Genomic DNA, 268518 nt, shown 5'->3' with positions numbered 1-268518 from the left:
AGTGTCCAGGTCAAGGGAAGTAATAGTCCTGTTCTATTCTGCCTTGGTAAGACCGCATCTAGCATACTGTGGTGTAGAGTTCTGGGGGATGCAATTTTAAAAGGATATTGACAAGCTGGATTGTGTACAGAGGAGGGCGACCAAGATGATCAAGAGTCTGGAAACCAAGCCTTATGAGGAACAGTTGAGAGAGTTGGGGATGTTTAGCCTGGAAAAGAGGAGAGTGAGAGGAGATAGGATAGCCATCTTCAAATATCTAAAGGGCTGTCATATGGAAGATGGAGTTAGCTTGTTTTCTTCTGCTCTGGAGGGTAGGGCCCAAACCAATGGCTTCAAGTTACAAGGAAGGAAATTTTGCCTAGCAGCGTCAGAAGTTTCTAATGGTAAGAGCTGTTCGTCCATGGAACGGACGTTCTTGGAAGGTGGTGGACTCTCCTTTGGACATTTTAAAGCTGTGTTTGGATGGCCACCTGTCATGGCTGCTTTAGTTGAAATTTCTACATTGCAGAGGGTTGGATTAGATGCCCCTCAGTCTCTTCCAACTCTACAATTCTGAGATTCTATGAAGCTCACTGCATTGTGTAGGAAAGAAAATGGCAGCACTGGCAGGTCTAGCTGCTCAGGCTCAACTTCTAGAACTGTTGCTGTTGGGGTTTTTTTTTGTGGCTCATTGCCAGACAGCCTATAAGGAGTATTGAAAGGAGCCCTAGGCCTGCATGGCTGGACTCTATACGTACAGCATTGCAGGAAAATAAAAATGTTAGTGCTACTGCCATACCAAAATAAAAAGAAAGGCGGGAGCACAAGGCAGGTTCTGTGTCAGTTACTCATACCTATTTTCCCATGGTAAATCATGTGCTAGCAATGAGCCTGTTATCTACAGTGGTTCCAGTTCTTAGAGTTCTTCATATATTACATCCCTGTTGTTGTTGTTGTTGTTGTTGTTGTTGTTGTTGTTGTTGTTGTTGTTGTTGTTGTTGTTGTAGTAACTTGTTAATGGTCAGGCAAAAACTTATATTTGTGTGACTTGGTCATTGAAAGGGAAGAGCACACTAATTGGCCACTGACTGTTTCTACATATTGGGACTGTGAACGGAAATCATTTTTTTATATAAAGAAGATTGGCTACATAAAAATGCAAAAGCTTAGTTTCTATGTTCCACACGCACAAAACTCAGCTTGAGATGTGGACATTAACACTTGCACTGTCTGTAACAGTGCCATAACTGTTCTTTCTGTTTGAAAAAAAAAAACTTCCAGGAGGGGGATGATAATGTGACAGTCAAGGGGAAGGGGGGCAGTGAGGGGCACTTCGCTTTCCTACCTCACCTCACCTTTCTCCGTTCGGAAAGTGGCTTCCATGCAAGTGGATTTCCCTCACAGCATTCCAAATGAAACCACATGTGATCATTTAGAGTGGATAAACAAAGCAGGGAAAGGGTTAAACGCCCTCTGCTCCCAATCACCTCATCTGAAGTGGCTATTCATGTGGGGGAAAGACTGTCAGGACAGTTTGACATGCTTGCTGTCAAACTGCTTCCAAATGTACCTATGTCACTCCTACCAGACATCACTTTAGGCTAGGAGATTCCTTTCCCCTGCTGCTACTGGTAGCACAGCTCCCCTGCGTGGAGTTGTCAGGTGGAGAGTACACTCTGCCACATTTCAGAACATAGGAAACTGCTACCTGGGTCAGGTGTAAGGAGCCTTTGGCCCTCCTGGTGTTGCTATAACTCCCATGCTTGCTGGGGTTGATGGGATTCAGCAGCACATGGAGAAGAACAAAGGTTCTCCACACCTGATCTAGCAGGTATTGCCTGCCTTCACTAGAAACAGTCTCTATTACATGTTCTCACAGGTTTGATCCAGGGTGGGTGGGGGGAAATATTCTCTACCACCCCCACCTGACTCTGGAAAGATATTCTCACTTTTGTCTGTCCCACTTGCAGTTCATGCTAAGCACAATTCCGCTCCTGTGCATATTTTCTTTGGTTGTGCAGTTCTAACCTACCAATAACTTTTTTGGGTAAAGTTATGACAGGAATTTGAACTACGGAGAGAAGCAGCAGAAAATTACTGCTTCATGTTTATTTTTTTAAAAAAAACCAACCCACAAAAACCCCAATCCATTCTCACATTTTATCATTTTCTTATGCCAGCAACCATTACTGATAGCCAAAAATACCCACCCTAATACCACTAGTTAATTGTGAAGCCCCTTTTCCTACTGTTGGGTTGTAAACTTCCACTATCTTGATCTGCTTTTATGTCTATTATTGTGAGAGAATATTAAAGTCCCTCTTTAATGTAATGCAAGTGATTGTTTGAATTACCACGACATCTTTCCTGGCTTTATATAAAAATGTTAGCCCTTGAGAATTTGATAACATTTCCCAATCCTTTTTAGAGTTTCCATCCCTTCAATTCACCAAGCAAGCATATTCTGTAGCCAAGGTAGTGTTTATCTTTCATTTAGCAAAGGCAGGACTTAAATGACCTAGTATGCCTGTTAATGAGAAGGTTGTTATAGTAACATGTATTCTGATATCAGTACATGGGTACTATTTATATAGAAGTAACATGATCTTAACCAAAACAAAGATCACACATGCATAGCAGCTAAGGAAAACTGAATTAGATGCTTGTGAAATAGCTGCAATGATACAGCACAAAAGAGAAGTCTTGGACTTTCTACTTTGGTTATGAAAGAATTGTACTTCTAGTCGGTGATTTTGTACAAATCGTTTCCCACCATGTTCAACAGAGTACACATGAAGGTAAATCCAGAATGTTTCCTAGTATTTGATTTTACTATTAATGTTGTGTCTTTCATAAATCTGAGTTTTCAAAGTCATAGTAGGAAATGTATTTTTTTAACTTGTTTCAGAATTGTAAATAAACTATACAGTTGAATCTTGCGACTAAAATGATCTAGGATTGCAATTCTTTAAACCAGAAAGTACTAAATGCATCTGAACTTTCAGGATTCTTTAGAGGTTTTAAATAAATAAAATCGTATCATACTTTTCCTTGGTTTTCAATTTCTCACCATGCAACACTGGAAATATTTTCCCCCCATAAAAGTACCTTAACTCAGCAAAAATTTGCTATCACCAGTATTCTGACGGCACCCAAAACTTTTACCTTTTACATTTAAATCCATGGAAACTGTTCAAGTTCTGAATGAAAGTCTGATTCAGTAACAGACTTGATGAGGGTAAACTGAAGCTTAAACCACACAGGACAGAATGCTCCTAGATAGCTGGGTTTTCAATCAGCCTTGGATAGGGCTGCACTCCTTTTGAAGATATAGTTTTAGGTGTACCTTTGCATTCAACCCCGAGCCTGGATGGGCTTTGACAGCATCCAGGAGTACTTTTGCACAGCTAATGCTAGTGCAAAAACTGTGCCTGTTCCTTGCAGTATCAGGCCATTGTTAGCACATAACTTACTTACATTTGGACTACAGTGAGACTGCCTTTGAAGAGTATTCAGAAGCTCAAGTTGGTTTTGCATGCTGCACCCAGTGAATGGGGCCAGCTATCAGAGCCATGCAGTTCCCACGCTTTCACAACTTCATAGGCTAGCAAGTCTGTTTCTAGGTAGAATCCAAAGTGCAAAATGTGTGGCCTGTGAAGTCCTAAATGACATGGGACTGTGTCATCTGAAAGTCTGCATTTTCCACCATATGAAGCGCATTTGATGGGAACTAAAAAAGAGAGAGGACCTTTTCACCTGCTGCTTGTGGTCTCTTGAATGCCTTGCCAAGGAAAAGGAAGATGCTAACCAGGCTTGATTACCTACCACCAGCAGGCAAGTACATTTTCATTTATACAGGCCTTAGACTCAACATCTGGCTTTTAAGTTATGTTAATATTTGTTTTAACTGGTTTTAGAGGTTGGAAACTGTTTCTCCTGGCTTGACTTTATTTTGTTGCTGTTCTATTGTACTGAGGCTATTGTTAGGCATCTTAAGACCCATTTACTGGAAAGGTGGGATAATAATGTAACAAGCAAAGGGGAAGCATCTATACAAAGGATTTCTTGTATTTGCTCATACCCATCATGACCTGGTCATTAGAGCTATCCTGTTTTCCTCCATCTCAATTTGAAACAGGTTTAGATTCTCATTTTGATTCTGTGTTAAGTTGGAAGCCTGGCTGTATTGATGTAGTTCGAAAATTTGCCTACAATAAGCAAGTTAACCAATGACTGCATCTCATTGTGTCCCTCTAGTCACAGAAGGCAGGAAAGCCATTTTTACTGCTCCTCCTTTCCCCATCTTCTCCCAAATGTACTAAGGAACTGCATGAAAGGTAACCTGGGAAGATTTGGCTTTTCATTCACAGAACTTCCTCTCTCCTCTGAGCGAAGAGCTTTCTGTAAGCAGAGGGGTAAAATGAGATACAAGGCAGAATTACCGCCTGCATGTGATTAAAACAACTCGGCTGTTTGGGCATATACATAGCTATGGCAACAGTCTGCATTAGTGAATGGTAGCACTCTCTGCACCTTGTCCACTGGCTCTGCAGTGAATGGTTTTGGCCAGTTGAGAATCGCTAATGTAATGACTAGTGTTAAGTTTGGATATAGGGCAATTATTTGTGAGTTGCCCATATTTGTGAGTGGCATGTCCATCTTTTTGCCACTTTATCCTATCTTGCATGACTGGCAGAAGGCAGCTTATATACCAAGCTCCCCAAATAAAGAGCACCATATAAGAAAATGTAAATAATGTCAAAATCTGTGTTGGAAAAAAATGGAGCTCCAAGTACTTCTCTACCACACCAAAGTGCTGAGAACTGTAAGGTTCTTCCAACACTGGTGGGGGAAAAATATCTTACTTAGGCAGAATTTTAGACTGCACATGTGAGAGGGCATCTTACATCTTAATGTATTTTTGTAGTTAGATCTGCATGCAAGCGATCTGTGAGGCCATGGAAAACTTGAAAGAAGTGACAGAAAAATGTCTTGCACTGAGGTTATGTATTTCAGCTTTACATGAAATATTTTATATATAAAACTCTGTTAAGTGATTTTTGTCCAATTTATAAATCTAAAGAATTCAAAAATAAGGCATTCAATATTTTGAAAAAAGTACAGATTTACAAAATATGTATATTCTGTCATGAAAACTTCACACCAACATTATACACTTTGAAAAAAATACAAACAGGATATATTACAAATTTATGTAGCAATAACTTAGGTCATAACATGCAATAGAAAGTACATTAATCAAGGTACACAAGCTTTTAGAGTTTTGAAACTGAAGGGCTTATTTTTGCAAACACATCTGTATGCAAGTCAAACGTGGCACTTGAGAAGTTCTGATAGCATTTCCTATCGTAAGTTAAATTGTACATGATGATTATGAGGATGTCGGTTAATGAAGTAGTTATTTCTTATGAATCATTCCAACTTTGTTCAACAATAGCCGAAACTCTTTTTTCATATTCACGCTTGTTTTCCTGATAAAGTTGTGCAGCCTGACTGTTGGCAGGACTATTTGGATTAGGTTCATCAAGCAGCGACTGGAAAGAGAAAAGGAAGCCAACATTGGGGGTGGAATATAAAGCAGCAGCCATCAAAATGAAGAGCTCTAATCAGAGTAGAATGCCATGTTTGAGGGTTACAACAAGCCCCGGCCCTGTTCTTGCAACGTTTACATTTAATATTACATCTAAACTGATACAGTAAAAGAAAAATAACAATCCTTTTGACAAGCACTTCAGACAAAATGACTTACTAAGTAGCCGTAAAGTTACTAGAAATAGTTCAAAATATTCACTGTAATAAATTGCTCAAGATAGAAAGGATTCAATCTTCATCAGCAATTTTCCCCATCAGCTTCTCAGATGAGTAGACTATGAAGAGCAGTATGTTATTTACTAAAATTACCTGAATTGAGGTTAAAATAGATGAGACATCATACGTAGGACTCCAGCGATTCTGAAGGATATCTAAACATATGCTACCATCTGCATATACTAAAATGAAAAGAAGGTTTTTAAAATTATACCACTGTTTATTACAGTTGAATGCTATGTGTGAACGGGTGATATATTTCTCCAGAAGTTCAGCATTTTAATTCATATTGAAATCTTCATAAACATGCATAGATCATGCCACAGAAAATATATCTGAGAAAAGCATATTGCACAATAACTTTTCAGCAATGAGGCAACCTGCAGTTAATCTTGCGTTGGCACAGGTTAGAAGTACTGGTCACTAGGCATTTTGGGTGGTAGCATCCATTTATTTATTGTTCACTTTTGGGCAGGAAGAAAATCAAAGTGAAATTCTTGTTCCCAAGAGAGGTTTTTCTGCAGTTGAATGTGCTGATAAGAGACTCATGAATCATAACACTCCTGATGCAAAATCTGAAGATAATTATATGAAAGGTGTTTGGTTTCCTTTGATTTGTAGCAATAGAAGAGGAAACTCTCACTTTATCTCTAACCTATCTCCTAACCAAGTTAAAATATCTGCGTCACAAATCAGAGTTCCTCTATGCGTATGTTAGTTACACACACTGAGCAGGGACATAAAAGTTCTTCTCCAAAAGGAAGATCAATCCTCCTTCACATTATTGTTCTGTAGGCTCGCTGTCTCTCTTTAAAACAAGTGTATATTGTCTAGCTACATTTGACATCTCAGTAATAACAATCCCTCATTCCTCCTCACTCTTCAGCTGATGAACAGCAAGTTGCTTAGGCTATAGGAAAAATGGGAGGAAAGATTTTAAAAATATAGTACACAGGGCCTCAATGTCTTGTCGAATGATTGACTCGGCGCTTGGACAGCATCAATACTGCTCCCTGTTAACAGAGCTCTCCTTGCCTGAAAGAGAAGCAGCCATATGCTATACACAGAAGATTCAGCAACAAATGTTGAGACAGAACGCTTGCAAAAAGGAGCACAGATATTAAGGAAGATTACAGCTCCAGCTGCAACATTCATTAAGGCTTTGGATTTTGCAGATGTAGAGGGTTGGATCCAACAGAGGCGGCCACTCATGCAATGGATCTTTCCCCGTTCCCCACTGTACCCTACAAAGTGCATCTCCAAAGCAATTCCCTTAATCAGGAAGTTCTTTATTGGTCTCTAATCTAATAGAACAAACTATTTCTAAACTTAATTAGTTTCCATTTATTTTTGTGATTGCCAGTATGACATGGCTGTTCAGATATTATTTTAATGAAAGTACTGGCTGCAGGCTGTGAAGAATTTCTGTGTTAAGTAGTTGCCATGGCAATTACCTTCAGCAATTGATATGGATATTAAAACTTTGTTGGAAGTCAGAGGGCACATGCTTCCACCTAAGGTTTTTACATATTATTCATGAAAACTTACCATTGGGATGAAACATTTTTGATAAAAACCGAACAGTTGGAGGCTTATTTGGATATTCTTCTGAAAATTCTATTACTAGTTTAAAGGTACCTGTAAAAAAAGAGAGAAAGGGGCAGAAAGGGGACGACAAACAAGAACAAATTATGTAGATGAATCTGCTTTTAAAAGCCTAAACATGACATTTTATTTAATACATTTGTATCTCATCTCATAAGGCAGTTTAGAGTTATATAACAAAGCTATTACAAACATCTTAAGATCACAAATATATAGCGGTAAAACTAATTCCTTCAAAAGCACTTATTGATTAACAAAAGGGCTACTACTCTTGAAATAAAAATAAACACTTAGTCTAACATTATTTTTAGAGTTAATAAAATGCTGCAGTACACAGCTATGAATAGAAATAACACCGGCATCCTGAGAGTATCTTAGCAGCCCACTCAAGAGAATATGGAGTAGAACCTAAAACACAATGTACATTATTCAGCTATAAACTATGTAGAAAAATATACAGATGAATCAGGTGTATTCCTTTTGAATTTCCACAGGTTGAGAATGCAACATTGGTTTGGTATTAAAAACCAAACACAAATGGAGTTAGATAAATGTCTGGCAAAGCTATTTAGCTCAGAAATTCATGAGTTACATAACAGGCATTTTAAGCTGGCGCTGATTAACTGTTCTAATGAACAGGTCTTCATACATTATACATTTACTACAATGAAAGTATTTCTGTGAAGAAAGTAGTATGAAATCCATGCTCAAGATCATCGTGTGGTATTTCTCTCTCTCACCCACATACATATATGTGACATACAGATACATTTCAAGGATCTGAACTAGCTCATGCATTTCACACTGTTTCTAAAATAAGAATGTGTTCTATGTGGGGACAGAAGCTGGATGTGTAAATTGGCCTGAAATTATCCAGCACAGTCAAACAAATCCTTGGAGAAAACGAAAAGGAAAAAAGCTGGGCAGTTGAGGACGAAGTGCTATAAAATAAACATGCATACACAAATGAGGAGTTGCACACCCATACGTGTAAAAATGTCAATGTTTCAAAAGAAAACTTGCTCCCAGGACAGTAAGTACAGATGTGCTTTTATTTCAAAAGAAAACTTTCTCTAGAAAGTTTTTCCCCCCTCTGGAGCAACTGGGTGCCCTCCAAACATTTTGGACTGCAACTCCTATTGACCTCAGCCATAATTTTAATTTGAAAGAAGTAAAATTATCTTAGAAATACACAAGGCTTCTAGTACCTACATTTTCAGCAGTAATTTGAAGCATGCCTCTTTTTTGATGCTTTTGTGTGTTTTTAATATTGAGAAAGGGACACTTAAAGAGAGAGAGAGAGAACTGCCAACATTCAGTTGACAGCTTTGAAGTCTACATTACATCCAACTGGGTATCAAAAGCTAACAGAATCTATGGGCTAGTCCAGAGACAAACAACTTACCATCAAATAGATTATCAGAAACATTTGCCATCATTTTTGTGATGACAGCCTCCATTTTCCCTGCACTAACAAGTTCCCCTGGGCTATACATGAGAGCCTCAGGTGTCTGGAGCTTGCAAGTAGCCATTTACTTTACTACAGGTGCTAAGCAAAAATTGTCTCAAACCTGGGAAGCTCTACAAAAAACTGCTTTGCCCCACCTTTTCAACTACAACTGACCGAATCAAGTTTAAAACACACACACAAAATAGAACAGGTTACAAAGTTGAACCTTCCACTGATTTTTTTGTAGGACACCCAAGAGTCATCCCCTTTACTAATGTGAACCAGAATAATCAGTACGAGCACACAACAGCTCCATGGTCATTAAGACTTACAAGTTCACAGGATACCTGTGGTATCTAAAGAAGTGTGCATGCACATAAAAGCTCATACCAATGACAAACTTAGTTCGTCTCTAAGGTGCTACTGGAAGGAATTTTTTAATTTTATTTTTATTAAGTTCACAGGAAACACTTATATACTAGTTCTAAATAAGACCAATACAGATCTTAAAAGAAACAAAAGGTGGTGGTGGTGGAACACCCACACAAAATTTTGGAACTTCCAACTTTTAAAAAAACCTGTTCTTCAAGACACAACACTAGAGAGTGATAAACAGGTGGCTTTAAGTCCGCTTCAACCACTGCAAGAACAGCCATATACTCTACTGTGGTTATTTTCACCAAGACAGTTTTATATAAAGATCAGTTCAAGGGAACGTGAAGTTGTTTTTATTTTCACTATCAAAAGAGGAATCAGGATCATGTGCTATGGGCAAAGCCAGGCATTACCAAAAAAGCATGAAAAATGTTGGAATGAACTAATGTGAACTTCTCCCCAAATCTTAGCAGGCTCTACTGAATACAAGCTCAAAATCATACTGAAGGTCTGGTTTTAGGTCCTGTCCTTGAGTGGGGCTATTTCTCTCTCCCCCCCCCTGTGGGCCCCCTTTTTCCAGCTGAATATCACATTTGGAAGACACCCAAGCTGTCCATCAACAATTATGTCTGACTGCTTTATTCTATGCCTAAGTGCCTTGTTGATGGAAACTGTGGCTAAAAGCCAAATAGCTACTTTAGCAATGCCCAAAGTCTTGGGCATGCTCAGTAATATTTTTTTGGGGGGGGGGCGGACAACAACAAAATTTCAAAATCTGTTTTCCATGTGTCATGTGGGAGTTCTATTCAAGAAATACAAGTCCAAAGCTCAATTGAACAAACAGAATTGGTCTTGGGGTTCTTTGGATCCATGTCTGTTACGTCAGTATTTCCATTCTGGCAAATATGCAATTGTCACTGGAGACAGGGATTTTGGAGCAGTCAGAGGGAGCTCCAGTAGAACCAACTGCAAATTCAAGCGTTAAAATATTTCCAAATTGTCAGTCATGGTTAATTTATAACACCTCCAGATGACCCAATTTTAGATTAGGGATGTGACAACCTACTTCATGAAACCATCAGACTGATTAGCACTTTGTGTACTCGGGCTGCAAATCTAAATGATAAAAGACCCTTTTAACTAAGTGGAATTTATTTATATTGTACAGTGCAATCCTAAACATGTCTACTGAAAAGTAAGTTTTGTTGATTTCAGTGTGACTTACTCCAAGGTGAGTGGGGTTAGGACTGTAGCCTTAGTATTGTTAGGGGCTTATGATCAAACAAGTCAATTTACATGATTTAAAGTACTAGGACTTCTTGCTGGTAGGTGCTGTAAGAATAATGGGCTTTACCTTTACCTACATGTATTAGTACTACAACTGGAATGTTATCCTCAGTATAACAATATCAGACAGTATAATATCAGACAACTGTTACAGGTAACATATGGCAACATAATGCAAGATTCCTGTGCTTAGATTCTAAATTTAGGAAAGCCACCAGAAGCAAAAAATGTTTTTAAAGCTTACCATCTTCAAAGGGAGTACCTTCTGGCCTGGAAAGAGAGATAATACGTTTTTAGAATTAATTATTCCTTAACTGTAAATGAACAAACAGAACTCAGAAGCTATTTCCTGCCATTTAGGTTCCCATAAAACTGTGGCCAGTAGCTTGGTATATAAATGTGTTACTGAAAAGATACTTGATTCCCAAACTCTAGATATTGCAGTGCCTCTGCAAAGAGTCTCACTTGCAAAGCTATAATTTGAGACAATACATTCACTGGAATTTTCAGCCAAAGTGCTCAGCTTGTTCCATTCTCAATTAAAAGTACCAAGCTTGTACAAATACATGCTACATCATAAGAAAGCTTAAAAGAGAATGATTTGAGAGGGATTCAATTTAGTGATAAACAGATTGCTCCATCAACACAAACATTTGTGCCCCTCCCCTTGCATGTTGTTCAGGGGGTTCTCCCACTCCCACTTTGACCCCACCCCCACTCCCACGTTGGGCATGTGTGTGTGTGCGCAAGGTAGGAGAGGGGGACGCCCCGCTGAGCTAGCAGAAGTCTTTGCATGGGCTTCCACTGGTGGGGCTTTTTAGTTGAATCCTACCCTTTATGTTCAATGTTGCCCTGTTAAACTGAATACTCTGGAGTGCAACACTGGACCCTTAACAATCTGTTTCTAACAATGTGCTCAATTTATTCAGTCGTCATTTAGCATTTGTGAAAGTGTCACAGAAAATAAATAACTTAGAATATATTCATTCATTCCCTTTATAATGAAGGAAAGGTTCACTTACCCAAAAATAACTGCATTCCATTGCATTATGTTGTTCTCAGATGGTGCACCACTGACCCCCACGGGTGGATCTTCCTGTAATCTTTAAACAAGAAAGCAGAATGCATGGAGACATTAAAATCCATAGTGTACACACGCTATTCCAGCCAGCCAGTCATGCCTTCCTTTATGATATTCCACCCATTCCTCCTCCCATCTGGTTTTCTGACTCCTCAATGATCAGCCAGCATTCTGTGCAACATAGGAAGCAGCCTTAAAGTGAGTCTTATCTAGTTCAGTATTGTCTGCACTAACTGATAATGGCTGTTCTGGGCTTCAGGCATGGGGCATTCCCAGCCCTATCTGGAGTTCTTGGGGGGCTGAACCTGAGAATGTTTATATGCAAAGCATATGCTCTGCCACCAAGGTTCAGTCCTTACCACAATCCTGGACTGAAGTTACTTGTTGCCAACCTAATCTTCTGCATTCCTTTTACATTTCAACACAGAAAACACTCATTTTATCTAATTTACTTTAACTGTATAGGTGTCTGTGATGATTATCCTCTATTCTACAGCTGTAAGAGGATAAGAATTGGGGATACTTGCACATCTTTTCTCAGGCTTAGCACTTCTGGTGCCTGATGTAAGCAAAGCTTGTCTGTTCACTTATGCCACCATGTAAGTAGTGTTGGTAGTCAACCTGAGATCTGCTTTGTGGTGGCTATTGCTGGGTATTGAGGCAGAGACTATCTGCACCCAAACAGATGCTCTACCAGCAAGCTGCATCCTTCTCATGAGCATTCAGACCATCACTTGGAGATAACTATACAGAAAATGAACTGTTATTTGTTTACATATTGGCAAGTATCTACTGAAGCCATAAATCATGTCTGTTTGAAACACAGAACATTACTGAAACATCATGCGAAATCAAGACCCTTGATGCAGCTGGTTTGTCAGCTGTGGGTTAGCTCCACTATGGTGGGTCATGCATTGGTGACCTTTAGGATAGACTAATGTAATGCGCTTTATGTTGGGCTACCCTTGAGGCTGGTATGAAAGCTGCAGCTGGTGCAGAATTCCACAGCCCTGTTGCTATTGGGTGTTGGCTACGAACAAACACGTAACACCTATGTTGAGGGAGCTGCACTGGCTATCACGTGCTGATTATCTTTCTTCAAGGTCTTACTATTAGTATATGAAGATCTAAACAACTTAAGGCCAGTGTACTTAAAATACTGCCCTATTCCATAGCCCCTGCTTGAACTTTGTATCCTGCCACATAAGACTTGTCAAATGGTGCCTGGCTATCCTCAACAAGAAATTGTGAATTTAGAGTGATGGCATGGGATTATGGAACTTGATACCTAATGAAAGCAAGAAGACATCATCTGTAATGAGTCTTAGGTGCCAACTTGTGTTATTATGTCATTATTTCAGCAAGCTTTCCCATGGAAATAATTTATAGTTTTCATAACCTTGCCAGGTGACCCAGACTCTACTTAAGCTTCCTAAATGTATTTTGCTTCAATTTTATTTATGTTGCTCTGGTTTTGAGATTCTGTACACTACAGAAATATATTTTATCTGGGTTTTCAGTAGAGAAATGATCATCATTAATAATATCTGTAGTGAGACAGTGCTGTTCTATTTTGGTTGGTGGAACAATTTGATTTCAGAGTGTGCTGTGCCAGCCCATTTCAACCCACCTCCATATGTTACTCCATTCCAAAAAAAAAAGTCCCAACATGGTCAAGATGCATCTTTTTTTAAAGTCATTCAGTTCCTCAAGCTGGATTATATACAGGGACATCTCTTAAAGAAAAGCTGAAGAGACAGAGTGAACTCCTTCCATGTGGCAAATATGACCTCCACACTCTTACTTTATGTAACACAAGAGCTTGCCTTGTTATACTAGTATTGTAAATGCACATTTTTACAGCAGAACTGCAATATTAGTGATAGTCTGTTAATCATGTTTAAGAGTGTGCAACATTTTGCAGAGGGAAATTAGAGATTTAAGACACTGAAATAATTCTTTCAGTAGCCATCACATCAAAACGTACATTTCCATTTATTGGGAAGGAAGGCTTGCAACGGAGTGGCATTAGGAATAACAGCAAATTAACAGCATGCTGCAATGTCAGTCTACATACAGTTCCTTGCCCTTAAAACTACCCTGCATTTATACAGCTCTCTTCTTGGAGCATGCTCAGTTCAATCAGTTTAATGTCAACAGCACAAGCTACCTAAAACCTTGGCTGGAGAGCAAAGGAACGTGACTTCTTGCTACATGATAGCCAGCTTGCATGCCAGTGTCTCAGCAAAAGCATTAAGCCCCATGTGCTTTGGTTCTTGAAGCTTCATGAACACCATGCTGTGAAAAGCCTTCAGCTATGAAGATTTTGCAGCCCTGACTGGGATTTCACATGCAAACAGAGTTACTGTAATTGAAGATTAGAGGAAGCAAGGATGCCATTTTAGTCAGCCTAAATGAAATAAGACTCAAGCAAAATATACATTCCTTAACTCAGATGGCTTGAGTGCCAAATACTCAACATTTATATAGTAAATGTTCAAAACACTTCACATACGTTATCCAAGAAGACTTAGAACAGCTGAGGTGAGCTATGAACTAAGTGTTTCCTGACATGAATCTCAGTTTCTATGTGAAACCAGCTATCTAGCATGCACTTTGAAACAAATGCATTCCATTTTGAGATTTCTAGTGCCAGATATTTTCCCATTCAGTAGTTAAAAGGTCTTCGTCAAGTGTTACACATGGAGTTGTTTAAGGAATGTCTAGGCTAGGGATCCCTTATAGTTAGTGCATTTTATGTCCTCTTTCAAAGGGACTGTCCTAGCTCACATAACACTGGATTTTATAATAAAAAAACCTAGCAAGTTAAGTGCAGTTTAAATTCTAATTATAATCTTTCTAACTTTTGTGTCAGTTTTCAAAACATTAGTGCCTTGGTGAAAATATTGCTTGGTTCTGGGGTCATAACAATTTTTTTCATGTTGTTCCAGATGCAACACAGGGTGTCTTAGGGCAGATTTTTAAATTTAAGTCAGTACTGTATAGTGAAATCAGTGAAACAATTATTAAAATAACCTGGAAGTATAAAGGCCTAGTTCCCATAGTGAAACTTAGCTTGACTGAGGAATGTATAAGTAAGTTCAGTTCCTGAAATTAATTTTGACACATTTATTTCAAAGTAAGCCTTGCTGATTTCAATGGAATGCATTCAAGGAAACTGTTCAGGATCACAGCTTTGTGCAATATACTGCATTGTTGGATACGGCCACCATGTCACAGCACCAACCCATTCTGTGGCATGGCATAACCACATTTGCCATACTGGGGAAATAAAACTATCTGCAGTCCTATGGCAATTCAGCAATAACTGAATCCCATCTTAAAATGTTCACCTGCTCATACAATTATTTTGTTTCTTTACTCCTGTATTAATTCCAAATTTAAGCCAAGTTGGAGACCATATAGCTGTCTGTACACTTAACAAGATCCATGCTGTAATAGTTCCTGTGTAATGTTATCTAAAGTACTGAATGTACATATTGTAATTTTATAGAATATGCACAGGTTTCCTTGTGGAATCCATTTGCAGTGCCAGGAAAAGCATATTTGGATAGGATGTCTTTCTTGGCAACCTGCTTGAGAAAATAAAATGGCCATTATTTTGCCAACTTCAGCATAACCTTCACAGATGCCTCCAGATGTCAGTAAAAGCTAAGAGGCAAAGAGCAATTATAGGAAGCAGCCCTAAACAAACACGGAAACACAAGCCTCCATTGTAATAGGCACAAACAACTTCAGTGTGAGAAAGTTAGCATTTTCTATATGCCATGACTAAAATCATTGCATTCACAGCTAGCATTCTCCCTACTTTTGAAGAACACTGCTGGTTACATAGCAAAATTTAAAAAATTCAATGTTTCTCTCCACTATTTCCCCTATCCCCCCCACCCAGAAAGCTATGGAATTCACAGGCCAGCCTTTTGAAGAGTTTACATTTCTGTGACAGAATTCATATACCAATTCTCTTTGCATAAGCCCAAGTCATAAGGGAACAGAGTAGAGTGAATACCAAATGCACTGAAACTCTACTCTGGAGCAGATCCTTGGGGATTAAAAGATTCAACATGGCTAAATAAAAGAGGGGGACACTGGACTGGAAGGAGTTTTATTTACAGCTCCACTGTTGGCTCACTGGGTAACCTGAGGCTGTGACAATGGCTTCTTTTATTTTTGAAGCATCACATTGGCAAGATGCTTTGGGATCAGTGGATGGAGAGCATAGAAAAACTCTATTAAACGGAAATAACAAAGCTTGCATTTAACACAGCTCTGTGGCCTACCAGTTTCCTTCCTTAAAAAGAAAAGAAAAGAAAACCGTTGGAAATCATTTCTTGGGCATACCATTTACTGTGGCTTTTATGTAACAAACCCATTTTCACACTTGCAAAGGCAAAGGCAGCTTGCATGCTGAGTACTTGGAGAGGTGGGGGTGGGTGCAGGATAGGAAAAAAATAGGTAAGAGGCGACTTCTTAAAACCAGTGACCTAATCACTATTTTGCATAAGGTCCCATGCTATAAACAAACTGGCCCCCTAGGTCATTCCCCTGAGCTAGAGGGGGGCCCCTTTATCTGTACTTGTGACGTGGTCAATCCAGTCTATTTCAAGGCAACTCCCTTATATCAACAAGACAAGTATTCTATAAAGGGGCGTCAAAGCCAAAGAAAAATGGGAATGGTCTCTCGAATCAGTTTGGCCTCTCTTTTCCTTTTTTTTGGGGGGGGGGGTGTTGAAGAAAGAAGAGGAAAAAACCCCAGCAAGCTTCTTAAGTCTTTTTGTCTAGCACAACCCTTGACTTTCTTCTTCTTAACAGAGGAGGAAGGGGAAGGAGAAGGAGGGTGGGGGGGGCAGTCTGGGTGCGGGGCAAGAGCAGATCTTCGAGGGGAGTAAGTGGAAACTCTTGAACTCTTTGTCCTCCCAGCAGGTTTTTTATTTTTGGGTAGAGAAGGGCAGGCGAAATCTAGAGGAGTTATTCTTCCCCTCCGCCCTAAACACAGAAAGCCGCCCCCCGCTCCTCTGGAAGGGCAAAAGGCAAAGGTGAGCAGTTAGGCTCTCACAAGGGGGTCTCCAAGAGCGGGGGGGGGACCTCCTTCCTCCTCCTCCTCCAGAGAAGGCGGGAGGGAGGAGGCGCATTCCGGCCCTGGGAAGCAGCCAGACCTCTTGGAGGAGGAAGGAAAGGGGAAGAGCGCTTACCTCTTGAAATCTCGCATTAGCCTCCGCCTAGCTGGGGTGGACATGATTTTCCCCGCTCCCCTCGGCTGCCAAATGAATCCTCGGGCCTCCCCCACCTCCAAAAAAAGGCTTCAGCACCGCTGGCAACGCCGACGTCTCCCTCCCCGGCGGCCGCCTGCTCTCGCTCTGCTGCTTCACAAACAACTCCGCAATGGCGTCTCCCTCCGCCGGTGGGGGAGGGAACCAGCCGCCCTTCGCGGCTGTACCACTGCGCCTGCTTGGGGAGGGGACCGAGAACGCCTTAGGGATGTACCACTGCGCCGGCTTGAAGGGGGGTGAGAAGGCTTTTTTCTCTCTCGCTCTCTGAGCGCGAGGGTGTCGTCCTCCGCTTGTGATTGGCTCTCCTGTCCTCCAGCAGGGCACGGGTTGCTGCGCGGATATATTTTGCAGATTTCGGCTACAGGAGCCTTCGAAGGCGGAGCAGCGGCTGCCGTGCGTGTGCTTCGGTGCGGGCAGGAGGCGTTGAGTTGTCAGAGAGTGTAGTGACGGTGGTTTTTTGGAATCATTGTTCCCTTTATTTCTTAGCTGTCACAGTATCGTTGTTTATTACTTAGCTAAGGCTCCCGCCCTGGCGCTACGTACCTTTTTGAATTTCTCCGAAGTAGAAATGGTTTGGGTTGCACTGTTAACCGACTACATCCTTATATAAAAGTCAAAGTGCAAAGGTAGCCTTGTTTATCTAAAATCCAAAGTTGAGGAAATGCCTTTATCGGAGCCAGCCAGCCAAATTGTAAAACAAAAATAAACCCATCTTGAGCTTGGTTCTTAAACTGACCGTATGCTGCAACATTTTAGCTTCCCATTTGTACTTTTTTGGTATTTTTATTTTTCGCCTCTCTGTCACAAATCTTACCTTGATGAAGTATTGTGAATAACTCGAAACACCTACCATAATTTTGTGGACTCATCCAACAAGATTTTTTTACACTGCTGTTTAGCAGAAATTCTCATTGCAAAATACAAAACCACAACATTAAAATACAGTATAGAGCAATAAAACTACTGCTAGTTTAAAAACAATCAAACTCTAAAACATATTCTAAACCCATTTAAAAAGTCAAGAGAAAACACGTTTAAAAAACCTGAGTAAATAGTATGGGATAGGTGCTCCTTATTACAGAAACCACCATATGATGGTCTACACTAGTCTAGATTCCATGCGTCTCCGAAAATAAGCCATGCCCCGAAAATAAGCCATAGTGATAGGCAGTTTAACCTTGTAGGTTAAACTTTTAAAAAAGACATCCCCTGAAAATAAGCCATTGTGGTTTTTTTTTATTTGAGGAAAAATAAATATAAGACGGTGTCTTATTTTTGGAGAAACACAGTAGTACTTGTTCCTGATTTCAAACACCATAACTTTACAGTATTCTTTATGGAGGAAAGGAATCTCTTCCATTCCTGGTTTAAGAACCTTGATCTACACATGACCTATAAATGTTTTCTGAATATAAGGTCCATTGAGTTCAGTGGATTGTGTTTCTCCTAAATAATGAGTGCAGAAGGTTGTAGATAATGGACTCCAGTCATCAGCACATTTTCTTAGAAATGGCCAATCAGTTCAGCAGGATTTACATCCTGGTAAGTATCCATAATATTGCAGCCTCAAAACCTTGACTTTATATAAATGGGCTCCTTCAGGATCACAGCCTAAAAATGCAAACCTATGCACATTTGAGAGTAGATGAAGGCTACGATCCCAGCTCCACTTATCTGGAAGTAATGCTGATTGAATTAATAGGACTTAGTATACATGGTTAGTATACATGGTTAGGCTTGTGCAATAGGATTGCAGCCTTAATATATTATTGCAGTTATTCACCCTTTTCACTTTAGTGAAACTATTTTCTATTTGTGATGTAATTCTCTATTCATCAATGTATAGTATGATTCATTTGGTAAGGTTTCAGATTGGATTACTGTATTGTTTTTTTACCAAGAATAAGAAGTCAAAACATAATTGACCTTGTTGATGCCAAAAAGCAACAACACCATGATCATACTAATTTAATTTTCTGGTTATGTAGGTTCTTTTACATAGTTGCCTCATAAGCTATTGCTTCCTCACTGAAGAAGTGATAGCATCTGATTTTGGTCCAGATTAATTCCAAAGTCTCAGATGTTGCCCAGTGAAATAAAAAAATCCCATTTGACTGGCTATTATCTTTTTCTAGTTTGTCCTGTAGCTACAAATCATCTTACATTGGAGTAGGGGTGAGAAGAATACTCGATATGGCATTTTATCTGTCCTGATTATTTTGATCCAGTACTTTTTGTATTTCTAAAGTCCCAGTATTTAATTAAAAATTAACTGATGTATAGTGCAATGCAATCCTTTGCATGTGTAAGGTAAAGGTAAAGGGACCCCTGACCATTAGGTCCAGTCGTGACCGACTCTGGGGTTGCAGCGCTCATCTTGCGTTATTGGCCGAGGGAGTCGCCGTACAGCTTCCAGGTCATGTGGCGGTACCTATTTATCTACTTGCACTTTGATGTGTAAATCCCAATTGGTATCCAATGCTTTAGACTGCAATCCTGTATCCATTTACATGGGAGCAAGCCCCTTTGTACTCAATTAGTCTTACTTCTGAGTAAGATTGAGCATAAGATTGCAAGCACTGATGTGAATGAAAGAGGCTGTGAATATTAGTTTATTTCAGTATTGGAATCTGGCATCTCTGTCTGAAGTGCATTTGAAAGTAATTCACGTAGGCTATGCTGCAGATCTATTTAACTCAGGATGGAGCTAACCTGTTGCTAGAAGAAGGCCAAGTGCTGTGTTTAGGAGCTCAAAGCAGGTGGGGGAGTGCTGGAAGTATAGCAGCTAGGTAGATTGTAAGGAAGTGGCGCCATTTAAAATGTAGTTCTCACAGTGATGGAAACCAATCCTAAATGCAATTACACCTCCATAAGTGGATTTGGGAGCATACTGTAAAAGTTTTATGATTGTTGTTGTCAGAAGCAATACCCATGAAATTGTAGAGGCAATTCAAAGGCAAGAATAACTGAGTTGTGAAGTCCCAATGGGTATGAAATAAATTGATATGCGGGAGCTGGCGGCTAGTGTAGAATAATCTCATACCAAGCCAGAGGGGCAGTGCATTGACAAAGTACCACTATGCAAGTCAAAAACTGTTTCCATGTAATGTTGCATTAAACCATAGTTCAAAATAAACTAAGCAGTGGTAGCTAACGGGGTATCCCCCAAGTGTTGGTGGACTACAATTCTCATCATCATTGACCATTGGCTTTTCTATGCTGTAATCACTTTTTGCAATTTTTATGTCTATCTAGCTGTATGGCAGAGCAACAGGGTTCCTGTTGAAGCAGCAGCAAGTATTGCTGCATACTGGACAAGTGCTGCTATTGAATATCTGTGACGGCAGGCCTCCTCCCAACCCTCGTGCCTTAGCTGTGCCCTTTGATGGCAGTGGCAGCAATGTTACAACTTATACAGGATTCTTGTCAGCTGTGAAAATGGCATTGTGTGGTGTGGAAGTGTGGGGGAAGGCGTTGAAATGTCCAGCTGCCACCATGAAATGAGGGAGGCATCTGCTTCTGGTGTCACTGGCAGCATCAGGGCCATTGGTGACGGGAACCCTGGGGATGGGTGGAGCAATATAATTGTTGGTGGTCAAAGACACGTTTTCCCTACATCTGTTATCATTAGTCACATTGGTCCTTCTGGTGAATACACACCCTCTAGAGAAGATTGGAGTGCACCACAAGTTAGAAATGAAGAGAGACCAGGCAAACAGGCTTTAGATACACAACTGGCAAACGGGAGAGGATTTTGAAGCCCAAAAAGAAAAAAAAAGGTATTTCTGAGGACTCAGATTGATCCATGGCTCAGCAATGAAATTCTTAAAGTAATGTTATAAGAAAAAACTGTTCCTTTTCCCTTATGGGGTACCCAAGAGCCCGTATAGTCCTTAAAGTGGGTTCCCTATCCGTAGGAGAAAATAACAGGCCAACCAGAGTATATTAAGAAGCAAAGTGCACACTAAGCCTGATACACATTTTAGTTCCCACTGTCTTGCCTGGCACACAGGAGGTGGATAGCTGATTTCTATTACAGTATATATAACTTTCCATTGCTTTTTCAAACAAGTTCACATGCTGTCTGTTATCATTAATGAGCGCACCTATGAAAGTTGGAATGTTTTGGATGAGGTAAAAATATCCAGCCGTGGGAAATAAAATACTATGACTGGTGCTGTCTGGCTGTTCCTTTGCAAGCAGTGTGTTAGATGGAAATATTAGAAAACGGTCTCCTGATAGATGGTTCCTAACTATCAGGCTTGGAGGAGGTGACACCCCCATCATTTGAAGCCAGTTAGGCCACAGAGCCTAGGGCTTGCTGATCAGAAGGTCGGCGGTTAGAATCCCTGTGATGGGGGGAGCTCCCGTTGCTCGGTCCCAGCTCCTGCCAAACTAGCAGTTCAAAAGCACGTCAAAAAGTGCAAGTAAATAGGTACTGCTCCGGTGGGAAGGTAAACGGTTTCTGTGTGCTGCTCTGGTTCGCCAGAAGCGGCTTAGTCATACTGGCCACATGACCTGGAAGCTGTACACCGGCTCCCTTGGCCAGTAAAGGTTGGGACCCTCATACCTATGGGACCGCCTCTCCTGGTATGCCCCGCGGAGGACCTTAAGGTCCACAAACAACAATATTATGGAGATCCCGAGCCATAAGGTGGCTAGATTGGCCTCTACTAGGGCCAGGACCTTTTCAGTATTGGCCCCAACTTGGTGGAATGCTCTTTCACAGGAGACCAGGGCCCTGCGCATAGCTGCCAAGTTATCCCTTTTTTAAAGGGATTTTCCCTTATGCTGAATAGGCTTCCTCGCGAGAAAAGGGAAAACTTGGCAGGCTATGGCCCTGCGGGATTTGTCATCTTTCCGCAGGGCCTGCAAGACAGAGCTGTTCCGCCTGGCCTTTGGGTTGGACTTAGTCTGACCCCTGTGTTTTCCTCCCTCACGGCTTGGATTTATGGACTACTTAAAATCAGGCTGCATTTTAAATTTTAATACTGTATTTTAATCAATTGCTTTTTATGTTTTATTGTAATTTTATTGGTGTGAGCCGCCCTGAGCCCGGTTTTGACTGGGGAGGGCGGGGTATAAATAAAAATTTATTATTATATTATTATTATAAAGCAAGATGAGCACCGCAACCCCAGAGTTGTCTGCGAGTGGACCTAATGGTCAGGGGTCTCTTTACAATTTACCTTTAGGCTTGCTTGTGTGGTTGGCAGTTTGGAGGATAACAGTGGGCACCTGAGTTTGTGCCTGAAACCTAGGGTACAGGGTGTTTTCTGTGGGATCTGCTCCCTTGCTGGCATACCTGTTTACCCACATAAAGCGAATTATCAAACGGCACTTCTGAACCCTTCCATCATCCGAAACCAACACAGTGCAATCTGTTCCCATGCTGACTCTGAGAAAAAGGCCCACTACATTCAGTGGTGCTTAAACGCCGTTCCGAATGGCAGTGAAACATAACAGGCAGCCTTTCGGATTGCGCTGCCCCGCGTCATCGGAACGCGTTACAATCTTGGGCAGATGGATTTGGGGCAGTCGACATTTCATGGTGCTTGCAAGGAAAACCCTAACGGCGGCCCGGCAACCTTGCGAAATGGTCGTTTTTCAGAAACCCCCGTTAGGTAAGAGGAGCGATTCCAGCCCCATCCTCAGGCATGTTGCGGGACAGGCTGACGTCACCCATCGGCCAAGGGCTCAGCCCTCGCCCCGCCTTTCGAACGTGTCGAACGCGATGAGGTCAGAGAGAAGCACCCCCCTCTCGCTCCCGGGTGACGTAGGCCGGCCGGCTGTTGATATAGCCGGCGGTTGCTATGGTAACAGGGCCGGTTTGCTTGGCTGGGCCTAGGAGGAGTCAACATGGGGAGCTCCCGAGAGCAGGTCAGAGGCAAGAGCACCTTTAATAGGAGCTGCTCCGTGGGTGGGTGCACTGGCGCTTCCCGGAACCAGGGTGGCTCCGGTAGGGGGCGGGACACGGGAGAGGCGGGGGAAAGAAGGGAAGCCGCAGGAGGGAGGGAAAAGCTTGCTCGGGGCGGGGACTGGGGAGCAGCAGGGAAAGTCGAAGGGCCGGTGGAGCGGGGTGGCACCGCCAAACAAGGTGGGAAGATGAGCAAGCTTCAGGAAGCTGGGACTCGCCCCCCCACCATCCTGCAAGGGCCGACGGAAGTTAAAAAAAGCAAAAAGCAAAATGTTTTCTTTTTAAAACATCTGTTGTCTGTACTGCCCTTTGGCCAAAAAGCCTCCCGGGGTGTCCTACCTTAAAAAAAGAAAAGAAAAGAAAAATCGAACAGACTCCTCATCCTTGGAGGTTTTTATGCAGAGGCTGGAAAGCCATCTGTCATGGATGCTTTAGCTGACATTCCTGCATTGCAGGGGGTTAGACTAGATGACCCTCAGGGTCCCTTCCAACTCTTCAATACTATGATTCTAACAAATGCATATCGGCCAGTGACTCCAAAGCAAATATTTAAACCCGAGAAAGCATCCAAACCCACAGAAGGGCTCGTGCGACCTGGCAGGGGTTGAACCCAAATGGTTCTGTACCAGTGCCCCAAATGTGGGTTGAAGTGTTTCTTGAGAGGCTGGCAAGGTTTCCTGTCAAAAAAACCAACAAGGCAGGGTGATTCTCAAGGGCTGGATCTGTGTAGGGAGGGGTAGGAAAGAGAGGCAGCTGAACTGTCATTAGGCAGTGTGAGGCAGTGATAAGTGGACCGCAATAAACCACAGACAGAGGGTGCAGATGCCAACACTCAAGGTGGGGGTGGAAGAGGTGAGATCACCCCTCCCTCCTCACTTGCAGGCAGCTATTTTGTGCAACTGCACTTCCCATGTACTGTACTTCGCAGTCAAGCTTTTTACAAGTGAATTGTTGCAGCAGTGGGTCGTGGGGTGTCTCCAATCAATGAATGAAGAGTGTTACTCCCCCCCCCCAATGAAAGCTGGAACTATTCCACATTGCCTCTTTAGTTATATTGTACTGCTATGATCAAAACTGTTTACAAGGTAATAATAATAATTTATTATTTATACCCTGCCCATCTGGCTGGGTTTCCCCAGGTTGTGGAGTGGGAACACCAGCAATAGCTACAGTGTAAGAAAAGTCTTGGGGATTGATTTGTTTATTTAAGACCATCCATGGCATGACACCTTACAAATAACAGGTGAGGCAGGTCCCTAGCACAATCTAAAAGAAACAGGTGCATGAGTAGGTGGGGAAGAATGTATGATTATTCAACTTATACACACTTTGCCCTACCGTAGTTACAATAATCTGGAGATAATTCAAAGTGGGGTGTCGGATGTCCCTTGCTCACTCAGGTACAGGCCACTCCTAGTTACCTAACTAGAGGTTTCAGTACACCAAGCCCCAAGTCATGTGCAAGCCCTGTTGAAGTAAAACAGATTTTGCCACAGCAGTGGTAGATTGCACAAAAAGAAATGACAGCTGGTCTTGATACTTACAGCTCTTCCTCCTTTCAGTGGGGAGAAATTTATGGTATTTTGTGTTACTGTCTTTAACAGCTACAGCGCTTATTAGGTGTGAAACTGGTTGAAAAAGTCTCTCTGTAGGAATAGCTCCTTTTAAATTTATTTGTGCAATTCATTTAAGAAGCAACAAAAAAGTTTAAGTACTTCAAAATAACATTTTTTTCCCCTTCTTTGAAGAGATTTCAGACTTGAGTATGGAGATGTATGAGATCCTCGGAAAAGTGGGAGAGGGAAGTTATGGAACAGTAATGAAATGTAAACACAAGGAAACAGGACATATAGTTGCCATTAAGATATTTTATGAGAAGCCTGAAAAGTCTGTCAACAAAATTGCAATGAGAGAGATAAAGTTCCTGAAGGTTTGCTTCTTTTGTTGCTGTTTTGAAAATCAATGCCTTGATATCCCCAGAGATCAAATATGCATAATTGTTACATATATCTTCTAATTATTGCCTACTGAACACATATCAGAAAAAGAGAAGGAATAGTGTTTGTGTCAGATTTATTTTGTTGCTATGCTTTAAAATTAGAATCAGGATGTCAGTTGATTTCTAAGTACACAGATATGCTCCGGTGAATTCAGTGGTATTTTAGTGCGAAGTGTTCCAATATGAGTTTCTTCCAAGATTTTCTTCACAACCATGAGGGCTGAAAAGTTGCTTTTTCATAAGTGATAACAGATTTTCTGATATTCAGATTAGAAACCTTAGATGTTAATGTTGAAAATATATAGAGTCTTGTGTAGGCAAACATTAGTGCTATTCCTTTTTTTTTTGTTAATAGTAAGACACATTGTGAAATTATTTTGTGTTACTACCAGTTAAAATAATTATGCCTCACATAAAGGAATAAAAACACAGTGGTAGAATGTTTAATAGACCTTAAATAAAGTAAACTATATGTTAATTATTTATAGAATTATTTTATAGCTATAGTTAAAGCTATTTTTCTTAATCTCTCCATAAATGATAAAACCAAGTTTATAAATATTCTATTTTCCCAATACAAGTACTGGGAATATGTTTGTTAAATCACTTCAAATTGTGTACTCTTAAATTAATTGCGAGAAAGTAGATGAATTGCAAAACTCTTACAAAGGGAAGAAGAACAGAAGTTTGTTTCCTCTTTTGTCAACAGCAATTTCGTCATGAAAATTTGGTCAATCTGATTGACGTCATTAAACAGAAAAAGAAAATCAACTTAGTCTTTGAATTTATTGACCATACAATTTTAGATGAGCTACAGCATTACTCTCATGGACTAGATAATAGAAGACTTAAAAGGTATCTCTACCAGATTCTTCGAGCAATTGACTATCTTCACAGCAACAATGTAAGTACCCTAACATGGAGAAAAATCAAAGGTTGAAGTGCAGGAGAAAAAAAATCCTCTTATTTGCCTGATGTATATGGTCATGAATGAAATGCTACATTATATGTTTTGTTTATGGACCAATCCGTTCATATTCTTCTTACTGCCTTACTCCCATTATGCTCTGTATAATTGCAAAATACCGTAGATACAATAGATAAAGTTTGATATTCTTCATTACTGAGAATACATGGTGAAACAAGGCTTTTCTAAAAACTAATGCAATTGTGAAAATACAAAACTATTGCACGATTTTTAAAGAAGAAAGATCATTAAGGTATAGGAGGCTGCAAAATTAGAAATCAAATAATGTCCATACTTTGGCAACTGCTATGGCACTGATTTACAGCATGTGCTGTCACAGGGTAGCACACTTATGAGTTCTGTTCAGTGCAAATGCCCTTATCCAACTGCATTGCAAACTTCAGAAACTAACACTGCATCAGAAAAATCCTGTGATAATAGTATAGCACATACCTATCTGATAGAAGTGTTGGGTATAGCTCTATACTTGCCTTTTAAGTAGGCCCAGTTTAATTCAGTGGGACCTACTTCTGAGTATATATGTATAGGCTTGAGCTGTCAAAACAATTTCATTTTTCTCACCAATAAATCTTTGGAATTACAGTTTTGTGAGGGAGGCAGGGATTTCTCATAGAGAATTCTCAGTACCCTCACCAAATGTCTGTTCCAAGAATTTGGGGGCAAAGGGACATGAGAAAAGCTTGATTTTAAATGTAGATATGACCATAGTCTTTAGTTTTGTTTTGTTCTAGACACACTTTTCCTCAAATCCAGATTTTTTATAACACCAGAATAATTATTTTCTTACTATTCTCTGAGTTCCATTTCTTCTTATAGCTTCTCTCCATATCTCAAGTTTGATGGGCAAAACTTGTCTGTTTATTTCATAACTTTGGGTAATCAATTAATTTTCCTCCTTCAAAATAAACTTCTTTGTTCCTCAACTGATTCTTAAACTTTTTTTGTTCAATTGATTTCGTTCTTAAGCTTTATTCTTATTTTGCCAGGTCATTCATCGTGATATCAAACCTGAGAATATTTTAGTTTCACAGACTGGAATTACTAAACTTTGTGATTTTGGATTTGCTCGGACATTAGCAGCCCCTGGTGACATTTATACTGATTATGTGGCCACACGGTGGTACAGAGCTCCAGAGTTGGTATTAAAAGATACTACATATGGGAAGTATGTATTTTTAAAATCCTGTTAATGAGCCTGCATTGGATAGCACTTTATCTTATATTTAGATATTCAAGAAGGTAACTGTTAAAGGATATTCACATGAAAGCACTGAAAAAACAAATTTATATAAACTTGGATGCTATGGGGCATAGCAGAGGGACATGAGATGGCACCCTTACACACATTTAAACAGCAACTCCTCTTTTGATGAAGGGTGAGATTGATAAAATATCCAATCTTAATAATTCACATAACATTGTTCATAAGCCTACACAACTGTACATACACCATTGGCTTCAGTGACATTAAAAAACATTTACCTTTAAATAAAACATGTCTACTAGTAAAGGTTTCTGCTATTTGCTATATTTTGAAGTTGAAGTAGTTGTGTTACATTGGGATTTCACCCTAGTCTTATTTTATGTTTACAAGTCTCATTGATTTCAGTGGAACATAGTTGCACATAATAGGCATGATACAATTAGGCTAACAATTTCCCCAGTGCCAACTGCAGTGTCAGTCCCAGATTTTGGAGAGCACAAGGGCAAAATGCCCTCTTTGCCACTGTCACCACAGACCATTTACTTGCCCCACCCTCCAAATAGCCAGTCTACCACTATCCAGAAGGAGAGGGCAGGTTGAATAGAGGCTGCTTCTCCTTCTCCTTCCTCTTGTCACTGCTATTAAGCCTGGAGAGGCAGGTAGCTGTAGCAGGAAGGAGAATGAGAAAGAACAGAGTCGGGGGGCTCTGGGTGTCAGCAATAGTCTATTTTTGTGGTGTAGGCATTGGCAGATGTCTTACAATATCACACATTGACCAACTGTGAAAGTCCCCTGTGGTGGATAGGTAAATTGAGTGAAGTCTGGAAGAGATTCTGATATCAGCCTTATATAAGATTTATCCCATTGAAATCACTGTGATGCATGCCAACACAGTGCATTAAGGGTTGGGGTGCTGCCATGCTGCAGGCCTCAAAGCACTTACTGGAAGTCAGCAGACTTCCATGGACAATAAAATTTGACTGTTATGCCCTTGGCTTTTGCTAATTGTCCATGTTTGTAGTTTCATTTTTTGGTACTCTTATAATCTTATAAACGTTTCAATTTTTTCTTTAAATTTCTTATTTAAAAGATTTAGCTGACTTTATTATAGCTCCAGTCTCTGTATTGTTGAGCACTTTGTTCATTTCCTGATCTTAGACCTGTGGACATCTGGGCTTTAGGTTGTATGATCATCGAGATGGCCACTGGCAACCCCTATCTACCCAGCAGCTCTGACCTAGACCTACTTCATAAAATTGTGACCAAAGTAGGTAGGTACTGCTGCAGATGATCTCTGCAGAAATCATTGTAGTAAAATATTGTTCAATGCTACTCTAACCACAATAATCAGCCATTGTACATCTCTACACAAGATTTGGGCTTTAAATCACCATTTGTTAATTAAGGGAAGTGGAGGAAATATATTATTCACCTTAAAAAAGAAATCATTTGTCACCAAAAGCTAAAGGCAGCATTCTAGAAGGAATATGCTCAACATAACCTTCTCTACAGTTCAGTAGAGTTCTGTGTTCTCATTTGATGCAAAGAGCAGCTTTGGGTGAGGGAGGGAACTTTTGGATCAGGAAACTGGCGTAGGAGAAAATGTTAACTCCCCTCTCACTCCCAGTGGTGTAGCTGTGATAAATTTTGCCCTCCTCTTCACCAGCCAAATTGCTTTTGCATTTTGAGAAAAGAAAATAGCTGAGGAGATGCAGGAGATTTTCAGCAGTCTTTTCTAGTTTGGTCCTCTTGAGCAGATTATCCCTCCATTTCTTCATAAGTAGATTTACTTTACTTTACTTTACTTTACTTTACTTTACTTTACTTGTCTATACCTCCATAATCCAAGGATCACAGGGTAGTTTAGAATATAAAAACACTAAAATATATAACATAGTAAGAAACAAAAACAATATTTTATTAAAGTTTTATTAAATTGGAACACTTAGACCATGCACTTTTAAACATGTTTGTCTGAATTACTTATTTCAGTGGATCTTACTTGTACATTGCTTAGAGACCCATGCAGTTAAGTGCTACATACATTACATCTTAAATAAATAATAATATAGTTTATATACTAGTGTTATGTTTAAGTGTTGAGTTATAACATATCCTGAGTTCTCTAGTGGCAGTGTAGGTGGGATGGCCATGGATACAGGGAGTGGCTTTTAACATATTGTCCCCTTTCTATTGGAATAATTTCGAGTGAAATTATTATGTGAGGTCTAGAGGCTGGTGTAAAGTTATACTGTTGACGCAGGAGTCTCCATAGATCAGAGGCATATGATACATTATAAGTGTGGTTCTCCCTCCTGCTGCCTTGTCCTACACATGACTGCGCTCCATTTTAGCCACCCCACCAGTTCATTGTTGTGACAGAACAGCCTTGAGGTGTTCCATGTAGCTGGTGTATCCTGTGTTCCATTGATACAGCAGAGCGCCTACTAAATCTTATACTTTCAGCTGGCATTACAGAAGTGTGCCCTTAGTATTCCAACTACTTTTTCCCTTTTGGAGCAAATATCTTGTTTTTGATGTTTGGGAATGCAGAAGGATTGAAGTTTGTATGTAGATTTGAGCTAAATCTGCTTTTTCCCTTTGTGTTCTCCTTTGCTTTCCATTTTCCTAATAAACATGAAATAATTTGACAAGATTAGGTCTGCATGCATAGTTGCTAACCTATTCTGGGTTTGTAGGAACTGGTTGGAGTATGTGCTTGCCTCACTTGAGCAAAGTGGAGGGACAAGAGGGCCGGGCTTTTCTACACAAGTGTTGTGTTGAATGAGTCTTAAGTACAATTACATTAAGATCTTCAATATTATTTTAGGTTACAATCCTAGATACATTTACCTTGAAGTAAGTCCTACTGAACTCTGTGGACCTTACTTCTGTATAGGATCGCACTGTTAGCATAATTAAATGTGTGTGAACGTTTTGTCAATTTCAGTCGTAAGAAGCATGCTCTGTTTTTCAAAGTGCCAGGAGTGCACCTGAATTTAAATTGATTTTTGTCAACAAAATGTACCTTTCATCAGACACATTAATGCTTATTGGGTTTCTTTCTTTCTTTCTTTCTTTCAGGTAACTTGACACCTCACCTTCAGAATATTTTTATAAGGAGTCCAGTTTTTTCAGGGATGGTCCTTCCTGAAGTTCAGCACCCTAAAAGTGCCAGGAAAAAGTATCCCAAGCTCAGTGCACTGCTTGCAGATATGGTTCATGTATGTCAGAAGAGGTCTGAGTATCAAGCTTACTGATGATCATTATTTGTAGCCTGGTATAGTTTGTGTTCTTTAATTGGCATATCGGTGTTTCTGTTACTTTGTGTATTTAGGATTGACCCACAGACATGCACTATGGTATACCGACTCCCCAGCCCCACACCCCTACTTTCTCACTGATTCCCCCACTACAGAGGATAAGTAGGCTGTGTGGATTACTTGAAATCTCTGTCCAGGCCTCCTTAATTATCGCTTTTATACATTTCAGAATCTCTTAGTAGGACCATGAGGTTTAATTTTTCTAATTTCTCTCCTGCTGCTGTTAAAGAAAAGTTTGTCCTAAAAGCTCCATTGCCAGAAGGTTAAGAAAGCCACACTTATTTACTGTATTTCACAGACAAAAATCTGTTTCATTTTAAACGATTGTTTTACCACACTGAACAACTATTTTGTGCCTTTGAGTTCATTTGGTATGGGCAGTGTGTGTGATGCTCTGCTTTTTAATGACTGAACCTACCATTCATTCTCTTATATTAGGAAATGAATACCATGTATAAGATGGCCCCATGTATAAGATGCCCCCTATTTTTGGGGACTACAAATTAAGAAAGCACCCCTCAGCACTACTCATATTTAAGACAAGTCCCAATTTTAAACCTAATTCTTGGGTAAAAAAACCCTAGTCATACACTTGAAAATATGGTAACTGGTGCAGTTTTTTTTTTAAAAAAACACACCTTCAAATCCATTTTAAATTATTTGGCAGAAGTTTAAGAACAAAATTTTAAGGCAACTTTTTGATAAGGTCTTTATCAAAGAGAATGTTAAATTTCCTAAAGTATAAGCTGCTTTTCCTTATGACAACAACTAATTCCATGACGCATGTTATTCTCTGGGTGTTATCCTAAATACATTATTTTCAAGTAGAATCTGTCCATTAGAATCTAAATTCAGGGAGATGGAATCTTTATGAGAGTTTTTATGGTTGAAATAGGAGACCTAAGAACTTCATTCAGCAGATTAATCCTCTGAAGGATTCTGTTGAATTTTAAATGGCTTATTACATGTATCTACATTGCTAATGTAGGCAACGCTACAATGGAATCAATTGGAGCTATGAGTATGCTTACAAATGTAACTTCAGTAACTAAGGGCTTGCCTACACTTCTGTTAGTGGCACAATTTCTAGGCACAGTCTGTGATTTGTAGGCACGGGTATGAGAGCATGGTTTCCCCGCCGCCGCCACCACCACCACTGACCCCGGGAAAACCCACTGTTTATTGCTGAATTAGAACAAACATCAATTGGGTTGATACACAACAGTACAGTACTGCACTGTACTTGATGAGCCTTCTAGACCCCAGGGTTATTTTGTCTGGCAGTGGCTATGAAACAACTGCCAAGGCTGCTGTGACTGGCCTGAAATGTTGCATCAGTTGTCCTATCCGAGCCTGGTCCTTGTCACCTGAAACATTGCTCAGAGCAATCATAGCAACTCTGGCTTTTGTTGCATGGTTACTGGGCCATACGGTATCCTGGCCATAGCTGCCAAGTTTTCCCTTTTCTCGCGAGGAAGCCTATTCAGCATAAGGGAAAATCCCTTTAAAAAAGGGATAACTTGGCAGCTATGATCCTGGCTCCAAAATAGGGTTTGCAATGGCTCAGCTGTGGTAAATTGTACTGGAAGATCTAGTTGAAATTTTGAAGCATACTATAATAGTCAAGCCCAATTCAATCAAAATGAAAACAACATCAGTGTAAATAAATCAGTCATCCTGTATTTTCTGGTGTCATCTTGAAAGATGTTCCATTAGGGTTCCTTGTAATATTTTAATTGCAAAATGCATTTTCCTATTCTTTTTCTCTGATGTGTTTCTGCAAACATGCTTCTAGGCAGTGTTTGTTTGTCAGATCTTAGCTTGAAGTCATTTTTAATAGAGAATTATGTAAATGTTGAAGAAGGTGCCATTACAAATGTAACAAATCATTCATGATAACAGCAATGCCAGGCACACTTGCAATAATGTGCATTGCACTGCTATTATTCATGCATGAACAAAAGTCTAAAGTATTCGATTCACAAACATAACAAGACCTGCCATAATAAAGTGCCCTTACCAGCAGTAACTTCTTTAGTACTGATAGGATTGGTTTCTAGGAAATGAAGGCTCTTATTTATTCTGTGAAAGGTTAATGAAGTCAAGGTTCTGTAAGTCACAGAATGATAGTATTCATGAACCAATAATGGCCCTGGCCAAACATGGAGATGCTATGGCATCTTCAGTTTGTTTGTTACACAGTTCTGTTGCATATTAAACAATGCTGGCGATACAAACAAAGTATTTTGTGCTAAGAAAGTGATAGTTATTTTGTTCATTGGATGCCTTTGTGTTAAACTTACAAAAGTATTGGACTGAGTCCATTAAGTTATATTTCTGCTCAAAAGCACAATAAAGATTAAAGAATAAAACTTTGATTTACCATAACATCATCCCAAAACAGCTACCCCCTGCCTGAACAGTGTGCTATGTGGGCCAATTATATAATGTTAGGCAACCTTTGCTCCTTGATAAATATGGAGCAGCTGGCTGATGGGCAGCATTGCTCCAGAAAAATAGGCTTGCATGTTCCTCACTTCTTTGAGGAATCAGAAGTTCCAAGGACAGTTTAATTTTCTTTGGAAGATTGCCCTGGAAACTTGCACTGTCCTTGTAATAGCTGTTGTATTTACAAAGGTGCAAGCTGAGCACATGGAAGAGGTATGTCACTCTCAATGATAGGCAGGAAGCCTGGTGTTCTTGCCTCACATCCCCAAAACAACATTATGCAAACTTGCTGTCTCCCAGGCTGCTTCCTTCCAGTCTAGCTAACTACAGAGTGCTCATCCTTCTCCCCCAACTCAAAACTGCAGATCCCTTTCCCACCAGGCTACCCCCCTGTTGAGCACTGACCATAGACCCCCTTCCTTGCAGGTAATTTGTCCACCGGGAGAGGGAACCCTCCTAATCATTACTTTTCATTGGGGATCTGCCCTCACCACTTGCAAGCAAACAGCTTAGCAAAGAATAAATACCCAGCAGGTATAAATATGAATTAGCTGCTCTGAGAGCTGCATACTTTTAGATATTAATTCATTCAGAGCAACGCCTTTGTAAACAGAGAGCTGGCACTTTTTTTTCGTTTTAATTTCTAGGGTCTTGGAACCAGATTGATTTTCCATTTTCCCTTAATTGTATTCTCTCTTCTTTTAAAAAGCTCAAAGTAGCTTTTGTGTGCATGAAGTATTATTCTGTCTTGGAAGAAGATGAGAAGCTTCTGCTAGTTTTTTTTTTTTTTAAAGCATGAGTCTTATTCAGTTCAAAGCATACCTCTATTTCAGGCATCCCCAAACTGCGGCCCTCCAGATGTTTTGGCCTACAACTCCCATGATCCTTAGCTAACAGGACCAGTGGTCGGGGAAGATGGGAATTGTAGTCCAAAACATCTGGAGGGCCGAAGTTTGGGGATGCCTGCTCTATTTCATTTTAATCGTGGTGGTACAGTTTTGCCTATACAAAGGCAATGGCATGATAGCCACTCCATCCTTCATAAATGGGAGAGCAGTTTTGCTCTGGAATTTGGAATGGCTGTGTCACTCCCATCCATTTGTCAGTGCTGGGTGATGTCAGGTGTACAGTGACTCATATACAGTAGAAGACTCAAGGAAAAGAGGGAGAAGCCTTAAGAGAACTCTCCACACTTTTTCTTGACATATTATGAGAAATAAATCACTAGGGAAGTTTGTCAGGTTTTTTTTAATGGTATTGGGGATTTTTTCATTGGGACGTCAGCACGTAAGGATGGGAGGTTTAATCCTTCCATCCCTAGCTATGATAGCGATAAAAATTAACTATTCCATACAGCTATTAGTCCTGAAAAAGCTCTAATTGGCACCAATCGGAGCTCCCGTTCCCCTGCACAATAGCATTGTGAGGGAGACGTTTTGGTAGCTCACCTTTCATACATATGGATACCATAGCATGATACATCATAAAATAAATCACACAACAAATTTATACACAAAAATAGCACTCAAAATCCCAGTGAAAGTACTATTGCATTTTTCTAGAAAGAACATATTGTGCATTGGGTCCTAGGGAAGTATCTCGCTTCCGTATACTCTGCGATCCTGATGAAATCTTCCTGCATTGCATCAACTATTAATTTGATATAAAGGCCAACATGCTTCCTTTTGCTGCAGTTGTCATAATAACTAATTCTTTGGCCTTTTGTTTTAACTTTCATGTAAGCCACATTCTTTACATGGTTATTATTCTGTTATATTGCCTTCACGGGCACTATCCAATAAATGCTCACAGCCCTTCCAAATAAAGTTCAGACAGCATTCCAAAACTCAGTGGTTCTGCTAGCTGGGGAAAACATTGCATTTCCCCAAAAATAACATGTTGTGTTGGGAAAATTCAAGTTATGTTTCCTGTAGGCAGAATGGTTGGATCTCATGTAATATAGTAAATGATCAGCAGTTATATAGTTCTTTTGCTATAAAAGGGGTCTGGGTACCTGAAGTACCACATTATTGGAAGAGGGGAGATTTCAAAGATCAGAAAAAATATATTTATCTTTTATTTTAAGTGCCATGAAACAAAATTTCTCAACTGGAATTTCAGCTCAATTTTCACAGTATTTAAGATAGATTTATTTGTTACAGTAATAAAATGGCAAAATGACTGCATGCAGAAAATATGCTAATACTCCTTAAAATTGTTAAATAACAATATCAATATGCTTTCATTTTTTGTTTATTTCACTTATTAATAAATAAATAATAAACAAACAAATAATAAATGTTATATAGTACATATTTTAATATATACATTTCTCCCCTGGATAATATTATATAAGCTTTTAGAAATGCTGCCTTCTAAAATAATTGTTCTATTATTTTTTAGGCTTGCTTACAAATGGATCCTGCAGATAGGATATCATCTGCTGATTTGTTACAGCATGACTATTTTACCAGAGATGGGTTTGTTGAAAAGTAAGTGACATGACCTCAGGCTTTGGATTTTTCTTTGATAGCCTTTCAAGATGATTGACATTCTTCATGACAAATACATGCTAATAATTTGTTAGGAGTGAGGGAAGAATCAAAACATCTCCACCTATAGTAATGCTTCTGTTGGTGAGATACTGTATATTCCCTATGCTCAAATTCTTAATTTTTGGGAACACCGATTTTCTTACTAGGTTTAAAATGCAAAATACTACTGTTTCAAATGTAACTACTGTGTGATTGTAACTGTTCAGATGTCTTAACACCATGTTGGCCAATGCTTGAGATGTGACTGATGGTTCCTGCATTAACCAGGAAAATTTGTGAATACAGTGGTACCTCATGTTACGTACCACCCCCCTTACAAATGCTGCGGATTACGCACTCTGCTAACCCGGAAGTAGATGCCCCTAGTTGCAGAAGTCGCACTCTGATGGCACGGCAGCAGCGGGAGGCGCCATTAGAGAAAGCTTGCCTCATGTTGCGAGCGGACCTTCGGAAAGGATTAAGTACATAACATGAGGTACCACTGTATACATAAAAAAACTCTTAACAACACTGTGACAATGTCCAGGAGTGCAAATAATTTTGCAAAACATAGGAGCTGATCTGATCCAATCTTCTAGGAGCCAGCTTGGAAGGAGGATGAGATTGATGTGTGAACGCACCAAGGAGAAGTCTTGCTCTGGTCTGTCCCTACCATCCTTTTTCCAGGCTATGCTTAATTGAGAGAGGTATCAGGGCTCAAACTCACCTGAAAATCACAGCCTCAGAATTGGAGGCCCTTCATTCAAAGAGTGACTCCTACTTCCATTTAGGAACCACGGCTGCAATCTTAATCCCATTTACCTGGGAATCCGTTGAATTCATTGGGATTTCTGCCTAGACATGGGTAGGATTGTGATGTAACAAAGTAGGAGAAGAAAGCCAACTCTCATACACATCAGCATACATGGGAGAAACTTGCTTCCTAAGCTCTTCAGTCAGCTGGGTGCCAGGAGCAATATTTAGGCACAGCAGCAGCTTGGGGGGGGGGGCTGTGTTTTTGCACATCGGATGCTGTGTAAATTAAACTTAAGTTTCTGAAAATTAACTACTGCTACAAAAAAAGCCCCCACTATATACTGCAGCTGTGTCTCTGAACAATCAAAGCTCATTAGAATCTCCATCATTAAAAGATAAATGGTCACAAGCATGGGCGTAGGCAGGGGGGGCAGGAGGGGGCAATTGCCCTACCTAGAAGCAGGGCCGCTGGTCAGCCTGCCCCGCTGCCCGCCCGGTGCCGTCTCCCTTCTCCCTGGCTGGCTGTGGGGCGGGCAGAGGGAAAGCCAGGCAACCGCTTTGCGTGGCTCTGGGGCTTTCCCTCCACCTGCCCCAGCGATTGCAGAGGGGAAGGAGGGGATCGGAGCAGCCCGATTTCGGGCTGATCCTGGCTCCCCCTCGCCCCTGCCGATCGCGGAGGGGGGGAAGGGTGTCGGAGCAGTCCGATTTCGGGCTGATCCTGGCTCCCCCTCGCCCCTGCCGATCGCGGAGGGGGAGGAGGGAGTCGGAGCAGCCCGATTTCGGGCTGATCCTGGCTCCCCCTCGCCCCTGCCGATTGCGGAGGGGGAGTCGGAGCAGCCCGATTTCGGGCTGATCCTGGCGCCCCCTCGCCCTTGCCGATCGTGGAGGGGAAGAAGGGAGTCGGAGCAGCCCGATTTCGGGCTGATCCTGGCTCCCCCTCGCCCCTGCCGATCGCTGAGGGGGAGGAGGGAGTCGGAGCAGCCCGATTTCAGGCTGATCCTGGCTCCCTCTCGCCCCTGCCGATCACGGAGGGGGCGGAGGGAGTCGGAGCAGCCCAATTTCGGGCTGATCCTGGCGCCCCCTCGCCCCTGCCGATCGCGGAGGGGGAGGAGGGAAAGCTGGCAAGGGAGAAGGGAGCTTTCCTTGCCCCGGTGTGGCCCCTCCCCCGCCCCTTGCCCCCGCCCTTCTCCCCCTGATTTTCATCCTGGCTACGCCCCTGGTCACAAGTGGGGTAGTGTAAATCACCTTTTGAGAAGGGCAACAGGATGCACAGATTTACTGTCACCCACCTCAACAAGTGGCTGACACTTAAAAGCCTGACATGGTGAGAATCTGTTCAGAGGTAGGGATGTTGTGCAGAACACATACATCCTGAGTGGTTGTATATTCTTGGCTCCAGGTGGCAATTTGTTTTGTTTTCAGGGTGGGGTGGGGTGGGGTGGAGCCAGAAGGACAATCTATGTGTAGAAGGCTGTTTCCAATTCATACATCTGACTCATGGATTGGACCTTAAGGTTGCAATTCTAAGGACACGTATTTTGAAATAAATTCCTTTCATATCAATAGGACTTTAGTAAATGTATTTTTAGATCATTCTGTGTTATGATTTTCAGCTAAATGGACAATCAGTCACTATGATACTGTTTTTGTTGACTTAATCGTCTTGTCAAGCGCTAGGCAAAAATGAACAAATTTGTTGCAAATCTTTCTAGGAATTTGTTCTGTTTTCTCAAACCTCAAAGGGGCTTTGTTAAAGTTTCATGTCAAGAAAGAATGCTTGATCTTTAGAATACAATAAATAGACCGGTGCATAATTTATGAAGGCTGAAATAGAACTTGAAAGTTGGAATATGGTTTGCAATGAGAAATAAACATTTGACATGGAACACAATGCACTTATAAGCAAGTGGTCTTTAAAGTATTTGCCTTTAGGGCCACAACTAAGATGTAGAACAGATGTGTTGTGGTTGGCATGTTTTCTAGTTCTGCTAAATATATTCCAGAAGGGCAGTTGTGTTAATCCGTTGCAGCAAAAGCAATGGAGTCTTTTGGGACCCTAAAGGCTAGCAAATGGATTACAAACCGGCATAAGCTTTTGTGGACCATAGCGAGCATGGTTGGCATTCTGTGTAGGATAAACAGGTTGGTTTCTTTGGAAGATAGTAAATAGGCAAACCAGATAACTAAAATGGGAATACTGTATAGAAAAGCCAGTGGAGGGATATTTCAGATGGTTCTTAAGGTAGCCATCATTGAACAAAGGAACTTCAAAGGAAGGCTGCAACATGAAACAACTGAATCATGATACGTCAAGCAATTCAGTGGTATCAGTTGTAGACTGAATCAGCATAACGGATTTTTATCACGTGTTAATTGGCTTCCCAATGCCTGGATGCCTGTGTTAGCAACTACTTTTTTGTGAATGGCTACTCAGAATATAAAGGTAAAGGTAAAGGGACCCCTGACCATTAAGTCCAGTCGTGACCGACTCTGGGGTTGCGCGCTCATCTCGCATTATTGGCCGAGGGAGCCGGCGTATAGCTTCCAGGTCATGTGGCCAGCATGACAAAGCCGCTTCTGGTGAACCAGAGCAGCACACGGAAACGCCGTTTACCTTCCCGCTGTAGCGGTTCCTATTTATCTACTTGCATTTTGACATGCTTTCGAACTGCTAGGTTGGCAGGAGCAGGGACTGAGCAACGGGAGCTCACCCCGTCACAGGGATTCGAACCGCCGACCTTCTGATCAGCAAGCCCTAGGCTCAGTGATTTAACCACAGCGCCTTACCATATAATCTGTACTTTTAAGTATTTCATTTCCTTCTCACCTGTTTACACTCCCTCCCCATTTGAATCAGACATATACCTGCTACCTGGGGTACAACTTCAGGCACCTGATGAAGTAGACTGTAGTCCAAAAAACCTTATGCCATAATAAATGTGTTGTTGTGAAGATGCCATAAGACTCTTTGTTGCTGTTCTTGCTACAGGAGACTAGCATGGCTACTCCTCTAGAAATTGTTTGTATATGCTTGTTGATGTAAATGCACTTTCCATTATCAGATTCTTACCAGAATTGAAATCCAAATTACTACAAGAAGCAAAGTTGAATTTTCTTTCAAAATTCAGAGACAATAATAAAGAGATGGATGAAAAAAGAACAGTTCACATTAACGTGTCTCAGAGTGGCCCAGTTATTGTGAAAGTAAGAATGATTACTTTTTTTAGCATGTTTATTATTATTTTACATGTAGCATGTTTATTATTATTTTACATGTATTTTGTTTACATGTGTAAACAAAATAAACTAGTGTAAACAGAATAAACCTGCCTAATGTACACAGCAGAATTTGATTTGACTTGAAAATTTTAGCTTACTCTGGGAATTCAATCATATTATCAAATGGAAGGTCAATGTGATACTGATTCATCAGAGCTTATTCACAACAGTTTCAGCCCATGCCAGTTGCATGGCAGTGGTGGACTTTGAGCTTCTCAAAGTAGTGCCCTGTGCAACACCAACATTTGGTGCCCTCATGCCTTCTGTTGTTCATTATTTTTGTGGTGCCCCTTGCAACACCCTCTCAGCTCAGCACCAAGTGTGGGCAAACTGGTTACACTCCCCTGAATCTGCCTCTGTTGCATTGTTTGTCAGCCACACCTGACTTTTAGCAGAGCGGCCATATGCTGAATGAGTTATATATTGGTCATGTGATGATTGTTGCCTTCATGATCGAGATGTTTTGAATTAAGATAGTGTCCCAAAGGGGGAAAAAGAAGACATGAGTCTTGTTATGGTAGCAAAGTCTGAGAAGCACTTATTGGTCTGTTTTATAATATTTGTATTTTCAGGGCTATGAACAGTGAGAGAAATTAAGGAAGAATGGTTTGCAATTTTAAGTAGGCCACAGAATTAATGACTGTTCTATTTTGTTGAAACTGTGGGGAATGGAGAAAATTCCACAATAGTGCAGCATTACTTTTAATACTAATTACTAATAATCAAATTCAAGATCATTTTTAGACTGTGTTCTAGTATTTCATAAGCATTTTACTGTTGGCTCACTCAGGATTTTTCTCTGTGTCCATGATCCACATGTCACTTCCAGGATTTGACCCAGAAAGTGAAACTGCTGTTCACTTTTGATTGCCTGACCATTTGCCTACCAAAGCTATTAATCCATAGTTGGTGGATTGGGAAATTATGTAGGGATCATACATCTTTTTCCTGTTGAATGTATCAAAGAAGAAATTCAAAGTGATTCAGACTCTGAAATGAATTGGACACTACTGTTTTTCTTTCAACTCCATGGATCTCAGCTCCCAACTTTTTCTGTCCGATCAGAATGTAGGTTAATAGAAGGAATGGTTTAATGTTTGTGTGTATTACCTGTTTTAGGAAATTGAAAAGGACAAAAAACCAAAGGAGATGAAGGTCAAAGGGATCAAAATGAAAGGGGTGAAATCTGAAATCTCAGAGCTGAAAAGGAATGAACAAGAAGATGCAGTTTTGCAGTGGGCTGCTCTGTCTCAGAATGCTCTAAACCTTCCTCATGAAAACAAACTGACAGGCAATGATGGCACTGGTCTGGCAGCTGGCACTGATGCTGGTGGGACAAAGGAGGATTCTCCACAGACGCCCACAATGACAATGCCACGCATCAACCCAAACTGCGGAAATCTTACTTCAAATTTCAATTCACACTTCCTGTGCCCTAATTCAAGGTATGTAATGCAAAAGTGAATGCAGGTGGGGAATTGGAATGCTTGTAAAAGATCAAATTTTGCTCAAAGTTTTAAAAAAGAAACAGTTTAACTGCTGAATTTAGATAAGCTACCGGTATGTGTGATTTCTTATTGAGGAGCTATCCCTGCCACACAGTATATGGGGTGGGTGGGGAGATATTAAATATGGAACATGCTTAATAAAAAATAAAAATCTAATGACATGAGTTCTTAGTTGAGAATGAATTTGTTACTTCATTTATCTTCTTGTTTATCAGATTACCTGAAAAAGCAAAGAAAAGACGAAGTCCTTGGCCACAAGTGTCACAAATAGGTCCAAATAACCGTCAAGAAGAAGGGACTATATCTCAAGTAAGTGTACAGTTTTAAAGATCAATTTGGTTAATCTGGTTATGTCTTTGAAGTATCTTTTTAAGCCAATGGGTGCAATCTAGAGAATGATTGACATGCCCAAGGGCCAAATTTGATGCAAGAACAGCAGACTCTTTCTTTAAATCCACTTGAGTCTGCCAGGTTGTATATAAAGCAGGGAGTGTTTCTTTTCTTTTTTCTTTTAATCAACAAGGGTTCAGACATGAAGTTGCTAAACAGGACCCCTGCATTAACACTTACCTCTCTGAAGTCTCTACTTATATGCCAGGGGTCCCCAGACTTTCTGCGCGGCGGGCTGGTGCCCGCCGCGCCGACCGCGCAGTGGGCCGGAGGGCAGGGGAGTGCGCGCGCAGCGGGCCGGAGGGCGGGGGAGTGCGCGCCCGTGCGCATGCGCACAGGCACACGGGCGGGAAAAAAATCGCCAAAAATCGCTTGTGCGCATGCGTATGGGCCTCCCCCGACCCGGAAGTGCACCAGAAATGACCTCTTCCGGGTCGGGAGAGGCCCATACGCATGCGCACAAAGGATTTTCGGCGATTTTTTGCCGATTTTTTAGATCGTCGCTGCGCCGCGCGCCGTGAGAGCGGGCGGCGGCAGCGGGCGGCGGGAGTCGTCGCGGGCCGGATTGGAAGGCCGATTGGGCCGCATCCGGCCCGGGGGCCGTAGTTTGGGGACCCCTGTTATATGCTTTTCTACTTGGCCCAGCTTTGGTATGAGAAATGAGTTTCCATTTCACCCATGAGTCCCTTTTGCACTCAGAATCAGTCTTCCACCTCTGCACACTTGCTGGTATTACTAGAAAAGCATTGGGCACTTGTTGAATAGGCAAAAAATAGCAACAACTAAACCACTATATGTGCAGGCTGACATTCATACCTTCCTAGCTTCTGGACCACTTAACCTTCAAGTGAATTGACTTTTCTCCCTTTACTCCCCCCCCCCCAATCCCAAGAGCTATGCATAGGTGAAAAGTGAAGGAAGAAGGAAGCTTTAGGCTGAGGCACACAAGTAGCAAGATTTTCTGAGAAGCGTGTCTGCATTTGACCAAAGATCACCCTCAGGGCAAAGGATCTCCTTGTCCAGTTAAAACAATTCACTCATGCTCATGTGTTTTTGGAACCTTCTTCTAAGCCAGGCATCCCCAAACTCTGGCCCTCCAGATGTTTTGGTCTACAATTCCCATCTTCCCCAACCACTGGTCCTGTTAGCTACGGATCATGGGAGTTGTAGGTCAAAACATCTGGAGGGCCGCAGTTTGGGGATGCCTGTTCTAAGCACTAGCTTTGCACAACTGTTCCTTCACTCTCCTTTTGTTTTGCTTTTTTTAGTGCTGCTTTTCTCTTCTGCTTTTGCTGTATTATTATTTTATTTATATGGCCACTTACACCTGAAGGTCTCAAGGTGACTTACATAGCAAAAAATACACCTTAAAAACATACAACGCTAACTGTTCACGCTAAACATCTCCTACCCCACAAGTTCACCATAAATTTATCACAAGTGAGCATTATAAAACAGAAAGCAGTGAAAAACCATCTATTGAGGAAGCAGAAGACAAATATCAACATTCAAACGCTTGAGTGTACAAAAAAAAAGCCTTAACCTGGCACTGAAAATGTGTTAGACCTCCCTGTAGAAAAAAGTGTTTTCTCATGTAACCCTTAGAAGGAATACTTGGAGGAGGATGTCCAAGGACAACCTGAGACTCCATGCAGGTTTAAAAAGAAAAAGGTGCTCTATAATGCAATCTGGTCTGGGGCTGTATAAACCTTTACAAGCTAAAATGAGCACTTTGAATTGGGCAAGCAACCTAGAAGTCAGTGCAGACAGACAAGCATGGGTATTATATACAGTGGTGCCTTGCTTAACAAATGCCCTGCTTAACGAAATTTCTGCTTAACGAAAGGATTTTTCGAGCGGAGGTTGCCTCACTAGACAAATTCGTTTTGTGAAAAATTCGTCTAGCGAATCGCGGTTTGCCATAGGAATGCATTGAAATTCAATTAATGCGTTCCTATGGGCAAAAAAAATCCAAAAAAATCAATGCATTCCTATGGGATTCGCTAGACGAATTTTTCGTTATAAGAAAAGACCCGTGGAATGAATTAAATTCGTCTAGCGAGGCACCACTGTACTTGAACCTCCTTGTCCCAATTGTAAGTCTAATTGTAAGTAACTGAATTCTGCATCAGCTGAAATTTCCAAGTTCTCAAAGGCAGATGTCAGTTCCTGATCACAAGCAGCTATGGCACTAATTGAACAGGGAGCAAAAAGATGCTCAGCTCCTAGTTCATTACAGCACCGACCGGTAAGCTGGCTTGGAAGTGTGCAAGGATGAGGCTAGTGACTACAGTCACTGATCTGCCTGGTCGGAAGTGGCAATGGATGCTGGAGGGGTGGGCATGCAAGGCATTAGCCCCAGAGATCTCTGCTGGGCTTCATGGGCCATAGCAAATGTCCCAGTATTCTGGGTACTGGGTCTGTTGTATAATGTCTCAGTGTTTACAAGGTGGTGTAGAATACAGTCCAGATAACTCTACTACTGTTGCTCAAAGGAGTCTTTAGCAGATAAGAGAGCTGTCATTCCTCCTCTGGTAGATGTTGTAAACTGAACAGGTGATTTAACTGTCCATGGAAATACAGTCATACCTCGTTTACAACCGCCTCGGTTTACAAACACCGCGGACCCACCTGGAACGGATTAATTCACTTTCCATTACTTTCAATGGGAAAGTTCGCTTCAGGTTAAGTACGCTTCAGTTTAAGTACAGACTTCCAGAACCAATTACACTCATACTTCGGGTTAAGTATGCTTCAGGTTGAGTACTCCACGGACCCGTCTGGAATGGATTAATCCACTTTCCATTACTTTCAATGGGAAAGTTCACATCAGGTTAAGTACGCTTCAGTTTAAGTACTCCGTGGACCGTCTGGAACGGATTAATCCACTTTCCATTACTTTCAATGGGAACGTTCGCTTCAGGTTAAGTACGCTTCAGGTTAAGTACAGACTTCCGGAACCAATTGTGGTTGTAAACCGAGGTACCACTGTAGACAAATATGTTTGTTGCTGGATGCTACCAGCTGCTAAGGAAAAAGACCTATTGATTTTGTCTGAAAGATGAAATTTCTAATAGTTCTTCTAGCCCATAATAGTGATTTATTCATGCCTGGTGATATAAGCTTCCTCGAAAGAGAGACTTTAAAGATTATTAGTACTTTGTGTCAAGGTCAGAATTAACTACATAAAGGCATAGTGAAGTTGAAACTGTAGCACAGATGTTATCTTGGATACATACTGATTCCATTTTTAGAACCAAATAGAGAAGGTCTCTCTGTATGAAAGAGCTGCTCAGATTGATCAAATGGTCACAATAAACAGAAAGAAACGCAATATTTCAAGATGTGAGAAGAAGGACATTCACTTCCCAGAGCTAACCACGGGGCAACAGAAAGAACTGAAAGGAATGGAAAGTATGCTTGCTATCTTCTATAGATTTTTTTTTCAGATAAATTGTAAGGCTCTGATGACTTAATCTGAAATGAAACTTAAATATCTATTAAGATTTGTGGAATATGATGCAAAATAGTCTGCTCGGTTTTTTTAAGGCTTTCTTTTGATGAGTCAGTTGGCACAGATTCCTTCCTTTTCAAATCAAAAGCTGCTTGCAAATAAAACTAAAAAACAGAAATCAGCTCAGGGCTAGAATGTATGTATGCATGCATGCATATCTGTATGGAAGTAATCTTCATGCTATATATTTGTTTGCTTATTTAGCCCTCAATGTTGTTTCAGGCAGGTTGACTCTTTCAAACATTGTTTAAATGCTGCTTGTACTTCTTCTGCAGCAAAAAGTACTGATTTTATTTATTTATTGGTATTAGAAAGGGCAGTGAATTAAAACATCCCCTCCCTAGTACTGCTGTTTCATAAAAAGAGACCCTTACTTGGAGCTGCTTTTAAGTAAATATTTTAAAAGTTGAAAAATACTGTCATGGATCTTCTGTATAGATTTTTCTTTGAATAACAGAACCCCTACCCCACATATCACAAACTGCTTTTGAACACAACACAACACACACAGACACACACAATTTCAAAATTTTGCTATGTAGCTTGAGGTGAGAGGGGGAATGACTTCCATTTCATAAAACTAAGGCTAAGGTTTCCTTGGGCCCACAGAACTAATTTCAGAGTTCCTTGAATTATGGCTGCTGTATTATGGTTCTGTATTTGAAGTGATTCAAAAGGTTGAGTGGTGGTGGCAAGTGTGCAGTTGAAGTGGTGGGTGGGCATGGCTGAATCTGGCCTCCAAGAATTGTGCTTGCAGCTACAGAAATTTATAAAAATGAAGCAAAAGTAACCTCTTTCCAACACCACTTCTTAAACTGAGGGGTGGGTACTCCATTGCCCTACAAACCTACCAGGTGTCACCATTAAGAGTTTTTTTCCCAATGTGGGATCCAGAGAAAGGCTGGGAAAATGAAACTGCAGCCGGTTTAGCTGTCTGGGGCTCAAAACATACAATCACAACAAAAACAGCACAGCACCAACACCCTCATTAAAAGCAGTCAGTTCCCCAAAGCCTGTTGCTAGCAGAAGGACAAGGAGGGAGCCCGTCTAACTTCTTTAGGGAGGGAGTTCTAGAGCCTGGGAGCAGCATGAGTGCCTGCCTGCCACTGTGAAACTGTGTTTTTGTAAAAAGCTGGGGTGCTTATGCCTGTCTCTGGTGGTCATTTGTGGGGCTCTTGGACTACAGGGCCCCAGAGGGTGTCCCAAAGTCAAGAACTAAAAGCACCACTGAATGAATGATCAGTGGCAGGGGGATTAGTGCTCAAATATTTTCCTATTAGCCAATGTTCAGCAGAAAAATGCCCCCTTCGGTTGCTTTTCCCCATGTGGGAGGTCACAGAATTGTGTTCACAAGAATCTGAATTAAAAAAATGAAGGCTTCCATGATATAATAAGCTCTAAAGCAAAAAATAACTAGTTGTCTTTCATTTAAAAAAAAAATCTTCAATTAAATCATGGTTTTCTTTGTTTCCTTAGCTTTGGATTGTACATTTTGGATAATTCAAACTAGAAAAGCATCCAAATCTAGAAATAATTAGGTATTTGTTTGTAAAAGTTAAACAGGTAAGAGTGCTGAAGAGGGAGTCAAAGAAATCTGAAGTATCTAAAATACCATCTTTACTAAATGTGGATCAGAATCGTGAAAAACTTGAGGTAAATTCTAATTTCTTAGCCAGCATAAAAACATGGATTCTGTAACTGAACAGTGAGTTAAGTGTGCCTATGCCAGTTTAAAATAATGGATTTAAAGATAGCTAACTCTCTGTTGAATTGTGGTAAAAGAGTTTGTCAATGTTTGGACAAGGTACAAATATTCTTGGACTTGGCTAAAATATCTAATTACTGAGTTGTTGAAAATTAGAGAATACATGTAATATTTGCATCCTTTCGTCAGTCATTTACAAGTAAATATAATGCATAATTGCATTCAGTGGGAACATTTCCTGGACGTTTGTTTAAAAGCTGCTGAACTCTTTTAGAAATATTGATTATATTTTTAAAAAATGCTTTGCTTTTTTATTTGGAGGGAGATATTTTTAATTTGACGAAAAAGTGAGTTTTCACTAATTGGCTTCTGTCAACTAACCATATTTTTTAATTTAATATTTAGAACACAGGAAATGCAGGAAATACACAAAATGAAAACTAGCCAAGTTTGCCCGTGAAACAGCATGCATCTTGGGAAGATGTACAATGTCTGGAGGAGTAAGACACTTGCTTTTCAAAAAAGCTTTTCATTAAAAAAGTTTCATGAATAACTCTGCATACCATGTGTAGATCCTCTAATAAAGTATTTTGAAATGTGATGGTCACAAAAACATTCATTTTTACAATATACTGTATAGTAAGTTTAAGGCAAGTGGGGGGGGTCACCAGTGTGGTGCCTATAGATGCAATGGGACCTTTGAGGTCTTCCACTGGTGCCCACGAGGCCTCTGCCCCTTGGTCATGAGACAATTGGGGTGGTTACCTTTTTATCCCTTGTACAGTGGTACCTCGTGTTATGTCCCGTCCCCCTTACGAATGCTACGGGTTACGCGCTCCGCTAACCCGGAAGTAGATGCCCCTTGTTGCGACCTTTGCCCCAGGATGCGAGCAGAAGTCATGCTCCGGCGGTGCAGCAGCAGGAGGAGGTGCCATTAGAGAAATGTCCATAAGCTTTAATTAGCTTGTGTTTAAGTAAACAAAGTTACCGGTCCAGTCACGCTTCCGGACGTAAATCTTCCCTTTCAGCAGAGCATTTTTAGCACAACGGCAAAGAGTAAGGTGAGTCAGCAAGAGTTAATTCAGGAACTCTGGAGCAGGTTGCAAACTCAAAAGGCTTTATTTACAAAAACGTAGCCAGGAGATAAGGCAGACATTCTTCATCTCTGGCCAAGTAAAAACTTAAACAAAACTGTGCCTCAGTGCACAAACTTGAGGCATCACTCCTACACACAGCAACCAAAACTAAGAGATAACACTACTGAGAGAAAAAACGCTCCTAAGAGAAAGAACACATCAAGGAACTGACTATTTATACAGGCTGTCTTACATTCCCGGATGCTTAATTAGGTTCAGCTGCTCAGTGTTTAGAGCGACTAGTGTAACTTAACCCTTTAATACCAACACCCCCTCTCGCTCGTGACACTGAGCTGTAACAAACTTAATTCAAATTCAGACCTGAACAGAAATCTTGATGTGATTGCAAACTCAACGCTTTTGTAAAACCATCTGCGAGATTATCTTTACTCGGGCAGTACTGTAGCTTAACCAAACCTTGTTTTACACTTTGATAAACGTTTTGATAACGGATGTCAAGATGTTTCGTATGTGCCTTGAATTGTCCTGATTCAGCTGATCTAATGCAAGGTTGATTATCTTCCCATATTCTGATGGGTAGAGGACATTCCCCAAACAATTCCTGAACCAGTTGTTTATAGAACTCAAGTTCTCTGCAAACATCAGATACTGCATTGAATTCCGATTCAGTCGAACTTAAAGCTAAGAGTGATTGCTTTCGCGATCTCCAACCAATTAATGCATCTCCAAATTTTATAGCCATTCCTGAAACTGATTTTCTATCTTGTCCAGCATCTGCCCAACTGCTATCAGCCCAGCATTCAAGTTCTGTGCTGCCCTCTGCTGACAGTTTTAGGCAAAGACTTTTGGTAGTTTGGAGATATCGCAACACTCTTTTTACTCCTTGCCAAGCATGAGTGGATGGTTTTTCAGCTTGTCTACATAACATATTCACAGCATACGTAATGTCAGGCCGAGTCCACTGTGCAATGTGGAGTAGACTGCCTATTGCTGACTGGTAAACCTCAGGATTATTGAACTCTGCTTGTTGCTCGGCTTGAGCATCTTTTACATAACTTAATTCCATTGGGGTTTTTACACCAGCACATTTATCCATTTTTAAATCTTTCTAGTAATTGTTGGATTTTAGCCTCTTGGCTGAGCCAATAACTTCCTTTTTCATCTTGCTGTATTTTAACTCCTAGATACACGGATACAGTGCCTAGAGATTTTAGCTTAAACCTTTTCCCAAGTGTTGTGGCAAACTTTTGTGCACATTTATCATCCTTTCCACAGTACAATAGATCATCAACAAATATCAGAACCGCTTCTTGCTTACAACCAGCACTTTTTAAGTACAGACATGCGTCTGCCATGCTCTTCTTGAACCCCATGCTCTCTAGAGCATCAGATAAACAGACATTCCAGTTGCGGGCAGATTGTTTCAGCCCATAGATGGATTTGTGTAGACGCCAGACCTGGTTTGGCTTGTCTCCCTCAAAACCTGGCGGTGGCATCATATACACTTCCTCCTGTAAATCTGCATTCAAATAAGCCACATTGACATCAAAATGAAATAGCTTGTTTCCCTTCTTAGCTGAAGAAGTTAAAAGCATTCTTAATGTCTCTGACCTCGCAGTAGGGGCATAGATTTGGGAATAGTGTATGCCTTTGCGCTGCGAAAACCCTTTGGCAACTAGTCGGGCTTTGTATTGCAGCTCACCAGTGGTTGTAGGCTTTATACGATATACCCATCGACATCCCACTGCTTGTTGGCCTTTAGGAAGTTCAGTGGATGTAAACACACCGAGAGACTTCATAGAAGCCATCTCTTTCTCCATCGCTTCCTGCCACTTTGCAGCTTCTGAGCTTGAAAGCTGTTGTACCTCTGTGTAGCTTTCTGGCTCACATTGGGCTAAATTCACATATACACTTGTCACTTTAAACCTCTCTGGTGGTTTGCCCTTTGTGGTGCGTTTGGACCTACGCAATTCCACCTCTTGTTCCCCCTCTGACTGTTGGCTGTCAGAACCTTTCTCAGACTTTAAATCTGGATGCGCCTCTAGGGATAAAGACCTTCGTTTAGATAATTCCCTTGGGCTTGGCGTTGTTGGCGACCTGCTGCGCTTTTTCTGCCTGCTAGGTCTACCTGTGGGCGATGTCGGAGCACTCCTAGACTCAGGCTTCTCTGCCTTAGGAGATGTTCCTTGTGCATGGTCAGAGTCTACATCTGAACCCTGTGCACCATCATCCTGTTCTGGTTCACCACCCTCTGGATTTTCCTCTCCAGTGTGAATTCCTAAATCATCCCTCAAAATATCGGGGTTACCATGCAAGCGAGTCCAACCGGACTGCTCACAAAATTCAGCGCTCCTGCTGATGACCACTTTGGTAGTATCCCCATCTGGATTCACGAACCTCCAAGCTTTAGTGCACGGTTCGTACCCACAGAAAATGAGTTTCTTTGCTCTTGGACCTCCCTTTCTCCTTAACGCTTTTGGAATGAGAACATAGGCTGGAGATCCAAACACCCTAAAGTAATTCACTTTGGGTTTCTTGCCATATAAAGCAAAATATGGCGTGGTGTCTATAACAGAATTATAAACGCGGTTCAAAACATGAGTGGCCGTCGTCCAAGCTTCCGCCCAATAACTCTGAGGTAGCTGCGCATCGTACAGCATAGAGTTTGCCAACTCTTGCAAAACTCTATTTTTGCGTTCGGCTACGCCCCCTTCTTGGGGTGAGTAAGGGGTGGACAGACGATGCTTAATTCCCTTTTTCTTAAAGAAATTTTGCAGCACAGACCCGGTGAATTCCGTACCGCGGTCCGACTGAAACGCAAGGACTCTAGTACCAAATTCAAGTTCTACTGCTTGAACCCAATTTTTAACTGTTTCAGCAGCATCCCCTTTTGTCTTAATTGGAAAACACCATGTGACCTTTGTCTTGTCATCTGAGAGACAAAGCGCAAACCTCGAACCTCCGAAGCTAGCGGTAGGCATCGGACCACATAAGTCCATATGCACAAGCTGAAACGCTTTGTCAGATTTCCTATCTGACCTGGGATAGCTGCACCTGTGAATTTTTGAACTTTTACAAGCAGTGCAATCCAAAAACTTTGTACATTTGTTTAGCTTACACCCTTCAGATAATTCAGGCTGTCTCTTAACGTATTGGAAGTTAATGTGTCCGAGACGCCTGTGCCAAAAATGAACGCAATAATCATGAGTGGGAGAGTTTATACAGCCAGCTTGGACCTGTTCAACTGCATCAGAATTAGTCTCAAAGCTGTATAGTCCATTCTTGCACTCCACCTGTAAAAGAGACACCCCATCCTTGGAAATAGTGCAAAACCCACTTTCAAACACAGTTTTAAACCCATCTCTGTCAAGTGTTGATACAGACAAAATACACCCTTTCATCCCCTCTAGCACATAGGCATCAATTTCTGTGTTCAAACAGGTCAGGAACACTGTGCCTACGGATCCTAGAGAACGTGTGGATGAATCAGCCATCTTGACAATTTTTGGAGTTTGAAGTTGCCTGCAATTTTTCAAACGAACACTAGATGGCGCCACCAGGTGATGGGATGCACCACTGTCAATAATCCACCGTTGATCACTCTTGCAGTCACGAGCTCCCCTTAAAGCCATAGCTGAAGCTATGTGCTGTGAGCTGTGGGCTTGGCCACGCCCTCCTCCTCGTCTCCGCCGTCCTCTGGAACTCCTTATCTGGTAACTAGGGGCAACGGCTTTGAAGTTGTCCTGGCCTGCATCACGTGGACAATTCCTAATTAAGTGGGAGGGAGAACCACAGCGGTAGCAGCGTCTAACTGCAAAGGCATTCACTGTGTTCTCAGGCTCTGCACCCCCACTCCTGGGCACAGCACAGCCTCCCCTTTCAGACAAGCCTTTTTCTCTTTGTCTCTTATCCTGTTCATCTGCAAGTCTAGATGAAATATATTCCAGCGTTAAGTCACTGGCTTTCATGCATTCCAGAGTCAGAGCAAGAGTCTGGTAACTTTTATCAAGAGAGGACAACAAAATATATGACTGCTGCTCCTGTGTAAAAGGAATGTTCAGTTGTCTTAATTGGTTAAAGACAGAGACCATCTTGGCAATGTGCTCTTTCACACATGCTCCCAGCTGCAGACGTAACTCAAACAGAGTCCTCGTGGCATGGATCCTGGCCCCAGCAGTGTTTCTGGAATTTAACCGCTCCAGGGTCGTCCAGACCTCATGCGTGGACTGTAACTCAGCTACATAAGGCATTTGTTCCTCGCCCACCGCTAACGTTAAAAGACCTTGAGCTTTACGATCACGTCTCTTTGCAGCTGCAGCTATCGCCCTGTCTGCTGCTGAAGCGTCTTCTGCAGCCTCCACAGGAGATGCCTGTGTACAGTCCCATAACTCTTTAGCTTGCAGCCAGACCCTCACCCTGGCCTTCCAGTCCTGCCAATTTTTCCCATTCAGCCTTGAAAAGGGGACTATAAAACTTTCCTGGGGCTGTGCCATCCTCCCTGGGGTTTAGGAAAAAATACTCACACACTTGTAGACTGCTTGCTTGCTTCCCAGCTAATGAGGTGGCTCCTGCAGGCGTCTTCCAGCGAGTTCAAAACTGCACAGTGCCTCTTTAAAACTTTCAGCACATTGCAGGACTCAAGCTGCTTTCTTTTGCTTTCCCCTTTGCTGGCAACCTCTTCTTGGCTTCGCTCCAGTCCTTTCATAAATCACTCTGGACTTCAAACCTTATCTCTTTTCACGCACTGACCATAACCTGTCCATAAGCTTTAATTAGCTTGTGTTTAAGTAAACAAAGTTACCGGTCCAGTCACGCTTCCGGACGTAAATCTTCCCTTTCAGCAGAGCATTTTTAGCACAACGGCAAAGAGTAAGGTGAGTCAGCAAGAGTTAATTCAGGAACTCTGGAGCAGGTTGCAAACTCAAAAGGCTTTATTTACAAAAACGTAGCCAGGAGATAAGGCAGACATTCTTCATCTCTGGCCAAGTAAAAACTTAAACAAAACTGTGCCTCAGTGCACAAACTTGAGGCATCACTCCTACACACAGCAACCAAAACTAAGAGATAACACTACTGAGAGAAAAAACGCTCCTAAGAGAAAGAACACATCAAGGAACTGACTATTTATACAGGCTGTCTTACATTCCCGGATGCTTAATTAGGTTCAGCTGCTCAGTGTTTAGAGCGACTAGTGTAACTTAACCCTTTAATACCAACAAGAAAGCTTGCCCTCATGTTACGAGCGGTTGCCTGTTACAAACGGACCTCCGGAACGGATTAAGTACGTAACACAAGGAATCACTGTAAAGCATATAGAACAGAAGGAGGAAGTTGGAAGGGTGACACTCTTTCCCATTTCCTCTTTCTACTGTATGCACTTCTGAAGGCTCAGAATAATTATACTGAATTGGACTTTTACCCAGTTCCCTTGGGAAAAATGTGTGTGCACTTTCTCTTTTATGAGTTGTTGGCAGAAGCAGATTTAGGGTAGTGTGACTGGGATCAGTGCCCAGTGCGGGGAAACAAGGGGGACGATGCAGCTACGACATAGTGTACATGCAGAATGGAAGGTCAGAGGTGGGGGTGTTGAATTTTGGCCTTGCAGAGGGCACTGCTGGAATTTGAAAGACCAAAGTCCGCCCCTGTGATGGGGCAGGTGCAGGGGAGAAAAGTAACGGGAAGCTTACTTGTGCCTATGGCACTTGCTCAAAAATCCAAAATATGCCCAAAGGCCTAAAAAAAAGGTTTCAGCCACTGCAGATAGGAGCTTCACTAATGAAAGATGGCTACCTATATACAGTACCAGCAAATTAGGCCTCCTGGGCATCTGACATAGAATGGAAGAAGTGAAAGGGAAGAAAGACCCATGCACTGTTAAGTGAGAAGAACCATTGTTCCACTTGCACAAAGCTAACCTTGCTATTATATTGGGATAAGGATATTGTTAGATCTGGCAAGCACTACTAAGGCCCAAAGAAAACTGTAAGAACAAGAATATGGCTTGTGGAATAGCTCTAGCTAGCTTTTGAGTCTACCTGGTTTGCTTTGAGTCCACCTGCTGGAAAAAAGCAGGATATCATCTTTTAAAAAATTAAGTATTAGCTGCTGCTAGCAGCAAGAGATGACTGTCAGGAGAAAACAAGTGGATAATTTCCTCAAACGATAGCTTACAGTTTTTTTGAGATAAATCATTGGGTGCTGGAGAAAGACAGCTTTCATTATAGGCTCCAAATTCTAGCTAGGCTCTTTCTTGTCCCTGATTGTGCCAAACTGAAGCAGAGCTCGCTCATTTGCTTGTAGCTTGCTGAAGTCTGATTTGGCTGGTATCACACAGGTATTTCTCTGCCAAAATGCTGATGTTTGTGCCCCTTTTCGGAAGTGCTACTCAGGAGAACTTCCTGCTTTCTGGAAACAACTTTGGGCCCTTGCTAACGTGTGTGAGTGTGGGTGTGTGCTGATGGTGGGGTAAATCCTTGAAACAACTTGATACAGCATTGTATTTTACAACTCATCAAGCAGCTCCAAATTACTGGGCGTCTCAGTGAAGCACTTAATAAGCTTTCTCCTGCAAATCAACGCACATACAAAACATAGATTTTAATAACATTTTCCCCTTCAGCACTGGCCCCATAGCCAAAACTCATAGTATTTTATGAGAAGCACAAACCTTGGTTAAGGCCTTGATGATCTGTTAACCTGTCTGATAATCTGGCCATGGTCAAAACAGTTGCAATTAAAATAAACAATGCAGCGCCAAGTAAAGTTAATGTTGACCATTTTGGTGGACCACCTGAATGGAGCTTGTGAATCACTAGTGGTCCACAAGTCACAATTGTGAAGGGTCTGATCTATGAGGACAGACACTATCTTGTCCTTTGCCTGTAGCGGCAAAGTGTTGGGATGGCTCTGGTCTTTTTTATATTGGGGGGGGGCAATATCCAGAAATTCCATCCTCTTCTGGCAATCTGAAATGGTATCGTAGTACACCATGTCACTTCAGGATTCTACATGGGTAGATCAGGCTTAACTGGGTGTTGAAAAGTGGAAAAGGTAGCCTAATTGAAACCAATTCTGCCAGAAAAGGGTAGCTGAAAGCAAATCGCAAAATTTGTTACTCATGTGGAAGGAAGCTGGAACAGGAGAAGGGACCAACAGAAGGCTGGGGAGCTGTCTGCCTGTCCCCATATTCTTTAATGGAAGTCTGGCAGTTTTACCTCCCCCTAGATGACATTATCAGGACCACTTTGGAACTCTATTCAGTACAGTGTCAGTGGGATTTCAATTGATTTGAACTACCCTGTTATTTTGAAAGGACGCACTTGCTATATTGCTAGATGTCTGGAAGCCATTGTGCCAAAGCAAGTGGGAGGAATAGTGTGAGCTGGAATTGTTTTTTTGAACAGCATGGTTATTAAAGACCAGCTGGCACACCAGGAATTATGAGGCACATTCGAAAAGCCCTAGTTTATTTTTTTCATATCAGTTAGTACATACTCTGCTAAACTGCTTGTATTTTCCAGGTCAGAAGCTTTCGGAAACATGTTAATCCAGCAAATAGTGAATTACTGTAATGCAGTCCCCCCCCTCCCTTTATGGTTTCTCACTGCTTATGTTTTGCATTCCCTCCCTCCTCAAACTATTGATAGAGAACAGTAAACACGAAGCAGTGAATTGTTCTATCCTTATATGTTGCAGTCTTTTAAAAGTCTGAGTGTATAAAGTAATTTTAGCTTAGCTCATTTAGATGTTTCAGAGCCTATCTTGACTGCACATATCATGGACATTAAACTGAATTTCTCTGGGTGTTCAATCAGGAACCTTTTTATAGGAGTAAGAGAGTATAGTCCCATTGTTGCTGTTCCGTAATGCATGGTGGATCAGCAACATAAAATCTAAAAAGAACACCCAAACCACACCACACTAATTATAGAAAGGCCATAAGCAGAGCATGAATGTATCAGCCCTCTCTGTCTTGTGCTCCTCAGCAACTGGTATTCAGAGGTATATTTTACACAAGTGATCTCCATTCCCTTGGTTTTACAATACTGTACTTCCTTACTGGTTACCTAGGCAGAGTTCTTTTTTTTTAAAAGAAAGCAGACATTGAAGTCTTACGAAATCTCCTGCACGTGAAGCACACAGGAATGGAAGAGCTTCAAAATTATGATAAAGAAAAAGCTGCAAAGTGGAACGGGCTCAATAATTCATGAAAACTTAACAAAGCAAGATGATACTTTGAATTACGTTCCACAGGAAGCCCAGAGCAACATCTTCCAGTGGTGAGGAAGTCTTGATGCCAAAGTCAAGTACTCTTTGAATGTAGTGAATTCAGAAAAGTGGTGTACAATTACTGTAGCTATCTACTGCAGCTAATTGAACACAATGACAATATGCATGGTAGAGTTATCAACAACAATAATAATAATAATAATAATTAATAATAATAAATTATTATTTATACCCTGTTCATCTGGCTGGGTTTCCCCAGCCACTCTGGGTGGCTTCCAACAAAATACTGTATTAAAATACAATGGTCTGCTAAACATTAAAAGCTTCCCGAAACAGGGCTGCCTTCAGATGTCTTCTAAAAGTCTGGTAGATGTTTTTCCACTTTGACATCTGGTGGGAGGGTGTTCCACAGGGTGGGTGCCACTACCGAGAAGGCCCTCTGCCTGGTTCCCTGTAACTTGGCTTCTCACAGTGAGGGAACCGCCAGAAGGCCCTTGGCAGAACGATGGGGGTGGAGACGCTCCTTCAGGTACACTGGACTGAGGCCGTTTAGGGCTTTAAAGGTCAGCACCAACACTTTGAATTGTGTTTGGAAACGTACTGGGAGCCAATGTAGATCTTTCAAGACCGGTGTTATGTGGTCTCGGCGGCCGCTCTCAGTCACCTGTCTAGCTGCCGCATTCTGGATTAGTTGTAGTTTCCGGGTCACCTTCAAAGGTAGCCCCACATAGAGCGCATTGCAGTAGTCCAAGCGAGAGATAACTAGAGCATGCACCACTCTGGAGAGACAGTCCGTGGGCAGGTAGGGTCTCAGCCTGCGTACCAGATGGAGCTGATAAACAGCTGCCCTGGACACAGATTTGACCTGTGCCTCCATGGACAGTTGTGAATCCAAAATGACTCCTAGGCTGTGCACCTGGTCCTTCAGGGGCACAGTTACCCCATTCAAGAACAGGGAGTCCTCCACACTTGCCCGCCTCCTGTCTCCCAAAAACAGTACTTCTGTCTTGTCAGGATTCAACCTCAATCTGTTAGCCGCCATCCATCCTCCAACCGTCATGTTTTTATTGAATCAGAAAGATAGCTACAGCAAAGCCCATTCGTTTTTATTGTCTTGTCCTGTGCTTTTGTGGCATGCAAGCATTTCTACTCCTTTGTTCAAATGTGCAGCAGGCATCAGCAAGACATACTGAGCTGGTGGACAAGTAGCAAGACTTTCTAAACTCTTAACAACATGTGAAAATAATATACACTATATATAACATACATGTACACTATCTAGAAAGTACATTTCTATTGTAGGTAACAATTGCTGAAGGGAAACCATCATGTTATGAATCACTCATACGCAACGGAATACAGAGGTAGAGATATTCTCTTTTCACAAATATGAGCCAGCCCTCCGGTAGGGATGCATGAATCTTAAATTTGGTTTACCACATTTCTGCAGCACTTTGTGAATTTTGCTTTTTAAAATCCCCATAAAAATTATTCGGCATTTTAGTATGACTTTCTCCCAATAAACATATTTTTGTACGCAGTTTTGACTAATGTACATGCTTTTGCAAGCAATTTCTCCTAATATAATGCATGCCTGTAATTTTTCACTGTCTTCTGTTTTACGCACATTTCCCCCTACCGGTAATACACACATTTTTGAAAACATTATTGGGTTGGAGAACTGCACAGCAAATTTCAAAGGATGGCTGGGTTTCGATTCCCAGATTGTTTCGGAAAGTCCAAATTCGATAAATTCATCATCTTAAACGCAAACTGATTCCAACCCCCAATGTCTAATTGAGGGAGAGTGAATTTACTGCGGCCTGCAGAAACAAATGGTCATCTCTTCCTTTCTCATTGATGACACAAATGTTTAACCCCAGCCAGTTATGTGGCAGCAGTGATGGAGGGAGCAGTGAGTCACTGAAAATAGTTGTTGACCAGCTTCTCAGAAGCAATCCAGATTCTGAGGCTACAATTGCAAGTCTTGTTCTGCTAGCGAGTCTTGTTTTTCAGACCTGAATTAGGAAATTAGGAGTAATTGGGGGGGAGTAATTTGGCTTTTTAAAGCCAAACCTTTGTTTCCTATGCATGGAAACTATACAAACTTATATAAGGCAAAATTACATCAGACATACAGCTATCCAGTTATATTTAACAGAATGTGGGGGACTCTTGAGTCACCAGTGTCCACCTGCTAATTAACACTGAGAATTCCTTCTTGTTGCAGTTTTAAAAGCTTTTGGGGTCACATGAGAAACTCCAGTTCAGAACAATGTGGTCATTCTTTACTGTATATGAATTTCTATGGGAATTTATCTGAAAACTATAGCAGACGAATCCTTCTACCCCAGTAGTTAAACCATAGTATTTGGAGCCTGGCAGACTGCTAAATCATACAAGCAGTGATTCAATTTGAAGCAACTTTTAGCATTTCTTAACCTTTCTGACTTGGCTGAAAATAATAATAACAATAACAATATGTTATTATTTATACCCCACCCATCTGACTCGATTGTCCCAGCCATTCTGAGCAGCTTCCCACATAAAAAAGAAACACAACTATACGCCAGGCATTAAAAACTTGACAGGGCTGCCTTCAGATGTCTTCGGAAAGACTTACAGTAGAACTTCCCTTGGTATCCAATGGATAATAATCATGAGTTACTTTAGCATGTTCTTTTGTGTTCCCCACATGAAGTCACAGGACAGAATCTGACATGAATGATTTATAGCCGTTTTGTGAAGTCACAAGAACTGCACCCATTTCTGCCCAAGGCCAGTCTGACTCATGAGAGTCTGTTGCCACATCTCTTGTTTCTATAGTAATAATTGCATTGACTAAATAAAAGCAAAATGCAGTTGCTTATTAACATCGAATTTATGACTTCCTAAATGTGCAGGTCTCTGGCATATCTCTGTGGCTTCCCACGATGGGAGCATTTTAAAAGCTCCACACAGCTGGGAATGTGGCTCAATGTGCTCTCTGAAGTAACAACAACCATTATGATTTGGCTTAGAGGGAATTTTAAAAGAACCCAATGCATAGAGGTACCATGAGGCTCTCAATATCATGGCAGAAGCTCCGATCACTTCTCCTACCTAGGCAGTTACCTTTCCACAAGAGCCAACATTGATGTCGAAATCCAGCATCGCCTGAGCTCTGTGAGTGCGGCTTTCTCCCGATTGAAATGCAGAGTGTTTGAGGACTGGGACATTTGCAGGGAAACCAAAATGCTTGTTTACAAAGCTATTGTACTACCAACCTTACTATATGCTTGTGAAACATGGACCACTTATAAACGCCATCTCCAACTGCTTGAAAGATGGTGTCTCCAGAATTTTTTACACATCACTTGGGAAGACAGGCGAACTAATATCAGTGAAGCAATGATTCTTCAACATCAACTTCGTTGGACTGGTCATGTTGTGTGGATGCCTGATGATTGTCTTCCAAAGCAACTACTCTATTCCGAACTTAAAAATGGAAAGCGTAATGCTGGTGGTCAACAAAAGAGGTTTAAAGACTGTCTCAAGGCAAATCTAAAAAAATGTACTATAAACATTGACAACTGGGAAACACTGGCCTGCGAGCGCTCCAGTTGGAGAACAGCCTTTACCAAAGGTGTCATGGGCTTTGAAGACACTCAAACTCAGGACACAAGGGAGAAACGTGCTAAGAGGAAATTAATCACGGTGTGGCAAATCCACACCATGATTAACTCCTGCCCGGAAACCAATGTCCCCACTGTGGAAGGATGTGTGGATCCAGAATTGGCCTCCACAGTCACTTATGGGCCTATTGTTAAAACCGTGTTTATGGAAATCAATCTTACTCGGATACGAGTGATCGCCAAAGAAAGAAAGAAAAAGATAGATCGGAATTTGAGTGACGCTGAGAATGGCATGGGCGCACACGTGAATTATGCACAGGGAAACACCCTAATTTTTCTCCTCTTAAGTACGTCACGTGATTGGAATTTGGCTGTGATTCAAAGCATGATGTAGTGAAACGCAGCAGGGTTTGTTTAACAGCAGTTTCCCTGTAGTAAATTATTTCCCAAGGTCTATATTCCTTTTAGATGCACTTCAGTGGAGTTAAAGGCCTGCCAGAGTAAATAAAAATAGATGTTGTTTTTGAGGAAGCCTTCACCATATATTCCAGCTTTTAATGACATATTTAAATAATAATAATAATAATAATAATAATAATAATAATAATAATAATAAATTTGCAATGGCATCATAAAATATAAATTAGGGAGCAATCTAGATGCACATGTACATATTCCATCCCTATCAAGTATTTTACTCTACCAAAGTCCCTTTTTCAATGCTATCAACCCACCTTTTCTTTGGTTGGTTAAAATTTCACTGTTGAATGTTCAGCCAGTCATAACGTTAGTTCTTGCATTGTGCATCTGGGATGGGCTATACTACGTGTTCTTGTCACTGCGACACTGCACAAAGCAGAAGTTGGACACTAAAGAGACACTTTATCTCGGGGAGCAGAAATGAGCATTCGATGGGAGGATCCTGCTGCCCATCATGCTTTTTGCTTTGTTGATATTGCTGATGACAGGCACTCTGAGTCTTACATGCCTGCACAATGACAAAGCAAACATTCCACAGGTGCAGCTTTTCTGTGGTGAGAAAAAAAGTGTTGCCTGTTGAATTTCTGCAGCTCATAAGAATCCGGGTAAGGATATGAAACCTCTCTGGTGAAGAGGTGGCAATCATACTTTGAGCACACCAGCCCCATGCCTCCACCTTCACCCCAGAACACACATGGCCCTAACCTTAGCTCTCATGAGAGAGCCAGTGTGGTGTAGTGGTTAAGAGTGGTGGACTTGTAATCTGGTGAACCAGGTTTGCGTCTCCGCTCCTCCACATGCAACTGCTGGGTGACCTTGGGCTAGTCACACTTCTCTGAAGTCTCTCAGCCTCACTCACCTCACAGAGTGTTTGTTGTGGGGGAGGAAGGGAAAGGAGATTGTTAGCCACTTTGAGACTCCTTAGGGTAGTGATAAAGCGGGATATCAAATCCAAACTCCTTCTCTTCTCTTCTTCATGAGCCCTGCCAATCCTCACTTTAATGGTGTCGCGACACCAATAAATTAGATGTGACATTTGCTTTTATCTCATTGTTATTGTTTTGAACGAAGATACTGTACTGTGATGGTGGTGGTGGAATTGTGGGTGAGGGATAGGCATCAATGGCAGCTTTCCACCTGTTGTGAATAGCTGGCTGGGGCACTGGTTTGGATCAGGACCGTGGCAGGAACAAGACGTTAAAGCCCTCCCCCCCCCCAGGCTGTGGTGCTGATCTGAAACATGGCTTCCTGACCAATATTGGCTATTTGTTTAATTAAAAAGAAAAAATTATACAAGGGGAAGCTTACTCTCACCTACTTGTTCTCCTTGCCCAAACTGCTCCTTTTTTCCTAGTTACTTCCACATATGGAACGGAGCACAGTGCATAGCTGTACTTCCTTAAGAGTCGAGCCTTAAGCACAGTTTTCTCTTTCTTCAGGATCCAAGTGGGTTTGAAGGTAACACCACAAATGGCCTTGCTTTTAAGCTTGTTGTTTTTAAGACCTCCAGGTATAGGATGGTATATAAATTCAATCAATCAATCAATCAATCAATCAATCAACCTCTGGGTATAGGGTAGTATATAAATTCAATAAATAAATAAAATAAAGTTTGTGTTTTCTCATTTTTATCTTGTTGAGGGCTTTGATGGCCTCAGGCTGTGAAGCGGTTTATACATCTGTAAAATAAATTAAACTGGTTTAAATTGTAGTCTAACAGCAATGTATGAAGGGCTACAGGTTCCCCACCCCTGAAATACAACATTCCGAAGAACATCAAGTCCTTGAGTGAACTGTCAAGTTAACACAAACGAAGCACTTGATACCCAACAAAACCTGTTTCGGGGTAAGTCAATCCAGCCTCTGGGTTACAGAAACTTACACGCCTTTTCTTTTGAAACACTTGCACATTTCCCTTTGCTCAATGCCACTTCTGTGTATTTAACCTTCCCTCATTCCATCTCCTTGTTCCTTATTTTGTTTTACAGGAGCTGTCATTCTTCAGAGTCCCAGGCCATTTGAAATCCCTGCCTCAAGCCTCTTTTTTAACATTGGCAGAGCATTTGCTTTTCTCTTCTCCCTGCCTGATCTGGCTGTCAATTTCTCATGCCACACTTCATAAAATTTGTCCTACAAGGGGTTGGTGTATGTGAGGGGGAGGCATGCTTCAACTTTCAGAATTATCCAGATGCAAACAGACATCATATGAGAATTCTGTGTTTTGCTTTATTCTTGAGGACCTTGAGAACATCTGTGGGAGGCCACACATTGGTTTGGGACAGCAGTGCCAAAGGGAAGGTTGCTTAACCCTTTATCTCATGTCATTTTTAATATTGAAATTGACCCCTGCTGCTAGCCTGAATAAGAGTGTGCATGTGGTGGCTGGAGGGGGGGAGAGATAAGTGTATACGTATTGTCTCCCCACCAAAAAGCAATATCAGGGGAGTGATTTCCATCTGAGATATGTGGGTAGAAAGAGTTATATAACCCTCTTTTAAGGCTACTATCCTGATCTAATTTAGGAGTTCATATGCCAGGTGGCGCTGTGGGTTAAACCACAGAGTCTAGGGATTGCTGATCAGAAGGTCGGCGGTTTGAATCCCTGCAATGGGGTGAGCTCCCGTTGCTCGGTCCCAGCTCCTGCCCACCTAGCAGTTCGAAAGCACATCAAAGTGCAAGTAGATAAATAGGGACTACTCCGGTGGGAAGGTAAACGGCATTTCCGTGTGCTGCTCTGGTTCACCAGAAGCAGCTTTGTCATGCTGGCCAAATGACCCGGAAGCTGTCTGCGGACAAATGCCGGCTCCCTCGGCCTATAGAGCAAGATGAGTGCCACAACCCCAGAGTCGGACACAACTGGACCTGATGGTCAGGGGCCCCTTTACCCTTTACCTATGCCTGCTACTAAAACACACACACACACACACACACACACACAAAATGATAGTGATGATGATGCTGTCAGGAGTGCTGCACATCAGTTTATTCCATGTTTTTGCAATACTGTATATTTTGTGGGCAGGCCTAACAAAATGGAATGTAATCACTGCTGAATTGAATGACACCGTGTAAACCAGGTATAGGCAAACTCGGCCCTCCTGATGTTTTGGGACTACAACTCCCATCATCCCTGACCACTGGTCCTCTTAGCTAGGGATGATGGGAGTTGTAGTCCCCAAACAGCTGGTGGGCTGAGTTTGCCTATGCCTGGTGTAAACAATGGATCCAGTTTGCTTTCTCCTTTGCTAGCTCTGCCATTTCTTGGGTTCAATAAAATATAGTGACTGATATATATGACCCTCATCAACTGGGGTTACTGCAGATCGGCACAACCTGTGATCTATCAAGCTGTAAGCAGCCTTCCTGTGATACATTGTTGCTTACTCAGCAAAACACCTGTATTTGCAACCTGCCCGGGTCAAAGAGCTATCAAGCAAATGCCAGATCATAGTACTGTACTGGGCAGTTGGTTTGGAAAGTCATGTAGTGCACACCTGGCAAAAGACACAAGTTTCAGTTATTCCCACTTTTTTGGGTCAAATTATGTCCAATAGTAGCAGATATAACTATCAACCAAGTAAGCAATTGCTCTTTAGGCTGCTTCTGAATTTCCTTCTTCATATTGGCTCCATTTTCAGAGGTATCTGATGTAGAACTTGATTGATTTTGCTCCTGAGAGCTGACAGAATGTCTTTGGCTGCTAAATCTTGGTTCTTGCTTTCCTTGATCCCTTTAGGTCTTATGCAGAATCCCTCACCACTAGAACATGCTCAGTAATAACTGAACACTTGGCAAAAACTCCAGGACTGTACAACATCCAGAGATCTGCACACATATGTATTCCAGTGCAGTAGGCACAACTCCCTATGCACAACCTACAGCAGGAAAGACCTGTTGCTGCTTTTCGATACAATCTAGTGGAGTGCAGCCTGTATTCTCAATACAGTATTGCCTTGCTTACCTTGCAACTGAGATATATAAGATTGCAATAATTGAACTAGATAGAAAAACAGGTCCAGAAATATCTGCCATTGTGGTGCAAGATTCTAACAACCAACCAAGTTTAGCTGAAATCTGCCATGTTTCTGGGCCTGCAGTTATTTGTTATTTGACTTGTTTCACACTTGAATTAATATGTTCCTGGTTCATAGCTTGTTCTGTTAGCCACTACATTTCATTGTAGTGGCTGAGAGTCCTCAGGAAGTTGCAGTCTCTTAGAAGCAACTCCCATCCTGCAACAGGGGAGTAATAATACTGACCTACCTTGCAGGATTGTTGTACAAGTTGCTGTAATATTTCCTGAGCACCTTGAACACTTAAAAGCTGTAAATACTAAATATTATCATTCAGGAATGCTGAGATGTCTTTTAAGTGGACAGGCATGACTGCTTTTATTTGATTACATAGGTACACACAATATTCCCCAGGTCATTCTAGGGCCCTGGATCTGTTCAGCTCTGGACTCAGGGACCAAGTTTCATGAAACTTGTCTGCAAATTGCTCCTACTAAACAGAGAAGGTAGATTCATGATCTAATCTATGGTAACAGTGATACATATATAATTTCAGGTTGCCACACCATTCTATTCCTCCCTCTTAATAGAGGCTCTGAGTTAGAACATTTTGTTATGTAAAGATGCAAACTATTTTCAGTACCACAATAATTATCCTAATTGCATCACCACCTATTTATAACACACCAAAGGCACCAGGCAATGAGGTTTGGCATCACTTGTCCAAAGGACAAAGAGGAATAAAGGGAAAATGTTTATCCAAATTGAAATATGATTCAACAATGGCTTTGAAAAGTGTGTCTTCATTATAATTATGCAGATGAAGAATGTGGTGTTACTTTACTGTATAAGCGCACAGAGTTCAAACAGTGTTACATTTATTAAAATCCTGAAAGGTCAGAAGCAGACACAGATTCCTTAGTGTGAATCTCAGTGTCAACGGGACAGCTTTCTGTCCCAAAGAGCCTAATCCATGGGTACGCAAACTAAGGCCCGGGGGCCGGATCCGGCCCAATCGCCTTCTAAATCTGGCCTGCAGACGGTCTGGGAATCAGTGTTTTTTTACATGAGTAGAATGTGTCCTTTTATTTAAAATGCATCTCTGGGTTATTTGTGGAGCATAGGAATTCACCTATGCCCCACCAAATATAGTCCGGCCCCCCACAAGGTCTGAGGGACAGTGGACCAGCCCCCTGCTGAAAAAGTTTGCTGACCCCTGGCCTAACCTAAGATTTCACATGGAGTACTTTGTGGGATAACCAACTTGGTAAAGTCTAATTAAAGCATTAAGGGGTTAGGACCATAGCGTAAGCTGTCCTGCTAGGTTTAGCTCACCTTGGGTGTGGTGGCATAATCAAGCCTCCCCCCCCCTCAATATCCCATTCCCTACCAGAGAAGCTCAACACGTGAAGAGGTTTTGAGCTGGGCTCAGACCACATGGATCTTACAAGCCATTATTGTGTTTCTATACCAATAATTTAGGAACTTTCATCACTGAAACCAAGCCATTTTTTCCTGCCAGTGCAACTTTTTCTGAATGCTGTATGAAAAAGCACATGAACTTGACCTTGGTCTTTTTTCTATGCTGGGAGGAGGGAAACTTTGGAAGGAAGTTAGAAGAGCAAATTCTAAAGGTCTAACGGCCTATATTTCCACACTTTACTTTGCTGCATTTAAAAAAACATTTTAAGTCTCTGTTGAGGTTCTCTCCCCAAGGAGTACTTGCCCCAAACCTGAATCTTGGCATCCAGGAATTCCATAAAGCAGTGTGCTCAAGAATAAAAGCCTGGTAGACCTTCATCTTGGTAATAGCTGTTAGCATCACATTCTCCCATACCCTTTGCCTTTGGGAGAGGTGAGGCATTGCTGTAGCTGCCTTGCCAATATCCTTGTCCCAGCTCAGTATTGCCAGTGGTCAGGGATGATGGCAGCTGTAGTCCAACAGCCATCTAGAGATCACTATGTTGGCTGCCTCTGTATTAGTCTATCACAGGCATCCCCAAACTTCGGCCCTCCAGATGTTTTAGACTACATTTCCCATCATCCTCGACCACTGGTCCTCTTAGCTAGGGATCATGGGAGTTGTAGGCCAGAACATCTGGAGGGCCGCAGTTTGGGGATGCCTGGTCTATCACTTACTGTGGGCCAAGTCACTTAGGTTCCATTTTGAACCTCATAGCCAAGCCCAGGGGGAAAAAATCTGTCTATGAAAGGTACAAGAAAGTTTCTCTCACTCTATCAGATGGCTTTATCTTATCGCCTTGGGTTCATTCATATGGGTAAGAACCCATGAGAGTTGTTTTTCCTGGGGTTTCAACTTCCTTCCCAGGTACTCATATCTCTAAGCCAGAATGTGCCAATCCCTTCTGTATGGGCATGAAGAGAAGAGACAGATTCTTTGTTTTTGTTTTAAGGGGATGGATTTTAAATCTCTTCAAGCCAATTGCCAAATGCATGCAATTGTAATGCAAAGCTGTAGCATCACATTATCTCCATGGCAACTGCCTCTTTATCCCTATGATCTATGCCATATTTACAGAGCTTCTGTAAGTGAGCAGGGAATAAGAAAATATTCATTCGTTATGTGGCATATCACTCTCGGAATGGTTGGAGCCAACAGACTTTTGATACAGATGATCAGTACTTCGTAGCATATTAATTTAAGCACTGTAAACTTTTGTTTTCCCAAGGCTCGCCACCCTGGCATCTCTTCACAATAGCAGCAATTAACCTGGGAATGTATGTCTATATTTAAAAACATGTTTATAATTACCCTCATCCTTTTTGTATTTCAGGGCAGCATAAAACCAATAAACAGAAGAACAATACAATAACAGATCAATAAATATAATCTGTAAAATTAACTTCCAACTGGTTCAAATACTTGAGTAAACAAAAGTACTTTTGCTTGGAACTGAAAATATTGCAATGTTGGCATCAGGTGAGCCTCTGCTGAAAAAGTCCTCTCCTGGAATACCATACCTCTGGATATATGAATTGAGAAAGGTTTTTAAATGAAGAAAAAAAAGAAAAAAAACTACACTCCACAGCAAGTTTACAGTGCATTTCCTTCACACTACTGATCAGGGATGAAAGGAAAGGCTTCTAAATCAGGTAGTGTCATTTCCCAGACTTGAGTTGTTTCCCCACTCCCCTGGAAATTAAGCACTGGTAATTGGCAAGCACATAACACCTGCTTGAAGACCTGCTTGATCTTAGAAGTCCAAGGACACATAGTCAGGACAACCAATTTCTGAGAGGGGAAGTATATTCAGGGTCTGAGTAGCAGTGTAAGTTTAGTGGGCGTCCACCCAGCCCAGCCCATTAAGCTACAAATGCTGATGGCTATTTGTTAGGGGGTTAGTGGCCCTATACATTTTTATCTGGATCACCTCTAGACTAACCATATTTTGCAGGAGAGATTCAAGTACAGAATGTAAATTTAAGTTTGCACAATCACAGTGGATTAAATACTCCATCCACATCCCCCTAGCTTAACAAATCATTTCTTAATAGCAAATCCAGACTTTTTCCAGTTAAGAAAATGACAGAGAAATGCACCAAAAGGTGTGGGATAAACAAATTATTAATGAGAAGGTTTATAAACACTGCACAAGCAAATTTGGATGAATGATCATTGCCATGTCAATATAATGTTGCATGCCACCCCAATCTGTGAGTGTTGCAAGATTGCAGGGGTTCCAGGCTCGATTTTCATGGTTTGGTTTCCTAGGAATGAGGGACAGTGAATACTGAAATGCCTTTATGATATATGGTTTATTTACACATATATACAACCTGAGCCTACAATGGAGACATTCCCAGTATTACACTCCAAGAGGGTCCCTTGCTTCTCCCACAGCCACAACTTTAGACTCAGCAGAAATGAGGCATGGCTGTGGCCACTGGTGGAGGAAGAGGAGTGCGGGGGGGGGCACCGCCCCTGGCAGCGCGATCCTGGTGGGGTGCCATTCCGGCTGCCCCTGCCCACGCTGGGTGCCATGCCCCTGCGGATGCGCACCACACGCCTGCGGACGGCGCATCACGCCCCCAGGATATGCACCGTGGCGCACTAGCCCTACCCCTGCCTGCTTTCTGCCCCCTAGTGCCGGAGCATGAAGCTCCGCCACTGCCTGTGGCTCTCAGCCGCCCATCTTGCAGCATAGCTGCCAAGTTTTCCCTTTTCTCGCGAGGAAGCCTATTCAGCATAATGGAAAATCCCTTTAAAAAAGGGATAACTTGGCAGCTATGTCTTGCAGCCTGCATCCAGCTTCTACCTCACACAACTCACCCTTGGCTTTTTTCTTTCTAGCTGGCAGTTGAGAGAGGGGGCCTCACCCACTTGTTGTCTGGCCCAGAACTACTTCTTTTGTTACCCATACTTAGGGGCCATCACCAAGAAACTTGTCTGGCTACTCCAGCAATTGGATCCTTCTTGGATCCAGGAATTAGGAGGGACTCAGGCATATACCGGTAGCCTACCCTCGCATCTGATGATGATGATGATATAATAAGAATAATATACAACCTGCCTGTGTACAAATCAGAATGAATGCTCAATAAAGACTGACCATGTAAGCTTTCTGCAAGAAAATCAGGACAAACGGGCTAGTTGGAGGAGACCCTGGTGCTCAGAGGCAGAATAAAAATGGGAAAAAGCTTTCACAGCCAATCTGGATGCTCTTTCCCAACCCAACCAACAGAGGCCCTCCTACAATGAAGTGACGTACAGCAGTTCCATAATAATTGGTTATATTTTTGAAGTTTTCTTGCTAATGTTTCGTTGGTGTTCTCAATACATTGTCGAGGTGGCGGCAGTGTTTCCTTTTACAAGAGAGAGGTGCCAGGAGGACTCAGGCCTGCGTGGGAGCTTTGCCATCTGCCCTGGAAGGAAGCATACGCTTCTTAACTCTAAAGCAAAGATCATGCATTTCCAAGTGCTTGGGAATCTTCTCTACCGGTAACTACAGTCAATGTGCATCTCCACCATTCACAGGTTATGCTTTTCCCACTTTCAATGTTACCCTGCCACACCATCCACTTTCCTAAACTGGAGGCTGCCCCCAAATGTGAACAGCTCTGTGCAACAACGGTCAATTAAGGATGTAAATATGTGCTTTAGAGGCGAAACTCCTGTTCACATATGACAGAGGGATACAGGGACATGCAGGAGGGCTTGAGTCCAGCTGCATAGCCTGGCCTAAAAGAATTGGGGAAGTGAAAACCAAGGAACTTAAAAGCACTTCTGCCCATAAAACAGTAAGTAAGCCCCATAGAGTTTGGCAGACCTTAATCCCAGGAATGTATGCATAGTGTGCAGAAGGGAACCTTTTTTCAGCTCAAGAGCTGCATTCTTTTGCCTTTGATGGTGGGTCAAAAGCAAAAGTGGGCAGGGCAACACACATATGACTCTGACCTTTTTACCGTTGTTTACATTCCAACCAGGCAAAAACCAGATGTTTCTACACCTCCATCCAAGCAAGCAAGATACATTATCACAATATCACAGTTCAAGGGCACATTCAAACTAGCAAAAGCACTTGAGGACCTGGAGCAGGGCTAGTTAAAAGAGGCTTGAGGAGAGGGGCATGGTCTGTGTAGAACAATCTCAAGGGCTGTGTTTGGCCTCTGGTCCCCTCACACTGCGTGTTTTAAGATCGGCGCCTGAAATTCCTGGATATAAGGATCCAAAAGGGCAAGTTAATTGCATGTCTTTCCCACACAGATTTAATTATATTGATTTGGAAAGGTGTGGTGCAGAGTTTAATAGGTTTTAAATTGTTGCTTTGGCAATCTCATGCCATTTCACAGCTATCTATCATGTCTGATTAGTATATAGAGAGAAAATAACTTCCACAGCTAAACTATCACATCAAACAAGACTTTCTCCTACAGAAGAATCTGTTCGAGAATTTACTAGACTCTGTGTCAATAGCTCATCCATTCTGCTTTGATCCTCCTCTTCAGCAGTGATTCATGTTGTGTAAGTTCATTCTTCACTGTATGAATCTGAATTAATTTGAATTAACTGTAATTAAATTTACTACCACCTGCCACTTGTAAGATAAAGATGTGGGAAAAGACTGATCAATTGAAGTCAATGGCAAGCATCCATCGGCTTCCATAAAGGCAATATTTTACTAGATTGCTTCGTAAAGGAGGATTCCATTAGATGCTCTATTGGCACAACAAATAATACTTTATTATTTATAGAGAATTCCTGCATTGCAGGGGGTTGGACTAGATGACCCTCTAGGTCCCTCCCAACACTAAAATTCTATGACAACTGGAATTTTGGGTTTGAGTGTGATCTGCACAAAGCTGTGAACAAGAATTTTCTAAACACTTCACCTACATGTTAAAAAGATTATGGGGGAGAATATATCAGAATCCCATTAGTTTAGGAGTAATATAGCCATTTTAATTGTCTAGAGACTTTTCACGGTAACAATACACATAATATACTACCTTTTATGTACACACGTGCATGGATTGTACACTTGTTGAATGTAATATGTGAACACCCCTCAAATATTGTGCCATAAAGTAAAACCAATGGTGTGGTGAGCAATAGCCATTGGTGATTATGCAACAAGTTGGATTCCTGTAGGAAGCATTTTTGCTATAGCAAATTCTGCAAGAATGTTACAGCAGGTAAAACAGGTATTTCAAGCACGTAGGGAAGGGACTAGTATTGATAGGTAATAATGCTTCTCAACAACTGCAATTATATAAAGAAAAGTTCTCTTTTGGCCTGATCAGTATATATATATTTTACAAACACCACCTGATATTCATAGAGCAGCCAGTACTTTTGCGGATTCTCATATCTAGGGCCTTAGACACATCATTTACATCAACATTGTTCAGACAAACAGATTTTACAGTCTGATGTTTCCAATGGAATCTTGCTTGACTTTTGAAGAACAAAACTATTGTGTTAAAAAAAGCTGGAAAACCAACAGGATAAGAGTCGTCTTCTACCCAAGAACTTTCCAACAGCAAGAGCTGTTTGACAGCGCAACGGACTCCCTCGGATGGTGGTGGACTCTCCTTTGTTGGAGGTTTGTAACCAGAGCTTGGATGGTCATCTGTCATGGATGCTTTAGTTGAGATGCCTGCATTGCAGGGGGCTGGACCAGAGGACCCTCGGAGTCTCTTTCAACTCTGCAATTCTATGAATGCAAAGAACAGAACTGAGTCCCTGACTGCCCTTCGTGAGGACGATGCGTGTCTGCTCCTAGACACCACCACCAATCCCTGGCCGCCCTGCCCACAATATGAGAAGAGGACGTCACTAGGCAGGAGTAGTACATAGGGGGTGCGCCAAACTTGCTAAGAAGTTGTCTTCTTAGCAATCCCCCATGGAGAATAAGAAGAAGAGTTTGGATTTGATATCCCGAAGGAGTCTCAGCCAGCGCTCAGCAAAAATAAAAAACAAACAAACCCTGCGTTTCTATGGTGACCCTATGGATTTAAATTTTTAGCTATTCCTCTCCTCCCCAAATCACCCTTCTTGTCAAATAAACTTCCCCCGCCCCGAGGAACGTGCAATCGGCGAAGATTAAAAGAACCCCAAAACACCGGCGCCTGGCGCTTCTGCGCCTGCTCCCAGCGGCGCGCGCAGGTTTCTCAAGGCGGCCCCACCCTCACTCGCTATTCTAGCCACCCGTAGAGAGGCCCCCTGACGCATGCGCAGCTCCTCTTCGGGCAGGCGCGAGGCTCTTTGCCTATTCCGAGGAGCAGGGGGAGGGTGGGAACCGTGGCTGGGTGACGTCAAGGCGCGGCAGCCATTACACGGAGGGGAGAGAATCAGCGAGCTTCCGAGTAGCCTCCGCCGCCTCCGCCACATTGCTGCTGCTATTGCTCCTCTCGCCGCGTCTGAGGGACGGATCCGGCCCTTCCTGCCTCTCTCTCTCCTTCCCTGCCCCTCCGCCTTTCGTTTCTTTCCCAGCGAGAGGCAGTGCAGTCTCCGTGCGGAGGGGGAGGAGGACGGCGGCGGGGGCTGGGCTGGGGCGGCGGGTGCCGGCGAGAGGCAGAAGAAGGGAGGAAGGGAGGAAGAGGAAGCGGGGCAAAGAGCGGCGGCGGCGGCGGCTGGGCGAGCAGCGAGGATGGAGGAGAAAGTCTTCACCAAGGAGCTCGACCAGTGGGTGGAGCAGCTGAACGAGTGCAAGCAGCTCTCCGAGGGCCAGGTGAAGAGCCTCTGCGAGAAGGTGAGTAGCCAGGGGCGCCTCCGAGGGGGACGGGGGGAGGGCGAAGGGGACCCTGCCGGGGGCGGCGGCAGAAGGGACGAGCGGAGGCGGGAAACCGAGGCCGCTGCCTGGAAAGGGAGGGAGGCCCTTGGGGTGCCGGGGGACCTTCACCCGGGAAGGGTGCTCAGGTGGCGGGAGGGAGGAGAGCGGGGGAGGCGGGTCCTACCGCGGAGGGAGAGTGGAGAGGCGAGGGAGGAAGGTCTGCTTAGGCGACCTCTGGGGGGGAGAAGCGAGGGAGGGGCAGGAGCCCCCCCCATCCCAGCGCAGGGGTTCCGCAATTGGCGCAAGAGGCACCGTCGCGGTGGAGGGGCCGAAGACGGATGGGGATGAGGATTGTGGGGAGGGGGGAGCCCCACGGTGGAAGAGTAGCCTAGAGCTGCTGCTAGTCGTGGGGACTCCGCTGAAGGGGGCAGGGAGGGCGGGTAGCGAGCGGGGTGTGTCCCTCGGGCAGGTGCAGTCTTTGGAGGGAAAGGCCGCCGCCAGCGCTACCTCCCCTCTCCAGCCTCCCACCCCCCTCCCGACCTGGAAGAGGGGGTATTTTACCCCATGGAGGAGCCGGTCTTGGCCGAGAGCATCGGTCCCCCCCCCCCCGGCAGCCCTGCGCCCCCTGTCGCATCGACCGCTTCTCTATCTAGTTCCTCCTCCTCCTCCTTTTTTCCGCTGACTCTTAAAATGGCGCCTTTCGCTGAAAATACAGTGCATTACAGTACTGTGCTGATTAAAAAACCCCTTGTGCTTAGCGGGCAAAGCTTTCTCTTTCTGTGGGGGGCGGCAGTAAGATCCTGGCGAAAAGAAAATCTTGACAAGACGTCAATGTAGTTTGCACAGGCATACTTTTTTTGTTTGGTTCTCTCTTACCACCAAGCCTTGTTCTGTTGCTTTGCGTTAGGGAAGGGGAGATATGGTCACTTGAACACTATCTGGGTAGTTAAGCATGAATGGGTAGCAGTTGGGAATAGTTAATAAAGAGAGAGGGGGAGAATAAGGGGGATAAAAGTGGCAAAGTATCCAATCTACGTGTAGGGTTGTTTTGTATTGTTGCATGCAGTTTTTGAATAATTATTGTCAAATTATTTCATCTAAGTACTTTTTTTTTTAAAAAAACCCACAATGCTATATTTATCTTAACTCTATTAATATAAAGAATTTTTTGTGGGGAAGGGATTGACAAACTTGTTTCAATGCAAGTATGCCAAATACTAAATGACATCACATTAATCTTGCATGTTAAGTTATGAAGGTTTGAATTTCCTGAATATTTCAGGTAAATTTTATTATTGGAAGTTTACATAGTCAGGGTAGTTATTAGTACATAGGACTGACAAGTTTTCATTAGAATTCTTAGAATTTATTTCTGCTTACTGTATTTTCTTGCGTGGCAGGTAGCCTGAGCACACTTAGTTGCAGGTTTCATTGGAATCTGTGTAAGGCACTTTTAAATGCCTCTGCTTGGGGTTGAGGTATAAAATTGCTTGTAAAAGTATTGCTAATTAGCAACATGTTGAGCATGTGCGGTGTTGGCCGAGTTAACTATTGGGGTGTTCTTGATTCTGTACAACTTAGCTGCTGTGGTAGCATATTACAGTTCCATATGAAGTCGGAATCAAGTTTAAAGTATTCCAGTGCTATCTATACAGAAAACAGAATTGTGGGAATTCACTGCTGTTCAGACTGTAATGATATGGGAAGCGGAATGTATCATACAGTTTGGCCTCATACTAATGTACAAAGACAAAAGTCCTGTGCTACTCTTCCTCTCCCCAGCTTCTGCCTGTTGAATTCAACCTTGTGCTGTCAGTTGCTGTTTACAGTGTGTGTCCATTTGTCCTGTGCCAAGTGCCCAGAAGAATCAGATGTCCATAGCTTCTGGTGTGCGTATTGTGAAATGCTAGTTTGTGGAGTCACTTATTTCTTTGTGATCTTAACTGGTTTGGTTTCTAAAATGGCAAGCAAACTCTTCCTCTACATTCCTGGAGCTACCCAGTTTCCTACTGTATGTATAGAACCTGGGGCAGTCTGAGGAGAGCAAGCTGTACTAGAAGTGGTAACTTGTGCTCGCAACATGCATTTAATTTGTAGATTGTATATCCCTTCACTTTTTGCAGCATTTTTCTGCTGCTGAGGTGGATGTGACTAGAGTTTGAGATAAAGACGTTCTTTCAACTATACAGTAGTGTATAAGCATGTCTTTACTATGCTGAAATACAAGAAAATTGATATGCATGGAAGTCTCATAGATCCTTCAAAGGACTGGTGCCAATGTGAAAAATATAAGTAATTGTTGAAAGAGTTGTCTTGGCATTTTTAGCTTTTCTTTTTATTATCCCTTGTTATCTGGAGTGTTTAAAGTTAGTATCAAGGGAAGTTTGTTAAATGTGGCACTAGAAACATACTTGAGTTTTTTGTTAACCATATTTCATGGTTGACAAGGCTTCTGGGGCAAAACTAGCTGTCAGCTTGTGAAAAGTACAGAAATAAAATCTTTTCCCTCTGGTTTACCCTAGTCCCCCCTTAAAAATAAGTCACTTTAATTTATCCCAAACAAATAAAGAATATGCATTCGTGAACCCATGTGAGAGCACTAATAAAATTTGAGTGTGTCCTCCAGCCACCAATTTCCTCCCTCCAAGCAGAGCATTGCATTCTGTCTTACGCATCTTTTCCTTTTCCAATTAGCATTTAATATTATGTGATGGCAGGTAGAGCATGCCCAGTGCTCATGGGGCTTTTTTTTTAGGTTGCCCCCTTAATTTTGGGGGGTATTTCTGAAAACCTCTGTGCCTGACTTTTCTGATACCTCCCTCTTGTGGTCCCATTTCTGTTATCCTGTTTGTGTAAGCCACCTGAGTTTGTTAATAGCGGGGAATGATTTCTCTGTTTAAGTGAAATGTGTATGGCCACACAGCTTCTAAGGAACATATTTTGGCACTTATAAATTGTCAAAAATTCAGTTGGTCTGGAAGGTAGGTGTCTCAATAAACAGGTTTGTTTGGTGGAAAACAAACATTTAGAGAGAAGTGCTTTATTATGATCATTTAGAAATACATTTCTTATTGATAGGTAAGAGTGTGCTTGAAACATTTTTTATTCTGCAGAGAGAAGAAAAGGGATCACTTTCAGTATAATCAGCATATATTGCAGTCAAGGCAAAGAATAACAGATGGGTGTAGGAGGAATCACCTTTAGTGTAAAGAACAGTCAGAAATCTAAGGCAAAGTGCTTAAGAGGTGAGTTTAGATAAGTAACTGGGGTGTTTTGAGGTTAGATTAAATTTTCCTTGTAATCTGGTTTTGCCTGTTGGACTCTTACAGAAATGACAGCAGGAAATATCACCCAGTGACACAGATACTGGAAATGTACAAAAATACTTCTTCTACATGCTGCTCCTTCCTTTTTGATGGGTTGATAGCAAAAGAAACCAACCCACCTTCCCCAAGCTTCTTGCTTTTCACCTATTTCCAAAGCTGTAGTTGGTCCTAATAGCCTTTTTAGTTCAAGTACTTCAGTAATACAAAAGCAATCAAGAACTGAACCTGAAACTCAGAATTAAATTGAATGCTAATAGGAACCTGCTGGAAAGGAGTTTATATTACAGTATTCTCATAAGAATTAATGAAGCTTTTTGATCATTGTTTTAAGCTAACAAGTTCCACTTCATTTGGTCTGCACAGACTATAAACATAAAATACAGCATAGGGTATCAATGCAACAGTGGCAGAGCAAAAAACAAAAAACAGCATGCATGCACACAAACTATTTTTTAAGAGAATATAACAAAATTTATTAACAATTGGAAATAGTTAAAAATGCGGACCTTTTGAATGCCTCTAATAATTTTGGGCTGGTTTTGATGGTTACAGCAGAGAACTTGGCTATGTTTTCTGTGATGTTGGGTTGGAGGCTGCCATTAAAATTGAAAGATTGACTTTATCTGAAAGAGAAAGTATTGGGGAGGTAAAGTTGGATCTTATTAGCCTGCATATTTTTTTAGGAACACAATCTGATTTGCTTTTGCAGGCACAAGCTCTCATCCAGCCTGGCAGAAGATAGGGTAGTGAATAGCCAGTGGTAAAAACTTCTTTATCTAACCAGTTTTAAGCAACAATCAAAACCTTTTCCTTGTGACCTCATTGTGAGAAGTGCAATAGGCTGCATCCTAAGAACTGTACTTATACGCTGAAATCCATGTTGACTCAGTTATATTACCCCAAGTCCATCCTACCGTAGTTAACAACCCAGTGGCTAAAATAGTTTTTGTTAGCGTTCGAAGGTAGCCCCATGCATAGCACTTTAACAATCTGAGCCCTTCCACCCAAGCATGGATAACTGTCTAGGGCAGTGGTTTTCAACCAGTGTGCTGTGGCATCCTGGGGTGCCTTGAATGATGGTCAGGGCCTCTGTCCCTCTTTCCTTCCCTTCCTCCTCTGATGCCCTCTGGCATCTCTGCTTCTCAAAGGCTTGTGGTGGCTACTTGTTGCAGCAGCCCTGGCTACAAGCTCCCTAGGTGAATGGTGCCCCTGGGGCTGGCCAAGGGGTGCTTCCAAGGTCCCTGTGGGGCAGTGTGAGGAGGCACATCTCTTTGAGGCAGGGTGGGCAGTACACAAGACCAGGAGTGGCAGCAGCGGCTGGCCAGAGGACTCCCAAGAAGAGGGGAGGGGAGGGGAGGCTGAGAGAACACTCTACAAGGGAGGGTGTTTGGAAAGGGGTGAGGGGCTGCCGGCTCTGGGCTACTGAGCTCCTCGGGTACGAGGAAAGAATGTAGTTGGTCAAGGGAGCTGTGGACCCAAAAAAGTTGAAAACCTCTGGTCTAGGCCAATCTAGGATTGGTCACAGCAGGCACATCAGCCTTGGCTTGCTGAAAAATGCTGTGTATCACAGAAGCTACTTGGGCCTCCAATGACAAAGCTGGACCTAAGAGTACTCCAGACAGAAAGCCTGATCCATAATGAGAGTGTAATGATGTCTAGAACTGATTAGACTCTGCTGAGCAGACAAGCTATGTACCCACAGCACCTCTATTTTGTTAGGATTAAGTTTCTATTAATGTGCACTCATCTAGCTATCACCATCTTACTGGTTCAACACTTCACCTAACAATGATAAAAATGAGAAGTAGAGTTGGATGTCATTGACATACTGGTGAACCCTTGGATGATTTCTCTCAGCATTTCATGTAAATGTTGAAAAGCATTGGAGATGTGATGGAATCTTGTATAAATTATATGATGGTAAGCAGCTGTCAAAGAGTAGATCAATTACAGCTTAAAAAGTATGGTCTGAAGATTCATGAGGCCACCATATTGCTGAAGCTAAGCAGGCCTGAGTCTTCTAGGGTGTACCCAGTACTAGAAACTGAGATATAAAAGCTAAGAGCTGAATGGCACCTTAAACCTAGGTTATGGACGCAGCAACAGAATGTCTAGGCATGCTTTTTTATAACAAGAATACAAAGCTGATGGATGTGGTTTAGAAAATGTATGTAGGGCCTCTCTTCCCTCTTCCCTCTCCTTTGGTTTTTAGACAAGTTAACATTAGAGATGAGACTACAGGAAGTGGCCGAAACAACATTTCTGATCTGATTGTGGAGCTCCAAGGCTTTTAATAAACATTACAAAAGGATAATTCATCAATCTTGGGAGTTCCATAGTTGTATGATAGCATAGAGATAGCTTTTGCTGGGCAACCAGTGTGAAATACTGATTTCTATACTCAACCAGGACAGATCCCCAAGTAATGTTTCATGTTGGGAAACACCAAAATGCAAGCTAAAGTTCCTAAAAGCACTCTGAATTATCAAGCATTGTCCCTCTGAGAACGAATGTGCTAAACTTCTGTTTAGCAGGAAAGTATGTCTGACTTTGAAGGAGTGTCTGCCTTCAAGAAGTTAAGTTCTTTTTCACTCTTCTTTTCAAGGTGACCAATATTAATATTTCCACTAATGCTAAAAGACACACACACTTGGTAGGCGATATGATTGGAGAACAGGGCCATACAGATTGTTGTTCAACCCCCAGCACAATCTCAGAAAATATTAATGTATTGACAGGGTTTTCCTCATTGTTCACCTTTCTTGAACCCATAAACCGTAAATGGTTCATGAGAGGTGTGTATGAGAAAATGGACAGAAGGGTGTAAGTGAAGTGTCCTCAGGGAGTAGAGAGACAGATTTGGTGGCTGCAGGACTGGTTTGCATCACAGGTGCAGTATTTAATTCAGTGAATATAGAGATCCTGATCAATAAGCACTTCAGAATATCCACCCAAGTTAAGGTCATGCAGGAGTCTACAGTTGAGTCACTAAGTGAATTGGCTCAAGGCCTTTGGACTGTAGCTAGGCTTTTCTTTTAAATGGAAGAAAATTATTCATGATTTCAGATCTTGTAATGGCCATGGCAGCTTTGGAAAAGAGTGTGTCCTGGGCTATTGCATGTAAAGGATTATTTAGAAATAGATTGATGCAGGTGGCTCAGTACCATATCTTCTGGGTCATTCCATATCAAGTGATCCAACTTTTTTACCTCATGTCATCCAATTTTCTTAATATTTTGTAAACTTGTTGAATGATCAAAACTAAGTTTAAATCTAAAATTTTAATTATTTATCTCATCCCGTTTGTGAGTTATAAGGGTTTGAAATTTCAAAAAAATTGACAATTTTGGCCTTGCCAGACTACACATAAACCTTAAACGCTCAGTCCAGAATTGAGATCCATCAAAACAGAAAACACCAATCTTTTCAGAACTTCATGGGTTTTAATACAATATATCACGATGGACTTACTTTACAATTTAAATTACAAAATTGAAAATTTTAAAAAATGAAAAAATGATTTGAAATTTCAAAAAAAAATATGTATTGGTTAATATTTCTAAGAGCTACCTGCAAAATTTCATCTTCGGATCTCAGTGGGATCACATAAAGCAATATACTGTACATTCACCTCTGCCTCTCTTAGCTGTTGGAAAAGATTTGAGACCTTCATGCAGCATTTAAAATTAATCTATTGTATATTAAATGTAAATCCCCTTGTAGCATGTTAAATTGGATCTCAGTTGATTCAGGGCAGAACAAGATTTTCTGGAAAAAATTCAATTCAGAATATTCTAGAAAACTCATCACTGAGTGGATTCGTCTAATGAGGTAGAGCCATTTTTACTGCATGAAACCTGGAATTTGAAAAATCAGGACTGGAGGAATTCCAGTCCATTACGGCAAATGAATCCTTTGCTTGAACACTTCTTCCTTTGTCCCAGCATTGTTCTTTTGGCCCAGGTGTAGCAGAAGATTGTAAAAATAATTGCGGTTTCATCTTTTTGTGACCCCGTCACCAGTAGTGGCACAGAAGTCGTAGACTATTCCCTTCAAAAAAATTGAGCCTGATTTGTGCCATGATGGTTATGGTGGTATAGGGAGATTTGGTGGTGGCACTTGTACAACTGGAAGAAAATAAATAGCGATTCTCTGGTGGATGAGCCTCAGTGTGGCTTGGAGCTTAGTGTGTCATCTAGTACCTTTGAGTACTGCTGCTCATGCTGCCTTTTGATCCAAAGCAATACAATGTTTAGAGAGAGAAGCCAAGCAAAACGAGCTCTGAATGTCTATTTCATTGATGGAGTTTCTTTTAACAAGGTGCTAGAAAGCATTTCTGTCAGCCTGAACAACTCTTACATTACAATTTTCTGGATAGCTTCTGGGCAGATAAATCATTGGACATTTACTGCATGCCCATTTTCACATGGTAAAAATGCTACAAGAAGGCAATACTTTCAGTGCCACTTCTTTTTTCGAAGTGGGAATATAGCACTAGGAACATAGGGAGCTTCCTTTTATACTGAATCAGACTGTTGGTTCATCTAGCACAGCATTGTCTTGAGTAATTATACACATGGGATTGAGCTCATCAGAAAAAGAAATTAGAAAACTGGATAATCTTAAGAAAACTAGGTAATATGAATTAAGTAATTAGATAGAACACTGGTGTTTATCTGCTGGTGCATGAAAGAACAAGTAGTTTGTCAACAAGTATTTTCAGTACAGTATAGGATTGTGGTAAGGTGTTTAACCACATTGTACTATTGGGCAGTCTGTTAGGGTCCTGGTTTCTATCAAAGTATGACTAATTATGAGGATCATTGAGGATGTTGTAACCTTATGTAACCTTTTGTGGTCGAATTGAGGCTTTTCTGTTACTTGAGGCCCAGAAAGTTAGGGTTCCCGGGTTCCCAGAAGATTGCTGCTTCGCCCTAACCCAGCAATCTATTCTGGGTACAGTGCATGCTTGGAGCTCCCCCATCTGGAATTGTTTCCTCATTTATTTCATTGGAGATTGCTGTCCTAAAAACAATTCCCTTATACATGGAACATGAGATCTGGTTGCAAGTTTATTCCTAGGTACACTGGGTGCATATGGTTTTTTAAGAATTGGATGAACCATTGTTACTGGAGTTCCCTTCTTGAACTCTTGTATCTTCTCAAAAGAAAAAAAAATCTATGTCAGCTATGACTTCATGATTTTAAAGTACAGTGGTACCTCGGGTTACAAACACTTCGGGTTACAAGCTCCGCTAACCTGGAAGTAGTACCTCAGGTTGAGAACGGAAATCGCGCGGCATGGCAGCAGTGGGAGGCCCCATTAGCAAAAGTACGCCTCTAGTAAAGAATGGTTTCGGGTTAAGAACGGACTTCCGGAATGAATTAAGTTCATAACCCGAGGTACCACTGTATTGCTTATATTCATTGTGCTGCAGTAGTGTGGTTGAGCAGGGTTTCCATTGTGGTGATCTAAGCACGAGATAGAAACAACTATACAAATGATCCAGCTGCAAGTGGAACTCTTCTTTGCATGCAGAAGAGTTTTCTTTCTGGATTTGGTTAAGAGAAACGCATTGCATTGCATTTTAGCACACTGATGAATATCTAAGACGGGGACTGCTACCCATAAAATTAACACATACTGTTTTAGAATACACATCAAATATCACTGATCTGGTGCTTGCAAACACCACCCACCCACATACACACCACACACACATGTCCTAGGCATGGATCCTTGTGGATCCATCTTTGATATGTACGTAGTATGACAGCAAAACCACTTACAAATCATATAATACTTCACTGTACACAGAGGCGTTGTAGTTTTTTTGGGGGGGTCCTTCTTTAAAATGAAGAATTCACAAGGGTCTGTATTGTGCCATGGAATGTCTGGAAAGCACCAGCTCCATTAAAAAAATGGTTTAGCCAATGGAAACAGGATTTGTGGTTTGGTGGTGAACATTTGATAAAAAAGGCAATTTCAAGAGGATCTGTTGCTAGATCCTACTTGTCTGTGTATTCTGTCCGGCACTCATTTTCTCTTCCCCCCCCTGTCTGCTCCATTTTCTCCTTTCTTGCAATCTCTCTGTTATGTCCCCCCCCCTTCTACTCCACTGCTCCACTTTCTATTAAACTGCCAGTCTGAGCCATGTGTGCCTGACACCTGTGGACCCAGATCTAAGAATTTCATTCCTGAAGTTGGGTGACTTAATTCAGGAGAAATTGCTTCCAGGAATGTGTGCCTCAAAACGTATTACCTGGCACTTATATTTGTAACTAAAGAAAGGTGAGCAGGTGAAATGCTTTAAAATAAATGAACAAGTATTATCTCTTCAAATTCATGTAAAGCTGGTTTTTTTTTCCTGCTGCAGGCTAAAGAAATCTTGACAAAAGAATCAAATGTGCAAGAAGTACGGTGTCCAGTCACAGTTTGTGGAGATGTCCATGGACAATTTCATGATCTCATGGAACTTTTCAGAATTGGAGGAAAATCACCAGACACAAATTACTTATTTATGGGGGATTACGTTGACAGGGGATATTACTCTGTTGAAACTGTAACACTTCTGGTAGCTCTCAAGGTAATATTTTAAAATGAATGTTGGTATTGAAATATATAATGCCTGTATAATCTGAATTACTGTAAGACTTATAGGACTAATGAACATTATAATGACTGAGTCATTGGGGTTGGAGGTTCTACACTAATGCAAAAATGATGTTGGAGGCAACACAATTGTATTGCCCAAAGAGACTACAGTGGTGCCTCGACTTACGAATTTAATCTGTTCCAAAGGCACCTTGGTAAGTCGAAAAATGCCATTGGAAACGCGATTTCCCATAGGAATGCATTGGAAACGGAAAAATTCGTAAGTCGAAGCAACCCTATCTAAAAATTCGTAAGTCGAAGCAACCCTATCTAAAAATTCGTAAGTCGAAAAATCCCTATCTAAAACCGCCGCGGTTTCCTTTTGGATGTCGAGACATTCGTAAGCGCGCGGCCATTAGCCCCATTCGTAAGTCAAAAAATTTGGTTGTTGAGTCGTTCGTAAGTCGAGGTACCACTGTACATATTAAATGGGTTGCTTTAGAGATCTGTTCGAACTTCCACTGTCCTTGGGTCTAGTTACAGGTAGGTAGCCGTGTTGGTCTGAGTCGAAGCAAAATAAAAAAATTTCCTTCCAGCGGCACCTTAAAGACCAACTAAGTTTATATTTTGGTATGAGCTTTCGTGTGCATGCACACTTCTTCAGATACACACTTACGAATTTTGTCCTTGGGTCTGTATTTCCATCAGACGTGGATAGAGAAATTCATTCCAGACGTGCAGAATCTTATCTCCAAGTTTAACTTTGGGATTTATCCTGCAAAAATATACTATACCACAGAAAATATACCACAAAATTAAATACCTTTTATTAAAATGTGATGTCTGTATTAAGATGTTTTTGAGTGGCTGGGGCAACCTATTTGGATGGGCAGGGTACAAATATAAGAATGATATTAATAATGATGATGATGATGATGATGATGATAATAATATATCTCCATAAGTTAAGGCTTACTTTTGCTCATAGAAATGCTGGAGAAGTACATATTTGGTTTAGTCACAGTAGCTATCTTGTTTTGTAGGTCCGTTATCGTGAACGCATCACTATTCTTCGAGGGAACCATGAAAGCAGACAGATCACACAAGTATATGGGTTCTATGATGAATGTTTAAGGAAATATGGAAATGCAAATGTCTGGAAATACTTCACAGACCTTTTTGACTATCTTCCTCTAACTGCCTTGGTGGACGGACAGGTATGTTGAAAATACTGATGTGTTCCTTATATTAGCAGAGAAGGAAGGCAGGGTGGAAGATCTGTTACCTTTTTACCAGATTTTCGTCTTAGAGACGAAACTGTAACTTTGAAAAACACTTGTAGCTATAGTATTTGGATCTAATTCATGTCCCAACAAATGAATTTATCTTTCAGATTTTCTGTCTACATGGAGGTCTTTCCCCATCTATAGATACACTTGATCACATCAGAGCACTTGATCGTCTGCAAGAAGTTCCACATGAGGTAACTATGTAATTTGTGTTAAAATTTCTGTGCTGTGTTAGTGTGCGAAATCATACTAATGCCCAATTCCTCTTTTGCGTTATAAGGAAGTCTGTGGTTAAAGTAAACCTTATTTTTTCCACATGACCTCTAACTCCAAAAGGTTTGCACTGCTTGTCCTGTTCCCTTATCCAAACAATAAAACTACAAACAGCACATAAATCTTAGTTAAAAGATGGAAATTTGTTTGCTAATTACAAATGACACATCTCCAAGTAGCTCATTCTTCAACTTAAGAGTAGGCAAACTAGGGGCCCACATAACTCTTAAAAGCTGGGAGGACCATGTTTTGCACCAAATAACATCTGCATCACCAATTCAGATGTTCAGATGCTGCAGAGTATAATCTTGTTTTTGCCTAGCACTGATTCTTTCTCCCACAGAGCTCAGTGCAGGTAGTTTGGGGAACAAATAAATTGGTACAAAGTGCCATGTTAATGTAGTCATTCAGCTACTGTTCAAACATTTTTTCTTAAAAATTTGGTACTTTATTAGCCCTCTTCAGTTTTTCTTTGGCTATGTAATGATGCTGAAATGTTTCCTAGGGTCCAATGTGTGATTTGCTGTGGTCAGACCCAGATGATCGTGGCGGTTGGGGCATTTCTCCCCGAGGTGCTGGTTATACTTTTGGACAAGATATTTCAGAAACCTTCAACCATGCTAATGGCCTTACACTGGTCTCAAGAGCTCATCAGTTGGTAATGGAGGTAAGCCCCAGACTTTTTATGTTGTTTCCTTTCTTGAGGTGAAAATCTCGCTGCATAACCAGATAGCTTTGGCATACAAATAAAGGCATGTTAAGCCTGTGGTGGCAAAGAAACTTGTATATCTTTTCATTTTGTTAAAAATTGAGCTTGCAAGATAGACTTGAAGGCATAATTATTGATATGAGAATGGCTTGTGTTTCTGATATTCCACTGTAAGTGACTCCTGTCACCTAGACCTGTATTTTACTGTGTCATTCCATGACAAATGACCGCAGTACAATTATTTAAACTCTGACACTAGGATTTTATATACTAAATATTTTTCAGGGGGTGGTGTGGGGTAAGAAGTTCTGCCATCTACTGACTGACATCTTTTATTCATATTCAACCCTAAGGGCTTTCTATTTCTACAAATGGACAGCTAAGGCTTACATTGATCAATTTTATTAGGAAGAAGTCATTGTTGATTGGTATTGCTGATTTATTGTATGTAGAAGCTTCCAGGTTTAATTCCTGTTAACTCTAGTTAAAAAGATATTTGATAGAATGATTGGGAATGCACTGCCTGAGATCCTGGTAATTTAGAGTAATAAATTGTTTATCTTACTCTGGTGCTCTGTCCACTATAGGTTACTACCCTCCCCATAGAGAGATATGTTACAATGATGTGCATCTGTGTGCTTTTTTTTTTCTTCCTCAGGGTTACAATTGGTGTCATGATCGGAATGTAGTAACCATTTTCAGTGCTCCAAATTATTGCTACCGGTGTGGTAACCAAGCTGCAATCATGGAACTTGATGATACTTTAAAATATTCATTGTAAGTGCTTAAAGATTTTTCCTATGAGAACTAACAAAACATGTCATTTATAATTCTAGTTAGAATGCTGTACATAAATTGCCTTATGGGTGGTTGTGGAATACTGTGTGTGGGCTTTTTTGGTTATAATTTGCTTTACTATATAACGGAAACTGCTAATTTGTAGTAATAATTTATAATAATTATTATTATTTATACCCCACCCATCCAGCTGGGTTTCTCCAGCCACTCTGGGTGACTCCCAGCAGATTAAAAACAGAATAAAACATCAAATATTAAAAATTTCCCTTCTGATAGAGTATAAAACTAACCTTATGGGTAGCAAATTGTAATACTGGGCATCTGATGCTGCTTCTATTATTATTATTATTATTGAATTATTACCACTTGCTCTTCACTGTAAAGTCCCAATGATTCGGAAAGTTGCTTTGGGAGTTTAGTAATAGCCTCTCTTGGTTGTCAGTTTTGGGGGAAGTAAAGCTGAATTCCTCTATTTAAAATGGTATTTGAAGAGATGTTTGCTTCTGTTCTTTGCAACAGTATGCATTCTCTAACTTATCCTTAAGATGTAGCAAGACTTTCTTTTGAGCAAAGGATCTATATTCTTATCACTTGTCACCTTCCTTTGCCCATAAGACAGTAGGGTGGCCTGCATACATTTTTAATTGAACTCCTAGCTGAATGGCAGGCTCTTCCTCTATAGTTTCATCTTTCTGCAGTCTCTATCAAGGTTTAGCTCTGGAAATTGCAGTCCTTCTGAAGTTTGTCTATTAAATTTATATCTTGCTGTTCCTCCCAAAGGAGCACAGTTAAATATTCAAGTGCTATTTCAGTTTTACACTGATCCTCCATTCATTTGTATTGATCTAAAGGAAGAGCTTGGTAGAATATAACTGTAAGTTAATACTGATGGATATTACATGCATTCTAGAGATGGCTGATGTCTTCTACATCTAGGAGTGTAAAGAAAAAACAGCCACAATCTTGATCGCAGGGTGAATCGGAACAATGTAGAGAATTTAAAAGCTATGGCTGATATCTAATGTTATCCCTGAGTAGTCAAACAGAATTCTGTGGATGTAAGTCTACTGATTTCAGTGGGTCTGCTGTGTTTTAGTTGGATATCACAAACCACATAAATACTGATTAAAAGTGTTGGGTTTTTTTCAGTTTGCAGTTTGATCCAGCACCACGCAGAGGTGAACCACATGTTACTCGTCGCACCCCAGACTACTTCCTGTAACAAGATTTTACACTTGTACAGCATTGCCATGAACCATGTGTTGACCTAAAGGATATGGGAAGAGCAACAGTAACTCCAAAATGTCAGAAAACATTTAACATTGAAACCTGTTTTCACATGGACCAAAAGATGTGCCATATTGAAATACAAAGCCTCTTGTCTGTCAGCGACTGTGACCACTTTAGAATGAACCAGTTCATTGCATGCTGAAGCAACACTGTTGGTCAAGAAACCAGTTTCTGGCATAGCTCTACTTGTAGTTACTTTTGCTTTCTCTGGGAGACTGCAAATATTAAGATGTAGACATTTAACACCTTGTGAAAACAATTAACTTTCCATTTAGCTATAGCTTTCCAGCATGACTGTAGATAAGGATAGCAAACTATCATTGAAGCTTAATGAACATTTTAAATAAGTACCAAGACCGATTTTCTTATTTGTGTTCTGATTTTTTTCCAGGGAAAACTGTTTAATTTAATTGTATGGTTGTTTTGTCTGCACTTGGTTCCCCCACATTCTTCCCTCACACTTCCCTCTATATAATGTCCCGTGTATTTGTCCATCATAGTGAGTTATTTTGAACAGAACAGGTTTTTTTTCTGTAAGATGTTGCTGCAGAAGAGTGTTGCAGCATTTTTTTCATAATAAACTTGTGAACTAATAATGGAAGATAGTTGACTTTTAAATATATTGCAGGTTCATACCATGTTGTGTTTAATAAAAAGTAGCTTTTATGTCTCTTTGAACCTATGCAGAATCCAGATTATGCTGAATGAAGTCAGTGGCAATGTACTGGGAGTCGATGTTCAGATAATTTTCTCGGAGAGCAAATGCATGTGAAAAGAGGTCCTACATTTTGATAGCAATATGGCTTTGAGTTGTTATTCACCTATTAGCATTTTCCCCACTTTATTTATTAAATTACGTTTATAAAATTGTCATTTTAACAGAGAGACTGTCTAATATTTCATTCTAGCCCTTTCAGTTGGAAGAAACGTCTAGGATTACTAACTTGCATTTAAGCCTTGTTTTGAACAGGCTGTAGATGATGTCCAACAAAGTCATATTTGGAGTGTAACCATTGAAATAAGTAGACTTAAGTTCATTGATTTCAATGAGTCTGCTCTATGACTAGTATTGGATATCGCACTACAGTCTTAAATGACCATAATATATTCTCAGTACTGATCTTGTTGAAATCTACTTTGTAAGCAAAAGAATAGCAGTAGCCTTGACTATGCCTACTGTTCAGCCAGTAAGAGGAAAAAGAGAAATTGAAACTTGTAGAATGAAGGCCAGGGTGTCATTCAGTATAGCCCTCAGTCACTTTTGTGTCTATGTAGCTGCACTTCATGCACTGTAGCAATTCTCCTTTCTTTGAGGGTGGAGGTGAGGAACAAGTTCATAATACTAAGGACTGAATACTGCACAATGTCAGTGGATTAAATTTACTTGCTGCTGATCTTACCATAGTCCAAGCACTTGGGTTTCAAAGGGGAAAATGTTTCCATTCTTTACTAAGATGGAAGTTTAATTCTTGCTAAAATGTTACTATTGCACATTAGTTGTGAGTAATGGTGGAACTTCCTGAGGCTATCCTAGTATAACATGGGGAGAGCAGCAACTCCAGTATAGTGGTACCTTGGTTCTTGAATGGCTTGGCTCCCGAACAAATTGGATCCTGAATGCCACAAACCCAGAAGTAAGTGTTCCGTTTTTTTGGAACCAGGACATCTGACGTGGTTTCCACTTGACTGCAGGATTTTCTAACGGACTCCCAGAACGGATTAAGTTTGATAACCAATATACCATTGTATTGCATTTGAAACACATCTAACTGGCTTATCCCACTGAAACTGCCCACAGTGATTTTGCAATCCTGTGACCTGAACAAAATGGTTGGGCAAGCTGTCAGCTGAAGGTCCTGTGTGTGGCGATTATGGGGTCAGGGCCTCATGTGAATCACAAACAAGAGTCTATTTGTTACTTTGTTCCTGTGCTGTATTTATCACGTCTTGAGTTTCCAGGTGGTTGTGGTTGTTGTTATTTATTAAGTTTCTATACCTTATTCTGAGGATCACAGTGCAGGTTACAATATACCGGTAAAAACACACACACATTTTTTAAATCACAAAAATAGATAATATACTAACAAATGCAATACCCCAGTATTAGAAATGCAGCTCAGATTCTCACGATTATATCAAGCAACAGCAAAAAACAAAACTACTGTAACTGCATGGTTAAGGAACAGAAGTCCACAAAAACAGTTGCAAAATATCAGTCCTGCAGGTTTATTATAAAAACATTTGGCTTGGTATTTAATAGCAACATACTTGGTTTATAATAATAAATCTCAGCATACTTGGATTGCTATAAAAGAGTATGAATTGTAACTTCAGCACACAAGAAAATATCTTGTATATATAAAAAGGTAACCAATTTGATAATTTTGCTGTAAAGCACTGAGCTGAGTTAACCAAAAGCAGATTGCTCCATTTTCTTAATTCCAAGCAGTGGAATTTCCTTGAAAAACAGCCCTTACTATTGTTAATTGCTTGCTTCAGCTAAAGCTGCTATATGGTTTGAACACAAAAGGGACTTGACAAGTTTTCAGGTATAGTTTATTACAATCATCTTTTTGTGTGTGTACATACAATAGACATGTTTTAAGGAGGACTGTGTGTATGGAATGTACTGCTGGTCACAAAAACAAGTTAGAAACAAGCAAAACTGTCTATGTGATACAGTACTCGGTTATGTGTGTATAAACTCCATGAGTATCCTGTATACGAACAGCAAATTCATTATCTTGTGGATCCTTATATAGACAAAATGATATAATGCAAGAGAGGAATTGGCAGCCTTGAGGGAACACCAAGGTTTTCAGAAGTGCAAACCCCACCCCCCAAATCCTGGAACAGCACACTGAAGACCATTTGCCCTGTGGCCATGGAATGCTGACTGATGGTAGTGGGGAATAGAATGGAATCCCTTGGAAGAGGCCATAGCTGGCTGGCTAGAAGCCTGAACAGGAGCATACCACATTGAAGTGTTTTGTTGCATTTTCCACTTGTATGCCTTGAAAATGAGACTTGGGGTAAGGTTGGGGCAGAGGCTTATTAATTTTAAATGTCCATACATAGATCTGTGTTTTTAATTCACCCTTAGCAGAGTTAAAATGTCCTTGTAGAAAACCCTATTTTAAAATACTCCGAAGACAAGCTTCAGGAGGCAATACTGCTTGTTCAGGACGTAATATTGACAGAAGGGAGTGGCATGTTTTTTCCTGGAAGTCAAATTAATAGAGCTTGTTCTCTCTTATGTGATTTTACTTTGGATTGCACAGCTGTATGTTTCCTGCTGGAAACTGGCCCTTCCCTGGCAACTATTTGCTCCATAGATGCTGTACTATATTGTAAACAGCATTTAGGGACCAAATAGCAGTAGAAGGAATTTTGGCAATAAACTGGCAGGAGTCCAAACTGGGGAATGTTAAGAACATTAGTACAGCCTGCTGGATCAGGCCAGTGTCTGATATAGTCCAGCATCCTGTCTGCACAGTGGTGGCGATACCTATAGAATGCCAGCAAACCGGACCTGAGCAAGAAACCTTACAGTGGTTTCCAGCAGCTGGTATCCAGAAGCATACAGACTTTAACTGTGGAGGCAGAACATAGCCTGATCCAGACCATAATGACAAGCCATGATAGCTGTTATGCTTTTTCTTTCAAACAAAAGTGAGCAGTTAACTTATTCACACATTTTAAAAGTATATGGTTAACACAGAGCTTGGCCTCGTGCTGCTGCTGCTGTTTTGGGATTCTAGAGCTATTACATTTTGAGATCCAGGACTGATGGTAAATGCATTTTATCCCAACCAGTGGAGTAGTTTTGTAACTTTTATTACTGTCCACACTGCTGGCCCAAAAGGAAATGGGATCACTCTTACGCACAAATGTGCCTTCGTTGTATACTATGCACCTAAATTTAGGGAGACTTGGCTTTTAAGTAAAACACAGCGCTGCGAGCCGGGTAATAGACTTCTTTACTTAGAAGCCCTGTTGAGTGTTCTTTATTGGGATTGCAGATTTTCAGTACAACCCTGTCTACTCAGAAGTATATCTTTTGGAGACATTGTTGCTGGGTTAAAACTCCCCATCAACCCGACCCTAACTATTGGCCATGCCGGCTAGGACTGACGAGGGTTTGAGTTCAAAAGACAGCTGGCCGGCCGGGCCGCAGGTTCGACTCATACTTGCTGAACGAGCACTTTGTATGCTCGAGGCGTTTTTCTACTTCTTTCTTACGAGTTCTCGGGACAATGTACGCGAGCGTGTGGCTACGGCATAGCGTCTGAACTTAAAAACAAACACCCAAGGTTGGGTCGAGGAGTTTTGCTGCCGGAGCATCCAGGGCAAGATGTCCGACGGTTCGGAGAACGCAATGCAGGGGAATAAGAATGATGAAATGGAAAACGCTCGAGGAGGGGAGTTGGCGGAGCTCATGCACCTCAAAATGCACCAGCCGACGGGAAAGCGGGAAGCGCGCGCAAGACGCAGCAATAGCTCGATGTACGTCCTAGCCGTCCTTCCGCTGACTACGCGCGCCGCCGCCGCCATTGTGAGGCGGCCGTTGCCATGAGATTGTTCCCTACGAAGGCAGCCTTAGCTTTTGCCTGAAGGACCCCCAGAGGCAGTAAACGTGTAACCATCTCCTTCCCCTCTTACATAGGAGTGGTAGTTTGTGCTCTTCTCTCTCTGCCTCTCTCGCTCTCCCAGTTGGAAGAGGAGACAGGCAGGCCTTGAGGGGGAAGGGCGACGTAATATATATATATATATAGAGAGAGAGAGAGAGAGAGAGATCTCCCTTTCTGTTTGCCGGTCTCCTTTAGTTCAGGCGCTGCAATACACAGCCCGTACTCTGCGAGGGTGGGGGCGGAGGCAGCTTCGAGGGGCCCTCGCGTCGAGTCGGCCCCGCCCCGCCTTATCCTTATAAGACGCGACGGCCGCGAGCCGCCTTTAGTAGTCTCGCTGGTTTCAATCGGGTGGCGTTGCAGAGGGAGGGGCCGAGAGCCGCTGCTGTTGCTGCCTCACGGTGAGTAAGGGTTAGGCCTGGCCTGCGTCTAGGCCTCGCTCCTTAGTTTGGGAGCGCTGGGGAGTTGAGGCAGGAAGCTGCGGAAGGAAAAAAAAGAGAGGGAGAGAAGTTAGGCAGGATTGGAAGGCCGCAGCGGAGGGAAGGGCTGAGGGACTTTATTTGCAGGTGGTTGCTAAGGGAGCGATCTCTTCCTTCTCCTCCTCGCTAAGGGGTGTCTCCGCCACCTGCTCCTCCAGCAGCGGGATTGGAGAGTGCTGTGGAGGAAGAAAAGGTAATCCGTAAATTGCCTGGGGACAAGCACCTCCCACGACACTTATTTATGCGTCCCACATCTCGGAAGCCAATAAAACAGGCTCTTTTTACCTCTTTTTTTCGCCTCTTCTCTCCTCCCCCCATTTTAATGTTCTTGAACAATAAAGCATTAACAAAATAAGTTAATAAGTGTGTTGTATTTCCGGAATAGTTCATGTTGGGGTATGAAATAATCTCTCCCCCCCTCCCCCCAATGTAGACTTGTAAGGGGCAGATTCCCCTCCGCTGTATGTGAGTATTCGAGAGAAGGGTGGAAATGGGATTTTTTTTATTGTGCCTGTTGTTGTATATGTAGAACTCGCTTCACCGTTTTGCTTGGTTACCTTACCAACGCGAAACGGCGTTATAAACAATATTCTCTCATACTCTGTTTTAAAATAAAAAGCCTTGAGATTGGGAGTTTAAAAATGATCAGTAACATAAATTGTGTTTCGGTAGACTGATCTGCTAGCTAGGATTAATCACTGTTTAGAACCGTTTAGATATAAAGCTCTCCACCCCCCCCCCCATTGCATTGAATATTCTGTTAAATGCAGGGCCAAACTGCTAGTCTGTAAAGAGAAGCTTGTAGAATTTTTGTTTGACAAAGTTAGCCTGTGGAAAAGGCCAGAGAGAGCACTTAGTGTGATAGTCTGAGCTCTGAGGCATTGCTCTCCACTTCTTCTGACCGTACTTTGTAGCAGACGCATACTAAAATATCCATATAAATTAGTTGTTTTCCAGCCCGTTGTATACACAAAGCCACACAAACCAGTTTTTGCATGGTTTCTCTATTGTAACTAGAATTATAGTTAAATAGCTGAAATGGAGAACTGGGAAGAATAACAAAGTTGAGAGTGGAGAGAATAATATGCAGTGTCTTTGGTAATCTTGCATTTTGGTAGAAATAAAGGAAAACAACTATTCAAAAATAATTATATATAATGTCTTCTGGCATAAAACCAAACACTTAATGACAAAATGCTTGTTTGCCCCAACAATTCTCTGCTCTCCGTACATTTTTTTTACTGTGCAGTATACAGTAGTCAGTTGCCAGTCAAGAGCCATACAAAATACTGTCATTCTTTATAAAAATGTTTCTGACAAACTAGAGCAGCTAAAAGGGCACATTAGAAAATAGACTTGGTAGTAGTAGTCAAACCAAATTGATGATGCAACTTCCTGTAATATGGTTCACTGTGTATATATGCATGGTCTTAAAATGTTTTCTGAAGGGTTATCTTTTAAATATATATTTTCTTTAGACATACGTCTTGTTTTGCTGTCATTAATTTGCATAGTGTGTTTGTATGTGACACATTTACTTTTAAAAGAAGCACAAGACCCTAATGTTCATATTTTGGAACTCAAAATCTGATGAAGGTATCTTAATATTCTGGTAATAAACTATGGAAGATAAGCAGCTGGAAAAGATTTCAGTTTGTGATGCACTTGGCATGTACTCAATGTTATACAGTGGCTAAGTTGATTGCTGCCAAAATCAGCAGTACTGAGAAGGTACAGTAAACCTATAGAATGGGAGGTTATTGCTGTATGGAGCAGATCTTGGATCTGTGGACTATTAGCCTCCCTCAAGGAAAAAACACATTGTGCACCAACGCAGTTGTATGAGAAGGAAATCTTGTCTGCAGTTCTTTCCCTAGAGTCCAATTCTAAAACTGGATTTAATATCTATGAGTCAGCTTTCTGTGAGAGATTTTATAAGAATTGGTTACTAAAGGGTGGTGAGGTTCTTTAAAAATGTGCTTACCTAGCTGGTAAGCGCACAACTTACTGTACTTTTCTGCAGTGCTTTGGGGATAGAGCTTATTTCCAGTAATTTGTCAACAAACTTCTGTCAATGATATTTCTGATGTTACATAGTAAAAATAATAGCCTGTGATTCTTGCAATTGGATTTTTTTCAGAAGTCAGTTTGAAAGTCAGAAGGGTTAAAACATGCTGAATTTTTTGAACGCTGTTACTTGCTATCTAGCACCTTTGCAGTTGTTTTCACTTTGTTATAAAAATGAAACCTTTCTCTTTCTACTGGGTGCTAAAAGCAAAAATGCATTAAGGAGTTTTTTGAAAGTGCAGCATCATATGTTGGAAACTTGCCTAGAACATAGTCTAGAGATAACAGAAGTCAGGACACTGGCTGAGATTCAAGTTTTGGTGAGGTATGCAAGCAGTTCTCCAAATTTCTGACTGAGCATGTACAGTATTTTAAAAAATAAAAGTGGTGCACAAATAGGTCAGGTTCAGTAAAAGCAATTTCATACTGCACTTTCTGTCCAAATGTAAATTGAGATCTCGATTAAACAATACTTTGAGTATTTGAGTAAATCACTTACTTAGTATTGCATATTCTGGCAACTGAGAAGACATTTTTTAAAAAACCAAATGTTGAGCTACTGCAAGGACAAAAGGTGAGCTGCAACCAGTTCAAATTTCTTTCTACCCGTTAATGTGTGTGGTGATCTTAGCAATCCATTATTTCTGGTCAGCTCCCTTCTGCAATACAGAGACAAAATTTATTTCCCTTTCTGTGTAATCTTATTTTTCAGTAGAAGATGCACTGTTTAACAAAACTGCTATAAACAAATTATTTTATTTTAAAATTTGTATACCACTTCATTCAAAGATCTGCCCTTTGCAACATAAAAATAATTTTGTAGCTTTTTATTATTTAAAATGTAGCTAACATTAACTATATTTTCTCACCATAGATGCCTTCAATTAAACTGCAAAGTTCTGATGGAGAAATATTTGAGGTCGACGTTGAAATTGCAAAGCAGTCTGTAACCATCAAGACAATGTTGGAAGGTAAGGGAAGCATGAAGATATATAACTTGGAATGAGTGGGTCTGAAGACTGTTGCTGCATACCAGGAATAGATTAATTCTTAGCTTAACATGAAGTAACTATGGGAATCTTTCCTGGAAATCTTGAGATACATAAAGGTAAATCTATTTAGGCCATACAATATTTCAGCCACAGTGCATTGTGCACATGAGTGCAACTAACTCTTTTCCCCCCTTTCCCACAAGTGCTACATAGAAAGTCCCTCAGGGGGTCTCATGCTGGAGGTGGGTGTGACCAATGTGAATAGATACAGCACCTCCCTATGCACACACTTTCACTGCATATAACTGCCCCCACACAGAGCACAATCACTTGCCACATATGCAGGTGCACAGCTCCCTTCTCTCTCACACCCTTCACTCTCACTCCCTTTGTCTTTCTGATGAGCATAGACAGTTTCCTCATTTCCCTGCTACTATACAGATGATAGGAAAGTCCTCTTGATTTCCATGGTGGGTCACTGAAGAGCAAGAGACTGCATTTCCTCTCCTCCCCATTGCAGTGCTGGACTAGGAAGAGAGGAACTTCTCCACCTAACCCAATGCTGGGGATGATAGCCTCCAAAAATTGGCTCATCTCTCTCAGCATTGCTAGATGGTCTTAGTGTGTAGGAAGGCTTGTACCCTGCATGCTAAGACTTTCTAGCAGTGGTGCTGCTCCAGAGGAAGAAGGGGCTGCTTGCAAATAAGTTAATGCAAGAGGAAGAGGCACTGGGGGGAGAGCTGGTAGGCCAGAAGGGAGGTTTTTAATGTTTGATTGTGTTTTTAATATTTGGTGGGGAACTGCCCAGAATGGCTGGGGCAACCCAGTCAGATGGGTAGCATATAAATAATAAAATTACTGTTTTTATAAGCCAGATGTGGCTTATAGGCCATGACTTCACTACCTTTACAGGACATATTTAACCACTGTAGAAATGTCAGACTGGAACTACTTTATATTCGTGGCATATTTTTTTTGTCCAGTGAACCATTTTGTGTGTGTTCATAACCCAGAACCTACACACATACCTGCCAACCATCACTGATTGGATGATGTGGACTCTAGTCCATGATAAAATAGGTTCCAAAGCCTCCTTTTTGTTTTTGGTGTAAGCATTTAGCTCCCTAGTAAATTTGTAGTTAACTGTTCCAGTTTTTCCAATTACTTCTTTTCATTTGATATTGCTAAAGGTTTCCTTCACCAGCAGTCATAAGGGAGCAGAAAACTGAACTTTAGAAACGGGGTATATTCTTAACTACTATTTATTTCCTGGTGCCTCAGCCTTCCTCCCAAACCTTGGAGCTGCAGAGATGGTTGGGGATCCTCTGAGCAATTACATGCCACCTAGCTCCATGGCTGGGGGAAGGGCTGGGCCTGCAAGCTGTGTAGCTGAGGTAACCAAACTGCTTTGGTCATACAGAGACTAATCGGGAAGCCTTTGCCATGCACCCTTGTTCCAGAGCAGGAAAGGGAGGTGAGAAACTTCCTTGGCAGCTGCAAGGTGCCTAACTCTTGCCCAAGAGGCTCAGTGGTTTAGACCACAGTGCCACCCACACCCCTGAATTCTTGGTAGTTTTAAAATTACACTGAAAAACTCTATAAACATATTCATTTTGTCTTTGGCTTCGAGTGGGTGCGATAGAAGTTTGTAAAATTAAGAATAATTTGAGAGAAAGGGGGCAATTGTCTTCTCAGTTGTGGATCGTTTGGGGAGGGTCATCCCAAAATTGATTGGCAGTAGCTTCAGGACTGGCAGAAGTACTAATTCACATAACATAATTAACAGGACTACAGGATGTGATGAGGGCCGCTAGTGTAATGGCTTTAAAGTCTGAGCAGTTTCTTGTACGATTTTGAAGTAAAACAGCTGTTTGCAGGGACTACCACATTAGTCATGGCTACCATGGCATGGCTAGTCACTTACTTCCCACCTTCAGGGTAGTGGAAGCAAATGTGGCCATTTGGTTGGATTCTTCAACTTCTAATCAGTTTTTGAATGCAGACTTCTGTTTATGCATTGGTTCAAAAGCTGTTATGAAGATGGGTGATGTATGTTTCAGCTAAATTCTTAAAGGGCTTCCCATGTGCAGTAGAATATGAAATTAAACCTTACTAATCATTCAGAGGCAATCTTCTATGTCAAATTAGATTGATTGAACTAGGGAGCGGATCTTCAAAGGAATGGAAAAACAGTCATAGGAATACGAGACATTAAAACTGGATGCCACATATCTGATAGAGCTTGAGGAGGATCATGTTTTTAGCTGGGACTGGAACTGTATATGTACTCAGGAGTGTATCCTGGAGGTATTTCAAAGCTCAGCATGGCAGATTTTTCAACACTTAATAACAAAGCTTTTGTTTAGGACATAGTGGATGTTCACCATGCCTGTTCCAGTTGTGGTTGAGCCTTTGTAAAGTGATAGTATATATTTGAGTGGATAGCTGGAATTGTGAGCTGGAAGCAATTAAATTTTGCAGGATGAAAGCTTAATTCTGACTGCCAGCAAATTAAAAGGGAGCCATGAAACTTAACCATATGGCCTTTATGTAAAGCTAGCTGTTTATAATCCTTAGAAACAGGGATTCAACAGTCTTATGGACTGTTTCCCAATATTTTCTTGTAGCTCTGTTTCTATTTCTGAGTTTGTGGTATTTTTCATATAGAATTTGTATTTTTATATTTCCCCATTGCTGCTAGGTATGTTAGCCCATACAAAGGTACATATCAGAAGATGCTGGTAAGACCTTATGAGCGTCTTGCTATTTCAACATAGTCTTCAAGAGATGCATTCCACTTAGCTGGTGTTTTTTTTTGTGTGACTCTTAAGGGGGAAAGAGCTGGTGTTGCCCAGATAATCTTGGTAATAGGGTAACTAAAAACTAAAAACATAGGAAATGCCAGTATTCTTGAAAGCCCCCGAACCCCTATTAATGCCTTGTTCTTTTTGCTGCTATTTTAGGGCAGTACACAGTTGCTGTAAAACAAATAAATCCATCAAGTAATGGCACAGCTTAATGTCTGTCTTTTAATAATCAGTGGTTCACATTGATCTATTACTTCTTAAGCTCTTAATCTAACCAAATGCTTATGACCTGCTAGATTTTAGATTGCATTAATCATGTTTGGGACATTGTGCTTAAAAATGTTTGGTTTAACTTAATAAAAAAATTCCTTCAGTAGCACCTTAAAGACCAACTAAGTTTTTATTTTGGTATAAGCTTTCGTGTGCATGCACACTTCTTCAGATACGCTGAAATAGGAGTCCCCAGGCGCTTATGTAGAGAAGGGGTGGGGAGGGGAGGGGTTATCACTCAGAAGGGTGGTGGAAGTGGGTGATTGACTGACTGATAGCTGTTGATGACCGAAAACGACTGCAAATGGTTTTGCATGAAAAAGCAAGGGTTGAGACAATGAGATGGCTGAAGATCACTTTATCATGTACAGTATAATGAGATAAGAATCCAGTGTCTCTGTTCAAACCAGGTCCCTCCATGGTTTTGAGCTTGGTGATAAGTTGTAATTCAGCAACTTCTCTTTCCAGTCTATTTCTGAAATTCTTTTGTAGTAAGACAGCTACTTTGAGATCTTGTATAGAATGTCCTGGGAGATTGAAGTGTTCTCCTACTGGTTTTTCTGTCTTCTGGTTCCTGATGTCAGATTTATGTCCATTTATCCTTTGGCGTAGGGTTTGGCCTGTTTGTCCAATATAGAGAGCTGAAGGGCACTGTTGGCATTTGATGGCATACACAATGTTAGAAGATGAGCAATTAAATAGTCCTGAGATGGTATGTTGGATGTTGTTGGGGCCAGTAATGGTGTTGTCCGGGTGTATGTGGCAGCAAAGTTATCTCATTATACATGATAAAGCGATCTTCAGCCATCTCATTGTCTCAACCCTTGCTTTTTCATGCAAAACCATTTGCAGTCATTTTCGGTCATCAACAGCTATCAGTCAGTCAATCACCCACTTCCACCACCCTTCTGAGTGATACCCCCTCCCCTCCCCACCCCCTCCCCACCCCTTCTCTACATAAGCGCCTGGGGACTCCTATTTCAGCGTATCTGAAGAAGTGTGCATGCACACGAAAGCTTATACTGTACCAAAATAAAAACTTAGTCGGTCTTTAAGGTGCTACTGAAGGAATTTTTTTATTTTACTTCGGCCCAGACCAACACGGCTACCTACCTGTAACCAGGACTATGGTTTAACTTAATAAAACTTAAAGATGCTGCATGTGTATCCATGTTGATGTGAGTTCTGAGATGTGTTTAGATCAGGCATCCCCAAACTGCAGCCCTCCAGATGTTTTGGCCTACAACTCCCATGATCGCTAACAAGACCAGTGGTCGGGGAAGATGGGAATTGTAGTCCAAAACATCTGGAGGGCCGAAGTTTGGGTTGCCTGGTTTAGATAATTACAAGCAGCTTGGCAAGCTTTTAAAAATGATTTTATTTACTTCATAGCAGTCTGTTCTCTGTTAAGTTCTAATATGGCAATTATGCATTGATAAAAGTACTTCACAAGCTAAACAGCAGCTCTGATTTTACCGAAGGGCATGCCATATTTCCTGAAGTTGAAACTGTTAACAGGGGGGGGGGGGGAGGTCATACTCTGAATGAAGTGCAGTATAGGGTTCATTGGTGTAGATAAGAGCTTTAATAAGTACTTCTGTATTAGCTACTAAGCACAAATGGAAAGAGCAACAGAAGGCTGAGGTTCTTTTGTGCACAGCTCATTTTATGCTATGAAAGGGGAGTGAACATTGAGGAGGGGCTTAAAGGGCTATTTGCACGTGTGCTGATTTGCCTAGGGAAAATCAGTTTTTGTGGTTGGAGTGCTTAGGATCAGGGACTTAGGTTGTAAATCAGAAACTAGAGCAAATCCTTGGGGCTCCTCACAGTTTATGCAATATGTTATCCTTGTGGTGATGGTGAATCTTCACACAGTCCATGTGTGCTACCGTGTTTCCCCCTTTTTAAGGCGTAGTCATAAAATAAGCCATAGCAGCATTTCTAAGCATTTGAGAAATATAAACCGTACCCCGAAAATAAGCCATAGTGATAGGCGCTGTGTGGAAGAGAGCACTGAGCTCCCCGAGTCAGCAGCAGCAACGCCGGCCGCAGCAGTGTTTGCTGAGTCCTTTCTTGCTTTTGGGACTTGGTTACTGTGCTGGCTTGGGATGGTGTGTGTGCAATTGCTGTTGCTGCTTCGTGTTTTTCAGCTGGATTCTCTGGGTTCTAAGCACTTTCCCCCGTTTGTTTGCGAAGCAGCACTCGGCTGCAGCCCCTGCCTCTCCCGGCGGCTGCAGGAGGCTGCAGTTGATCGCTATCTCCTTTTCCATTTCTTTTGTCTTTGAGCACCCGGCCCCGCCCCCTCTCCCCTTCGTGGAATGAAGAACGGAGTTTTAGCAGCATTTCCTCATTATAAAAAAAAGGTCAGGAACTTTTACTTTAACCTCAAAAATGGGATATTTCCTCTCTCTAAAAACAACTCTGACCTGAACACCAATAAAACGGGGGTAGATCACCTCCAGTTTATAAATCCGCAAGTAGATCGCAGTCTCCTGGAAGTTGGGCTCTATACTTTGGCTGATTGCAAGCCTTTGCATCTTTAAAAAACAAAAACCATGCGCTTCTCAGTCTTAATTTTCCTTTAATTCATCCCCCTATACCCTCCTCCAACCATTGCCTCCTTCCATTCCTTACCCCCCTCCCTCTCTCCCCACTTCCCTCACTCCTGTGCGATCTCATTGCTTTTTCTGTTGTGTTGTCTATTTTATATTTAATATTATTACCCTTTATGATGTTATTTTTTCCCTTGCGATAATTATTTATTTTTTATCTTTAACTTTCCTTTCCATATTTTTCCATATATAACTCAACACTTTCAAATTCATTCTTAACTCTTTGGATAGAGTGCCCCCCCCATTATTGTTGTTAATTTTACAATTCCTGGATTTTTTATGGAACCGAACAGCTTGGGTGCTTCAGAATGTGCCTTCTGTTGCTACAGGGCTATGGGGCTTCACTATTTGACCCCCCCCCCCAGGTTGGGATTTTTAAAGTAGCTCTGTGGGTCCCAGGGCGCAGAATCACCCACGAACCTTTCCTTTGTCTAAACAGACCTCTTCCCCCCTGACTTTGGAAGGCTGTGCTTCAAGGGTGATACCAGGGGTTTTTTAAGACCTGCGCCTCTTAAGGATTGTTACGGTCCATAACTTCCATTGCTTTCTACAGGGTTGGGGGTTTAAAGCACTGCCACCCGCACCCCACCCTGCAGGCGCTCGGAACTGGCAGCGCCAACAACGCGCCCAGCAGCGCGCAGAAGAGAGCACCGAGCATCCTGAGCCAGTGGGTCCCAGTAGTACCAGCACTTTTTTTAAAAAAAGACACCCCCTGAAAATAAGCCACTGTGTGTTTTTTTGAGGGAAAAAAGTTATAAGACGGTGTCTTAAAAAAGGGGAAACACGGTAGTAGCTGGGGAAGGAGAGGCAGATCAGGACAGAGGAACATACTTTTTTTTTTACAGTCTGATTATGTACATTCTTGCAAGTAAGTTCCATGGAGTTCTTCCATGTGGATTTACTTCTGTGTGGTGGGTAAAGGTTGATGCATTCATTGGTATTATACACACACATTGACTCTCTTTCTGCCTGGGAGTCGAAGAAGCAGAAGTTCATGTTCACCAGTTGGTCTTTTAGCGTCAACTGCTAAGGACACTGTTACTTGCTAAGGTAGCAATTTCTGTCAAGGTGGCTGCTGCAGCAGCAATAAACAAAATGGCTTATTGGCTGAGGACTGTGAATTCAATGAGTCAGGAAGTGGAGTAGAAGACCAGTTTCTTCCTTTCCCTACCAGACAAAACACAAGATAGTGGCAAAGGCAAACAACTTAAGACTCCAGTTCTGTGCACATTGAACAAGAATGCTTGATTCATATATGCATATGATCAGACTATGGGGAATTTACCAGTCAAAATATCAGCTGCAGGCCTCTCAAATTACTAGTCAAGTAAGACAGCACTTCTATCAGTTGCCTGGAGAGAGTGTGAATATTAATTTATTGGAAATATTCAAGAAAAGATTAGATGGCCTGACCATCTGTTTTAATATTTCAGCTCAGGAATATGTCCTCGCTTGAGCAGGAGTTAGGCAATATGGCTAGCATTACTTCTAACAAAATCAGTCTTGACTACAAATAGAATCAATTTATTAATAATTTGCAGTGTGTAGCCTGTGCATTTTGCATAAGTTTCATGTTGGAAAAGAGTATATTTTAGTCAAGAACAGGATCTGAATGTACCTATATTGCAGTAGTATGACCCCATGGACGTGCTATGGTCCATGGGGTCATGAAGAGTCGGACACGACTAAACGACTAAACGACAACAACAACAAATATTGCAGTAGAAGGTGCCTTTTAACAAATGTAGGGGTTCTGGCTATGTAAATTACTTGTTTTTCCCCTTTTCTATTTTCAGATTTGGGAATGGATGATGAAGGGGATGATGATCCTGTCCCTCTTCCAAACGTTAATGCAGCTATATTAAAAAAGGTAATGTTGAACATGATTTTTGTTTTGGTAACATGAGCTTCAGACTCAACCTTGTTGTATGCAGTATAGTCATCTTTTCTGAAAATGGTTCTTCTATTGTGAGAAGTATATCCAGTGCTGGGAAAATTAGGTTATATTTTTATTTGGGATAATACAATACTACATTCAGATAGTGCATCCATTTTTATTGCAGTAGTTTTATGGAACATACACACAAACCTTTTAGTTGCTATATGTGGCTTAACTGTTCATCTTACATTTCTGTGCCATTCTAAGCAGCCTTACTTGTTGCCATCTTCCCTATATACAATAGAGTCTATATTTGCATTATTTATAAGTTCTGTGTGAGCAACCTCATACAATTCCAGTTGCATGGAGGGAGGAAGAACAGGGCCATTCTTGCTGACCCCACCCCCTCTGTTACTTGTCTTTTACTCGATTCTACCACATACCACATTTTGGAGGGCAAAGCCTAAAGCAGGAAGCCTCTGCTTCTTCTGGGTAGAGTTTCTTGTGCAGTTTTGAATATTAGAGCTCAACATCTGGTTCTCAACAGTAGCCAGCCAGGTGCCCATGGGAGGTCTACAGACAGGACCCGAGCACAACAGTGCTCATTTGTGATTCCATGCAAATTTTATTCAGAGGCAAACTACCTCTGACAGTTCTGTGTTATTGTATTAAGTAGTGGCTGTGCAAAAAGATCTCTGAACACTGATAAAACAAATTTGCTTGCAGTTTTAAGAACAAATGTTTATTTTAGACTAAATAAACAAATATGAAGATCTTTCATAAGCTACTTTACTCTAATTCCTTAAGGTAATCCAGTGGTGCACCCACCATAAAGATGACCCACCTCCCCCTGAGGATGATGAAAACAAAGAGAAACGAACAGATGACATCCCTGTGTGGGACCAAGAATTTCTTAAAGTAGACCAAGGAACTCTCTTTGAACTTATCCTGGTAGGTTGGTTTTGTATATTCAGGTGGTGCCAGGTGTTGTAATGAACTTTGTAGATCAGTGGAATATTGCAAGGTATTATAGAAATTTCTAATATGTTTTGTTTTGGAGAAGTGAGAGCCACCATGTGTTTCCTGGGTGCTTGTCCTTCCTGGCTTATAAGAGTAGCCAGGTGGGAGGAATTGCTGAGTGGGTAAGGGAAAGGTGAACAACTCTTCACCAAGGTGAGGTTTCAACCTGCCTAGTGGTAAGATCTTTGCTGAAAAAGCCCTCCTGGAGTCCCACTATTCTGGATAATTATTAGCCGGTCTCCAATATTCCATTCTTGGACAAGGATGCTGGAGCATTTGGTGGTTTCTCAGCCTCAAGAGTTCTTGGATGAGATGGATAGTCTAGATCCATTTCAATCCAGTCGGGATTCAGGCCTCATCATGGGACTGAAACTGCCTTGGTCGCACTGGTTAATGATCTCCGGCGGGCTAGGGACAAAGGTGAGAGTTGTTTCCTAGTTCTGCTGGTTCTCTCAGCGGCTTTTGACACCATCGACCATAACATCCTTCTGGACCGCCTAGAGGGGTTGGGAGCTGGGGACACTGTCATACAGTGGTCCCGCTCCTTCCTCCTGGGCCGTGTTCAGAAAGTGGTGGTGGGGGATGAGTGTTCGGACCCCTGGGCTCTCACTTGTGGGGTGCCTCAGGGCTCTGTCCTCTCCCCCATGCTTTTTAACATCTACATGCAGCCGCTGGGGGAGATCATCAGGGGGTTTGGGCTGGGTGTTCATCAGTATGCGGATGATACCCAGCTCTACCTCTCTTTCAAATCAGAACCAGTGAAGGCGGTGAAGGTCCTGTATGAGTGCCTGGAGGCGGTTGGAGGATGGATGGTGGCTAACAGATTGAGGTTGAATCCTGACAAGACAGAAGTACTGTTTGTGGGCGACAGGAGGCGAGCGGGTGGGGAGGACTAACTGTGCCCCTGAAGGACCATGTGCGCAGCCTGGGAGTCATTCTGGACTCACAGCTGTCCATGGAGGCACAGGTCAATTCTGTGCCCAGGGCAGCTGTCTCAGCTCCATCTGGAACGCAGGCTGAGACCCTACCTGCCTGCAGACTGTCTCACCAGAGTGGTGCATGCTCTAGTTATCTCCCGCTTGGACTACTGCAATGCGCTCTACGTGGGGCTACCTTTGAAGGTGACCCAGAAACTACAACTAATCCAGAATGCGGCAGCTAGTCTGGTGACTGGGAGCGGCCGCTGAGACCACATAACACCGGTCTTGAAAGATCTACATTGGCTCCCAGTACATTTCCGAGCACAGTTCAAAGTGTTGGTGCTGACCTTTAAAGCCGTAAATGGCCTCGGTCCAGTATACTTGAAGGAGCGTCTCCACCCCCATTGTTCTGCCCAGACACAGGTCCAGTACCAGATTTTTAGAAGACATCTGAAGGCAGCCCTGTTTAGGGAGGCTTTTAATGTTTAATAGATTATTTTATTTCATTTTTCTGTTGGAAGCCGCCCAGAGTGGCTGGGGAAACCCAGCCAGATGGGCGGGGTATAAATAATAAATTATTATAATATTATTATTAATCTGGATTCAGGCCTGGTTATGGGAAAGAAATGGCTTTGGGTCCCTTGGTGGATGACCTATGCTGGAAGCTGGACAGGGAGAGTGTGCTGGACCTCTCGGTGGCTTTTGATACCATTGGCCATGGCATCCTACTAGTGTGAGACTTGGAGGAACTGTTTTAGGGTGGCTGTGGTCTATCTTGGAGGCCAAGCCCAGATGGTGGTGCTGGGTAACTCCTGACCAATATTTTGATTGTTGGCTTGTTGCTTGCATTCTGTAAATATCTGATCTGGCCACTGTGATCCATAGCTTAGTTACATCCCATTTATATCAAGCTTTCTGTGGGTGTGCTGTTGCAGAATTTTTGGAAACTTCTGCAGTTCAGAATGCTGACCAGAGCTGGTTACAGGAAGAACAGAAATTCCTTATGTCAACAGCTCCACTGGCTACTGGTTTGTTTCTGGGCACATTTCAAAGTGCTCATTATGACCTGTAAAGCCCAATAAAGCTTGTGTCCAGGCTATCCTGAAGTACCATATCTCCCTATATGAGCCTGCCTGAGTTTGATCTTCAGGGGAAACCTTTCTGTTGGCCCTGCATGCATAATAAAGTCGCACTTCAGTAAGTGAACATTACTTCAAGCATACATGTAAACTAGAAGCCTGCAGCTAAAGGACACTGCCAAGTTTTGCTGCTGAAGCCATAAATGAAATGAAGTGGCATCTATGAAAACAATACTTGTATGAGTACGACTCTTGGTTTTCTTGCCCCTAGGGCCCTTTCAAAGCAAAACTAGCTGACTACTATGGCATATTAGTGTATTATAGATGCATGCTCCATAACTGAATGACCAAGTGTTCTGAGATTGCTTAATTCAGAGGCGGGGAACTTGAGACCCTTCAGATGTTGTTGGACTATGCCTCCCACATTTCCAGGCCAATGTGGTCAGTAGTCTAGACTAGAGTGTTTGAAGTTATGATTGGGACATCTTGATGGGAAAATGATGCACTGACTGCCAGTGAGCTTCCAAGCCCAATTCATGGTGACGGTAATTTAGAAGGCCCTAATCTGATTGAGACTCAAGTAGCTAAAAATACACATCCCCAGTATCAACCATCTTGAGCCTTATGATCGACGTGTTGATGCTGCTAGATGAGCACTGACTTGCGGCGGCCTTCTTGGTAACTGTTCTCCAATGCCCTCCTTGGTGAGTTGTTTCTTCCTCATTATTAATATTCAAGAGGAATTTAAAAACATTTATGTTCACCTGGGCATTTGATAGCTGAAAGACAATTTGTGATAACCTTGAAATTAATAGCTGTGATATGTAACTGTTCTTAAGATGTTTGATATACTTTTAATTTCTTAAAATTGTATCATTTTGCTGTTTTATTATTTGCCACCCTAGGCTCATTGAGTGGAAGGCCAAGATAGAGATTGAATTAATAACAGTTCAGCAGCAGGGGTCCCCCAGCCTGGCCTAATTAATGGTCCTTGTAAATGCTAAACAAAAAAGTATCAATAAAGTTATCTCGATTAAAATCAAAACCAAAAAACTATAATATCATGCAAATAAGTAAATCACAATGGAATAGGATATGTCTTGATAATTGGCTGTTACTTTATATCTATCAGGCATGTCCAACAGGTAGATCGTGATCTACCGGTAGATCACTGGATGTCTGTGGTAGATCTCTGGTAGATCATTGGCTCCGCTCAAAGAAGCTGAACAACTGTGGCTCCCCTAAAAAAAAAGCTCAACATTTTACCTTCTCTTGAAAAAACAACTTTGACCTGAACCTCCCCAAAATGGACCTTCCTCCTTCCTAAAAAAAGCTCAACATCTTTGACCTGAACCCCCAAAAAGGGGGTAGATCACTGCCAGTTTTTAACTCTGTGAGTAGATCGCAGTCTCTTGGGAGTTGGCCACCCCTGCTTTATATAAATAAAACCTCTGACAGTATAGTATATTTTGGTGGTATTGCATTGAGCACAAGACTTTAAATTGGTCTTTTTTCCCTAAAGGCTGCAAACTACTTAGACATCAAAGGCTTACTTGATGTGACGTGCAAGACAGTTGCAAATATGATTAAGGGGAAAACACCAGAAGAAATCCGCAAGACCTTCAATATCAAGAATGACTTCACTGAAGAAGAAGAAGCCCAGGTATGCCATAGTTTCTACCTTGAATTTAGCTGCTCTGCATAAAACAGGATCTGTACTACTCATTTTTTCTTAGTCCTTTGAAGGTACATGATCTCATCTTTTGAGCAACCAATCACTGGTGCTGGTCTTTGTGTGACATTCTATCCCAATTATTATAGTCTCACTTAGGATTCTGGATCTTTGTCATAATGATCCTCACAAAGATAAAGTACTTGCTCAAAGCTTGTTATGTGAAGCTAAGATGTGCCATATGAGAGACATGCCATGCCATGCCATGCCATGCATGTGACTAAATTTTCCTTCACACTTTTGTATGGTGCTCCTCCTGCCCACATGCTTGATAAGCCTGTATGGAAATAGCCTCAATAAGAAATAAATTTCCTTGGTTTCAGGCATGAGTACCATTTCAATTTAATTTAATTTAATTGAGTACCATTTCCTTTGCTTTGCACACTTTCAGAATCCTTAAGTACTATGAATGTATTAAAGGCTGTCTTGATTTTTAGGTACGCAAAGAAAACCAGTGGTGTGAAGAAAAGTGAAGTCTTGTGCCTGACAACTGACACTGTAAGGATCGTTCCAAATACCAGTTGCACTGCTCTGTTTATAACTGTTAATATTAGACAAATGCAGCAGCAAATGAAGTTGTTCTTGTAGGGTGGTGTTCTCTTTGCATGTGTAATATTTGAATATAGATTTAAATCCTTTTGGCTGAGTTTCTACCAGTGTAATCCAATGTCCCCTTACTTTTCCTCTGATACCAATAAAACTATACTAAGTGTGGACTCCGTATGGGAATTCGAACCGCAAGCTAGCCTTTCCATGCTTTTAAATGTGTCACTGTATGATTTTAAATATATAGGATGTCAGAAATTCAGCAACCTCTGGCACTGTAAATAAAATCAATTGCAAAAGTTTTCTGAAACAGAATTAATGAAGCCTGTTTTCATTCACATCCTAATGGCTTCTTAGAACAATGGGAAGTCTTGAAAAACCAGTTGCTATAATTGTTTCTTCAATTCTACACCTTTTTTTGTTGAGGACAGGTGACAACTGCCACAAACCATGTTGGTTTTGTTAGTGGCGTAATGTAGAATTGACTCAGGCAGTTAGAGGTAGACAGTTAAACCAATTTTTGGCCAGATAACAGAGATCATGCTTCTTTCTGGAAATCGCAGTCAGTTGCTTAGTCCCCCGAACTAGCAGATTAAATCCCACTGTGTGATCAAAAGAGATTACCAAAGCTAAAATTCCTTGGATAGTACATGTTGGTGCTTGCTATGTTAGACAAGCTGCAGTATTTTCCTGTAGTTTTTTAAAATATCTTATTCTGTGAAAGTCTTAGTCTGCAGTGTTGTACATGAAATCAGATTGCAGTGACTTGTCACTGTGCATACACAGTATGATACTGATGTTGTGCCATTTGATGGTTGTTTAGGAAAAAACCACTTGCAAGAAAGACTGTTTCTTTTTTCAGTTTCTACAGTTCCCCTGTAGGAATTAGGATGTTCATATGTACTAAGCATTGAGGCATCCCCATGGCTTGTATTGCATTCCATTTTCTGTATACACACTAGCATAGAACAAAACCCTAATAAATATACTTCACTTCAAAGATCAGTGGTGACCTTTGAGTTCTACACAGAATAAGATACCTCGGGTTAAATGAGGCAGTTAAAATTGAAACATGCATAGCAACCAATGTGCATATTGCTCCACAACTTCACAAGCTGTTAACATGAAATGATTGTATACTTGATAATGCCATCTGTAGAAGAAACAGCCAGGAGAAAAACAGGTGCAAAAGATGGGCTTCAGTTACCAGTACATGAATGCTGAAATATTCTTCAAGTAGTCTTCTTGCTTAAACCCAACCCCAGCGGTTTATCAAAACATCTCTGTTTCTAGTCTATGCCTATAACCCTGTGTCTTTTAAAGTAATCAAACTGCCTATGCTTACTTCTCATTTTCCAGGATCAAGTCTCCAATTGCACTTGCTCAACCACTGAGTCCAGCACTGGATTGCATGAAAAAGTCCAATACTGTATTCTACCAGTTCTAATTACTGGGATCTACCTCAGGGTGGGGATGGTTGTCTTTTGTGGAAGTCTATGGGAAGGAACGAACGAACTCAAATGTTCCCATGACTCATGATGATGATGCTCAATATGCATGGGTTTTGGAAATAACTAGCAGTTCCAGGTTAAGGTTAACCCTGGGTCTTGTGAGCATGGCAAGGGGAAAATATGTCAGACAGGGACTGATGCCAGGGAAATACTTGACACTTCTCATTTGCCTAGAGTTTCTAACAAGGTCACTGCTCTTGTCATCCAGATAGTTTTGGTGGAAGGGAGATCTTGAACCCAGAAGCACAAGAACTGGGCAACTCTCATCAGAATTCCCAGTGAGGGTTTCAAACACACTTGTTGTCTTCTAGCAGGGGATAATGTCGAAAGTTCCAACACTTATACTCTCCCTTCAGAATTTGAGAGCAGAGGCCACAACTAATCCCCTATCCAGGTTGTGTCTTTTTGAAATCATCCTTATAATACGCAATGAAGTGAGTACCTTCTATCCCTTCACTGTTGTCTCATTAAAGAAGTGAGCCATTTCTCTGCATTGTTATCTGTAAACATTGGAAGGGGAGGGGTAAAGAATTGACTATCCAGAAAGTCAAGAAGGTAAGATAATAGAAAATCTGCCTTTGACATGTTGGCAGCATCTCCCTTTAACCTCTAAAGTTGTGCAGAGAGTGGGATTAAGTGAGACATTTTCAGTGTTTCTAGTCCAGTTAGTGTTGCCTTCTTCTCTTTGGTTGTGAAGAATTTTGATGCCAGTGTGGGTTAGAGAGCATCTAAAAGCCTGGCCATGTGAAGTACTTTCTGATGGTTATAGAGCAAACAATAAATTTGCTCCAGCAGGCGAAATAATATCCATTGTACTCTTGTGGTATTTCAAGTAGAAAAAAGTCTACTTACTGTTGGCTGAAGGAGATCTATTTGGTATACTGCCTGCTGAAAACATTCTGCAACGCTAGAAGGGCACAGTTCTGAATATGCTGGGTAGCCTGCACTTTGAGAGCGAGAAGTGTGTGGTGTTTGTTTTCTAGCTTAACCTGAGAAGGTGAGTACTGTGAAATAGTCACATTAAAATAGTTGCAACTTTGGTCATAAGAGGTGTGCTTAACATTATTTTGTGGACGTTGGATTGTGGCTGTTAACACATATTGCTCATAAAGATAATGCCTTAGCATACTGTGTTTTAAATTAAGTTCCAGGAGTTTAATTCAGCTAACTTCATTGCATGGGTAGAATAATTTCCACTTGTGCAAAAGAATGTCTCTGCGCTCCCCCAGAGACAGTTTGAAGGGCATGTGTGGAGGCAGGGAGAAGAGGTTCCACTCACTCACTTAGTTGGATGCAATCCTTAATTCCTACTGCTGAAAAAGGTCTACATCACCATTCCTAAGCAATTGTGGGTTTGCCCCCTTCACGAGACCCCACATTGTCTGGCTTTCTTTACTCAGTCTGCATCCCATATTTAGAGAGCAGTGATACATCTGGAAAAGATAGAGAAGGTATACCAAGCAAGGGAGCACATAACAGTCCATTTTGTAGAATTATAGTCTCCAGTTGCCTGTTTTTGAATGGGCAATCTGGTAGATTACTTTATTTATAAAGCCATAAACAAATCTTGAACATAAGCCAAAAAATACAAGCTCAAAGTAAAAAAAAAAATTACAACAGATGATAGCTGAGAGAGCTGTTGGCAGAATTTTTCTCCTGCTACATACATACAGTGGTTTTAAATGATTTGTTGAAGTGGTATTTCCATGACTTGTACATTGAAACAGGCTTCAGGAAATCAGATATGTGATTAAAGAACTGAAATTGTCATATATGAATTATAGACTCGAGAGTAAAACATGAAGGGTAAAGCTTTAATTAAAAAAACACATATAAATTGTATTGACACACAATACTTCATATAGCATTTCTAAAGATATACTTTTTGGCATTTAAGTGACTTTTGGGAATCTGTTACTTGCTGTATGGGATATGGATAGTTTGCGCCTTTTGGTAATCCATCATTGTAAACAGTTGCTAAAAAAATGCAGTTGTTCCTAGTTTCATAAATGTTAATCTGCATGCTTATCAACACATTCAGCTCCATTTTTATTTAAGTAGCTATGTACACCTAATGGCCCTGAATCTGTACATATACTGAGATGCAAATCTGCTTGGGCTGTTGTTGCATAGGCAAGGGGACTACACAGAATTTCAGAGTAGATGGGACAGTTTTTTTCTGGAAGGAGAGAGAAATGTGGCACTAGTTCTTTTGCACAGTCATTAAATTGACTTGTGAGATAGGACTCCCTATCTTTCCCACTGCTACCTTTCGTTCAGTTTTCAGGTTGCTCGAATGAAAGCAATGCAAGAAATATGAAATCAAATCTACCCTTCCTTCTTCTGATATATTTCTTTAGACCTTTTCCCGACAGGGCTCAAGGCAGCTTACATATAAAAATGAGAACCGTTAAAAACATAGAAAATGCCATTGTTGAACCACTCCCCAAACTGGGACACAATAACTTACATTAAATGTATTTATTTGTATTTGTTTTATGAAAAAAGGACTAGCATATGCTGAGGGCTTGAAATATGTATGCTGTTTGCAGCTGAATGAAAAATGGAATTGTCAATGTGTTTCAGCAGGGGTGCACTCCTTAATCCACACCAAATTTAAGTCTAAATCTGAGGTATGTATTGTTGAATATATTTCTAATATCAAATTGCTAGCTGGCCTTTCACATATATCTTCTTTACCACTTCCCTGCCATGTTGTGGGAAAAATTCAGGACAAGCGTAGAGTATTACGTGTACAAAAGAAATGGGTGTTGTCTTACAAGAAAATTGCACTGACTGCAGTTGCAAACTGGTAAATCCTTTTTGCATTGGTAGAATATCTCCTATCTTAAATTTGTTTCCAAAGCAAAATGTTGGATATATTTTCCCCAAAGTTGGAGAAGCAAACACTGCTTTGAATTGGAGGGACCATTGAAAATGATCCCAGCATGGTTATCTGCTGCAGCCACTGTCTTAATAAAAACAGATATTGGAGGAAAAGGTTGTCCAGCTCTTTCACTGATTAAAAAGCGCATAACAGACACCTCATGAGGTTCACAGATCTTTTTACTAGATAAGGATGACATACTTTTTCTCAGGGATAAGAGGAAAAGGTGAAATACCTGGGTGATTGACTCCTCCATACTGCAAACTGCTTGAGATTTTGTGCTTTTGCTGCAAAATCATACTTTCAAGTAACTTTTTTTCTTCAAGTAATACACTGAGTGTAATGCAGCTGCTACCTAGATTTGGGCCTTAGATTTCACAGTTTCTCCTTTAGTAGTTTGGAAGGAACATACGCTACCTGCTTTTAACTGATGATGACTTTAGCCCAGGCATCCCCAAACTTTGGCCCTCCAGATGCTTTGGACTACAATTCCCATCTTCCCTGATCACTGGTCCTGTTAGCTAGGGATCATGGGAGTTGTAGGCCAAAACATCTGGAGGGCTGAAGTTTGGGGATGCCTGCTTTAGCCTATGTTTTGTGTATATTTGCATGCATGTATGTACAAGAGGAAAGGCTTTGATAGTACATTAAGGGCAGTGGTGTGTGCATATTTTGTATATTAAAAAATAATAGGAAAACCTTAACATTATTTTTTTAAATAAATCATGATAGTGTGTGGTATATAAATATTTAACCAGAAAATATACTCTCATATACATGCTATACTGTATTGATCTCAGAAAAATTGAGAGTGAAATTAATTCAGGGTACAGAGAGGGGAGGAAATCACGAATATTTCAGTGATATAAATGGAACATGTCCAGGTTACCACATAACACACAAGGGCTTTTTATATGTGTGCCTCTTTGTGCCAGTGTACTTGTGCTTGCAAAGTTCCACTACAATTAAGCAACATTTTTAAAGATTGTCTAGGAATAGGTTTTAGAATACTGCCCCCCCCAAAAAAAACTGTTAAAAAGGGAGGGGGGATACTAGTGCAAACAAGCTTTATATACTGTAGAGCTTATTCCAATATGTAGAAAAATAGTTTAGGCCTTTACGTATTTGCTTTAAATACAAAAATAGATTGGATATTAAAACGGTGCAATCTGATTATACCGCTGCAATAATTGCAATACTGTGTTTTATGTGTGCTTTGTGTTCAAAATGCTGCAGGTGAGCAGGTGAAAAGAAGAGACTTCCTGGTTGTGTTGGTGTGTACTTTTTTTCAAACAGGAAAGACAGGTTTGCTTTAAAAAATGGGAACAACAGTGTTTTAGTGAGGTTAATGTGAATATGACTCGTGACCGCTAGGTTTTTAAGGCTGTAATCCTAGTACTACTCCCATATATCGCCATTACACTAGTGGAAGTCTTAGTGTAGACTTCTGCTGGTGGGACTAGTTAGTTGAATCTGGCTAATATGTTCAGTATATGGAAGTTGTTTATTTTGGCAAGAAATCTTTTATGTTTGGATTCAGTTTTAAATTGTTTTGGCAATTTTCTGCCCATGTTTTCAGTAATGGTGTCAATTTGGTCAGGCTAGAGAAGAAGTGTTACAGGAGGAATAGTGAACTTGAATTTAAGATTTGCCTGCATTATATTTGTCTCTCCAGCCTGAGGTTACATACCTTTTCAGCTTCATTTGATGCTTTTGAGTTGAATGGAGCATCTTTTGTGTGGTTCAACTTAGTGTCCACACACTGGAGTAGGTGCTTGTATGTCCCTTGTATGCAAGTGGGTTTATATTAGAACTTGCTGAAGTATAACTGTGAAGGACATAGGACTGTGCCTTTCTGCAGTATTTTAATATACATGGCATTCTGTGTGTGTTTGGGTCCTCCAAGCAAAGTAACACACAGGATGTTGCTTGACTGGTATTAGGACTAATAAGCAGCCATCTTTGCCTGCACTGGGATGCAATGGTCGCAGGGAGCACATAGCCCCCAAATATCATTTTAAAAATAAAGATTGCACAATAGGGTGAGATGTTTGAGCAACTAATGGAATGGGACTAGGCTTAGGTTTTACGGCTCTCCAACAGAAATTGTATCGCATACTATTTCTAACAAGCAGGGCTTACATTGCTAAATTTGTAATAAATTCCATGATCTGTGTAACAGTGTTTAGTACAGAGTGAGAAAATTCAGCAACATCAGGATCCCTGCATACTTTTCTAGTCCTTAATGGCTGTCAGCAAATGCTTAACAATGTGTGGTGGCTTAGTCTGGGTAAGCTTTTGGAAGACCCAAAATGTGCTTAGTAAAATTTATAGTGATGCTTTTCAGTGCCTTTTATCACTCCTTGGCCTCTCCCAATGACTAGCAGATACAGAATAAATCATGCAAAATAAGCATTTATAAATTTTATGTAATTAATGCACATTGCAGAGCTCAGTGTCATAGCAGAAAATATTTTTGTTTTTTGTTTGGAATGCAGTAGAATGCCTTTTTTGCAGCTGCAATCCATTGCTGTAATTTACAAAAGCTACAATATGCTGTTAGGGAGATGTTCAAAAATACAACATTATTGTTTAGAAAGTTAAAGATGCTTCTGATAAAAGCAAAGCATGGCCATAATAAATGCACACAAAGTTTGTACAGAAACAAAACTAAAATCCCTGCAGAAAGATCCCTGTTTTCCAGAGTGTATATATAGTGAATGGAAATGGGGTAATAAGAATTGTAACTTGACAGTTAAAACTTTAAAGGAGCCAGTGCATGCTTCCTTTATCATTTGATAAGTATTTCTGTTTTCAAGCAGTGGGTATCTCCTCCAAAATGTATTAAGAATACTTTCACCTGGAATCAACATTTCCCCTCAAAAGAGGAGGCATAATAATTTATTCTGTATATTCTCATGCCATACAGGCCAGCTCCTTTTCATTGCCCCCATCAAGCAAACTAGGCTTGTGTAAAACAAAACCATACTGTTCTTTCAGCTGCTTTGGCATACCTGTGTCATATCTATAAGAGGACTATGATTGAAATGCAAATCTTTGAACGGTAAGAAAGAAAAGAATGCCTAACATTTAGCACCTCTTAGCTACTTTTAAAAATATGGGTGTCCTATTTCAGTTTTAGTTGGTTTGGTAGACAAATTCTCAAGTTACTGACCAGTACTAAGTTTTATGTCCTTGTTCCTACTTCTGAAGAGTGACACTGTGTGTCGTTACTTACATTATAAAAAGCACTTTCAGTGCTCCGATGGTTTCCAATTATTGACAGTTTTCTCCTGACTTTGAGACTGCCATTTGATGGCACGGGCTTGTCGCTGGCAGCTTCCACAGGTAGTGAAAGCCTGATGAGTTTGCCGGCCTTGCTGGTCACTGCTGCATGACTACTACGTTCCTATTGATACGACACTGTACCCTGAGGATTCGCTGGGTGCTACAGATGTGTGAGACACTGCTGTGCATTTAGAAGTGAGTCCTGATGTGCTTGTAGCAGTTTTGATATACGTAGATGCAGGGAAAGGACTGGCTTGGTTTTGGTGTCTGAAATCGGCAGGGGCAGCAAGCTTGTCTGAAGTAAAAGCAGTGGATATGCACTGCAGCACATCCAAGGGGGAGGGAGGGGAATCTATAGCACTTCCATCGGAAGAAACTGGGCTGGCACAGCGTCCTTCTCCTTGTAGGTACCGAATGCACTTCTTTTTCCTCCTAAGAACAGTGAAGAGAGTTATCTGTAAATAAAGGGTGAATTTACAGGGTCATATTCTTAAAATGATAGAGGGATAGCAGTCATTACAGTCATTTCTCTGCAGCACAAAAGCAAAAGCTGGGTGAGTGGTGGGAAATATTTTCCTAAAGTACACTGACAATTTGCAGTGTTTACCACTGGGTGGCAGTGTAACCATGGAGCTGCAGCCTGTTTCAGAGTGGACAAAAGTGGAAGCAGATTAGCTTTCTGTGGCATCAGAATACTTGTAAAGGGAGATCAGCAGGTTCTAGGGGTTCTGCTTATAAGTAGCAGCAAAGAAATGGAAAAATTGCAGATGTGAAAAGTTTGGTGTGATCAACTGTATATGCCATCACTTGCAAAATGCCATGTGAATGCAGTGAATTTTCCATGACTGAAGAAGTTGGAATGCTATTGAGCACACCAGCTTCTTAGCTTGCTTGCACGAAATATTGTGCTGCATTGAGAAAGATGGGTCAAATGGTCATTCCAGTATGACCGTCCTAAAGGTCACATGGTGTGTGGCCCTCAAAGACCATGACAGAATTGGGGAGAGGGAAAATTAATTAAAATGTATGGAGGTCAAGGAAATCTAAATGGGAAGGAATAAATGCTATTAAAAATGTAAATTATTTTTGTCTACCTGCAAATATTCTGTCAAGAGATGGAGTAGGGTAAATAAACATGCCCCACTTGAATTGCATAGATGATGAAGTCACAAATCACTCTTACCAATTGTTGCAGTTCTGCATATCTCTAGGGTGGAGCACCAGCGTGATAGTGTGAAAAAACGTCTCTCTGTGCATGCATGCGTACAGATCGGTTAGCCTAGGTACTAAAGCCAGCAACCAAATCTTATGAGACCAGCCAACAGCTCCCTGTTGCATAGAAGCCCTCAAACTAGGCCCATTGGTTTGAATGAGGGTGCAGGCAGCATATATAAGGAATATGTCCCCTTGACCCTAATACTCTGCTGGTGGTATAAGGAAGGCCCCAGCTCATTTGCTTCTGGACTAATCAGTGCTGCACAAAAGCAAAGGGAGTGTTCATTAATTAATGCAAATCATTTTCATGCATTTTGAAAGGAAAGCTATTAAGACTGGCATTAGTTATGCTGCTGGGTGGGAATCAGCAGTCTAGTCTTGTGAGTTGACCTTTTAACTTTCTTTGCATAATTTTAGGCTATTCAATATAGAGCCTGCTAGTAAAAGATGACAAGCCACTTAATGGCTAATGAGAATAACTGGATCACCAGCTTTTATCAGACAGTGGCTGGAGACTACCAGTTTTTCCTGTAACAAATGCTGTGTTCTGTGGGGAGGTGTGAACAGGAATGAACTAGGCAGTCTTAAAGAACTGGTTACACAGTGGCTGCAATGCCCCTTTTATACTGGCCCTCTTCAGACAACCAGTTTTCTCTTCACTGAAGTCTCCTGATAAGAGAACAGGACTCCACCCTTAATGATGAGAAAACGGATGATGGTGATGGCACGAAGGCACATGAGAAGGTTGCCGAGAGCAGGTTTTTGGACCTCGTGATTCATAAATCTAGAAAAACTTATTTTGAAGGGCTGAAAACCACAACATTGGAAATCATTTCAACAGGTGATCTAATCTAAACCTCAGTCAGTGCAGGAAATGGCCAGTTCCAGATTCCTGGCTATGTGGTCATCCAGACCTTGCCAGTGTGATACCCCATAAAGGAAGATCTTCCAAGTGTGAGGGAAGGCAGGTGGAGTCCATGCTACAAGGGAGAAATGAATGCCAACTTCCACCCTTTCTGTTATGTAAAAACACCCTGAGACATCTGTCTGCACTGGAAGAAAGTTGATTCAGAGTAGACATACATAGGATTGCATGGTTAATATCCCCCCCCCCGGTCATTGTACTTTCCCATCTCAGAAAGCTTTTGGAAGCAGCACTCATAAACAGGTGAAATCTATGGAAAACCTAGCCAGGTCATAAGGAGCACCATTAGTATTGTTAGGGGCAGGGAGGGGCAAGGGCAGCTGCAGAAAAGGGACATGAAAAATAAAAATTGCACAGCAAAGAACAAACCGCATTATAAGCAACAAGCTTAGAAAGCAAAGATGTCCAATACACACCTGCACGGTCCACACCAGTCCGTTTGTTGGTTGAGACCAAAGCGAGCTCTGCATTTCTTAGGAGAAGCAGGATCTGAGGAAGGAGCATGCGTGGTGGAGAATGGGCAAGGCAGAGGCACAAACAGCAGCAAGAGCAGGAGGAAGAGGAAGAAGAAAAGATGCAGCATCAATTTAGCAGCTGGAGACAAAACTAAACAGGCCACATCAACCCAGTTTCTGCTGGAAGCAGCATCTCTTCAGGAAATAAAGCATGTTTAGGCAAATACCAAAACTAATCTCACACACGAGGGCCAAGAATGCAGTGACTGGGAGAACAGTAGCATTAGCTACCCCTCCCAGTTTGGTGTCATTTGCAAATTTGACGAGCATCCCCTCTATTCCTTCATCCAAGTCATTTATAAAGATGTTGAACATCAACAAGCCCAGAACAGAATCCTGCAGTGCAGCACCCCACTTGTCACCTTTTCCCAGAATGACGAGGAACCATGAGTGAGAACTCTTGGGGTTCGGTCAATCAACCAGCTACAAATCCACCTAACGGCTACCTCACCCAACCCACATTTTACCGGCTTCTCTACAAGAATATCATGGGGGACTTGGTCAAAAGCCTTGCTGAAATCAAGATACGCTGTGTCCACAGCATTCCCCTGACCCACCAAGCTTGTAACTCCACAAAAAATAAATAAATGAAAAATTAGTATTGCATGACTTGCTTTTGAGAAATCCATGCTGGGTCTCAGTAATCCCAGCATCCTTTTCTAAGTGCTCACAGTAAAAGATAAAGGGACCCCTGACCATTAGGTCCAGTCGTGACCGACTCTGGGGTTGCGGCGCTCATCTTGCGTTATTGGCCGAGGGATCCGGTGTATAGCTTCCAGGTCATGTGGCCAGCATGACAAAGCCACTTCTGGCGAACCAGAGCAGCACACGGAAACACAGTTTACCTTCCCGCTGTAGCGGTTCCTATTTATCTACTTGCATTTTGACGTGCTTTCGAACTGTTAGGTTGGCAGGAACTGGGACCGAGCAACGGGAGCTCACCCCGTCACAGGGATTCAAACTGCTGACCTCCTGATCAGCAAGCCCTAGGCTCAGTGGTTTAACCCACAGCGCCACCTGGGTCCCTCCCAAGTGCTCACAGACTGACTGTTAAATTATCTGTTCTAGGACATTCCTGGTATCGTCGAGTTGACTGGTTAACTGGGCCTTCTTTTTCCCCACTGTTTGAAGATGGGGGCCAATATTTGCCCACCTCTAGTCCACAGGAACCTGTTCTATCTGCAGCTAGCTGTTCCCTTATCACCTCTTCTCCTATCCAAAGCACTGCTTGTGCAGTTGGTCTTTCTCCTACTCTGTGTGCCCCCTAACTTTGTTCTAGGAGTTCCCCTCAATCCTGTGCAGATTTGGGGAGAGTGTACATGGGGGCGGGGCTTGTATTTCACTAGTGGAAATGCTTGTGCTGATGAGATGTTTTACCTTGATAGCACCCAAAGATACAGTTCAGATGTATAGGATTCTGGGTTAGGATTCTGCCTGCCCTAGACATCTAGTTTATGGCAAAAATATGGTTATGTTATCCTTCTTGGATAACAGGTTAAGAATTTGCTACTGTGCTGCATTTTAAAGACCTTTTGCTTTCTGCATCTTTGCAGAGAACTAGGTGATTGGGAAATTAACAACCACAAAAGTTAATGGCAAGAGGAAGGGACTAAATTTGATGTGTCAAAATGCAACCAGGAATGAGCTGAATAGTATTCCTTTTCTCTGATGCTAACGTCACAGAAGAACAGACAGGAGAGACAATTGCAGATAGCAGCCAAGCTAGAAGAAATAGCGGTTAGGTCTCATATGAAAATGAAACACAGATTAAAGTTTATAAGCACAGATAGCAACCCAGTCTACAGATGAAAAGGAGGTAGTATTAGCATAGATATGGATTACCCCAGTCCCATTAAGCCACAGATGCAAATCCAAAGGAAAATTATAGCTATTGTTCAGCTGCCTCAACTAATCCCCTACCAATATAAACAAAGCGTTGGTTACCAGATAATGTACTGGAGTTTGCACCAGTGGATTTACCTGAGTTGGAGTCTTGCTGTTTTTCTCTTGTTCGTCTTTTCTTTTTCCCCTAGAATCAAAGAGAGAGAAAAGGGAGGGAGGGAGAACACAAATCATAAGTGAACAAATACAGGTATATATTTCCAGAGGGAATAAGGGGATTGTGGCCAAGGCTCCTACTTTCATCCCCTCTAAACGGCCTGCTTCATTTCTGATCACTATGGATTCTTGCTAATCTAGACCCCTTGTATGGCATGCAATTGGCAATCGCAGGTAGCACCCTCCCCCTAGTGGTCAAAATGTGCTCTACAGGCAGTAAGGGACATGTTTAAAAGGTACATCATTTTTACACAAATGCTTCTTGACACTGAAAGAAAGCCACAAATGAGATGGATCCACCTATTGCTTTAAACTCTTAATTCAGAAGTAATCCCTCATTAACTCATACTGCAGCATTCTGCCCAGCCGGCTGAGAGTGGCACCAGCCTCGTAGGGCTTTTGACAGTCTGCCATTTCCAGACCTACATCTTGCAAGCAACAGTTTAGCTGATTTGGGAGAGGAGCCCCTGGGATCTATAAATGTAAAAGAAGGAAAAGCTACGATTACAGTTAAAAGCAAGAAATCTTTCTCTCTGTATGTGTGTGTGTACACCCCCCCCCTTCCCAACATCAGTTAGTATTGGATGTTACTTGGGAACTCCCCCCCCCCCCCGGGAGACTGGTTAGCTATTTATCATGGCTACTTTTTACATAAAACAATTCATGTCCTTTATGCTGTAGCTGAAATTAACATATGCTAAAGGCAGATTGCAAATATAAAACGAGGTCAAAATAGAAAGCATGGGGAGGCCAGGGACCCTCCCCATAAATAGCACTGCCCCACCATACTGGTAGTTAATATTTATTTAATGAATATTTATTTATTTATTCATTAAATTTTTATGCCATGCTTTATCCAAGGGCCACAGTTCTGTTTACAGTACACAAAACCAAATATCCCAAACTGCACTCTGTTGCTCGTTGTCTCTAATAAAATACTTCTCTCAGGTATTATGGTCCCTGACAATAGTTGGAACAAATTGGTATGAATCCAGCCTCCTTTTTATGCCTACCTGCACATAGATTGTCTCTGGCTTACATTTTTAAATACCGGAAAGGCTGCTGCTCTTCCCCACAGCTAAGATATATTGAGCTCATAGATGAGGATTGTGCTAGTGTCTTTCCTGTGTCCCAAACGGACAGAAAAAAGTGTGCTGCCACCACGGTGCAATGACCTGGGTTAAGGAGTGAACCCAACTTTCTTTATGCATACACACCAGCCATCTGAACAAAGACCAGTTGCATTCTGTGCATACGTGAAGGAATGTATTTCCAGCAAAAGTGTAGAAAGCAAAAGGTTGCTGTGCATGGGTGGAAAAAGGTGGACAGTGATCTCATTTTCAGCACGCTTTGCAGCCTGCAAACAGTTACTTTCTCAATGAAAGTCTCTCTTAAAAATTTCTTTTAAGCGGGGGTTGGGTGGGTGGGAAGAAATGTGACCGTATTTCAGGAGCAGCACATGGAACATCATAGTTAAAAATTAGCTTTGGTCACCAAAGCAACGTTCCTTGAATGAAGAATAATGTCAAAGCAACTATTACAAATAAAAGTCGGATAAACCTAAGGTCTGTTTTTCGTTATTCACATCTTTCCTGCACCAGCATTTGTGATGTCTTCATGCTAGCCTCAGATTTTTCTTGGGCACAGAAACTGCACTCAATAGTTAGCTTGAAAAGTGCATAGGACCGTATTTGCAAGCTTGGGCAGCCCAGTCCCAGTCCTGTTTTACTCAGAAGGAAGTCCCTCAAGAGGACACACTCGCTGTTGTAAACATGTTGAGGACTGCAGCTTTTTTGTTTTCACTTCCAGAGACGAGATTGCAAACATGGAGCACACCAAAGCCTTTTCCATTTTAAGTTCAAACAGTGTTTAAACATGTTTGTCATTAGCGAGGCACAAAAACCGCTTCGCTGATGAAAGCAGGCAAAATCAAACCAGATTGTCTTTCCTTACTCCTCCCCACATAGTATTGATTTTGCCTGCATTGGGAGGCCTACATTATTACGCAGCTGCCCAACACTACAATTAAAACATGATGCTGGTGGCAGTTACTATCTTACAAGTTCTGGGCCAGCGTTGGCTGTAAGATGGAAACATGTTTTAAATTCATGTGTTTGGTTTTGTGAAACTCTTGAGTCGCCACATACAGTTTTTGGACTGCCTCTCCAATGCTGAAAAATCATTCCAACATTCTAAGACAGCTAGTGGTGGTATCCTTATGGACATTTCCCATTGGAATGGCCGTGGGGTTTTGCATATTTGAATGCTTCCCTACATCAAATGTTGTGGCACATGGAAAGCTAGCATGACAAGGAACAAGGTTCTAGCCAAGTGTTTTCTCTGATGTACGAGCTTTCTACTTGCATTTGATTTTTGATGTGCTCCTCCACTGGCCTCGAGTTCTAAAGATAGCACGGCACATTATGCTCTAACCTGAAAGCCCAACTGATGCTTCTCCTGTGCAAATTGGGCTAGAGGGCACCATTTGCAATAGAGGAGCTTCATGCAGGAGAAGGGCACTTCACCCTTCCCTTGCCAGCTATCTTCTTCAGCTGCCCCTTAGCTGCTGCTGCTTTCTCCCATTTCCAGGCCCAGGGCACACGTTTGCAGCAGAAACACTGGACAGGGCAAAAGCAGCTTGCTGAGTTGCAGAGGAAAACAGACTAGTGGAAAGTTAAACACCTTCCTCCTCCCAGAGCTTCTCTGTTGCAAATTGCACCCCTCATTCTTTGCACAGGAGAAGCAGAAGATAAAAATCCAAGTCAGAGCTTGATGTCCTGCACCTAATAACAGGATTAAGGAGGCCTTGACTGTTGTGGCTGCTGTCAAGGAAGACGGCACATTGAGCTGTTTCTCCTGTGGGAACATAGGAAGCTGCTTTATACAGTACTGAGTCAGACAGCAGCTCTGCAGGATTTGAGACAGGTGGTCTCTCCCAGCCCTACCTAGAGTTGCTGGGGATTGAATCTGGGACCGCCTGCATTCAAAGAAGGTGCTCTGCCACTGAGCCACGACCCTTCCCCTAAGAAAAGCTCAGGTTCTCCTGCCACCAGTCACCAAGAACCAAAAGCGAGATTTCTAGCTGCTTTACCAGCTGCTTCCACCAGAAAGCATCAACTACCAGTAGGCGAGAGGGGAACTAGTACCAGCCTCTCCCATTAGCCTTTTGGATTAACAACAATTGCTCTATGACCCTCATGTTTGCTATTGCTCTCCCTGGGGACAGGGTGGGCTACAAAATGTGCATGACTCTGACAGCCTGAATAAGTTACTAGGATGGGGGAAGGCAGAAGACCTATGGATAGACTTCTGGAGAGCCCCTTAAGGCTTCCTCCCTTTCACTTTGGCTGAGGCAAAAAGCCAAGGTGGCTTATCCATCATGTACACACCGCGTGGGAATAGAATTCAGTTAAGAAAGGGGGTTGGAATGCATGGGCATTCCAACCCCATGGAATGCATGGGCATTCCAACCTTAGCACACAAGCTGACTAGCAAAAGCCACAGGTAAGGCAAAATCCTGGCATGGACGGTAGTAGCCATCTTATGAGGCAATATGTATGTGGAAGACACAAACCTTCACAACCCATGATCATTACCAGATGCTGGGGACAAGCAAGGGGATGGGCACCACCTTCATGCCTTGTTTGGTGGGTTTCCTGGAAGGCTCTGGCTGGCCACTGCAAGATGCTGGACCAGATGGACCTTTGTTGGTTGGATCCAGAAAGAGCAAGCCCCATTGTTATTAAAAAATATATTCGTGCAATGTCACATCAAATCAGTAGAGTCTGCATTGTTTCCTTGTGGGATGCAAACAATCCATCCTTTGTCTACTGCATCCGATTCAAATTTAAATAAAACAATGTTTGCAGCATTTGCAGCTCAGAAGGCTGATTGGGTTCAAAATGAAATTGCTACTAAAAAAAAATTTTTTTTTTTGGTGGCCACCTTTGACCATGTGCAAGGCCAATATGTTCCAGGTCATGGATGCATCGTTTTTACTGCTTTTAAAGGAAAGCCGCACTGTCCAACCTGCAAACCCTCAATTTCTTAGTTCTGTGCAAGTGTTTTCCTAAAACCATGCTCCCAAGGGCAATGGTTTTTGAGGCTGATCAGACATTAATGACCTATTTGCCTAAAAAAGGAAAGTGAAGTGTCCACCCGTTTCACTGATGCACAAGCTCGCCACAAGCACACACAGCCCACTGATTGTTCCTCTTCAACTCAACAAATTCCACAGCCAATGAGCAATTCTATGGCCATGGAAAAGCTCAGGGCTCCTGGAATTCTGCAGCCAACGCTGGGTTAGGTGGATGCATGAGTGGCAGATGGTTACAGACTCTCACTGCCGTAATGCAGGACATTCGCTGCAGAATTCGCTTACCCTTGCTGCAGAAACCGGCCCCGAGGTGCTGCTGAATTCCAGGGGCCCTGAGTTAAACTTTGTGTGATCACGGGACGAAGAGCCTGAAGAAGACTGAAGAGCAAGGGGGAAAGCGTTAAAAGAGCAGCTGCGAGGAGCACTGAAACAATGCACCAAATACGTACACAAAGCACATCAGGAAGCAGATAGAAAAACAACCTAGCAGAGCACCTATACAGAGAACAGCACCCCAACCCGGCTAATTAAAACAAGCCATTTGTGCAGCTGAAAAGGAACCTTGGAAACTAAGCACCTCGAGTCACAAAATGGCAGATGAATTTTGAAGGCCTTGGAGGGAGGAAGCAAACATACTCCCCCCCCCTTTTAACCATTGGGTATTTACTGTTTTGGGTCACATCTGTTGTAAAAAATAGTAACAGTACTGTGGGTTTGCAGACAGAGTAGTTGTAGCTAGCAGGTCATCCCTGCTTTCACACACCATGAAGCGCCTCTTGAAAATCCTGCAGGTACTTAGGAGGGGCCAAAACTCACACCAAACCTCAAGTGGGCCACAACGGTGCACTTCTGGGAAGGGCTTTTGATCCAGCAGAAGCTTTTGCTAATGGAAAAGTAGATTTTCGCTGATTTCCCCTGCAGCCTCCTCAATGTCACTCCCTGCCCCTATTCTAGAAGGAGGTGAAGGAGGCACCAACACATTGAGGGCTCACCCACACTTCCACTTGTCCCATGCCTAGAAAGCACAGGTTGGAGCGGTTTCCCCCTTGCCCCACTCCTTTCCTAGGGGAAACTTGTCTTTATATTTAAATTGGATCGAGTGTGGGCATGCACAGCTGCAGTTCATGTGCAAGATTTCCCTGTGGATTGTGAATCCATGTTGCTTCCCTCACCCTCTGCTGTGCTTAGCATGTTTTCCATCAGGTTGTTTTATCTCCAGAAGACTTGGAAAGTCTTCTGCTGACCAACCCTTTTAGTGAACTTCACTTTTTAATAACATATAGAAAGTTCTGGGAAATGATGCCCTTATATTTGTTCTGAATAAACCTCTACATTTTGGGACTTTAATATTTCTTTACTTAAAAAACAAAAACCAAAACACAGCAGCAGTCTAACAGAAATGTCTTCAGATAAGATGTGTCAATGGAGAGCTATTAGGAAAGGGTATTAGAAAAGTAGCCATAGCAACACAAGAGCAAGAGACCATGCATTAATTAAGGAAGCCTTTTTTGCAGAAGACTGTGAAGACATTGAGGCTGGCGTTTTCAGTGAGTAGAATCCAACGCCACATGAGCAGACGTCTGCTAATGCCGTTGAACTTTGTCTTCCTCTCTTCCCCCCTGCAGCCCCCTATGAACCCTCAAAATCTGGCTGGAACATCCCCATGGGTTACAGAAGCAATTTGAGTGTGTGCAGAGGGCTGCAGGGGGAAGGAAATGAAGGTGAAGTTTCGTCACACATGCAGAAATCTGTTGAACTTGCACATGGACAGAGTTAGATGCAACTCATTATTTCACCCCTATGTCCAGGGGTGCCAACTTGAATAAAATACATGGGAAGAACAGATAAGTGTTTGCCTTTGGCTGATTAATATTCTACAGCCTTTAAAATGTGTCTGTGGGAAGTGGGGGTTAATATTTTGCTGTTTTGCTTTACTTATTTACTTGCTTTTTATCCTGTATTTTATTCTGTGAACTGCCCTGAGATCTTATGATGAAAGGCGGTAGTATATAAATCAAATGAATCAGTCAATCAATCAATCAATCAATCACATGATGCGGGACACACACACTACTTGAAAGGCAATGTCCATCAACTTTGGGGCAAATGGTTGGCTGCTTTGCACGTATCTGATGTTTTCCTCAGCAATTATTAAAGAAACACCACTCAGTCCTTACATTGGTTCATTCACTGAATATGTGTCATCCTTTGCTTTCTCATGAGTTGCCATCACAAGCTTCGTGAACAAAGCTGGCTTGGGAGTCATGGCTGCTGTTTTAGACCTGCAAACATTTAAATGCAACTCCTTGTACTCTGCATGAAGGTAGAAAAGCTCCTAAGTGTGGGAGTGAATTCATTTCCTGCCTGACAAGTCATATGACGACAAGCTGACCTAAATTCTTCCTTCTCCTCCTCCCTTCAGGGATAGAGCTTAACAGTCAGTGTGGGCAGGGTGGCAGAGAGATTCCCAAAGCAGCTGCTTCCTGGCTTCCAGCATATCACAATAGGCACATTTGGGCCTGGGCCTAGTCTACTCCTAAGCCTTCCCATGGGCTGTCCATTTGGCAGGGGAGGGAAACATGCAGCGCCCGGAAGTCAGGCAGTCACTTTCACGAACTGACTTCCTTATATTCAGCCAGCCCACATCACTGGTCTTGTTGCTCCGAGGCAGAACACTCGGTGCTTCCGGGTTAAATAATTTAACTCGGGGGTCCCCCAACCTTGTTATGGCTGTGAATTCTCCAATATATGTTTGAGAAATTGCCATGGGTGCCATCGCAAAACGGGCATTCACTGATGTTTTGCCGCTGCAACACAGCAGCTCCCCAAAGCCACAGAAGATAAAGTGGCAAATCTCAGCAACAAACCAACTTAAGAAACCTGAGTACAAGGTGGCAATCCTATGCATGCATAAAAGTAAAGGGACCCCTGACCATTAGGTCCAGTTGCGGACGACTCTGGGGTTGCGGTGCTCATCTCACTTTACTGGCTGAGGGAGCCGGCGTACAGCTTCCGGGTCATGTGGCCAGCATGACTAAGCCACTTCTGGTGAACCAGAGCAGCGCACGGAAACGCCGTTTACCTTCCCACTGGAGCGGTACCTATTTATCTACTTGCACTTTGATGTGCTTTCGAACTGCTAGGTTGGCAGGAGCTGGGACCGAGCAACGGGAGCTCACCCCGTCTCGGGGATTCGAACTGCCGACCTTCTGATCAGCAAGCCCTAGGCTCAGTGGTTTAAATTTTGTCCCCTTTGTGGTAGGCCTGTGCTGTTTGGAAACACATAAACTGAAACTAGCTAGCTGAGATGACCTGCACATAATTTTTCTGCACAGCCCACCAACCACCTTTCTTTCTGGGAGCCAAATGCAAAAGACAACAGGACTCCTGCACCTTAGCTGTGTAAAAGAGGGCACTTCAGTAGCTACAGCTTGCCTGTAGAGGACATATTTAGACCTATCATGCTGCCTTATGCTAGATAGACCACTGGTCTATCTAGCCTAGCATTGCCCACCCTGATACAGGAGATCTCCCACATCTCACTCTGAAGTTTTTTCCAATTCTGCTAGCTGAGAAGCTTCAACTGAACATACCTAGAGTTGGACCTGAAAGTTCTCCCATGCAAAAGTTCTTGCATGTGGCCACTTGAACTATGGGCCCCGTCAGATATCCTTTTAATTGCACATTCATGTTGGGGTGGCCATTCGCAAACATCTGCAAAAGTTCTGGGGGACTAATATTATGTTGGAAGCCACGCAGAGGAGCTGGGGCAACCCAGTCCGATGGGCGGGGTATAAAATAATAATAATAATAATAATAATAATAATAATAATAATAATAATAATAATATACTGCTTCATATCCAATCAGTGCATATCCTGTAACTTCCTGCTGAAATCAAATAACTTTCCATAGCATGAATATTCTGGGTTTCTTTTTTTTATCCCACTTTTGCTGCACTGTATACATTCCCTTCCAGATAGCAATAATGGGACAGAATTGCAGAACAACAAGGAAAGCACAATAAATCCACTGTAATGAACACATTGAAGAATATACCTGAAATATAACACCAGTTTAGAGGATCTCTTTCAATCCCAATCAATACACCACTACTTCACAGGCATTTTAAGGTGAACACCTAAAGGGTAATATGTTGGCCTAACTAGATGATACATGGTAGATATGTAAACAGTGTCTCAAAATGAAAAGCAAACAGATGAAGCTGAGCAGAGGGCCATCTATTACCTGCAAACAGGCTCCCTCCAGTGGCAAAAATTAAAAACAACAGAGAATGGGGCCAGGTTGTTGTCCAACTCTTACTCTGAAGCGAGAGAGGGCTCTGCCAGTTCCCAGAGCGGGCTATTTATAAATGAGTCTAAATAGGAAATGGTGAAAAAGTTGAAAGGAATCATCCTAGAAGAAAATCATCTGGCTAAAACACTTGAGGAAATGATATGCAAAATCCTCATTTTACATTTAGCTGGATGATTCCAGGCTGAGCTAGTTGCATATCTGCATGGAGGGAAATATTTGAGTTCAGAAATTCTGGGGGACCCCGAGCAGATCTCTGGATGATCTGCAATCACTGAAGCAAGGATTTCTGACTCTCAATTATTTAACAGCAACCTGACTTTTGCCACCTAAATCTGGCTGCTGAAGTAAGGAAAGCTAACCATGTGGGTGGACTTCTGTGCAAAAGGGAGTGTGAACTTAGTTCAGTTCTGGCACTGAAAACAAATCCCTAGGTTCAGAAAGTGCCCTGTTCTTTAAGGCTAACTACGTTTCTTGCATAGTAACCCCCAAGCACTAGAGATCTTCCCAACCTTGCTCTAGGCTCGCATGCTATGAAACTGTACCACCCATGTTGGGATGCACCTGATAGGAAGAGAATGATGCACAGGAGCCAAAGGGCCATAGCTCCGTGGTAAGACCATCTGCTTGCATGCAGAAGGTCTCTGGTTCGATTCCCAGCACCTCCAGGTAGACCTTGGAGAGACCCCCCCCTCGCCAGAAACCCTGGTGAGCTGCTGCCAGTCGGTGTAGGCAATACTGAGCAAGATGGACCAGTGGTCCGACTCGGTATAAGGCAGCCGCCTATGTAAATTTGGTGACATGCTGCACTTGTGCAGGAAGTTGGGATGTGGAGCGACCTGACAATGGAGCACAAACTGCGTTTGTGGGGTGCTGAGTCTGCAGGGAAGATGCATGCAGACAGCCCTGCCCAGGCAACTACAGGCTTTTAAACACTGCAGCTGCACTCAGGTGGAAAAGAAGCTCACAGAGTTGGCAAATTAATAATAATAATAATAATAATAATAATAATAATAATAATACCCCGCCCATCTGGCTAGGCCTCCCCAGCCACTCTGGGCAGCTCCCAACAGAATATTATTATTATTATTAATAATAAAAAGTGGTAAAACATCAAACCTTAAAAACTTCCCTAAATGTACACAGGGCTCATTGATGGGTGCATGCCACATAACTGCATGTTCAACAAGTCATTAGGAGGGTGTGGGAAGCCCTCTCTTAAAAAATTTAAAATTCCAACGCCACCAACCAGGCATGCATCAATGAAAACAACTTGGATGAACCTCTTTTAATGAAATATAAGCTCTCACATATGTTTTTATTGGGGGGGGGAGGGTGGACAGATAGGAAGTACAGTTGCAAACTGCAACTTCCTTTCCCAATTGTCTCTCAAATTTAAAGCAGAGGAGTGTTGGCCTGGCAGGACCATTAGAAACAGGTACAGGCAGAGTGGTGTAGTGGTTAGAGTGCTGAGTCTTATGACCCGAGAGGCCAGGGTTCAAATCTCCATCTTCTACCACTAAGCTCACTCGGTGTCAACTTGGGCCAGTCGCCAACTCCCAGCCCAAACTACCTCAAAGGGCTGTTATGGGGGTAATATGGAAACGGAGAGCCACTTTGAATTCCTTGGAGAGGTGGGATATAAATTTGATAAATATATGATAGAATGAAGGCAAATCAATGAACTGTAGAGTTCAAAGAAGCTTGGATGATGCTGGGTTCGCTCAGACAGCCTCCTAAACCCCCAAGATCTTTGGCACACATTTCAGAAAGGGAAGCGAACTATCAAATTTGAAGTCTTTGCTTCAGTTCAGCTATCAGCTGACATTTGGGCAGTATTTGCCTTCTTTAAATGCTGGGGTTTTGTCACCTTCCATGGTTGAGATCAGAAGAGGCAATGGAACCAAGCAGGACCTAGTAATGTGAACCTGGCAAATGTAAAATGCAGAGTCAGCATGAGCCAAAAGCAAACATGGCACATGACGTCGGGGCGAGCCGTGATCAAGATGGATCGAGCAATATTAATCTCTCACCAGGTAAGTGTATGATCATGTCAAACAAAAGTTAAGTATGACATATCACCCAAGAGAGAATACGTGTTAATTTACATTAATATAATTAAGAGCTCTAAGACAAATATGGGTGCGGTTATTATTATTAGCTGCGAGTCTCTTCTCTCTGTGCATTTTAATTTCTCTTGAGGGCCTTTTTTCTGATGACCATAAATCTAGTGCAAGCTCATATAAATTAAAAAGAAACCACTGCTTATTACCTCACAGCTTCCCTGCCTATTTCGCACTGCGAACACCTGGAGACAGACAGTAGGAAAGTGGGTATTATCACGAACTTCTAAACAGGGAGCGCAAACTCAGACTAAAAAGTCTCCACAGGGTAAACAGATAAATTACTAGTTATGAAACAGACCCTTAATATGCTAAGTTTCAATCAAACAAGAAACTGAATATAGTGGAGTTGCACCTTATTAGCAGTTGTTGCATTTTTATTCCTTCAGCCGGCTCCAGATGTTGGACATTTGCCAGGGGCTCAAGCCCAACGTGGAGGAGACCATTGCCCAGGCAGTACTACCCTTCCCAATTTGCAAAGAGTATCCAAAAAGATCTGATGCAGCATTAAGAGAATTCTCAGTTTTCATGTGCTGCCTCTTCAAGGTTAAGAAGGCTTACTGATGGCTGCATGGCTAAGGGCCCTCATACCCTGAAACCAACACTATTTAATATGATGATAATAATATAAACCATATTTTTACACTACTATCTTGCCTGCTACAATTTAAAGAAGGACAAAAAGGGGAGGGGAAGAAAGATATCAGAGGTTAAAAGTTTAGGAGAAATACGTTTTTGGATGTTGTGTTTAGCAAGCAAGGAGGGAGGCATACAGAGCACAAGGGCCTCTGAGATCCATAGAAAGAGGGGAAGCAAAGAAGAAGAAGAAGAAGAAGAAGAAGAAGAAGAAGAAGAAGAAGAAGAAGAAGAAGAAGAAGAAGAAGAGGAGGAGGAGGAGGAGGAGGAGGAGGAGGAGGAGGAGGAGTTGGAGGAGGAGAAGTTTGGATTTGATATCCCGCTTTATCACTACCCTAAGGAGTCTCAAAGCAGCTAACAATCTCCTTTCCCTTCCTCCCCCACAACAAACACTCTGTGAGGTGAGTGAGCCTGAGAGACTTCAGAGAAGTGTGACTAGCCCAAGGTCACCCAGCAGCTGCATGTGGAGGAGCAAGGAATCGAATCCGGTTCACCAGATTACGAGTCCACCGCTCTTAACCACTACACCATGCTGGCGCAGGAAAGACAGAGGCAGAAACACTAACGCAGGGTTGGGGAAGCTGAGGCCCTCTGGATATGGTTGGACTCCCAACTCCCACCTGCCCCCAGACATTCTTATTTCTCCCCTTCCAATATATATTTTTATTTTGTTTTATTTATTAAATTTATATACCACCCTTCATCCAAATATCACAGGACAATTTACATATATAATCACTTTAGCCAACCAAACTAACAGTGAGCAAACACAGACATCCACAGCCACTCTCTACGTAGATATTAACATCAGGTATACATAACTTTTATCTGGATTCCACTCTACTACATCTGGGCTAAAAAGAGCTGTTGAATAACAGCTACAGCATGGCAAGGTTCAATCTGCTGGAAATATTGTGATGTATTATAGTTTATTCAATTTACCCCCTAAACCCAGTAGTTTCAGAAGAGTTTACTGCAGGGACCCTCCAGCAGTGACAGAACTACATTTGGGGGGCCCTGAACCTTGAACTGTCATGGGGGCCCCTTTGCCACCAGCAACAGGGTCTGGCTAACTCCTGTTATCGTCTCCAATGGGGTTGTTCCGCGACAGATCACCACACCTTTATAACATCTGTGCCACCGACTCTCAAACTTTGGGATTGTTGAAAAACAGACAATAAAAAAACAATGTGAGTCACGCCTCTCTAATTGGGTCTACTAGACCCCAAAATCAATGCGGACTCAAGTTGCTCCTGGGCCCCCCAGAAGCCCCACCAAACATTCAGAAGCCTAAAAGTGAAAACTTCTCAGCATGGTTGTCTGCCTTGTGTCTAATGTCAACATGACCATCTATCCATCTATGTATGCTTAATGTCCCTGTGACGTATCTGATCTAACCCTTTGGGAATTGCTTCTCTGAATTTGTAAGACAAATTGAATATCTGTAAGACAACTTGCTGTAAACCATTATCCGCAAAAGAAGTCCTCTTCAGGGATTTGACCTGGAGCCCTGTGGGCTAAAGTGGGTGTGGTGGGAGTGGCACATGGCTTCTCCCCCTTTCCAAATCTGACCTTCACTTGCGTACTGCCAAAGTCTGAAGGTTTTTTGTTTTAAAAAGTGCATTTGGGTGCATGCATAAGTTTACAAGCTTCTCTGATACTGAGAATCCTGATAAGGCGTTTGCCCAAGCACACTCGCAAAGCCCCTTTCAGACCTCCATCCCAAACAAGTGAAGGTCAGGCATGGAGGGGCTGCGGGTGATGCCCATGCTCCCAGTTTCCCATCCTACTTTTGCGATGCTTGTGCCCCCTTCCCTCTTCAGCCCCTCCCATGCCCAGGCTGAATGTCTGGAAAGGCACACCGTTCGAAAGGCAACACCAAGACTTCATGGGCATAGGATTCTCACGAGGTCACCAGAGACCCAGAGTACTTACGTAGTTATCTCTTGCAGACCAGCCGGGGTAGAGCTGCATGTGGAGCTGCCTTTCCTTGCGGGCCAGTTCATAGTACTTGGCTTGTTCTTCCCGCGACAGCGCATGCCACTGCAACAGAAACCACAGAAAGCTGTGAGGCACCAAGAGACACCATCCCTCCGATCAGAAAAGAGCAAATGCTAAGAGTGGATACCAGGCGTCAGGCCTGGGGAACCTTTGACCCTGCAGGTGTTGCTGAACTGCACCTCCTAGCAGCTTCAGCCAGTATGGCCAATGGCTAGGGGTGATGGGAGGTGTGGCTAGCAACACCCGGAGGGCCAAAGGTTCCCCAGGCCTGCCACAAATGGAAACAGTGCTGAGGCAGCTCGCAACCATTTCTGAGAGGACTGGAAAAACCACCCTGAATCGGAAAACAGAAAGTTCCTGGGATTTTGGAAGGCAAGGGAATAATTTAATAAAGTTTCCATTGGTATCAATGGGATATCTTTAATGTTTGTAGCCATACCAAGTGGTGGTGGTGGTGATGGTAGTAGTGGAGATTTTAAGGTGGGTTGCAGCTGGGGAGAGTAGATAAAGCTCCCCTCCCTATGCACTGCAGTCAATTACCTGCCCCACCCCCAGGACCTGTAATTAACTAAAGATATGCTAGATGCTGAGCTGCCTGCTACATATTAAGCAAAGACTTAGTTTGCTCCTTATACATCATTACTCCAGTCACTGTAATCTAGTTGCACACAGCTTTTTGTTTTTATTCAAATAGACCGCTGTGAGCAGGGAGCCTTTGCCATATAACCAGAAAGCAACAGTCTCTTATTTCTAGACATGAACGGTGAAGCATTTTGACTGCTCAAGTAAGACAAAACTGTTTTGGGAAGCAGTTTGGAGAAGCCAACATTGGACTAAACAACCATTTATTTTCGTGGGTTTTCTCCTCCTTTGGCTTCTACAGAACAAACAAAAGTACAGGAAAAACCAGGTCTTTACTGTCAAAATTTAAGATCAGAGTTATAATGTAGAGTTCTTGGGATTAAATTTAAAGTTGTGTGGCTCAGTGGTTTGTGCTCACAGAAACAAGGGAAAGTTGTATGCCTAGGTTAAGGGGGGCGGCGGAGTCGTCCAGTGAATCTACTGATCATGAACTTGGGGAACCCAGAGTCAAATCCTTGCTCAACCAGAGACTCACTGAGTGGTCTGGTAGGTCCCAAGGCCTCACTCTAAGTTCTCCACTTACACAGTGAAAATAATTGGGACTCACCTCACATAGTTTTGCAGACATGTGTTTTGCAGACGTGTAAAGTGAAAAACACTTTACATGTCAGAAACTATTGCGGAGTCTTAGCTGAAAACATATTGCTGCAACCTAAATTTCCTGACAACATAGCAGCCTTGGAAAACCCCAATAATAAAATTTATTATGCTCAGTGACGTGAGGAGTGACATACAGTCTGCCACAGGTGGCAGTGGGTTGGCAAAAGACAATAAAACACAAAGCAAGGCATTGAAGGCTTTCCTTGGCAGTTACTACAGCAACGTAAGGTTCCTTAAGACGACCTATGAAATTCATCATAGTGGATCTTGGAAGCCCACATAAATGCACTCAGTGGAGGACATTTAGGCTAAATAGGGAGAAGGTGGAGCAAAAGGATGGAGGCATTGGCTCCCTAAGTTTCTGCTGACCCTTTCAGATTCTGCTGCAAGTCTGTAATACAGTCTGCCAGGCCACTGCAACTAAGAGAGTGGTCTCAAAACCATTAATGAGTATCCTAAAGAAAAGAAATATCCAGTACGGGCCACAGTCATCAGTCCCAGCTTCACTAGAGCGGACACACCCACACCCACACCCACACACCATTAACCTCCTTGCTAAGCATGGTTACCCTAACAGCAGCATATAGGGTTGCCAGACTCAATAGAGAACAGGACTTCTGTGCCGTTAATTGCCCTGCTCTCTTTTGAGTCTGGAAACCTTAAAGAGAAACCAGCAGACCCTTTGTTTAATTTCCAAGCAAAGGGTCTGCTGGTTTCTCTTTAAGGTTTCCAGACTCAAAAGAGAGCAGGGCAATTAAAGGCACAGAAGTCCTGTCCTCTATTGAGTCTGGCAACCCTAGCAGCATAGCAGCCTATCCACTGTGCTGTGGGAACCTCCAGCTAATTCAGCTGGCAAATGGCCATTTGGGAATCTATACCACCAAGCATGAAAGGCCAGCCATCTTCCACCATCTTTCCCAACCCAGTGGAGTTGGGTCTGTATTTGCTCTTCAGGAGGCCGGATGAAGCCTGTGCTCAGATCCTGCTTGTGGGCTTCCCACAGACATCTGGTTGGGTGCTGTGAGAACAATACGGTGGACTAGATAGGCCTGATCTTCTAGTCAAGCCCCCCCTCACGTTCTTAAACCATGGATCCCAAAAGCCCATGGCCTCTGGAAGTACTGAAGATGCAAATGCTAGCACATATCCATGATGCCTCCCTAGTCATCAGAACACCCCCCACCTCCTTTTTGTGCTCTTACCCGCCTTCCTAATATCTGATTAATGGCTGCACTTTCTTTCAAGGTGCACTCAGCAATGACTGTCCCCCGCATCTCTTTCATATACAGCATGAAAGCATTCAGAGGCTTCTTGATGGTAGGCTTCTTGGCTTCTTTCTCTCTCTTTGGTTCTGGTTGTGATTTCCTTGCCGGAAACAGGAAAAAACAACAACTCGTTAGTAAAAAAAGAACTGAATGGTAACCGTAAATCTGCTGGGAAAAGACTAAAATCCATGAGCCAAAACTTAGATTTAAATATATATATTGACAGTAAAATACAGACTCCAGCAATGGCCTAGTTGCTACCATTGGAGACACAATGCTGGACTCTGTACAGTCTCTGATCTGATTCAACATAGACAGATATTACCTGTGATTTATTAAATGTGAGGCAAAACCCATTGCATTTACTGTTCCAGTTTGCAGAACTGTAAATGGCCTGTATCTGGGCTGGGGACCTCTGTGGTCCTCCAGGTGTTGTTGGACTCCAACTTCCCTCAGCCCCAGCCCACATTGCCAATGGTCAGGGATGATGACACAGGAACCCAGAAACATTTGAAGGGCATCAGTTTCCCCACCCTCATCGAAACAGGCCTTGGGGCGGGGGGGGGGGAGCAGAGTGGCCGAGAGAAGTGTGAAATGTCACCCTCCTTTTCCCCACTGGAAGTGGCACCATACTGGCTCTTGCTTTGCCAAGGAGAAGCAGCTTCAAAAAGGTGCAAAATGGATGCGGAATTATATCGTCCCAGCCTAAGCTTTCTCCCAAGACCTGGTCACTTACATGCTCCGGTCGTAATGGTCAAACTCTTGTTTCCCAGAGGGAGATGTGATGCCCGGGTGTGGGATTCCTGTGGTGTGCATTCCAGAGCCGAGCATCAAGGGATGCGTGATCCTGCAACATAAAACATGTTTGTGACTGCCTGGGCTTTTAAACAGATTACAGACCTCCTGGATTTCATACTGCAGTTGGACTCATTCTAAATAAATGAGAGAGAGGACCACCTTTAAGAATGCTCAGTAAATTGATGATTAAAAAGGAATGGTTGCATATTCAATGACAATTCCAAAAAAAAAACCACACAGCAGCAGAAACATGGCGGATGGGTTTCTAAAAGCTTACGCAGCTGCAAAAGGTCTGTAGCATGGATCCTTAGTTATATTCTGTGGAACTGCCACATTCTGGAACAGGGCCACTGAGGCAACACTGGGACATTTGGCAATGGCAATCCTACCTAATGATTTGTTTTTCAAGTGTTTGGGAGACAGAGGTTTGCCCACTAGGTGGCACTCTTTGAATTTTTCCTTCTATATTCATAGTAGCAACTGAGCAGAAGCCCATTAATTGAGTGTAATTTACATGTGAAGTGACCCTCTGACATCCATTTGCATTATCCTAGCTCATCCTGACATTCTGTTGTATTATTATTATTATTAATTAATAATTTATACCCCACCCACCTGGCTGGGTTTCTGTAAGTGAAGCACTCTTCCTGAACTAATAACACCCAAGAGTGCTGCATCACAGCTCTTGACGAAGCTGAAGGCAATGCTGAGGCAGGCAATGCCAAGCCTGACTTGGTATTTTCTCCTCATTGGGCCTGCAGTTAAATAGAGGCTACAAGACTTAATTTGGTGTGTGATTAAACTCAAAGGGCTGTAGTTAACTGTTCTCAGTGCACACACCAGTTTTCAGTTTCAAAGAGTGGGCATTTTGCACTGACTTTTGGCTGCATATGTTTTGTTTGGGGCTGTGTGTGGACTGCTCTTGCCTAAGTAATCCATGGTCCTAGTAACACTGTGAAGTATGGCTAAGCCCATTTCAGGTTAGGCCCTGGGCAAAATTTTTATACCAACTGCTTTGCAAAAACAATGCGGAATTCAGCCATTGGTCCATCTAGCTCAGTATCATCTGCTCTGATTGGCCATGGCTCTCCAGGGTTTCAGGCAGGGTTCTCTCACAGCCATATCTGGAGATACCAATGGTTGAAGCAGATGCCCTGTTGACACTGTATTGTTACGGCTGTAACACAAACATTCTGGCCGTCTCCAGACCTCGTTGCCTCCCTGGAGCAATTCTGAGCACAATGGGACCTGGGAGGGCAAAGCCAATGCTACCATCGCGATCATAACACAGCTACTTAAGATTAATAGTTTATACACCCTTCATCAGGCCTGAAAAATATTTTCAGCACTGGAGAATGATGCTGTCAGTATACCAAGCTTCATGACTGAAGCTTGAGACAGCAGGATTGCCCATGGGGGACAACCAACTGTTCATTAGCTCTGCTGGCACAAAAAGAAATGATGCTTGATTTTAATCTACTGGCATGACTTGAAGCTTGATCATTATCTGCTGAGGTGTGTGTTCTTGTCTGCGAAACCTGCCCTGTTCTTCTCTGCAAAGTGGGAATGCCGGTATGATGAAGAATGAAACTGTCAGGCAACCAAGGAGGTCTGCAGAGTCATTTATCTTAAATATTAAGATGCTTAGACTGGAGTAGTTGCCTCCGGCAGGCTGAAAATTATGGTAATAACAATAGTACTATCATCCTCATTATAATCAAGTGCCTTTTCGGCTACTGTTCCTAAAGCAAATCCCATGATGTCTTCATCAAGAGACATACTGAGCACTCTCATTAGGACTACACAGAGTAGAAGCCAAAGCCAAAGATGCCCAATCAAGTGGTGCACATATCTATCTATCTATCTATCTATCTATCTATCTATCTATCTATCTATCTAATCACACACACGCACACACCCATAGGTTAAAGTGCATCCCTGTTGGACCTTCTCAAGACAGACAAGGAAGATGGAAGTTGGCTTCAGATCATTCCAAGGAATTCTTGAACAACTCACAACCAGCATCTGGATTGGTAGTTCAGATCTGGAGGGCCAATGGGAAATTTGTGTTCCCTTCTGAAGGCAGGTCTAAGTTTTTTTAAAGTGTTGCATGGGGGGCACTGCAGTACACAGTCCTGCCACCACAAAAGGAACAGCCTGAAAAAAGCAAATATTTGGTTCGTACCATAGTACATGGATGCTTTCAGTTTACTACCATCCTCAGCTGTTGTAAATTGCCATACATTTCCAGGTTACCAAAGCCAGCAATCTTAAGCCAAGGGAGGGCTCTTGTCAGGGGCCATACAAGGAATTAACTGGACAAGGAGGACGTTGCCAGGCATCTGCCTTGCACTCAAGTAGAGCATGATGCATGGAGGAAAGCTGACAGTGGACTCAAGCAGTGGAGTAAGGTAGGAATGAGAACCTGACCTGATGGTTTGAATTTATCAGGTTCTCTGTCCCAAACAAGGCCAATTTCTACTTTTGTTAGCTGAAGATGACAACCATGGCAGAGTAATAAGGGTGTCCATTATATTCTGCAGTATTTTGAAGTAACACCACAAGGGGACCCTTATGCTGGAGACAGACAACAGCGTTGTTGGTTCTTTTGAGAGCTGAAAGCAAAAAGGGACACCATTGCTTGCAATGTGTGCGCTCGTCCTTCTTACCAGGCCTGGTAAATAACTTTTGCAAAGTTTTGCATTGTTGTTGTTGTTTTTTAAAAAAAAAATCTGGGGAGGAAGAACTGTTTAACCACAGGCAACAACAGAACAAAAGAAATGTGTGCACACCATGAGAGGTGAAACCTTTTGTCAAAGCACTTACAAATTCTATTTTTTGTCTTCAGCCACATAAGACTAAGAGACATACTGATGTTTGAGGCTGCAGTGGTGGTGCTCACATGAAGATGGACTTTACAGCATCTTCATGAGGGTTCTCTCTCTCCACCCCCTACTATTGTTGACCAAAGCCAAAATTGTGTTACTCCTTTTTGAGAGCGTGCTAAGTTTGTGTGCTGTTTTAAAATATTATTATTATTAAAAGCCACCTGCCTAAAACAGGAGACTCCCTACCCTGTTGCTGCCACCCAGAAGCCTCCTTAAATGCTGCAAGCTTGAACGGCGTGGACTGCAAAAGAAGCAGAGCGATTTTGTCCTGACTTAGGCAGCTCATACTTACCTAGAGAAAGAAGCCCCAGCAGTGAGCGCCGACGTATAGGGCTGTCTAAATCCACATGACTGGAAAGGACAGACAGGCTGGCTCTGCCTGGGATCAGGAAGAAAGAGTCCATAAACCATCTATATCGGTGCCACCTTTCCTGCATACCCTTTTCCCAACTGGACTCATCACGGACTTGTAGTTTTGGGAAAAGGAGAAGCCTCCTGTTGTACATTGGCTTCTGTCCCAATGGGGAGGTGAGTCTAAACAGGTCTACAGGAAAGTTCCACTAATGCCACCTTAGAACCCTACCTGCGCTTATTATACTCTCAGCTCTGCAACATTGCTAAAGAACTAGGCCTCGACCCAAGTTGATTTGCACACAAGCTTCTTGACGCACCCTCCCTATAGCTCTCAAGGGTGACATTTCAAATCCTACTGGATGCTGATTCCAAATGCTTTCTCCTTAGCTGTAATTGAAGCAGGAACCTTTGGGTTTGGAGTGCTGTTGATGGCATCGCTTACTCTTGATTCTGTACCTTAGTCCCTAAAAGCTGGTGCAGGGTGAAGATGAGCAGGTTCAGCATGAGTGGCACAGCTGAAAGACTGAGTGTAGTTCAAACTCCCACCATAGTTTGTGCCTGCTCTTTGATCTATGCCCTTCCTCCCCTCGTGGGTTAGTGTTAAGGCCTGGGTAGACCTCTCTGTATCAATATTAATAGGCATATTACAGTGGCTGTTGAGTTCTGAGTCAGTAGGTTCAAATCACACTTGCACCATGAACTCATTAGGCGAACTTAGACAACCCTCTGCTCCTTTCTCCCTAAGCCTGAATAATAATAATAATGGAGGCCTACTTGACAGGCTTAACATAAGGATCACTGACATATGCAACACTTTAAACCTCCTAAGTATTATTACTATTCCTACTAATGACTAAATTAACTCTTATCATTACTTGCTTAAAAACTTGCAACCCAGGCAACATTGCTGCAAACTTAGGAGCACATGTAAAATATGCCGAACACTAGCCAAGTGCTACAACAGGAAGCAGGCTTTTGCAGTTTCAACATTTGGGCCTTGGAGATGAGAACACAGTTTAATTCTGAAGTGACATTCATTATTCCATAGGCCAAGATTCCCCAAGAAAAGAAATGGCCATAGCCAAGGAAGTTTTTCATCAATGTGAACCTGACATGGAAATTATTTCAACTGGAAAATCAATCCGCGATTCTGACTATTCAGAATGAAAGTGCTTTTTTTTTTGTAGGTGTGTGTGTGTGTGTGTGTTTTAAAACCCTGCGAAAGTAGAATGGAAATATTTATTTACTTAAGTTATTTCAAAACCAGCATGAGGCATCAAGTTAAATTGTTGCATACGTAGCTCATATTGTGCAAATGACACCATTTACAAGGCTTTTTAGGGAAGGTGTGTTTGCAGCTAAGCTAAGCTTCAGTGAACAAGCTCACCAGACTGGACTGCAAGCCATTTTTATTTGAGGTTCTTGACTTGTCATTCCACCTAATTAAAGGGAGACTTATTACAGGGCCTCTTCCCCAAAATACTTGGCAGGTACAAAGGACATTCCTGCCGAACTCTTTCTTGCTAAGGAAAAGCTGCTTCCTGCATTCAGACCCCTTTGTGTTTGAAGTCAGCCTCATTCCAGATCAGTGAACGTTCAGAGCCATTCACATACCACAGTGCTTGTTACTGGCAGATGGGGGCTCTGAAGTCTTCCTCCTCCTCCACAATTAATTTCAGCACTGCTAACGCTGCCAAACCTCTGCAAAGCATGGTGTGGAGAGGCCAAATAACACACACACACACACACACACACACACCCCTGGACGTATTATTTGAGGGGCATCAGTTGCACTTGCTTGTAGACAGCTCAGTGTATACAAATGGGAGTAGATTGCATACAGTATATAGGGAAACATTTAAACTGCAAATTTGGGGAAGCCAAGTAAATATAAAATCCCCCTGAGAACAAGATTTTAACTAAATGCTTGTTACTGAGCTTGTTGAGAAATTAAGTCAAACCTAACTTTCTTAGAGCTCTATGCAATGACTGCAATCCAAAGATAAACTTGCACCAGTGTTTTATAGGGTCACAAAGTGCACTTCTGCGTAAGAATCTGAAGTACACCCACATGCAAATGGTACTGTGCACACATTGCGGGATTTTCCACTGCACACTGATGCACCAGGAGTTCATAGCCAAGTGCTGCAATCTAGCAAGCTCTGGAAAACACTATCATAACATCTTTATGATTTACATATGGGTTTCCTTAACGTTTTTATAGGTATTTGAATTTTGTGCAGGAATTTCGTTTCATTTAGAAATGTCAATATGAGTGAAAGAGTGCAAAGTCATGGCCATATTGGGGCTCCCTGTTGTGCATTTAGGGACACAGCTGGGTTGTCATTTTTAATGTATGCTGTGAGAAACAAAAACCGGTGGTGTACTATCAGCAAAGACAATTTCTGCATAAAGCATGAAATTGGTCTGACTCTGCTGTGAACCTATGTTTGGAGAAGAGAGATAGACCCTCTCCCGATATGCTGTGCGTCCCATTCCTGCTTGGGTCCTGCTGCAGTGTTGCTGGTATTTTAAAACAGAAAGATGTAAACGAAGACACACATTTAATGTAACATGTAGCCTGGCCCATGGTCAGATACAAAACAGTTTTCTACATATGTGCAAGCCTCTGGATTCCAGCCCCAGTGCAACTGGAAGAAAAACTGGGCTTCCTCGAGATGCAACTTTTTAATGGAAACAGATATTGCATTGAAAATGGAGAAATACTTTGTGCTGGCTACGGGGAGAAAGTGCTAATGGAAATGTCTGCCTCCTGATCTCTTAAAAGGTAAAGGGGAAGGGACCCCTGGCCCCTAGTTCCAGTCGAGACCGACTCTGGGGTTGCGGCGCTCATCTCGCCTTATTGGCCAAGGGAGCTGGCGTATAGCTTCTGGGACATGTGGCCAGCATGACAAAGCCACGTCTGGCTGTCTGATCACTAGTGGTTAAAGTTGGCAAGAGGTGATAATAGAAAGTAAAAGCATGGATATGCTGCCTGACCAAGCAACAAACCCAAAGTATTATGAAAAACTGATTGCTTCCCCCCCTTCCAATCAGCTTTCCTTTCTAGAAGCAGGGTTTGTGTCTTACATACTTCCTGTCTGTCTTATCCGTGGACACCCCTCCACGCCGACAGAAAAATAACCCAGAGGTCTTCCGATCCTCTCCAAATGACTTTATTCCTTTTAAATGGTAGTTAATCATTGCCCAAACTATAGCAAGTCTAGGACAGACACAATGTTAAACATAAAACATCTAAAGAACCAACCAACCATAAAGCCTGAAGCCTCAGGTGCCTCTTCTTTTGTGAATAAATATATGGAACATCATTTGGTAGTCAAATATTGTATTGTATTGCTTTGTGATGTGTTTTACTGTACCTCCTGTAGGTGATGCACTTAACATGCCTGTGCCACAGTTTACTAGCTATGGCAGAAATTCCTATCTGCACACTGCTAAGGATGGGTGAATCTGCAAATGTTGGCTTCTTTCCATTTCTCATTCTTCCAATTTTAAGTTCAGTTCTCCATTATCAGTTTGCACATGTGTGTGTGTGTGTGTGTGTGTGTGTGTGTGTGTGTGTGGTGTTTTTTTAAAAAAATCTCTGTGAAAATTCAGTAACATTTTAGTGTGAATTTCTCCCAATATGTACGTGTTTTTATGCAGTTTTACATTTTTGCAAAACAGTATTGCCGAACATAATGCATCTTTGTAGATTACTTTCACTAACGTGTGCATTTTTATGTACACTTTGTCCCAGTACATTCATTTTTGCACACATTACTCGGCTGGAGAACTACAGTGCAAAATTCAGAAAAGCACAATTTTTGAAGGCTGTCTTTAGATTTCGGTATTGTTTTGGAAATTACAAATTAGTTAGGTTCACTGAACCAAACATCTCCCCTATCCCTACAGAGTGCATTCAGCTGATATGCAGGAACTTTGCTCTCCATTATTATTATTATTATTAATCTTCTGGCAACATCTCCAGTTCAGAAATGGTGGGTTGAAGTAGCTACAATTCCACACTGTCATGCATTGCACAGTTGTACCAACGCCTGCTGCATCACGTAAGTCAATTAATACATGGAAGGGGTGGGGAGAGGTCTACTTATGGTTGAATGTCTCCTTAGCTTCTGGCCTAAATATACAGCCATGAAGTGGAGAAAATGCTGCCCCTCGTCTTTTAAAACACTCTGCCCCGAATTGCATTTTCCCTCTCTCTTGCATGTTTACTAGGACCCACATTGAATTACCATTAATCCGTGGTAAGGAGGGGAAGGCCATCTGTAGAACCGTATGTTTTATGGACAGAATTTAACAACAAGATTTCTGTAGTAATTCAGGTATGCACATGCCCGTGGTGAGAAGAAAGCAAATTCTAAGACCTACCACTCTCTTCCTTGTTATTGGCATTTCAGAATGGCAGCATGGGGCTGAAGAAGAGATTCTAGGCCAAGGGTCAACACAACAGTCCCTGATCAAAGTAGGAGAGCAGGAGAGAGAACCAATATCTTGCTCAAAATCTTTTTTTTCACACCTAGACCAGTGCCAAGAACTAATTGTGGTGCCAGGAAAAAGCATACTGAAGTGTGTACACATAGAGTTTCAGGTGTTGTGGAGAATGGTTGGTGTTGCCCAGGTAGCCCAATTTGGACAAACTTCCCTCAGTTATAGGTGTTTAATACTTACCATCCCATAGAAGGTGTTATCTGTCCAACTCCACTAGGAGGGAGGGAATAGAAACCAGAAATGTCCGATGTTTGAGAAGTACGGTGTACACCTGGCAGAAAATCGAAACATCAGGAAGTTTAGGCGAAGCAATTACTAGCTTTCTTTTAAGTAGCATTAACTTGGCTAAAACGGACATGGTCCAAAGGTTCAGTAATTCTTAGCATCTAGTAACCAGAATCGGTTAACTTACTTTGTCTCTCCCTTGTCCCCCATTTCTGGACAAAATAAATATCCTTAGGCTTTCCTATCTATTAAGATTCTCTTCCACAAAAGTCTGCAACCAGACAATCAAGGTACAACATTGAAGGGGTGAGGAGTACAGGAAGTGAGTGGGACAAAAGTATCCGGAGTACGCAAAAGATGAAGTTGGTGCGGCGTAGTCAGCCGAGGTAGGGCACTGAAGGAGGTGGTAAGTGCAGGAAATGAGTGGGACAGAAGCACATGGAGTAGATATAAGATAAAGCTGGTGTAATGCAGCAGAAAAAAATTGAGTTGGGGAGTCCTCAGTTCAAATCTCACCTCAGCCACCCACAGACTCAAAAGATGGCTTTGGGCCAGCCTTCTAAGTCTCAGCCCCAAACCCCTATCTATAATAGAGGGATAGCAATGTGGGCCTACACCACAGTGCTGCGGGGAGGATGGCAGAGATAATATACGTGAAGTCCTTTGAGTGTGGTATGTAATTTCTAAGTATTATCATCAAAGTACAAAAAAACCCCAACCACCACCAAGTTAAGTCACCGATTTTCATATGTGGGGTTGGAAAGGTAATTTGCTCAGGAATGAGTGGGTGGTCATTAGAAGGAGCATGAGTGTGGGAGAAAAGGGGTGGGGAAAGGATTTCTTTCTTTCTTCTCAAAATAAACTATATGCCCTAGTCTCACTTAATTCTTCCTCCTCCTTTAGGACCTTAGTTTCTTGGTTTCTGCTGCTTCTGTTTAGCACACCAGTTTGTTGACCAACTGGGGCATGTTAGTTCCTTGAGCAGTTTTTTTCTCCCTTCCACCCCAACTTTCTATAGTTTAAAATATATCTGTGTTAATTATCAACAAGATACAGAATCTTAAATAAAATGAGCACTATTGTGACATTAGGTTGCATTCTTATTGTGTTTGGAAAAACTGTATGCTGCTCCTTTCTGACTGCAGGTTATGTTTCGCACACACACCCAGGCTGACTGAATGGCCTTCACTGAATAATAATCTTTTAGGTGCTATGGAAATTCCGCCACATGTGTTTGATCTGTGATGGTGGTTTCATGTATGAAAGTCATCGCTTGATATCACAAACACTGCATACATGAACTTGCGTGCAGGGTGAAAAGAGAACAAAACTATGCAGGTGGTGGCAGTGGTTGTAACTACCTGAGAGACAGCCCTCTGCGGCCTCCAGCCAATGTTACAATATCACACAACCACTTAGCAATCCAAAGTAGTGTGGGGTGCGGTAATACTCATTCAGTGCATTAGTGGAGCCCCCTGTTTCCATTCTCCATCTGCAAAGATGGGCAGCTACACTTTGGTCACATCCAGAAGGACGCTTCAGATTATGCTTCCCACTTCAGGGCAATGTACTTCCAACATGGTGATGTTCATTTATCTAAGTGTTCCCACTGGCTTCTCACATGAGTAAAAATCATGAAATCAGAAACAAGTGGTAAGCCTCATCAAAATTCCCACATTGCAATTTTACTCGCTGACTGGAATGAGCAGCCTTCATTATTTTTTCAGTCAGTAAAAATGAATTAAAGACAGCTCCTTTCTCTCACATAAGCCACCTCATCATAAACTTAAGGATGCTGTGGATCTGCTTTGGTGCATGTCCAATCCATGAGAGTCCTTAAGCCACGGGCCTTCTACAGTCAGTCACACTGGGATGCTGTCAGCAGCCACAGCAACAAGCTTAACTTCAAGCCAGCCCATGCAACAGGGGAGCTTTCTACCCTCAGGGTAGACTTGTGTTATGGCGTTTTATTCTAAGAATAAGTCTCTCGAGGTGCACTCACAGAGACTTTCAAAGCCTCTTCAAAAGTCATGGGACTTATTCTGTGGGTATGTTCAAGGACAGCTGGATCTAAGGTGCTTTGTGTTATATTCCCTGAAGAGCCAAGCAAGATTTGAACTATCCTCATTCACCACTTCCTGCCAGACTTCAATATTTGCCCTTAGCTAAGCTTCTTGTAAGTTATAATTCGTCGACTCCTTTTATTTTTATGTTTTAGGTTTAATTTTCTCTGAATGCTGGTGGGCAATTTTAGATCTATGAGACTAGATGTGTAGAGAGCATGTTCAGTTTGCAGGGAGCAGGAGAATGAAAAATCTTCTGAGCCCAGGTCAATGTTTTCTGGGGTGTAAAGTCTAGCAGAATAATTCTCTAAGGGGCTTAAGATAGCACATGTGCTAGCTTCATGACATTTGTTAAACACACTTCTCAACAGCCTTGGTGTTTGGCAGCATGCTTAACCATACAAGGTGCATTGCTTTGCCATTGCTTAGGAACTTGAGTAGGGTGGGGAGAAAATATGCAACTGGTAATTACTGCTGTGAAACTATATCCAACTCCAGAAAGCTGTAAGGAGAAATTCTATGAAACAAACATTCTTTACATCTCTCAAGACATGTTTGTTCAGGAATACCCCACTGAGAGTGGATGCGAATGTCTAGGAAGGTCAGGTGGTACAAGTGTAGGTCTGTGGAGAATCACCTGTTTCAAGGCCAAAGAGCTATGAGTGGAAGAAGTACAGCATCACAATGTCTTGGGGGTGGGCAGCTGGGCTGTGTTACTGGATGAGAAACAAGGCTAATAAGAAAGATATGGGCTGCAGCAGCATATAAACTACTGGGCCATGAAAATCTCTTCAGCAAAGAGCTTCTGCAGGTGGATGGACCTTACTTTTCTCACACAAGATTCCTATGCTGGGTTGAAATGGCCTTCTGTTGGTGGAAGATCTGAGCCACAAACCCTGTTTATGGAAAACTAAAGACAACAGGACTTGGAGCTTACTGTGTGCTATTTGAGGTGCATTCTCCATTGAAATAAACATGTTGGGACTATAAAGGTAAAGGTAAAGGGACCCCTGACCATTAGGTCCAGTCATGGATGACTCTGGGGTTGCGGCGCTCACCTCGCGTTATTGGCCGAGGGAGCTGGCGTACAGCTTCCAGGTCATGTGGCCAGCATGACAAAGCCGCTTCTGGCGAACCAGAGCAGCACACGGAAATGTTGTTTACCTTCCTGCTTGGAGCGGTACCTATTTCTCTACTTGCATTTTGACGTGCTTTCGAACTGCTAGGTTGGCTGGAGCTGGGACCGAGCAACGGGAGCTCACCCCGTCACGGAGATTCGAACTGCCCACCTTCTGATCGGCAAGCCCTAGGCTCTGTGGTTTAACCCACAGCGCCACCTGTGTCCCACTTGCCAAAATTGTTTCCGAGACAGAAATTCAGAGTTGAGAATGAACATGCACCGGCCATCAAAAGTACCACAGGTACAAGTGAAAACTGCCCCCTGACGATTCCCACGGGCTTGTGAATCTGGGTAAGTTATGGATTATAAATGAAATGGGTTTATCATGATCATCACCACAAACACCTCATCTTCATTAAGGAATTTCAAATAAGAAATGATACATCTGAATTGTTGCTTGTCTATATAAAAATCTATATAAAAGTACACCCTTAAAATCCAGTAATAAGAAGCACTACCGTGTTTCTCATATTATAAGACACGTCTTATATTTATTTTTTCCTCAAAAAAATACACTATGCTTATTTTCAAGGGATGTCTTATTTTTTTCCTCCTCCTCCTGCCGCGGCCGGCATTGCTGCTGCTCCTATCACTATGTCTTATTTTCGGGGTATGGCTTATATTCCTTGAATGCTTAAAAATCCTGCTATGGCTTATTTTATGGGGATGCCTTAAAATATGAGAAACAGGGTATCTGAGAGTTAAAGTGAAAGTATTTCTTAAATGATAAGTTGTAAAACTGGTAAATGTAAAATCTTGCACAGCCTAACATAGCCCATCAGTTTTCCTTTGCCCTGTAACAAAGAACTGAAGCAGTTTGCTTTTATAAAGGTAGGAAGTACCTAACAGTTTTGTACCACTGACCGCATTCTCATGACACAATAAGCCAGGACTCCTGGGTGACCCTGACTTACTGTGAAAGAGCAGCATGCTAATACACACAACATGTTCTTCCTTTGCATGAGTGGATAAAACAAACCCGGAGAGGGCATAGCTGCCAAGTTTTCCCTTTTCTCGCGAGGAAGCCTATTCAGCATAAGGGAATTTCCCTTAAAAAAAGGGAGAACTTGGCAGCTATGGGAGAGGGTAACCCAGGATTCAGGGAGTCAACTTTAACCCTGGCTTCCGTTTCTGTCTTGATTGAGAGTAGGTTCACATGACATGATAACCATATTTAAATAATGTTATAAGTTCCCATTCAAATTCCCCTAAAATGCAGACCAAGAAGCATAGCTGCCAAGTTCTCCCTTTTTTTAAGGGAAATTCCCTTATGCTGAATAGGCTTCCTCGTGAGAAAAGGGAAAACTTGGCAGCTATGCCAAGAAGGACATTGGCTGTGTTTCCACCTCTACAATTCTATGATTCTGTGATAAGCTATCACATTCTAATTAGCTTTATCTGCATATAAGAAGAAAGGGACAAAACAGCAATAAGCTAGGGATCTAAGTTTATCTTGACATTCAAATGTCGCCACTAACTCTTTTAAATCAGATATTTTTATTAACACAGAAATAAGTTGCATATGTTCCATAGTTTATAGGATAAATGCTATCAGGTGACACTGTGCCCACTACAATATGAGAAAGGAAACAAATTTATTCTGGAAATTTAGAGACAATATTATTATGCTGTAATTATTCAACCAAAGGAAGTTGAGGCACAATACATCGAACGGCACAGTGGCATATCTCTCACTTTCATTTTGATGGGCTCTTTGAAGAGATGCCATGCAGAAACCACTAGGAAAAAGTGCTTTGGGTCCTTCCAGTCGTATCTAAATAGTCAGCTTAGGCACACTCTGACACTGTGAGGGGGTTGTGAAAGAAAACACCACTAAATGTGAGAAAAGAGTGTGTGGCCAAGACCACAACTTGCTCTTGAACCCACATTAATCACTCAGGGCCAAAATTAGATGAGAAGCAGGAGGCCCATGATTAGGATTCTACTTGTTTTCAGGTTTTCTTTTCTTTTACTAATTAGCAACCTCACATGGTTGCCTTGAAGTCTAGGGAAGTGTTCTTCTGGGAGGAAGTGCTTGACCCCTTCCCACTTCCTGAAATGTCTCCATTCCAAATCATCTAGCATTCCAATCACCCACCAAGATCAAAGCACATTTGCCTTTGTAAGTAGCTTTTTTTTTTAATTCCAGGGAGGAGGGCAGAAGCAGCAAACTGGAACAATTTGTGAGAGTCAAGTGGCCGGTAGGGAAGGGTTAAGCACCCCTCCTCCTGCTGCTTCTTTGCTCACAAGGGCCCCTGAATGCTGCTCCTAAAAGTAGAAATACATATGCCAGCAGCTTTGGTTCTCTAATACATGTGCTCGAGAATAGCTTTTAGACCTTCAGAGGTGATGTGCAAAATGGATGAGGATGGCTGTGAAATACAGTTCAAGGGTGAATATTTGCAGTAAGCATTCTGACTTTCATTGATATGGGTAAAGTTTAGTGAGTTTACAATCCTATTATCAGCATAGCTGCCAAGTCTCCCGTATTCCCTGGGAAACCCCTGTTTTTTCAGCTGTCCCCAGCTGAAAAAACGGATTTTTTTTGTTTCCCCCCGGTTTATTCTGGGGCGGCGGCCATTTTGGAACTGGGCAAAGCAACATCAAAAGTCGCTTCTGAGCATGCTCCGCCCAGTTCCAAAATGGCGGCAGCGCTACTTCCGGTCTGCTACTTCCGGTCATATCCCTTATTTCTCCGACAGGAACTTGGCAGGTATGTATTATCAGCCTACCTTTTCCCCCCAAAAAACCAAAGGTTTTCTAAAATTATTTTCAGACGCCTCCCCTCCTCTCCCCCACTCCCTGCAAAGTAAATAAGAGGAAGCTGATAGCATCATGGTTACCTTGTTTCTGGTTGATGTCAGCTGGCAGGTGTGGCGAATGGGAGCCATGGCTGAAATGTTCATTGCTGTATGGGATGAGTGGGGTGAGTGGATGGACGCCATGGGACGGCTGCACTACAGGAACCTTGTTGGACTGAAAAATACAAGTCAGAGGAGAGAGGGGCTTGAGTAATTTTAGCCTTTTGAGTTTCACAATTCATGAGGGTGGGGTGACAGAGAGACGGAGGCATCCTAAAATGAACCTTACCATTGGCTAAGTAAGTTTTAAAGTAGCTGTCTATGTCAGAAGCAACACAGGGGCTGTTCAACAGCCAGGACAGAAGCCTCAGAGAAAAAATACGTGAAAGCAAACACTCCAGCCTGGGTACGGCTGCAAGTCCTGAATCCATGTCTGGCTCTGCTTTTGTTAGCAAGATGGTTGGAATGATAATGAATGGGAAACAGGTCCATCAAAGGGGAGGATTCACAGGCCCATTTATCATGTCACTCTAATTGTCTAAATGTGCTGTGCTCTTGTGTGAAGCACTGGCCAAAGTCTAGAGATGGTTTCTGTGACTTTGTCTTCCCAGATGAAGTGCTTATCTCCATCAGTATATCTAAACTAACATAATGTACCACCTTTAGAGGGATATGTTTTACTTTTACAGAGCTCGTGGAAGCAGGCATGCAGGCTTGCATGCGTGGTGAAGTGAGTACTCAGATACTGTTGGACTCCCATCAGCCTTAGTCAGCGTGACTGATGATAACTGTTAATAGGCACTGTAGTTAAGCAAGTTCTTGGGGTGTGTGTGTGTCTCCATCCCTGCTTTAAAAGCTTGCAGGCAAGTTCCTGAAGTTACTGAATGGGTTTTTCCCATAGAACTCTCTGTAGAGTGATGGCACCATGGAAAGACCCATGTTGTTGCAGGCCTTTAAACATTGCAGTAGACTGTGGGGTGAGCCCATGGAAAAGGAGCTCCCACGGCATGACTATATGGTGTATAGAACACCAGAGTGTGGCAAGCACACATGCACAACCTCTCAAACCCATGCTTTGTGGGCCACATCTGATGTGTCTTAGTTTTAGAGGACCCACTTAGAAGAATTACTTTTGAATGGGGAATATCCACCAGTGTTTTTATGTGAAGCTGCTTCACGTTAAGAAATTATTCTTCAGTCTTAGGGTCTGTAAACGCAACATACAGGCCTTCACTCTGGGAATTTCAGCTCATTCAGCACCTTCCAAAAGGAGGGCGACATGATATAGCAGCTGATCCTTCTAAGGTTATTATTATTATTTAAAAGCAAGAATTGGAAGAGAAGACTAGACCATGAACCGTCAACCCTTTTCTGACAGAGCAAACATAGAGGAGCTTGTTTTAAAAGCAGCATATGAAGAAGCAGTTTTGCTTCTTTCCTGACTGCCTCAAGCATTTCTGCCATTTCATACTTGCCCAGTTTCGCCCACAGTTGCCTTTAAATTGACACTGACTTCACCAGAACTGGGAAAATCAAATTTGTCACTCAGAAACAGAGAAAAAACTCAGAAAATAATTTCACGAGGAATAATAAAGGTGGGATCAGTAGAGGCAGGGATCTAATTCAGTGCTAAAAGTGGAGTATCACACATGTTCTACATGGAAAAACACTTTCAGAAAGGAAAGGAAACGAAACAAAAAGAATGAAGCTGCGATTGATAATGTCACACATATGTTTTGTGGACTGTACACATGATAGCAAGAAGTTGGTGCTAATAACTCCTGCTTCTGAGGGCCTAACTATATGTTATGGAGAGTATGAAACTGCTATCTGAATCTGCATTTCTCCCAGAGTATCTCCAATTTCATAAAAAGAAATATGCAGGGGGGCATCATTGCATTTAGTTTTCTGATGCCCTTTGTAAACATCAGCCAGTGAACTGGAGTGGGATAGAGAAATGCTCTAGAGGAAGACATCAGCTGTGCATGTGCTGCCGAAATACACATGCCCCACCATCACTAGAGTTGCCAGGGGTCAGGAGTTAGAGCCCATGGAAAATGCTCTGTTCATTCTAAGATATGCAACCACTGCATGTGCCGCCACCAAATCATACATGATTATCAGGCCACAGCAGTTGGTAGCACAATGCAACTGTGCCACAACAGAAGGGGGGGGGGAGACAGGAAATAGCCCTATTCTCAGACCTACATTTTATTTATCTAACCAAATCTGTACCCTGCCTAACTGTAAATTAAACCTCTACGTGGCTTTATGGTTAAACATATTTTGTTAAATATAATACACGCATGTATAGAACATAACTGAAGAAAGTAAGCGAAGCCACAGAGTAAAGTCACACATTTGTATTATGGCAGGGATCCCCCCGCCATAGAGACTATTGTGGGAACCACTAGATACCAATTTCACAGAAGAATAACTGGTGATGCTGAGACGACCTCCCCACAACAAATGAAACACAGATAAACAAAGACAGGCAACCCCCTAAACTTCAGTTTTCACACCCTTGCCCTTCCTATTTTTTTTTTCAGAATGAAAATTACGGGGTTATTTTACTTCTGTGAAATGGATGGAATAAAGAGGCCACCTATCAGAGTCCTGTTTGGACTGTGTGTAGCCATATCCGAAGTGAAACCTGGAGTCCTGAGCCTTGCTTCTGAAGTCCAAAGTTGAGAAGGCCAAACTCTGAACATCTTGGTCAGCCTAGAGAGGCTTTACGCTGCTGCTATTCACATAGCCAACAATTTACACTCCTTGCATTCGCTTCTGTGCCTCAAGAGGTTCAGGTTCAAAGCACAAAGTTCTCCAGAAGTCCCAACATGCTACTGCAGCCATGTGTGCAGCCAATGCAACCCCACATTTGCTTGTTTGAATCATAAAAGTTTGTCTATGAAGCTCCCTAACCAGCAAAGTAAAATAGCTGGTTTCTGCCACTGCTGGCTTGAGAATACACCAAGCACTCTCAGGTCTTTTGCCTTCTGGAGCCGACACTGGGAACTAGCAGCCAGCACAACTCTCCCCATTGTACCCAGGTTGCCTCCAGATGGGTGGCTTATTCTGGGAATGGATGCTCACGCGTGATCCCCCCCCCCGAGTTAAAAAATGCCAGCCCTAATCCCTACCCTCGTCAAATTCAATTGGGATTTGCCATTTCCATGCAAAATCTAGTAAGTTTTTAAAAAAAGCCAAACTGTTGCCAATGACCCATTTACAGTGACTCATCTGCAATAGTAAACCCCTGTCTAGATGCACCCCCAGAGGCAGCAGTTAATTTGGTTTAGGCAAATTAAACATCAGTGGGAATTAAGCGGCTAAATGCTCACTGAACTGCAACCAAGGAGAAAGCATCCCCTAAGCTAGGAAGGTGAGCACGATGTTCGTGAAGTGAGAAACGAGGTCTCCAACTTGATATTATAACTGTTCATACTGTACTCTCAAACATACCAGCCCTATAAAATTAGAGCACTAGTAGTTAATCTCATTGTAGTGAATCGAGCTTAACATCTCAGCCAGGGCTAGCCCAAGGTTGTCTTTCCCCCCTGCTTTCCTAAGAAAACTCTTTATATTCCAAACAGCCCAGCAACACATGACATGATGAGCTAGCTGTGATACTATGAGCTTAAAAAGGTAAAGGTAAAGGGACCCCTGACCATTAGGTCCAGTCGTGACCGACTCTGGGGTTGCATGCTCATCTCGCATTATTGGCCGAGGGAGCCGGCGTACAGCTTCCAGGTCATGTGGCCAGCATGACAAAGCCGCTTCTGGCAAACCAGAGCAGCACATGGAAACGCCGTTTACCTTCCCGCTGTAGCGGTACCTATTTATCTACTTGCATTTTGACATGCTTTATTTGGTTATTTATGCCCACTGCTTCTTTTTCTTACCACTTACCACTTACCCTTACCCTTACCACTTTTTTCTATACCACAAACAGCTAATGGACATCAGAAGGCTTCCTACTGATGTCCCTACGAAGGGAATATCGACCAGCCAGAGATGCCTTTGTGCACCTCTCCTCCATAAGTGCAAGCAGTGGCTTCTCTCCCCAATGCATTATAGAACCAAGACAGGCACCTCTGAAATTGAGTCACCCCTGATGATTGTCTAGTTCGCCTCCTTGGTTGGGCCAGCTCCGATTCCAACTGTGAATGCATTTAGCAGTTAACTTCTTATGGGCTGCCTGAAAGATCTGAGTGCCAAGTCTTAAATTGCTGAAGTCCACAAGAAAACTTTACTTTGATTGTATCCACAGAGAATTAAGGAATCGCCTGATCTACCAAGAGACTAAGAGAAGAGCCTTTCAGGGACTCGCTGTTGAGGCCGTCTTGTAGAGAATGAGAGGGTTGGGTGTATTTACTTACTTACTTAATTTTAAGCCCAATTTGCATTTTAGCGGTAACATACTTTTTATTAAGAATCTCCTCGACCTTGTTACACCAACCACTAAATATTCTCAGTGGGGAGGTTACGTTAAGTAATATGTTTGAACATTGAATGTGTAAGTTTATGTCTTGAGTCAATGAATAAAACAAACACCATTAGATGTACGGCTGGATAAATGTTTAATGGTCCTTGTATTTGTATTTGTTTAAAAAACTAATAAAAATTGGCTTTTATGAATTAACCACATGCCGTAAACAAAAAACGGTTTTGATAGGGTTATCTTTTCAAATGGAAGGTTGTGTTTGTTCTAAAAGAATAGCCCATCAGGATTGGTCAAGCAGAGCACACATTTCCAAAGACCTATCTTTATGGCCTTACTTATATGCCCTTACCACCACTCTTCTGTGATTGAATGTGCCAGCTAGGTGTGCCACTTCGAACTATCTGTGCTGACATGGCCATTAGCTGAGAAGTAAAGCACCAGCATAGAAGAACTTACATGTGGATGATTACCCAAATCACATATTACGTTTATGCCAATACATGGACTGTTGGCAGGGCTGGCCTAAGATGTTTTGCAGAACTGCAGATGGCACCCCAAGTTAAATTTCAAGCTACTGTATTTTGGTACTTGAGGCAGAAAATCCACAATTACCTTCCCCCTCCTTGGCAGTAAAAATCTAACAATCTAAAAAATAATAAATATTGACACCCAAAAGCATTTGGAATTGTTAGTGCAGGCATAAAAGGTGGTGTTGCATTAACCAGCTCTTACTTCTAAGTAAATTAAGTACTTGGCACACTCCCAAAGTTCTTGTGGACGCACACCTGCAATTTCATTTCTGTTATTTACCAGATACATACTGCCTTTCTTTCTTTTCTTTTTAAAGAGATAAGCAGGTACTACCCTAGTCAATCAAAAATACACCCATTCTAACCACAGAATTCAAATGACATAACAGTAAAGAGGCTTTTGACTTCTGTGGTGAACCTCGTACCTTAGCTGGGTCTGCAAGAGGGGTGTGTGCTTGTACTGGAAAAGCCACCTGCAAGTCTGAGAAATGTCTCTTGTGTTTTGTAAATTTTGTACTCAGGTGCACAAGAAAGCTAGTTTTCTAAAGAAAAGTGCACAAGCAACGCACATCTCTTAAAGCAGAAATGTGCACATGAGGAAAAAATGCTGCATTTGCAAAAAGTTTAAGTCAAGGAATGGTCATCATTGCCCCCATATTTAAGGCCATATGTCAGGCATCCCCAAACTGCGGCCCTCCAGATGTTTTGGCCTACAACTCCCATGATCCCTAACTAACAGGACCAGTGGTTGGGGGAAATGGGAATTGTAGTCCAAAACATCTGGAGGGCCGAAGTTTGGGGATGCCTGCCATATGTTATTATGCCTTGCTCATAGTACATGCTGGTTTTATATTGGGCAGCATTATGAGATCCAGAAAATAACGACAGTTTGCTAAAGTACCTTGCTTCTTCACAATTTAACACTGGATGGATCCAAAAGTGGAGACACTTGGTCCACTCGGTCCAAGTATGGCTTGGACTCAGACTCAGTTCATGCATAATGTTGTCCAAACTTAGTGTGAATGAGTAAACGTGTGGGTTTGGTCCTGCTGCTACCGCACTACCCAGAGCTAAGCTGTAGATTGGTTTAGGCCGGTCACAGCCAAACCCAGTTTCATGGTTCATCTTTCCCAGACAAACCATGAGTGGTAAGCGAAGAACAAACCGTGGTTACAGCTTGTGGCTTGCCTGGAATGAGCTCTATCATAAGCCCAAGTTTAGGCATAATGCTTTGTCAAACCATCCCTTACCTGTAGGTAGGGCGGCAACTACAGGACCAAGGAAAGAGTGCAGCAGCCGCAGTCTTCCCTCCGCAACCGACAGAGGACACACAAATGCCAATAACTGAGAACTGCCCCTTAGTTTTGCCTTTTGGAAGCATCCTTAAATAGGAGGGCCAGCCCAAGACATGTTGTTATCTGTGGCAATTTCTTTTCACACACAGAACTAACTGACTGGGCTGGCAGTTGAACACAGGCGACCAGGACATCTTCCACCGCACTTGAGGGCAAAAGACATAACTTGGTACACACAGCTTTCCCCTCAAACATCTTGGCATCACACCACACACACACATCCCCTGGCATCCACCACCTGAGGCAGCTGCCTCACTCGACCAAATGGCAGGGCCAGCCCTGCTTGGGACCACTGACTGTACAATATTTGCAACCTGTGGCTTAGTTCATATTGCTTTCAGAAATGGAATGAATTATGTTATTTTTGTTTTGTTTTTGCCACTGCGATTCATATTCTGTAACCCCGTGGATGTAGTATGAGAAAAGAGATGTAAGCAAATGTTGAGGTCACTGCGACTATCACTTATCAGCCTAAAGAATGCAGAAAACAGCTAGTGACCACAGACAACACCTACACTGAGGGCATCCTTCTTGAGTTTGTACCTTGCATTTGATGAGGCAATAATTCCTATGGAGATGGCAAAGCTAATGCAAATTTCATTAGCACAGGTGATGTTCATCCGTGTGTTTCAAAGTGAAGTTAAACTAGGATGAACATTCTTATATATGAGTAATGTAATATATCTACTTGTAACCATCCCTTGCTCATGTGTTCTCTGTCACTAAAGGGGAAACATCAGAACTGACCCCGAGATGACCTGGCTCCTAAACTCCCCCCCCCAAGGTTTGCCAGTGCATGTTGTTCCATGTCTTGATAAAACTGGGCAAAGATATTATCAAAACTGTCCAAGTAGGCAAAGACAACTGAGTAAATATTTTGGGAGGGACTGGACAGCTTATTTGCTTCCCCAACTCATTTAAAAAACAATTTAAGGAAGGAATAAAACATCTTTTATAAGCATAAGCAAGGCAAAGGCTTTCCACAACCATAATGCAGAGAAGGAGTAGCTATCTTGAAGCAGCAGAAGTCAAAATCTGGCTTTGTGTGAATGTGGCCAACAAGTGAGCAATACCTGCTCCATTTCTGCAAGCATATATTTGACCAATGCCAGCTGCAGAGAGTTTCTTTCACCTTGAAAAGCTAAAGATTATTTACTCCTCTGATGCAGATGCATGGGAGAAGGGGCTAAAAGTGGATGCCTGTGTTCCCATACCAAGGTAATGACAGAAAAGGAACCCAGAAGGATGGCTTAGTTAGCAGACATCAGTGTTCCTGCTAGAGAAGCTGGTTGGGCTACATTGTTTTTGACCCTGCAATGTTCATAGCCCCATTTCTCTTGTGGCCCAGGGCATCCAAGCCCTCAGCAAGCTCCTAGTAGCAATCTTTGGCCACTGGTGAGGCCACTGCGGAAACACCCCACTAAGTTTTGATATGACTCGCTGTGTACGATTCCCAACCAAACACTGTACACAACTTTGCCGCTGCTGCTGAGCAAATTACCACTGTGGTTCTTGCACTCAGGCAAGTGTATCAACTGGTGGTATGCTAGATTAGTCATCTCACCCCCAAAACTTTCCCAGTTTGCTAGCCCCCAAAAGAGCTATTAAAAACAAAAAGAAGAGTGGTTGAGTCTGTCAGCTTATAGAAGAAGGGAAAGTATTCTAAACAAAAGAGAGAGGAGCGCTAACTCTGTAATGTTGACAATGTGAGCGCTTTAGGGTAGGTTTGCTGGAAGTTACTGGAGACAGCTAGGAAAGTTCAGGAATAAAAAGAGCTATGGATCAAAGAGTATTTTGGAGATGGGACAAATAATGGTAGGCAAGGGAGGGAAGGAGAAAGAGCCATCCTAACACTTTAGCAAGGCATCTATTTACAGCTTTCTTGAGCCCTAACTTGAGAATTTGCAGTTTATAAAATAGAACTTTGGAAGTGTTGTGTGCCATCTGCAGGGATCTTAAATGGCAACCACATTTCATTATTGCACTTATCCTGTCACTATACAGTATTTCATAACTGAAACTTAAGGTTGACAGAATTCTACTAGTGAACTCTACTAGAAGTTTCATACTGGAGCTGAAAGACAGTGGCCCACACCCAAAAGGAACAATGGACAGGGCTGGGATATGCATCTCAAGCTCATGGTTGCAGCCACCTGCACTTAAACCAGGCATAGGCAAACTCTGCCCTCCAGATGTTTTGGGACTACAACTCCCATCATCCCTAGCTAACAGGACCAGTGGTCAGGGATGATGGGAATTGTAGTCCCAAAACATCTGGAGGGCCGAGTTTGCCTATGCCTGTCTTAAACTGTCGAACTACAGCTGCTCACCAAAGGCTACTGTAAATTGCAGAAAGAGAGAAAGTTCACCCTCTAAAATGGGCTTAGAATTTTTCACACCAGCTTTTAAAATGTTGCTTTCTGTACATGTCGCAGAATATGGCAAGAGCAATGTCAGTAACTCCTTCGAACCCGCTATCAGGATGTGATCAACATCTAGTCATTTCAGAGTTCGGTGGACTGTTTCTGTTTTCTCACTTTTGCTGTAGACAAGATTGCTTCAGCCCACTGCCATAACAAAAAGGAAATAAGGGAAAGTTAATACCACCTACGCTTGGGGTTTTATTATTGCTGGTTCCTTCCCACACTGTCCTTGCCACGATATCTGAATTCAGGAGAAGTATCTTTGATGCTATTTGTGTCTGACCACATTAGAGCAGAATACGTAAGCTTTTCTCTGACACTGGGTACATGATTAGCCCGATAAGAACAGTTATACGCAACTGAGCCCGAAACTTACGTATAGGTTGAGCCTGTGACTTGCTGGGTCAGCAAATAAATAACGACTTGGCATGTAAAGGCTGCACTCAGACAAAATGTCACAACTAGCCTCATTCAGCTTATGAAGTGGAGGCAGGTAGCAGTCATCATAATGCACAAAGTTTTTATCACAATGAAGAAAGGAGGGCCAGTGTGGCTGGAGCGGTTGGACAGCAGAATGAACTGGCGGTGTTTTGTTAATGCATGGGTGCATTCCATGCTTTAAGTACTGCAGTGCAAAATCACGAGTGAGACTTCTGCAGTCAACAGATGAAACAGTAGTCTAACAGAAGTCGCATAGGGCAGGCATCCCCAAACTGCGGCCCTCCAGATGTTTTGGCCTACAACTCCCATGATCCCTAGCTAACAGGACCAGTGGTCGGGGAAGATGGGAATTGTAGTCCAAAACATCTGGAGGGCCGAAGTTTGGGGATGCCTGGCATAGGGAGACAGGAAGCAGCCCTTGGCCCATCTAGTTCCCTACAATGATTGACAGTGGCAATTCCACACCTCTATCAGGAGATGCTGGAAACTGAACCTGGGACCTTTAGGTGTACAAATCGTGTGCTCCGAGCACTGGGCAGCAGCCTATTCCATAAGAAGTCACTATAGTGACAATGACATAAGATGCTCTTCACAAATATCACAGCTCTGCACAACTGGAGAGTTTGGGTGTGAGTCTGAAACCAGCAGAGAAGGATGCCAAGTTGGATAATAGTAGCTCCTTTTTATCTACTAGGATAAACAGATGAGTGCATTTTAATCTTTAAGGATGCAATCTTAGGCACACTAAGCTGGGAACAAGCCCCACCAAGTGAGATTTAGAGTAAATATGTATAGATAAGTTTGTGCTAAAAAAAGTTTTTAAAAAAATCAAAGCAAGAAACACCAAGTATTTTTCATAGCCATATTCCAGAGATACGTATTAGTGTAGAATCCATCTGCGGAAGACCACGACATTCTTGTTTTATTGATGTAATTGTTTATGCCCTAATAATCCATTTTATGTATCATTAAGTGACATAATGGATTCAAATAACTGAGTAAATGCAGAAATTCTAAATTTGTATACTCTTTATGCAAATGGTAGTTTGCAGTAAGTTTCTGATTTATTTATTTTTAAAGGAGGTTTTTAATTACGAAAGAACTAAGCATTTTCTTTCTTGTTTGCTTTGCAAGCATTTCTCTTTAGAGAGGAAGTTGCGGGTGCTTCAGAAGAGAAAAAATAGTTTGGATGTGGAAAAATAAAGGTCAAAAGGTTCATCAGAGGCTATTTGTGTTGCCCCAACAGTTGAAGGAGATGAGAAATGAAGATACTAAAATTCTGCTGGGGCAAAGAAGTCATGTGATGCCTCATATCATTTCCCAGTTATGTTTAGAAGGGGGAAAAACCCCAACCTCACTCTGACAAGTATTTTAACCATGTAGAAAGCCCATGCACTCTCCAGCTGACACTTGGTTGTTATCAAATGCTCCACCACTATGCTCTTCAACAAAAGAATGACATTAATTTTTTTGGGGGGAGGCCTGTGTTGGAAGAGTTCATCATTACAATTTCCCCACATTGTGCCAAAGGCCTGAGATGATCATAATAAAAGTTCTGTTCCATGTAATCAAATTGTACTTTGTTTAAAGTTTGTAATCCTCTTCACTTTTGGTGCTAGTTAAGGCACATTATAAGTACAACAAACCTAGACAGCATCTTAAAAAGCAGAGACATCACCTTGCCGACAAAGGTCCGTATAGTTAGAGCTATGGTTTTCCCAGTAATGATGTATGGAAGTGAGAGCTGGACCATAAAGAAGGCTGATCGCCGAAGAATTGATGCTTTTGAATTATGGTGCTGGAGGAGACTCTTGAGAGTCCCATGGACTGCAAGAAGATCAAACCTATCCATTCTGAAGGAAATCAGCCCTGAGTGCTCACTGGAAGGACAGATCCTGAAGCTGAGGCTCCAATACTTTGGCCACCTCATGAGAAGAGAAGACTCCCTGGAAAAGACCTTGATGTTGGGAAAGATTGAGGGCACAGGGAGAAGGGGACGACAGAGGACGAGATGGTTGGACAACATGAGTTTGACCAAACTGTGGGAGGCAGTGGAAGACAGGAGTGCCTGGCGTGCTCCGGTCCATGAGGTCACGAAGAGTCGGACACAACTAAACAACAACAAATATGTACAACATAAGACCTTTCTTCTCTAAGCTTGGTGATGGAGGACATATGTTATAACCTGATCCTTTGTTAAAAAGATGCCTTTGTGTGTATGTGTGGTTTGTTTTTAAAGATGCTCTATGGACTGATCAAACTTGGAAATTATATACAAATACCCACATCTAAAACTGCAGTCAAACAGCATCCTTTTAAAATAAATCACATTCAGATACAGAAAAGATTGCTGAAAGAACTTCCAAAGGAGTTTTTCAGAAATATTAGTGACATTTCAAGTTAGGTTGTCTGAATTGACTGGACCCTCCAAAAATTAACATGCTGGTGCCACCTTAGAAAAGGGGAGGTTCTCTTTTTTCTGAACAACGGATAGTCTGAATATTTTGAATACCTCAGCTCATTTGTACAAAATTGCACATCTAATGGAAAAGAACAAGAGGAAACCATGCAGTATCGTTAAAGAGAGTTTAGCATCTTATTTATTTGCTCATAACTGGACTTGACACCTCCTTAATCGCACCAATTCCTACTTCTTATAAACAAAAACACTGCCCTGAAAGTATGGAAGGGAAATGTGAACTATCTGAAGTGAATCATGGGGGTTTCGATTCTTCCAACATCAGAAGGGGTGAAACTTGATTGCTTCACACTTGATTGCTTGAGTTCCTCTCAATCTGACACTCATGCAAGCTTATCAATGACATGCGTTTCTCCTTTGCAAATATAAGAAGGGGAATAGAGGGGGTCAAGTGGGGACCACCAAACACTGCCGGGTTCATTACATGAAGCTGACTGTCTATGATATGCTACCTGGTTACTGTGGACCTCCAAGCATCCTCAGAAGAATCTCCCACTGACTTTGCCTTGTACAAATATATCAACATAGAAAGCTCCTTCATACAATATTGTCTATGCTGACTGGCAGAGACACTCCAGATTTTCAGATGGGGGCATTCCCAGCCCTGCCCTTTTTCATGTAAAGCAGGTGCTCTACCATGAAGCTATGAGCCTTCTCTCCCTCCCCTCCAAGATGTGTTTCAAAATGCCTGACTGCCACTACTTGGTCGGAGATGCTGAAACCAGACTATAATTCCTTGACAGCATTGCACCAGAACTGAAGCAAGTGTTTTATTCCCTTGGTTGTCCTCAGTCTGCCAACCACTGTTTCCACACAGAGACCAGGTCACACAACCTGGAGATGCCACATAGGTAGTTTGAAAAGTGCCACCAAGAGCTGGAAGACAATGAAGTGACAACTTCTCCCATGTGTTTCTCATTTGGCCTCTTGGTTGACACTCACTCTTCTGTTTGCTACAGCAGGTAGAGAAGGGAGGAGGATAGAGGTAGGCACATGGCAGGAAAAATTGCCTATCTCTGCCACTACCTCAGACCATTAAATGGAACCTGTAGGCTGAAGCCCTTCTGGGTTGTGGTGGATTAACCACATGGCCACTTTGCCGTGCAACCAAGCTTAACCCACGTTCCTCTGAAACCACCCTGCAACCAGTTTCTGTGTTCATAAAAAACGGACTTCAGAAAAGTGGATTGACTCATGATTTGGATATATCTTGCACCATTCTAGAATCTCAATTCTACAACTATGAATTTGAGCACAGGTGTAGACCAATATAGGTAAGGGTTGCAAAACCTGTGCTCCTCCAGAAGCTGTTTGGCTCCAATGCATATTAGTGCCATCCAGCTGGGTCAAAGATTAGGGGTGATGGGGAACTGTAGTACAGCAATATCCAGAGGGTTGGCAGTTCCTCATCCTTGATATAGGTTAATTAGAAACAGGGGGAAATAGGTTAGATTAAAAATAAGGGGGAAATTGCTATCTTTGCAGCATTCATGAACACCAGTTTTAAATATTCCAATGACAAATTGCAATGATATCACAATGCAACCACACTCCCATTTCTTAACTTCACAAGTTAAATGAAGAATTTCATTTTGAATTTGCACACCTGAACTTGGGGAGATCATGGTTTCCACACACTTTCATCATTTCAGCTGCAAGCCTTTCTATAAAGCTCATGACTGATTGTGCCTAACCTAAAAAAGTTTTTATTAATTATGTAAAAATCCCCCGAAACCATGAGAATCTCTCTTCTTCAAGGTCTCATTCTTGCACTGGCTGATTATTTTTTTCAGTTGTTGTCACTGTAAGTTCCTTTGTACTTCTTTTGTTTCCAACAGATTAATCAGAGATGACAATGAGCAAACATACGAAGCATTAATAAAATATGAATCATGCCATTTCTTTCAAATCAGGTACAGACTTCTATCTATGCAGAACACAGTTTTTTACACTGCAGGCAATGCACAGATGAAAAATAATTTACTAACCTTGTCCTTGATAAGAAACACTTTTTCAATGGTCACATCGCTGTGGCAGATTTCTCTGCCCCTTTACAGCTTCTACTGAGTGAATTAAGGACAAACTCAATGCAAACTTAGGTTAATTAAAGTCCTTAAAAGGCATCACTGGTGAGCAAGACAAACATGTCTCGTTCTCCAGTGTTAACTATGTAACATACTAGCTGTATTCACTGCTGAGCATAATACTGTATCTTTTAACTCCAGTGGATGACCACATTTACATCTGCTTACATAAGATGTGAACTGAGCCCTTCTATTCCTATTCATGCCAGGGTCTTATTCTTTTATTACTTTCATATTTTGATGTGGTAGCATGCTCCAAGATTTCCGCTTGAAGTATATAGAAGCCAGTTAACAAAATTGGGTCAATTGGTGATCATCTGATTCATGGGATGAGCACAACAACTTACTTGCACAAGCCCCATTAAGAAAACCCAAACGCAACTGAAATGAGTGGCCAAAGAGCACTCCCATCCAACTCAATGACCTTCAAAAGTCTGTTATGCCATAGTCCTTAAGCTACACACTTTGGAATAACCTTATTGACAACCCAGTATTACTTATGATAAAAGTATAGCAGTGGAACATCTTTTCTCTTCAAAGCTTGGGTGTGTACAATTTCCAGTTGATAACGTTAAGGGTGTTAAAGATTCATTGTCTGTGTCTGCAGTCATGGGATTGTTGTCTATCACATGATGATGTGTGTGTGTGTTTATATGTAAATAAAACTGCACAAACTCTGCGGATCCGTAAGTGTGCTGATGTCAGTTGGCATCAGTCGCTGTGATGTTTGGGCTGGAGAAAGCTTTTGAAGCTCCTGAACGATCGACCAGGAGGGAGGGAACAGGCCAGTCGGGCATGTGTCTCTGCTAGGGTGCTACTTGTGAGTAGGAGATCCTAACAAAGGGCAGCTCAGCTTCCCAAGATGCATAACGCTAAGAGACTACTAGACGCAGCCCCTTACATAAGCTAATATCAGAGGGGGTGAATACACAGCTGGATACTGGTTGAGCATACCTTACTAATATGTGACATGCAAGATCTGGAACAAAATATTTGCACTGTGTATGTGTTCCATCCCACCACTGATAGCATATGTGTGTCTCTTCTGCCTCCCGCCTCTCTCGGGCTGAATCTACATAGATATTAAAAAACACTGTGGAAAATGCTTATATATATATATTAAAGAATATACAGAATTGGTCATTAGCTCATCAGCACCATCTAGTGTCACATTTGTATAATGCACTTTAAACACACTTAAAACGTTACATTTGCCCCTTCCTTATTGCCTTATCAAGCACGGTATATTCCAACTTCCCCCTCTTTCCTTTTGCAGACAATCAGCAACAAAACACAGTGTGTGTGTGTGTGTGTGTGTGTGTGTGTTTCTGGCTTCTGGAACCACCCCCTTACTGTCCCCAGCAAGGCAGGTGTAGTTGAGGGGTGCTAAGTGGAGCGGGAGGGACTGCAGTCATGTCCTGAGCTCTGGCTGGGCCTCAGTTTGCTTTAAACTTAAAGGTTTTCTCAGTTTTGCTACATTCCAGTTTGTAGTTCAGGCATGATGAAGAATCAGAGTGTCCTTGGCCACAGAATCCAGAGTCACATCAACCACTATTTTCATGTGATGCGCTGCATTCTGATGATACAGCTAGGAGGACAGAGTGATGAGGACTTTGTCAGAAATAAGAAAGGGAGGGGTAGAGACGTATTGCAATCTTTTTGTATGTAACATACATCATTGCCCTGCCAATAATATAATACTAATCTGTGCTAACCCCCTTTTCCTCAGCTTCTGTAATAAACTCTCTTGTCTCTCCAGGGGACAGAAGAAGGGATAATCCCCTTTAGAGTCAAATGAATCTTTTGCTGACACCCTGCAGCAGGGAAAATGATAGCCGCTCCCCTTGTTCCTCACTTTCAAGGATGACATGTTGACAAAGAATGCCACCATTACTAATCCCAGATGATACTATAGGTCTGCCTGGAAGAAATTGTCATTTTCTTGAGATGCAGAATTAGTTCCTTTCACTATCTAATACCCTACCCCCTCTTTCCTGTTGAAAGTAAGGTTTATTGTGTGGAGAAAAATAAACACTTTCAATTAAAATGTAAAATTTCTCCTGCTGCTGAATTCTTTTTAAAGCCCCCCTCCCCCAAATGGTAAATCCTATCCCCACCCCAACCCCTATTCTGCGTCTGTCTCTGGTCTCTTGATGAGAGTGGCTGAATTAAAACCTGTGCTCTGTGGATTTACATAAAATTAGACAACCAAGGAAATTAACAGGAAATTGAATGAATTCTGCCTCTCTTGTATGCAATGCCTTTTCAGATTAGGGGGGGGGGAGAGATTTGAATTCTTCTTCTTTCTAAAGTGTATTCAGCATCATTTAACCTAACTGTCAAGACAGCAGCAGGATAGAGTAAAACATAAACTTATGCATATGTTAATAAAGAATTCCTGCAGCGAAAAGCAAGTGCCAATATTATATGGATTAGACAAGATTCCTAATTAATCCAGTCTCACTATTTGACTTTTTGAATTTTCTTACATACTACCTTATTTTGGAGGCTCACACGTTAATCTCATGCCCTGGCTCTACTGTAGATGCCTTGTAGCAATAACAGATGCAAAGAGCTGTCTTGTTCTTGCATGTTTCACTTCTAGTAAGTATGTTGGGTTACACAAAGGTGGTGAAGAAATTGTCAGGAGCCTGGCTAACAAGGATCGCAGGGGGTTTGGATTAGACCAGGGGTGTCAAACTCAAATTCATCGGGGGCCGCATCAGCAGTTTGGTCACCCTCAAAGGGCCGGTTGTATCTGTAGGACTATGTGTCCACTCTTTATTATCATAAATTATTGTCACTGCATTCAATTATTACTGTTTTTTGTAATAATGTAAGTAATAACTAGCTCTGAAAGCAGAAACATAGTCAGAATAATGGCAAGTATATATTCAAATGTACAATTATTGTACATTTTATTGAAAAATGATTTTTGGTAACTGCACTGGGTGGTGGAGGCTCGCTAGGGTTTCATGCAGGACCTTTGCAGAGCTACTAGTACCTGGAGATGCTGGGGTCCTTCTGCATGCAGGACAGATGTTCTGCCAGTGAGCCACCACCCTTCACCAAAGGGACTGGCTGAGGTTGACTCACTGGAGCTGCTCTCCTGGTTCCAGGGTTTAAGGGCCAGAAGTATGAAGCAGCATCCTATGTTTCTGAGGAGAGGGAGAGGGAGAGGGAGAGGGAGGGGGAGGGGAGGGGAGGGAGGGAGGGAGGGAGGAAGAAAAAAAGAGGGAGTGGGAGGGAGAGAGGAAGGAAGGAAAGAGGGGAGAGAAAGAAGAGTAGGAAATAAGGAAGGGAATAAAGAAGGAAAGAAAAAGAAAGAGGGAGAGAAGACGGAAAGGGAGAAATAAGGAAGGAAGTAGAGGGAAAGAAAGAATAAGAATGAGGGAGAGGGAGAGGAAGAAAGATGAGAAGGACAGAAGGAAGAAAGGAAGGAAGTAAGGAAGAAAGGAAGAAAGAAAAGAGGGAGCAGGAGGGAAAGAGGAAGGAAAGAGGTGAGAGAAAGAAGAGTAGGAAAGAAGGAATAAAGAAGGAACGAAAAAGAAAGAGGGAGAGAAGACAGAGATAAAGAAGGAAGGAAGGAGAGGGAAAGAAAGAATAAGAACGAGAGAGAGGAAGAAAGAAAGGGAAGGGGGGGGGTCGCCGCCTTGATTCAGCGCCAGAAAAGAGCGCAAAGGGACCCAGGGGCAAAAAGCATTTCCCGTGCAGCGTGAGGCAGCGGGTGTCCGTTTTAGGAGAAGTGCGTAAAGCCTCAGAGTTGCACGTTCGTGAAGCTGAGCCGCGGCAGGAGGAGGAGGAGGAGGAGGTGAGGCAAGAGGAGGAGGAGGAGGAGGCGGCTTGCCGGGTCGGTGCCCGGCAGCGCCGTGCGGAGAGTCCCGAGCCTCTGGGACGCAGCAGTGCTCTGTAGCACTTTGAATCCTCCTCCACGCGGCGCTGCTGGGTGCTTTGTCTGTGCTTCAGCAGCAGCAGCAGCCGTTTCCAGGCGCCGAGCAGTGGCAGGAGGAGGATTCAAAGTGCTACAGAGCACTGCTGCGTCCCAGAGGCTTGGGACTCTCCGTGCAGCGCTGCTCCGGCCGCCTTTCTACCCCCCCCTGGCCCCAGCTGTTTGTCGGCGCTTTGTCGGCGCGGCGCTTCAGCAGCAAGGTCCCGCTGCTAGGTCCCGCTGGCTGGGGCGCTCGGCGGGCCACATGACGAGGTCTGGCGGGCCGGATTTGGCCCCCGGGCCTTGTGTTTGACACCCGTGGATTAGACCCTTCCAACTCTACAGTTCTATGATTCAATCTATGATCTATGCATTGATGGAAAGATAGGGGCTAAGCCCGACTTCAGACACCTGGTGCCCTCCAATATATTTTTTTTACTATAACTCACATCAGCCCCGGCTAAGCACAGCCACCGGACTCCAGGTTGACAAAGGTTGGCCTAAGCCAGTGATGGCCAAACTTTGCCCTCCAGCTGTTTTGGGACTACAATTCCCACCATCCCTGACTACTGGTCCTGTTAGCTAAGGAGTTGTGTAGTCCCAAAACAGCTGGAAGGCCAAGTTTGGCCATCACTGGCCTAAGCAAAGGCTGGCATTTATTCAAAGCAGGGATGCCTTTGTATTATGTTTCAGACTGCATTCTATTTTCCAGGAGCACCTCCATGCCCAGTCAACTCATTGGTTCAAGCTTAACAGCCCAGCCCAGCAAAACACAAACCATAGTTTATCTACCGTGTTTCCCCTTTTTAAAGACACTGTCTTATAACTTTTTTCCCTCAAAAAAACACAGGGTGGCTTACTTTCGGTGGGATGTCTTATTTTTTTATTACCGGTACGGTTTTTATGGCTCAGGGCGCTGCTGGGCTCTCTCGAGTGCTCGGCGCTGCAGCAGCCACCGGTTCCGGCGGCAGGGACGGCGGTGGACGAGAAGGCGGAGCGCGGGGATGCAGCCAGCAAGGCGGGAGCGCGATCAGCTGTTAAGCAGAGCTCTTGGAGTGCTGCTTCACAGCTGATCATGCTCCTGCAGAGCCGGTCGCATGGAGTGACTCTGTGGGGGTTAGTTTCCGCGGCATGGAAGTATGGTTTATTTTCGGGGTATGTCTTACCGTATATTTCTCAAATGCTTAAAAACCCTGCCATGGCTTACTTTATGACTACGTACCTGTATTAAAAAAGGGGAAACAAGGTATCTGTGCCCGAACCTCAGGCTGCTTCCTCCTTTTGCACACTCCAATTTTACCCCTCAATTACTTGTTTGCACAAGCCATAATTTGTCATTACAGCTGACACCTGCTAAAGGATTAAGGGTTGAACCAAACTATAGAATTCAAGCAGCAGGAATCATGCTTTCAATATCACAGGGAAGCAAATACTGTAGTAAACAAGCTATCTGAGTTCTGAAAACCATAACCAATATTTGTATGCCATCTTTGGCAAGACAAATTCCCTCTCATGCACAGTGGCTTTTGCTACTACTCTTGGTAGATACTATTGTGCTTGTTTATGTAGTCACATGCCAGAGGGGTTAATAGCATTAGTAGTATTTGTAAGGCAACTTTAGTAAACTGTAATACAGTAAACTGTTTTAATTCCCATTTTAAAAGAAAGAGGTACCTGCTGGGAAATAAAAGTATGTCTTCTGGGTACAGCGAGGAAACAGATTTTACAATTAGATTAGTGAAGAAACAGATTTTAAAATTAGATTAGTGGAAAAAACACAAAGCGAAACCCTAACAACACTAACAAGAATTGATTTTAGGACTGTAGGTGTTCAGTTCCTATGGTTGGGCCTGTGATCAACTACAAACTTGACTTTAGAAGCTGTGTTTATCGGAAAAGTAGACAGGTTTTTTGCACTCTAAAGGTAGAATCTGGATTACCAAAAAACACACATCAGCATAGCGGACACAGATTTTCTCTTATAATGAGATGCAGGATTTAAATGCAAATGCATATTATTTTTCTTGGTTTGCAGGGTAAAACATTTCTGTCAAGACAGCTCTAAATACACACATTTTATAGCATAGGAAGATGCCTGCCTGCTATATAATAGGCACAGGATAATGATATTGAAGTATTGGGGTAGCTATATAGTGGTGCCAGTGTGGTATAGTGGTTAAGAACGTTAGATTCGTAATCTGGTGAACCGGGTTCGTGTCTCCGCTCCTCCACATGCAGCTGCTGGGTGACCTTGGGCTAGTCACACTTCTTTGAAGTCTCTCAGCCCTACTCACCTCACAGAGTGTTTGTTGTGGGGGAGGAAGGGAAAGGAGAATGTTAGCCGCTTTGAGACTCCTTAGGGTAGTGATAAAGTGGAATATCAAATCCAAACTCCTCCTCCTCCTCTTCTTCTATATAGGAGCTGGAGTCCTCTGTTCAAACTGTATTTCAGTGAATATGCCCACTAAGGCCACCACTTAGCCTTAGACAAGCCACTAGCCTCTGTCCTTCCAATCTACAAAATGGGAGTAGCAAAACTGTTCTATTCTACATGGATGTTGACAGAAAGGCTGAGACGAATGCTATATAAATGATGCTAAGCTGTTATTTAATTTATCCATTTATTTGGAATATATACAAACAAACATTACAAGATGTCACAGTGGTACAGAACAATTAAAAATGAAACATGGATGAAACTGTTCTCAAAAAAGAAATTAGATCTTGCATGTGGACAAAATCCATTTTATCCCAGTTCATGAAGGAAAACAAAAAAATAATGACAAGGCTGTGCATTAGAGAAGCTTGCCTGGGAACCTCCATTATACTGTGGCAGCACCCTGGTGCAAGGATCCATGGTAGATGTAGCAGGGTTGTCTGGATCCATGGGAGTTTAATTGACTGTGGACCCTTGTGTCTGGAATGCTGCCACAGCAGCACCTCAAAGTTGAATGGAGGTTCCCCATTCCCCAGCTCCCTTTCTTCCCAAGGAAATTCCTTGAAGAAGGGCCATTAAAAAGGAAACAGGCTTGATTCTTGCGCACATTAAAAACAAAACATTGTATTTACTGAGTTTTGTTAAACACCTTTTTCCCCAAGAAGTGCAGTTAATACAAGGGGGAAATGGGCTACGAAAAGGCACCCAAAACGAAACAGAAACAACTCAAGGGGATAGCCACACATGTAAGCAGGTGTAAGAAAAACAGCTGAGAAAGTCTCCACTCAGCAAGACACAACATACAGCAGTTCAATAAGATATGAATCTCTCTTCATTGGAAACCACTGGCCCCTGCCTCCTCAGTTTATGAACTTGGCCATCAACAAGACAAAAACAGGTCAATCTTATACATGTCTACTGAGAAGTATTCCCTATTGAGTTCAATGGGGCCTACTGCAGGGTGAGTATAGAACTGCAGCATTGTGCATTTATATTGACTTAGTTTGGATGACACGCTAAGCCAAATCTTGGCCTAGGGAGACCAGGTAAAGCTGCAGGGCAGACTCTTGGAGAGGAGCTCATGCTAAGCTAAGGTGTGGCTTAGGATGTGCAGTGCAAATAAACTTCTTGACTTTGTGTATTTTCTCTTTACACACCCCACCCACCCCCAAACATGCCATGTGAGCAAAAATGAGGACCATGTATCATAAAAGGTTTTAAAACTCTGAGTTTTGGTCTTCCTATCCTGACATATCCTGATAATACTCACTTTCCACACTTTTGCCATCAACTCATTTTGTTTGAGAGAAGATGGAAGCCTCTTCTCACTTGCCCAGGCTATGTTAGCTGTTGGGAACAAGTATAGTAATTCTGCTATAGCTAAGCAGGCACAGACCTGATCTGCAGCTTAGAATCATAGAATCATAAAGTTGGAAGAGACCACAAGGGCCATCCAGTCCAACCCCCTGCCAAGCAGGAGACACCATCAAAGCATTCTTGACATATGGCTGTCAAGCCTCTGCTTAAAGACCTCCAAAGAAGGAGACTCCACCACAATTCTTGGCAGAAAATCCCACTGTAGAACAGCTCTTACTGTCAGGAAGTTCTTCCTAATGTTTAGCTTGGATGGGAGACCCATGTATGGGCAAGTAATAATGAACACACACACACAGTTAAAAATTAAGTTATGCATTCATTTACATGCTACTACTGTTTTAACTCTGTATTCTCAGTTTTTGAATTCATGCACTTATTTTTGGTGGTTTGGTGCATAATAAGCCCACTCCACTGAATATGTATTTATGCATTACTCACCAGAAAATTAACTCATTTAAGCAAGCAGGATAGTGATTTAGTGCTGACAATGTCCCAGGCACTGTGGACCTTAAGTCTGAACCTGAATTTGGGACATGCTCATTTTATTAAAGTAATTGACTGGAGAAATGCTGAACAATGAAACTGAGCTCACATAAAGCATCAATTATGCACAAGAAATGCACCTACTCCACCCATCTTCACTTCATTTCCAAAATCCCTTGTTTGAAAGCCTTGCCAACACACACCTTTTAAAGTTCTGTGTATTTCATAGCAAGTCCCACAGGGAATTACCACTGCCATGTACCTCTCCAAGTTGGAATCAAGGGCTAATATATAACTTCGGATACCATACATATTCAAATGCAGCACTAGTTACTGAATAACTCCCATCAGTCATTTAGACAGCACTTTAAAATAAGCAAACGCCTTTGCAATTTTTACTTTGCTGTTCCAACATTAACCCTGCGACCAGTCACTATTACTGGGCAACTGAAGCTAAGAGGACACTAGCTGTTCTCCAACCAAATGAAGTATATGGAAATGTTTACATTAGTGTGCATAAAATGCATACATTAATGAAAACAACATATAAAAATACAAAAAATGCAATATATTGGGAGAATTTGCTTGCAAAATATACATCTCAAGGAGAAATTAACAAAAGCTTAATCCCGTTCCCCGCACAAACTGATGTGAAAATTTGCTGAAGACTGGAAAAATGAGAAATGGAGAGCAACAGGTTCCTCTGTCCCCAACTGCACACTGCTTATTTACAAATAAATGTACAGGTATGGCAGGGAAACAGGAACAAGAACTCTTAAGCAGGCGGTGTTAGATCTACAGCAATATCTGCCCCAAAGCAACAGTAGTGCCATAGAAAGCCAAAAGCTACTTCTTAACAGAAACATTTTTATAGGCTCTGCAACCTAGCTCTGAACTAAAAGGAAGAGAAGAAAAAGAAATCTGTTACTTTCATTTCCTTGTCTCCCACACCCCATTGAGGTCAGGTGATGGAATTATTTCATCACCTAGCATCCCACAGGAGTGTATGAGCTGACTGCCCAAATAGTCAAGGTGATCTGCTCCACTGACTGCCCATTAATTTGTGGCTAAAAAGGTAAAGGGACCCCTGACCATTAGGTCCAGTCGTGACCGACTCTGGGGTTGCGCGCTCATCTCGCATTATTGGCCGAGGGAGCCGGCGAAAACTTCCAGGTCATGTGGCCAGCATGACAAAGCCGCTTCTGGCAAACCAGAGCAGCACATGGAAACGCCGTTTACCTTCCCGCTGTAGATCCTATTTATCTACTTGCATTTTGACGTGCTTTCGAACTGCTAGGTTGGCAGGAGCTGGGACCAAGCAACGGGAGCTCACCCCGTCACAGGGATTCGAACCGCCGACCTTCTGATCAGCAAGCCCTAGGCTCAGTGGTTTAACCACAGCGCCACCTGGCTAAGCGATGACAAAACATATGGGACAGAATAGTTTAATAGAATGGCTCGTAACAATCTAACTGGACGGTGGCATGGCAGGGAGCTGCATCAAGAGGCTTGGTGTTGCTCCTCCAAAAAGGTTTCATCTGGTATTGTTTTTAAAGCTTTTAGTTGCAATACTGAATAATCCATATCTATGGATTGATCCAAGATCACTGCAGCCCATTGCAGAAAAAGAAGAGACTTCCCTTCTCACATTACCATATGCTGGTTTATCATAATAAACATACTCTTGCCTTCCCATGATTAGCTTGTTAACAGAGGTAATAATATCTTTTCTATAGCTTAGAGAGCTGACCTACTCATTTGGAATAATCACATGGTACAACACTATTGGGATGGTACCGTCAAACTGTTCTTAATAAAAACTGATATAATTTTGGTTATTAAAATGTTGCCAACCCCAGGGATCTTTGTAATTCTCTAAATGCCTAAAACTGCAGAGATACTCTACTGGGTATAGGATACGGGGGTCTGAGAAAAGCAAACTCTTCTGATCTCTGGGACAGATAGAAGGAGAATGGAAAGGAATCAACTGGAAAACCCAGGGTGTATTGGTTCAGGATTCTGGGATCTAGTATTTACATGAGCATCCAGAGGTCTCGTCCTGCCTGGAGAGAGACGGAAGTTCAGATGAAAGTGGTGGAGTTGACTACCAGGCAAACGATGCAACTGTCCTACTATACAAGGGAGTTGTGCAAGGAAGGGGCAGAAGGGGCTCCTTCCAGAGTTTCCCTTTGTGCTACACCCCTCAATGGACCAGGTTGTTGCTTTGCAAAAGAAAAAAGAAAAAAGGAAGCCCACATAGACAGGGAAAAATTGTCCAGGAAATACTTTGTGTGTGATGACAGTTCTGTATGTGGCACATATTACTGTGGGATTACAACTCCTGCCATTGTTTGGACAATGCTGCCTTACAAATAATTTGTTGTTTAGTCGTTTAGTCGTGTCCGACTCTTCGTGACCCCATGGACCATAGCACGCCAGGCACTCCTGTCTTGCACTGCCTCCCGCAGTGCAAATAATACAAATAATAGATTTTTATTAATGTTAAAGATATGGTATAGAGGTGTAAACACACACAAAACATGGAGAGACTGGTTTAGTGATGTCCTCATGTTAGCTGAGTCCTACTAAAACAAATATGCTTAGTCTTAATTCAAAAATATTATAAACTATGCTGTCCAACCTACAGAGCCAATGGTGCTCACAAAAGCTGGAGAACCTCTGCCAGGAGAAATTCTTCATCCTCTTTGGCCCCAACCCAAGAAATCCAAATGAGATTTTTACTACTGACTTCAATCTAACAATGAGCAAGGCCTTTTCTCCAGAGTAAGAGGAATGACGACAAAAGGATAAACACTAAAGTAAACTGGATTCATTTCAAATACACACACATACTCCATTTATCAAGCCTATCATGTTTAACAAAACTAATCCTTTCAAGTGTTGCAATATTTCCAAGGAACTTGAACAGTCATTCCAGCACAGTAGGAATTTCTAGTTTCCTGTATAGCATGCATGGGTTTTTTTAAGCATTAAAAAGGCAATCCGATATATGGCATCATTTCAGCCACAGCAGTTTACACTACTTTAAGCATGCAGAATTTGCAGATCCGAGACCACTATCCCTATCTCTAGGGAGAATCCCAGCTAAAGGGAAATTTCATGGCCAACGATAACTGCATGAGCAGAAATATTTTAAAGACCTTGCTAACTTGGAAGTTGAATAACTGGAGGTACCAAAGGTGGCTGAGTCAGACTGCAACCTTGGGAGCACAGCTTAATTCAGTGGGATAGTTAAGAGCAAGCACCCCCAAACTGCGGCCCTCCAGATGTTTTGGCCTACAACTCCCATGATCTCTAGCTAACAGGACCAGTGGTCGGGGAAGATGGGAATTGTAGTCTAAAATATCTGGAGGGTTGAAGTTTGGGGATGCCTGGTTAAGAGGATAGCAGTGGTGAACTCCCCCCTCCAAAAAGAAGCTGTACTCTGCCACCTGTTTGCCATTTAAAGCAAAATCAGCCAAGCAACCTATTTCTGTAAAGATGAGTAAATATCTGAATGTTAGGGAATAGTCTTCAGTCTTCAAGTCACTTAAAACAACAACACTTATTGAGGTTTTCAATTAAGTACTGACAAAACAGATAATATAAGGAAACAAAAACATAAACATGCATATGAACAGAAATCTAAATTAACATAACATTTTTTTTGCAGGTGGAAACATGGAGGAAAACACCTGTGCTACACCAGGGATCAGCAACCTTTTTCAGCTCTGGGCCGGTCCACCGTCCCTCAGACCATGTGGTGGGCCGGACTATATTTTGAAAAAAATAATGAACAAATTCATATGCCCCACAAATAACCCAGAGGTGCGTTTTAAGTAAAAGCACACATTCTACTCATGTAAAAACACACAGATTCCTGGACCGTCCGCGGGCCGGATTGAGAAGGCATCTGGCCCCCGGGTCTTAGGTTGCCTACCCTTGTGCTACACAGTGCCTCAAAAGTGCCTCATCAAGCTACAATTCTCAAGAGTTCCCTGAGAAGGAGGATAGATAGTTAAATGACTGATAACTGTAGCTCTGTGAAGGGAATAAGGGGGTCTCCTTACAACTGTTATCACCCTTAACACTCTGCACTCCCCTTGATTCATTGGGGGAAGCTGTGACTGTTCAAAGAGGTATGATACCATATACTGCTGTTAGGGCCTTTTGATTGTGGCATAATGCTATTTGCTAATTCAATACAACTGTGGAAATGTGAGCAAGGAATGGCTGACAAGTTCTATGGATAATGAAAACTTTGTAACTTTTCCCTAAAGTGTGTCTGCTGTCCTGAGTTTTGAAGAGTCCCATTTAAGCTTTTTAAAAAAGAAATAAAAAAGAAATACTTTTTTAAAAAAACAGGTTAAGTATAAATGGAAGCAGACAGACTGAGTACCTAACGCATTCCCACCTCAGGCAGGAGCTCAGATTAAAGTTAATTATCTTATCTTCATCCTGGATCTTGATGCTTCACCATTTAATGCCCTAGGAATTAGGAGGTATCCAAACAAGACACACTAACAGATTCCATGGGTGTATGCCTTGATGTGCAACTCTACGTACAAAGCTACCAGCCACAAGCCCAGCAACCAAAAGAAGCATTTCTTAGTCCACACCTTCAAGTAGTTAAACAAATGATGCAGAACTTAGGCAGACAGAACACAGGCACAACAATGGAGACAGGTTTATCTTCATCATCACCAGTGGAGCAAAAACCCTTTGCAGTATGAAGGGCCTAACTGGCCACTTGCCAAGAGCCTCACGCTTCACCCACTTTAAATATAAATTTAAAGATGCTCCTAATAAGCTCTGAATGGTTATTTCTTTATTGATAGATGGCAGCGCTCCAAATTAATAATAAGAAAACAAGAACCGCAACAGAAGGGGCCTCACTGTCAAACCTGGGAAGGTAGCCCATCTATGGAAAAGAAAACTCAGGTCCTAAACCTCCACTGCCTTGTGGGACATCTTCAGGAGAAGAAAAGGCTAAGGAGTAAACAGTACACAAATCTGGAGTGGACTCCCTACGATGGTTGAATGGCACCTTGTGCGCCTCTTTCCTGCCAACTCCTGCAGCCAGGCTGGTGCCAAATGTATCCCTTCACTTTCCTTTGGACCACATCACCGAGGCAGAGAGTGGGGCTGTGTCATCTGGGCAGCCCAGGACCCCCATGCACACTCCCCAAGTGACTACAGTGTTGCTAATGCAGCAGTTCGACTTCACCATTGGAGGCAAACTCCATTGCCTCTCGATGTTAACAATATAAGAACGATAATGATATGCTAGTATTTTTTATTAATAACAACATTTTATTATTAATCCCCAACAAGTCTTAAAAAAGGCATAGGCAAACTCGGCCCTCCAGGTGTTTTGGGACTACAACTCCCATGATCCCTAGCTAACAGGACCAGTGGTCCGGGATGATGGGAATTGTAGTCCCAAAACATCTGGAGGGCTGAGTTTGCCTATGCCTGTCTTAAAAACAGAAAAAAAATACATCATCTGCTTCAATGGGGGGGGGAGCTTTTGCTTGGAAGGTTGCTGCTTAGTTTATTCCACCAAGATTAGTGAGGAATGGATTTTTTTTATTATTGATCTGGATAATGAACTCCTGCTTTGGAGCAATATAAGAACAATGTGTGGCTTGCAATTTCCAACACATCCACCATGTTCCCCTCATTATCCTAACAAAAACTTTTTTTCCCTTTGGGAAATCGGTAGAAGCCACCGATCAGTTTTCCTTTGCAGTCCCGCAGATACTCAGAATAATTAAGCAGCCCTATCCTACTGGTTTTAGATTTGATCAAGGAAAACCTTTTATTTCAGATCGCTAAGCTATACAGTATTACTAAATGCTGCTATCGTTAGTCAGATGGCCAATGTTGTTTGCTGTTGCACCACTACAAAGCACTGGATTTCCCTTCCTCGTTAACTTGACAGGCAAATATCTATCTATCTGGTTTGGTACTAGGGCTGGTGCAAGGCATTATGCCCCCCTGAGCAAAGCTGTCAAGTTTTCCCTTTTCTCACGAGGAAGCCTATTCAGCATAATGGAATTTCCCTTTAAAAAGGGAGAACTTGACAGCTATGCCCCTGAGGCAGACCGCATCCTGATGCCACTGCCTCCCCCTGCTTGGCAGAGAATTGTGGTTTGGGGTGGGTGGGTTGGGAGCAGATTATGTGCCCCCATCTACCACCTGCAGAGTTGCCATGGAGAACCACAAGAGAAAGATGCTGCAGTGTGATGGAAGCACATATACCACTTATGTCACAAGTTCAAGAGGGCCAAGGTCAGTTGCTTTTGGCTTGGTTTCACCTAAAGCCAGACTCACTGCAACATGTGTTTTGAAACTCTGAAGTTCCTCAGGTGTAATTGCAACTGATCTGGTACAACAGATAGTCTTGTAAGGGACTCAGGGTTTGAAGCCTTTACCTACTAGGCTGAAATCCAGTTATTAAATTATGCATATATCTGCACTTGCACAAAATTCAAATTCTGCACGCACACACATGCACTATGATGTTTATTTTTTTGTTATTGTACATGATGTAGTAAATTCACAGGATGTCAGGCTATCTGCACCCCCCCCCGACCCAAATAATTAGTTCTGCAGTGTTGCCAAACTGTGTTGCCAAACTAGCAGTGCAACGTGCCATGCTGTTCCTAGGCTATCCCAGTCGTGTTGATAAAAAGGACCCAGAGCTACCTCCCAATAATTTTGCCCTAGCTAACTGCAGACAGTGCACTAGCACGATCCTTTTAACTGGCAATGCCAGGACTTGTACCTGGGACCTTCCATGTGTGCTCTATCACTAGGCCATGGCCCCTCCTTGAAACAGACGTGAGTGTGCACACTCACACGCCTCGAATTTCAATTCAGAAAAAAGGTATGCCTCAGCTATCGGGAGTTTGGAAAACACACTGCAAGCTCATTTTGCTGTGGCCGCTCCTTTCTAATGATCTGTCTGTTCTCATGTCTGGGACGTGAGTATTTCTGGCTAATTACATTGTTATTTTGCCTTTGCTACAGTGGGAGGGCTGTTTCTCAAAATGCCTGTCTCTCAAAAATGGGATAGCTTGTTCTGACAGACTTGGAGAACCCAAAGAGCTGAGCCCAGTCTGCAGCTCTTATGGCCTTAAGCCTGACAGCCACCACAGGTATCAGTCCCAGAAAAGTCCCCCTTTCAATCCAGAGAGAGCGTGAGAGAACGAGAGAGAGCTACTGACTCATCGTCACAGTAACCATTCACTTTCCTTTGCCAGAGAAAAGAAGAGAAATGTTGCACCTTCTCTGCTCTGTCCTTGCTCTTACTGGCAATGGCTGCTTTGCTGGCAAACCCCAGCAAGAACACCCGCTGCTACCAACAAGAAAGGAAAAACAAGTGGTGTGGCAATCACCTTGTTTGTTCCAGCAAGGGAGGGAAGGGGAGCCAAGAAGCTTCTGGGAGGGTGAAGTGGCAGTTCTCTTCTTACCTGTAATTCGCATCCTAGCAGGCTGCCTTAAAGGCAGATGTTCACTTCTAGTTGTTGGTACAAGAGTCCCCTACATGCTCTTTCTCTCTCATTAAGATAGGAATTAGGGTGGTCATGCACCCTACTTTACAGAGGACAGCCCTCTAATTGAAGGAGTCCTCTGTCTGAATGCCAACTGTCTGGTCCAAGTCCAGTTTAAAGATAAGGAACCATCGGAAGGGAGAGCAGGAGGGGCCTTGAAGTTGCCCATCCACAGTTAGTGCCTGGATAGCAAGCAGCCACACAGCTCACCTGGCCAGAGTCTTCCCCAATATGATGAGATGCATTCTATTCCTATGTAAATTATAGTAATTCTTTCTAAAGTGTGCACCTGTACCTTTAAAGTATCTAAAAGGTAAAGGGACCCCTGACCATTAGGTCCAGTCGTGACCGACTCTGGGGTTGCGCGCTCATCTCGCGTTATTGGCCAAGGGAGCCGGCATATAGCTTCCAGGTCATGTGGCCAGCATGACAAAGCCGCTTCTGGAAAACCAGAGCAGCACATGGAAACGGCGTTTACCTTCCCGCTGTAGCAGTTCCTATTTATCTACTTGCATTTTGACATGCTTTTGAACTGCTAGGTTGGCAGGAGCTGGGACCGAGCAACGGGAGCTCACCCCGTCACAGGGATTCGAACCACCGACCTTCTGATCAGCAAGCCCTAGGCTCAGTGGTTTAACCCACAGTGCCACCTGGGTCCCAGCTCCTGGGTCCCAGTATCTAAAACATTTTATCTAAAACAGAGTCCTTTGTTTCGGTCATGTAGGGGGAAGGCTTATAGGGAACAGCCCCCCCTCATCAGGTTGAGTTCCTCGCCAAGTAGTAAGTCAAGCACAGGATCAGATTACAAGAGCCAGGAAACAGAAAGGGAGACCCAAGGCTCTGACAGCCTCAGAGAGCCCTTGCTCCAAGGGGAGGGAGAGAGAGCAGTGGAAGAAGGGACCGGCAGACAGTCAGCTGGGAGGCCATTCCCCCCCATGCCGGAATTGAGACGAACGGCTCCCCATCGGAGCAGGGGGAGGCGCTTCGGGGTTCCCAGGCTGTTATGTTGGGCGCGAAACAGAAAGAAGCAATTGCAAGATTCTGACTCAGACTGAGGCAGACATGATTTATGGACACTTTGCACTGTAAATAATATGCACCAATAAAAACATCTGAAAGACAAGCAGATGTGGAGGGTCGTTACTCAAGAGTAGTCACAACAACCCCTGACAGGTCATGTGTAAGTGACCACCCAAAAAGAAATGTGTTAGCTGGTCCAATGAAGAAAAGATATATTTAAGTTGCCACGTAACTATGGCAAAACCAAGGCAGTGAGCATGGCAACACTCGCTTTATTTCACGCTGAGAACCGACAAGTAACAGGAGGGGTGGAGAACACAGGCTTGTGTAATGCACAGATTAAAAGGGGGTGGGGGTCAGTTGGGTCGACTCTAAACTCTGACTCACTTAAGACGCCTCCTGAAATGCAATGATGTGTCCATTGTTGTCTTCCCAGGGGTTTTCCCAAATGAGGCAGAATGCACAGTCAACCCCCAAGCACCCTGCTATCAGCTTGCCTCATGTTTACACCAACCAACAGGTGTGTTGAAATATTTGGTCAGCATCATCCAGGGGAAGACCTGTGCATATATTGCCAGCTCTTTCTGGATGGCCTCCAAGGTGGAAGGACCCAATGCGCACCAAGCTGCCACAGGTTGCACAGGGTGATGATGTCAGGTGCTGCTAACATTTTCTAATATGTCTTCTGAATGTGAATAATCTCTTTCTGCCTTTGCACTGCTTTTTAATGATGAAAGTCAGACTGGCAGTTACATACAGAAAGTATATTATCAATATATATTTTTTCCACCTAAGGAAGGGATTTAGGAAGGTGTCACATGCTATTTGTTTAATTTTAAATTATACCATGGTACAGGAGAGTCACCAATATGACCACTGGGGTGTGTCTTTTTTGGAAAGGAAACAGACAACACTTTCTCTTCTACCCCACCTTTCTGTGCCACTGAGAGGCTGCAAATTTCATTGGGCACTTGGAGAGCGCCAAAGGGTCAGGCTGTAGCTATTTTTGCTGCTCCAGCTAATTATGTAGCAAACGGCTTTGAATAAAATTAGACTGAGATTTTTATAGTTAAGGTATGTTAATCTAGTAAGGGGGATCAGTACATAGAAACTGGCTTTTGCACACAGATTGGCATCCTGGATGTGGTCCAATGCGTTCAAATAGTAATCGCGTGGGACACAGCAAGAAAAACGCACGCACACACCTCATCCAGTACCGTAGGCGGTGTTGCACTGTTAAACAGCTGATAGACACATCACCTTTAACAACGCTGACTTTTTATTGGGTGATGGAGGAAATGATTCTAGCCTCGCCCATCCCGTACCCAACTAGTGATCAAGGTTATCAGAAATGACAGCGCAAACCATCTGTTTGGCTAAGGAGCTGAGCATATAAGCCCTCTGGCAGAGCTATGGTTTTTCTTGCTGCATTGTTATCTGAACCCGCAAGTGATGTTAACGCTGTTTTTAAGTATACAGTAAGACACTGTTTAGAAGTGCCACAAAATGATTCAACAAATGAATCTACTGATTGATGCTGCTACACAACTGCTGCAACAAGAGAGCCTCAGCAGGCTTTTTAAAATAAATAAATAAATAAATAAGTTCAGATTCTACTTTCCAGGGGAAGAGCAAAAAAGGCTTCACTTGTATTACAGCATAAGAGTTTGTCCTTTCCAAAGGCAAACAAGGGTTGATTTACAAAGCCATCTGAAAATATATTTAATCAAATGTATTTCCAATAGAATACTTTCCATTACATATTTTTAGCTATATCATCAATCATGTTAGATGAAGAAGAAAATATAATGCCCTTATTTTTTAAAGTAAGAAAAGCCTCTGAGAGGCAACGAGTGCCTTTCAGGATATGGTGATTTGACATGTTACTATGGGTGTGTCCTTCTACAAAATATTTTGTTTATGTGAAAAACAAGGGCAGAAGTAAAAGCAAACAAACTTCTTTTTTAAAAAAATTGTATGAATCAACCCTAAACCAGCAGGAATGGAAGAAAGGAAAGAAAATATGACCATTTTTGCATGTTGCTAAATTATTTGCATAGGCTGCAAACTCTGCTGTATAATAATGTTGCACCACTTAATCTGGCTCACCAACATTCTTTGCAGGTAAAGTAATTTTCATATAAAAAGGTGTTTCTAGCTGTCTCTGCATCATCATTACTTTGCTGGTACAAATGACTATACATTGCCACAAGCAAGGGAGGTAGACAGGCCAGAATTATTAGAGCTATCTGTACCATCTGTGGTTATTTTATTCTGGTTATTTTTTTTTTTAAGGAAAGGATTTCCATTTTCATAGAAGACACTATATTTATATATAAAAAAGACCTGGGCAAACCACTTTAAATTCTCCATCCTGTTTATCAAACATGCTCTTTCAGAAACAGAGCTTCATCTTAACAGACATTGCCCAACAGCATGGAAATAAGGGAAGATTTACCAGGAGGGAACAGTGTCCTCCCAAACCACTCTTGTATTATACTGAATGGTTACAATCCATTCAGGCTGGTTACAACCAAATCCCATGGAAATAAATGGAATTAAAGATGGCTGTGACTAACCAAGCAATTGTATGCTTATTTACTTCCGAGTAAATCCAATTGAACTCAGTGGGTTTACATCTGAGCCTACATGCAATTCCATGCCTCTCAACAGGTCTTTGACAAAAATGGCCCCTTCCCACAGCAATTAGCCTTAGGGGAAAAGCTCCCACCAATGGGAGGTTTTTTGTTTACTAATGCTAAGTGTAGTGATCTGAGGTGGGAAGGATTGAACTTTCCTTCCTCACATGCTGCGGTCTTGTTTAAAAATGGGATCCCTGGAGTGGTTTCTAATCACACAGTGAGTGTAATGGACCAAAGACCAACTTTTGCTAATTGTGGCAAATGAGTAAATGTATCACCACTCTAGATTCAGGTAGGCAGCCATGTTGGTCTGATGCAGTCAAAATAAATAAAAAATTGTCCAGTGGCACCTTAGAGACCAACTAAGGTTTTTTCTGGGTATAAGCTTTCGTGTGCATGCACACTTCTTCAGATACCACTAACACTCTCATTTGATATACAGTGGTACCTCGGTTTATGAACACAATTGGTTCCGGAAGTCTGTTAATAAACTGAAGCGAACTTTCCCATTGAAAGTAATGGAAAGTGGATTAATCCGTTCCAGACGGGTCCGCGGAGTACTCAACCTGAAGCGTACTTAACCCGAAGCATGGTGTAATTGGTTCCGGAAGTCTGTTCATAAACTGAAGCGTTCATAAACTGAAGCGAACTTTCCAATTGAAAGTAATGGAAAGTGAATTAATCCGTTCCAGGTGGGTCCGCGGCGTTCGTAAACCGAAAATTCGTAAACCGAAGTGTTCATAAACCGAGGTTCCACTGTACAGTAGAAATCCCGCTGAGACCCTATCAGCTTCACTGAAGCAGGAATTTTAAAATGAGTTGGGATTGTAGGCTGGCAGTCAACAAGAATGATGTCAAAGACAAGCCTGTCAGGCAGCAGAAGTGAAGGACGCTCGTTGTACAAGAGTGTGTAGGCTGTGAGGCCTAATAAATCATTATATAGCACACACATCAACAAGTTATGTTAACATCTTTTAATTTACATATCTGCCATACAATTACGGTAATAGTGAAGAAAGAAAGTATGACATGATACATAAAACTGAATCACTTTGGGCCTAGAGCCAATTCACAGGACTAAATTGGCAGGTTGAAGGCGAGGGGTGAAATTAAGTAAACAACTACCCCCCCTCCCACCAGTATTGATATTCAGTATTCACAGGATCGTCTTCAGATATCCACCAAAAATTCCAATATTATCTGACATTTAACTATATTTGATTTTAGTATTTGGTGATTGTCAGTTGACAGAATTTGACAATTTATATACAGTCTCCCTAGATGTCTCAAGCTGATCACTGAGGTCATCAGGGGAAGTACCATTAGTGCTCCCCCTTCCATAGTCCAGAAACACAGCTCATGCCTATGAAGTGTTGGGACTTCAGTGCAGTAGGCTCAATTCTACAGAACTCCCCACCAATAGAAAGCAGCCAGACACCGTCTGGCTAAATTTCAGAGGCCAGGTTAAAATGGTTTTATTTCAGGAGGGCTTTGCACTAGTAATGCTATTGTAAAATTTTCTATTTTTTCATGTTTTAAACTATTATTTTAATTTTATTATATCATGTGTTTTGTGCTTTATGGAAGCTGCTTTGAGATGTCTAGTGAAAAGAATGCTATACGTTCCTTAAACAAACAAACAAACAAACAAACAAACAAGTGAAGATATTTGACAGTTACCAAACATTTGCAGGTCATGGTTTATATCTGATGCCTGTCAAAACAAACAAAGAGGCTTCCGATTCGTCGCGCTGGTGAAGTTGGACACAGGGACTTCGTGCTCCGAAGTCCCTGGCTTCGTGGAGGGGGGGGAAGTCCGCAGAGCGAGCGGACTCCCCGAAAAAACACCGGGTAGAGAGTCCCGGTGACATAGTGCCCAGCTGTTTGCTCCGGACGCGAATCCTCTGCTGCCCGAGAGCTCAGTAGAGCAATCGAGAGCCAGCGGAGTGGAGTCGCGGGAGCCATTTTTGGGTTTCATCTTACCTCCTTGAAGTGAAGCTCCGAGTCCTCAGCCTGCAAGCGGCGGATTCTTCCAAGGAAATAAAAGACTTCAAAGTAAGTCAAATCTCCATTCGGATCTTAAAAATTTTAAATTTGAAGATAGGAAGAGATTCTAAAGTAACGGAAGCCGATCTCTTCCAAATGGACAATCGGGAGGCGCATTAAATATTCCCAAGCCGAAAAGGGAAAACTTCTTTCAAGATTGCGGACCCGAGAGAAAGAAAGACTTTTCCAAACCTCCCCAGCCCCCGGTGTCGTTGCCCCTTGAGGTTCAGCAGCAACAAGGGGGAGGACGCTTTGACAGCTGTCAAAAGCTGTCAAATTGTTAAAGGACTAAGAAAGACGATTTTATTCCTGTGAATTGGAAAAATTGATTCAAAAGGTTTTAAAAGGATTTAAGTGGACTGTAAATTTGAAATCTGATGAGGTTAAAGACAAAGGATAAGAACAGCCAAGATGGAGCCGACAACGTGGTAGAGAGGAATTTTCCAGTACCCTTCTGCCCTTATCTCTGGTCTGCCTGTGGTCAAGTGAACTATGAAAACAAAATTCTCTCGAGCTTTCCAGGAGGCTGTGCTGGGCTATCTACAAACATGGGAAGATATCTACAAGGAAAGGCAATGCTTCAATCCAACAGAAAAGGAGAATGAGGTGCAAGAGCAAGATTTAGAGGACAATTTTGATTATGAGATTGTGTGTGAGGAGCAACAATTTGAGGACAATTTGGAGACTGATTCAGACCATAAAAAATATGTGTTGGATGATGAAAAACAAAGACCAGAACAAAGAGATGAGGCCGACAAGGAGAAGCAAAGTGAAGAGAAGATTGATGGAAGTGAAAATCCTGGAGAGACTGAAATGTTGAATGGTGTTAGTGAAGGGAGGGAAAGGCAGAAAGAGGGAGGAGCAGAGGTCTGGAAGTGGATGTGGGAAAGAATTGGTGTGGGGTAAAAATTTTAGTTTAAGGTACTTTTTTGGTTTATGAACAACGGTGTCGGAATCTTGGCCTGCTAAAGGATATGCTGATCCAATTGGGAGGAGGGACATTGGGGGGGGGGAAGGAGAGATTTTTATAGTTCAAGGTTAAGAGCTTTCTGGAGGGAGTAAAAAGAATGGCTGAGGAAATATGCTTAGAGTTTGTTTTTGAATAATTTTGGTGATCAGGAGGTGTTTGGGTGGAAAACTGCTTGTCTCCCCCTTCTTACTCTTGGTACCCAGTGGCAGGGGGTGCCTTGAGGGGAGAGGGAAGGGTGGAGGGAAACCCAGACACAAAAATGGAACCTTTTGACTGCTGGACTCCTCGGGCTACCCCAGTGGCAGGGGGGGGGGGCTCAGAGGGGGACAGCATGAAGAAGGAGGAGGATTGTGTTAATATTATAAGAATAAGATTCTGAATTGGATTAGAAAACCCGCCATAACTATGTAAAGAGGTTGGGAAACCCAGGAGGAGGAGAGTCGTGGAAGCCATTAATATTTTTCCTTCTTCCTTTTTTTTCTTTCCTTTCCCCCCCCCCCCTTTTTATATTTTTGCTTCCCCCCCCCTTTTTTCCTTGTTTTTCTTTTTTCCAGTACAGTGAAGAAATAGCTGGGGGACAAGCCAATCCCCAGAGATCCTCCGCCTTTGTCCTCTCAGTGGCAGGGGGGGGATGAGGGGGGAGGAAGGAGGGGGGAGGTCAAACCCAGCTTAAAATGGACCCCTTTGTTCCCCAATACCCATGGGTCTCACTGGTGGCAGAGGTGGGCTTGTGGGTGGAGGGAAAATGAAGGGACAGAGTTTATGTTGTATACTTTGTATGTGTTTTCTTTTTCTAAAAATTAATAAAAATTATTTAAAAAAAAACAAAGAAATGCCAACAAATTTAAGACTGCATTCCTACACTCATGAACCCAGACATCCCCAAACATTGGCCCTCCAGATGTTTTGGACTGCAATTCCCATCTTCCCTGACCACTGGTCCTGTTAGCTAGGGATCATGGGAGTTGTAGGTCAAAACATCTGAAGGGCCGTAGTTTGGGGATGCCTGAACTAACCTAAGAGTAAGTCTTATTGAACTCAAGGTTGCACTATAAAACATTTTAATTTTGAAGGGTATTTAAAATTGACTTGGACATTTTTTCACTGAAAAAGAGAGAGAAGGGTTTTCCAAAAAAACTGAAGCAAAATTTCATTTTCAAAATGCAATTCAATTCAACATTCAGAATTCGATTTCCGCTCCTTTTTAATTGAGTCCATGGAGAGTTTGTTATTTGGTGAAATGGTTTTAATGACTTCAAACCCATACAGCCAGTTTGCCACTTAATTCAATTTCCTGTAATGCAACAATAAGCTTTGCAGCGGCACAGTATACAGGAACTGTGCGATGAGTCAATCATAAAGCCATGCAGTGACTCAAACTACATCCCAAGTCTAGGAATCTTGTATGAAGTTACTTTTTATTAGGAAAGCACAGTATACTCCCAGGTCCAGATGTTGACATGGTCAAAATCTATTTAACATTCTAACTAACACCACATCATGGCTTACTTTCATGGATGCTATTAGCAACCATGACTAGTAACCTTCTAGCCCATGGGTAGGCAAACTAAGGCCCGGGGGTTGGATCCGGCCCGATCACCTTCTCAATCCAGCCCACAGATGGTCTGACTCTGAGAATTAGTGTGTTTTACATGAGTAGAATGTGCCCTTTTATTTAAAATGCATCTCTGGGTTATTTGTGGGGCATAGGAATTCGTTCACGCCCTCCCCCCAAAATAGTCTGCTCCCCCACAAGGTCTGAGGGACAGTGGACTGGCCCCCTGCAGAAAAAGTTAGCTGACCCCTGCGTAGCCAGTCAACCTTGTTGACTGTTGGGAAGCGGTGATGTATTGATGACTTCAGCTAGACCAGGAACAGCAAACTAAAGATATGTCTTCACCAGATCTGTGAGACGAGTAAGCCTTGCCTGGATTATAGAATGAACACAATGCTTCTAAGAATGAGAAACTCTTAGTCCAACATACAACATCTTCCTTCTACAGCCACTAGTGTTCCCTTCCGAAATCAGCTCCAGAGAGTTGGGGGGCTCTTCAGAACTAGGTGGAAAGTGGTGTGAGAGGCTGCATGGGGAGATTTTCAAAAATGGACTGCCCACCCCTCCTATCCCCCCCACCTCCTATTAAAAGAGGGATTCCCTAGATCGAAAACGTCTCCGTGGGCACAGGGGCTCCAGTCTGATTCCACCCACAGTCTGTACTTGCAGCTTGTAACACAGAGAATCCTCATGAGCTAATTGTGCCTATGTGGTGGAAAGACCCAGACAGAAAACAATACAGAAAACAAAACAGAAAAGCTTGAGAGTGATTGTTGTTTCGCTGTGTATCTGAGAAGCTCAGGGAATTTCCAAACTGGAAAAGTCTGTAGTTCAGATAGCCAGAGAACCTTTTTCAAAGACTGAACATGATTGTCTACCTGAAAGATGCATACTGAATATGGGCAAGTCGGTGTTTTCAGCCAGTGATATTCAAATGTCAAGGTTTTTTACTGTGCCAAAAATAGATGCAGCGATCTAGAAGAAAACCTCACAGTATGGCACTGTATTGTGACAATCTGAGGTAATTTATTATAAGTGTCCACAAACCAAAGCGAGTGTTTGCGATGCATTGTGGCAAACATTTGCCTCTGGTACGACCTAACCATAACTATGTACTGTATGTGGTTCAACAGAATTCAGAACGCTCACAGTTCCAAGAATACAAAATGAATCACACGGCACAAAGCTTAAGCTCTCAGGGAGAACACCTGAATTAGCCCCAGGGCTAGATCTCAACAAGATGATAAGCCTCCAGCTGGGGAACACTTCAGAATGCAGGTGGAGGCTCATAGGAAGGAATGCTTCTGTATACAGAAATAAAAGCCGTTGCACATACGAAAAGTTTCCTTAGATAGAAGCATTCTAGCTTAGCTTTCTTCCTGACATGGTAGCTATCTTTGTGTAGGTATACAGTCGTACCTTGGTTTTCGAACAACTTAGTTCTTGAATATTTTGGCTCCCGAACGCCACAAACTTGGAAGTGACTGCCCTGGTTTGCAAACTATTTTTGGAAGCTGAACGTCTGACGGGGCTTCCACAGCTTCTGATTGGTTGCAGGAGCTTCCTGCAGCCAATCAGAAGCCGTGCTTTGGTTTCCGAATGGTTTGGAAGTCGAATGGACTTCCGGAATGGATTCCGTTCGACTTCCAAGGTACGACTGTATGGGATTGTGTGTGAGCATGTGTGAGAGCCCCACCTGCAGTTTGAAATAGTACAGATACAATTTTACCCACCATGGTGAGAACTATCCCTCAGCGCTCAATAATTGCAAGAGAGTCTGCATTCTAATTCAGCATGGAACACGCAGCATGTTTTGAAAGGTACCAGGCCTACAGTTAGGAGAGAAAATGTCGTGAATCATGGCAAATAATGAGATTGAATCAGTGATGCTTGTCATGAAATGATCTCTCAGAGAACTTCTGTAGGAAAGGAGTACCAAAGTCTGGGAGCAGCCAGTTCTAGTAATTGTTTAAGTTTATCTGAAAAGAAATCTCCTGCTGAATCATAGCATTCTCTGTTATCATAGAAACGTAGAAATGGAAGATACCCCGAGGGTCATCTAGTCCAACCCCCGCAATGTAGGAATCTCAACTAAAGCATCTATGACAGATAGTCATCCAACCATAGCTGCCAAGTTTTCCCTTTTCTCGCGAGGAAGCCTATTCAGCATAAGGGAATTTCCCTTAAAAAAAAGGAGAACTTGGCAGCTATGCATTCAACCTCTGCTTAAAATCCTCCAGTGAAGGAGAGTCCACAACCTCCTGAGGGAGTCTGCTCCGCTGTCAAACAGCCCTCATTATTCTTCCTGGTGTTTAGTCAGAATTTCCTTTCTTGTTACTTGACTCCATTGGTTCAGATCCCACCCACCAGAGCAGGAGAAAACAAGTTAGCTCCATCTTCCATGTGACAGTCCTTCAGATCAAGCTTCCTCAAACTCGGCCCTCCAGATGTTTTGAGACCACAATTCCCATCATCCCTGACCACTGATCCTGCTAGCCAGGGGTCATGGGAGTTGTAGGCCAAAAACATCTGGAGGGCCGAGTTTGAGAAAGCCTGCTCTAACCACTACACCACACGGGATGGTTGAGTGTGTTATGTTGGTCACAAAAACACATATCCCCACCTCTTAACAGATGAAAAAGAAAAATCTGTACATTTTAACTTTATTCTTATTTGAGCTTGTTAGCATAAAGAAAATGTAATGAGACGTAACCTGAAATATTTTGTGTGACCAATGTCACATTACAATGCTCAGAGTAGACCCAATGAAATCAACCAATATGACTAAGGGTTCTATTTATTTCTACTTTGAGTAGAACTTAATCGAATACAATCTAGTATCTCCATACCAACCCAGTTTGCAAAATCTGAAAGACAGAAACAGCTATGTTTCATCAGTTGAATGAGATAGCTTACTAATGAGGCATAAACGTATAAAGATCATATCCACTTGTACCAAATTAATTTCTTCTAAAGGTTTTTGTTGTGTAAACTTGCTTGAGAGGAGATATGGCAACCCTCTAGGGTAGCATGGTGCAGTAATGCATCTAGCCCGGAGCAGCACACCACTTGAATCTCAGGAGGCTTCATCTTTTGGGAGTGACAGGTGTAGAGCCCCACTTCACTACAAGTAAATTTGCTTAAGGCACGTGACGATATGATACTTGATGTAGAGTTCTGCTGCATGGGACAGCACCATTTGAAATGGGACAACTTCATCCTGCAGATACACAGGTACCTGCCCATGTCAGACCCTGGGAACAGCCCTACTAAGTAAAATGTGCAGCAGTGTTTGCATAGGACAGCTCATCTCCTATTTAAATTTGACCATGGCTCAAATCTGAAAAATTGTGGAGTTAAGCCGGACTTGTTCTGAGAACATTTAGGGATTTCTTCCCAATCATGCCTTGTGAGCAGTCAAAACATGCAGAACAAAGGGCATACCTGCAAACCTTAAAGCCCGGAGTTGTAGTTTTAACGAGTTGGGCATATTAATTACTTATAATCTGAATGATGGCTGTACATCCTAAACTGCAAAATCAAAGTGGTTACAGGAGATTTATAGCAGAGAAAAGCTAGCAGGTTGACTAACATGTGGGAAGATGACAGTTTAAAACCTTAACTGTGCATTTCCTGTCCATAATTTAGAGAAAAGAGAAAACAGCATCTTCATGATGTATGTTTTAATTAGAACGGCAGCACAAGCACCTTTTGATGCAAACTTTCCCATACCCTTGTAACTGACAGGGTGTGGATAGATTACAGACAGATTGCAGTTCAACGTTAATGGGAAAAAGGAACTAAAAGAACAAGCACAGAATGCAGCAGGTTAATAAAACTGACATACTCCAGCCCCTAACCAATGTGTGAAATGACCACAAATGACACAGGGTTTCAAGTACTTCACCCAAGTATGTTCTGACTGTAAGGACTTTTCCAAGTGCATTTTAACCCACGGTTAAGATTTCCGCTATTAACTTTACAGTAACAGCAGAGAAATTTTGTTTATTTGTTATCTGGTGTTTTTAAGGCTTTTTTTAATTTCTAAGAAGATGGCTCCAAGGAAATGTATACTGTAGTAAAATAATTAAAATACAATTCAGCAAAGTAAAATAAAGCAAATTAGAGCAGGTTCAAATGTCAGGGGACAGAACAAGAAGACGTTACATGTTTGGGGGAATACAGATTAAGCTGGCTCAACAGGGTGGTGTTCACTAGCCTTTAAAGAGCAAAAAGGGGGAAGGTGACTAGGAGGGTCTCTGGGAGGGCAGGCAGCAGGGGAGAAAATTCCAAATTCTGGGTACCACAACCAAAAAAGCTCCTGCTTCATGTAACCAACAACCATGCTTCAGATGGCGGTGAACCAGAGAAGAGGACCTGTCTTGTCAGATCTCAACAGGCAAGCAGGATCACAGGGGATCCATTGCCCTGCAAACAACCTCTGTGGGGCTTTGTTTGAAAGACACTTTTAATTGGACATGGAAACACACAACTTAGTTGTGGCAGGGTGGAATAGCTTAGTTTGCGCCTGTCTGTCCCTAAAAATAATAATATCTATTTGTGGTCTCTCACAATATCCAACATCTCTCACAACATCCAAAGAATATATATGTATTTAAAATATATACATATATATAAAACTGGGCTTCCACAACCTGTCGTCTCACCTGCCAAGGTGATACACCCTACAAGGGTTTGAGAAATCTCCTGGTTTTGCTTCTAAAGGGGTGGGGTCATCAGGCACAATACATGGGAGTAAGTCATATTCAGCTGAATGGCTTGCAATTTGTGCAAGCCTGCTCTAATAAAATGGTGCAAGATGGCACAAACACTGCTATGGAGGATGTGTGCATGGGGTGGGGTGGGGTGGAAGCTGTTTGGCCCTTTAAAAAAACTTGGCTAGTTGCATTCTACTTGTATACAGGAGGCATGCAGCCTAGAAATAAAAACCTAAAACACACACAAAAACCCCTAGGAAAAATATGTATCCGAAAGAGCAGAGGGGACAGGTGGGCAGGAGAATTGGGCCGCTCATCACTAGTTACATCACATATAATCCACAGTAGCTATATGAATTGCAACTTTACTGCATTGTGAACTGAGCTGGTCTCAGTGGTGTGGTGTGGGAACAGCTCTGGCCGGCATGGGTCAATAATCAGAGATGGTGTCCAACAAGATGTGAAAGAGCACAGGTTCTCCACCGCTGCATTAGAGGCAGCTGGGGCAAAGGGAGTGGTGTCCTCAGTCTGTCTCAAGTTGGATGGAGGCGCTGTGTTCCATTCACCAGCTCCTCTTTGGAGCCGAGCATGCTGCCCACTGACTTCATTGCCTACAGCAGATTCCGACCTTTCCTGGTTCCTGACCCACCTCACCAGCTACTGCTGATTGGCCCTAATAAAAACACTGCTTTACAGCACCTGTCACTTTTTCTTAATGAAAGGGGCCAACTGAGCTGTAACTTATCTGGTGGAAATTGCATGTTATGGTATAGCTATGGTATACTGTGCTTTAAGTACAGTGGTACCTCTACTTACGAATGACTCGATTTACGAATGTTTCTACTTACGAACGGAGCTCCGTCCGCCATCTTGGATGCTGTTTAGATAGGATTTTTTCTACTTACGAATTTTTAGATAGGGTTGCTTCGATTTTTTTCTCCCAATGCATTCTTATGGGTTTCGACTTACAATTTTTTTCGATTTACAAATGTGCGTTCGGAACGCATTAAATTCGTAAGTAGAGGTACCACTGTACTTGAAAAAGAATGTGACATTGCTGAAGTAAAAGAGAGAAGACATTTGGACCGTGAGCAACCCCATGGTGAAAAGCTCTCTATGAGAATCTGACCTTGTAACTATTATTCTAGCTATCTTCAATTTGATTATTTTGATGCAATTCAAAATAATAATAATAATAATAATAATAATAATAATAATAATAATGTACATTTCCTTTTTCCTTTTAAATGGCACAGATGGTAAAAACCTCGACCAGAGTGACCCAGCCAAAGTTAAACACCCTCTCACTTCAAGCAATGAGTCTTTAAAGTGGTTCATTTGGTTTGATCATAGCCACTCAGAGACTTCTAAATGTTGGGCTGAGTTGTAGGTCTGTTGCAAGAGGATGTTCGTGAAGATTTGACAAAAGGAACAGGGTGTGGATCTCTAGGCAAGAGTTTGAGGCTTAACAAGTTGATGGCTCAGTGAAGGCATCAACTCTTATTTAAATCTGTGAACTGGAAATTGTGCATCACCTGGGAAGACTGGGGATAGCCAATGTGGTGTCCTCCAAATGTTGTTGGATTCTGACTCCCATCAGCCCCAACTAACATAGCCAATGGTCAAAGATGATGGGATTTGGAGTCCAACACCATCCAAATTATACCACATTGTCTACCCTGGGAGTAGAATCTATGGATACAATCCTATCAGCACTTCCCTAAGAGTAAGCACTATTGAACTTGATTGTACTTCATTCTGGGTAACAATTGCCAAAGAATCTTGTTTGAGTTGTCACTATTGGTACTTTTCACATTTCATTTCCCTCTGATGCCACTGCTTACGAGGCTTGCATTTCATGCACCTGATGATCTTGGTTCTTTTTGCTGCAGTACAAGCAAACACAGCTATCCTGTGGTTTAAGGTGTCCCAAGACTCTATGCAGTTTCTGAGTAGCAGACACATATAGGAATTGGACTGTAATCCTATTGACACCAGGTACCTCTACAATAATTCCACTGATACTATACTCTTATGTAGCCCCAGCAGACCACCACATGGAATAGCAGCACACAGATCTGTGGGATTCTGGTTTCAGCCCAGACAGCAGAAGTACCTAAGTGCCCTGGAGGAAAGGCAAGATACAAAATGTGAAAAGTCCATTTAAAATGTTGGCTCTGGGCCAGTAACATGGCTCAATCTGGTTCACTGTGGGCACAGTGCCTGTGTCTGGAGGGATCCCCACATGGCATGAAAGAGGTGGCTTTCCACCCCCTCATGCACAAACTGGCCCTTAGCACGTTAGACCTATGCATGTCTCTCATGTCGCTGTCCAGCCCCCCGGGCCTTGATTCAGTCAAGGAACACAAGATCTGAGCTTGCATCCCTTAACTGAGGAGAATCATAGAATCATGGAGTTGGAAGGGACCATGAAGCTCATCTGGTTCAACCCACCGGCAATGCATGATTTTCTTTGCCCAATGTGGGACTTGAACTCACAACCCTGAGATTAAGAGTCTCATGCTCTACCGACTGAGCTGAAAGAGATATGAGGAAGTGCACATGGGTCTCCCTTTCCTCCCTCACAACCCAGTGTCTTGGGTGCCCAAACATGCACTGCAAGGTGGAACAGGGCCCTCTTCTACCCTATATTAAGATCCCTCCGCACAGGCCCACACTGGACTAAGTCCAAAGTGTTTTGTGACACCTTAGGAACTTAGGAAAGAGTCATGCCCCCTATCTGTACTGCACAGTAATATTTATATTACACCACTTAAACCTTTGGCTATGGTTCCCAGGTGGTAGGATGATCAGAACCATCTGCTTGAGATACAGAGGAATTGTACATATGGAGGGGAATTTTGCTTGGGCAAAATATCCTAATTCATACCTCCTGGGTTAACATATGGCTCAGAACATCCTCCTCTGGTTGCCTCAATTCTCCACATCTTCTTATAAAACACCTCAGCTAATAAAAATGCATCAGAATGTGTTGAACCTGTGTATTTTAGGATAAAACCTATTTAGAAATATATACATCAATAAAAAATACTATTTAAATGAATATGTTGTGACAAAATAAATATTTAAGAATGTATTTAAATACAGTCCTTTTGTATGGATTGTTTTTATCACAGCTTACTGCAAAAATAGGATGGATTTATGAATAAAAATGCATCCAAAAGTGACACAGGCTGGAAATAGGCTGATCTTTCCATTCCTACCTTGATGTACTACAGTTTCCAAGGCTTCCTGCTAAAATATTAAAGCCAATTTAAGTCAGTAACGAATCATGCCCTTCTGGTTGTTTTCCCAAAAGAAAGCACACACAACTACCCCTCTGGAATGTTTTACTTAAAACACACACACACACACACACACACACACACACACTGTACATTGTTAAGCTGGCCTGGGTATTTAAAAGCCGTTAAACACCACCAATCACGCTCAACTTTGCTGTAACCTCATATCCTATGTTAACAGTTTGCAGACTTTTCTTCTTCTTCTGGGGCCTACCAGGTGTGACTGTGGTTACCACTGTTATATGACCGTTTACCTCAGCCTGCTTTCTGCATGTTGTTGTCACTGACTGTATCTCTCTCAAGATATATATTTCTTTTAAAATAGAAAGGATCAGATAACGGGTACCTTGGTCAGAGCAAATATAAGGTCTGCATGCTAGCATCACACACGCATTAGAAGGACGTGGTTCACATAAAATATTCTTGGCTAACCACACACACTCATACACACACACTGGCGCTATCGAGCAAATATGGGTTCTCTCTTTCTGTCTCTGAAGTAAATAACAGCGATTTCCCCCCCCCCACAGTCCTTACAAAGATAATACAATGATTTTGCTGGAAGAAAATAGGAACTTTCATAAGCTGGCGCATGCGTAGCACTTTGGAGCTTTGATCTTACTGTAGCTGTATGTTTATTTCCTGTGACTTTCTGGTAGCTCAACATGAGCCCGATGCATGTACAGATAGATTCCATGAACAATTGAAGTCGCATTTGTTAGCCAAAACATCCCAGCGCGAAGACTCTCGTACAGAGGTGGCATGCTGTAAAAATACACTATGCACAGTTTCCCAAAAGTCTGCCGGAAGCAATGAGGTGTTTTGTTATAAAACGGAAGGGTGGTACAATGTATTCAACAACATGCTCTTTGATACTTAGAACAAATAAGAATTAAAACATACTCCAGTTGTTGTTTTTTTCATCTGCAGTGGAACTTTGCGTCTTCCATTGTTTTTAAATCAGGGGGAAATACGCTTTAGCTAGTGTTCTACGCAGACTGTGTAAAGATCCCCCAGGAGCAACTTGCTATGCACAGCAGAAGAGCAGCTTATCTCCATTATCTACGGTACTTACCTATTTTGTGTTTCTTCTATAGGTACCTACTACTTCTTCTTTAAGAGTCTGCCTTGTCAGCGTTAGGAAGCCATGCTTGTTTAGCCAAATGACATTATCTCACCATTGAAGGGATGGAAATGGTGGCCGCTATGTGCAAGAGTCCTATGGACTGCAAGAAGATCAAACCTATCCATCCTGAAGGAAATCAGCCCTGAGTGCTCACTGGAAGGACAGATCCTGAAGCTGAGGCTCCAATACTTTGGCCACCTCATGAGAAGAGAAGACTCCCTGGAAAAGACCCTGATGTTGGGAAAGATGGAGGGCACAAGGAGAAGGGGACGACAGAGGATGAGATGGTTGGACAGTGTTCTTGAAGCTACCAACATGAGTTTGACCAAACTGCGGGAGGCAGTGGAAGACAGGAGTGCCTGGTGTGCTATGGTCCATGGGGTCACGAAGAGTCTGACACGACTAAACGACTAAACAACAACATGTGCAAGGAGACTCATGAGAAACTGGCTTTCAGCAAGAAAGCTCACAACAAGTGTACATTAAGAGTTTTCCGCAGAGATGCTTTCCTTCCGAATACTGTACTTCCACAGTCCTATCAAGCCTCAGAATACAGCAGGAGACCCATTCATTTAAACTCATGTCTGCCATAATAGTGCATAAAATGAAGCACATAGCAGGGTGCCAATTTTAAAACCCAAGGCTCATGTGGGCGAAGGCAGCTGAACCCTCACCACAACTACCACCCACCTCCTCCTAGAGAGATCCACTATTGGTACTGGACTGGAAAAAGAAGTGTGGGGACAGATTGTGGTGAGATATGTTGGGAAGTGTTCAATTCCCCTCACTCACATGCTGTCCCTGCTCCTGTTGCCTTTCAGATGTCATCGGGACAGGCTCAAGTCTACACAAATGGGTACACTGCCACCATATGTCGCCTGAGCTTCACAATTTTCTTTCCTCCCACAGGAAGTCAAATGTTTCCATAAGTGTGGGGAACCTTTTGCCCTCCAGATGTTGATGGATTAAAATTCCCACCAGCCTCAGCAAGCATGGCGAATGGCCAGCTATAATGGGAATTGTACATACTGTACACGTATCATATAGTAGGCCAAGAACAAATAACAAAATCTTGATCAAATCTGGTTGATCAAAGGCTGGAAATGCATGGAAATGCAAGAATGGCTTGAACAAGTGGCAGAAACACATCACTGAAGATGGTCACTGAATCTCTAAGGGGAGACTGCTTCTTAAGCGCATAAAGAGAAGGACGCACTTTGAGAAGAGTATGAGAAGGGGAAATGACAAAGAGAGAGATTATCCACTTTAGCACAAATGCAAACACTGCATTAACAATGGTCTGACAGAAACTTTAAATTTCTAAACTGAAATCTGCCCATCGAACTAGGTCCAAAGTTTTAATTTGCCAACTACTAGCATAGGCAAGTGAGCTGGCAGTAAGTAGCACATTTGTAATTAAAACACAAAGCCAGCAGAGCACATGCAAACTTGGCAAAAAAAATATCAAAAAACAAAACAAACTCACCAGCCACCCATGATCATGAGATTAAGAAGAGCTCAAGCATTTGCTAATTAACTATGTATTTAATTTGGAAAGATTAATACAACATAATGGCTCATAATGATAATTACTATTGGTAAAACCCATGGTTCTCTGCCCACAAAGTGAGGCTAAAAGTGATGTATTCAGTCATGAATGTGACACTTGTAGACGGAAAGCAGAAGAGAGTCACTGTAAAATCTGGTGTATGACAGGCAATATTGGTTTTCTTCATTCAAATGTGGCAAATTCATCCTCAAAACATTTATTGGGGTGGGGGGAGGGAAGGCTCACAGCCTGATCCTATGCACGTATGGTTGGAAGCAAGACCTACTAAGTTAATTCCCAATTGTGCATAGGATTGCAGCAGAAACCTTGGAATTAATTAAATTTTGCAGTATTGCTGTTAGTAATTGTATTCTTGGATTATTATTCAACGAATGGAGGATCCTTTTGGTAGAATTATTAGGCAATGAAGACTGCCAATATACCACTGCAGGTCTCAGCATGGTGAATAGTTAAACTTTTTGCCAGTCGTAAGGAAAGGCCTTTGCCAGCCCCGCAAAGGAAAAAAGACAATGAAATGGCTCCAACTACTAAAATCCCCTCCAAAAAAATAATATGGAGTAAGTTAATGACTCATACCTAGGTTAAAATGGCAGCCATGAATTTTCAATGGTTCTGAAATGATTACACAGGCTTTTATATCAAATTAATGACATATGTAACGAATATGCATTATTAGATAAATACATGCATATTTGCAAACCCATACATCTTCTGCCCAACATCTGCCTGCCAAGGATTGATGCTTTATGCAAATTCTCCTGACTGTCCCTATGTATGGAATCACATGAAGAAATGCAGCATTTGAACTATGTACTAGGGTTTGGGTTGCACATTCATATCATTTGGTTCACTGGGTTCATATCACTCAGAGGTGGTGATAATGTGTGGATGAGACATGACAAATGAACACAGACATACCTTGTATTTCACTTCAAACAACGCACAACAATTTTCAGTGGCATGAGTCCACACCTTCAACTGCATGTCATCAAGTGATGAGATACTAAGAGATGCGCATACAGGTTTATCAAAGAATACTCTCTGCTGAAGGTATGGCTATGATCTCCATACTTACAGAAGATCTGCTGGTTCAACCAGCGATGGCTGGGTACAAGGTGGATCATGATTAGAGAAACAAGACAGCCAGCTTGCATATATGAACCATCATATATGAAGATAGCTCAGTCCTCCAGTGGGTACCAGGTTTTATTACATGCAATATGCTGTCATGTATTATAGTTAAGACATAGTCCTCCCAAGCACTGCTCACTCGTCATCTCTTTCAAACTGTATGTGAGGGAAACAAAGCTATGTGATCAGACAGGTTTCCAAGGGGATTTAAGTAGCTGCTCACTTTTGTGGTTCAGGAAGGCTGGAGCGTGGAACAGATCCTTCTACAATGCAGCAGCTCAGAGTGTGACTTTATTAAGGATCTTGAGGGTCCACCCCTTTCTGGTTAGCAGGCAGGTGTATCCAAGGCACTTCCTGCTCCTCCAGAGTAGTTTAAGTGCAGCTAGTTGGGCATTTCAGCAGTAGTTCTGGAACAGCTACCTGACTCAGCATCTCCTCTCCTTCTGTCCTGGGGTGGGAATGGTTGAATCCAATGGCTCTTTAGGGTAGCCTACAAAATGGTCCAGTGAGAGCTGGACCATAAAGAAAGCTGATCGCCGAAGAATTGATGCTTTTGAATTATGGTGCTGGAGGAGACTCTTGAGAGTCCCATGGACTGCAAGAAGATCAAACCTATCCATTCTGAAGGAAATCAGCCCTGAGTGCTCACTGGAAGGACAGATCGCGAAGCTGAGGCTTCAATACTTTGGCCACCTCATGAGAAGAGAAGAATCCTTGGAAAAGACCCTGATGTTGGGAAAGATGGAGGGCACTAGGAGAAGGGGACGACAGAGGACGAGATGGTTGGACAGTGTTCTCTAAGCTACCAGCATGAGTCTGACCAAACTGTGGGAGGCAGTGGAAGACAGGATTGCCTGGCGTGCTATGGTCCATGGGGTCACGAAGAGTCGGACACGACTAAACAACAACAACAAACAATATGGAAATCTGCTGGGGTGAGGGGAAAGAGTATTGCTCCTCCATTACAGAATTGCAGTCTGTGAAAACAATCCCAAAAGCACTTTGTTCTTTATGGGGTTAATACTTTTATTTTTAAAATAAAAATAATATCCTGATGGAATAAAATCCATGGTGGAACCAATAAGAATTGGTTCTTCCTGATGAATCAAGAGAACTGAGTGTATACCTCTTGCCTGGGTTCTTGCTAAGCCATGGGATTCTGCTCTTCTCTACAATCACCACCTCATTCCCAGGAATGAAGACAGCAATCCCCAGCAGAAGCAAGACCCTGACGTAAGTGCTTCCAGAATTGGCACTACCACTACTGTACTAGGAAAGATGGGATTTGAAAGCCTCCAAAGAAACTCTCAATTGCTGGTGCAATAACTACCCTGCTCACCTCCTTGTCTAGGCTACCTTGTGGAAAACTCCCCTACTATTTCAGCAACTGCCCCCCTGCTTTTATCTTGCAAGCTCATGACTCCAGGGCCATGAGATCCTGCATTGGCAAAAAAACAGACAGTTCCTGTTGAGAGGAACAGAGGCTCAAAGGTGACTGAAAGAAAGTGTGGTCTGAGATACAGTACACCATTGACAATGCTGTCTGGGACTGAATTGTAGTCCAAAATACCTGGAGGGCACCAGGTTGGGGAAGGCTGCAGTACACAGTTCTTTGGCAATATATAGGGTTTCTCATTCTCTGCTTGAATGTATCTCTGAAATGAATGCTAGCACTGGGACAGACACTTGAAGAGAAACTTGATGCTCCAAGTTCTATATGGTTTGTTTGTTTATTTGATTTATACACTGTCTAATTGTTGTAAAAAAAAACCCTCAAAGTGGTTTACAAAAGATAAAACAGTAAAATAAAAAAAAATCACAACCATACTTTCAAACATACAAAAGTTAAAATAAAACAGATTAAAATCACCTCAACTTTCTAAGCACCTGGGTAGCTGGTTTGAATTGCTAAATTGCACAGGTTTAATCAGGGATGGCTTACCTGTGGCTCTCCAGATGTTGCTGGGACTGCATCCCTGACCACTGGGAGCCGGAGTCCCCCAGAAGATCTGGAGGGCCAAAGGTTAGTCACTACTGCATTGGATGAAAATAATTTTTGCTGAAGTAGAAGACATTCGCCTCCTTACCAAGGAGAAAGTACAGGCACACATGCAACCCTCATTCATACGCACAAATTACCAACTTAAAAGTAATCTGCAAACCAGTTTAATAAAAGCTGGCTTCATTTGCTTCCACACAATTAGTTCTGTCCCCAAACCAAGCTGCTGGCAACATGATAATGAGCCAGATCTTCCCCTCCCATGGCAGGGCTCCTAAGCGCGACACAAATCAGCTGCAAGAGAGTTACCACCCTGCTTGGGAAGAGAGGGAGGGAGGGAGTGGGATGGCAGCCACAGAAAGGGGTTCTTCATGCTCCTTCAGGCTGAAGATCTGTGGGGAAATCTGGCCTCATGCACAGGTCTTGAGGGAAGGTGAAGGGAACAGGACCCCTGAGCTCCTGCTGAGCTTTGCCATTTTCTGGCATGATGGCTCATTCAGCAATCTCACAGCCATGACCCACCTCCTTATTATGCACACAAAGACAACATGTAGCCTAATGGAAGACAATCCTGCACATCTAGAAGCTGCAGAACTACCAACTTCTTTCAATGCCTTTTAACATTTGCATGCTGGAGGGAAATGGTTCAGAGTGTTGGGAAGCCGGGGTTCATATCTCCACTCGGCCTTGAAGCTCACTGGGTGTCCTGGGGCCAGTGACTGCCTCTCAACCTAACCTATCTCACAAGATTCTTATGGGGATTAAAGGAGGTGTGTGGGTGGGTGGGAGCTGTTTATGCCTCCTTGAGTTCCTTGGAAGAAAAGGTGGAATATACAGAAAATGCAATTAAATAAAGTCAGAAGTCCTGCTAGAAAAGATCTAGCAACCCTAGTAAGAAGCTCCTCTCTAATGTTTGTGCCTGGGAAGGATATCATGTTGATAGGAAACTACTCCCTCAGCCCCTGCCACCAACTCCTATATGACCGAAAGAGCTACAGAACAAATATACATTTTGCAATACTCCTCCTTCCCGTAAATTCTGGGACTTTACTGGTGCCTCCCCTTACAGCAACTGGCTTAATGTAAACAGTAATTTGAGGGTATAATTGCATCCAGGATGTTCTGAAACATTCCTCAAAAGAGAGAGAGAAAGAGACCAACAAGGGAGACGGCAGAGGAAAATAACGGCTACATTTTTATTTAGTTGCGAAACAAATTTATGCCCCTGACATTCAAGTCAGGCTGAGTGGCATTAGAGACAAGGAAAGGACAATAAAAGAAGCAAGAGGGTTCCATTTGCTTCTGTAGGCCCACGAGAGGAATCAGCACAGCATGAGGACAGGAGAGCTGTCAAGTCATGCACAGATTGGGAGAACTAATGTGGAGCTTGGCATGCCCACACCCGGGCCCCTGTGTACAGAACGAGGACTTCAAAGCCAGACACACATGCATGACTGACAGCGTTGATGTTTTTGAATGGATGTACTAATAAGGAGCCCTATCACAGCCAAATAGTTCCCAGTTTCTTCATGTCTTCAGAATCCAGCATTGCAAGGATAGGGAGCTGTTAACATTCCCAGCATACAAACCTTTCAGTGCCACGCGCACTTGGGAACAGGCCCTTGAAAGAATTTCCCTTTGCTTCCGACTCTCTCTCTCTTCCTCTCCCCGTCAAGCTAGGAGTTGACAGACTGCCTGCTAGCTATTGTTGGCAAACCGTTTCCCAGGCAGGGATTACTGTTTTAACTTGAAATAAAAGGTTCCAAGATAAACACCTCTCTTCTGTACAACAAGGGATTGGAATTGAACGGGGTGTGTGTGTGTGTGTGTGTGTGTGTGTGTACACACACACACATCCCTGTCTTCCTAGTGTCTTCCCTCACCAGCAAGTTACGGGCTGAGAAACAAGCAAAGGGAAGTTTGCCACGGGAATACTACTATTACTCGCAATAATGCTTTACTTATATTGTACCATTTTTTTCCGGTACTGAATGTCAGCAGTCTTCAAATCCAGCTCCCATATTTGTACTGTTTTTATTTAGGAGATGGGGCCGGGGGGAATCAAATATTGTGACATATTAAAGGCAGAATATTGTGTGAGAGGGAGATGGCAGAGTCTTCATTTGAAAAGGTTTCCATTTCAACTAGAATTGGCTTTCAGCAAATTCAGAGCCTGTCCTCCTTACCCCCGCCCCGCCCCCAACTTGGCAGAGGCGCTTTCCCTCTTAGTGCTGAGTGACAGGCAGGAATGCCTTAGGTGCTGATTTTCCTGGCTCTGCAAACTGAATTTCTGCGAGCCTGCAACTGTTTAAAAGTGCAGAACCTCTTGATGGCAACACTAATTGAGCTCTGCACATTTAATAATCACATTCACATTTTTGTTTTAAAAAGTGCTTTTACCTCTGAAACTCTCTCTCTTTTTAAAATATCCACATATACATCTAAAAGTACATAATAGTATTTGGGACACATTTGTGCATCTAGCTCCTCCCTGAAGCCTCCCATTTTGAGATGGTAATGGGGTTGATGGTTCTGCTAAGGGGCTTCATGTTCCTTTCCATGACTGGAAAGCTTTCTAAAACATTTATATCCCGCCTTTCAAGGCCAGGTGACTTGCCAGCTCATCTAAAAGCAGCACCCCCCCCCCAAATAAAGCACGTCAAAAGGCATTAAAAGCGTGCTGTAATATTACTTTGTGATTTAACAGTGTTGTTTATCTCTCCTAACTTTCAATAAAGATATTTTTAAAATATAAAGAGGTAAAAGTTCACCACCCCTGGTCTAAATTATCAGTTTCATCCACAAGTGTCTGGAACTGAGCATTCATCGCTTAATATGAAGACAAGGAACTTCTCTGCTTTCCCTTTGGAGTTGATCATAACAGGAGACAGAAGTCGGTAGAATGTGGACTGGAGTTTGGTTTTTTTTGTGTCTTTCTTTCCTTCATCTTTGGGAATTTTACTGCCTCTCAGTGTGACTGGACATAGGACCAACCCAAAACATTTTGCTGCCTTAGCAAATGTTGCCATTCTTTCCCCATCCTACTCCCTTGCATGTCAAAGTGTAGTACTGTAATCCAAAGCCAAACAAGCTGGCAAAAAAGTCTAGAAACACCTCTCGTCCTTTACACTGAGAGCAAAAGTGTGAAAATAACTAACAATCAGCTGCTCTTTCATTACACCCCAAAACAACTCCCTAGGGTAGCTGCCTCACCTCTACTGACGGGACAGGTGGAGATTTGCCTACCTACTGGGATGGTAAAAACGCTCCTTTCTCTAGTAATAGCAAGACTCGTAGAGAACAAGGTGAGGCAGGATCAGGGCCGCTCAGCATTGTACAATACTGCCTCAGGGCCAGTCCACTCATGAGGCAAGGTAAGGCAACTGCTTTGGGTGGCAGGATCCACAGGGGCTACAATTCTTTATTCCTATTCTTCATTCACCACTTCCTCCCTGGTGGGGAGGGGGCACCATTTTGTGGTTCACATCAGGTGCCAACACGTATTGGGCTGGCCCTCTGTGTACTGAAAGTTCGGCAACAGCTTCAGTGCAAAACACAGGTGGGTGGGGAACACAAGGCTCCTGCGCCTTGAATAGTTGTATAGAAGAGGAGATTTCAGCAGATATAGCTTGTACACAACTACTCAAAGTACAGAAGTCCTGGCCTCTTTTTCACTTAGCCACTCTAAACAGAGAGGACCAAAAGCACAGCAAAAGAAGAAACGTCCACAGAATTCCTTTGCACCTATTTCTGTTGGCTAACCTGTGGCTCTTCAGATGATCCTGACTACAACTTTCTTAATCACCAAAGCCGATGGGAATTGTAGTCCAACAAGATTGGGAGGTCCATAGGTTAGACAGCCCAGGTACTCTCATATCTGAATGTGTCTGTAGATTCAGTCACATCAGTAATTACAAATCTCAGGTAAGGATCTACATTTGAAACTCTGCTGGTTGTATTTAAAACATAAATGATATCGACAGATATTAAATGTATATTATGTCTTATGCTTTGATTTTCCACTAGTCTCTTAAGGAGCTTATGAAAAAGCAACAGTGAGCACATTTCTATGATGTCATTTTATGGCAATCGAATTCAGCAGCTTGATTGAAATATTAGTACAATGGAACCATTTGAAAAGAGCTCTGGAGCTTAACATGCCACAAAGATTTAAATGAAAAAACTAACTTGGAAAGGGGATAAAAGCAGCAACAGGAAATCACTTAATGCTACATTTCCCCAATACCTTCTGCACCGCAGTTCCATCTGAATTGAAACGAAACAGTGGAGTTAATGACATTTAGGCCTGCTATTCAAAAACAATGGGAATCCTATTATTTCATTAGGTATCTGCCAAGTTTCCTTTCAGGTGCCATCATCCCAAACGCAAATTCATTTTTATGAAAACAAAGTATTTTCACTTAAGCAAATAGATGCTTCATTCTACTTTTGTGTGTTTCTTTTGGAATCCCACTATTTCTCTCTCTTAAATCAGAACTTGCAATTTATTCAAAGGTGGTTGTTGTTGTTTATAAAAAACACACCCACCATTATGCCTCAAGGATATAAGACCTAGCGAGAGGACATTTATCAAGCGCCATGGTTGTGTGCAGCCGAAAGGCTGTTACGCCTTTCCCAAGTGATCAGTTTACACAGGGATGGCCCAGAACATTTTGCTGCTAGAGGCAAAACATAAAACACCATCCCTCCATCTCTTCCTCTGCCACTGCACACTCACCTGGGAGGTAAAAGGAGGCAGAAGAGGAGAGGGCGGTGGCAGGCATGGGGCAGAAGGCACACAGTGGAGGAGGAGACAGGCGTGTGGTAGGTACACAGCAACCGGTGCATGGGGGTGGGCAGGCGGGCGGGAGGTGGTGCAGCAAAAAGCTCGTTGGAGGCCAGAACTGCTGGCCCTCCCAACTGTCCGGAGCCTGCTGCCCTGAGGCAATTGCCACATCTCACCTAATTGGCGGGCCGGGCCCTGAGTTAATGATGCTCACAGTTGTGACATCAATTATTTGTGGGGAAACCAGACATCTTCCTTCAAACAAATACTACTTTTGCAGGGAAGTTACATTTGGAAGGATCAATTGAACTATGAAGTGCTATGCAGGATGTGGCTGCATGAGTGCCACAGACTGCTATGGGATAGTGTCTCCGACATCCCAAGTGATACATGGACATGCCTCGTCCAGCTTGCCTGTGGCATTCTGAGAGTTCATAAAAAGTTTATTTTGAAAACATTATCAAGGCCAGCATAAGTGATTTGTAGGGCACCCACCAATGTCCACATTGCAACAAGGAGCCCACTCCTGACTCCAAAGCTGCCTTGGCCCCACTCAAGTGGTTGGATCATTTAGAGGAAGCCCTCGGCTGAATGGGATCTAGTGATAGATAAGTGTAGCTGGGAGAATATTTAAAGATCACTGAATTTATGTAATTGTAGGTGGAGAGCGAGACATCTGTGGAAGCCAACCACAAGGCAAGACAAATGTTACCATGCGAAATGGGAAGCCAATCAGAAACGGGGAGTAATGGGAATGTGGTAAAGTTCACCACATCTCCAGATGTTAAATTACTGGCTTCTACATGGCTGCATGAAGTCCAGAGTGAATTTGCTAGTAGCCTCCACATGATAAAATGGCCTTTTGCCTCCACTCTATGTATGACCTTCACTTCCTGAAAATTAGTTGGGTGCCACTTCTAAAGGGCAAGAATGCAAAAAAAGATTTTTTCACCACCATGTAAAAGCTGAAATATTTAATTAACTGCTCAAGGAGAAAATGTTAAGAAGAAAATCTTTTGATTTGAGGAATGAAGAAAAACAAGTATGCAACGGAAAAGAACACATGATGGTACTTTTTAAGTGGTTGGCAGTGATGCTGTTGGCAGAGTTTTCAAACAGCATCGGCATTTCCCTATTCAATGCAGTCAGGTACAGGAAATAAAAATCAGCAGTGAGGAAGGATGCTGGAGTGTGTCTCAGGGTCTTTATGGGATGGATGATGGGGGAGGGAGAATTCGCAAGGCTGCTGTTCCTAGGCATATTCAACGTGCAAAATTCATGGTTGCTGAATGGCTACACAGAGATTTCATGATCACTGAAATTACAACTAACTTGCATACTCTCTGAATGGCTATTTTTAGGAGTGGGCCTTTCATGTGGTATAATGATGTAGATTTTACAAGAGCATTTATAATGTGTTTCATATGGTGCAGAGTCCTGGTACAATTTTGCTGCATATAAGAGAAAGCTTTAACAAAATAAAAAGGCTGCATTTTCTCCTTTTTCCTACTTCTGATTTAGAGTTAAATATTTCTTAATCTTCATTTTCTTCAGCTTGACTTCCATCAAAAGAGCAACAAGATACAAAGTCTGAAAAGGTTTATGTAAATGCCTAACTTTCATTGAAAGGAGTGTTGCGATTTTCTTGTTATGCCCTCACATCTCTGGTGATCTATAGGGCACTTCCATTCTTCTCTTGAAAACATTTTATCAGTCTCCACTTCGCATGTCTTGAAACGCCATCCCTCTGACCAGGAAACACTGTGCATGACAGTCCATCTGCAGTTAAGCACCTTCTCACTGAAATGCATGAGATTAGGTTGCAACCCTATGTCCAGTTACCTGAGAGTAATTCCCATTGAGTTCAGTGGAACTTAATTCTGAATAGTTAAATATAGGATTGCATTGTTAAGCATAAGCCTAACGTCCCCACTGACATCAGTGGAAGTTGTGCTTACATTTGGACTGTGACCGAAAATCAGCATAAGACACTCAGCTTGAGCTTTTTTTTAAAAAAATTAACTACTCTGTTCATAACAGACTTTTTATACTTTCCAAGTCGCAAACTGTGAGTTGTTGTTGTTATTGTTGTTGTTTAGTCGTTTATTTGTGTCCGACTCTTTGTGACACCCATGGACCAGAACACGCCAGTGTGGTGTAGGTGTAGTGGTTAAGAGCGGTAGACTCGTAATCTGGGGAACCGGGTTCGCATCTCCGCTCCTCCACATGCAGCTGCTGGGTGACCTTGGGCTAGTCACACTTCTCTGAAGTCTCTCAGCCCCACCCACCTCACAGGGTGTCTGTTGTGGGGGAGGAGGGGAAAGGAGATTGTTAGCCACTTTGAGACTCCTTCGGGTAGTGATAAAGCGGGATATCAAATCCAAACCCTTCTTCTTCTTCCTGTCTTCCGCTGCCTCCCGCAGTTTGGGTCAGACTCATGTTCGAGAACACTGTCCAACCATCTTGTCCACTGTCGTCCCCTTCTTTTTCTTCCCTCAAGCTTTCCCAGCATCAGGGTCTTTTCCAGGGAGTCTTCTATTCTCATGAGGTGGCCAAAGTATTGGAGCCTCAGCTTCAGGTTCTGTCCTTCCAGTGAGCACTCAGGGCTGATTTCCTTCAGAATGGATAGGTTTGATCTTCTGGCAGTCCATGGGACTCTCAAGAGTCTCTCCAGCACCATAATTCAAAAGCATCAATTCTTCAGTGATAAGCCTTCTTTATGGTCCAGCTCTCACTTCCATACATCGCTACTGGGAAACCCATAACTTAAACTATACGGACCTTTGTCGGCAAGGTGATGTCTCTGCTTTTTAAGATGCTGTCTAGGTTTGTCATTGCTTTTCTCCCAAGAAGCAGGTGTCTTTTAATTTCGGGACTGCTTTCACCATCTGCAGTGATCATGGAATCCAAGAAAGTAAAATCTCCCACTGCCTCCATTTCTTCCCCTTCTATTTGCCAGGAGGTGATGGGACCAGTGGTCATGATCTTAGTTTTTTTGATGCTGAGCTTCAGACTATATTTTGTGCTCTTCTCTTCTCTTTCACCCTCATTTCCTCCTCACTTTCTGCCATCAAGGTTGTGTCATCAGCATATCTGAGGTTGTTATTTCTTCTGGCAATCTTAATTCCGGCTTGGGATTCATCCAGTCCAGCCTTTCACATGATGAATTCTGCATATAATTTAAATAAGCAGGGAGACAATATACAGCCTTGTTGTACTCCTTTCCCGATTTTGAACCAATCAGTTGTTCCATATCCAGTTCTAACTGTAGCTTCTTGTCCCACATAGAGATTTCTCAGGAGACAGATGAGGTGATCAGGCACTCCCATTTCTTTAAGAACTTGCCATAGTTTGCTGTGGTTGACACAGTTAAATGCTTTTGTGTAGTCAATGAAGCAGAAGTAGATGTTTTTCTGGAACTCTCTAGCTTTCTCCATAATCCAGTGCATGTTTGCAATTTGGTCTCTGGTTCCTCTGCCCCTTCGAAATCCAGCTTGCACTTCTGGGAGTTCTCAGCCCACATACTGCTTAAGGCTGCTACTTATTTTCATGCCCGCAAAGTGGGAGCTGGCAGAAATAATCAAGATCTCGACTGGCTTGATTTATTTTTGCACGTCACACTGATTTATATGTTATCTGTGTTACGTCATGCAAGTCACCTTTTCTTGGCCTTCCTCAGCTTGGTGCTGCTAGGTGTTTTGGACTACAAGTCCCATTGATCATTAGCAATGCTGGATTTACATTTGGGCTGATCAGACTGCAGCCTCTTGCTATTCTAAAAACAAACAAACAGGCAGGCAGGCAGGCAGGCAGGCAAGCAGATTTTACTATCTGGGCCCAATTGCTTAGTGCCATTAAACACATGAGTCTACGGCTGTATAACAATTACACAAATGCATATTTACTGTTTAGTAAAGTTTGTGGGGCCTTTAAAGCTACCTAGAGTCAAATGATAAAGCCACCTATGAAGCTATACAAGTGTTCAGATCACTGCCTACCATTATAGCAGGTGTTCTGAGAACAAGTGAGAATTCTTTTACATCATTGTGAATCACAATAATATTTAATTTTGTCTTTTTGTGAAAATAATAACGAGTAAGCAATATGAAAGTGGTGCTAGTAAACAAAGGTGACAAAAAGAACAGAAGGAAATACTCAATCATTTAAAGTCAAACACATCATATGGCTTTGTACAGCAGGCAGAAACAGCCCTCAAATACAGAGCATTCATGTTTGCAAACAGAGGAGAATCAAATAGACTATGCTGAGCAGTCTGAGGAAAGTGAAAAACAACCAGCTTATATACAGAATGCAGCCTCCCCTGAACTTCAAGGGGAACTGTTATCAATAACTACCACTACAAATACAAAAATTCCTGGAGAAAGTGACAATAAAGTGACAGTACCTACACCCAAAGAATTAACACAATGTGCTGAAGGAACATGCCTCAAGATAGCTACACCAAAAGCAGCAGTTCAAGCTCAATACCATCTTAAATAATTAGAAAACAAATAAATATCTCAGTGAAACCGTATTGCAGACACAAAAATACCAACTGTTCATGCTACTAGTGATTTCAAAGACAATAATGATGTGGGTTTATGGACCACATGAATAATGAGGAAATGTTCTCTGGACTGAGAAAGTTCTATTGGAATGTCAGTACTGGAATGGACCTTTTACCACTGTGAAGCGAACATACAAAAACCAAGCCTAGTTCTGCTCAATTTATTCTTTTCCACCAAAGCAAATGGAGAAACCTACCCTCAAGAATGGATCTTCTCCCACAAAAGGAAGAGTCTACTGTATTGTGTGCAAACATTTCTCTAATCAAACTATAATATTTTTATTATAATAATTTATTATTTCTACCCTGCCCATCTGGTTCCCCAGACACTCTGGGCGGCTTTCAACAGAACATTAAAAACAGAATAAAACTTCAAACATTAAAAACTTCCCTAAACAGGGCTGCCTTCAGATGTCTTCTAAAAGTCGGATAGTTGTTTATTTCCATGACATCTGATGGGAGAGCATTCCGCAGGGTGAGCACCACTACCAAGAAGGCCCTCTGCCTGGTTCCCTGTAACCTCATTTATCCCTGCCATGGATGTTCTTGAAACCAACGTAGACAGAGCAGAAACAGTGTATAGGAGTGTAGCTGGCAATTTTTCATTTTTGGTCAACCTGCAAGCTACTAAGGAACAGATTCACAATGGCGTCAAGATGTTGATGCAAGAGTATCCAAAGGATGTTGACCTTAGTTTAGTTGATTAACTCTTGCACTTCCACCTGTAGTCAAACAAGGTCACCCTGAAAAAGAAAATTTCAGCCACCAAGATATGTATCAAATAATATTCCAAGAGAAAATTCAGCTTTTCCCAAATGTGGAAGCAATTTTTCAGATGGTTCCTATGTTTAACGATTACAAACTGTACTGGCGACAGACCATTTTCTAGACAAAAAAGGATAAAGAATGATCTACGGCCTATAATGTCCCAAGATTGGTTGTCTGATCTAAGCATTCTCTGCACAGAAAACGATAAACTGTTACTTATTGAGTTTAAAGATATAATTGATAAGTTTGCATCCAAAAGAGCTTGACACTGCTCTGACTTTGCTTAGAATGTAATGTTATAACATAGCTAGGATTCTGTACGAATGTCTTCATTAATTCCATACTTTTGCAAACTTATTAAAGTTTACAAATTTATAAGCAATCATTTTATCAATACTAAAATGTTTAAGGAAGCTTTTAATGTTTAATATACTATTGTATTTTAATATTCTGTAGGAAGCCGCCCAGAGTGGCTGGGGAAATTATTTATAAGTAATAAATAATTTATATTATTATTATTATTTCACCTAATGCAAATGCACCTAATGCAGCACAATGGACACTTTCTCTGAAAAAAATGCGGCTTTCAAGAGAAACAGAAGTGATGGGAAGGGAAGGCTGCACAATTTTTTCTCCACAAGGAGTTTTCTTCATCCAAATTAACTCCTATGCAAAGGCCTCTCTCACCCAAATGCATTTTTGCTTGTATTTGGAAGCACGCTTTGTGCACGGGAATGCACAAGGGATGGCAAACTGGAAATGGCAATTTGTCACAGATAATTATTGGGGCAAGAGAGAAGCACCCTTCCGCATCCCACTGCTCCTCTGCTTAAAGCATGTTCCTCCTGACGCCATTTTTCTTTAGAAGAAATGATATGAAATCAATGCACTTTGTGTTTTGCTTCTCCCACATCACTGGGCGATGGGAGAAACACATACACAGTGCAATGACATCACATAACACACTGAGATCCCCCATTCTTTAATGGGAAAGAGGGGGAAGGGAGAAGCACAGAGTGGTTTCAGTTGGGTGTCCCTTGAAACATTCTAGGTTTGATTAGTTAATTGTCTTTCATGTGTCTCAAGGTGATTTACAAACATACCACAAAACAGCTAAAAATTGTTTTAAACATGGTACAGGAACAACTAAAGATGGATTTAAATCCAAGGACGGTGTTTTGCAAAACAGGGGCAGCCCCACTGAAAGCCCTGCCCTCAAGTTACTGCGGAGTGGGCTGCTGATGTCCTTGCAACTTAAAGGAGAAGCTCTATTGCAGAATGCAACAATGTATGCCCCCATCTGCACTATACATTTAAAGCAGTACCATATGACTTTAAACGGTCATGGCTTCTCCCCCAAAATTCCTGGAAACTGTACTTAAGGGTGCTGAAAGGGGTTAGGAGATCCCAATTCCCATCACAGAGCTACAATTCCCAGAGTTCACCAGGAAGAGAGACTGGACGTTGCAGCTCTGTGAGGGAAATAAAGGTCTCCTTAACAGCGCTGTTGGTTAAACCACTGAGCCTAAGGCTTGCCGATCAGAAGGTCGGCGGTTCGAATTCCCACAATGGGGTGTGCTCCTGTTGCTTGGTCCCAGATCATGCCAACCTAGCAGTTCGAAAGCATGTCAAAGTGCAAGTAGATAAATAGGTACCGCTACAGCGGGAAGGTAAATGGCATTTCCGTGGGCTGCTCTGGTTCGCCAGAAGCGGCTTTGTCATGCTAGCTACATGACCCTCGGCCAATAACGCGACATGAGCGCCACAACCCCAGAGTCGGTCACGACTGGACCTAATGGTCAGGGGTCCCTTTACCTTTAACAACTCTTGGTACCCTTAACAAACTGCATTTCCCAGGATTCTTTGGGGCAGCTGTGACTGCTTAAAGTGGCAGAATGCTGCTTTAAATGTATAGTGCAAATTAAGAGACTATGAGGGATAAAGCGCAATGACAACACATCATACACTTAGTCCTAAGCTGCATAATGCCTTAAATGTTAGTTCTGCCCTCATTTCAGCAAAATAATTGAAAACTGCCTGCTAAAAAAACAAAGGTAGTTGGTTTTTTTTTTTAAAAAAAAAACCCCACCAATTCCTAGGTAAAATATAACAAGTCAAGAACTCCAGTTTGGAGCAATGTTATTTTAAAGAACTTTTCTTCCCGCCCTGCCTTTAAAATGCCTTATTCATTTCTTTTCAAGTTAGGGTTATTAAAAGCTGAAGAAAAATGGTTGCCATTTCGCAGATGCACTGTGTACTCATTTAGCTCAGAAATCACTTTGTACTTCAAAGTGAGAGTTTCTAGGATGCTAATCTGTAACGTGGATAAGCCTTGTGGGTTTTGGTTTGTCTTTTTTTTTTAATGAAAGAAAGAAAAACCAAACAGCTGATTTTGTACTGTTTCAACAAACAAGCCTAAAACTGCATCCAGAAACTCATATAGTTAGTGATTTAACATCAGTTAAAATGAATACAACTTAATAAAAACACAGCAGCTATGGATGCAATATTTTATACAAAGGATGTATCATGAAAGATAAACATAATACACAAGGACTTTCACACATACTGTACTTTTTATTCTTTTTCATACTGGTGGACCATAAGAAATTAGCTCCATTAGGGGTATTTTTAGGAGTGCGTATCTTCAATCCAGGGCAGTGGATCAGAAGATCTTGGCGTTTCCACCCTGCAATTATGAGATTCCATGATTCAGTGTTTCATCCTAACTGATGCCTCTCCAATACACTCGAGTTAATGTAGCTCATGTCAGGCGCACCAAACACGTTGCTTCTTCTGAAGCAGAAACAAAACCACCAAGGCACATACAGTCATACCTCGGTTTAAGTACACCTCGGTTTGAGTATTTTCAGTTTAAGTACTCTGCAGACCTGTCTGGAACGGATTAATCCACTTTCCATTACTTTCTATGGGAAAGTTCGCTTCAGGTTAAGTATGGACTTCCGGAACCAATTACACTCATACTTCGGGTTAAGTACGCTTCAGGTTGAGTACTCCGCGGACCCATCTGGAACAGATTAATCCACTTTCCATTACTTTCAATTGGAAAGTTCGCTTCAGGTTAAGTATGCTTCAGGTTAAGTACACTCTTCCGGAACCAATTGTTTTTTGTAAACTGAGGTACCACTGTATACATAAAATAGAACTGTATAAAATTAATGTCTCTCTTCTTGAGTTTGCCAAAGGTGAACGAGATCTGGTTTGTCACAGCCGCATGAGAATTTTCAGTGACTTGACCATGCCCAAAACAATCAAGCACACATTCTTTCTCTAGTGGGTATTGTAGATCTTGTGATACACGATTAAACACCCTTGCTTTGATTGGACATAAAGCTCACTGGATAATCTTGGGCCAGTCACATCCTACATCACTGGGTTGCTGTGAGGGTAAAATGGGTGGGGATGTAAAATGGGCTCACACTCCTGACCTCCTTAGAGGAAGGAAAGATTAAAAGAGAAATAACAGCAAATAGAAAATAAACTGATATTTTGAGACATAGTGGCCATGTCACACTAGAACAACTTCCCAAGCTGTGCCCCACCAAATGTTTTAGGCTACAACTCTCATCAACCCTAACCATTAACCACATTGGCTATCTCCGATGAGAGCTGTAGCTCAAAATATCTGGAGGACAGTAGGTAGGGGAAAGCTATGTTACACCAACACCATGGTTTGGCAGCACTGTACATGCACAACCAGGAAGGAGTTGCAAAAAGCTTTTGGCTTGCACACTCTATCAACAGCTGCTAAAGCTTTAACTTAACTGTATTTTCTCATGATGTCAGCTGCAACAAAGAGTTATGAATACTAACTTTTCAAACAAACCATAGTTTCTGAAGCTGGCTTATTGAAAACTAAGCATAATTAATGTTCATCATAATTCCAGTCCACATAACAGAGCAAACTGTGATAACTTAAAAATGGAAGCAAAAGATCCCACACTCCTCATCTCAGAAGCATGGAAGCGGGATCAGGGGGAAGGAATGCACAAGCCTGAGTTTCACTGCAGCTTGTACGTTTCATGCTAAACCATGGCTTTGCGTGATGCTAAAATGTGGCTTGGCTGAAACAAAGGGGGCTCATCAGGTTATACTGGGTGTGATACTGAGAAAGATTATGACCTGTTTTATAATCATGGATGCACCTTAAGATAAAAAGGATTCAGGAAAAGCAGTGTGATAAGCAGTGTGATAGATGGCTATATCGCCCTGCACTCCTTGGCAGAATACTATGGGACAGAAATGTGGTTAAGAAACATAATCTACCATAAGGGAGAAATGGGACTAATGCATATTCAAATAACTTGACTGGAAATACATAGCTAGACTCTTCACTGCATAATGTGCTTAATCGACCAAGAATAACAGAATTATGACTCACACCTGTAGTACTCCATATGCAAAATGTTTTATAGTCTTTATCACATACATCTGCACAGCATCCTATGAGCCATTTTTAATCCTTACTATTCTTATTTTACAGATGCAGAACTGAGGCTGAGAGAAAGTAACTTGCTTGAGGATATTCAGTGAACAGAGATGCCAAAAAAGATCCGAGCCCCATTACTCAGACTTTAATTATCCAGTGCTCACTATCATCCACATTCATTTTGTATCATCCATAGATTTATGTCACGGTAACCCTTGTAAGGATGATAATTATATCCAATTTTCCCATTATATAAATGCTTTAAATCAGGCATCCCCAAACTGCAGCCCTCCAGATGTTTTGGCCTACAACTCCCACGATCCCTAGCTAACAGGACCAGTGGTCGGGGAAGATGGGAATTGTAGTCCAAAACATCTGGAGGGCCGAAGTTTGGGGACGCCTGCTTTAAATATTCCACAGGGCACTTGGCTATATGGGGCTACAGTGTGATAAAGGGTTATACCAGTTCTGTAGTTGTATGGAAGCTGCACAAAAGGCTGGTTTGCAAAAGCAAGGTTTTCTTATTAATGTGCATAGTGATCCCAATCAAATTAACAAGAAACAAATGTAAAAAAATATTTCCCTTTTGTTTGTTTGGATACCCACCCCCCCACCCCGCACATGTTATACAATTCATTTTTAGAAACCGATGCAGTATGGTTAGGTATAAATGGCCAGTTGCTGCTCTTGTTTTCCAAATAGTGGGTGGGATATAATAGAATCATAGAAGTGTAGAGTTGGAATAGACCCAAAGGTCATCTAGTCCAACCCCCTGCTATGCAGGAATCCTGCCCACAGCCATTCCTGGGTGGTACTGAATGACCAGCCTTCTGGTTAATAGCCAGACACACTTCATGGAGACAAGTCCTGATCTTGCTTTCTCAGAAAAGCAAGTTCCGGCAAAGTAAACATGCTTAACGTCAGAACACTTTGAAATGTTAGGCCGGTGGAAAGTGTAAAGGGACAAAGCATCCAGAACTGGCAGATCCAAGGCTGAACTAGATGCGAGTCACATTAATACAAATGTGCAAGTTTTTGTTATGTAAATAGCAACTGCAGCATCAGGACATCAGTGAGAAAGGAGAGTTTAAACCTGTCCACTCTTGCAATGGTCACTACAAAAATGCCTCCCCCCAAACTTTTTTTTTTGCTATAGGCATTGGGTGGGCAGCTTCCACAGGTGTCCATGGTGACTTTCTTCCAAATGAAATTTTGGGCAGGTGTGTGATTTCTGTTGGGACCACAGCAAAGGCGGAAAGGGCTAACGTTCCTTCCACCCCCTGCAATCTGGATGCTGTGCAGCCTCCCACCTTTCTGGCAGCTGCTACTGACATAACAGAAAAAGTGTGTTCACACAATTAATTCTACTTCTAGCTTGCTCCTGGAGAGACCAACTACCCAATGGATTATATGGATAACTGTTCTTCTAACACAGTTTTAAGGGGCACTCCATATGTGGCAGTAGAAGTGGAGATGCACTGAAGATGAAAGATGTATCCATTTGCACTCAGTAATGTCTGAAGGAGCTTGCATCAATTTTTCTGTGCATGCACCCTGTTTTGGGAAGTCAGTCTAGATCGGGGTCCCCAACCTGTGGCCCATGGGCAGGAAGCGGCCCACAGAGGCTGTTTAGTCGGTCCACAAGCCGCCCCTGAACCGAGCCACCCACTTGGTGAGTCCCCGCGCGCTAAGCCAGAACAGTGTGGTACAGAGACTCTCTGCTGTTGCTCTGGAAATCGCTTCTGCGCATGTCCAGATGCCGAAAATCCTGTCTGCACAGGTCTGCGGCACCAGAAATCACTTCTGCACATGCCCAGACGCCAGAAATCACTTCTGCGCAGGCGCAATTTTCGGCATCTGGGCATGCGCAGAAGCGATTTCTGGCGCCGTGGATATGCTTAGATGCAATTTCCGGTGTTGTGCTGTGCCGGTCTGGCCCATGGAGGATTTCCGTGGGATTGATCCAGCCCATGCCCGGTAAGCCTTGCCAACCCCTGGTCTAGATACTGGTTCTCTTACACGTACACTTAAAGACGACGACATACAGTATAGCTATTTCAGATAACAGAGAGGAAAAGTGGGCATTTTAACACACAATTGAGGGGGGATAGGGAGGGAGAGGGAGAGAGAGAACAAACAAGCTTTCGACTTGGTATTAAGGAAGGAATAAACTTTCCCTTTGCTTAATATACAAACCCACAGAACCCAAGATGGCTTACACACAGCCAGAATCTGCCCTTCCATCATAAATGTTTATTTTAAACCCATAAAACTGGATGTCTCTGACCTCAGCCTGTTCAAGCCAAAGGGAGTCCTTGTGTTGACTGAGGCTGAGCAAGTCTGGCCTGCAAATACCTATGGGAAACCCCAGCTCATTTCCGTAGCTAACACACCCAGTTCCAAAATTAAGAAACATAGAAGTGCTTCTTCAAGCCTTTTGGCTGCTGTATATTACCGACCTGCTGCAAGATGCAACAATGTTCAGAAAACTCCCTCAGGTGTCAACTTAATTATATTACCATAGAAAGGAGAATAGTTTAATCTGATCAAAGTTTCAACATGTCTGACCTTTAAGGTTTATAACCACCTAAAAGGCAGACCTACCTACTGACTAGATGCCTCAATTTGGTTTTAAAGTGATTTGTACCATTTAAAAAAGGATATTCTTTTATGATTTATAGTTCATTTTGAGGGGGAAAATTAGCTTTTGATGACGATACATTCCACACAGGTTTCTGCAATAAGCCTCGCTCTGTCTCTTTCATCTCTTTCAAGGAGAGGTCGTGGTAAGGGTAGACAGAGCCTCAAAGCTGCTGGATTAAACCTATCATATATACACTGCAGCTAGTATTGAAGGTCAAACTATGTTTTGATACGTGGCCAGACACTTAGCGGTATAGCAGACAAGAGAGACTTCAACCAAATGCTGTGATGAGCTTTTATCTTCCAGAACAGGATTGTTCCATTCATGGCTTCCTCTAACAAGCCAATGCAGTCCTCTCCCTGTTCTCCTGTTTGTTTGTCCCCCTCCCCTTTCAAGTTGGTGACTTCTTGAGGTAACTGAACATGCTCAATCATCATAGGTCCATTTTAGGGTTCTTATTTTAGTTCCCCTTTGGTTTTTAAAAATATTTTTTTTAATGTTTTGTACTTCTAAGACACCGGGTATCCATCCAACCACAAATCTTGTTAGCACTCAACCATCCAAGTTTGTGATTAGAGTGAAATAGATTATGGGGGTTGAGGTGGCAAAGAGAGCAAATGTATCTTTTGCCTACTTCAAGTGCAAACATGGTTAGATGCAACATAGAAAAGTAAAACACTGCCACCTTCTTTCTACCCCGCCCCCAAAACCAACAGAAAAGCAATAGTAAAATACTACAAGTTTAAATTCTTAGAAATCAAAAAGCAGCATTGTTTAAATATCCATTCTTCAGGGGAAAGGCACATGTAAATATCATAATGGTGTAAAATTATTTAATATGGTAAATACTATTTGTGTTTTTATATTGTAAACAACCTTGGTATCTTTTGATGAAGGGTGGTATATAAATCTAATAAATTAAACAGTGGGTATATTTGACTGTCTTCCCTCAGATTATCTGCAAATTATCTGTGGTGCTGGGAGGAGATGTGGCTACCATGTGGACAGCACACAAATATAGAAAGAAAGTAAAAAAGGGACACAAGCATCTTCAAATCAACATTAAACACCAGTGTGCATGAGCTCCCTTGTCCTCTCCAGGCTAAGTGTAGAACAGGCATCCCCAAACTGCGGCCCTCCAGATGTTTTGGCCTACCACTCCCATGATCCCTAGCCAACAGGACCAGTGGTCGGGGAAGATGTGAATTGTAGTCCAAAACATCTGGAGGGCCAAAGTTTGGGGATGCCTGGTGTAGAACAAGAGGCTCCTAGTAATGAAAATATACATAGCAGTGTGAATATTGAGGGGAGACGTCTTCAGATGTCCAGATAACAGCTAACACACAAACATTGTTTGCTGCTGACAGATAGTCCTGCTAAGATGCTAAGACTGAAACAAATCTTCTATGTAAGTGATCCTGTTATAATGTATGCTGAGATAACAACATTCAGGTTACAATCCCAAATACCCTTACCAGGGAGTAATACCTGTAAAACTCAGTGCGACTTCCTCCTGAGTAAACCTATTTAGGACTGTGCTGCCAAACTAGATTTGCATGCCCTTGATCTTCCCGAGAAACATTATTATAACTGAAGTACTTACTCTTTGGTGGTTTAGCAGAACAGGACCCTTGACAGTTTCGAACAGCGCTCCAGAGGGAGGCATATGAAGGGGAGCAGAAAAGAAGGATTACAGAATTAATCCCAACCTCCTACATATGTTTACAGGAAACCCTGACAAGAAATAATACACCCTTCACTAAACATGGGTAATGCACAGTAATCTCATTTCGGGAAAAGAAGGGAAAGTGAGAATCTGTTTAGAATTTTAATTCAAGAGAAGTACCCCTGCTAGAAAATTTAGTAAATCAATGAAATCGGGCACAGGGTGGGGAGACAGAGAGGTTTATTTTTGGGGTGGCAGGAGAACAACTATTCCAAGCTTTCATTTACACTTCCTGCTGCCTTCTTCACTCTTTCCAACAGCCCTTCAATGGAAATGCTCCCAATGGAATTCACAAAATGCTCTCAGGCACTTTTACATTGCTGGAAACTCTTCATCTAAAGCTTTTACAGGGGAGCTGGGCAAGATTCGGGTAATTTAAAAGGCCAGTTCATCCCCAGCAATCAAACAACGGGCAGGTCACATCAATCCCTTTCTATGGCCCTTGAGTGAGTGATGCCCAATCAATCTGCAGGCATCAATATCTAGCTGGATCTCACCCCGTTGGAATAATCTGTCGGCCCGAGCTACTACTTCTCATCTGCCCATGTGCTCTACCTCTGTTCCTGCATCCTGCTCCGTAAGCCACCTGTGCTGCAGGGCTGATATTGATTCAGGTAGAGCAACTGACCACTGTATTTACGGGCTTCCCCAAGTATTTCTGTCCACAGAATCCCGGCCAGAAACCAGATTCAGTGTTGCCTTTCTCATTACCTCCACCCATCTTAATTGCCAGCTCAGATGTCCCTTTCCTTCACCTTGGAATTATCCAGATTTGCTTCAGCTGGGAATTTCTAGAAAGACTGGCACTAACATTAGGCAGAGTGAGGTAACTGCCACAGTTGGCAAATCCTGGGGGTAGGGAGACAGTAGCAGGAGCAGCCCCACCCACCATTTTTAAGTCCCACTGTAGTTCACCTCTGTTGGAGGATAGAGCTGTCTGTGCCATACAGTCTGTCCTGTGTCCCCAAAGTGAGCCTGCTGCCCTCAGCTACACTGCAGCACACTGACCCATGCTTCACATTGAGAGTAATGTGCAATTGGGAGTCCAGTTGGCTCTGTACGTAGAATGGTGGTGGTGGGGCCACACCATCTTGTCCTTTGACTCAGGCCACAAAATGCCTTGAGGCCAAGCCCTGATCTTCAGCACTTATACATACGTATACTGAAACAAACTAAAACCAGAGGCACTGCAATTGTCTCTCAGGTAGAATCTTTCAGCTTTCTAGAGGTGATGGGACTATGTTCTGACTTAAAGCTTATCTCTCTCTCTATAGCCACAGAGGCTCTGAACCAAACCTGTTCAGCACTGGTTAAGGGCCTTACCATCACATCTTAACATATTTGGAAAGCTTGAAAACGAGTTATATGAAATAAGATAAAGAGAAGTGAACACTGGTGATACAGATGCGAAAGGAGGTAATGTCGCAAGCAACAAAGAACATCACAGCTGCCGAGGAACAAGGAGCAGTGTTAGAAACTCGGATATATAAGCTAGGAGCCAAATTTCACCTTAAACCTATATTGCGGTTGCCACATCGGAATGTTTATTAACCAGGGGGTTGGACTAGATGAGCCTTGAAGCACTTATAAGGTAGGATAAAATTGGCAAGATCTTCAGACTTATGAAAATATGATATTGGTAGCAACTGAATGTAACAAGTATGCAAGAGTTTGCTTATGACTTTTGAAGAAAACCCAATCCAATCCAATCCAATCCAATATAAATACAAAATAACCCAAAAGCCCATGATAAAAAACCCATGTACAGCTACATGCTACCTCGCAAATCTACTTATACCGGTAATCTTTTGGGCATTAATAACTAATATTCCAACGGATAGAACAGTGAAATTGTTTTCAGTTTTTATGGCTGCAGTTTTAGACATTCCACTAGTTGGCAATCCATTTCCCACTTGGAGGTTTGCAAGGAGGACAGATCAACACATAAATTTTCTGTTGCTTCTTAATCTCTAGGGCATTTCTTTTGTGCTACAAAAGGCATTTGGGTTAACCTACCTGTTATTTCTGTGGTTTACCTAAATAAGAAACAAGCAAGTCATTGTTTCTCTTAGTTTACGTGTCCAAAGAAGTGTTAAAATATGCCCTATTCCCAAATGAGCATTAAAACAAGTTTAAGAAACAGAGATGCTTAAGTCAATAAGCCTAACATCAGTCTACTTCTTCTGACTGGGAGTAGTATAAACCTCACGGCACTTCATCAAAGCCGCTAACAGATATCTGCAACTGTTAAAATCATCCTCTTGCATAGGGCTAAATGCATATCTTGACCCACAGACTTGGATTCCTTTTTCTGCTTCTAGCAGGAGCATGAAACAATGTGTTTAAAGAAAAGAAAACTTTTTAAAATTCTTCTAAAAAAAGCAAACAAGTAATATTCCAAAAGAAACAATATAATATTTAAACCAGTAAGTATTTGGCTTCTGCTGTGCCAGAAATTTTGAAAAGTGGTATAGGACAGATCCCACAAAGAAGAACTACACTCTGCTCTATCCGGTCCAGCTGTTGCAGGTTTCAGTAGTTAGCAACATTTGAAGGCCAATGTCACATATTATGTGGAAGTGGTGAAGCAAAAAGCGCAAGTGATATTTCCACATAACATACAAGGGTGCTCTAAGAAACCTCCTCTATATTTTCATGTGTTTGTGTGCTCATGCCTGTACTTCTGTCCCATCAATCAGACCAACACTGACTCCTGCTCAGTAAAATGTAATGGGACCTTCATTATCTCTTTTTGTGGTTTGTTTTTTAAGGTAATTTTCCCCTTTCCTTATTTTCCTTTTCTTTCTTTACACTAAGTGTAATGAGGAGAATGCGCCTATATTTCTAAAGCAAGCAGTGCTCTTGCTCAAATTACTGCTCCAGTTTTCTATTGCTAGCAAAATGAACTCCCATGAACAGTCCAGTCCATGAGCTGTCAATCCCACTGTCCCTTGTTTAGGATTGCAGCCTTATGTTTTTTTCCTATATTAACATTACGAGTGAACTAAAACAACTGCATGCTAAAGCTCCTTTAGATCATAGTTTGTTGTTGTTTTATGCTATATTTTTCCAGAATTTTCACTGTGTGAATTTTTGGCCTGGTGTGGTAGGGAACTTTGAACCACCCACTAATGGACCAAATATTAAGGATATGACCCCGAAACACTCTCCTTGTAGTTAAAGAGACACATACCAAGGATCAATCAAAATAAAAATGAACTGGTAGCACTTTAACAAGCTATAAAAAGTTTTACTGTGTCATTTAGGCTTTTTTCTTCTGTAGTTTTCATTTCTAAATTACCAATGTCCTGATATCCATTAAAATTAGCAACTGTTACATTATATCCTTTGCACTTTTAAGCAAAATGTTCCTCTCTTTAAGGGTCACCCATGATAGCAGGCAGCTTCAAGTGTTTTCCATGTGATTTTGACTCATAAAACTTAGCAAAACATTGCAAAGTTGGATCTTTCCCCCTTTTCTGCGTTTAGGAACTGGTGCTATATTTCCCTTCTAGTTATTATAAAATATGAAAAACGTTCTCTTTAAAACCAGACACTACCCTTCAGGAAATTCTAGAATTTCAGGTATGCCCAAGCCAGCACCTTTGCTTTCATGCAGTTACCCTAGTACACCAATCTAAATGTAGACTAGCTCCTCAGTAAAAGCAAAAGGTTCTGGAGCATGAAAACCTGCGCCACTCAGCACCAATGATTGCATGAGCAGAGCTCCTGTAACTAGCTAGTGATCAGTGCTGTCAGTTGTAGAGGTGCCAATCAATTCTTGTTGAGCATTAGCAAGGGGATAGCGAAGCAGCTTTTGGTCCCAGTCCAAATGCTGCTACCCACTGAACAGTTGAGAAGCAGCATTCTTAGCTTGGAATGCCCTGAACACATCTTAGGCAGGCTTGCACGTGTATGTCTGCATCTCTGCACAGCAGCAGGATCCAGTTTCTGTTTCCTAGATGAGGCCCAGCATCTTTATGAATTGAGCCGCCCGAGCTTGTTTTCATTTCACGCAGATGCACATTTGCCAATTCTATTTCGTATACCATTTTGTTTTCAACTCCCATTCTTTATTTATTGTGGAAAGGGAGAGAACCACTCACACCTCCTGTGGGATTAAGTTAAACTGTCTAGTTACATTTGTAGCAAGCTAAGGAGAGAGAATGCTGCGATTTTCATTGACAGACATTGCCCTTTGTTCTTAGAACTCACACTAGTAATTTTCTTCCTTTGTCTGGAATAAGATTCTTATTACTAAATAGCAGCATTTACATTCTTTCATGGCAAAACTTACTTTGATCCTTGCTGGAAAGCAACTGTTTGAAACCCTTTTTAAAAGGGGGGGAAAGTTTGTCCCTTTTGTTTTGTTTACACTGCTATCTGCAAAATGTGTACCACAGAGCCTAGAAAGAAGGTACAGAAAAAGGTAACCAAAATGATTAAGAAACTGGAACAAGTTTCTCCAGGATGGAGAAGGAAGTCCCATTGAGCTGAATGGGGCTCACTCCCAAGTAGTCAGGTATAGCACTGCGTTTAAGGTGATTTCTTGGGGAGATGGGGAAGATTGACAGAGAGGTATTATAGAGGTTATGCATGGAGTGGAGAAGGATAAATTGCTCTCTTATTCTATAACATTATAATCGGGACCTTGCTTCCACAAGAATGGCTACTGGCCAAGACAGGAAATCAGGCAAATTTAGGAAGTGATGGTCTGGTGACAGCTGCCAGTCATCATAACAAAATGAAGACTTCATCTGGAACAGGCAGCAAACCAGTTATTGGGGAGGGGGCACAACAAACTTCTTGCCCTGCTTGTATGCTTCCTGGAGACATCTCACATTTGTCTAGAACAATGTTTAAATCTAGCAAGACCTTGCATTCGGCCTGAGAAGTACCATGGGTTTCACCCAATCATTTTTCTCTTTCTGTGGGAAAGTCACTTCAGGTACATTTTCTACCACCAAGACTTGGGACCGTTTCCTCACAACTACCTAGAATTCTACTAGAATTCTTCCTTCATACACTGAAAGCATTGTTCCATCTAAAATACTGCTGAATAGAAACCCACAAACACACACAGCTATCTCAGGCATCAGCTGTCTAAGAAACTGGTCTGCCCATTGTAAGTTCGATATCAGACAGTGCTGACTGTACGCTCAACTAAACCCAAAGAAGTTTACCGATCTAATGGAAAGCAATTGTTTCCCGACTTGGCTATTGTAAGAGATGGGTATATAGAGTCCCATGACTATACAGCTAGACACTTGGCAGCTGGGGGCTATAAGCAATAGAAAGAGGGGGTAGGGAACAAAACAGCAACACAATCCAATGCCTGCTCTCATCCACCAAATGCAATCAAGTTTTATTTTAAAATTTAAAAAAGTTGTACATTTATAGTGCACTCTTAAGACAGATCTGCTTAGAAGAAAGTCCCATTTTCAGAAATGAAACTTACTCCTAAGTAGGAACATCAGAAGCTGCTTTATATGGGATCAGACCATTTGTCTGTCCAGCTCAGCAGACTGGAAGCAGCTCTCCAAGATTCCAGGCAGGACTCTCTCTCAGCCCTACCTGGAGATGCCAGGGACTGAACCTGGCACTTTCTGCTTGCAAAGCTGATGGCTACATCCCTCCCCTCCCCAAGCAAACTTGTATAAACTTGTGGCCGTACGCCAGTAGTAAGCCCCACTGAACACAATGGGATATGCTTCCAATCATACATACATAGGAGCATACTGCAGATCATAGTATTGTCATCCCAGTCAAACATAATACTTATAAGTAAGCTCAACTGAAAGTTGGCGTGTGTAAAAGGAGATCGTATTTCATTGTCACACGAGAGGCTTATAAAGTACTTGAAGCAACATGACGAAAACAAGGCAGGAAAACAGAAAAGTATTTATTCAACTGATATTTACCTTTACAAAAGAAAAAAAATGAAACTAAAAATAATAATAATTGCAACCACCTTCCTGCAGTCGAGATGCTCAAAACATGCCAATCCCAAACACATCTGTCGAACCGAGTCCCTCTGCCATTCATAGTACCTACTTCCAAATGAGTAGGCATAAGTTCACAGCCTAATACTTGCAATATTTAAAATTATTTGAGAGGATGCACACAAGAGCCAAATACTGACATATTGCTAGGATTGTTTCCCAGCACACCAAAAGCACCACCACCACCAGTATAGCACTGGTTTATTTAGTCTGACTTTTTCTGCATACAAATTATTGCAAGACCTAAATTTAACAAAAATATTTTTCAGTGAATACTAAAAAAAGAGAGAGAGAGAAATGTAGGGACTCTGTTATATTTTAGTCACTATCCACAGCAGAGTTCCAAAACTCCACTGCATATATATAGGCAGGTCTTGCTCTCATTTGTACCAGTATCCACCTGCTTCCAGTCTACTGATGGTTAGGTACTGTAGTCTCAGCTTTGCCAGTATGAGAAAAATGTAGCTTGAAGAGTAATTGTTTATTTGTTAAAAAGCAAACAAACTGATTTGTTACAAGGTATGCAGAGTACAGTGCACTTAAATGAAGGGTTCCTACATCATGCATCTGTATGCAAAAAAGGAAAGTCTGTCACTAGATCCTTCAGTATGAAAATTTCCTTCCAACAAAATGTTTGCCTCCTTGCAATAATCTCAAAACTAATCTACTTGTGCAAAGAGAACAGGGGGAAATAAAAGTGACAACTAAGGCAGTACTCCTAGACACAAGGCAGCAGCTCCCATTGAATGAAGTAGATTCACCATAATACCTCTGAATGTACTTTACTACAGTCTCTATACCCATGCATGCATTCATGGAGGAAAACTCCAGTCCTAAATATATTTACAAAGAAGTCACATTGATTTGAGAAATACTCAGTTCTAGAGTTTACTTGGATTAAAACTTAATGGAAAGGAAAATCTGGAATATGTTAAAAACCATATATATTCAAGAACCAGATTATTACTTTTAACTAGGCCATTCTAATGTGTTGCTTTTTAAAAATCATTTTCTATACTAAAAAAGCATAAGATATAGGGACTAAGACGGTTGTCACTACTGTATTTTAATGTAAGCATAACAATGTGAAGTCTAAGAAAACTTTACAAAACGAAGAAAACTCACCAAAGGTGACATCGATCCATTTGGCAGGTAAGCATCTGAGAGCATTAGGAAAGGGTATCCAGAGTAAGAAGATCCTTTATACATCCCTGGGTCCTGATGTTTTAAGCCTGTTAAAATAAAAGTTTAACATTAGGACTTTGTCTTACAACCAATTCCCACACCATTCATACTTGCCTTACGACAAGAAGCACCACTGCATCTCTATGTAACTGCATGTTTTAAAACAACAACAACACTCCTTTGGTTATGTGCATCTTTGCAGAATCACTCCTCCACCTGAAGTTAATTTCCCTGCTGCTAGCACACATCAGCCCAAAATCCTGACTTCTTTGGTAGCGACAGAAACAAAACAAAAAGCCACAAATAATCTGAATAACAAGCTTGATGTCAAAGTTATCACCGCCCTCCACCTTGCCTGATCTGACAATACAACAGCAGCAGGTTTCCCAGAGTTTTGATGAGTGGGGGAAGAGATGTGCATTCCTCAATCTGTTACCAAGCTCTGTTCCAGGTATTTGTACCAGGTCTGCCCCTCCTCCAGGAGGTCCTCAGACAGTTCCCAATCCAGGTACTCCAGACCCAGAGCTGATCATCAGTTTGAGAGACAGACTTGGATCAGGAGTGCTCAGACCAACCTCTGCTTGCCCCCCCCCCCAGTCTGCTTTGGGTTCCTCCATCCCTGGCATTACACATATTAATCATATTTCAGTTATGAGCAAGTTGGGGGTGGGGGGGGGGGAAAGGAGATTGTTACTTATTAAGTTTCAATGGCTTGTACTGTTTGGTAGCTTAGCAGCTAAGGGCTTCAACTACCAAATCAAAGTCCCTGCCTCCCTTGATTTTCTTTTTTATACTGCTTTGATTTAACAGAAAGACTGTTTTTCTCCTGCCGCCAACTCCCCCACCTCCTCCCACGCTCCTCATCCTCTCCTGAGTTCAGCATGTGAAAAGGGGAGAGAGAGAGAAAGAAAAGGCAGAATGAATGGATTCCGAAACTGACCATCCTCCATGTGATCCGGGAGTTTCTCCTGATAGACCCTCTGCGTATCCTGCAAGCGCCTGATAGCCTGTGTGGAGAGGGAAAAGAGAGAAGAGTGATCAGAGGTGGATGGAAACTATTTTTTAAAGTTTTAACTTTATATATAATTTTTTTGCTCCTTCCCCCTGGTTATAGCTCGTTGTAATAACCAGGGGGAATGAGAAGGTGGCAGAGGGGCAGAAAGCCCTTTGTGGTGCGGAGTGGCGAGGGTCTCCCTCTCTCACCTCGGAATGGGCTCCTGTTGTTGTCGCCACTGTGGCCGCGGCGTTAGAAGTCTGGCTGCTGCTGGGGCTGCTACCGGTGCCGCCGCCGCCTCCTTCCCCTCCGCCGGTGCTTTCGGACTCATTCACCAGCGATGACTTGAGGTCAGCCAGATCCCCCTCGGTGAAGACGTTGGCCTGGATCTTCTCCTCTTGCTCGCCTTCGTCCTTAAAGGCGATCATCTCGTCATTGGCTCCCAAGTCATCGCCTCCGCCGCTGTTGAGCTGGGGCATTTTCTCTCTCCTTTCCGCCCCCCACCCCCAGCCCGAGCCACGCCACCAACAAGCGAACTTCTTGGTCGGGGAAGGCGACTGGGGGATTTATAGATAGATATATATATATTAAAGGCCGGGCGTGGGGAGGAGGGGACGCTTTGAAATACAGCTACTGGTCTCTGCGCACCTCGAGGAGAGCAGCCCTCTCTTCTTTTCTCTCCTTACTTTTAAGGGAATCTGCCGGCAACTCGAGACAATCGGAGGGATTAAAGCAGCGACCAGTCCGCACCTTCTCCTCCTCCTCCTCTTCTCCTCCCCGTGTCTGCTTCGTTCCTCCCTTCCAGCCCCAGGAAAGTTTGACTAAGTAGCAGCAGCCAGCCCTGCCTGGGCGAGAAACCGGCGACGGCAGCGCCAGAGGCTTCTGCTGGGAAAGGCACGGAGCGCCCGAGAGAGTGAGCGCTCGTAAGTGCGCGAGCCAGGGAGAGAGCCCCAGAGAGCCCCAGCCAAAGGCTTTCGACATCAAAGCAGCCGCCGGGTGATTGACAGCGGCGGGGAGGGGTTGGCGAGGCTCTGTTCCTCGCGACGCGCTCTTGCCTTAAAGAGACAGCAGCACCCGTCTCCTCTTGCAAGCCCGCTCCTGGAGATATGCCCCATTACAGGCATGCAAAACCTGCCTCACTTCTAAGGTGGGGGGGGGGGGTCAGGAAGAAGGTGCCACTTCCCAAACGCTACAGCAGCAGCAGAAAGGCAGCAAAAGAGGCATATTTTTTTGTCTTCTACCGGCAATGAAGCGCCCATCACCATATCTATACATACAGAAACACACGTGTGCGCTTTCTCCAAATTTACTGTAGAACGGGTCCCATTGACCTCAGTGGGAGTTAACTTCTGAATAAACATGCAAAGACGCAGGTTGGATCTGATGAAATCAGTGCGAAATGAAATCCCTGTGATAGGGCAAGTCATCGATCAAATGAAAGGGGGCGGGGCTGCACAATTTCTCCGACCCTTTTAATATGATAGTAATGATAGAAATTGCCCCGTGCAAGCTAATGGCAATGGTTACCATCATTAAGAACCATAAATAGTATAAATCGGATCCCCCCCCCCTCGATCGCTTTGGATTCCTACCGAACTCAATGCTTCAATATTTCAAACTTTCATATTTTTAAAGGCTGCAATCCTAAACACACTGCCAAGGGAACAAGCTGCATTGAACTGCGTAGGATTCACCGTACTGTACTTCTGAGAAAATGAGTATTGCGCTGCAAGGCTGTGATCCTAACGCCGCTTGAATTCAATAGGACTTACTTCTGAGTAGACATGGTTAGGATTGCGCTGTGACTTGGGTGTAAGCTCCATTGCCCCCTCTCCAGCTTTACTTCCAAGTAGACAGACACAACTTGTCCCGATTAGTGGGTCCTTTGGATTGAAATCAGGTCCTTTAAACTAATATTCACAAAAAGTGCACCGAGCCTCTCAGGAAACCACACCTGTCTTGCCAACAGATCCTAAAGCTCAAGCACAGAACTGTACTTGGAAGTCAAATTCCTTCTAAAGGCACTAGATATCATACAGGTGTGAGGACTGCAGCCTCATTTGTCTTTATTATGTTGCATTTTATTTCCCTAATGAAGAATCAGAGCTTTTTTTTAATTAAACAAGGGTTTTTAAGATTAAACTCAAAACAACATGAAATCTCAACATAGGGATTTGATTAAGGAGGCGTCCGATTCCCCCCCCCACCCGCCAAGCCTGCAATCCTATGCACATTTTTTCTTGCAGACTGGAACCAAGTGGGACTTACTTCCATGCTCTGGAGGCGTCCCAGTCACGGCTCCCTTGACCCTCTCTCTCCTCCCACCTACTTTTCTTTGCCAATTTCCTCAGGACTTGCCGAATCTGGACCCATTTTGCACTGATTTATTTTTATTTTTAATGAAGGCCAGTCTCCTTGATGCCTATAGGTGCCTTGTGGAACTTCACTACTCCAGAAAATCCACTGGCATCAGGAGGAATCTCGACAATATTTCAGTTCCCGAACCCCCTCTGAGTGAGAAGCAGGTTTCCAAAAGATCACCAGGTTGGACGACAAGGGGTGGCCTGGCGCCATCTTTATTTTTAAGCACGAGCCAATAAGCTTCCTTTTCTCCGTGGCATTTGGCCCTTTGCCTGAAGGGCTGTAGGGGTTTCAGTGGGGCGGCACTGTATTTTATACTGTCTATATACAGCTTACAATATTATAGTTGCGTTGGTTTCATTGGTTTTTCCTGTTACACTTAGTTTTGGTTTGGGTTTTTTTCTTCTTCTGAGAAATAGTAATTGTACTTACTGGGGATTACTTGTGAGTAGGCACGCATGCGTAGGATTGCAATGTTACGCTCGCGCGATTCCCTTCCAAAATACAGACGTTAACGCTGAATTTCAACATATTATGGGTTTCCCCATTTGCCTGGAGGGTGGGGAAACGCGAAGTTAAGCCTATGTTCTTTGCCAGAGTTTCCAAAATACCAGACGCTCCAGTTGGGGGAGTTATTAGGAGGAGATGTGGGGGGGGGGGCACCAAATGTTTTGGTAGTTTTGAAGAGAAATAGTTTCTTCCAGATCATTTCTATATCAGACATTCCTATGGCAGGAAGGCTTTCAAGCAGCAGCAAATGCAGATCTCTCTCCCTCTCTCTCTCTCTCTCTCTCTCTCTCTCTCTCTCTCTCTCTCTCTCAGAGGCTGGGTAGGGCCGCGCTGAGCCTTGCAGATCTTCCGTCTCCGGTTTGAATTGTTGTTGTTGTTTAGTCGTTTAGTCGTGTCCGACTCTTCGTGACCCCATGGACCATAGCACGCCAGGCACTCCTGTCTTGCACTGCCTCATGGAGTTTTCTTGGCAGGGATACTGGAGTGGCTTGCCAGTTCCTTCTCCAGGTGGATCACGTTTAGTCAAAACTCTCCACTATGACCTGTCCATCTTGGGTGGCCCTGCATGGCATAGCTCATAGCTTCTCTGAGTTATTCAAGCCCCTTCGCCACGACAAGGCATTGATCCATGTCGTGATCTACTTCTGTTTGAATGGCTCCACGCAAATGGGTCTTCCTAACACGCAACATAGCACGTAATTGTCAGTATCAACACAGCTCAATTACCTCCAGCACCTCTGCTCTGTGAAAAGGTCGTGCTCAGCTGTGGAAAAGGAGGTTCAGAAATAAAAGTTCCGAAATAAAATAAAACCAATACAGTATATCGAAATTCTTTTGAGGGCTTTTTTGGCGTGTGTGTGTGGAGGAGATGGAGAAGGGGTAGCCTTTCTGTCGGATTAATGACTTATCCGGAGGACACATTTAAAAGGGAGTAAGCGAAGGCGAGTTCAGGTCTTTTGAGGAAGCTGAACTTGATTTCTGTGGGGCAGAAAAAATCGTGGCCCGTTTGCTTGGACTTCCTTTTTCTGGCGAGGTTGCCTCCGACGTGTGTCTCGTCCAGAAGAAGCACGCGGCGAAAGAAACATTTTTTTGCACGTTAAACAGGAATAATCCGCATCCCGTTTGGAAACGTCATTGCTGTTTCACATACTGTTGTTCGGTTTGGAGTCAAAAAGAAATGAGATGGGAGGGGGGAAAATTGCTACTTCTCTCCCTCCTCGTTTTCATACGATTCTCTTGCTGTGTGTGTGTGTGTGTCTGCGGTGGGGGGGGGGGAGTCGTCTGAGATTTACAGCCCTCCCAAATGGAGATAAAACCTTGGCAATGAGTTGGAAACCTGTTGTAATCTGTGATCCAGGAAACAAAGAGGCTCATTAATGCAGAGTCTTTGGTGAGCCTTTGATGTTAGCTAGCATAGCATTCACTCTCAATTCCATTTGCATTTAAACATTCATAAACATCATCTCTGCTTCCTTTGCCTTAAGCAATTTAGGAGTAAAGTATAGCTTCTATTTAAAGAAACCCACTGTGGTGAGGCTTAGAATACAAATATCACATAATCTTCCAACAGAGCAAATATTTTATCCAGCACATTACTAGTGGACACAGATCTAATAGACTGAAGACCCCAAGTAACATAGATAAAGCCAGTTTATATTCAAAGGGAGACAAAGGGAAAAGGAACTTGAATAATCCATTCCAGTAATAATGATACTACTGATAATAATAATAATAATAATAATAATAATAATAATAATAATAATAATAATAATATCAGCACAGGCATTTTGAGGGGCTTCAAGCACTCACAGCAGACTACGCTGACGATGAAAGTTATAAGTTTTACAAGTAGTCCTAAAACTGAGCACCTATCATTAATCTGAAACGCCCCCCCCCCCGCATGCCTCTGTGAAGTGGCCCTTGAATTACAAAATGTTTATCCTGACTCAAGGCACATATTTGGCAAGCGAAAAAATGAAAATAAAAACAATCATCTAAGAAAGCTTTAATTCCCAAATCACTTGGCTTCAAAGAGAAGGCTGAGGATGCATCGTAATCACAGAAAGTGTCTTGAAGGTTTTTGAGAAAGTTAAAGCTGGACAAGCCCCATCCTTTGGGCAGTCATATGTGCCCCACAAAACACACACACAAAAACCCTACCACTCCCCAGTTTTTGGCAGCCTGGGGGAGGGGAGGGGAGAGTAGGAGTGAAGAATGTGCAGGTTCAATTAGGAAGCAGTAACAGCACACAATGTGCATTAAACTGTAATGTGCACATAGTGCAAGTCATGGAAGAGACAGGATCAGTGCTGGGAACACACAGCACTGGAGCCCCACCCCCTGCACAAGTGTCCAAATGCTTAGGGTGATTCTGCAGTTAACAGTGCGTTTTCTTGGCAGTAAACCCCAAGATTCCAAGCTTAGGTGAAACACACTGAGTTTTACTCATGAGTAAACTTCTGCTCAATGACTTGACTTCTGTCATGTACAGTGCAGCTAGATTGCTATGTTATGAAGGGTGGGCACGTGGCAAAGTTGGGAATTAAGAAACAGGAACAATAAAGGTGGTCCATTTTATTTGTCTGGATTCTCAACACAGTGTGCTAGTTTGAACAAACGCAGCAGCATCCTTGAGAGCTACTTCTCTTGTTAATGAATTAATTGCATGGGAGTGCTCCTGTAAACCACTCCCATGCAGGTTTCCCCCCCATAAAAACAAACAAACGAATGTAATGCAGGAAAGCAATGTGTAACATGAATGCTTTGTTGACACTTGTGGAGCTGCTTTAGAGCAATGGATTTGTGGATTGCTCCATGATCAAAATGGTCTTACTGCACAATCTTATGCATGTCTGTTCAGCAGTAAGTCCCACTGAGTTCAATGGGGCTTACTCCCAGGTAAACTGCAATGAGATTACAGCAAAGGTGGGGAACCTACGACCCTCCAGATGTTGCTGGTTGGGGCTGATGCAAGCTGGAGTTCAGCAACATCTGGAGAGCCAAAGGGTCCCCATCCCAGGATTATAGCCTTAATATCCAAATTTGGAAGAACATAAGCATGGGGTTTAAATCACTTTACCAGAATCAATCCTTTAGACATGAAACGTATAATGTTAATTAATGTCTAACATGCATAGTCCAAAATAAAAATGGTTACACTTGGGGAAAAAACCCTTGGATATCTTATTGGAGCAACATCAAAGTAAAACAAGGAGCTTGGAGCATTTGTCAGATCATATCTGCATGGAACGTCACAGGCTGATTTGTATTATTTGTATGGAAAAAGTCCCAAAGAACCAGTTTGGCACTAAATATCTTCATTACATTGTCTGACTTGCATAGGTGATTTAAATAAATCTAGCTTTTCCACTTTAATAATTTGGAGACTATGCTGCCAACTATGAATTAAAAAACAAACAAACAATTTCTGATGTCTTTGTTCCTTTGGCATGGTTTATCTCCTTCTTCCTCAAACATTAAAAAGAGGACAGCTGTTGCTGGATATGCTTAAGAGTGACCGACTGCTTGTCTCGTAATATTTTGACTGTAAATGGTGCTCAGAGACACAAAATAAGTAAGGCAAGTTCTTTTCTTTTTCTTCTTCTTTAACTGAGCAATTCTGCTGATACTGGGGGTCTCTGTAATTTTCTGGTCTGGACCATTATTTACCCTGTTAGGTGTGGGAAATCTGGAACCATTTAGATGGCATTTATAATAAGAGAACAAGCATGTGTGCATCAGTGAAGGTATCAGGGTGGTGGGTTTAAGATAAAAAAAGGCAGGTGGCAAAGAAATATGGATGCTGATCCACAGTACTACAGTGTGATACTGCACTTTCATGTCAGTGCAGGCAGCCTCACATTAGGAAATCCTAGACATACCTGGAAGGTGGGGTATTATGTGAACTGTGCCTGCTAGGGCTCTGTTGTGGGGGGGGGATTCATCACCACAATGTAGTTGGTTCCAGATAATGGCCAATTTGGCAAAGGGAAAAAGATGCTCTCATTTTATAATACTGTATACCGAACTGAATCCAGACAAATTAAGTTGCACCTGCCTGTTCCCAGTGAAATTGTTTTCAGTGGGCCCTTCAGATCCATTCAACCCATTATGTGAACCAGGGAAAATAGGGTGCTGAGATGCTTTGTCCATCTGCTTCAGTAGTGTCTGCTCTGGCTGGCAGCAGCTCTTCAGGATCTCAAGAAAGAAAGATTTCCACATCACTTGTTTCCTAATCCTTTGATCAGGATCTGTCACGGATTGAACCTGGAACCCTTTTGCCACTGACCTATGGCCCTTCACTTCTACATGGGGCTTGGTATGGTTGTAGAAATGCTTTTGTGTGTGTGCTATTTTCCAAGTGCATACAGCCTGGGAGCATATCCTGCCAACCATATTTTCAAATAGGAGCTGATATTGCTGTATAGACCCATGAACCAGGAGCAGAGAACCAATGGCTATCTAGTGGTTGTTGGACTAAAGCTCCCATCATGCCTGACCATTGGCCATGCTGGCAAGGGATGGTGGGAACTGGTGTCCATTTGAGGGCCACTGAATCCCCCTCCCTGCCAATTTGTTTACTGTAAGCCACTTTTGAGTTTATTGTATACAGAAAGGTTTGTGGCTTCCCAGAAGTATGTGGTTGGCTACTGTGGGATGAAGAATGCTGGACTAAATGGACCTTCGCTCTGATCTAGCAGGATTCTCTCCGTAGCAGAGCAAGTCGTGTCCCCCGCCCCCGCTAGAATAACTTAACTAAGGCTGTGTACACACATTATACCTTAAAAGCACATTCAAAACACATTCTTTGCCACGAAGAATGAAGGGTGCAGTAGTTTACCCCTCACAGAATTGCAATTCCCAGCTACCCTTACCAAACTGTAGTGCCCTGAATCCTTTGAGGGGGAAGAAAGTGCTTCAAATGTGCTTTAAAGGTGTAGCCAGAATCCATGCAAAGTGCTCTTGATCATGTGCTGGTTCAAGGCATTTTAGTGGATAGAGCATTATTCTAAATTATGTTAACAATTTTGAATTGAACCAGATTAACTAATATAACATCAAAGAGAGTGACATATATGAACTATTCAGAAACATCATTTTAACACCTGTTTCCTGCAACTACATATATTGAGAGCCAACGGATATGAGGACCATGCAAGGAATTTGTAGCAAAGGTTGAGTCTCTTTAGGCACTGAGAACTGAAAAACATAGTTATGGGACATATTGGGCCAATTGTATGTAAAGACAAGGATTTTGTCTATGTAATATTCTTTAACTCTGCCCTCCACAAAAAAAAGTGCAGAGGGGGAGGGAGGTGATATTAGACCTGGTGGAACAAACATGGTTCCGTCTCTGGCACCAACCTTCTGGTGATGGCAGAACTTGTACCTGATATTAAACAGAGTTTGCTGGATTCCATACTTGTAAAGCAAAATATGAGAACAGCAGTGCAGCCAAGAGAAGCTGCTGCAGCATCAGCAGGAGGTATGAAGAAGAAGAAGAAGAAGAAGAAGAAGAAGAAGAAGAAGAAGAAGAAGAAGAAGAAGAAGAAGAAAACAATGGCCAGGATGAATGTTGTAAATCGGGACATTGCTGCTGGGACTCCTGCTTATTTGAATTGCCTCTGGTGGACTTTCCCTGTAGAGATGGCTTGCATTATCCCTGCACTAGTCTGCCCTGGCAAAGCTAACGTGAAAGAGTTCCAAGATGCGTTTTGGTCTGTACGATACCTCAAATAGCTCTTAGTTATAGGGCTACCTTGGCCCTATGTGACTGGCAAACATCCTTTGGCATGTAAAAATCATTCCACTTTCTGAGAATGCATATGGTGTTCGTTCCCTCAGTTAAAACCTAGACTCTGACCTTGAATCAAGGGCAGCATGTTGTGGCACCAGAAAAAAGGGGGGAACACAAGGGGCAAAGTATACTTCTGGGTGGCTAAGTTGTGTCCCACATGTTACCCTAACACCTCTGAAAGAAATGTACAGTAACAGCATATGCGAATAGCAGGAATCCAGCAATGCGGGTGGAAAGCTTCTTGGGTTTTTTTTGGGGGGGGGAGGGGATTGCCTGAACTCCTGTCCCTTTCTGGTTAGCACACCCATGCCTGAGTTCTCTTGGGGTGGACCTTCCCTGTAGAAATGGTTTGCCCCCAAAGAGATGAAGTTATGTAATGCAAACTCTTTTGGTGTCAAGCAAGGGGAGTCAGGAAAGATCAAACAAGCTGCTCCCTGGTGGATTGGGCACCAGGGCTTCTTTCTCCCATTCCCAGTAGAGAGCGTTTGAAATACAAACTTTTAAATATGCTCATTCCAGCAAACTAATAAACAACTTTAAGCATTTGCTGATGAAGACGTGTATTTGTCCTGCATGCTGTTCCTGCAGGCTGTTTTCCACTACTGCCTCTGGTTGCAACCTAAGTCCTGGTGGAAGTTTTAGTCTCCAGGCGGAGCAGGGGAAGGGAGTTTGTGCCCAAGAGCTGGAGTCAAATGGGGAAGAGAACTAAAAAATGGGCGAGATGCAGCAGGGCTGGGTCTGTGAAGAGAAAGTGAGGAGGGCCTGGCTGGAAAAGCGCAATGGGTGGTGGAAGAAGCACATAGACTGGGGAGTGGGCAGCCCTGCCAGGAGGGCCAACTGGTCTAGCGCACTAGGGAAGTCTCTTTCAGAAAAGGACCACGTTTCCTTGTGGGCAATCTGAGAGCTGCATGATAGTGTCGGACAAGGCAAGAAAATGGAAGAAGAGGTCAAGACAACAGCAGGTCCCAACCATTAAAATGCTAGAGGTTTCTATATACGCATTGCCCTCTTTTAGCCTACATAAAAACCCCACTCGCCCTTTCAAACTCAGCTCCCCTAATTTTTTTTTTGAAGTTTCAACAGGATTGGAATATTGCAACTTTTGATTATCATTATTATTTACTTCTATTGTGCATTATTATTTTTAGGAAACACCCTCACAAATCTGTGTATGCCCCTCGTTGGTGTGCCCCACTGGTTGAGAAACACTGTGCTATCCAGCAAGCAAGAGAGATTATCACAGTCAAGAACATATTCCAGCTAGACAAAGGCAATTGGACGGGGGCAGAGTGGTCTCTGTTATGGGTGAGGTTCAAGGAGACAAGGATATTGCCTGGGTAGGGGTGTTCCTTGGGGAGAGTCCCAGAGTCTGCATGAAAGGCCACACATTTACTGTGTCTAATAGGCATTGTTTTGTGAACACCTACTTTGTGTCTCCACCCCCTGGTCTAGTGCCATTCTTGTCTTGTGCCAATCTTCTTCACAACATTATTGCAAGGTAGGTCAGCATTTTTAGCTAAGTAGTGAAAATATGCATGGAAGCTGAGAGGAGTGACTTGCCTAAAACTAACTGTTGGGTTCATAGCAGGGGCAAGATACGAACTCTGGACTTTTAAGTTCATCCTTCAGTTATTCAGCTACTACATTACAATCTGAGGCTCACAGAAACCCTGACAGAGGGAAGGGAACGTAAGTGTTTCTTGTGGATGAGGCTCTGCCTGAGAGAAAAGAATAACGTAAAACTCTGGCCTCTGTAAATCTATGCATTTAGCAGGGCAAAGACTTTTAACCTGGGGAAAGTGTGATTCAACATTTCCAGAAGAGGAGTCTGAAAAGCAACATTCTAAGGACGGTTTGTTTATTTGATCTGCTCAGAACAGATGCATCTAACTAGGGTGTGACTATATATGCTTGTAGTCGTTTATGAAATGGCAAAATGGGTTTTAAAGAAAGTGGATGAAGCTGTAAAGGTCCACATTTACAGATAGACCCTTGAGACACTGCTTGCACAAGCAATTGTTTTAATACCACTCAAAATGGGGCTTTTAAAGCTACATGCTTGGATTGCATGTTGTTCCAAAAAGTGTTGTATGTGTGCAGACATCTGTTGCTGGCAAATGAGCAGACCCAGGGCTGCTTGCCAGCTCGCCTTTTTTTGAAAGGGGAAAAAGGAGACTTGCAGTGTTAAATACATGTGTCATCACTGGGCTTCTCTCCCCGTCCGCCCCTTTACAAAATCTAAATTGTCCTCTTGTGCAATCATATTAAAATGTGGGGGCTTTTTTTTTGGGGGGGAGGAGGCAACCTCATAGCCAAGTAACGTTTATTTGAAATTGACTTCCAAGCCTTGCTGTGTATGCCACAAACAACACGCAACCAAATATTCATAGCGGCAAGGGGGTTTCTCCACCAGTTATCAAGAGGACTAAAGTGGGATTGAGTTGCAACAGCACCTCTGGCATACAGCAATGAATTGACTATGTTGTTGTTTTAAATCAGAAATTATATTCAGAGGAATTGGCTGTAGACGATTCATTGGGCATTGTTCGACTGATTCTTAAGCAGCCAGGTTGCTGCTGGTGCTGGGGGGGCGACTGACTCCCTGCATCTCATGGATGGCCTTGAAGACAATGTGGATGCTGTTCCCCACTCCCTCTCCCACAAGTGATCCAGTTCGGGATATACTGTAATACCCCATGCAGTTCTTAAGAGACTGTCTAGGAACCTCTTCCTTGACATTACTCCATGTAATGTGTACTTTGAGCCTCGCGTACTGAGCGTAAAGTTCCCAGTTCAAGACTTGTGGTGGGAAGCATAGGTTTGAACTTTAATGATGAGGTGTCCATAATTGCAATGATTTTTGTGTGATGATTGCAGTGCTTCTTCTATATAGCAAGAATGAAGAACCTGGGGCCCTGCAGATGTTGCGGGGCTACAACTCCCACCACCTCAGACCATTGGCAATGCTGACTGAGGATGATAGTAGCTGCAGTCCAACATCATCTGCAGGGCCAGAGGTCATCTATTCCTGATATATAAGGTCCCAGATTCAGTTCACACTTCCGTTAAAGGATCTTAGGTAGAAAGCACTGGGGAGGTGTGCTATTAGTCACAATAGCACAGGGCTAGCCAATGTGGTGCCCTCCAGATGTTTAGAATTACGACTGCCATCAGCCTCAGCCAGCAAGGTCAATGGCTGAGGATGAATGGAGTTATAGTCGAGAGCGCACAAAGTCAGCAATCCCTGCTGTACAGCAACATCTGTAGAGAGCCAGTGTGGTGTAGTGGTTAAGAGTGGTAGACTCGTAATCTGGGGAACCGGGTTCACGTCTCCGCTCCTCCACATGCAGCTGCTGGGTGACCTTGGGCTAGTCATACTTCTTTGAAGTGTCTCAGCCCCGCTCACCTCACAGAGTGTTTGTTGTGGGGGAAGGAAGGGAAAGGAGATCGTTAGCCGCTTTGAGACTCCTTCGGGTAGTGATAAAGCGGGATATCAAATCCAAACTCTTCTTCTTCATCTTCATCTTCATCTTCATCTTCATCTTCATCTTCATCTTCATCATCATCACATCCATGGATGGACAGCTGTGTGAATCAACTTCTGCACAATAGCCATAATGTAAGTCTCAGCTTTTATTTCAGTGATTAAGAGTGGAATGAAGGTAGACAAGGTAATACCTTTTGTTGCTGCTGGTGTTCAGTTAATTAAGATAATGTGCGTGCTTGAGTTGAACAGAGCCACAGTTCCATGTAAGAGAGTTGTGAGAAACCCTATCTTTAGCTGCTCTCGCCCACAGAAGATGGCTTGATAGAAACTAAAACCCCTGTCTGCTGTACATCCCTTTCAAAAATCAAACCGTCAATGCAAATTCAAGGCTACATAATCCCGTATCCAGAGTTATGCAGACCTAAATCCCATTAATTTGACTGAGATTTAAGTGGGAATAGCAAGTCTCCCAAGATTGCAGCTTTAGTATATGCACATAAAATGTATAATAGGAAGAGCTGCATTCTTAGTGGAAATTAAAAGGCAGAGAATAATCAGTTGTAAGAGAGAAGTTAATAGCTGATCAATCACAGGTTTCTTAAGGGCGGGGGGGGGGGAATCCAGGCAAAAGGAAGTAAAATGCAGTGACAAAAGAAATGTATCAGGTTTGATTGCCCATTCATTTATAGAGGTATTTTTAAGGATGATAAAAACTAAACATAAATTATGTGTTGGAAGTCTTTCATCTTTGTGAAGCTTAGCATTCCTTAGCTTTTTATATTTGTATATAAATATTTTTCCTTGAAGCACAGTTAGCTTAATTGGAGGTAAAAGCTATTCCATTCCATTTATTGGAATGTCCTAATATGATTTCCCCTAGTTAATCATGTCTATTCCTAAATATAAGTTTCCTTTTTCTTTTCTTTCAAGTTACTTCAAAATGAGAGGGCCTGTGTCGCTCTTTGACCTTCTGTTATATATCAGACCCTTGAAATACAGCATTTCCAAAACGCAGCAGATGGATTTAGTAAATTACAGCCTGCAGAGGAAACGGTACCCGGAGCCGAGTTAGGATAGAGTGTGGGGTTAAATGACACTGGGAGATTTTCTCAACTGCATTCTTCTTCTTACTGGAGAATGCGGGGCATTTGCTTCCTGTGACAAGCGCAGCAGAACCCTCATTATGAGCTTCAGTACGCCAAAGTTCTGGAAAGTGCATTTCCTTCAAGAGGTTTCTTTGATATTTTGCCTCTGACGGATGAACCTGTTGGGTTCTTTTGGAAAGGGTTCTCCTGAGGGTAGAGCTTTTGAATTCCACTGGTACAGTTGAATTTGTTTGTTTATTTGGTTTCCAGCTCACCTTCATAGGCACCAAGGCGCATGAGACCCTGAGGCACATGAGCTTGTCAGTTCTCTGGTTGTACTAGGCAGAGATTCCCAAACTGTGTGCTGGGGTCCAAAGAGTATGCAACAATATGTTTGCTGCTTTCGCCTCACAGAGGTACACTTCCCAGAGGTCCTTGGGAAGAGGTATTGATAGTTAAAACTAATCTGGGGACTGTAGTTCTCTGAGGCAAATAGGGGGTCTCCTAATAATTCTCAGCGACCTTAACAAACTACAGTTCTCATAATTCCTTGGAGGGACAGCCATGGCTGTTCCTCTGGTTATAAATAGGAAGTGCCAGGAGGTAGGTAGGGTGGCTTAGCTATTATAAATTTGGGAAATGTAGGCACATGGTACGTATGGCTTTTTCTTTTCTTAGGTAGCACTGGGAAACCAGTGGACTTGGGATTTCAGTTTTATATCCAAGAATAGTGTTGCTGCTACTGTTGTCCCTGACAGGGGCTCAGTTCCTCCATCTGCTGAATGACAGCCAAATCTTCATTATTTCCTGTTCTGTAACTGTCAAAGATACAGAACCCTGTCAGGGTAAAACAGAGATGGCAACCCTAATAATAACAAATAAAAATAAATAAGGCAAATATTAGGGGGGAAAGGTCCCAGCATTATAACATTCTAGAGATTATTAAATTGGCATCTGATGAGTTAATAACTCAATTTGGTTATTCTGTTGGGAGTCACCCAGAGTGGCTGGGGAAACCCAACCAGATGGGCGGGGTATAAATATTATTATTATTATTATTATTATTATTATTATTATTATTATTATTTATACCCCGCCCATCTGGCTGGGTTTCCCCAGCCACTCTGGGTGGCTCCCAACAGAATATTAAAAACACAATAAAACATCAAACATTAAAAACTTCCCTAAACAGGGCTGCCTCCAGATGTCTTCTAAAAGTCAGAGAGTTGTTTATTTCATTGACATCTGGTGGGAGGGCGTTCCGCAGGGCGAGCACCACTACCAAGAAGGCCCTCTACCTGGTCCCCTGTAATCTCACATCTCTCAGGGAGGGAACCGCCAGAAGGCCCTTGGCGCTGGACCTCAGTGTCTGGGCTGAACAACAGGCAACAAACAGGCATGGGTGAACTCACCGGAGGACTGTATTTCTAAAGAAAAACAGCTTAATTGGCAATACAGGACCAGACAACATAGTTGAGCATTTTTTTGCTGGTCCTCACCTGGATTTGGCATGCTATGCCAAGGAAAAGTGTAGCGGCATGGAGTGTAAGTTGTAAGCAAGCATGACTTAAGAAATCATTGCACAACATCATTACTAATCACCGGCCACACCTATTAAGGCACTAGCCTTAACTTCCAGTGACCCAGATTTGTGGAGTTTGACCCAGTTGACGTTTTAGTGGTAAAGAGTGAGTTTTCCCGGGGGAAATGATGGGGCAAATAGAAACCACGCTATGCCAATGGGTCATTGGATCAACCTGGACAGGAACAGTTATAAGAGGACTTCTTATTCCGTTAAGCCATATTTGAGTAACAAGGTCTTCCAGATATTTTTTTTGGGTGTGTGTGTGTGTGTGTGTGTTCCTATAGCCCTTCTTCCTGGCTTGTTCCTGCTTTGTCTATCCCATAGCTGCTGATTCTGAGTTCCTGGGTCACCTCTGACTGCTGCCTGTGGCCAAGCTGTGCCCTGACACCTATGAGGTCACTGTCAGATGGGGAGACAAGGCTGGAAGATAATTGCACTCTCTATCCACTACACCACAAAAAAATATGTGCTGCTAGCATGGTAGGCGCATAAATCAATAGGCATCCCTTTCAACCCTTTATATCAAAGATCCATTTGTTTACAAGAATATAATACCAAGGGGGTGAACAGTAAATGAGAGAAAGGTAGATGTGATCACAAACCCTTTCCAGGTCCATTAGCCTTAACTCCTCTTTCTAATGTTCTGCTACTATGTTTATGGCATTTCCAAGTCCAGGCTCATCCTTTCAGCTTTTATTCCATTAAGGAATTATTATTGAATTTATTGGAATTGGTTATGTGACAAGGGACTGAAGAGCATCTGTTAATTACTCCATGCTTCCCTGATTGGCTTCGAGTGTTGCTCCAAGTCTTGAATATCAGTAAGATGAGTTTAAGTGGCAGAAAAGTACCACCATGATAAAAGAGATACTTTTAGGAGGATAAAGAAGGTGTCCGTGTTTATTATTTGAGTAGTTCAATTAAAAATTGTGTTGTGTGTTTTTTAAAATCTGACTTTCCCAGCAAGTTCATGACTAAGCTTGCAAATATTTTTTACTAGTACTGTTCCATAGGCTTTCACCATGTGCCATCACCATCAATCTTGCTAAGGAAGAATTAAGTACATTACAAATAGTCTCATTATTAAGTGCTTGCAAACCTACTACAGTTCCACTGCTCCAATCCTTTTTCGTTTGATCTAACCTGAATGGGATGATTTCCATAATACTATCTATTGGTCCCAATCTGTTGCCTTGCAAACATTTGGGTCACAGGAATACATGGTTCATAGTCAAGTGACAGATCTTGGTGGACATTGCTGCCTGGTTAAGGATGACTCAAGGGATTTCCCGGTGTGCAAAATTAGGCTTGCAGGAGCTACCTCAACAACCACCGTCTTCCGACTTCTGCCAAAAGGAAATTCTGACGCTCTTCCAGGCATGCCCCAACAAACCTATCCATTTGCAGAGCTGTTCTTACCTTGGGAGTCCTCCTACCTCTGTCAACAATATTATAGTTGCCATCTGCTCCCCACCTCTTGCAGCAATCTTTGAAGAATACTGGTTTTCAAAAGTGGCCTCTATTCCAAGCATTCAATAATATCTGGACTTAACTGGACAAATCCTACAAGGCTAGGGAAGTGAAAGAAGGATATTGTGAGATGGATCCAGTGGCCCCCCCCCCCCAAAAAATGTTTAGGGGCACTATCATTTTGACTCAAGAAAACCACCACTGGGAAAACCACAAATTGGGAAAAATAAATACAGTAAATGGACAAAAGTACAAAGATTCACAAAATGTTTAGCGGTATGCTAAACCCCTGCGACGCCCCATAAAAATGCACTGGATGGATCTATCCTGAGTGCCTGTGACATCTGGCCCTTAGGAAATCAGTACTACAGACAGTGCAGAGTGAATACTGAAAGAGAACAAGTGCAATTTGTGGAGGAGGATCCTAAGATGACTAAGGATCCTAAGACAAGCCTTCAGGATCAAGGCTGCTAAAAATCTAAATGAAGTCTGCAGAAGTTCTGCAACAGAGTCACGTAGCTAGCATTTTTAAAATACTAAAGCAGCGGTAATTAAAACATTGCGAAGGAAATAGGGCTCTGTTGCATCAGGTGAACAAAGGATCATATCTCTAGACTTTTGTTTAGCTTGATGTTTGCTAAAGCTGAGCCAGTCAGTGATGCACTGCAAGCAGGGAATGTGGTTACACCTTCCCAGATCCAAACTGCCATGTGATGAGGGGCTAATAATAATAATAATAATTTATTTATACCCCACCCATCTGGCTGGGTCTCCCTAGCCACTCTGGGCGGCTGCCAACAAAATATTAAAACACGATAAAACATCAAACATTAAAAACTTGCCTAAACAGGACTGCCTTTGGATGTCTTCTAAAAGTCAGATAGTTGTCCTTGACAGATGTCCACAAGGCGGGCGCCACTACTGAGAAGGCCCTCTGCCTGGTTCCCTGTAACCACACTTCTCGCAGTGAGGGAACTGCCAGAAGGAGCTGGACCTCAGTGTCTGGGCTGAATGATGGGGATGGAGATGCTCCTTCAGTTACACCGGGCTGAGGCTGTCTAGGGCTCTAAAGGTCAGCACCAACCCTTTGCATTGTGCTCGGTAACGTAATGGGAGCTAAGTACGTGTATGTATGTGTAAATGAGGAACAGCTAGGTTGCTTCCAGGTGTGGACTTGGTGCTCCTGAGCATTGTGCTCTGCTAGCTCTGCTGGCTCAGCCCACTTCTGACTGCTGCTGGTGTCACTGCATCAATGCAGTGTTTTCCCCTGCCCAACATTCAGCCAGGGTTCTGCCCCACCATTACCAATGGGCACCAGCCACCACTGGGACAGACCCCACGACCCCCCCACCTACTTGCAAAGATATGGGTTGAAACCAGCATTCTGTCTGTTTCAGGAGAGCAAGAAGAAGTAGTTTTGGATCTTTTCGGTCCAGGAGAAATGTGCATTTTGCAGCTGGCTAGAAAGCAGTAAGCCCTTGAGCACTTAGGGCAAGGACTACACAGTGGTAGAACTTCATGCTCCGGCACCGGGGGGCGGAGAGCAGGTGGGGGCAGGGCTGGCGCACGTCCCGAGGCGTGGCGCGCGTCCTGGGGGTGCAGCGCCCAGCACGGGGGGGGGATTCAGCCACGATGGCACCCCACTGGGATCGCGCTGCCAAGGGCCGTTCCCTCCCCCCCCCGCACTCCTCTTCCTCCGCTAATGGGACTACATGCTTAGTATTATTCATAGATCATGTTATTAAAGATCTCAAGAAGCTGTTGGGATGAATAATCAGACAGTTTTGTAGCTGATTGTGATGGAGTCCAGAGAGTTTTATAACTGTAGTCCACACATCCCATTGAATTCAGTGTGGCCTACTTCTTAGCAAGCATGCATAAAATCAGACTGTACGTACGTAAAACAACAACAACCATAAGAGTGTAATCAGAGGGTTTGTAGGAAATCATAGATTATAATCAGACAGTATGCTGGAAATCATGCTAAACTGAAACAATTGCACCTTAGCATTTTTACTACTAAAAAAAAATCAAATTAATGCTGCTAAACTGAGTGCTATATTACTGATGGGAGCAGCATAGTGAAACTTACCACCATAAGTGAAGGCAACACACCTGGTGACAAGGAGCAACTTTTGTGATAACAGAGTACATGTTACCTGAAGCTATAGTGTGGAGATAAAGATTTTAGGCACCACAATTTATTTGCTTCCTGGAATACCTAGTTATAGAAGCCACCCACAGAGAGGCAGCTGTTCCTTTAGTGCTCTGCATGGCACAGAAATGAATCCAAGCTGTGAATATGATTATTGCAGAATGATTATTGTTCGAAACTAGAGCTGCAACAAATAATTGAATAATCAGTTAGAGTAATCCATCAAAACTGTTGCTATGCAATGCAAGTCTACTTCCATAGTACGGTAGTTATAATAAAATTATTATTTATTACATCTGAAGGCAGCCCTGTACCGGGAAGTTTATAATGTCTGATGCTTTATTATGTTTTATAGCCCTAAATGGCCTCGGTCCAGTATACCTGAAGGAGTGTCTCCACCCCCATCGTTCTGCCCGGACACTGAGGTCCAGTGCCGAGGGCCTTCTGGTGGTTCCCTCATAGTGAGAAGCCAAGTTGCAGGGAACCAGGCAGAGGGCCTTCTCGGTAGTGGCGCCCGCCCTGTGGAACGCCCTCCCATCAGATGTCAAAGAGAAAAACAGTTACTAGATTTTTAGAAGACATCTGAAGGCAGCCCTGTTTAGGGAGGCTTTTAATGTTTAATATATTATTTTATTTCATTTTTCTGTTGTAAGCCACCCAGAGTGGCTGGGGAAACCCAGCCAGATGGGCGGGGTATAAATAATAAATTATTATTATTATTATTATTACTCAGAAGTAAGTCCCATGGAAGTCAATGAAACCTACTCTCATGTCTGTGTAAATAACTATTTTACACAGAAGTAAATCTTATTGAATTAAATAAGATTACTCCTAAGTGAGGTCAGGAGTGCAGTGTTAATTGACTAAATAATTGCCCTGAATGAAGCAGATTTTTACTTAAGTATTATGTGGCAAGCATCCTCTTAGAATAGGCATTCCACCTGATTCTCTCACAAAGGAGAGGGTGCCTCTTCTAAGATGATGCTTGCAATGACATATGTGTTTCATCCATGTGCAAATTTTAACAATAGATTAAACAGATCAATATACTCATGACTCACTAACTAAGATTTACAGTATTTAATTAGGTTACAGCGCTGTTGATCATTCTCAACATACTGGATTTGAAGTTGCTTTACCACCAAATATGCTTTGGTCCAATACCACCAATGTTGTCCCCCAGTTTCAGTGAAAAGATGAACTTGTGTGTGGTTGTAGCTGTTGTAGAACTTCTGCACTTTGAGACTGGAATTGGCACATTGCATCCACGGGGCTGAGTGAAAGAGCCCTAGGTTAGCAGATAACCATCCTCTTTTGGGCTATTCACTGTCTAGGTAAGGCACTATCAGATGTCTTGTACTGCCTTGATGACGGATTTGTTGTATTTTGTTGTACTTTCCTGGTTACCTTTGTAGTATTAATATGCTATTCCTCATAAACCATAACATGAGATAACTCTTTTTATGGGGCACCTACCCAACACTTGCATCAGCTTGTTGTTTCCTTATGCTTCTTCTGATTATTATTTTTTTAAGAAGAGTTGTGCAATCTTTGGTTGCTACTCTTTTGCATATTACGCTGTGATGTAGTTGGGTGGATGAGTCTATCGTGAGACACATTCTCTTTGGCATAGAGCTGAGCCAAAGGATTCGCTCTGCTCTCTTTCTAGCACTTTCTGAGGTGGTGGCCAGCAGTGGGTGGTGCCCACTGAGATTGGCAGGGTCGAAGGCAGGCAGACCAGCAATTGATGGAGCCTTAGCCAATGACAAGCAGAGCAACTTCTGGTAGGTTGCAAATAAGAAGGCAGCCAGCTTGGGGCTGCCTGAGAGCCGACAGAGCCCTAATGGACCAGCCTTCACTTGTGGTTGAGCAAAAGCAGCAAGCATTCATTCTTTGGGTGATGATGAATGCTAGTATTTTTTTGTGGTCTCAGGATGTTTATCATTACAAGAAGATGGCAGAGGGTAACATTGCTTTCTCTCCTTTTACAGAACAAGCTTTGCCGCTGCTTCAAGTAGCGCCAGGGTTGCAATGAGCACACCTTCCCATTCTTCAGCCCTATATACAGTGGTACCTCGGTTTATGAACACAATTGGTTCCGGAAATCTGTTCATAAACTGAAGCGTTCATAAACTGAAGGGAACTTTCCCATTGAAAGTAATGGAAAGTGGATTAATCTGTTCCAGACGGTCCTCGGAGTACTTAAACTGAAGCGTTCATAAACTGAAGTGAACTTTCCAATTGAAAGTAATGGAAAGTGGATTAATCCGTTCCAGACGGGTCCGCGGAGTACTCAACCTGAAGCATACTTAACCCGAAGCATGGGTGTAATTGGTTCCGGAAGTCTGTTCATAAACTGAAGCGTTCATGAACTGAAGCAAACTTTCCCATTGAAAGTAATGGAAAGTGAATTAATCCGTTCCAGATGGGTCCGCAGCGTTCGTAAACCGAAAATTCGTAAACCGAGGTGTTCATAAACCAAGGTTCCACTGTAATGGATCTGGCAAATGGGGTGAATCCTTATCTCCCACAACCCCATAGATCAAGTTTAAGAGGTAGGGAGGGCCAGCCACCCATCAATCATATGACATTGCAATTACATTAGGTGAATTATTTTTGAAAAGCGTTCAGCATGTAAACTCTGCACTGGGCAGCAAGCTATGCAAGCCTGGCCACCAGCTGATCACCAGGGTTTTCATGCACAGTGCTATGCAAGCTCTGATGACCAGCTGCACTGTGCCACAGTATAAAATGCCCCATAGGGAACACTGCTATATTATGATGGGAAAAGATGGCTACCCCAAATGGCCCTGGCAAGGTGTGTGTGTGCATGTGGATATGCACCTTTGTAAACTACCCTGAGGTAGCTTGCTCAGATGCCTAATCCTATCAAGCAGTAAGGCTTTATTTATTTTTACCACATACCAACTGCCAATGTATGGTAGGATGTGTGGTAAACTGATCATCTAGAAATTCAGTGTTTGTGGCAACCTCCTGCTGCTTTTTACAGCATGTTTGTATCATGCCATTATGCTAGTTCAGCACATCACCACTCTTGGCAGGTTTTTACCATTTCTTTAGAGGAAACAGTCAAACATCTGCTCTTCTTTAACGTGTGTGTGTGTGTGTGTGTGTGTGTGTGTGTGTGTGTGTGTATTAAGCTTGGGTACCAGAAGACACATAAAACATCATTGACTTAAAAGACTGCAATTCCCCCGGTTCTCTTCCTTTTTGAGGAAGTCATTGAAGAAGGAAGCCAATGTTAACTTTTCGGCTAATTATCCATCAAGAGTTTTAATGTCTGTGTTTGGGAAAATTTAAAGGCCACTGTCTGGACCACCACCCAAGACACTTACGGCAGGAGCTTTAGAGGTTTTAAGATTCCATGTTCCAAATCAAAGAAATTCTGATCTCAGGACCAGGACACCAGAAAGGGGGGATACATTTTAAATTTTGTTCCATAGATCCTAGCTGTCATATTTTTACTCCCATCTACCATGACACTTCATGCCCCAATTGTTTGTGAAGCAGCTCACTTATTAATGCTGGACTTCTTTCCAGTCTTCTGAAGCTTTCAACTTCACACAGCCAGCCATCTTCAACAATTTGCCACTCATACCTATTTTAGATGGAAAGGAGTCAGAAATTCCTGAACAAGGATGCTTTCGCACCCCAATAAAACTGTGTCCACACCTATTTCCCATCTCCCATTTTGTGTTTATACCCCCTGCCATTTTTCACCACTTCCTTTTTCGTACACTTATAGCTCAGTTACAGAACCTGAGTAAAATAATTTGAAGAAAGGGAGTAAGAGTCACAGTGAGAAGACTTGCAGCAGGGTGGAGCACTTAGGATGGAAAAGCTACGTCCTCTTGGCAGATATGGGAGACCGATACAACTTCACGAACATATGTGCTAACCTACTCCAGCCTTTTGCTTGATAAATTAAATTCGGAGCTTATTCAAAGTAGTTCTTCTTTCAAGTAGACACATTGACTTCTGTTTCAAGCCAGAAACCTTGCAGAAATCAATGCATTTTGAGGTCAGTTCAGTTGTTATGAAGAGCACCGCAGGAAATTTGATATCCTAGTTCTGCCCTTCTTATGATGGAGAAGAGGTGGGGAACTTGATACAGCCAGTGGACCTCCCTCAACCCGCGGGGGGCATTTTGACAGATGGGTGGGATCACTTACCTGCCAAGCACCTGACATCACCTTGATGTCAAGTGAAGTGTGTTCATTTGCCTGCAACCTTTGAATCAAACTGCATGGGCAGGTTTGCAGGAGCTTCTGACCACCTCATTGGCAGCAGGTGCAAATACACTTTCTGAAGGGAGCCATATATTTACCTGCTCTGCCCACCTGATGGTATGTATGACATCAAATGTAGGGCAGGTGGGTGGGATTGAGGGAAAATAGCTTAACTGGGCCTGTGGCCCACAAGCTCCTCACCACTGTGCTAGGGCAAATGCCCATGCAAGTGAAGGGCCTTGCCATCATGCCATGTCATTCTTCCACCTTTTCTTTGTAACATTTGTGCAAATGTAAAATGGCTTGACGTTTCCGAGCACAATTCAAAGTGTTGGTGTTGACCTTTAAAGCCCTAAACGGCCTCGGTCCGGTATACCTGAAGGAGCGTCTCCACCCCCATCGTTCTGCCCGGACACTGAGGTCCAGCTCCGAGGGCCTTCTGGCGGTTCCCTCATTACGAGAAGCCAAGTTACAGGGAACCAGGCAGAGGGCCTTCTCGGTAGTGGCACCCACCCTGTGGAATGCCCTCCCACTAGAGGTCAAAGAGAACAATTACCAGACCTTTAGAAGGCATCTCAAGGCAGCCCTGTTTAGGGAAGCTTTTAATGTTTGATGGATTTCTGTATTTTAGAATTTCTGTTTTTTTTGGAAGCCGCCCAGAGTGGCTGGGGGAACCCGGCCAGATGGGCGGGGTATAAATAATAAATTATTATTATTATTATTATTATTATTATTATATTAGCAAACTATGCATACCCACTTCCCTGCCTCAGATAGCTGACGGTTGGTTTGCAAGAGGGACGAGACACAACTTGATGATAGCACCTCACATTCTATGCCTTGTGTAACATCTAGCCATGTGCTGATCATCTGTAAAATGAGAATTATAACATTGGCACAGGGATATATGCCCTGGGTTATAATAAATTTTTCTGGGTTGTGATTGATGAAGGAATGCATGTGCCTTCAGACTGATTCTAACATCCAGTGGTAAAGTCCAGGGCTGGATCTAGACCAGGCACCCCCAAACTTTGGCCCTCCAGATGTTTTGGACTACAATTCCCATCATGCCTGACCACTGGTCCTGTTAGCTATGGATCATGGGAGTTGTAGGCCAAAACATCTGGAGGGCCGCAGTTTGGGGATGCCTGATCTAGACACATCAAAGAAGCATTTCAGTTAAAAGCATTGCAAACTTTGTATGAGAAATCAGGTTGGCAAAAATGGAACTCCACAGCGCCATCTGGTGTCACAGTGTTATAATGCATATACAACACATATAAAGCACTTTTTCTTTGTCAATGTAGCTGAGTCCCAGATTTCAGGTTTTCCAGATCATGATGAACCTTCAATTCAGGTTTCATGAAGGTTTTGTGGTGTTGAACTAAATTTGGTCTCTCTTGGAGATTGGTGGACTCCTGAATGCTAATTTGTAGTCATGTGTGCATATATATATTGAGGGAGGACACTGGTAGAACAAAAAACACTAAAGCCCAGAATTACCAGCCCTTTATCCCCAATGTGGCAGGAGAGGGACCACAACTTGCATCCTCTTCTGGCAACCTTCCCTGGAGCAGTGGACTCCTTCTCAGCACCAGGCAGAGAACATGTTCTCATTCTCATGCAGGAATCCCCAACATCCTGAAAGGCAGTGCATGACCCCTTCCTTTCATTGCTGACAACACTTCTCTTTATAGACTAACTTGGCCCAAAATGACCATGATGGCAGGAGGAAATACTTTGAGTTTCTTTTTTAATCGTCAATTTCCTTTGCTTAAGTAATGCTAACACTGTAATTCTAATGAAACTATGAATTAAGAGGTCATAAATCTAAAGATACTGTGAGTACCACAATGTGGGGTGTGGAACAAATAAGCCCTATAGGGGTTTATTATATTACACCTTGCTTTGCACAGATGTTATCTATGCTACTTTAAATTATATTGTATTGCTTTCCTTTCAATCACGACAAAGCATCAGTTGTGAACAAGAATATTGAGAATCCAACCTGAGGGGAAATAAGGAAGAAGGCTGAGCTGAGAGCTTGGAAGGCCCCGAATTCTCAATTCAGCAGTAAATTTACAAGGTGGGCCTTGACAGGACACTACACTCTCTCCCAGCCCCCTACAAACCTGGCAATAATGGGGAATAAAATTAATACTGGTCTTTCTTGCAGGGCTGATTTCAGTCTTACTGAGATATTGTGTCTGAAGCGCTCTGAACATGGAAATGTGCTATGTAAAAGCAAAATTATGATGATCACCTGCTTGCCAATCAGTCAATATATAAAAACTGATAAATGAGCATTCAAGCCTTATTTTAAATTTCAATAATAAACAAAATACTTCTAATGAAAAAGAAAAAGCCCATTTCTGGGCTCTAGCAGCTTGATTGCATGTAACACCCGCCAAACACTTCAGAGTTATCCAGAACCAAGTAGGAATAAAGGAGATCAAACTGGTCCATTGGGGACCCCCGACCACTTAGCGTTTGGAGTCTTGCAAAGAATGCAGGATTAGGTGCGCTTTGGTCTCAACCAGTGCATCAGGCACTTCTAATGCCATCATAGAGTATATAGAGGAGCACTAAGTACAGATGAGGTATGCCAGTAGACTATGCAAAGTGTCCGCCCTGTTCTAGAAGAATGTCAGCCTTTAGCCAGTGATCTGCATGTCATTTTCCTGTAGCTGTCACCGCATTGGAAATCAATGCCCTTTGCCTTAAATAATGCATTTGACATACAACCTGGCAATAATACAGGCAAATCTAATGGGCGAGTGTATCCATTAGCCTCTTAGACAGTTCAGTTTCCTTCAAAAACGAGTAGCTTGCAGTAAGGTTGTTCACACAGCTTATTTCAAGGCCTAAATCAGCCCAAACCCAGGCGCTCAGGGTCTAAAGACTTGAGATCTGTGCAGAAGGGGAAAAAATTGTTCAGGAGTTGTCGGCACTTTCATAATTGATTGCATTCAGCAAGCTGTTTCTATATATGCGGACTTGTTAAAGTCACGAAACAGGGTGGTGTTGCATGGTGGCCATAGCATTAGGAGGTGTGCAGCAGCAGGGATCTGGGTTCTCTGGGTTTTATTGGGCTTTCAGAGGGCTCCCGTGGGCTGCCACACAAGAGCGTGGATGTTCTGAAATTCTGACACCAGCAGCAGGAGGAGCTGAGGCAGGCAGACAATGCAATTAATCATAGTAGATAGCAGAAGGTGCTAGGCTTCCTACACCCCCTAGTGGACGGCTGTGGAATGGTCAGGGTACTTGGCACAGTAAGCTTCTGCAAAAAATGGGTGTTTCTTTTTTTAAAGCAACTTATACCACAACCACCACCAATAAATAATTGTCCACCCTTCACCCTAAGGTCTCAAGCAGCTTACAGCATTAAAACATAATATTAAAAACAATTTAAAACAACCTACATAGCCAGAGTCTGAGCTGTACCATTACATAGCCAGGTTAAGCATCCTTTCTGTTCAGAAACATAAAACAGCACCATATGGAATACTGCAATGCTTTAATATGCTCTAGAATCATTACCTGATGTGCTACTACAATGAGACACAGCCTGTTAATTATGCGAAAACAACCAAACCAAACCAAACCAAACCCCAGAATGTATAATTATGTCTTCAGCAAAATACTTACCTTTTTTTTGTATGAGTTGCAACTGATACTGACTATTAAAACAGTTTTCTTTCATGTTGCCATCATTCCTGTGCTCAGTCACACGGTCCAGAATATGTTCCTCTGTTCTCTGACTTCATTAATTTTTCTCCCATTTCTTTTGAATTTTTTCCACGAGTCAGTTCTTCAATCATTTCTGCCAGTACATTATATATTTCTTCCACCTAACAAAGATCACACCCTCCTGAAATCAAATTGAAAGTTAGATTTTCACTAAAGAAGAAATGGCAAGATGCGGAGTGCAATATGAGGACCGATTCCTTAGAGATACTATATGCAATTCTCTGTCTCAGGCAAAAAAAGAACAGAAGTGCTCTGTAACTTGCAATTTGTGTGGCCGGAGGGGGAATTGTTTCTTTGCTTGGAAAGGTTCTTATGAATCGATGCCATCCAGGGCAGAGAGCATGACCAAGCAGCCAGAGAAAGGGAGCAAATATTAATTAAGCTGAACTACAGCCAGTAATGGTCCCTACTGATGAAATGCTCCGTTTTTATGACCTGGTATAATTTGCAGCATGAAGCTACCCAGAGTTAGACTTTGGAGAAGAAGTCATTAGCCTTTCAGAAGTTGCAAGAGTGACATCATGTGAGCAATGCATGTCTTAGCCTTCAGATGACAATATATCCAGTCTTTTGCTCTTGCTATTTCTGGGGTCACTCCATGTTGCTAATGGCACTGAGTCATGCTTGCATTTCATTCCGCAACACAAAATGTTAACGTTAAATCCTCCACCATAGCCAGAGACCATGGCATCCTAATTTTGCTAGGATTAGAATCAGGGTTGCGCAAACCAGTCCTTTGGATAAATTGTATTCATCAGCCAATTCTAAAGTGGTGCAGTTTGCTCTTCCTTACCACTATTTGTGGAAGGCTATAATTGGATTGATTATAGGATGCCTTTTTGACTTTGGGGGATATTGGAGCAGAAAAGATCCAGAGCATTACAGAATGTTACATTCCAGCTTTGCATTCTAGGAATTCTAAAGGACCCCAAAGGACAAAAATATATTGGATAGAATGTTACAGTTCTAGCAATAGAGCTGCCATAATTTGCTATCAGTGAGGGGTAGAGAGAGAGGAGACTTCCACCCACCTTGCAAGTCCCCAGGAACCATTTATATGGCCATGGATTCAAGAGCCGACCAGTGGCTCTAACTGGAGCAGTATCCTTCAAACTGGGAATTCCCATGGTTTATAAATCAGTGGACCATGGGGGCTTCTAGCTCCCCTCCTTAAAAGCAGAGTACACAAGGCTGAAGTCAACCTTCTCCATTTGCACGGACTGTCCTGTTTGTGCAGAAACGAGTCCCATTCATAGAATCATAACTTGCTTCCTAAGTTAAGTGTTTGGGATCAGGAGATGGAAGCGGAAATCAAATGTTACAGATGCACAGCAGATTCCACCCCTTCTGTTTGCATTCAACTGGGTGAATGGAAGGCAACATAAGAAGAAAAGGTACCAAACTCTTATGGGGGGGGGCCTGTGGATCTTTCCATAATATGGGTTCTGCACTTCAGGGGGATTAACGGAAAGCTAGTACAAGTACTATATGGCTGGAGGATTAAGTTACATTTAAGAAGGCACCTAAAAATTCAGGGGTGGTGTGCCTTAATTGTCTATTCACCAGACAATGTAGCCCCTGGAAGTGGTCCTTCATGTCTTCCCTATACTGTATTATACTGAGACATGCAGTGTATTTAAAGCAGGCATCCCCAAACTTCGGCCCTCCAGATGTTTTGGACTACAATTACCATCATCCCTGACCACTGGTCCTGTTAGCTAGGGATCATGGGAGTTGCAGGTCAAAACATCTGGAGGGCCGCAGTTTGGGGATGCCTGATTTAAAGTATTAAAAGAAGACCCCCTCCCCCACTCAGGAAAGCTCCACACCCTTCTCCCATAACAAATAAGAAAACCTTTACTTGGTGGTTTTTAATGAAAATGCCATTTCGTCGTTCTAATGGCCAACAGCTGGGGAAATGAAAGCTTTTCTCCTTCATCATCTAAAAACTTATTTGGAAGAGTATTGGTTTGTGGCTCTACTGGGTAACTTTGCTGATGATCTGATTTTAAAAGTCATTTAAAGTCTTCTAAGACCACAGCGGTTACCATAGAAATACATTTGCTGCAAAACAAGGAATAATTAGTATACATTTGTTTCTTCATATCCCTTAATTTCTTCCATTCAGGGTCTTAAGCATATAATTAAAGGGATTATTTGGCTTTTTGATCCCCCCCCCAATTCGTTTAAAGACCATACTCTTGTGTCGGCAGCGCCTAAGTCACATTGAGTAATCAGTCCAATCTGTTTGTCTCTACATGGATAAAAACGTCGTGTTTTCTGCTGAAAATAAGCAATGAATTTTAGGATTTTTGTGTGTGTGCAAACAAGTAGAGCAACTGATTTACACAGGTAATGCTATAACCCAATGTTGTTAGAGGAGGTACTCCTAAAGAATGCTTTATGAGTGCAAAGCTCTCCTGTATATGCTGCTCTCTCTATTTGTGGAATGGCTGCTTCAAAGGCGGGGGAGGTTGTTGGCAGCAAGAAACTGAAGCATGGAGCAGCATACATGGGAGGAGGTGGGGAGGATGTGACGGACAACTGGATCAGCCCCAAGGTGTATCTGTCAATCAGATGTGCGCGGAAAACATTTCTCACTGGATCTCTCAGCAGAGACAGAAAGAACATATGGTGAAAATGGACAATCGCATTTTAGTTGACTCAACAGGTTCTGTCATGGCAAAGTCTATTTAAACAACCCAACTTTGCAGATAGAAAATGAAGGCTGAAAACCTCTGTGTGCTCGCCCAGAGTAAGGCCCATTGAACTTAGAGGAACTTAAACATGCATTGGATTGCAGTTTGAGCCAGTGTGGTGTAGTGGTTAAGAGCGGTGGACTTGTAATCTGGTGAACTGGGTTCGCGTCCCCGCTCCTCCACATGCAGCTGCTGGGTAACCTTGGGCTAGTCACACTTCTCTCAGCCCCACCCACCTCACAGGGTGTCTGTTGTGGGGGAGGAGGGGAAAGGAGAATGTTAGCCGCTTTGAGACTCCTTAGGGTAGTGATAAAGCGGGATATCAACTCCAAACTACTCTTCTTCTTCTTCTTCTTCTTCTTCTTCTTCTTCTTCTTCTTCTTCTTCTTCTTCTTCTTCTTCTTCTTCTTCTTCTTCTTCTTCTTCTTCTTCTTCTTCTTCTTCTTCTTCTTGCATCGTGCATCCATCCTACACCCAGAACCTATTATTTGCACATTTTCCCCCTAATTTATTTCGGTTGAAATTATTTTTTTGTTTTCCTGGAGTGTTTATCCAACAGGGACTTTAGCAGTGGAAGAAAATGAATGAATGCGGCAATATAGCAGGAGGGGTGAAAACAGTGTAGAAGGATTACAAATAGGCAGATGGAGCTAAGTCTTGTTCCAAAAGGAGCCTTTTGAAGATGTTAGTGGGATGCTTTCAAGCATTTATTTAATAGTAGAGAAGATTTGATCATGATTTGATTTAATACTTGTATTCCTCATTTTGAATAACAAATGTTGAGCGCAAAGCAACTCACGATAACATTAACAGAGCAACAAACATTGCAAACACTATATTATCAAACACTGTGGCATATTAATAAAGCAAACAGCAGCAACAAATTCACCAAAACAATGAATACAATTCAATAAAGTCATTATAATTCAAAATATGAAAACGAAAGATTGAGAAAAAATAGGGAAGGGGAAAGAGAAAGAAAACATGCAACATGTTTCAGATAGACCAGGCCTTCCCAAGAAAAGCTGCTATGGACCTTTGAAAGCTCATTGGGTACAGCATGGGTTCGAGCCCCAGGTTGGGCAAAAGATTCCTGCATTGCAGGGGGTTGGACTAGATGACCATCATGGTCACTTAGAATTCTATTATTCTTTTTCACATCAATATCTCTCATTTCTTTATTTCCTAGAGAAACAGGAATGGAGTCATGCAGAGAGAGAGAGAGAGAGAGAGAGAGAGAGAGAGAGAGAGAAAGAAAGAAAGAAAGAAAGGAGCAGAAATAGCTACTATGTCCAGGACTTAAATGGACCAGGGTTTATTTAGTGCTTATTTAATGTTATTATTTGTATTACACCATTCTCCCATCTGGGAAAATCATCTGCATGTGGTTTTTAGGTACAGACCAAACCAACAGCTGCTTAGCTTCAGCAAGATGGTGGAACCCCAAAACCAGGATTTAGGACATAGAGTAAGATTAAAAATAGCCTTTTGAGGCAGGTGTCTTTGTCTCTCCACTAAGAAACTCACAAAGGCATTCTCACTTGTTGGCAGAAGTGTCTCACTTACCGACACAATAATAAAATAATAATTTATTATTTATACCCCGCCCATCTGGCCGGGTTCCCCCAGCCACTCTGGGCGGCTTCCAACAAAACATTAAAATACAGAAATCCATCAAACATTAAAAGCTTCCCTAAACAGGGCTGCCTTAAGATGCCTTCTAAAGGTCTGGTAATTGTTGTTCTCTTTGACCTCTGGTGGGAGGGCATTCCACAGGGTGGGTGCCACTACCGAGAAGGCCCTCTGCCTGGTTCCCTGTAACTTCCCCTGTAACAAGACTGTTAGCTGACAATACAGTACATCACAGATAGAACTTTCGCGCCACATGAAACACAAAGGTGCATTTCCTACATTCATACTCCACGTGATGGTGGTACAGGTGCATATGCCTCTCCACACACCTGAGCGAATGTGTTGATGGCATTTGGGGCATACATGTGCATACAGACATAGTTCTCACATTATTCTTGGCTTTGTGTGCACAGCGTATGGGTATGTACTCTTCCCTCATACGTACTTGAACCATAGTGGCGCAAGGGTGTGAACCAGCCCCTAACCCTAACCCTAACCCTATCGAATTCGTGGTTGGGATTGGAACCTTGAACATCAGCTCCAGAGTTCTGTTGCCTCCTGGAAATACACAGATTCTCTTAGCTGCTGCCACACATATCTAAATATATTTGTAAAGAAAAATGGTATATTGTACATGTTTATTTTTGTGACTGTCAGTCCTGTACAGGAAGTGTATTTAGGGTATCTTATGTGGAGTTTTTGCCTAGAATGTATTGCCCAGTATTTGACGGTTGAATGTAACTCAGAGGTTCCGTTCTGCGATGGGTTAGCAGCCTTGCTGAGATATATATTTAGGAGGCTTTATATAGCACACTACTTATGCTAATGCACAGAAGATAAAACGACTTGTAAACCACTAAGTACAAGCAATAAAAGACAGTGACCACTGAGCATTTCATTGCTGAAAATAGACGAGCATAGTGTTGCATTTCAAATGTTTTGCAGACTGAATATAGCTACAAATGCTTTAAATATATAAAGGAAACTGACAGATAATTATTTAAGATATGACTTTTGAGGGAAAAGTGTTCCCACTGGATTTATTGACTGCAGTTTACAAAACCCAATTGCACCATATATTTTCCAGGCCTTATTATTATTATTATTATTATTATTATTATTATTATTATTATTATTATCCCACCTTTTCACCTGGCATGGGGATTAGTTTAGACTCTAAACTATGGGGTTACTCACACATTGCACTGAAAACAGATATAAGCTATCTCCATACATCTACAAGTGTTTGTGTGTGAAAGAATGCACATTTGTTCATTTGTACAGCTCAAGTGTTGTGTACTCAGACTGTACACCCATTGAATATTTCATTTGCATTACTGTACGAGTGTACAGCACAAATATTTGTGTACTCTAGTACACAAATTGTATAATCTTTGAAAGTAATGTGCGAACATCCCTTAGGAAAGCAAAGGTCAAAGTACAACAAAATGATTCCTAAGACTGGAACTCATTTTACACATACAGCTTGCTACTACTATAGGCATGGCAGCGGCAACAGGACAGGAAATAAAATTCCTCCCAGGCACACAGCAGAAAACATTTGGCACTTTTCAGACAGGGTGCAGAGTGCATATCAAACCAAACATACATAGGCACTATGCAGAATCAAACACAAGTTGGACAGATAGAAACAAACATTCTAGATAAAGCACAATCATGGGGGGGGGGGAACCACAACTGTACACATAGCATGGGCAAGCACATTACGTACAGCACAGCAGAACACATAGAACAGATGCACACACTATCAGCACAAACAGTTGCATATACAACCACACCAATACCAGAACATTAGATAAAGAACAGGATGCTGTGCCATTCCCACACAAGCATTCAGTCCTGTGACTTGACTGGCAGGGCACATGCCTTGGAGCATGGGCACAGTGCATTTCATTTATGTCTTGGTGATTTCATTCTAACCTACTGATCTGGGAGTAGGTGGCAAGGCTTCCAGCCTTATCACTTGTGCTTAAAAAAAGAAATTGCTGCCTGTTCATGACATTTACAAGGCTACTCCTCCCCCTAATCTGAGTGACACATCAAATATAAGTCCTCTTCACACAGTCGGTGCATGCTTTGACTGAATTCACGGAGGGGCGCTCTTGACCTTCTCATGTCCACAGGCTCTTCCATATGATAGGGAATGCTGGTCACCCAGGGCTCCTCATACAGCTGTAATGCATGTAGAATCCCTTCCACACCTGGTGAAGATACGGAGGTGTGATTCTGCTCACCCTTCCATGCATTCAATTGATACATGTGAGGAGTGCATGAACTTGTTTCCATCACTTTGTTTACAGCTTTCCCACCACTCCATCTTCTAACCAATGGCAAGAAATAATGATTACAGATACACATGGTTATGATCATTTTTATTCAACTGAATTGCTAAATGTGAATGCAAACCACTTGTCTGTCCAGTCGCCTTACAGTTATGACCTGTTTGACTCATCTGAAGGCGGCCCTGTTTAGGGAAGTTTTTAATGTTTGATGCTGTATCATTTTTAATATTTGGTTGGAATCCGCCCAGCCAGATGGGTGGGGTAATAATAATAATAATAATAATAATAATAATAATAATAATAATATGGCCAACAGCTGGCCAGTCCTTGCTGTACTGTATGTATTTTCTCAGATGCTGTGCAGATGCCATGGTGTTGGTATGGGTGCAAGAAAGAAGAGATTTCACCCACCTTTTCAGGTGCAATTGCTTAACAGGCATCACTGTAATGTACAGTACACATTCCTGAGCGTTCGTGAATTAACAGAATCCTTGATATTCAACAACAGGTCTTTGGTTGTTGTTTTTTTTAAACAACAACCAGTGACTGAGATAAAAAGGCTGAATCTGAGCATTGTGTTCCATTCATAGTTAATTATTATATGCTTCAAGAACCACATTCACTATTGCATGAATGAGCAAGTTAGTCAATGGAATTCTGCTCTCAGATACCAACAGTGTAGCTTCGTGCCAGGACTTTGTATCCATTCATTATTTCTGATAGTTATCATCTGCAAAATTATTTTCCTGCTAAATCTGGGCCAGATAGAAGGAAACTTCAGCTAGATGGTCTTGCTCGTTTCTGTGAAGTAACTGAACAAATGAATTAAAGCAGACAAACAGATTTCACTTTTAACATTTAACCCCACATGCTGGTTTGGATGTAAACAACTAAAGAGTGGAGACATAGAAGACTGTACACAAAATCTTTTCAGAAACCATCAAGTGAATAATTGCTTGGCTGAAAGTAAGGAGCAATTGAGCTTTTCTGGACTTCAGCTAGAAGAGATTTAGTGTTGGAAAGCGGATGTAGAATTCCATGGTGATTTGACACAGAGCTGTGATTTCATAAAGCACTTTAAAGTTTACCAGCCATATAATAGGCTGTTAGGATAAGGTCAATGTTGAAATTACTAAGAAATGCAATGCCATCGAGAGCATTGGGGACAGGCACCACTGGGAGCACTGGGTGCGCATCAGGTTCCATGAATGGCCTTGAGAACAATCTTGAACAAAGTGCTTGTCCAATATGGACTTTTAAAAGAGAGGAATTAACCAGATCCCCCCCTTTACAATGATAATAAATTCATTATTGAAACGGAGAAGGACATTGCAAGTCCCTGCCTATCAAATAAGAGGCTGCTAATTAATTCAATTCTGTAACACAGATTTCCGTTGAGCAATCAAGTGGAGTGTCCTTTCACACATTTAGCTCCTAAGGCTCAAGCTATGCATGGCTTTGATCATGTATCATTTCCCAGAACTGTTCCAAAACATTAATGAATGTCTGCCTCACAGATGTGCAGCTCAAAATTGTGTGCCTGTTTACTCAAAATTAAGAGCGTAGAATCATAGAAGGGATCCCAAGGGTCATCTAATCCAACCCCCTACAACATGTGTTCTAGGTAACCAGGCAAGGACTGCAGCTTTAATTTATGTGGATCACTTAAATTCACAACAGGGTTGGCCTGTTGGGTTCCTGATGATTGTGCATCTTCACATTTCACTGTTTTTGTAGAGTGTCAAGTGTTGATCTTGAACTGAGGAGATTTGGGTTCAAATTTCCAGGCAGACATGTAGCACAGGGTGACATTAGCTCAGTCAGTACATTCCAGTCTCACCTACCTCACAGACATTGTGCGATGATGAACGGAGCGGCGTTGTGTATGCCACCCTGAACTACTCAGAAGAATAGAGCACTATAATAAACAAGCAGTGACTCACATAAATAACAACCTTAGGTTTATATTAAAAGAATATGCACATGGGAAAAAATCCCTTTGTTCTTCTCTCCTCCCAGTGCAGTGATAATGCTGCCTAGAACCTGTAAGATTTAACATGGGGCACCGTAAATCACAGATAAGTGTTCAGGGCAAAGTCTGGGATTTGATTAAAGCAACTTTCATTTAAACAAAGATGTAGAGTGAGGCCCACCAGGATCTATCATGGCTGCCAAGCCAAGTCCAATTTGTAGAGATAATTCAACCCATAAGTAAAATCTGGATTGGATTTCCTCCAGATCTAGTAAACTAGAAAATGCGGAGTGGCCCTAAGGCATCTGCTTGACTGCCATGAGAACAGGACACTGAACTAGATGGGCCTTTGACCTGATCCAGCAGGGCTATTCTCATGTTCTTAGGGATTTCTAAACATTATGGTACCCCTGACCCCAGAAAAAATACATTTATAGGCTGGAAGGGAGGAGCAACCTATATGTGACATATGTGATCACCAATTGCACAGTCAGGCATGATTTATCAAAGGTTGCTATGACTACAATTCTACAGTGTCCAGAATTCTTTGAAGGAAAGAATGCACTTTGATTGTGCTTTAAAGGTATAATGTGCATGCAGCCTTAGTCATCACAATCACCGCAATGCTGACTTGGCCAGAGTAGTCAAATGCTTCCATTGTGCCCAAGCCCTTGTGTTCTCCCAACTAGTGAGTGTATCTTAGAAAGAGGGTTTTCAGTCTAGCTTCGCTTTTCTCTTGCCACAACACATTGCAAAACACAAGCATAGAATTCAATAGGGTAAAAAGCAATGTGTATATTGCATAGCTGCCAAGTTCCAGATTGAAAAATCTGGGACCAGCAGCGGCGCGGCACCGGAAGTCGCTTCTACACGACTTCCAGACATGTGTAGAAGCAACTTCTGGTGCCTCTCTGCCCATTTCCAAAATGACCGCGGCGCCAGAAGTCACTTCTACGCATGTCCGAAAGTGCGTAGAAGCGACTTTCGGCACCGCTGTGCCCATTTCCAAAATGTCTGCAGTGCCAGAAGTCGCTTCTACACACTTCCAGACATGGGTAGAAGCGACTTCCGATGCCGGCGCTGCCCGATTTCTGGTGCCCATACATGGGCAGAGCGGCACCAGAAACATGGCCGCTGGCAGGAGCTGCTTTCTGGGGGATTTACGGGATATAAATCCATTCAGAAGACCAGCAGGAAACGGTAAGAAAATACGTGGGTTTCCCGGGAAAAACGGGGTACTTGGCAGCTATGGTATATTGTTTTTGAGTGGGAAGTTGATTGGTTGGGAAAGGGCTAAGCATCCCTCCTCCTACCCTAGTCACATCCAATCTCTGTCACTGACTCCAGACAAATTAGGTTGGGGGAGCAAAGGTGTGGCAAAAGCCATGTTGTGAAATATATCCAATTTAAAACTAAAAGTGCACATTAGCATTCAGCTGCCTTGAGCTCTCATTCTTGTTTGCCTATGGTAAGGCCATGAAATAATATTAGAAGATCAAACTTGACATACTTGCCTCCTGTTCAAAAAAAGTAATGGGGGAAATGTCATATCCCAGATTTTACTTTTATTTTTAGGGAAGGGCAAATCAACCTCCAATTTAAAATACTTTTCTTCTCCTGCAGATTTCCACCAGTATTTCATAATGGGGAATTTTGAACTTCAGTTGGTACAAATAACAGAAAACCTACTGGATTTTTGAAAAATTGGGGGCATAGTCCCAATTTTGGATTTATTTATTTTTAAAGTTGTGATATAGCTCCCAAACTTGGAGATAGTTTTTCAAAACAGATTTTAACTTTAAAATCTTTAGTGTGGGGGTGTTCAATACATGTGAATACAAATGTGCATGGTTTTTTAAAACGTGTGATTATCCCAAAATTGGATAAATTAACAGGATTTTTTTACTTTTAAAACTTTGTCTCCAGAAGAGTAAAACGACTAGTATCTTTAAAGCAATATCTGTCTCGCTGAACTGTCTTGCTGTAGAGTGAAGTTACAATTGACAGATGTTTCCATTCTGTCTTTATCTAGCTACAAATCAGCAAACCCTTTCACCACAGGTACAGTTATACCTAAGATCCCTATCTATATTCCACTACAAGTTTGCTAGCAGGTAGCTAAACATAGAAACATTAAAATGGCAAGCACCTCCCACTGCTGTAGGAAATGTACTGAACAATTTCCATGTAACTTTAGCATACTAAGCGCATTGATCCATCACACCCTCCTTTATCCAAATAGGTGTGGTGACAGCAGAATTTACAACACCAAACCAATCAAGATGTAAGTCCAGCACTGAACTGAGTCATGTTTATGCAATAAGGTGCTGTGTATGCTATATCCATCCATTAGTGGACAACTGATCAGCATGTATGTCTTCACATGTGGCTTCCAATACTTGACAGGGGCTGTTGCTCAACACATGTGCATCACCTGTTGGGGTTGAGAGGCTGAATCTACTAGCTCCCCATTTCCCTTTCAACAGGAGACGTGTAGACCATAATGCAGTGCTTAACATTTCTTGCAAGAATCTCTGGACCTGGACCTGGACCTGGACCAATGCTAGTCAGAAATCTGGAACACTAGAGCTGCTATATTTTGAAACTGAAGGGACAGACAATGACAGCGGATCTGTGACAAAAGGAAATTTGAATAAAGCAAAGATGGGGAACCTGTGGTCCCCGAGAGGTTGTTGGATTACAACTCCCATCATCCCTGAGCACTGGCCACGATGGTTGAGGGTGATGGGAGAAGGAGTCCAACAACCTCTCGAGGGCCACAGGTTCCCCCATCCTTGGAATAAAGGAAGTTTGTTTGAAATGTATACCTTCAATGTTTTTATTCAACAACCTATTGACTTTGAAAGCTGTCAGCGTGGCTTTAAAAAATCTCATATGTTTGGGTTATTGTAAAAAAATGAAACCTTTCACAGAAGAATGGGATAAGAAAGTGTGTTCGTTTTATGGATGGTTTACTAGTGATTAAACACTGATGAATCAATTGGTTTCAAGAAATTATTTTAACACAGTGTACAGTTTTGTATCCTGCCCACAGGATACTTCCTTAACATGTGCACTACAATCCTAAGTATGGTTACTAAAATATATCTGGGAAGTGCATTAAGGATTGGAGCCTCAACTATACATAAACAACTCTAATTGAGAGGAATCCTATGTATGTCTACATAGAAATTCTATTGTGTTCTCAGGAGTTTAAATGGAAATAGTCAACACTGAACACAGTGGGTCTTACTTCTGAGTAAATTTGCATAGAATTGCTTCTTTAAAAAGGCTATTTTTATTTTTTTGTAAAAAAGCATTAAGTCCTAATTAACCTTTTTTTCTAGGCAGTGCTTGGAAAATTAGGACTGCTAATATAAGGTGAAATGAGGTTGTATTTTTCTAAGGCGTAATTGTTCACATTGTGAAGCACAAACAACTCCTAATAACCGAGCTCTAGTGCCATGCACAAGGCACCTCTGTATGAAGAATCTCGGTGCAAATCAGAGCCAAACTGATGGTACATTAATATTCAAATCCTCTGTAGAGAATGAGTACACCTGGCTTTATTACAGGGTAACACATTCTAACAAAGAGAAGGTGATCAATATGGATGTCACAGCAAAGCCCTGTGTTCTCCTTTGAATGTGAAATACAGTTGCTTGCACATCAATAACTTGAACATCAAAGGAGCAGCACATTTTAATGAGCCATTTCAACAGTTTTGTTTGGAAAAGAATTGTTTTAAATTCATTTTAAACCACCACCCATCTCAATCACTCATCTTAATGTTTATTATGTAGAATGGCATTAAGGTTATATTTGCAATCACAGGTTTGGGGAACTTGATGAAGGCACTGAATATTGTCGTATTCTGCCATTGAAATGAAGGCTAGAGCAGAGGGCTTTTAAGAACTAGATCACATTGTAAAACTAGTTACAATAAAAGTGTCAAGTCATGGTCAGCAACCACATACCAGCTGGATGAAAGTCAGAACAGGAGCACTTCAATGACAGATCAGGGACACCCTTACATTAACTGTTGCAGAGAATTAAAATAAATGTTACTCAATACAAAGAAAAAACTAATAATTTAATTTTAAACAATGCTGTGAGTTTCTTCCACCACCTTTTTAGACACTTCCTGCTCTTCAGTCTATCACTCAGTCAAGAGGTGGCTAGATTGATTGTGGGGGAAAACTACCACAAGTATACAATGCTTTGCTTGTAGGATTTTCACTGGCTGACAATCTGCTACAGGGCCAATTTCAAGGTGTTGGTACTAACATATAAGGCCCAATACACCCAGTGGTGGAGCTTCATGCTCCGGCACCCGGGGGGGGGGGCAAAGAGCAGGCGGGGGCGGGGCTGGTGGTGCGCA

The 268518-nt window shown here is 42.4% G+C and overlaps 5 protein-coding genes and 1 long non-coding RNA gene across 36 annotated transcripts; 3 read left to right on the top strand and 3 right to left on the bottom strand.

Moving 5' to 3' along the window:
- Positions 1–4967: 4967 nt before the first annotated feature.
- Positions 4968–17011, bottom strand: UBE2B (ubiquitin conjugating enzyme E2 B). The gene is made up of 6 exons (XM_035105456.3): positions 16820–17011; positions 11548–11628; positions 10770–10795; positions 7357–7446; positions 5902–5990; positions 4968–5534 (listed from the first exon to the last, which is right to left on the bottom strand). The coding sequence occupies exons 1-6, from the start codon at positions 16861–16863 to the stop codon at positions 5406–5408; spliced, it is 459 nt and encodes a 152-aa protein (XP_034961347.1). The 5' UTR covers positions 16864–17011; the 3' UTR covers positions 4968–5405.
- Positions 17012–22691: 5680 nt separating this feature from the next.
- On the top strand, positions 22692–47063 carry CDKL3 (cyclin dependent kinase like 3). Of its 17 annotated transcripts, none has more exons than XR_015948157.1 (13): positions 22692–22777; positions 24572–24744; positions 25523–25717; positions 26788–26966; positions 28164–28276; positions 30090–30229; positions 35180–35268; positions 39129–39270; positions 40465–40790; positions 41069–41162; positions 44498–44657; positions 46234–46410; positions 46868–47063. XR_015948157.1 is itself a non-coding variant. In XM_088661909.1 (13 exons), exons 1-13 carry the CDS (start codon positions 22711–22713, stop codon positions 46904–46906), a joined length of 1815 nt encoding a protein of 604 aa, XP_088518035.1. In that variant the 5' UTR covers positions 22692–22710; the 3' UTR covers positions 46907–47063. The 17 variants fall into 17 exon arrangements, 10 of the variants coding, with proteins under 10 accessions (XP_088518035.1, XP_034961330.1, XP_088518038.1 ...); XR_015948155.1 differs by having other exon boundaries at positions 24563–24744; XM_088661909.1 differs by having other exon boundaries at positions 46313–46410.
- A 23231-nt stretch (positions 47064–70294) lies between these two features.
- On the bottom strand, positions 70295–72790 carry LOC148686875 (uncharacterized). Its single transcript, XR_015948154.1, has 2 exons — positions 72691–72790; positions 70295–71070 (listed from the first exon to the last, which is right to left on the bottom strand). It is a non-coding gene; the product is annotated as an uncharacterized LOC148686875 (long non-coding RNA).
- On the top strand, positions 71688–87091 carry PPP2CA (protein phosphatase 2 catalytic subunit alpha). 2 transcript variants are annotated; one of them, XM_088661906.1, is made up of 8 exons: positions 71688–72108; positions 75243–75374; positions 81833–82042; positions 83094–83267; positions 83444–83533; positions 84118–84279; positions 84980–85098; positions 86269–87091. In XM_088661906.1, exons 3-8 carry the CDS (start codon positions 81926–81928, stop codon positions 86339–86341), a joined length of 735 nt encoding a protein of 244 aa, XP_088518032.1. In that variant the 5' UTR covers positions 71688–72108; positions 75243–75374; positions 81833–81925; the 3' UTR covers positions 86342–87091. The 2 variants fall into 2 exon arrangements, with proteins under 2 accessions (XP_088518032.1, XP_034961332.1); XM_035105441.3 differs by lacking the exon at positions 75243–75374.
- Positions 87092–91379: 4288 nt separating this feature from the next.
- Positions 91380–108440, top strand: SKP1 (S-phase kinase associated protein 1). 3 transcript variants are annotated; one of them, XM_088661907.1, is made up of 7 exons: positions 91380–91438; positions 91950–91981; positions 94458–94554; positions 102061–102134; positions 102951–103094; positions 106685–106825; positions 107332–108440. In XM_088661907.1, exons 3-7 carry the CDS (start codon positions 94458–94460, stop codon positions 107365–107367), a joined length of 492 nt encoding a protein of 163 aa, XP_088518033.1. In that variant the 5' UTR covers positions 91380–91438; positions 91950–91981; the 3' UTR covers positions 107368–108440. The 3 variants fall into 3 exon arrangements, with proteins under 3 accessions (XP_088518033.1, XP_034961345.1, XP_034961346.1); XM_035105454.3 differs by lacking the exon at positions 91950–91981; XM_035105455.3 differs by lacking the exon at positions 91950–91981 and having other exon boundaries at positions 91380–91709.
- Positions 108441–114237: 5797 nt separating this feature from the next.
- Positions 114238–230029, bottom strand: TCF7 (transcription factor 7). Of its 12 annotated transcripts, XM_060271676.2 has the most exons (13): positions 229291–230029; positions 229028–229094; positions 228028–228134; positions 150380–150512; positions 144249–144339; positions 139495–139581; positions 136253–136363; positions 135454–135616; positions 132944–133051; positions 124221–124313; positions 119762–119810; positions 117683–117755; positions 114362–115558 (listed from the first exon to the last, which is right to left on the bottom strand). In XM_060271676.2, exons 1-13 carry the CDS (start codon positions 229558–229560, stop codon positions 115240–115242), a joined length of 1671 nt encoding a protein of 556 aa, XP_060127659.2. In that variant the 5' UTR covers positions 229561–230029; the 3' UTR covers positions 114362–115239. The 12 variants fall into 12 exon arrangements, with proteins under 12 accessions (XP_034961336.2, XP_034961335.2, XP_034961340.2 ...); XM_035105445.3 differs by lacking the exon at positions 117683–117755 and having other exon boundaries at positions 114238–115581; XM_035105444.3 differs by lacking the exon at positions 117683–117755 and having other exon boundaries at positions 114238–115558.
- Between the last annotated feature and the right edge of the window lie 38489 nt (positions 230030–268518).

The sequence above is a fragment of the Zootoca vivipara genome, chromosome 2, assembly GCF_965207765.1.
Source record: "Zootoca vivipara chromosome 2, rZooViv2.hap1.1, whole genome shotgun sequence".
In the NCBI taxonomy this organism is placed as follows: Eukaryota; Metazoa; Chordata; class Lepidosauria; order Squamata; family Lacertidae; genus Zootoca; species Zootoca vivipara.
Note: the sequence above shows the minus strand (reverse complement) of the source record. Positions and strands in the feature narration are given on the sequence as shown.

Bases quoted from the DNA above. Each gene is read 5' to 3' on its own strand.
- UBE2B (XM_035105456.3), bottom strand. From the start codon at position 16,863: ATGTCCACCCCAGCTAGGCGGAGGCTAATGCGAGATTTCAAGAG. The intron at 10,796-11,547 runs GTAAGTGAACCT...CTCTCTTTCCAG, and splicing joins TGGAATGCAGTTATTTTTGG to GCCAGAAGGTACTCCCTTTG. The intron at 7,447-10,769 runs GTAAGCTTTAAA...CTTTTTTTACAG, and splicing joins AGGTACTCCCTTTGAAGATG to GTACCTTTAAACTAGTAATA.
- CDKL3 (XM_035105439.3), top strand. From the start codon at position 22,711: ATGGTAACAGGGCCGGTTTGCTTGGCTGGGCCTAGGAGGAGTCAACAT. The intron at 25,718-26,787 runs GTAAGTACCCTA...TTATTTTGCCAG, and splicing joins ACTATCTTCACAGCAACAAT to GTCATTCATCGTGATATCAA. The intron at 39,271-40,464 runs GTAAGAATGATT...TACCTGTTTTAG, and splicing joins GTGGCCCAGTTATTGTGAAA to GAAATTGAAAAGGACAAAAA.
- PPP2CA (XM_035105441.3), top strand. From the start codon at position 72,007: ATGGAGGAGAAAGTCTTCACCAAGGAGCTCGACCAGTGGGTGGAGCAG. The intron at 72,109-81,832 runs GTGAGTAGCCAG...TTCCTGCTGCAG, and splicing joins TGAAGAGCCTCTGCGAGAAG to GCTAAAGAAATCTTGACAAA. The intron at 83,268-83,443 runs GTATGTTGAAAA...TTTATCTTTCAG, and splicing joins CTGCCTTGGTGGACGGACAG to ATTTTCTGTCTACATGGAGG.
- SKP1 (XM_035105454.3), top strand. From the start codon at position 94,458: ATGCCTTCAATTAAACTGCAAAGTTCTGATGGAGAAATATTTGAGGTC. The intron at 102,135-102,950 runs GTAATGTTGAAC...TAATTCCTTAAG, and splicing joins ATGCAGCTATATTAAAAAAG to GTAATCCAGTGGTGCACCCA. The intron at 106,826-107,331 runs GTATGCCATAGT...CTTGATTTTTAG, and splicing joins CTGAAGAAGAAGAAGCCCAG to GTACGCAAAGAAAACCAGTG.
- TCF7 (XM_060271676.2), bottom strand. From the start codon at position 229,560: ATGCCCCAGCTCAACAGCGGCGGAGGCGATGACTTGGGAGCCAATGAC. The intron at 144,340-150,379 runs GTAACCATGATG...ATTTTCTGCCAG, and splicing joins TGACATCAACCAGAAACAAG to GTGTACACCGTACTTCTCAA. The intron at 136,364-139,494 runs GTAAGTATGAGC...TTTATGTTGCAG, and splicing joins GCTGGGGCTTCTTTCTCTAG to GATCACGCATCCCTTGATGC.